This window comes from Molothrus ater, chromosome 7 (assembly GCF_012460135.2).
Source record: "Molothrus ater isolate BHLD 08-10-18 breed brown headed cowbird chromosome 7, BPBGC_Mater_1.1, whole genome shotgun sequence".
Taxonomy (NCBI): domain Eukaryota; kingdom Metazoa; phylum Chordata; class Aves; order Passeriformes; family Icteridae; genus Molothrus; species Molothrus ater.
This window is the reverse complement of record NC_050484.2, coordinates 28,715,617-28,940,040: the sequence shown is the minus strand read 5'-3', so window position 1 is coordinate 28,940,040 and position 224,424 is coordinate 28,715,617. Positions and strand designations below refer to the sequence as shown.

General features: G+C 43.9%; 4 protein-coding genes across 9 annotated transcripts; all 4 read left to right on the top strand.

The window, feature by feature from the left end:
• Positions 1–7,856: 7,856 nt before the first annotated feature.
• On the top strand, positions 7,857–40,608 carry SNX4 (sorting nexin 4). The gene is made up of 14 exons (XM_036386967.2): positions 7,857–8,063; positions 9,034–9,149; positions 17,543–17,681; positions 17,759–17,908; positions 18,954–19,001; positions 23,037–23,092; positions 27,595–27,667; positions 29,177–29,238; positions 30,705–30,770; positions 34,632–34,721; positions 35,928–36,027; positions 36,778–36,923; positions 38,251–38,365; positions 38,711–40,608. The coding sequence occupies exons 1-14, from the start codon at positions 7,872–7,874 to the stop codon at positions 38,756–38,758; spliced, it is 1,401 nt and encodes a 466-aa protein (XP_036242860.1). The 5' UTR covers positions 7,857–7,871; the 3' UTR covers positions 38,759–40,608.
• A 23,407-nt stretch (positions 40,609–64,015) lies between these two features.
• On the top strand, positions 64,016–106,111 carry ZNF148 (zinc finger protein 148). 4 transcript variants are annotated; one of them, XM_036386596.2, is made up of 7 exons: positions 64,016–64,219; positions 84,793–85,138; positions 86,340–86,465; positions 89,512–89,635; positions 90,300–90,383; positions 96,284–96,402; positions 96,846–106,111. In XM_036386596.2, exons 2-7 carry the CDS (start codon positions 84,809–84,811, stop codon positions 98,433–98,435), a joined length of 2,373 nt encoding a protein of 790 aa, XP_036242489.1. In that variant the 5' UTR covers positions 64,016–64,219; positions 84,793–84,808; the 3' UTR covers positions 98,436–106,111. The 4 variants fall into 4 exon arrangements, with proteins under 4 accessions (XP_036242489.1, XP_036242488.1, XP_036242491.1 ...); XM_036386595.1 differs by lacking the exon at positions 64,016–64,219 and adding an exon at positions 64,704–64,911; XM_036386598.1 differs by lacking the exons at positions 64,016–64,219; positions 86,340–86,465 and adding an exon at positions 64,704–64,911.
• A 9,488-nt stretch (positions 106,112–115,599) lies between these two features.
• On the top strand, positions 115,600–161,872 carry SLC12A8 (solute carrier family 12 member 8). Its single transcript, XM_036386854.2, has 13 exons — positions 115,600–115,679; positions 116,428–116,574; positions 119,416–119,607; positions 121,913–122,144; positions 137,886–137,999; positions 144,820–144,907; positions 145,868–145,955; positions 149,059–149,205; positions 152,314–152,986; positions 153,837–153,934; positions 155,466–155,583; positions 157,767–157,827; positions 160,783–161,872. The coding sequence occupies exons 1-13, from the start codon at positions 115,611–115,613 to the stop codon at positions 160,946–160,948; spliced, it is 2,193 nt and encodes a 730-aa protein (XP_036242747.1). The 5' UTR covers positions 115,600–115,610; the 3' UTR covers positions 160,949–161,872.
• Positions 161,873–169,903: 8,031 nt separating this feature from the next.
• Positions 169,904–221,804, top strand: HEG1 (heart development protein with EGF like domains 1). 3 transcript variants are annotated; one of them, XM_036386993.2, is made up of 21 exons: positions 169,904–170,264; positions 188,095–188,361; positions 189,368–189,586; positions 189,963–190,217; positions 191,372–191,680; positions 192,081–192,398; positions 192,951–193,268; positions 194,161–194,472; positions 195,156–195,707; positions 196,034–196,375; positions 197,337–198,695; positions 200,945–201,064; positions 202,732–202,826; positions 203,611–203,669; positions 204,095–204,255; positions 205,957–206,091; positions 210,737–210,779; positions 210,882–210,919; positions 211,415–211,502; positions 212,934–213,108; positions 214,703–221,804. In XM_036386993.2, exons 1-21 carry the CDS (start codon positions 170,093–170,095, stop codon positions 214,850–214,852), a joined length of 5,487 nt encoding a protein of 1,828 aa, XP_036242886.1. In that variant the 5' UTR covers positions 169,904–170,092; the 3' UTR covers positions 214,853–221,804. The 3 variants fall into 3 exon arrangements, with proteins under 3 accessions (XP_036242886.1, XP_036242885.1, XP_036242887.1); XM_036386992.2 differs by having other exon boundaries at positions 195,153–195,707; XM_036386994.2 differs by lacking the exon at positions 212,934–213,108 and having other exon boundaries at positions 195,153–195,707; positions 214,703–214,793.
• Positions 221,805–224,424: the final 2,620 nt, after the last annotated feature.

The following is a 224,424-nucleotide window of genomic DNA, read 5'->3' as shown; positions in this document are numbered from 1 at the left end:
GAAATATTATCCCACTTACAAAAGGGAAACTGTGAAATGTAGCAGAATTTTGACTTGCCTTAGTTGTTAACACAATCGATCAGTGGCAAAAGGAGGAGTAAAATCCTCAAACTCTTGCCCTGTGATCTACCCCAATCCCTCAGATCAATGTATTTGAGTGGATGCTGTTATTAAGGCTTTTTGCAGCCAAAAAAAAAATATAGTTACTGAAAATACGTTTACTAATTTTAATGCATACACTGTACTCTAATTCAGTGAATCTCCATCTTTTTATTTATCCATTTTACAATTAATTTTTTGATTCATTAATCAGTTTGAGGTGCATATGTGGTGTACCTATTGTGTGTGTATTCATTATGGTGAATATCTTCCTCCCTTGGACTTGAAGGCCCTTTCTTTGTATCCATCTTGCTGATAATTTGCACCCACTTGTTTTGTAAACTATTTATTTAAATGATTCTGTTAGGGTGTTAAATAATGGTGTCTCTTTTCCCATCTTCTGGGTTTAAAAAGGAAGAGAGGAGATGTTAGATGTGGTTCAGGCACAGCTGATAAACATAACGTGTGTCTCCTGTGCCATGGTGACACACACATGCCTCTGCAGAGGGTTGCTTGGTCTGCTCTGACTTGCTCCAGGGTGCCCAGATGCAAGTCAGCTCAGCCTGACCATGGGGAAATTCCTGCATGTCCCTGGTGCAAGCTACCACAGATCAAATACAGCCTCTGAGGACTAAGAATGAGCAAACATTCAGCAAACTTTCAGCAAGATGTTATTTTCCAACAAACATAGTGGAACTGCTCGTACTGGAACTGCTTTGTGCACGGTGGTCTCTTAGGGTGACCTGCCAAGTCTCCTCTCTCAGATTCAGAACATTTCAAAATGCCCATGGATTTCTCAGCCAGTTGGATTTTCAGAGGTGAACTCTTGTGTGTGTTACAGGACAACTGGGTAAGGCTTGTGTTAGCAACATCACAGGTTATTCATGATCCATGGGAGCCCCCTTTAAAACCAGGAAGAAACCCCTGCTGCCTATGAAACTTGGAGAGAAATAATGTCCCCAGCAGGAGTCCAGAGGGCTTTAAACAATGGTGGACATTGACAAAACATGCTGTAGCATTTGGAAGTGCAGGAGAAGCATGGGGTATTATTTTTTCTAGCAGCAGAACCTGGGAAGGCAGCAGGATGCCTGCACAATATCACTGCAGCCAGAGACCCTGAGCTGCAGGATCTGCATTTTCCAAAATTCCAGGCAATCCCAAACAACTTCTGAGCCAAACTGAACCCTATAAATTGTTTTGTCCTGTCTGCAGAATAATCTTAGGGAGAGACTTGGGGCCAGATCTCACTTAAATGAGAGCAAAGGCAGTAGCTGTCCTATGCAATGGCATCTTTACAAGGCAGTTGGATATCTACAGGAAGCTCTGCAAGAGAAATTTTTGGGGAGCAATGCATGTCCTGCTCTTCCTAAACAGTTATACATATTTTTAGATGGTGTTAGACCTTCTGCTTGGCAAAACAAGCTGCCATGATGACATGGGCAGAGGTTTGCTTTCCTAAACTGGCCACTGGGCACTGCCAGCTGCTTTCTGTGCAGGGGAAACCTGCCTGTCTGTTCAGCCCTTGTGTGAGATTGCAGGGAGCTGGGTGTACCCTCCTGCAACCTGCACTTTTAGTCCACTGAGCTGAGGCTACTGCAGGCAAACCTTGTCTGAAGAAGAGGAGGGAAGAGAGGCTGGCACTATGCCATGAGTCATCCCAGAGGAACAGGGGAGCCCCTCAGCATGTGCTCCACTGGCCTGACTACCTGCTCTGTTCTGGAGAACCTGGTTATTTCTTAGACCTTATCCAAGAAAAAAAAAAACAAAACCTAAAAATCCACCAAAGTTACTTGGGGAAAAGTGAGTACTCTGGGGTTTAGCCTAAAGTGCCTAAATTCACGTTATAGAGCTTTGCTTCCATGAAAGAACACAGTGACCTTTTGAGTAAGACACTGGGGAGGAAGAAGAGATAAATGGTTATTTTTATTGTTGGCTTGTTTATTCCTTTTGGTGTAAATTCCCCTGCTCCTCTATTAGTGGTCTGGACAGCCTCATAACTCAAGACACACTGAAGGCTGGATTTAAGCTGAGCAACGTAAGGTCTCTGCAGGGTGATTTTTAAGTTGCATTGTGGGAGCAGATTTCCCAAAGTTCTCATTTAGGAGCTGGAAGATATTTACTAGAGAAGTAAAATAAAACTTTGGACACCTGAAACAATATAGCATATGTTTAAAGGAGGGTTTCAAACAGCCTGGGCTTCCACTGTGGGAGGCAAGGCTCAGCAATCAAGCAATAGATTTGAAGCTGCCAACATGGGCACTAAATACCCCTGCACAGGGTAACCTCATGATGGACACGTGCCAGGCCCAGGGACTCAAAGCTGTTATTATTCCCAGGGGTGAAAATCACCTTCTTGTGACAGAGAATGTGAAGGGAGAGAGAGAAGGGAATCATGTAACCATGCCCCAGACAGTGCTAATGTAAGGGCCAATGCCTCTGAGCTTCCCTGGACCTCCTCCATGCTTTCCAGGCCCCAGAGATGCTAGCAGGGTGCTGGGTTTAAAATGACTGACTACAACAAAAGGTGTTAGGTTTACTTGTGCAATCAGGATATATCCTTCTGGCCCTCTGGATTGCCTGCACATTACACTACTGGGCTGATATCTGTTACATCTGCATTGCTCTTTTTTAATCTGTTTATATCAACAGTGATGTTGGGCTTCAGATGAGGTCCGTGAGTGTCTTTGTTGTTAGGAGAATTTACTTTGAAGTATTAAAAGACAGGTCTAAAGAAAACACCTAGCTAATAGGATCAGGACTTAGCTTCTACTAATGAGCACAAATCCACAGTATGGTTTTATTTTTATGTGCTCATATTGTACTACCCCCAACTTGTCCTGGCAGTTAATTTAACCCCAGAAATGTCATAACTTCTGCATCTTATAAGCATGACCTTGGTTTCACTGCGCCATCAGCAGCAGCTGCCTGAGAAAGATGTGCACCTTGCAGTATGGATCCAATCCAGCCTCTGTCTCCACCCTGCATTCACAAGGACACTGGCCCCAGTCCTGGGAGTGTTGACTAAATTCAAACGTCATTGCCTGGTGGTACTGAGGGTGCCCATCAGTCCCTGGGAAAAGTTCTCATTACCTTGCACTGTCTCAGTTTCACAGGGTTTTGATGTTTGAGATCTTGGATATGGTGCTATGGCTTGTGGTCCCTTGCTAACACCTAAGGAAAACTATCATGATGGCCTTTGACATTTTCCATTCCCTTGCTACAGCTTGTGCTAGCAGTGGTGTGGTAACCTTTGATGATCTGATGGCACGAGGAATCAATCAAAGCCATCCTGAGGGACACAGCCATTCCTCCTTTGGGCACAGGTGGCCTTGTCTGCTGTGCCACAACCCCTTCTCCTGTGCCCTGACAACTTCCCTGCGCTCCAGCCGCTCAGCTAATGCTTGTTTCAGTAGCCACACAGGATAATTGCTTTTTCTTAGTGATGTCTGACTTTCATTGGAGTCTTTGCATAGTGCAGATGCATTGGCCTAAGTTCTAACTTCTCACAGACTGTGTGTAACTGCTTCCTTCACCAAAGCTGCATCAATATTAAGTGGAGGTCTATCAGTCTCTACCATTTACAATGTTATTGAGTCATCTTGTTGTTTTTTTTTTCCCCTTCAATTCTGTCACACATCATCTGGCTTTCTTCCTTTGAAGTTTTCTCATGTCTTACTTTGAGCTGCTTTTGAAGCCACTTTGAATACATTCATACTGTTGATGTGTTTGTACATATTCTTTCAAAAATGTGGATTAGTTTTGGTTTTCTTGTTTTTATTTGTGGACTGAGATATGCTGTTGCTGAAAGGGATGGAAACCACTGCTACCAATTTCAGACTGAGTGAAATTGAATGATTTTCCCCACCCCAAGAGTCACTCATATCTCTTTTCCACTCTTTCTCTGGAAAATTAACAAAATGCTGATTTTCCTACACCTTAGTACTCATTTCACTCAGATATTTAGATGATAGAAATATGTCTATGAGGAGCCTGAACTCACCTACTTTTCTGCCTGCACTCTGCCATGCTGAAGCAGCTACTTGTGCATTTTACTGACAGTTCCTTGACATTAATTCCTCTTCTGTATTTTCTTAGGGATCCTAAGCAATCAGTGTTTTCTGCTGCACCCATCACACACCAAGGACATCACACACCGACAGATGCCAGGCTCTTCAGTGGGGATCAGCCTTTGAAGACCAACAGCACAGCCTGGCATCACTTCGGCTGCCAGATGCCTCTGGAGAGCAAAACCTTCAGTTCTGGAGGAATTAGTCTGTAGAGGGAAATAGGAGCAGTTTGACAGCCTGACTCATGATCTTTGTATTATTATTACTGGTAGTGAAACTATGATAGGATCCAGAAGCCTGAACCATGGATCAGGAATGTGCTTTTGAAGAGAAACTCCTGGCCTTCCTGCTTTGGCTTGTGTTACAAGGCAGTCTTAAGGCAGGCACACATGGGGTTTTTTTTAAATAGCAGCTAAGTGGGAAGTTGTGAAGGGTGTCCCTGGGAGTGGGCTAGAGGCACCCTAAAAGTTATCAGCTAAAATATGTGTGGTGTGGATGGTGGGTTCTCAGCTCCAGGATGTTGCTCCATGAATCCGTTCTGTCCTGAACCTCCCTGCTCTGAAGCATCAGCACAGCCAGATCCTGCAGAGGGTATGCAGGCAGCAGGAATATTGGCTGGTTTACTCTCTTTTCCTGAGGTTTCTGAAAGGCTGAGGGTGTTGCAGGATAGATGCAAAGCAGAGCCACTGCTTTAGGTGTTTTCGTTCTGGTTCTCAGGAGCATGATGGTTGCTGTTAGTAGTTTTATTATCTTTTAAATCTAATTACTTCTAAGAAGTTGAAAGACGAGGAACTCAAAATGAAGATACTGATAAATAATGCTGTGACAAAGGGGAAAATATCTTAAATATTTCTCATCAATATGGCTCTTTTTTTGAGGTGTTTTATTTGCTAGAGCAACACAGGCTGTTGAAAAATCCTGTAACACAAAAAAGAAAAACACCAGGAAACCAGGTTATAAGGTAATATAGCTTTCTTCCATCAAAAAGCAGCTTATCCAGTATAACAGTAGGATTGAAACAAATAGATTTACAGAATAGAAAAGATGCAGTTCCCTGTTTTCCAAAGACTGTAATGGGAGTCAGGGCAACTTCAGAGACTGAAGGGACTTGTAGGTAGGAAGTTGAGTAGAGCTTGCCTTCTTTTAGCTGAAGAACAAGGGACCTGCTGCCTAGGGAAGATGCTGAAGAGCAGGAGAGTGTCCTGGTTAGATTGACCTGCAGGAGATTGGACTCACATCTTGACAAGAGGGGATGCAGGGAGACCCTGGGTGCTTGAGTGCTTGTGCCCAGTTAGGGGGGAAGAACTACAGCTTATTTTGGCCAAAGTAGCCCAAGTCCTGGAAGTTCTCCTGAGAGCAGCACTGTGCTGTGAGAAAATACTGTTATCCCGCTTTGCAGGCTGAGGTAGGGAAATGTGGTTCAGGAAGAGGACTTTGATGTTTCTGGAAGATCTCTCCATTGCACATGTTTTTTTCAAGACATCTCACTCTCCTCTGAACTCTCCAGGCTGTAATGTATGTGAGGGCTAGCCAGGCTCCCAGCCATCTTGATTTAAGCACTTCTACCACTACCCTCATCCTATATATGTAATGTTTTAACTCTTCTCCACATCTTTTAGTGTATGAAGAAAATTCAAAGGTGAAAATAGTTTTTGAAATCATAGAATGCAAGACCTACAATATATTACTGTACTTTATTGATGATGTTTTTTTCCATAATAAAAATATTTAGTACAAAGTATGATATCCTGCATGAGTTTCATATAAATATTTCCATTATATAACTGATAGGGATCAGAAAAATTTCAGCATGCACATGCTGCAAATGCAAGTGTAATTGATACAAGGTATGTATCTTGATGTACATCTTGAGTAAACATAAGAAAACCATAGCTTAATGAAAAACAGACTGTGTCTTACAACATGCAATCATGCTTTTACATCTGAACTGGACCTTGGGTTTAGAAAACAAATCTTAAATCAGTCCTATTCAGAGGACAAATCACAGTTCACATACTTGTAAAAGACTTTTGTTTTAGGAAAGACTTTTGTGGAAAAGCTTGGGAAACTCCATAGAGCTACAGTGGTGGAGGGGTGGGAAAGGATAGATTGAGGTATCAGTTCAAACAATCTGAGGAAAAAGTTGCATAAACATTGAAGACAACAGAATAGAAACCAGACGCCAAATATTAATTCATGGGGTCTTCAAAGGGGATTTTGAGATTTATTTTAATTGTTGTTGAAAGAAAAAGATTAATTTTTGGATGAAAAATGTATGCAAATTCATCTCTGGTCAACACTAGAAAAACCCCATTTCCTACACAAAGCAGAAAAAAGCAAAGCAAAGAAACCCATAATATCAACTCTAATCCCCCAAAGTGGCCTTTAACCTGGGTTTGAAAAGAGTAGGAAAAGAAAAAAAAAACTACATAAGAATAATATAGAATGTAGTGCCTGAATCAAAGGACATGAATCTGGTGCAAGAATGGGAAATCTCAAGTTGATGTGATATGTAAACCAGGGAACAATGACAGTGTTACTGACTGTCCAAAATGGTATTTGGAGAACAAGGAATAAATAGGATCAACTCCCTCATCCAGTTTGCCAGTCCCACAGGGACTGTGCAGGCACCATGGGATCATGAGGGAATAGTGAAAATGTTTATATGTATAAATCCATGGTGTGTGATGTTCTGTAGGGGCTGAAGGGTGGACTTCCTGAATGCCTCATCAAAAAGACAGAGAGGGAATGTCAGAAATGCGCAGGGACTTTTTTCCTGCTCAATGAGAAGAGATGGGACGGCTGGGGCTTTCATTAAATAACATCAGAAGCTTCCCCAGAGCTGAACTTGGCAGATTTTACCTACTCCAATCCCTCCTGAGGAAATGTGGCAGATGGGACATCCATGGGTGTTGCTCAGCAGAGATGGTGGGCAGGAGAACGCACCTCTGCATGTCCAGCACTGTTGGGAGGGAGCTGATGGAAAAGGCTGGCAGCCAGGAGCGTGAGGCAAAAGGAACACGGCCGAGTCCTGCACTCCTACCAAAGGGGTGACTGGGGAAATAACAGGCTGGTGGGCTTTAAAAAAACATCCCGAGCTGCCTAATGCTAACAAACATTCTGTGGGAAAGTTAATGGCTGCTGAAAGAGACTCAGCAAAGGAAAGTGACAAATCTTGCTATAGATGAAAGATGAGAAAGTATCTGGAATATTTCCCATTAGTATGGGATTTAATTTTTGTTTAAGGTGTGTTGTTTGCTGTAACAACACAGGGTGTCAAAAAACCCAACCAACCAACCAACCAACCAAAAAACAAGCAAGAAAGGTGTGCAAAGCATGGCACGAGAAACTCTTCTGTGACCTGAGAACTAAGAGGGGAACAACAGCACAAACAAATTTTAGAAATAAACATTTACAGCTGAAAGAGTGCGGGTGAGGGGCCGGGGGAAGCTTTGTCCCGGGCAGGAGGCTCAAGGCTGCCTGTGGGCCAGCAGAGCACGGTCACAGCGAGGGGTGGCCGTGCACAGGGGCACGAACGAGCCCCCTCTGGGCACCAGGGTGGGCAGGACGCCCTCAGCACCCCCGGATCGAGCCTGCCCACGGGCACGGGCGGCGGCGAGGGCGGTGAGGGCCGTGCCGGCCGGGCTCGCCCCCGCCCGCAGCCCCGCGGACACACCCCGGCCCGGCCCGGCTCCGGGAGCGGCCATGGCTCGGCCGGAGCCCGGCTCAGCGCCTGCGCGGAGCGCCGCGGCCGAGCCCCCGAGCCCCATGGAGAGCACCGAGCCCGAGCCGAGCGGCAGCCGCCCGGAGGAGGAGGAAGAGGAGGAGGAAGAGGAGGAAGAAGAAGAGGAAGAAGACGAGGGCGCCCTGCCGCCCCCGGAGCAGCCCTTGGCCGCGGTGAGGGTGCGGAGGGCGGTGGCGGAGGGGCAGCGTCCCCCTCCCCTCTCTCGGCCTGCTCCGCCGGGCGAGCCCCGGGCTTTCCTGAGCGCGCTGCCCGGGCCGGGCGGGGAGGGTGACGGGGCTTGGGGGCCGGGCGCTCGCTCAGCGCTGCCCGCGGGAAGGGGCTACAGGTGGGTCCGGCCCTTCCTTCGCTGCCTGGGGCCGAGCCCTGCTCGGTGGAGCGCGGGGCAGAGCTGTGCAGCATGACCCTCTGAGCTGCGGGATTCTCTTTGCAGCCCCGTCCTGGCTGCTGTGAGAGAGCTTTGTGCACCCTCTGCCCTCGTCCCTAATGTCAGATTATTGTTTATTATTATCAGTTATGTTTTTGTCTCCCCCTCCCCCCTTAATTTCACAAGTGACTCCCCCTCCCTGCTCAGTGCAGCTCTGCCTTTCCATGGTGGGCGTGTGGTCCTTACTGATTTCTGGCGGCCAGTGTGTAAAAGATAACGATCCTCCTCTGAGAGATTAAAAGATAAACATCTTGGTCCGGATATATTCTGTTTCCTGTGAAAGGGGAGAGGTGGCTACATGTGTCCCGGGTGTCCTGAAGAGGAATTCACTGGTAGCTGGGAAGTGTTTGGATAGAAAATACTGGGGTTAGCGTGTTTGTTTTTTAAAAAAAGGTTACTTTGTTACCTGTAAAGAAAAATATTTCTCGTTTCTGTATCCTTCTGGCTCGGGTGTTTTTTGGTACCTGAACTTGTCAGTTTGTTGACTTTTCTGTTTTCTCCCTAAAGGAGGTTTCCAGTTTTCACTTGCAAATGTGATACAGAACATAGGTATAAAGCAAAGCCCTGTCAAAGCCTTTATTCCACAGAGACTTGTCTTATTTGAACAAATGTGGTGTAGGAGAAGGGGAGGCAAGGTTAGTAGCCTTTGCCTTGTGTGGTTAATGTTACATGAATCTTTATTTTCCTCTTCTCAAAAGATGGAAGACTGTTTGGCAAAGAAAATGGAAATCACGGTTTCAGAAGCTGAAAAACGGACTGGGAGGAATGCCATGAACATACAAGAAACATACACTGCTTACCTCATTGAGACTAGGTGAGTGATGAGAGCTCAGTCTCAAGTGTACATGGATGTGCCATTCTAAACAGATTTTCCCTCCTTCCACCCCTAAAAATAATCAGGTACAGTTGATGAGAGGATTTAGCTGTTTTGTGCTTTGTTACGTGGTTATCAACCCACTCTGGAGGATCTTTTCCTGTGAAAATTTGGCAGCTGATCTCCAGTTCAGTACTGATGCTGGTTTTGTGTGGCTGTGTACTGTTATTCTTCATTTGGAGCTAGGTGGAAAAATGTGTGTTTGAGAGTTGTTGCATTAAAATGGTGCCAACAACTGCTTGGTTATTTTGTGGACGTGAGTTGGACACATTTATACATGTATTTGTGAAATTGTATGTGAGAGAAGTCTAAAGTAACTTAGGCTTGCTTGAGATGACAAGAAAGAGAGAAGTCTCATGACTTACGTCATGTGGTCAAAATTTATTGCTCAGCTTATATTTGAAGTGTTTTTGCTTGATCTGATTACCACATACTCCTTGTAGATGGTTTAAGGGTTAGAGTTAGCTAACAGTTTCCTTTCTTCATACTAGCTTGAACTTTCACTGGGGAACTTACTGCTCTTAATCTTCTTGTGTTAACAAGATGAATACTACTGGAGTGATAAACATTCTCAGTACCACAAGCACAAAATTTCAAGTATTGACTAGTAGCAAAACTTTAAAATCTTTTCTAACTTATCCTTACTTCCCAAACAGTACCAGATGACTCCTTTTAAGTGGGATCATGTTACTCAGCTGAAGCAAGAATTTCAAAATTAGACTTTGTTACGAGTTTTGATTAGCTCTTCTTTATATTACTAGTTTTAACCTTTGGGCCTTGCCTTTGGAATCATCTGCTGTACGAAGAAAACCTTCTGAAACAAAGCAGTTGCATTTTGCAAAGGCTCTGAAAAGTTCAAATTGTAAAAATGACAAATAAGCCTTCTATCTGCTAGCTAAAAGGCTTCTTAGCTTGTTTAGCTGATGGACACAACAGTCACACTGATTGCAGGCCTGTGGGGATAGTTTGCTATATTTTTGCTAAACTTGAAGAACAAAGTCCAAAAGAGACATACATTTTTCAAATATTATAGCTCTTTGACAGTTGCTCAGATGCTTAAAAATACCTTTACAGTGTATTGATATTAAAGATCACACCTTCTCATGTAAGTAGTGTTGTTTTTATTGTAATGATATTTCTGAAGGAAAAGAGAAGAAAATTGGAATCATTGGGGCCTGACTGTGATATGAAGTGTACTCTCGGGGCAGATTTATACAGCCCCAGAACATGCTGACTGCATCTCCTTTTCCAGTCATCCTTGCATTGCTTTAGAGTTGCTCCCACTTGTCTTTCCCAGTTGGTCTTTCATAGTGGCAAAGCTGTACTTTGCTGGCCAGATTGTGTTCTTTCATTAGGATTTATTTTACTCTGTGGTCAGCAAATACCGAGACCAATTACATGTTTGTCACAGAGCGATTGAAAATGTGTGTTTGTCACATCTCTAATAAAATAGGTTCTCTATTCCTTTTGCTGAGAAGGCAGAACTTCTTGCATAAATATAATTGGTGGCTATTAAATGTGCTTCCTGCTGAGCCTGTAGCTGTAGGTGGGCTTCACAGTAATTTGTCTGGGTAATAAGATATTTTGTAGCTGAAGAATAAAACTGTTTATAGTAATATAAAGGGAAGACCACTTAATAATAGTTGCATTATGTTTATGTGAACTGGGGTTCCACCATTACTGCTATCTAGGATTTAATTTCAGTTTGAATTGAGGAATTCTATCTGGGTGAATTAGAGACACAAGATGGATAGAATTACGACAATTTGTTATAGAGCAGGAGCTGAGTGTTTAAACCTTTAACACATAAATTTCGCTGGTGCTGGTGAAAATGTTTTCAAAATGCAAGTTATGGTGTTACTTAGTTTTTCTTTTTAAATGAAATTTCTAATTACTATGCTCACATTTTATGTGACTTTTGTTGATTTTTTTAATGTGCTATTATACTTTGATGTAGATATACTTCTTTGAGACAAAACAAACTCCATTGCTGTAGACTGCAGAACGTCAACAAATTCCAAGGGTTGTGTTTCCTGAAAACATCTTCTTGCTTTAGACCTTTCTGCATTACCTAATTCGATTTTTTTATTATGAGCTATTTCCATTCAATTAGTCATAATGTCAGTTTGTTTCACAGCTTCTGTTAAACTATACAGTTATTTAAAAATAAATCAATTTTTATATTCTCCCTGTGAGAACAGAGGTCACTTCTACCTATTTGTGGGAAATGGCATTAAGGCAAGTACATATTCTTAAGATGTGTAGCTAAATATTCCTTCTTGAGATGTGCTCAGCATATCACTAGCTTTCTGTAAGGGAAGTAGCAAATATCCAGGATCTTACTTAAATCCAGACTTGCTTGTTAGAATTTTAGGCAGCTGTGTCTTACATCAGAGTCTGCATGAAACTACAAGAACTCAGGTAGAATAAACCCTTAAGTCTGACTCCTGTCTTTGTACCTGTTATTTCCATGACAGAGGTGAAAGTTAATCAGAATGCAGAGCACCTCTAAAGTGCTCTGTGGTATTGCACTTGTAATTATACATACAGGGAATGCCCCTTTTTCCTGGTCTCCTTTAAAGTAAACTATTTCTTCTGTAGTACTAGGACACTTTCATTTAGTTCACTTTCCTTTCATCCCTGCTGACTAAAAGATTTCTACCCTGACCTTCCCAATCAAACAATATGATGACTAGCATGTATTTTTTTTGTTCTGTTTTAAATGTGGCTTTAGGAAAAGTAGCACAAGTTTGTGCAGCCTGCTCTCCAACCACTTAATAGCAGATTCCCTGGTTTCAGTCCTACTAGTCTTCACTTTCTCTTGCAGTAATTTGACAAGGGGGCTCATTTTATTTCCTTTTTACTCCCACAGTATGGCTGGGAAGTTACTATCCTTATTTCTGGTTACAGTCTTTGGAAAGTTTTCCACTAGTTAAATAGTGATATGAGTGTTACCTGCTTCTCTGTTAAGAGCTTGGATTGCCCATCCAAAGTGTGAGAACTTCCAAAGAAAGTTTCTGTGAGAGAAATGGACTTGTGAATAAGTACCTGGTGAGGCCACAGTTCATTGATAGCAGTGCTGCATTGCAGCATTTCAGGAGTTTTTCCTTTGTTATATTTTGTTTAGTACCCTTATCAAAGTTTCCTTTTTCACACTGGGCTAGGTGAAAAGTCCAGGCATGGGTTTCCTGAGAAGAAGATGAATGCCCACAAAGGGCAAATGTTGTCTTCTGATAGAACAGTAAAGGGCAGATTTTGGCCAATGGGAGTCAGGAAGACTTGTCCAATGTACTCCAAAGGAGGTGTGGGGGAGAAAGTCGAAATTCAGCATGAGCTTTAAACAGGGGAGAGTTGGGAGCTGAAAGAAGACAAAGGATTTGAGAACTTAGTTTTTTGATGATTTTTACTTGGTAGAACAATGAATCATTCATCTTCCTAACAAATGTATGTTTCAGTTAAATACAGTAAACTGGGTGACAGTATAAAAAAACCAAAGAATCACCTGGCTTTGGAAAACCTTCTGGCAAGAGAAATGCTTCCTTGTCATACAGCTTGCCAGGTAGAAGAGCAATTATTAAACATCAGCTGTCTGAGAGGCCTAAATACAGAGACTATTTCTAAATAGCTGTTGGAAAAAGTTGCCCATCCCTCTAAAATGGTGTTCCTCTGCACAGGGAGTGAACCTTGCCCACTACAGGGAGTGGAAGTGTCACTTCTCTTACACTGGAAGGTCAAAGGTTGAAAGCAGAGTTACTGCTTTTGCCATTGAAGAGATGATTGCTTTTACAAGGAAATAAACCTGTGTATTTCCTTCTTGTCTGATTTAATACTTCACAGCCATTCGTCTTTATTGCATTCAGAATTATTTAGTGGCTCATTTAAGATAATTAGTTTTAAATGGGAAGTGAGAAGAGGTTAATTAGATGGACTAAAGTTTTCACATTGACACTTTGAATTAAGGCAAATAAATGAGACATGGAGTAATGTAATCTTTGAATTGGTTATGATAACATCAGTTATAAATGTAAAAGATGAAGGTTTCAATTTTGTCTTTTTAATTTTTTGGGCAGATTGGTTCGTTCAGTGAATAACTTGCATTGTTAAAAGTGTCCTTAAAAGAAAAACATATGGTTTTCCTGCCTGAAGACTGTACAAGTATTATATTGTGTTTTTAGAACCAAAACAAATTGAGAAGTTTGATTGAGCATCAACAAGTGATTATAGTCTTAATTGAAACTGGTCTGCAATACTTGCATTTAATGGGGAAGTTCATAACATGGTCTAAAAAATTAGATGGTAGTGAAGGTACTAAGTCTAATGAGTACCTTTGTGGATTTCTACTTCCTTTCTGAAATGGTGTTCCTGGGGAGGAAATGCTCTTGTAATTGGTGATATTTTATGACCTCATATGTTACCCGGCAGAGACATTTTTGGTGGGATTAAAAAAAAAAAAATTCTCTCATCTTGGTTGCCTGTCCTAAATCCATCCATGCAGTTTCAAGCTCTTATTGCCTCTTTTAAAAGGCCATGGTGCTGACACAGGCTCCTAACTGAGGGCTGTGCAGTGCCTGCCTACCCCAGCTTTGCAAAGAACTTTGCTGCTCCCCTCCTTTACTGAGCTCTGCAGCATTGTGTGCTCTAGAGAGCACAGCCTGGGGGATTACTCTAAGCTGGGTGTAAACCTGGGGGGTGCAACTGATCAAAATGTCTTAAATGTATTCAAATCAATTAATTAAAGAAGCATGGCTTCTTTGTTAGGTGCTATATAGGTGCTCTCCTGATGGAGATAAAAGCAGCTGTAAAAGGCAGTGTTTGCACTCCTGAGATGTTGAGAATAAATGCATGTTAGAATAAAAGAAACAAGTATGATCTGAGATGAGAATAAAGTCAGGCTGCTAAACACACACTACAGTGAGGTGCTTGTATCAGCTGCTATCTAGTTAAGAAAGAATTAACTACACAGGCAGGTTTGACCTTCAAGATTCTCTGGTAGTAATTTAATCTTTTTCTTCAGGGTATAGTGTGAGATTTTTGTGTCCCTCACAAGGGTTGTAAAGGTTGATTAACTGAGACTAGGGGAAGCCTAACTGTTGTCCACAGATCTGCTTTGTCAGAATAAATTGACAGTAGGCTTTAGATGTAGTAAACTTCCTTAGTGTCTTCAGTGTGGGCAGGGTAGGTGCAGTGAGTGGTATGAACTGGTCTGGCAATCTACTTCCTTCCTCCTGGAGTTCTTGAGGCCCTGTGTGGGCATAAAACTTCAAGTAACAAGGTAGTTGTTTGTGCTGATGTAGGACTAGGCTTCTCTGTAAAGCTGTGGTCCTTTCCTGCTGAAGTGTTATGCTCCCAAATGACCTTTGAAAATTTTTGATTAATATTTAGTTTTCTATTTAATGTGTGTGGACTGAGATGTTCCTACTATGTTTTTTTCAAATAACTGATGGGTTCTTATTAATTGTAGCAAATACAAAGTTGATAAGCAAGCATGTTCAGAAAGGGTTGTTCTTTTTTTTTTTCTCGCAGTTAAGGCTCAGCCTGGCCTTTGCTGCTCCTGCTAATTAACTCTGCACAACAATTACAGAGCATTATAAGCATGATTTAGATGCTTACAGAGATGGACCATTCTCCTCTCAGAAGGCTGGCACAGCAGCATCTGTATCTGCAGCACAATTGTGTCCTCCTGGCATGTGCCTGGGTTCTCAGGGCAATCCTGACCTGTGTTTTTCTTGTCGCCCTGTTTATGCTTGCTTGTGCAGTCTGTTCTCAGGCAGGATCCCCATAATACTATCATGTATTGATGGTAGCAGTCTTTCTTAAGGCCTGACAATAACCCATGTGGAAGTCTTGAATCCCATGGTGTAAGTCAGTGCAGCTGGTTGGTAGGTTACTGAAGCTGAAGATAAAAAGGATCTGTAATTCTGAAATACTTTTATGTGAGTGTCTTGAATAGCCAGATTGTTTACCAAACCCTGCTGGGAGTTCTTCCTCCAGGAATGCAATGTTTGTGCCTTCAGCTTTTGACTAAACAATTAATCTTTTGAGGCACGGTAGCTTAATTCCTTGTCTATTCCAATTTACCTCTTACTCATCAATAGTTCAATCACTAGATTCCTGCTTTGCGCTGAAGTGTTCTTGCAATATTTGAATGGTGCAGCAGTTAGTGTGGGGAAGAATGCTGCACAGCCTGTCAGTCCAGGCTGGGCTGAGCTTTCCCTCTTCAGAACTCAGTATTTGCAGGTGCAGCTTCATTGAATTTAAATACTCTAATGGGGAAGAATTCTGTGCGATGCTGGCAGTGTGAATAGTGGCTGTCAGTAGTGTACTCACCTTTTCCTTTTGAGTCACTCTCAAATAGTTTTGATCTGGAGCAGTTTATTTTGAATGCTATGAATTTATCCTTTTTTCTTCTTACTTGTGAAGTTTTTTCCCCCCTACAAATTCAGTTACCTGAATGAATGTCCTTTCCCCAAGGCATGGGTAGATACATAAAAATTGTTCCACCTTACTAAGTTAAAAAAGTATCTTTTGTGTTCTTCTATATGACATTATTCTATCTGAAAATGTAACTAAACCAAAGTTTATAGCAAGACTGTTCCTCTTTAATGAAGGCTCACAAATAGAGGCACCTTGTATTTTGTTTAAATGTATCAAATAATTGGGGCAGCTTTGGAATGGGATTGTTTGTTTTTCAGTAAGATCCTTAGAAATCTGACCTCATAGGTTAAAAATTATCAATAATTTGTGTGCTTCTAGATGTTTTAAAACTTCACAAAGTTCTTAGGAATTCAAGAACTGTAAAGTGACTTTTGCTGGAAAAAATAATGTAGCATTCTCTTCTACTAAATGCTATATGAGTAACTACTTGAAGTTGATAATTTATTGTTCCCAGTTCTGAGTTCTCCAGCACCAGAAGGATGTGGACTTACTGAAGCAAGTCCAGTGAAGGCTGTGAGAATGATTATGGGCTTGGATTGTCTGACCTGCAGGGAGAGGCTAAAAGAGATGGAATTGTTCAGCCTATGCAAGAGACAGCTGATTTTAGCAGTTGTGGATCAGTACCTGGTGGGGAGGTAAAGAAGATGGAGTCAGACTCCTTCTGTGATGCCAAGAGAGGGCAAAAGGCAGTGCCCACAAATTCAAACATGGGAAATTCCAGGTAAAAATAAGAAAACCTCTTTATTGTGAGGTTTGTCAAACATGGGAGTGGGTTGCTCAATGTGGTGGTAGAGTCTTGGTCCTTGGAGATACTCAAAACCCAAGTGAATGTGGCTCAGAACATTCTGCTTTGAGCAAGGAGCTGGATCACAGACATGCAGAGGTCCCTTCCAAACTCAGCAGTCAATACTGTTCCTTGTAGGTTTATGCCAGTGCTTTGTGTGCTAGTTGATCACTTCAATGAAGAATAAAGTAGATGTAGACATCACCACTGCTTTGTTTTAAGTGCCTTGTGTGAATTCTCTCTCTGTGTTTTTTCTGGCACATGCTAACTGCTGGAAGTGTTGCTACCCAATGCTTATTTTATGATATTGCAAAGTATTTCTATTGCTTTGAATGTCTTGTATGAAAAATTATTCTTCTCATCAAGTATTTGTATTACTTTCCAATCCTATATTCAATGATTTCTCCTTTTATAGTAACATAAAACCCTTTATTACCTTGCTAGGCCATGTTTGTTTTAAGTCTTCAACAAATTTTTCAGACACATAAATTTTGTACCTGCTCTCTCTAGGTAGTTTGTTATGTTTTTAGTCCATAAATATAAAAACATGTCACTTTGAACAAAAAAAGAAAATTGGAAGTACTTTGAAATTTGCTCTTTTTCTAAAAATATCCTTTAAAATATCTTATATTTTAAAGTTGTATTGGTAACCATGTCAACTGTTGTATGCATGACCATTTTTGTCCTCTGAAGTGAAAGCTTTCCCACTGAATAGTAAATTTCTTCTTACAATATTCTGTATCCTTCAGGTACTCAGGAAATTTTACTAACTTTGAACCTAACACTGTTCCAAGAGAAATAGGGCTATTTCTGTAAAGGTGTGGACTAAGCCACATGTGTCTCTACTTGATTGTGACCTACCTGTTTGTTTTTGATGTGTAAGTGCATTGAGTTTTTCTGTGTTCCTAGCAAATTCAAGTGCTATCAGGCAGAAATTACAAATATTTTTAAATTAAGTATGTAGACATGAAATTAATTAAGGTTGCTTTAGGTTATGGGCAAGTCATGCAGTAATCACTACTATACTTGGGGCCTTTGGTCTAATTGCACTGATGGTTTTTGAGGGAGTAGGTGATGGCTCACTAATGTTCAAATTTGCTGCTTTATCTTTCAGAGCTGTTGAGTCCCAGAGTGAGGGACAATGTGCCCCAGTGGAGTCCCTGTGGCGACGTTACAGTGAATTTGAGTTGTTGAGGAATTATTTGTCAGTCACCTACCCACACATTGTTGTTCCTCCTTTGCCAGAAAAAAGGGTAAGGAAACCGAAACTGTGGCTTGCTTTGTTTTGTTTGTTTTTTAATTTACTGTTGACACTCTTCTGTTTAACTAGGCTGACTTTGTTTGGCATAAGCTATCAGCAGATAATATGGATCCGGATTTTGTGGAAAGAAGAAGAATTGGTCTGGAAAACTTCTTGTTACGTGTGGCTTCACATCCTGTTCTTTGCCAAGACAAAATCTTTTATGCATTTTTAATGCAGGTATAGTAAAGTTATTTCTAAATACGTTATTTAGTGATTATTTAATTAAGATAATGTCCTTTTGATCTTTTCTATTGACCCATAACTTGGTCTGTATCAGGAGGAAATGTGAATAAACTTGAGGTGGAAAAGGCTTGTCCAGCTAAAAGCTGCTTGAGAGCAGCCTGCAGTTGTACAGTTGCCCTTCTAATCTATCTTATGACTTTTTTCTAGTCAAGTTGTAAGGCTCCTAACATAGAAACACCTCTTTGGAACAGCCAATTGGGAACTTAATGCATGTTGTTTGGGAGCTCTTCCAGAGGACTAAAGCTGAACTAGTTACCATGCTCTACTGCTGACTGCAGGGGCAGCACTGGCTTCCAGCTCACCCTTTGGATATCCATGGTTTCTTTAGCCTTGTGGTTTGGGTCATCCATTCCTGTGTTGTGGTCCAAAACTGCTACAATACATTGTCACAGAAGTTCTGGTCTGATTGTCGGCTTAGACATTGCATTCTGCAGCTTTCAACTTTAGGAGATGCTGAATAGTTCTTTTTTCTGTGCTTTGATGAGAGATTCCCAGATACTGGACTGAATGGCTATGTTTGCCACGGTACAGTGTGTGGGTGGACCGATGTATAGAAGCTGAAAACAGTGGAAAATCAGCAGTACACATGAGCCAGGTGATGGCATGTGGACTGCAAACTGTTGTCACCTGTGTGCTCTCTGCTCTCTGCCTTGAGATGGAAAGACCCTTGGAGATGCTGGTAATCTCAGAGGCAAAATATGTTAGCTACTCTTCTTTAGACAAAGCAGTGTGGCTCCTGCTTCCAGCTGATAGATTGAGGTAGTTGAGAAGAGGGTTTTTGGGGGGAGGTTAGTATTTAAGCACAATGTAATGATTGGTTATTCTTAACCCAGATTCTTGAAAAGATGTGGGGAGGATAGCTGAGGCAGAAGCCAGGCACACTGCAGAAGCTCCTTTGATATGGGCTCTCACAGGGACTTGCAAAAGCTGCAGCATTCTTAAATCACTCTAACTGAACATTCTTCTCCTGTATATTTAGGAAGGTGGATGGAAAGAAATGGTGAATGAGACTGGATTTCAGCTGAAGGTAATTACTATAATTGTTTGTCTTGTGATTGCTGCGATATGACACAGACATATTCCAACAAACATTTTTAGGCTATTTACGAAAGGATGTTTGCTCTAAGAATGAGTTAAAGGCATTGCTTCATGAATACTTGTTATTACAAAAAACAGTGATGTTCTTGACATGTGATAGGTAGGACTGCAGTTAAGTTCTCTAGCAGGCTTGTTACGTGCCTGTGTAATTCTGCTGGTAACATAGAATCCTTATAAGCTTTAAAAGTAATGAACTTGAGGCCACAGCAATGAGGTTTTGTGTTTTCTGTTTAGTTTAGCATTTTTAAAGGTGGGTGTCAAATTTAGTCTGGTAAGAGGTGCAAGATGTCAAGAAAAGGTAAGCAAAGAGGTCTGAATTATAGGACTTCTTTGCAAGAGCAGTTGGTGAAAGGGACTAAGACAGACAGATTTGGTGCCCCTTAACTGTTTAACAGAATGTGTCTTGAAGTAATACTATCCTCATTGACATCAGCGAGTTCATGGCTGGGTAAACTGGTGGAAGACTTGCAGGAATAAATGGTCTGAGGTCGTGTGTCTGTACAGGTCAAGAATCTGAGAAGCTGATAGATTGCTGAGCTGTGTCTGGAAGAATTACTGTATAGGGACAAATACTGAGCTTTTTGTTTCATTGTAATGTGATCTGCTCTCATGAAATCACAACTGAAAACTGGATGGATTATGAAGAATTATTCTAAATAGTGAGAGCTAAAGAAACTCCCTGGTGCTCTTATCCTCAGTGTCCAAGGGGCTTTGATACTGACACTTACTGTTGATAACTTAAGTTTACAATAATTCTCTTCCATTACAGTTGGGTTGCATATTACTGGTGTTCATAACACAAACAATGTAAAGCTCTGGAGCTGCATACACTCATAGGAGTTCAGAAAGTTTGTACTGGCAGGGTGTGTTCAGGAGAACACACAGTGGTGTGTTTATGGAAGAAAACTCATAGCAGAATGCTGAGAATATTTGCCTCCCTGAAACCGCATTGTAGATTAAATGAGAGACTAGCAAGTCTTGTTTTCCCTCTAGATTTGATTGTGTATGTTTTCCCTTTCATGGTTCCAGTTTCCTTAGGAAAGAAAAAGAACTTTTTCAGAAGCCTGGTAAAAAGAATCTTCCCTTTATTCTACATCTAAAGTATGAACTCTCAATATTTAGCACTACAGTGCAAGGAAAGCCTCTATTCAGTGCATGTTTTAGACTCAAATTAGGCCATTTGTTTATGTTTCTGCTGCCTCTGCTGCATTTAAGCAGGATGTGTTTTTTGTCTGAGAGGGTTTGAACTCTAACTAAATCTTAAATTAGGTATTAATACAGTATAGCATGCTATAGCTGAATGTTGATGTTGGAGACTTTGTTTATTCTGCCAGCTGTATCATTAAAACATGCCTTTCCTCCCTCCCAACCCTAGCACTTAATTTTTAAGGGATTTTTAATTTAAGGGATTTGTCACTTGGGATTTTAACCCTTCCTGTAGAAAGAAAAAATTCCCATCTCTCTTTAGTTTACATAAATGACTATGGGATCATAGTAGGCGTTAACTCTCTGAAAACTCCTCAGCTGTACCTCATTTGATGGATGGTTCATCTCTAAAATGCTTGTGCATGTCACTCTTAAATCAATTTTAAGACTGGGCAGATGTTTCTCTAGAAGCCTAACTGGTGTAAATGCTCAAAGGTGGTGTGTGAGAGTTACTGTGCTGCAAATGGCAAAAAGGAAATAGCCCTACTGAGATGGTTGAGCACTGGCAGGATTGTGCTTCCTGCCTGACAGTGCTTGTATGGACCTACTGAACTCTTCCTTCAGAGCACTACGTGTGCATGTGACAAAAGACAAAAACTTGCCCTGGAACTGTAGGGTAGGAAGTTGTTCTTTCTAAGTGTAAAGCTGCTCTATGTGCCTGCTGCCCCAACAGACTCAAATGGTTTTGCTGCCTGCTGTTTCAACATAAATACAGGGTACTGGGAAGTAGCTGCTCAGAGGGAAGGACTCTGATAATATCAGTGTATTTATGTGATGTTTTTACTGTGTGAGAGAGTGTGAGGAGTACCTGCAGGTGTGTGTGAACAGCCCAAAACATAACTGGCTTGTATGTTGATTTGTTGGGGTATGGCATTTGAGATCCAAGACTATACAAGCCTCAGAAGTGCTCTGAATAAGCATAAAGGCTGGGACTTGGAGCTCCTGCAGTGTTTTGTGTTCTTTGTGCTATCTGGGACATGCTTCCCTATGCTGCCTTGTCTTCCCTTTGCAAGATATTCTTAGAGAAGTGTCACACACAGTTGTGACAATGAACCTGCTTTCTCCCTGTGTGAGTCAGTCTTAGTCTGGAGGGTTTTGTTCCCTTACCTTTCAGCTTGTGGGTTATGCTTTGTTTTGGTGCTTTGGTCATTGGAAGAACAGCTACAGTTAACCTGACTCTGCCACCAGTCCAGCACTAAACCATGTCCCTGAGTGCCACATCAGCATATCTTTCAAAGACATCAAGGGATGGTGACTCCATCACTTCTGTGGGCAACCTGATCCCATGTCTGGCAATCCTTTTGGTAAAGAAATGTTTCCTAGCATCCAATCTGAACTTCCCCTGAAGCAACTTGAGGCAGGTTCCTCTTGTCCTACTGCTTGTTATGTGGGAGAAGAGACCAACCTCCACCTCACTACACCCTCCTTCCAGGAAATTGTGGAGAGCAGTAAGGTTCCCCTGAGCCTCCTTTTCTCCAGGCTATGTATGGGTATCTTCTGCTCACCCCAAATGTAGTGGGAGGTGAAACAGTCTCAGACTGTGCCTGTCTTATCTGTAGATGCTATTGCAAGGCCCCTAAAGGATGGGCTCTGTTCTTGTTTTGGGAAGACACTGTGTTCCCTTCACTGACAAATTCAAAATAGCTCTTCAGGCTCTGAGTTTTCTATAACAGGGCACAACATATTCTTTTGTCACATACCAGCACTAAGAAGTACTACTGAAGCAACTTACTGCTTGCAGCTGTGGCACAGCCTGTTAGCTAAAGAAGTACACTATAGGAAATCTATACACCTTGCAAGGTGTGCTGATTTATTTTCCTTTTACTGAAGAGAAGGGTATTTTGATCAAAAGTAAACTCCAGCATTTGCCCTCAATTGGCATTTTTCTTTGGTATAGATGAGCCCTGACTGACCTGTGTGTACAATGCATTTTAGGAATGAAGAGTTGTAGTGATGTGGACCTCAAGGATGAGGCTGGGATCTCTTATCTGTGTTGGTGTCTTATTAGGAGTAAATATTGATTGCACAGTTTAATATTCAATTAATTGGAAAAAAAAAACCCCTCCATCTCCTTAGAAATATTCAATACTACTGTTGCAGAAATTGGTAAACCAACATCTCAAAAACAGTCGAAGCAGTCAATTACCTTTTTAATTAGGTATTGAGTTTTGTTCTGTAGAGATTTATATATGCTCTACTATAGAGAAGAACATTGCATTAAAAAGGGCTCTTTCTGATATACAAATTACATATTTTCTGTAAAGCAAGTCATAAAAAGTAAGAGAACAACATATATAAGATTTTGATTTCACTGGGGAACTGTTCCTGGTAATAAAGAGCGTATAGAGGTCACTCTACCACTGGTTTTATTTGGTTTGAGAAATATAAAATAACTTGTCCATATGGTCTTAAGTTACCTAATTGCTTCATCTAAAAAGAATGTGGTGTTGTGTATCTTAAATCCATGATTTGTGCAGCATTTTAAGAAGGGACTATTTCTGTGGGACTTGGGTTATACCAGCTTTATTTTAGTGGTTACTGTTTACATCATATTCACAAAAATAGTGTAGGTTTTTGACTTTTTAATAAAAATATCTGACATTCAGGGCAGCTGGTGTCAACTTGTTCAATGTTTGATGACTTAAATATGCCATGAAGGCAGGACGTTTTTCTAATGGTGCTGCCAGAAGGCTGAGATTTTTTTGTCACTGAAATTTAATTGCATTAAATTAACAAAGCTTTTTTTCCCCTTTTTCAGGCAGATTCCAGATTAAAAGCTCTTAATGCAACATTCAGAGTGAAAAACCCAGACAAGTAAGATTCCACATCCTTCTTCCCTCCTTTTCCCTTTTTCAGTTACAACTATAACTTCAGGTGACAGAATATTCTATCTTTTTAGTATAAATTCAGAAAATAAAAATTATCTTTCTGCACTTCAAATCTTAACAGGAGCCCAGTAAAGAGGTAGTGTGAAAATATTTGATAAATCCTGCCTCCAGAAGCAGGAAGCATTCAGAAAAATTCCATCACTTCATGTAAAACGAGTATTTCATTTTAGCTAGACTAAAACGAAGGGACAAAAAAAATCCCCAAAACCAGACTCTGAAAAAGAACCTCTTAATATTTGTTTTCAAGAAATCTTTCCAAGCATGAACAGAATACAGATTGATAGTAGGTCTTTCCAAAAGTCTGCTGGTGTACAGCTCTGGATGCACACACCCTGGAGTTGCAGTTCACAGTTCTTTCCAAGCTGCCAATTTTCACAGATGCTTTTGGAAGTCCAGAGGTCAGTTCAGCTCTGTTGCAGTTTACAGAGCTCTGGGACAGGCACTAGAGCAATCTGCTGGATGGAAGAACTGCTCAGAATTGTCAGTGTTTATAGGGGGAGGTTCATCACACCCTTGGTGATGTGGGAAGGGCAAATCGGAGTTTCTACTTCTGCAGTGGTTTAGAAGCATCAGTGTGCAGTGATGGGGCCAAGAGATGTTGCTGTTTGCCATCCACAGCTGTGCAAAGTGCCCTTCTGGGTGCCCTTGCTGTCCAGCAGTGGCACCAGGAGATGCTCTTTGGGGAGAGAGCCCCTGTGCCTGACTGCTGTCTGTGCCATAGAATCTGTGGATACTGTGTTAAGGATGTTAGAGGGTACATACCTTTCTGAACCTCTTCATAGACTTAGCCTGTGAATTGGTCCAGTCCCTCCTTTTTTACTGTGCTTGTTTTTAGGGCCTTCTGTGGCAGCCAGGAAGCTTTTAGCCAGGGTTTAACATAAATGATGACATTAATGAATGAGATTGGAAGACAGCAATTCTCTGTGTCTGCAGGTGAAAATGGTCCCTTGTTTGAATGCTTCACCCTCAGTCATCTTCCTCTGTGGCCAGTAGGAGTTATCTTTTCCTGCTCTCACGGCAGGGTAAACTGCCAGAAGTCTGACTGTAGGCACAGGTGGGCAAAACTTTAAGGAGCATCCTTGGTAGCTTGTAACAATGTTTCAGAAAGCAAAGTTGTTATGAGGAGTAGCTTGTTAAAAGATAGAAAAGGATTAATACAAGGAAAACATGAGGAAAGGGCTTGTAACAAAAACAGTCCTGGAGCGTGTGTGCCTTGGTAGAGCTTTCAAAGCACTTGAGAAATGGGACATGTTTTCTCTTGTATTCTGCCAGCAACCTAAGTTCCAAATTGCACTTGAGAATACAAACTGTTTAATAAATAACTCATGAGCAGAAGTTGTTTGTTTGCCTTTTGCTGTAGCATGTGTGGCTCTAACAGGAGGCACAGTGCCTTGCTCTGCCCAGCACACTGGTGCTCGAGCTGCCTGGAATGTGATGCCTGGCCCCTCTGCTTTACCTTTGGTGCTTTTGTGTGGCTGGCTGGTGAAGTGGCTCAGCAAGCTCACCTTGCTGAAACAAAAGGTGTGACTTGAGTGCTGTGTGGAGTGTAGGCTTTCAGGCTCCTGGGCCAGGAGACGGTTCAGGTGAGGAGCAGCTGCAGCTCCCAGCTGGGATTGCCATGGAGCTGCAGCCGTCAGCTTGGCAACATGAGGAGCTCCATGCAGCTGAAACCAGGCTGCTCTTCGAGGTCAAGTGTGGACTAGAAACTAAACCTTCTCCTGTGGGAAGCAATTTGTAGTTTCAATGGTGGAATTAAATGGTGATAAAAATATGGTATTCTGGTACTCAGAGGTAAATTCGTATCTACTGCAGACCTCTCTGATTTGGCCTCATGGCACTCATAGTTTCTTTATCTTTCTGGACTCTAATGAAAACCATAGCTTTTGGGTTTTGGTGGAAGATTTCTTTAGAAAATACTAAAGCTTTTCCTAAGGCAGGCTTTTAAATTTTTTTTTTTTAAGTAGCTCTCTGGGTTTTTTTGTCTGGTTATTCAGATAAGTGGCTTGTTTTTTAGTGAACAGTTCTGTTCTTGTAGTATCTCTCTTCACAAAACAGGACAATGGCACTGCCTGCCCTGATGCAAGGAGAATTACTGCTGAGTAAAATGCACTAAGTAAATAACTTACACTGAAATGCTGTCTACTCTAAAGGAATTTTTTTCTTTGCCAGTATCATAAAAGATATTTTTGAAAGACTTGCTGGTGTTCCTATACCAACGTGACCCAATCACTTCTTCATTTGTGTCTCAAGTTCTGTTTAAAGCTCAGTTAAGTATCTAGACTGTTGCTAATGTTGCAGAACCAGTAAAACCCAGGGAAAAGTGCTAGTTTAAAAAGCCTCAGTTGCTGAGTGCCAAAACTATCTCTTGTTTTACACTTCTACTGTTAGGTTACACTGGAAAGTAAACATCCCTTTGTGTGCCTCACTGAGCCCTGTTTGGAAATTACTTCATAATTATGTAACTTTTTTTTTACATGAGCAATGAGTAGGACTTAAACTTATAGTTGAGAAATAAACTTTTGATCTGCAACACTACCAGTCTCTTAAACCAGTTTTTCCTGAAAATTATATTTGTAAAATTTTCAGCCTTCACAGAAGATCGGGAAAAAAATAGCAGCACTTTGGTTTATGCTTTTATGAGATAAAATAGAAGACAGCTTGATTCTGAAGTAGCATTTTTTTTAATTTTTTTTTTTTTTAATTGAGGAAGAATTGGTCTGAGAGAAGATGTATTGCTGCTGAAGGCCAGGATACAGAAAGTCCTCCTAGGTTCCTGACTCTGGCCTTCAGGGAGTACAGCATTCCTAAAAGATTTCTTGTGGCAAAACAGGATAAATAAAACTTTACGTTATAAATTTCTGTAGTGGAAAGGGAAGTCTTCCTGAGCTGCAGGCATGCTTTCTAATCTTTTGTTTTTAGTTCAATTATTTCAAATATCTTCACTGTACGTGTCTGCAGCTGTCTGACGTGCAGCCCTGGTGCATATTTTATAAAGTGTAAACTGAAAAGATTGCTCTCTAAATCCCACTGTGCAGATCAGTGACTACATTTCTTTTTCCCCATACAGCTTCTCTGCTAACTTTTAAATCTTTTTATGTGCTTTAACCCTGTGTGTGTCATAATGCTATATAAAATGCTTCTTGGAAATCAAAAGTATTGGAAGTCATAATAAAGCTTTTACTTCCTGAATGTAAGGATGGGAATATTTTAGGGGAAGATTTCCTGGCAGGGGAGGAAGAGGTGTTAAATGAAAAACCCTGGAATTTCATACTTGGTCACCCAAAACAAGTGACCCAACTCATTTTAGTAAGACCTCTTGGGTACAAGCTATTCTGAAATACAAAGCCTGACTGTGTGTCTGTGGTGGGAGGAGGGATGAAGTTTTTTTTTAGTTCTTGAACATCAACCTGGAACACTAATCTTAGTTTCCTATTCCTTAATTTTAGTTGTATTCTTCTGTGTGTATATTTAGATCATTGTTTAGTTATTTAGGTAAAGCTGTTTCTGACTTCCCATCTGGATGAAATAAACACATTCTTGTGTACCAAAGTAGGTCATGAGCTAGACTTGTGTGTACTAGGGAGGGTTTATGTGTACACAAGAGGCTGTAGCTGTGGTTTAATTGGTTACCTGTCACTGGCAAGGCTGTGGCAAACAATTCACCTTTGTTATTAGCAAGAGCTAAAGGTATCAGCTTAAATTGCCTCTGAAGCCTAACTGGGCTGGCTGATAAAATGCCTCTTCTCCAGAAGTGACAAGCCAGCAGTGTACACAAGTCACTTGCAATGGCTTGCCTGTCTGGCACCCTGTTGAGATGTAGTGATTTGATGGCCTTCAGCCTACGTGGCTCCTGTGCAGGTACGAGTCTCGGCAGGATTTCGTATGTCACAGTTACTGTACAGATTAGCCTTAGGGGAAATGTAATTGTGAATGGTTCCTTGAGCCCCTGAAAAACTGTGCCCAAAACTGGATAGAGGCAGCTTGAAAGTAAAGTATCTTTGTTAGGTCAGAAACGTAAACATGCTTTTATTGAGAAATACGCTTCAGCAGATTTTGGCTTTCTATTTGTTTGAAGCTTTCCTATTCACAAACCCTTGCTTTTATAAATCCCATTAAAAAACCTTAACACAAAAACAATGATGTAATAACTTCAGCTAACTACTCTTATTTCATAAAATTTTATCTCTTAATTCAATCTGAGCCTTCAAGATTTGCATTTAAAAAACCAGCAATCATGCAAGTGTTGGGATGTTGTTCACTTGAGGGAAATGAAACTCAGCAGTCACTTCTTTAGGAGTCTTCAGCTAATGCCAGTCCACCACAATCCAGGCTCTGCTTGCTGGCTGCAGGGTTGTGGCTCTATTGTGCATGCTGTGAAAGCTTGCTTTCATGATGGCTAATGATGTACTATCTGTTTCCTGCTCCCAGGAGATTTACTGAGCTAAAACACTACAGCGATGAACTGCAGTCTGTCATATCACACCTTCTGCGAGTCAGAGCTGTAAGTATTTCCCATGTGTGTCGTGACAAATAGTATGATTTATTTATAAGGCAGTATTTCTTGTTTAGTCAAGAGAAGTGGTATATGTGTTCTAGAATAAGGGCAGTTTAGCCTGAGGGAGTCTGTCTCCAGAGTGTGGAGCAGGAGACAGCAAGAGGTGAGGGCACTGACTCTGTGCAGATTTGGGAGGCGGAAGAGTTCCAGATCTGATGGTTGGGTTTGACAGTGCTAATCTGCCCTGTCCTGTGATAGTCACGTATTGCAGGGAGGTGCTCTAAACAGAGTTGAGGTGTATGCTTCTCTCTGCTCAGCAGACAAGTTACTTTTGCTGGATGTTTGGTTTGGGAAGGGCCTCAAAACAGTTTTCTGGTCAGACATATAGTGAGCTTGTAGTATGAATCCTTTATGCTTCCCTTTATGTATTTTCTTTTTTTGGCTCATTCATTGATCTGCAATGAATAATAGCCTTTCTAATGATGACAACAATTATGTAATGCATTAAGATACTCTATGGGTTGAGAGTGGAAGGTTGTTTTTTTTTAAAGACACAAAAAGGAAATAAGAAATTACAATTCCAATAATAAGAGCATGATACTTCTTTTTAGTATGTTCAACAGGGATTTCATTTTCAATGGACCTGTGTGGCAGAGAGGACAGTAATGGATTGTTCTGCTAAACTCAGGGTCTTGAGAGAATTAATCACTCTCAAGAGTAGTGTTCTACAGACAGTCCTGTTTTCTCAGGGTTGTGTGTGTGAGATCTGTTGGGCAATTTGTTAATGTTTCCTTTTTACTACTGCTGTGACAAACATCATAATAACAATGGTAGCTCTTGCAGAACTTTAATCTCATTCATTGGTACATCGCAATTCCAAGGGCATTATCTGGATTACAACTCACACTTCAGAGTGTACACGTGTCTTTTCTTCTGAGGTTTTGCCAGCATTGTAGTGCTGGCTGCAGCAGGTACTGGCACTCCAAACAGCTGAAATGACCCTCCAGCTCAAGCAATGAGTTCTGCAATGGATAGTTCATTTAGTTCATTTCCTTTCCCTCAGTTCACTCAGCTGGGTGGAAAAATCAAGTCCCTTGTTAGAATTTTACTGAAGGTTTCCCTACAGTATCAATATCGAGGTGGACTTCTAACTTGCCATCTATAAATTAAATAAATGAGTGTGTGCATAATATTATTCAGATAAAGAATGTTTTATATTTGGTTATCAAAAACTGAAGAGAGCTCGATTATGGTCTCCACAGACACATCCTATCAATGAGCACTCCCAAGGATAGATTTGTTCAACATAGCCTTGATTGTGACTTCAGTCTTCCAGGACTTAAAAAATAAAAATCAACAGCATTTTTTCTTTCAGTAGTGGCTTATGTTAGATTTAGGCCTAATCTTGTTTACCTGTAAGAACATTAAGGCTTTAGCTTGGAGTATGTATGTGGGTTTTCACAAAGCAATTGCACTTAATGTTGATGACCAAAACCTGTCTCTAAAATGTTTTAGAGGGTAGCAGACCGGCTTTATGGTGTCTATAAAGTCCATGGCAACTATGGAAGAGTATTCAGGTAAGAGTTCATCCATGTTTAAATACATACATAGTTATGGGGAGAGAGAAGGGAATTTCTTGGTTGTGTTATGCTTTTGAAAGGTATATTTGAAACCTTTCATTGCCTATCTTGAAAAACTCTGTATTGCAGTGCTCATGAGATTTCTGTGCTGCATGCAGAGATTGCCTGATCTGCTGAGCTTAGTCTCTAGTGCAAGACTACAGCTTTTTGCTTTGTGTACCAGATCTTTGGGCCTCCTTCTGCTGCGTTGGCATTTTGTTTCTTCAGAAAGTAACTCACTAGTCTTCATGCAATTGTCTCTGAAAAAGCTTCTAGGTCCTTTTAATGGATAAAAATCAAGAATTATATCTATCCAATTTTAGTGGCTTTAAGAAGTGAATTTGCCAATTGTTTTTTTGATTTATATGAGGGAATTGCATGCTCAAGTTTTCCATCTCACTGGAGAATTCAAGAATCTAAACTTCTGGTTAAGGGAAACCTCCTGCTTATACACACTGTTCAAGTGCTAAATTTAATTCTCTGGGTTAATGGATTGCAGATGTCTTTCTCATTGGGGGTTTTAAAATGAAATTAGGTGTAGTTCTGTAATAACACAAAGACAAATATCAACATCAGCGGAGTGGAATGTTTATGAAAAAGTGAAGGACAGAATAGATGCATTACACATAAATTATGCGAAATATAAGGAGAACCTCTTTTATCCTTGTAAAAAGCATTGTGGGATGTAATTCTTGTAACTAAGAACTCTCATAAGGTTTCTCAAAGCTGAGAACACAATTAAAATGGCAGAGTACATACCAGGATGTCCAGAGCAAGTAGCTTGCTATCTTTTTTTGTAGCTGTTTCTTTCTTTAGCTAAATAATATCTCTGATGTAAATAGGTAGTTGAGACAATTGCAAGTTGGATTTTTTTATTAATAGAACTAAACAAGAGTCTGCTATGAAAATATAAAGCTACATACATCAAATAGTTTCAGGAGAAGTAAAATGCTTACAAAAGTCAAATTCACCCTTTGGTTGTTGGAATGAGAGGCTTCTGTCTTCTATCCTGTAAGTCTGGAAAGCTTAGTATATTCTTGGTGAGCCCAAAATGTATTTCAGAAAGTTCAGCATTGTCATTGCCCCTTGTCCCATTTACATTAAGTGCTCGGTGGTTTGGTTTTGTTTGATTTTGTTTCGAATTGAGTTTCAGCTATTTAAACAAGATTATGCTCAAAACCCATCCCAAACTAACTATATTTATGACTATGAGTTTAGGGACAGTTGTTTTACAGAGTGCCATAAATGGCCTTGTCACATTGTCAGTGGTGTTCCTTAAAGAAAAAAAAACGGTTTGACCAAGTCTAATTTTGAGGCAATTTCCATTCAGGTGTCACCTGGAAAGAAACTATATACAGGATGCAGCTTATTAACTTCCCTTACCCTTCATGTGTGATGTTGTTTCTCGTTTGTTTTTCCTACAGTGAGTGGAGTGCAATAGAGAAGGAGATGGGGGATGGGTTGCAGAGTGCTGGCCACCACATGGATGTGTAAGTACTGACTGAATATCTGATAGTTTGATGTAAGCCAGATGTGGAACTCTCCCTCTTTCCTCTCTTTTCCCTCAACCCCAAAGTATATATGAGTACCAGGAAAGTTGGGGGTGCATTGTTTTTAGGTATACAGTGTTTCTGTGCCTTGGATGCAGGCACAGTTTTAGCATCCATATACTGTATTAAGTAGCTCAAAAAAGCCTCAGGAGAACCAGAGGGGTTTCTTTTTTATTATTATTTTGAAATCGTAGAAGTGTTTGGAATCCTTCCAGTTTTTCTTTTAAGCTACTATGCCAGAAACTGTAATACAACTTTAATGTACTACAGACCTGATGAGATCCATTTGGTTTTGATAGCAGCATTTTGTACCATGCAGTAGATGGTACACAGATTTGGACTTAATTACAGGGAGTTAAGAAATTTAATTAATCAGCACCAAAACTCCAGTGGATTCTTGAAACAAACACTGACTGGATATATTAAAGTAAAGAATCCTCTCTCTTTGCATCTTTAGAGTCATTTGGCAGAGTATGTGAAGCACAGCCTTCAAAATAAGAGTCTGGCACTTGGGAGTGCTCACAGAAAGGGTATTCTAAGCTCATGGCTTCTGCTTTTCAGGTAGTCACATATAGAAAGTGAAACAGCATTTCTTACCACTCTGATGCCTCTTCTGTAATCCCACACAACAGATAAATAACAACTCCAGCAAGAGATGGAAGCTGTTTGGCATTTCATGCAATATTTTTACCAATAAATTATTTTACAAATAAATAATTCCTGTGGAAATAAATTCTCAGGTTTAGTTTATAGGGCAGATTTACATACTACTGCCCGATTATTATTGGTGATGTCAAGTTAACAGGTTAATTGTTACTGGCCTTGCCAAGGTTTCAAGAGCCATGCCCTCAGCTTTTTTAGAGTAATTCTGCTTTTGGCAAATCTTTAAGAATTGGACCACTTCTGAATAATTTATTCACAGTTCTGTGTTTTGTTTAATGGGGTGGTTTCTATACAAGAAAAGCTGTAATATTTTCATGGCAGAGGGCTCTGGTGAGAACAAAGAATGGAGCATGCATTCTGCTTTCAGAAGAAAAGTAATTGAAGTAGGGGTGGAATATAATGGTAAGCACCTACTGTGGTAGGCAGAAGTTGAAGGGATTGTGAAAACATGGTATGATGTAGTGGAGTTAAGGAGTCACACAAAGGTTTTCAGTGGTTCAGATATACCACACTGAAATGTCAAACACCTGGAAATGCATAACCAATTAAAAGAAGTTTGTCTCACTTCTCAGTCAGGAGGCTGAGCCCTCTCACACATCCATAACATTTAATATTTCTGTCTGTAACACAGGGCTAAAGATCCAGAGCAATGGCAGTGGGTAACTGCTATTGTGGGTAATTTTACTCGCTGCATGAAGTCTGAGGTAGCTTTCATTGTCTGTCATCTCCTGTGCTCTGGCACTCTTGTACAGCAGTAATCCCTTAGTGATGACAATCAAGCAAGAAGCAGCAATTCTGAGGTTCAGGAACTCATTCAGTGGCCCATGTGGTCTCCTAGCACTAAGGTTCATATCTATGATCTCTTTAAAGTATAACTCACCAGTTCAGTTACCATTCCCATAACATCAGGTGGGATTTTATTGCAACAAAAAGCTACTTCTAGAAGGTTGCCTAATATAGATGTTAAAGTTCAAAACTAATTTAATTATTCTCTATCTACCCCATATGCTGTAGTCTTAACTAGATGTTTATTTAAGCTTTTGAGTTGTTATTGGTTAGTATGATCTATAACTGCTAAAAGTTTGGAGAAGACACCCCAAAGCTTCTTTTGGGTGTGTGCTTTATTACAAGATGAGGCTTGCTAAAGTGACAGAGAATGCTGAGAAAGTTGGAGTGAGTGACTGTAGCTAGCATTTAAAAGATGAAAGAAAGAAGTGCCAGACCTTTGATTTCTGTCCTTTATTCCATTAATGAGTGACACTTTATCTCTGTATCAACTTGACTGTCATTATATATTGAACCAGTCTAAACTAAAACAAGGGTTTAGTTGACAGCTTACACAAAGAGTGAGACCATATCAGATACCTTTAGAACTTACTGCAATGTTTCTCCTTAACACTTTCTCTAGTTTGCCTAAGTTTAGGCAGTCAGAAATGTAGCTTTTCTTATTACATTTTTTTCCTCCCAAATCAAACTCAGTATAAAAACCTGCCTAGGTAAGGTAGGATTTTGTTTGGTGAGATTTTTTCATTGTTTGTTTTTGAAGTTCTTTTCTGAGAGTTGATCTGCCACAGATGAGCTCTTGCACTGCTCTAAACTTAGATCTTACTTGAAAATGAAATGTGGTCCATCTGCTGCCCTGAGAAATCTAACCACTATACTAAAATTATTGCACTGCAGAACTTAAAATAGGGTAAGCCATTTATGACCTTTGTGGCTGCAGGATTTTTTCAGAACAATTGCATTTTTCAACAGTTTTGACTTATTCCTTACATTAATTCATAATGTGAATTCTTGCTCTCCCTGTTCTTTAATCCCTTCTACTTTAACTGGTCTGCTGTTGCTGACCACTTCAAATGTTGTATTCATTCATCACCAAGAGCCTTGGTAGGGCTTTTCCTGGGTGTGCCATGTCTTTGATTTCACAGAGCATCAAAACAACTCATCATACTTGCAAACTTCCCAAATTCATGTTACCGGCTCCCTTTCAGCTTGAGACTCTGCCACTTCTTCCACAGAGCCAATTACTGGAGAGGCATAGGGAGAAAAGGGAAAACAGAAAGATTCTGCAAAAACTTGAAAGCCAAGAGGTGCTATAATTAGCATTTGGGTCACATTGTGCTGGTTGCTAGAGAAGAATGGACATATGCTCACTTCAGAGAGCCTGCAGGTGTGTGAGATTGCCACATAGCTGAGAATTCAGCCTGAGTTAGCAGAATAGATGAAGGTATTTGTGTGGGATCTCATTCATCTTGGTTATCCCCAGTGGCACATGCCCTGAGTGCCAGGCTACAGAGGAATCTGATTTCTGTGGCTGTGCCAAATGGGATGTGCAGATAGCTCTAGGCCTGTCCCTGCAAATCTGTCCAAGACAGTCACCTTGATTAGCAAGAACACACTAAATACTGTCAAATAAGCAGTATCAACTAGAAAAATAAAGTGCTTTTTGCCACTTCTAGCCTACACAACAAAACTCTTACTGAATGCAAGAGCTGCAGATTTGGTCCAAGCCCTTGTACTTCAGATTTCTCCCTAAAAGGAGGGTTAAATGTGTTGCTGTGAATTAATATGCCTGACTTAACAGCAGATAAAACTATAGACTTTGAAGGAGCTGAAGGGACTGTAATGTTGTGGTGTTCAGGGCATTCCTGTGAGTTATCTTGTACTCACACTGAATAACAAGCCATGAAAGCAGCCTCTGCTTTTCAGAAGGTGTGATGTTCACATTCCTGGCCCTTAATGCTTTAAGCCTTGAAGGATTTCTTTTGCATCCTGTCTATTTTTTTTTTTTTGTCTTGGTGCTGCCTATTGACAGTCCTCGGAAGAAAAGGAATAAATTGGGGTTTTTTCCTGTAAGAAAAGCTGTCTCATCTTCAGCAGGAGAGTTATGATAGGTTTTGTACTTGTCAAAAGATTCATTGTACAATGAATCAATGTAATAACCAAAGAAGCGGGCCCACAGGAGCATTAGCTGATTCAGAGTTTAATTAAAAACAAAAAAAAAACCCTTTTGGAAGTGCTTTTTGCTGGTTGTCATGGGTGTTTCTGTCAAACAGGTGTTCTCTCTTGTTACTGCATGTGTATCCTTAAAGGTTAAATTAATCAGCTTGACTTTTAACTGTGGCTGTTTTTCACTAGATATGCAGCTTCTATTGATGACATACTGGAAGAAGAGGAGCACTATGCCGATCAGCTGAAGGAGTATCTCTTCTATGCTGAAGCACTGCGGTATGTACAGAAGTCTAGAGCTCAAAAGGAAGCTGTAGTCCTTTTCTCTCATGTGGTGTTGATGTTTAACTTAGTCTGGTATCCTCTTGTGTTCTCTGAGAAGAAATTCTAGTGCTTTGGAGTCTCTGTGTTCTTGTTTCTTATTCTGCTTGTACTCGATTGCCTTGTGAGTGGCAAATAAATTAGAACTGATCTGATCAGTAGTGAAAAGGCAGAAATGTTAGAATCTGTATACTATAGGAGAAAATGCTGTTTATTCCTCTGGTTCCACTGTTACCTTGGCTTTTGGTGTAATAGTGCCCCAATGTGTTGAAAGCTCCAGCTTTCAAATGAGATAGGCCAAACAGAGCTGTTACAGCCATTACAAATTCCAGGAACTTTCAACATGCCCAGCATAACGTTCATCTGCTGCACAGTCTTGTGCACTTAAATACCAACTTTTTGTTCTGTTTTATGTTGGTCTTTGTCAGTCATCCCTAACAAGCATAGACAAAAAAGCAGATTGCTTTATGCTGCAAGGCTGTGCCTAAAGCTATTGTGCTTTACAAGGGCTGGCTCTGAACCTCCTGGAGAGGTCCAATATGAATGGGGTTGGTGAGTGCAGGGGCTGCTGTGTGGGAGCCTCTCCTGGGAGACCCATGTGCATCCGGCTGTGCAGGATGGATGTAGCATCATCAGCCCACACAGGACTGGGAGTTACTGCAGGTGGTCAGAGGAAACTCCTCTTTTCCAGATGAAAGGCACTGTATGAGTCTAGAAGCAGTTTCTTGTTTCAGAAAGAAAATGTGATGAATTTTATGATGGATTGATAGATGGCTGCTATGACAGGCACCATCTCCAGGTATCTTTTGTCAAAGCTGTGATATTTCTGTAGTGTGTTTTGAATTAAACTGTTTTACAGTGGTGTCCTTAAGGAGGTGGTAGGGCTTGTATTGCTGAGTGTATCTTGGAATGAGTCTATAAAGAGAAGCAGAATGCAGTTGTACTAAGAACTTTATTTATGCTTTGATGCAAGCTTGCTTAACTACAGCATTTGCAGAGTTATGCAGTCTGTGATAGGGCTGTTGAATTTGGGCTAGATGAATAATTAGAGGTGCTTCCTGTCAAAAAGCAAACAAAACATGATGCTATTTGTAAAGTGTAAATGGAGGGAAATGTAGCAAAACAAAGTATTTAATGACAGATCTTTCATTACTTACTTTTCAGGGCAGTTTGCAGGAAGCATGAACTGATGCAATATGATTTGGAAATGGCTGCACAGGACTTAACATCTAAGAAACAGCAGTGTGAGGAGCTGGCAACAGGAGTGAGTATTTTTCCACTTTCTTCTCCAAGATACCTCTTTCTGAATTTATTTTTTACTTGAGCCAAGTTACTTAGAATGATATTTAAATGGCACCAGCATGCTGGCTGCTGCTTTTGAGAAGTGGTATCATATGAGCTGGAGGCATGTGAGGTTTAAAGTAACTTGGTTCTTGGAGACTTAAACTGTTTGTGCCAAATGTCTTTGATTGAATACTGAGCAAGTAGAAGATTGCAGTAAATATGACTGGAGCAGAATAACACTCTATCTATAGATAACTCTATCCTAAAGATGAAAATGTTGGGATTTCTGAAAGACTTCCTTTGCCTTTTGAACAGTGGGTGTTATTGATATGTTGTGTTTGTCCATTTTATATAGGAGATAACATTACCTAAAATATTATCTGAAAATGGTAACTGACAGTTTTAGAATTTTTAATGTTGCTCTTGGATCTATCGTTCTCTGTGGAATGCCTTTATGGCTTTTCTTTCTCTTAGTTTCTTTCTTACTTCACTAGGAAGGCTGCTCTGAAAATTCACCCTTGTCAGCCTTTAAAGTGTTTGAACATCAAATTATCTCCTCCCCACTTCTCTTAGTCTAACCTGAGTCACCAGAGCTACTTATCAAATAATGACGTGGAAATTAAAGCAAAAAAATCAGCCAAATAGTAAGCACAAATGCCAATAAAGTCACCTGATGTCCCATGGCTGTGCTCAGGACATGCCAAACCTAGAGTATCCTTGTTTTTTGTAGACTGTGAGAACCTTCTCCCTGAAGGGTATGACCAGCAAGCTCTTTGGGCAAGAAACCCCTGAGCAGAGGGAAGCCAAGATAAAGGTTCTAGAGGAGCAGATACAGGAAGGAGAAGAACAACTGAAGTCTAAAAATCTGGAGGGCAGGTAAATGGACTTGGCTGTTTCAAAGAAAACACAGGGCTTGTCTTAGCAAAAATCCTTGACTGGATGCTCTTGAAGGTGTTTGCATTTTATAAGTGTTTTTAATATATTCTTGGTGTTTATGAGCTGTCTATAAAAGCTCCTGTCAGCTGCAAGTTGTGAAATAAAGTGCAGTACATGCAGTTAGCTTCTGGTCTGAGTGTATGGCTTATGTAAAACCTGATGACTTTCCCAGTGACTGAGCCCACTCTAATGGCTGGCTTGCATGCTTTTATGTTCACTAGTAATATATTTAGCAGGTGGGCTTGGAGGTCTGCAGCTGAATAGGCTGAGACTCAAAGGCTGATTTGCTTCAAATACAGTATTTAGTTTGGTTTGTGTGTAAGGGTGCTGAGCCCATATTCTGCAACTTCTCCTATGGGGGACACCTTAGTCCTGTTTGAAAGAGATTAGAAGGTCTGGGGAGTTGTTTGGGTAACTGCTTCTTGGTGCTCTAATGAAAATTTCTTCAGGTATGCAAAAATTTAAAATAGGAACTAGCATTCTTAAAGCAATGGGATTTTGTCAAAGCATGTCTGTCATATAACATAAGGGGTAAACTTGGTATCCCCTGGTATGTTGGCATTAGAGCTGGAAAGGTAAGACTAGTTCATTAACAGTTCAAAGCAACAAGACACTCAGTAAATGCAATATCTTAATAATTTTGGCAGATGTATTTGAGATGTGCTTTTGTAGCTCTGGAAGCAATTTTCGAGTGAATGCTAGTCCAGCACAAATGAAAGTAGGAATTACAGATCTATGCCTCCATTTTAGCTAAGGAGACCTGACTACACATCACCAAACCAACAAAATTAATTTCTAAAGTGAATTATCTGAGTTAAATTTGCATTGTAAATGTTTATTGTACTTTACTGTCTCACATCCTGACAAACAAGTGAGTTTTCATGCTGAAGAGATGAAGATTCTGACTTGACAATTGAAAAAGAAACATGCAGTGTTGTGTGCTGAATGTTGGCATAAAGATAATTAATTACCCCAACACAATCTGAAGGAAAAAAAGTATATTCTGACTTATTCTGGTTCTATGGCAGTGATACTTCCTGGGGAAAAAACACCAAGCCAAACAAACAGGTTAAAAACCTTAAAAAGAAGGTTGGAGAATTAGATAGTGGTGCCAGTTGTAAAATGAGGGGACTGAGGGATGCATAATATTTGCAGGACTTGATTTACTGACTGAAAGATGGAGCACTGTCATACACAGCTTCTCTGCTGAGTGTCCAGAGCTAAGGGTAAAACACTTTCTAACAGAAATCATTGCTTTAAATTTCAGAGACTTTGTGAAAAGTGCCTGGGCTGACATTGAACGGTTTAAAGAGCAGAAGAATCATGATTTGAAGGAGGCACTTATAAGCTATGCTGTTATGCAGATTAGCATGTGCAAAAAGGTACGTGTGGCTTGGGAAGGGCTGGCCCCGTGTGTTTGTCCTGTCAGCAGGGGGGCAGATGCACACTGTCAGTAACTGGGAACAGGGCAGTCACAGAAGATTGGAAATCACCACCATAAAGCCTCCCACAGAGTCTGTCCTCTTGAACTCAGTGACATGTTAATGTTGAGATAGATATAAAATACAGATATAAAACAGTGTGGTCCAATTTCAATGTGGTCTCTGCCTTCTTCTGTGAAGTTCTGTGGGACTTCTTTGTAGAGTCTTCTGTTGAGGAAAGCTGTGGATGAGGTTTGCAAATAGAGTATATTCCCACCTATTGATTTTTAACTGTTCTTTTAAAAGGGAATTCAGGTTTGGACCAATGCAAAGGAATGCTTCAGCAAGATGTGACTATCTGGAAATGAATTCCTCCTCCAAGTGCCAGAGAATGGAAGCACAGTGTATAACACCAATGTTATATTGCTACATGACTTACATACAAATCATGAAATAAATGTAATTGTTAATAAAGGATGAAAAGGACATGTTGTTAAATGTTTAGGCCTGACTGCCACTTCTGTGGCACGTTTTATATGTGGTAGCAAAGAATGCAAGGGTAAAAGAGTTACTGAAAACTACAGCTCTGTATTGGGACAAAGGTATTGGGAAAGTTATCCCAGAAAGTATGAACTAAACTGTTCAGAGACTTGTGAAACACCATGCTCTGTAATGTGTAGATCACTTCCAGATGCCCTTCTTTCCAACCCTTGCTGTTTAGAATTTTTAATGCTCAAGGGTGCTTTGGTTTTATAATGGGGCACACAGTTGTGTTCTCAAGGTCTATGCCATAAGAGGACAAAAATGAAATATTGTAATGCCTAGAGTTCATATTTAAATGCCTTTGCATGTCCATAGAGAAATATGTTTTTCCAGAGTTCAGGTTAAGCAGTCTCAAGCTCCTGAGATGTTTGAAACTCTCTACAGTAGAGGTGTTGTACAGTGGTTTGATAACAATATTCTGCATTTACTGGTTCCCACTTCAGTTTTGATATGGGCATTGATTTCTTACTAAACTTCTTCCTGCAAGTAAAGGTGACTGGTGATCCAGCTGAGCAGAAAAACCAAAGTCAAAGCTGGTAAGAAGCAGATGCAACTTCTCTTTGGTTGTTTGGAACCTGTTTACACTTGGTGTGAATCTGGCCTGTGGCACCTGTAACTGAAGAGGTTTGGTTCTTAAGCAAATAGTTCTTAATGAAGGTGCTGAAATAATAAACCTGGTGCAGCTTCTGTCATACTTCAGAGCAGTGATGTGCAGAGCCCACAATGAACCAAGGTGTCTGTTTGGCCTTTGTAATGATGTTTCAGTGTGTGTGAGTGTGTGTGAGTGTGTGTATTATGCACACCTGTACTTGTATAACATGATTTGCAGTTATGGGGTTTGCATTAAATGTTTCCAATTATGAAAATCTCTTACCACTGTCTAATACTGGGCTTTTTCTACATCCTTACTGAAAGTTCCTGAAGTCTTGTGGAATTTGTCAGACTCGATTGGTAGTCCTGAAGGAAACTTTGTAATAATCTGTTGAAAAGTGTATTTAATTATTTTGAATTATAACACTATTCAGATTTTTTTTTTGTAAGAGATACTTCCAAAAGTCCTTAAATGTTCTTTTGATAAAACTATCTAAATGTATTTACTGGTATGTCCCATGTTACTTTTGTCTCTTCAACCTTTCTTTTCTATAAAACCATTGTAAAGAATGCATAGGTCTGGTGCACACTACACCTTAAAACTCTGAAGTAAAGTGCTGGTACTCTGAAAACCTGTGTTGGCTTTTCCAAAGCATGTGACAGTGACATGCCTGGCTGAGGGGTGATGTTGGGCACAAAGAGGTCTCTTCCTTTAAACATTGGAGAAACATTGTTCCATTCAGAGGTTGCAGTGTCCAGTTCTGATGCAGGCTGAAGGACTCTCACATTCCAAACCAAGAAGTTGCACACTTGATGTATTCAGTAAACCTTCTAAAGGAGTGGTGCCTTAATACAATACCATGAGGCGCTCAGAGTAGGTATTTTTCATGCACTTTGATTTTTGGTAGATCTTTCTGGTGCCTCCTTCCACATGTCACTTGCTGTACAGCTCATTAAATGTATTAGTATGCCTTTTTTTTCCTTGCTAGTTGTACTAAAATTTAAGAAGGGAACAAAACAGTTCTTGTAAGTTTTGTGCCAAATAAGATAAATAAAATTGCTCTTTGATATTTTTGTTATGTTGGTTTTTTTTGTAAAAACCTCTGTCTTTCCTATTCTGAAAACCGCTGTTTGATTTCTTGAAAGTGGTTCTTGTCCATCTTAGCTCTCAAGTGGTCTCCAAATTTGGGTTTAAAATTTGGTGAATTGTGCACAGCTTTCCCTTTAGGTAGGAACATAGTGCTAAGGCCAAAATTAGATGCTTGCTACAAGTCAGCTGTCTGAATTTCATACATGTCTCCATCTAGTTAAGAGAAGATGCTTTTGAAGACATTTTGCATTATTTGTGAAATAATGTGACAGGCAAATTAAGTGTAATTTGCAATAACTTTTTTTCTTTTACTTCTGTCTTTCCAGGAAAGCATTGCATGTGGTCTGTGTAGTTGGGGATCATAGCAAACTGTTTCTCCTCCTCTTTTAGCTTTTCAACTTTTTAAGGTAAAACCAGCCAGTTAATTGCTGTTTCCATGTGGGTAACAGAGTCCACATGACAGATGTACACTTGCAAAGTGTGCATTTTTCCAGTTACAGTATGGATTTCACTCCTGTAACTCGTTCCACTTTGCCAGTTATCCAGTAAACATCAAAAACTGGTGCTTTGAGAATGTTGTAGGAAGAGCATTTTAACTTAATCTTGACAAAATGCTTGTATGTGAAAGTGTTTACCTGCCTGGATCATCTATCTGCTGATCCTGGTGTTTCTGTCCCAGGAAGCTTTGCTGGGTGGATTATCACTGCTCATGCTATCTCCAACCTTCCCCATTAATAGCAGTGTCTTGTCAGTGCATTATAGTTGCTACTGTTGTCTGTTCCTGAAATGTAGCAGGGATGACAGAGCCAACTGCAATGGAAAGATAGAGTTTTATGAACTCTTTTTAATGTATTATTTCAGTATCTGGCACATCAGCCCCAGCAGTGTTAACCTGGCAGCTGTGTGCAGGGACTGCCTTGGCAGGCACAGAGCAAATCTTGGAGCTGGAGGCACGCTGAGGAGCTTGCCTTGTGCAGGTGAGCCAGAGGAAAGTCTTGGCTGTGGCCAAACACAGCAAAGCCAGCAGAGCAAGGCTGCAGTCCCAGAGCACTGCAGCTCACGATATCTTCCTGTATCACTCTCCCTACCACTGAAATTCTTTTGTTCATCTTGGTTCAAGAGCCGAGAAACACTTTCTAATGTTGTCTAAAGATGACACAGAAGGAAATTGTCTGAATTCTCTGTGCTTGTTCCACAATGACAGGGCAGGGTTCTAATCCTTGTGCCTCCTGTTTTGCCCATCCCTGGTGCCTCTCACTTGTGCTTGCCTGCAGAGCTCTGTGGGGAGGCACAACGTGCAATGAAAATCCCCATACAGGGCTGCTCCAGAAATAATGCAGAGAGGAAGCAGATGGAATGGGAGCTGGGAAACTTGGAGCACAGGCCGTGGTGTGAAATCCAAGTACAGCACACCTGGATGTCACCAGTAAAAGCAGTTGCCTTTGTAAGCAGTTGCTTTGCTGCTGCCCTGAGTCCACGTTTGCTCCTGCCTGGCAGGCTCCCACCTGCTTTCCCAGCAGAGCTGTGTTTCCTAGGACATGGGTGTGTCCCTAAGGATGTCACTCAGTCTGTCCCCTGAGAACCCCTTGGCAGCGCAGGACAGAAAGTGCTGTGAGCTGCTTTGTTCTGTGGGCAGCCCCTGGGGCAGGCAGGGTGCTCACTGCAGCTGTGATGGAGATGGAGACACACATGCAAGGAGCCTCTTGAGGGACAGAGACTTGGCTGTCCCCCCAGCTGAAACAGAGGGGTCACCTGTGTCCCCTCCACAATAGCACTGCCATGGGTATGTACCATGGTAAGCCTGGAGAGCCTCAAGTTCCTGCTTAAGCAAAGGCTTGTGACTCTCTTGTTGCTGTGTTCTGGTGCTTCCTGGTGATACAGTGTTATCAAAAGGATTTTGTGATTCTGACTTTCTGAAGGGTCAAATGAGGAGAAACTTGCTTGTTTGTTTGTTTGCTTTTTGTTGTCATTGTTTGGGGCTTTTTTTGTCTGGTTGGTTTTTTTGCTGGCTGCCTTTTGGTTGCTTTTGAGCAACTTACCTAGAATGGCCTTCCTAATGCTGTGTTTTCTTCAGCAAGAATCTTTTGCTCTGACTGGTTGTAGAACAAATCTAAAACGTGAAACAAAGACAAATTGGGAAGGAATTTGGGTTGTTTTGGAGGAAAACAGCTTCAGACAGTGGAAGTACAGAGTATTTGGAGGTAAGGAGAGATGGTGCCATGCCTGGACAGGTAAGGACAGGGTGAAGCTGCACATGAGGGCAGACAGGTTTTGAGAAGAGATACACCAGAAGGGTGAGGAGGTAAGGACATGAGGCAGAAGAAGGACAGCAGAGATGAGTTGGGTGGTGGAACTGAAGAGGAGAACAGATGGAAAGCTTCTGTTCCTCCAGGCTCGGCTCTGCAGGAAAAGGAAAAAGCAGCTCTGTGTAGTCCTTGTTTTGGAGAAGACAAGAAAGTGAGGAAGATGAAAGCAGGAGGTAAGGAGGTTTTAAAAGCTGTCAAAGACAGCTATATAATACAATCATGATAATCTCTGACTGAAACTTGTGATGACTGTGGTCTTGGAGCTGACTTCAACACTGATAATGGTGTGTCATAGCTCAGGAGAGATTTAATTTTGTCTAACATTTTGTATCTATATTTAATATGGTAGTTTTCACCTTCCTGAATAAATAAAACAGGAGAAGAAGCCTCAGTCTTCAAAAACCCAGCATAAACTTTGTGGGCACCCCAATCCTATAAACACCAGCATAATCAAACATGGGATCTGGGGGCCTGCTGTCTGATGCAGCTCCAAAAGAGGCTGCCCCAACAAGACAGAGACTACAATTAATAAATACATTCTTCATCTGTAGCAAACATGTTCTGTTATCTGTAGGTATCTGTGGCATGTGATAACACCAATTATGTTCTCTTCAGAATGCAGCTGTAAGTGGCCGCAGAAGATAAAAAGTGCTGAGGCTCCCCGGGACGCAGAGGTGGAAAATGAAGCAGTTGGAAGGAAAAGGCAACCCCGACCGCCCTCTGGTGGGTCTCCAGCAGGAGCTCGCAGGGCCCGGGATGCAGGATCCACCCCTCCTGCCACCTCCTCCCCTCCTGCCCTGCAGAGGTACGAGAGCAATGCAACAGCCCTGGTGTAGCTGAAGCCTAAATACAGAGGGATGGGTAATCTGGAGCAGTTTTCCATGCATGATTTAGTGCTGGGTTTGTGTCCTGCTGTAGGTTGCTGTTAATAATACAGTGTATTACACTGTGATTTGCAGCTTGGGTGCCCTTTGGCACAAACACTGCTGTGAGTTGGACTCGGAGGTTTCTGAGCTCGCAGTATTTTTTACTTATTTGTTTACTTTTAATAACCTCTTGGATGTGGTGCCAGCTGCATGGTCAGTAGGAAGGATCTGTGGCCACTTGTGCAAGCTGCAGTCCTGTGTAAGAGATGGCAAAGTCACCCTGCCCCAGAGCTGCTTGTAATCAGGTTTTTCTGAAGTGTGTGCTCTCTGGTGTCAGAGGGGCCAAGTCTCACGATGGCTGTTCCTGGGGCCAAAAGGATAGACTTTGTTTCCAGTCTCCTTTGTTTTGATCAAATTCCAAGCACAGGGCTGGTGGCTTCTGCCTGCTCACCTCTGATGGCCCCGTGGATACTGGATGCTCAGAGGGCAGCAGGGAAGATCTGTGAGCTCCTTGTGCTGCAGCAAGATCCCTCCTAGGCCACATGACAGAGCTGTGCATCCCATCTGCCATTTGCCAACCTGAAGTGGGTGTTGCAACAGCCACAGCAGCATTCCCACTCCTGTGTGACATTCCCTGTACTCTGCCATGGATTGTGTTTGCCACCGAGGTCATCCTGCTCACTCCAAGCTACCCCTGGTGCTCCTGCTGATGTTCAGAGTGGCTCTTCCCCCAGCCTGACCACACTGGGACTGCCTGGAGCCGTGCAGGGCTTGCCACTGACCTGCTCCTTGCTTCCTTCAGGTGATTCATCACTGCTTCCCAGCAGCACAGCCTCCTCTTCTTCCAGTGGCTCCCTAATCCTTTCCACCTCCATCTCAGCCGTGGTCTCAGTAATGCTCTTACTGTACTCAGTAAGGACTGACCAGCACTGAGCCAATGGGAGAGCACAGCAGGACCCTGCTTCCCTAGAGAGTTCCCATTTCCAGTTGCATGCTGAAGGCTCTGACCAGATTTGAGTTTCTTTTAAGGAATGCTGATTCAGAGCAGGGCTTGCCCAGCCGGAGGGAGGAGAGCTGCGGTGAGGTGGATTGCTGCATTAATGCTATTGCTCCATCAAGGAAGCTGTAATCTCTTAAAATGAGAATTAATTTGACAAGATTTGTTTTTCATGAACGTGCTGATTGGCATTAATTTCTTTTAGCTCTGTATCAACTATTCTTTTCTCAGGGATTAGCTTCAGAGTGACAGGCCTGTAGTAATTCAGTCTCTGTAGTTATATACTTTTATAAACAGACAAAATATCAGCCTTCTTTTAGACTTGTGGAATTTCTCCTGAAACCCAAGAACTGTTGAAAATCAACACCCATGGTTCAGAGACCTCCTATGTTGAGACTTCTATGACCTTGAGAAAAAGCTACAAGGATCTGGAGATACAGGCATTAATTTAAGCAGCTAATGTCTAGTGCTGCACCCTGGGTGTGTCTCAGGAGAAAATATCCCCTTGTGATGGAGCTAAGGCACAGCTATGGTTGATGAAGAGCATGCACAGACTATTATTTGGTTTTAGCATCCTCCTAAATGAAGTGAAAAGCATATTCTTGTCTAGTTTAACACATTATTACACTATAGCTCTATGCTGTTGCTGAAGTTTGGCTCTCTGACATCTCAGAATGAAAGTGAGGAATTAACCTTTGAACCACATAAAGTGTCAGGAATATTCACAGATGGAATGGACTCATTTGTGAACTAGGAGTAGCCAAACTATTAGAGGAGATCAGGAATCCTCCTTTCAAAATTTGAAATCATTCTCAGTGTTAAATCTTCTCAAATAATATCTTGCCTCCTTATAGCTAATTGATCTTTCCTAATCTCTAAGTTATCTTTATGGTTGGTTTTAGCATTCCTTCCCTCTACCTACTATTTTACCTGGTTATATTTGTCCTGTAAGCCTGGACAGGGATTTGAACATATGCTGCCTTTTTCAATTTCAGGGCACTTACTTAAAATATCCAGAAATAATTGCTGGTGATCATTCACTTTCTGTTCAAACTCCTTCTCCCTGCTGATGTAGTTACTACTATTTTTAGCTTTAAAATGCTAAATACATAGTGCTTAGCTGGGCTTTTTCTCTTTCCTACCAACAAATATAATGAATTTGATTACAAGGTAATTTAGTGTTTGCTGGGTTTCAGGTTATTTTTCAATTTGAAAACATTTCCTTTTTCTTTCTCATGTTGGCATCCACTGTGGAACTTCCTGGGCTGGAGTTAAATGAAGGTGATGATGATAAATAAAATAAAGTGATGTTTGCCAGCACATATGTGAGTGGCAGGACAGATGCCTCCATGCTGCTCCTTGGCAGATGGTCCTGGGGAATTACTGACTCGATCCAGGTAATGTTTCTCTTTTCCCCTGTGTCTAGTTACTGGAGCAGGATCGCTGTGGCACTGCAGTGCTGGAGATTCCAGCAAACACACAGGGATCAGGGAGCTGGGTCTGATGGAGATGCTCCTGAGGGTCACAGGGCAACAGGTTCCTGCTTTGGGGGTGCTGACAGGATTTGTCTGGTTTCAGGGGAGCAGAGGGTAATGGGCAGCTGTAGGACCCCACCTTTGGGAGCTAATAACCTCAGTGTTGCAACATCCCTCTTTGAGCAGGCAGATCAGAATGTAGAGGGGAAATTAGCTGTTAATAGGAGCAGAGCTGGAGATAAGCAGGGGCAAGAAACCAGAGCTCTGCAAGCTCAGGTTTGGGTAAGGTTGCATTTGGCAAACACACTCTCAGCTGGTGGAAGGGTTTATAAATTTGGGCTCCAGGACTGACTTTCACATGAATCTGACATGGTCAGCAGCTGAGTTGGGATTACTTTTTCCATCTTTAGAACAACATGTGGGATATAAGAGCTCTGGTCTTGAGCAACAGAGCTGAGAGTTGGTGCCTCAGGTTAGAGTGGCCCTGTGTGGGGTGAGGTGGCAGTTTTTGGTGTCCTGGGCAGTCTGAGCTGCCTGAGCAGGTAGACAGGGCTCAAAAGTGGTCCCTGACAACTTTGCCAGAGGATGAACCTTTCCTCTCTTGTCACCTACCTTTCCATTGGGGTTGATGCTTTGGCATGTGAATCTTTTCACTGGGTGTTGGTAACACCCTTGCACTAAAATGTGTCACAACTGTTGGTTTTATGTGTTACCCACTTTGTGGCATGGTGCAGGCAGCTGGTCCATTTCTTCATTGCTTTTGCTCTGAACACTCCAGCTCCACAACTGTTCCCCTCCAGCCTCTTTTCATGCTGGTTCAATCCCTTCAAACTTGTTTAGTCTGCCTGAGCCTGATGCTCAGAAAATTGAGTGGCTCCTACTGTGGCCATCCACAGCACACAGCCTTCCCACTGGAAGAAGGTGCCACAAACCCTTCATCTCTCACTTAAAATGCAATTGCACCCATGATTTCTTTCTGTTCTTCCTATCCCTTGGTTAAGCATGGAAAGGGTCTCAGTAAATGTTGCTGAGATATATGCTTCTTTGTGTTGTGCAGAGTCCTCACCAACCCTCCCAGCATGCTGGGATGTGTGTTGGCAGGGATGGCACTGCTTCTTTACAGGTGGCTCCATAATTAGCTGTCCCTGGAAATGCAAGCTTAATTACATTTTATATATTGGCTCTAGAGAGGCAGGAACCGTGTCCCTTGAAGGACATTCTTCTGTTATCCAGAGATTTGTGGTTTTTGCAGTGGCTGAAGAGCTCTCAGGCAGCCTGGATTGCCTTTCAGATTGGGTTGAGCACCCACCGTCAGTGATGTTTCTCGTTCCACCATTTGTGTTCCTGCCCTTTCCTCTTTCTGTCTCCAGCCAACAGTGCTTTGTCCTTTTGTCTCTAAAAACTGCAGAGACTCTTGCTTAGCTTTGATATGAACCATGTCCCCACCAGTTACTTTTCCTTTTTTCCCCATCTTCCTTCCCCCACTGGAATATCCTTTTCATGTCTCACAGCTGTCCCTGAGCAGGGACATTTCTGGATCCAATGAATGGAAAAGCAAATTGTTGCATGGCTGTATGGGAACTCTAAATCCAGTTATTAGATTGCCATCATCTGTGGAAAGAAGGGAAAATAAAGCACAAACTGTGAAATAGCCTCCTCTTGCAGACTGATTGTGCCATTGTTGTAGTCCCTTGGGTCAAACACACACCCAAGGTGTTCCTTCACCTCCAGGTGCTTGAAAAGGCTAATATTTGGAAGGACAGGTTCTGCTGAGTGTAAGAGTTCAGTCTGACTTGCATGTCCCAGAAGACAGTAATTCTGGAGTAATTTCAGTGTAGCATCCCTGGGTGCTGGGTGTGGGACAGAGTCGGTCACATCCCCAGGCAGGTGTTGCAGGCAGGTTAAAAGAATTGCTCCTTGGAGATCCCTCTCTGTCTGCCTTGACTGCACAGGGAGTTGCAGAGAGATAATTAGATTTCAGATGTAGTCTACCCTAAATAAGGAATAGAAGCAGCAGTGGGTTTCTGTGGGTTTCCTTTTCGCTTTAGCCTCTTTTTATTGGTAAAAATTAGAAAGTGGGAATTTTACAGAGCCTTCTTGGATTTGGTCCAGAAACACTAGATTTGCTGTTCTCTAGGAAAAGGAACCCCTGTCTTATAGGTGTTGTTTTTTTCTCTCTGCTTGGGAAAAGAAAAAAAAAAAAAAGTTTGCGGGTCAGTGTCCCTGCAGCACCTGGGTTTATCTTCTTGGACCGCAGGACATTAATCCCAGAGGAACCAGGTGCTGGCTGGAGAGCTGGGTGTTGTTTGCTTCTGCGGGTGGCTGTGGGCTGCCAGAGACGAGTCAGCCGGTGGCATCTTGGCTCCCTGTGCGCAGAGCCGCCGCTAATCTGCAGACGAATGTGTTTCAACAGGAAAAATGAATCCTGTCCGTACCTGCGCTGGCTTGCTGCTGCGGAGCCCGATCGCGGCACTCCCCGGGGCCGGCTCGCAGCTCTTGTGCAAGCCCCGCGCCCCGGGGGCTCCGTGCGGGGCTCGGGGCGGCAGCGCCGCTTTTGCAGCGCCCTCGGTCTCGGCTCCCGGCCCCGCGCCCGCCCCGCTGTTCGCTTGTTCGTTCGGTGCTCGTTCGTCTCTGCCAAAACTCGGCAGAGTTTCGGCCCAAACGCTGGCTGACGTCACGGCCACAGGCGGGGAGCCCGCACAGGTTTGGGGACCGCGTGTGGCAGCGGGAGGGAGGGCACAAGGCAAACCCACGCTGTGTGCCCCGCGCTGCCGAGGGACTCCCGAGCCTCTGGGTTCGGCAGAGAACTCCAAATGTAGGCTAAAAAAGCGCCAGAAAAAGAGACACAGATTTAAAGCATGCTTTTCACAAGCTGACCGATTGATTTTGTGTTTCTGCTTCTTTGGCTTTTGTTTGCAAATCAGGCCCCTTGTCAGGAATTTTGGGAATGGAAAGAAACGTGGAAGCCCCAGGCCGCGGAGTGGCAGTCGCTGTTACGGGCTAAGCGTTCGCAAATGACAGCTGGTACGCTGCGCTCAGCGTGGTGGGGGGCGCTGGGGAGGAGAAGCCACTTCTGCTATTTGCCAGCACTCTCAGGGAAGAAATGCTTGCTAGACAGACTGGTTTGTGACATAAATGTAAAACAACAGCAGAAAAGAAACCCAAAAGAGCCAGCTAAAACCTAAGAAAAGCCACTTGCTGTTGGTCTTTTCTTGCAAGTTGATATATTGTCTTTGCTCTAATGATGAAAACAAAATCCTTCAGCTCAGGTTTTTCCTACTGGGCAGGGTTTGTGAGAGAAATTATTTCAATTTCTGGACCTGGAAAGTTAAAATCTGCTTACCTGTCAGAGAAGAGGGAGATCTTGGCCATCCTGCTTCCACCCCATCCAGACCTCCTCAGTGTTTGGAGCAGACTGATCTGAGATTTTTTTATCGTACATGGCTCCACTTACAAAGCTTTGCTCTAGCTCCTCCAAGACTCTTTTTGGATCTCCCATTTGGCTGGGCACCATCTCTGACAAGATCTTCAGGAGCAGAGCCTGGACTTGTACCTCCTGTTTAGAAAATAACCAAACAAAACTCTCCAGGGCAGAGACTGCAGTCAAGGTGCTCTGCTGTCCTGCAGCCTCTTCTGTGCTGACTTGCTCCAGCTGAGTGGGAGATGCTTCTCCCCTTCCTCTTCATGTGTAGCCTCACCTACTGTCCAGCCCTCATTTTCTTTGGTTTGGGGTTGTTTGGTTTTTCCCTCCTTATTTGATAATTTGTCCTTTTTCCTTGTGACATGGTCTTTTGCCCATCCTTAACATTTCTGTCTTTTCTCAGAGCAGCTGAAGGAGTCAAACTGTGGGTGAGTCTGTGCCATCCTGGCCATGGCACCAGTGCTTTGGATGCAGCCATAAATCCTGAGACTTGGAAGGAGCTCATCTACTGACAGCAAGGCACCTGTGGGTCTGCTTGATGCAAATAATTTGTGATGTATCACTGGGCTGGGCTGCCAAGATGTAGTTTAGGGGCAGATGAACTGGAAATCACTGCTGAAAGATGAGGACAGGGTAGTTAGCCACCTCCATCCTCTGCTTTCAGTGTCCATGGCACAAAGCAGGAAGAGAAGAGAGATGGATTCAGCTGCCAGCAATTCCCACAATGAAGGGCTGGTGAGGCTGTGGCAAAGGCTGTCCCAGGTTGTTGGGGGCCTCTGTGCTCAGGCAGATGGGCACAAGTGGTGCCAGTGGTGGCTGTGCTGCCCCTGGAGCTGCACATTCCCAGGGCTGTGTCCCCTCTGTTCATCCCCTGGACAGGACACTGGCAGTCTCTGCCCTCTTTCAGTCACACCTGAGTAATTTATGGCCTCAAGTTGGTGCCAATATGAGATTCACTGGCACTTGCTGGCATCCTTAAACACTGTTTTAAGAGGGGCTCAGACTTGTGCTCCTCTGCACTGCAAATAAAATCAGCTTTTGCTAAGTTTCCAGGAAGGGCCCTTTTCCACAGGGGCTGCTGCTCCTTGGGTACCTTTCCATGGGGAATGCACTGGAGCATTCCTCAGGGCTGGGGAGATGCAGACCTCCCTGTTCTTGCAGAAGTTAAGGGAGGGGGAAGGGGAAACAGAGAGACAAAGCACCTGGTGCTGTGGCCACCGTGGCCTGCCTGCTTTAGGAAATAAACTGAAGGCAAGTTCCTTCTGTGTACCATGGTCCACTAAACTTGCATCTCATACCAGTTTACTGCCTGGTGCCTGCTGATGTCAATTTGGAGGGAAAAACCTGTTGTGGGATGCTACTTCAGGTCATGCAATGAAGCATGTGACTAGCTAACAATTAATGAAATGGCAGAGAAGGGTTTTTTTGGCTGAGATCACCCATATTCTGTTCTGTGTGTGATCACTCTGCTCTGTGACTGCCCTGCTGCAGATAGCAGCTACTCAGAACCTCTTCCTCCCAGGGGTCTCCAGTAGCAGATATGGTAATTCCCAAGGGTAGGTGTGTGGCTGATTGGAAAACACACCAGCTGCCACGGGAGCCTCCTTTCCTGTGTGTGTGGTCAAATGCAACCCACGGCCCTGGAGGCTTCTCACAGGAGTTCAGAAAGTTTGCACTGGCAGGGTGTGTTCAGGAGAGTGGTGTATTTATGGAAGAAAACACACAGCAGAAATGAACTCCAGTGCAGCTCCTTGATGGAGCTGGACATCTCCAAAGAGGCACTTGCTAGCTGGTCATCATTGTGTTTTCCCTTGGTTCCTCTGCTTTTCTTACTGCCTTGTTCCTTGCAAAATTCCATGTGCTGTGCTCCTCCAGGTAGCAGCTCTAGGCTGCCTCATGCTCACTGTCAGCAATCCTGTATTTCACACCACAAAGCAGGGGCTGCAGGTGTGGCCCCATGTCTCTGGTGCCTTCTTTGCTGTATCCTTGTTATTTGTATTCTTTGGTAATTGCAAAACCAGGGAATCTTGGAAAGGGTCTAGAATAAATCCCAGTGACAGGTTAGTGTGCTTAGCAGTGTGACAGCAGGCAGTATCTTGTCCCACCTTTTCCAGCTTGGAAAAGGTTCTAAGGGAAGAAATCTGGGTTGCTGGTAGCTTTTGGTGGGCTATGATGTGGTTCGAAATGTCTCTGTGGGAGGAAGGAGTTTAAAGAGTGATTTAAGGGCTTTAAGGTGCTGTGAGGGAGGCTGGGGACAGGCAGGACCATCTGCACCAGGGAGTTCCCACCTGCATGGAGGCTGCAGGGAGGGGATGCATTGCAGGGCAGCACTTCCCATCTGGTGGGAAAGGGGCTGAGCTGGGTGCGGGATGCCATGGCAGGGGAGGGATGCAGGACCTGGGCACATCCAGCAGTGCACGGGGGGTGACAGCTGCTGGGCTGTTTAGAAGCCAGCTCCGGGGTACTGCTCCTCAAACAGGGCTTGTGAGCACATTCCAAGGCTTGGCTGCTGTGCCAGCTCCTTGGTTAAATGGGTCATCTTGTGTAGTTCAAGTATTTTGTGAACAGTTAAACTGCAATTTGTGTCAGTGTGACTGCTCTTACAATGTGCTGGCAATTACAGGAAGTGCAGTGTTTGATAACCACTATCTCATTTTCTAGAGGGTGATTGAGATTTCTTTTTCACACTCTGATGCAAATTTCTTTAAATTTAAGGTCTACTGAGGGGAGAAGAGAACAATTTATCTTAGATGAATTGTAAAAACTTGATAAATCCTTTAGGTGCAGTGGTCTGTGTTTGATGGTGGTTTGCTGCTACAGACTTTAGGTCTGAAAAAGCTTCCACCATGCAAAGAAGTTTTTTTCCTTTTTGGACACTGAATCCATGACCCTCACTAGAAACTATGCAAACACACAGGGACAGCCTGACTGTGCAAGGTGGTGCTTTTACCAGCAGCTGCTGCTCGGGGTCAGGCAGATCACAGGGAAGGATCACAGCAGCTCCCTGTGCTCCCTCTCTCCTCCCCACATTCCCGAGCTGCGGTGATTTAAAGTTAACATTCCTCCATTTGTTTGCAGCTATAAAAAATAGACATCTTGCAGGGAATGGTGAGATGATGTGCAAATTCAGCAAGGAGAGAGAGAGGATGTTATATTCCCGTTGGTGGTTGTGTCTTCACATTTTTTAACAGACTTGAGGATGGACAGACTTCTTGTTCTTTTGATGGCTGTGTCCAGCACAAGTAGGTCTTCAGCTCCAGCAGGACCTCTTGGGTAGTACCCCAATAGCAATTAGCCAGGAATGATTTGAAGTATTAAAAAATTTCACAGGTTCAGAGTGTTAACTATTAACAATTTCCAACAGTAACCATCATCTGTGGTTTTTTGCCCTGTGCTTCAGAGGGCTGTACACCCTGAGCTGCTACCTTGTAGGAATTTTGATCTGATTTAACTGTGAGCAGCTGGTCTTTGCCATTGGCTTCAGGATACTGCTCGTGCAAGGGCAACTGAAATTTTTCTACCTTTGCCTTTTTCTATTTTAGCTTCAAAGGACATGTCCCTATATTATTATGAAAAATCATCTTTCACTAGACTAAACTTTGAAGCTGCAATATAAACCATTTTATATGCCTATGATCAGTGTTTCTGTGGTAAAGACACAGCAACATCCTCTTTCTGTTCTAACCCAGCCTGTTTGCTATTTTTGCATGTGATATTTTGATGCTGCCTCACCTTATGCTAAACCCCAGTCTTCTACTAATTTTCTTTATTTGTGATTCAGTTAGCTTTTGTATTGCCAACATAACTTACTTCAATAACACATCCTTTGGTATTTTGAACTTGAGTTGTGGGTTTTTTTTTACTCTCTCTAACAAATTATTTTATTTGTCTACTTTGGCACTAAATAAGGCCTGGTTTTCTTTCTTTTTAAGGACACTGACTTACTGATTTCTGCATGAAAATTTCACCAGCATTAAGAGTACTTGTTAGTATGCACAGCTACAGCAGAGGATGTTTTATTTTTTGACAGCTCCAGCTTCGCTAACGTCTCTGTAAACTGTGGAAAGAAAGCTGCCATTTTAGTACATAAGTGGGCTGTACTACAAACAGACACATTTCCGAAGCAGGAACCAATCCACAAAATATTGCAAATTTGCATGCAATTAGAAACGAGATTGACTATCATATCTTTAATTAAATATGCTAAGTGAGTTGATCAAAAAAATGGCCAAGCTGATGAAATGAAAGTATCCTTGATCTACATCTAAATATACATTTTTCAAAGGAAGTCATAGCCTTTTATCATGCCTTCATATTCCAATAGCTGGCATCGATTTCAGCCTGTCAGCTTGAATCTACTGGAGTTGATAAGGAGTCTTTGATAATATGATGATTTTTTTTAAAATAAAGCTATTTTTTCCCCCAGAGGTATATGGATTTGGGGTCACCTTGTTGGGTTTGTCCTTTTGTATTCAATGAGTTACCCAAAATCTCCTGCTCCTGCTTATTTATTTAGTTTTGTGATTTTGTCAAGGTTATCAGCTAGATATTTTATCTATATTCTCTGTGCCTCTAGCTTCTGAAAATTGAGATTTAACTTTGTCTGGCAGTTAGGACCTCCTGCACAACCACTGCCAGCTCTGCAGACCTTGTCAGCTCACCAGAGAGGCTGTGTGGAAGGGAAGCTGCCTCTTTCTTGAGACAACGCTTTGACCCAGAAGAATGTCCTGTGTATTACCTTGCAATCCACTGTCACCCTTTGTCCTCTCCAGTTATGTGCTTTCATCCACCATCAGCTCCTTGTCCAGCTGCCCTGTGAAGCACTGATGGGACATTTTCTTCCCCCTTTTCTTGCACCTCCTCTCAGACTGGCCAAGGTTCTCTCCTTAAACCCAGGTACCAGTTTTTCTTCATCTGCTTGTCTGGCTTGGTGTGCATACATGCACCCAGCAAACAAGGGCAGTTTACTTCACAAAGAAATATGGTTTTACTTACTACAAGCCATTTTAAACCATTTATTTGACTTTTAAATTATCCTCAGCATTGAACTCTCATCTGCCTTGCAGATGGAAAGCAGCTCTTACCAAACAGGCTTTGTTGTCTGGGATATCCCCAGCCCACACTCAAACCATTCTGACGTTCTTCTGACCACTTTCATTTTGTGTTGTCCCCAAGGCTTAGCCAAGCTCCCTGGATTTCCCAAGCAGGTGGTAATTGCAGTTCTGGAGCTTTCTGAGCTGGCATTACATGGACCAACCTCCTGACCAACCTCAGGCTCTCTGAATCTGCCTGGGCACGAAGTGTGGCAGCGTGCTCCCCTTCTGCAGGGACGGTCAATCCTCACCAAAACCTTCCAAAGGGTTATGCCAGGGTGAAAGGGGCTTCACAGCTGCCAGACCAGGTGTGATGTTCTAGGAGACCAGCAGAGATGGTGCTTTTCCATCAAGCTTGTGGGAAGCCATGTACAATTTGAAAACTGCATCAGTGCTGTTAGCTGAAAATAGGCTGGTGTTGCTCCATCACTGGCTATAATATTAAAAAACAACTGCTGCCACTCCTGAAGTGATCAGTGGAGAGGCCATATCATGTGCAGCATCCCTTCCTTATCAAAGTGGACCCACAGAGAGAAGCTGAGGAGGGACCTGTGTCCAGGTGTAAAACAGTGTGATATAGTAGCATTACAAAGGTCACATTTTTCTTAATGCTTACACACAGCACCACATTCCTTCAAAGAAATTGATCTCTTAAAGTTTGCTTTGTGTTTTAAACAAATTTCTGGCAAAATTTCTGGTATATCTTGGAGATTTCTGGTGTCTCTATGTGTCCTTAAATGGATCCCCTCCTATTTTAGTTCTTCATAGGCACCAGCTGATATGTATAGATAATTGCAAATTTCATGGTTGGAGTTATTCAGTAATAACCAGGTTTGTTAAGTTAACTTTGAGTAAGACTTAGCACTGAAGACCTTTGCCCTTCTGTTTTTAGGTAGTCAATGCTGTCATGGGGATTGGAGATCCTTTGTCACTGTTTGCTCGTTATTGGATAAACCAGACAGAGGCACCTCCTTCACACACACTGAGTTCTCTTAAGACGACAAAGAGGCCATGACTTTACAAAGTCTGTTCAAGTTACTGCTTTGGGGCTAAGCAGTGTTTTCAGCTCAGGACATGTGATAAATTTAACACAGAGAGTGCTTGGAACAGACTTTTCCTCTGTTCTTTCACTGATGAGCAGGCATGGCCAGCCAGCCCCAGCCTACCAGGACAAACAGCATCCTCTTGGAAACAAACAGTCCTTTTTTTTTGCCCCCTTTGCTGTTTTTAAAAAGAGCAATATCTGAAACTTCAGGTTTTTGTCTGCTTTTGCCCATTTCATGCCCATTCTGTGACAGAGCGTGGTACAACCACAGGGTATGGTGCTGATGTCAAGCAAGAGGAATCAGATTACTTTATAGCCTTGCAGGTGCCTCAGGTACCCATGTTGGCAAGACATTTTCCTTCAGAATCCTTTTGAGTTTGGCACGAATGCTTCAAATGTGCCATAGCAGAGAAGTTCCTCATTTCAATCTCTTGTATTCTTTCTTTGTTGATTTTTTTTTCTACACCAGACATTACTTCATGTACTTTTATTCTGTCTCACTTGCTTTTCTCTGAAGATAATAATCCAAATCATTTCAACCATTTGGGAATTGCCATACCCTTGATCCTACTTGTTGCTCTTTGAATCCTCTGAAGTTCCCCAGTCTCGGAGATGGCTAGAGATGGCTGGACCACAGCTGTCTGCTTGAAGTTGTACCACAGATCCATGTCAAGATACTGTATCTTTTTACTGTTCTTCAGCCTATTTTATCTGTTTGCTTACTTTATCTGCACACAAAAACCAAAGCTGGGTGGCACCTGGTGCCAAAGGCTGTGATCTAGGTTACCTCTTCAAGCATTCATGGTTAATTTGTGCAAACTACTAAAGATCTCTATTGACTCCACAACCCCATAAGCCATTCCAGTGGTTTGTGACCTTTGCTATTAGAAAAACAGAAAAATATCTAACCTAAAGGTAAAAATTCATGTCTTACATACCTCCCAAGGGCAGGGAAACCAGCCTTCTCCACTTGTCTGTGTGGTGTCTTTTTACCTGTCTGAAGACCCTCATCATGTTTCCCCTTTAGCATTCTCCTTGGGAACATGTGCCTTTTGGGTCAGTTTTTAGACCTCTTGGCATTTCTACTGACCTTTCCAACTGGGCCATATCTTTCCTGCCCAGTTGAACTCTCAGCTGTCCTTGCAGACTGAATGGAAGTGATTCTCTTGTGTTCTTCAAGGTTTAAGCCAGGTCACACTAACAGCATGATGTGCACATCACCTGATGTCCAGCTTGTGAACCGCTGCACTGCCCTACTAAACTACCTTCTGCAATATTGCTGTCCTTTCGCCCAGCCATAGATTCAGGTCTTTTCTCCATCCTTACTGAGCTGAACTCCATCGTCTTCTTCTCCATCCTCATCCTGAGGAGGCTGGACCTGGACCTGGACCTCCTTGGTGCAATTTGAAAATTTACCTGTCCTCAGCCTCCTGTTGAATAATCTGGTACAAGTCCTAAGCAACTCCATTCAATGCATCCTTGTGTTTTGAAAGAAAAATCAGTCATCACTACATTCAAGTAGCATTTAATTTGCTTGCTTTGGCCTTATGACAGGTTTCATCCAGTTCACTTCTCATTTTATGAGAAAGACACATCAGAAAATAACTTATTAACAACTTTACCTTCTTGCCTTTCCCTGCCAAGCCCCCCTTCTTTAGCTGTACTGTGGCCATTTGTCATTTGTAATGGATCTTAGCAGTTTGTCTTTTCTTCTAAATTCAGAACTTCATGCAAATACAATGAGCTTTGTTGGCCATTGTGTTATCCATTCATCTGGCATTTTTGGAGGCCTCTGAGGTTTTGCTTAGTCCCCGCTGGGGTCTGATTAACTTAATAAATTTATGGCAGCCCAGTCAGTTCAGCTCCTGACAGTCACGAATAGGCTCTGTGTAATTTGGAGAATGGTTAATAGCCTGTCTTGTTCCAATATTTCCTTATTTTGACACAGTTTTTGAGTGTAGTACCAGAGGAAACCAGTAATGGGAGGGCAACATTATGTTTTTTATTATGTTTATACATAAAACCCAAAACCCTTCCTTTTTTTTTTTGCTGTGTTGAGCAATAAGCTTACAGAGTTCCAACTCCAGCCTTTTAGAATCTCTCCCTGGTCTTCAAGGTCCATTTGTGCTCTTCTCATTCCCTCTCCTTCACTGCCAACTAAATTAGAGATTTGACTGGCTTTCACAGATTCAGCTTTCTATACTCTGTTTGCATTTCCATATATTGTTTGTTGGCTCAAATAATGTATGGAAACATCCCATTTGGCATAATGGCTTGATCTTTGTAACTCTGGGAATGTACAACCTCTTGAGCTTAAATATACAGAATCATCTGTAAATATACAGATTCTGGATACAGAATCCCAGTGGTTTGGGTAGGAGGGGACCTTAAATGTCATCTAGTTCCAAGACCCCTGCCTATACATACATACACATTAAATATAAATACTATAAATACTATAAATATAAACATAAATAGAAACGTAAGCTTAAAGATGTTTTTGTGTTTGAACTTTTGTTTGGTAAGTATCAATCTCCCATCCTTGCCACTGCATCAGAGCCTGGTGTCCTACCTGCTCTGCACATCTTTTGTCTTGCTTTTAATCAGGTCAGTGTTAGACTTGTAAAGAGGTGTGAATCTGAATTTAAAATGCTGTGCTTGGCTTGCACAAACTCTCAGCACATGCAAAGTGGTGTGATGCAGCCTACAACAGGATAAAGTAAACCAAGAGCAGTGACACAAAGTAGGTAGGAAGTAGCTCGTTACTCATCCCTGAGTAACCTCTCCACCCCAACAAGCCTTTAGCTAATGGTTCAGCTAATGCTGTCTTTCAAATTAGATCCACTATAATATTTCAAATTAAAGAACTCAGCTGCAGTGGGACAGACACATGGGAAAGATTAAGATTCAGATAAGGTGTGACATTAAATTGCAACAGTTAAAGCCCACCAAATCCCTGTGTGGATGTTCTCTCTTTTACAGATAAAATATCCTTCACTCCTTTACATTTATTTCTGAAAAGCTTAATCCTAAAGTGTTCACACTGGGGTTTAAGGCCCTCTTGCTTTCCTATCTGCAGCTAATTCAACTTAAATGTCTTAGGGAGGCTGCCAATCTAAGTTAAGAGTAGATGGTTTTCTGCTCTACTCACATCTTGTGTTTTAAGGCAGAGAAATGGGTTCTTTAAGTTCTGTCTTGTGTCATCTGTTAGGCAAGTGCTGCATTATCATCATTTTTGTTGCTTTTTCTGTCTATTAGACATCACAGCATGGGACATTAAACATCCTCTCTTCTTTTAGTCTAGAGATTTATAATGCTAATTTACAGGAATGCCAGGTGGGACCAAGCCAGACGTATTACAGATATCTGAATGTCTCGTGTCTACACAATCCCTCTCTGACTGATGCTGCCTTGCTATCTTTCTTTTTTCAGACAGGTATGTCTCTCATCAAACTTCTCTTTTTTTTTTTTTTTTTCCCCTGAGATTTTTGTGCTGTCTTGACCTCAAGATTTAGAGCACTTCAGGCTGCTGTATTATCACAAAATAAATGACTGAGTCAGGCCAGGCATGTTTGTGACATTAGAAACTAATCTGATATGAACTCTTCATGGCTCAGGTAGAAGAGGAACAGTCCTCTCCTGCAAACAGTTTTGGGAACAGTAAAGGTTCTGGGAATAAGGAAAAGATATTGGTGACTTGAATGCACCCTCTAACCAATACTGACTGTAAATAATTATTTTTGTGTGCAAACATCAGATGCCCAGGTGTTTTGAGCCATTGCATGCCACCACATTTCCATCCATTTCCACCACATCAGTAACGTCAGGATGAGCACACTGTGCCCCTCTGTGGCATTGTCATTGATTCCTGATCTGCCAGCAATATAGGGCAAGGCAGGCTATTGAGTCAGGCTTACGTGGGATCATGAATTGAAAGCTTGCTATAAAAAACATTAAATAATTAAAACACAAATTCCACCAGGGATGCTGAAATGAAGAGAAGCAATTTACAGTCAATGTGAGTGGATGCTCAGACAATGGACTCATTACATTTCTGCATTGAATATGTGTGCTGGTTAAAGCCCTGGTGAAATATTCCAATTGAAAAAATGGATGGAAAGTGATTTTCTAGCTTTCAGTAGCAACTGTCCCCAAACTGAATCCACTGCAGAAATGTCAGGCATTCACCAAGGCATTTCTAAAGCACCATGCATTCTATCACTGACACATACTGGCTACCAACCAGTGACCTTTGTGGACAAGGAAGGAGGGCAAGAGAGAAAGTGAAGAAGAATAATGGGAGTGGAGTGCAGAGAACACACCTGTAATCTCTGAAAGTCAAGTTACCCTCATCTCCCACCGAAGTTGTGAACTTCAACTGTTTGATGATTCCACAAGTACAAAAAAGGTGGGTTTAGCATTGTTTGGGAAGATGAATTGTGTCTGTCCATACCCTAACACCTCATGATTTTCTCTTGGATTTACCTTGGATTAGAACTTTCTGTTTGCAAATACCTTCTTTTGAGAACATAAAACGTTTTTCAAGCAGCGCTCTCTGTATGTAAACTACTGACATGAACCCTTCACTGATCATCTTCAGTCTGTTTTTTCAAGACTTAGCATCATTATAAACTACTCAGTAAAAACACTGATTGCTGAAGTGCAGATTGTTTTTCACATTTCCTTTGGCCTGATCCTGTAACCACAAACAGACATAAATAGTCCAACAGATCTTTATTTTTTTGCTCGAGAGAAGCCAACCGTATGTGTTGGAAGGAATGAGACTGTTAACGGTGAGCTGTGACATCTGCAGGGGGAAGGGGAGAAGATGGACAAGCTGTATCCTTGTTTTACACGGCAAAGGACAGAGAAGCAGCAGGGAACCTCAGCCTGGACAGAGTCAGTAGGACAGGCCACATCACTGGACTCTGTGCTCCAAAAGCACAGAAAAAAGGTGGTGTGGGTGGGTGAAAAGCTGTTCTTGATGTTTGTTGTTTTACCTGTCTGTGGTCTAAATGATTAAGCTGTAGGCCCACCCTAACAGTATTTTCAAACAAACAAAAATAAATTTTTGAAAAACTGGAAGGGGAATTATAAAGAGTTGCAAGGATAAAGCAAGACCTGGAGAATAGAGTTAAAAATCTTGATACACAGTCCTTAAACCTGATAGCTAAAATGAGTAATTAGAAGCTCAGGCTTGATGAATGCAAATACAAAGGCATAAATTTGAAAGCTAGGCTATGAGGCCATCCTAAAAGCCTACATAACTGGTGGACTTCTCTCTCAAATTCCCAGACTGGATCTCTCCAGGTCAACAGATACTTCAGTAGAAGTTACTGGTTTGATGCATACATTTCTGAATTAAATCCTTTAGTTTTTCATGCAGTTCAAATATGTTGGTTCTGCTTGATGTGTGCAGTTACTTCTGAAGTTACTTCCTGCTTAAGACCTTTTAAAACACATGTATTGCCTAGTGATTCCCCAAAGCCACTTTTTAATACATAAAATACTTGTGCTTCCTAATTTTTTGTTTCTAGATTTATACAGAAAAGAGAAGAAAAAAAAATAAAAGGAAGGAGGGTGAGATGCTTTCTACTTTCCAGTATTTAGCCCTCTTAAAACTGAAAGGTACTGTGCTCCATGCTGCATACACATTGCCTTTTAGAGGGTTTCTAATGGGTGGGCAACTTTTGGAATTCAGAAGGGAGAGGAAAGACTATATTAAAGACTATTAATTATTTTACCTAGGGAAAAGCAGAGTTTTTCTGCTATTTACAGAGCAGTGTAAGGAAAAAAAAATATAGGTCAACATGCAAATGCTCCTTTAAGCTTCTCAAGCTACTGAGTTTATATATTTATTTTCTATTTTGCTATGTCAAAATACTAATAGTAATAAACAGCAGAGTATTAAATATGTGTCCAAACACCAAGATGAACATCAGTACCACAGCTGGGTGACTTGGTGAGGAACTGCCATCATTTGAAAATATGTGAGGGAGTGGTCCACGGGCTGATGTGTCCCTTCACCACCTCTGCCCTGGTGTGGGGGACTCCCAGGTGAACAAAGCACTGCAAGATTCTAACTGAACTTGACAATTTATAGGTGCTTAATTCCTCTTAAAACAACACAAAAACCTGCACCCTAACCCAAACTGTCATTTGAAAATTGGAACATGTCTTGATTAAGGTCATAGAAGAATGATAAGAGTGTAATGAAGAGTAATGAACAGCACTCAAATATGCTGAGTCTTAGTATTTTGCATTAAATACAAGGCAGTCTTTCTTCTTCGTATTACACTGTTAATTGCCAAACAGATATTTTGAAAAGCAGGTTCCAATTGATGTGTCCTTGGAGAAAGACTTGTGCTCACCCTGCAGAAAGCTTTAATTCCTCAGTGTGTTTTAAAATACGGTTTTAGTGCTGAGCTTTCCGACTTAGACTTAATGCAATTCAAAAGATATTTTTTTGACAGGGAAAATGAGTAAAGTCACCAAGTTAACTGTCTTTGAAGGGAAAAAAAAAATCAAAGCTGAATAAATGTACGTCTTCCTTCAGCTTCTAAAACTCTGGTTTTGGAAATGAAAAAGTTTCCCATTTTATTCAATAAGCAGGTTAATGACACTTCTTGTATTTGTGTAAAATTGTAGAGGACTGCATGGAATGTAGCTACATTTTATTAACCCCTTCCTCTGTTCATAGAGATTGAGTACTTGACACCATCATTTTGAAATGTACATATTGCACAAAGTCAGGGCAGACCTTCTTCAGGGTCCTGGTGTCATTAATACTCTCTTCTTAATGAAATTTCTTGCACTGTAACTTGATGGCACAACCTCTGACCTGCGTGAGGGTGCAGAACCTTATTAATGCACCTTGCTGAAGGAACTCGAAACCCTGTGTGCAGCTGACTCACCAGGCAGATGCTTCTCACTTCTAACAGGACCTGAGAGAAGGGCATAAGCCCCATCACGGAGACAGGGTGATCCTGTAGGACAGCCTGGGAATAACTAAGCTTGTAGCAAAAAGCTTTGGGCTTCTGCTGATTGAATGAGTCACAGAGCTAAGCCCAGCGAAGCTGGTAAATTTTACCCAACAGAGCTTATGCAGATCTTGGCTTCAATCCAGCAGAGCACTTAAGCACATGCTTAATTATACGCAAATGACATAGAGCAATCGAGGTACGCACGTGTTTATGCGCGTTGCTGGGTGAAAGACTTCATTTAGAGAAACGTGGAAAAGTTGGTAACCCCTGAAAGAGGTGAAGCTGACAGGTGCAAGTGACACCGTGCCACAGCCCAGGCTGCAGAGGTGCAGCCAGTTTGGGTGGAGAGCTAGTCCAGGGAAGGCGTTGGGTTTTAAGGTTGGGCCTCTAGCAATTCTCCAAATGGTTTATTGTGCTGGATCATGGTGAACATTATGATAATGGAGATTACAGTGCAGAAAACTCATGTTGGGACTTTCAAATGGATTTGGAGGCCCTGAGAGTCCGAGACACACCACCTGTGTAATGGCACTGGCAGCCTGCAGTGGGGCCTGAGCCCAGAGATGCATCACGAGTGGGGAACCAGATCAGGCTTTACTCTTTACATTGAGGCTGGCAGAGCCCTGAACAGGGAGGTCGTGGAATCTCCCTCTCTGGAGACATCCCAAACCCACCTGGACGCGTTCCTGTGCCACCTGCTCCAGCCGACCCTGCCCAGCCGGGGGGTTGGTCGGGATGATCTCCAGAGGTCCCTTCCCACCACAACAATTCTGCGATAGTTGAGCCTTCTCCCTGGCACCGACCGCGGCCGCTCCGGCCTTCTCTGCTCCGGGCGGCCCTGCTGCGCATGAAGCCGCCGGCCCGGCACCGAGGGGCCCGGGGCCGCCCCCCGCCGGGGCCGATGCCCGGAGGGTCTCTCCCGCCCCGCCTCCGCTCGGGGGCCGGCGCGGGCAGCGCTCCCACGGCCGCGGCGGCCTCCTGACCCGCGCGTAACCCGGCACCGCCCGCCCCGGCAGCAGCCGCAGCCCCGGCGCGGCTCCCGGCTCCCGTCTCCCGGCTCGCTTCCCCATCGCCGTCATCGCCATCCTCCTCCTCCTCCTCCCGTCCCGCCGGTCCTCCGGGCGCGTTTCCCGTGGTGCAGCGCGCGCGCGGCGCTCTGGCCGGGTGTCGCTGTCACCGCCCGCGGACGCTCGGCGGAGCAGCAGGAAGGAGCCGCCGCCGCCGCCGCCGCCGCTCCCCCCGGGCTCCCCCCGCCGCCGCCGCCGCCCCGCCGGCCCCCCCTGCCTGCTCCCAGCCGCCCCCGCCATGCCCGGGGCCGCGGCACGGCCGCTCTGAGCCGCCGCCGCCGCCGCCGCGCCCCGGCCCGGCCCGGCCCGGCCGCCTTCTCCTCGCAGCTCTGCGGCCGGTAAGTGCCGGCGGGAGCGAGCCGGGGCCGGTAGGGGCCGTTCGGTGCGCGGAGGGAGGGCGGGAGGAGGAGGAGGACAGGGAGGGGAAGGAGGGAAGGAAGGGAAGGGGGGGCCGCGGCGCGGTGCGTCCCGCATGGGCCGCGCTTGGCCCCGGCGCGGAGAGGCCGGCGGGGAGCGGGGGATGAAGAGGCGGCGGGCGCCCTCCGCCCGCTGCTCCCGCTGCTCCCGCTCCGTCCGCTCCCCCGGCCGGGAGCCGCGGGGCCGCGCAGGCCGCGCCGGGGCGGCGGGGATGGGGCCGGCGGGGCTGCCTGACAGACGGACAAAGAGCTGACGGACGGACGGACGGACAGCGCGTCCCGCCGGCCCCGTCCTCCCGGGCCGTATCCTCTCGCTGCCCGCCTCTCCATTGTTCCCGGTGTAAGATAGGTGAAGCGTGCCGACCTGCGAACAGTCATTTCGTTTGGTTTTATTTCTGCATAACCTTCTCAGAGTCTCCTCTCAGCTGCTCGGAGGAAGCTTTTGCACGGCACCTCTTTTCCCCAGCGTCGGGAGCTGCTAACAAGTGCCAGGCTGGAAGTGGCTTGGGAGAGCAGGGGGGACCAGTAGGAGTTGAAGAGAAATTAGTTGGGCTTCAAACACTTTCACTCATCAACATCATTCCTCCCCCGATTCCTGCCAAACCTCAGCTGGGGTGAGTGCAGCAGCGTCTGCATTAAGCTGGCTCATGGAAAGGGAAGACATTTATGTTGCATACATAAGTCATCTCTCTGATCACTTTGTTTTTGTAAACTGTTTAGGGCAGCTGTGAGAGATTTTGCAGAATGATTTAAAAAAAAGTGGATGTGTGGAATCCAGTGATCACAACTTTAGTCTTGCTTTGAAAGTCTGCTTGGAGCATGACCTATCTCTGTCTGCATACACGTGACATTCTGGTCCAAGAAGTTGTAGATGGGAGAGATGTCTTAGTCCTGGTGAGCAGCATCTTTGCCACTGGACAGGACAAATGACAGAGGACTGTGTTTTTTCTTTTGAATAGGATCTCAGTTGCTTTGTTTATTTCTGTACTTATTTGCAAATGTCAGTAGTACTTTACATGCTTGCTAGGAATATATACATGGGCCCACCTGTCATGCTTCAACATTTTGGAGTGCCCATATGCAATTTTGTTATTGTAAGTGGTATAAATTTTGTAGCCATTCTCCATGAGTTTGGTCAATATGCCTTGTGAATGGAAGAAGTAGAAAAACAGTACTACCCTGCATCAATTTTTGCAGCTGTTCTTATCCTGTTCTTGAAATCAGTTCAGATAAACCAGTGGTTTGATTGAGACTTAACATCTATCCTGCTGTGTGAGAAGTTTGCATACCTTGAGGCCATGTTAGTTTTCCAGTGTTCACTTGCAGTGTTTGGGTTTGTGCATTGTCCAGTGACAGCTGTCATCTGCAGGAGTTTGGCTGCACCGGAAGCTCTGGAGCATATGAGGCCTGCTTTCCTGTGCATCTCGTGGGATCTGCAGGCTCTTGGTACTGACACATTCATAGGGACAGACCAGCAAAGCCTGCTCTTGTCGCAGTAATTTAGGAAAACAAAATTCAGTTTCAGTTGCAGTTTCCTGAAAACTGTTGTCATGGCCTTTCCTCATGAATAGGCAACTGAATGTGTGTGTGTGTGTTCAGTTTCCAAAAGTGTTTTCTTTGTATTTTTTTCTGGATGTCTGCATGCCCCTCTTCCTCAAGTATACCTGTACTTCAGTCAGTGAGCTGATATAAATGAAGAAAGCTGAAAAAGATGAGGATGATCTCTTGCATTTAGACTGCTGTGTGCATGTGTCCTTCTGTCTGTGCTCCTCGGGCTCAGACCTGAGAGAACAGATGTGTATGTAATCTATGCTTCTGTTACTCTGTCTTGTCTATGTGTGCTTCATGCCTACTGTATTGCAAACATATTCTGTTTATGGAGAAATCCCTAATATAATGCATCATGAAATCAAGCTATTAAGTGGGTAAGTAGCTACTTGAACAACCACAGTCATTTAAAAAAAAGGGAGAAGAATTATTCAGAATGTGAAAAGTTATGTTGCAGGCTGAATTGTTCACCTGAAGGAATATATACTTTGGGAATATTGTTATGTAATTTTTCAAAAGGTGGTTTTCCCTCTGAGTTCAGTGTGTACAAGTTTATTTGTATGAGGATTTAAAGCACTGTGGAGCGTGGGGATGTTCTAAAGACAGTTGGTGTAAAACCATTGAGGCTGGAAGTTTGTACTTCCCTCTGAGAATTTCTGTGTACCAGTAATGATAGAGTTGAACTATCAGAGTGCTAGTAATATATTACTCTAGTGAAATATGGTGATGGTTCATCTTAAAGAGTTTATCTCACTTCTAGATATGTTCTCTGCACCACAGATTCGGTAAAATAGATTTGCAAATAGTGGAGCTCAGGGTATCAGTTGTTAGTAGATGGATTTAGGTTAAACATTTAAACATGTACTAATGGGAAGGAAGTGTTTGTATTCTAATTGGGGAGAAACATGGTGGGTTTGTTTTTTGTGTCTGCTGCAAGACATTTGTGATTTTTTTGTGACTGGAATCTCTGTAGTGTCTTCCTCCAGCAAGGATTGCTGTGTGGGCTCTTACAAATGGAGACCTGTCTGTAGGGAGCAGCTTGATGGAGTGGGCCTTAATCTATCAAAACCCCTTTAAGTGTTTAGCATAATTTGGGATTAAGTTTGATTTAATTTTGGCTCTAATAGAAAATACATTTTTCTCTGTGAAATAGTGGAAGTTAAATAAGAAACAGTAACACTGGGGTAATGTCTTTTGTAAATGAGGATACTGCTGTTGCCCTAAATATGGAATGAAGCATCCAGCTTTCTTGTCCAAACTTAACATGTCTTATATGTTAAATGAATGGCACAAGCAGTGAAAAGTAAGCACCGGTGGAAATATTTTTTATTTTGCAGGCTCTTAAATGGATCTAACAGAGAAATAGACAGGTTTTATTTAAAATAAGTACTTCCTCTGCCTTTGCCTGGCAGTTTAATGATAGCTGCCTTTCAAACCAGCATCATTTTTGATGAAATAGATTCAGGCCTTCAGCTTGCAGTCTGATCTGCATAACTGAGTGTTTAAAGACAAAAGTGGTCCCACAAAGGCTCCATGGATGTAACCAGACATGGGTGTCTGCTTCTATACGGTTGCAGGGCTTATGTAAAAGATCAGTACTGTGATGAAGTTCCACTTTAATTTGTTTAGGTTTTTTTGAAAGAAATACTTTTGGGAAAATTATATTTCTTGAAGTACTGAGATTCATGATTTTTTTTCTTTTTTCAGTTCTGTTAATTGGTATCTGTGCAGAAACCCTTGTACTAGTATTGAGTTAAATGTACAAAGTTATTGTTTTTTAACAGCTGAGACCTAGCTATTGACAAGATGTGTCAGCAAACCACAGCCATTGGCTATAATATGTAGTTATATGCCAAGCAGAAATTTCTGTCTAACAAAGGAAAATCCATTCAGATTTTCATGAGATTTATTTTCATTTACACAAGTGCTGTTAGTTACTTTATTTCAGTACTTTCCAGTGAAGTTAAATACACAACCCCATCTGTTTAGCTCATTAGCTGGTTCTCTATATACATTTTAAATATACATTTTTTAATCTACATAGAACAGAATGTTTTATACATCAGCAGTAATTCCATAAACCACACAAGTGATAAAATTTTAAACTATTTAACTTACAATTTATTGTACGAATTAAAATACAATAACATATGTGAATATTCAAATATTATATGTGATTAAATTATCTTTCCCTGACTCCATGTAGAGATATTTTTTGTATATCATTCATCATGTTGGATAAAATACTTGGAAAAAACCTATAATATGTTCTCACAAAACTTGATTCTAAGTGTGTCCCAAGGGGAAATTCGCTGTCTTTTAGAAAGACTGTGCAATCCACAACATGCAGAAGGGTTAGGATCTCCTGATAACTTCTTTCACACTCTCAGAATATTATTTTGGGAGATAGTATAGAAGCTGGTACTGCTTTTGCTCCAAAATAATTTTTAATGTACTCTTAGCATATTATCAGTGTGTTAGTGTATTCCAGGCTATGATATAAAGGGATAGCACTGTGAATACTGTAATGTAGTTAATGTATTACTAGGTTATATTATTTTATTATTTCATTGCACTTTTGAAAGCAGCAACCATAGCTCAATAACAGCATGTGTATTGGCCTGATCCTGGAACTGATACACTCTACTGGCATATTAGTATCACAGTATCTGCATCTTGTCACGGTATGTGCAGAAAATCTTAAGACAGTGCTGTCTAATTCTTCCCTTATGACTAGGATGACATTTTTATAAGCGCAGAATTAAACAGTCTGATGATAAAATGAAATCTGTGTGGGAAGAAGTTCCAACCTGCAAACAGCAGTAGACTATAATTTATGAACAGCCTATCAAATATAAACTGTCTACATCTCTTGCACTGGAAAAAACCCAAAAAATCCAACATAAAAACCAAAACTCAAGGTGTTTCTCAAATGTCCATAAACCAATTTCTTGATATAACATGTGATATTACTCATGTGTAGGGCTGTTGTGATATCTGTGTGAGCTCGGCTATGTGACTGATAGAGCCTTCTGCTCTAAAATAGTTTCAAATGGCAGCTGCATCTGCAAGGGTAAAAGATGCCCATTCATAAAAACTTGTACAACTGTCTTAAATGTTTTTGTAATAATTTCCCATAAAGTCTCTATTAACTTTTGTTACTTATGCACCCCACCATGGATATAAAAGACTTCATTAGAGAGGTTTACAATGCCAGTAACATCATGACTAGGTCAGGTTACCTCAGTGCAAGAGGTGAAGTGAGAAATACTGATGCTGTGCGGATGTGTCATAGTTACATGATCACTAGCATTATTTAAGAAAAGGGAAAACCCAACTTTGTTCATTCTCTGAATATTACCTGCTATGTGATTGCCCTGACAATTTGTCAGATTTTTCTTTTTCTGTTGTTAGGATTGTATTTGAATCAAGGAAATGGTGATAATGCTCCTAAAAATGTGTGTGCATGCAGATATGCAAGACTCTAGTAGCATGTATTTATGATGCTGTCTGGCCTAAAGCTCTAGTCCTGGAGAATGAGAAATGTTCATCACAAAGTGAAGTTTATTTTGCCAAAAAATAAGCAGTGTGTTTTATTGCCTGGGATGTCACTGGGAAGGGGCAAAGCAAGGAAGCAGTTTCTAAATACACTAGGTTTCTGCAGGTTTCCGTGGGTACTGAAAACTCTCCAGGCTTGCTTTCAACAAGTGATCTTTAGAATTACACTGCAGACATTCTTCAGTTTTGTAAAAGCAGGGAAGAGAGAGCAAAGTGAGAATGTAAGCCAAGAAATAAATACATTTCACAGGATCCATGGATGATTTTTTTAGTCTATAGGCATTATAACAGTCAGATTTTCCAGATTCAGTGGATGATTTCAGAGTGTCTTAAGTAGGAGCACTCTGAAGGGAATTATCATCTCCTGAGGCATGATTCTCCTCTGGTTTTGACCACATACACACAGTGGTTTCTAACACAGGTCTCTGTTACATGTCAGTCTCTATCAAACAAAATACATGTGAGATGGATGACAATGGCCAGGCTTTAAGTTGGGTCATTTATAGCACTGAGCAGTTCTTGATGCAAAAGTAACTATATACATAAATTTAAGACATGTTCTCTTTTGTGTCTGTAAAGTTTCTTTTAACAAAGAAGTTTTTCACAATAGATTGGTAAACTCAACCAACTCCTTTTTGCTAGAGTAATCTTGCATTGCTGACTTTGAAGAAAATTTCTGTATTGACCACTGTAGATCAACTGCAGAAGGAGGTAGTTAATCCTCAGGACACCAACGTATGATACAATTATTTTACCAAAATCACTTGCAGATTTTCCAGACATGCCCATGAAATATTGGTTTTCAACTTCTGTTTTGACCTTATAACTGGTTTTCTTGAAAATAAAGTCTAGTGTGAAGGTGCCCTGAGTGAATATTGCTTTAACAATATCAAATAAAAATGAATCTTTCATATGGGAAAGACTGCTGTCATCCTTCAAGGAGGAAAGCTTTATTAGGCTGTGGTTCTCAGGAGCTTCCTCTGTCACTGGTGAATCTGACAGTTATATTTTGTGATGAATTTTTGTCTGAGTCAGCAAAAAGATCTCAAAGTTATGTGATTGTGTTCTGAGGAGCAGGAAAGCTTGTATTGTTATGGGGTATAATGAAGTAAGGAAAAGCTACTTGACTTTTGTGTTGTTTTTTTCCTGGTAGAGATGATGAAGTTGTCTTTTTAAATGACTCGTAGAAAAGAATTTTATGTATTTGAAATGTGGTTTTTTATGATCACCAATGATGAAATTAAGTTACTGAGAGGGGAATTAAAATAGAGTTTATAGAAGAGGAGCACACAGAGGATGATCATCCAGTTGTCACAGTATTTTGCTGGAAGATGTGAAGTAGGTGGCAATTTGTAGACAAAACCAGTGGGCTTGTTGTCTGAATCTGACAGTTAAAAGTAGATCATGCAAACCAGGCATGTTCAGCTGGTGCCTGTTAGGAATCAGTGTTACATACACTACATTGCATCAAATGTAGTGCAGCTTTAAGTGTGAGTTTACTGTCACTTTCCAAGGAACAGCAATGTAAAAGGACAAACTGACAGAAAATTTAATCTGTCAATTCTTTGCGTGATCTCACATTTTACTGTCTAGTGTTCCTTTTTGTCACCCCTGGATTACATTCCTTATAGGTCACAGGACAGGCAGGGGGCTTTCTGCAGTTGTGCAGGTGATGATAGTGTGGCTGCACATGCAGAAAAAATGGAATCTGTTGTAGTTACATCTGATGTGCCTAAAATTTGCTGTACCGTTGGGCAACTCTTAATTTCCCACATCTGGTTGGACACAAGTTCAGCAGAGAAGTCTTGGCTCTGGTGCTTCTATCTTGGGTACTTGGACAGGTAGTGTTAGGACAAGGGGTAATGAACTGAAACAGGGTAGATTTAGAGTAGCTGTTAGGAAGAACTTTTGACTGTCAGAGTGGTGAGACACTGGAAGAGGTTGCCCAGAGAAGCTGTGGATGCCCCAGCCCTGTCAGTATTCAAGGCCAGGCTGGATGGGGCCCTCAGTGGAAGGTGTCCCTGCCCTGGCAGGGGGTTTGGATCTAGGGGATCTTTAAGGTCCCCACCGAGCCAAACCGTTCAAGGATTCTGTTACACATTGTTGCCCTGTTACCTGTGGAACACATCCTTGCATTGAGGGAACTTGGGTGAGTGCAGCTGCATCAATGTGAGACTCCCAGCTTGGTTGGATGAGGAACCAGGATCTGGAAAGCAGTCCATAAAGGCAGAATATGCTGAATTTTTCTTTCATCTGAATCCTGTCAGAATATTTTCTAGCTTTACAGATTGATTTCCTGCTTGCTTAATAATATGGATTATATGGAATGTGTTTTACTATAACTTGGCTTCATCATGAAGTTATTTGACTATGAGTTCTCAAAAATTTCAGACCTGTTTGGAATGGTAGCCCTTAATTATTGGTCTGTGAGTTAATGGCATCAAGAACCTTCAAGATTTTTATTCATAGTAATTACAGGAGTTGTTATAAACATATATCATATCTTTTAATCATTCTGAATTTCTGTTTTAGTGTATTCTAGGACTTTAATTAGTGAGAATTAGCTGCAGGGCGCCAAAGTCATTGAGGTAGAATCCAATTTCCACAACCTTTTTATTTAAGAGAGGACAATCCTGAGAAGTCTGTGTTTTATTTTTTGGATTATTTTCAGTGTTAGCTAATGGGCCAGGATATCTGTGTTATTATTGCTCTTATAAAATTGTTTCTAGACATCTCATGTTTTGGCTTGCCTCAATCTGAAAATGGGCTTAAGTGCCTGAAAATTGTTTGAGAAATTTAAAACTGTAATGAGGAAAAATCACCTTGGGGTATGTGGTAGAAGTCAGTGGGATTCCTTGTTCATACTATTTTTGAAGTGTCAAGGGAAAGAGTTACCTGGAAGTTCTTGCAGAAGTTGGGGATAGTCTTTTGAAGAGGATACACTGCAGAAGCACACTGGATTTAATACTTGATTTGCCATTTGCCTTTTTTTTTTCTTTTGAAGTGAGGGTCATTGAGATTAAAAATGAATTAAAAAAGGCTGATTTACAATTCTGGAATTTTATGTAAGTGGGATAGGAATAGTTCTTAGTTGATTTAATCTGACCACAAGTGTTGGTTAGCAGAAGGGACGTGGTGGATTTGTTGCAACAGTGTGGAAAAAAAAAATCCTAACTGGAGACAAGTATACTCTTAAAAAAACCTTCTTTGTTGTCTTGGCAAATGTACATGGGCTGTAACATGCTTGTGTTCCAAGAGGGGTTTTGAGAAAGTGACCTGATTGCTCATTTCCATGATTTTAGAGTTTGTTTCTACTCCTTCCTCCTCTGGCTGATTTCATACTATCTTTAAATACTAACACATGTCAGTTTATGTGCTGAATCTTCTGTTTATTCCTGATGAAGGTGCTTGATACTGTTCTGATGCTATAACAGAGTAGTGCTGTTTAGGCCACAGCAATCCCTGATTCCGCTGATGAAAATTGCTCCTTGATGCCCAGTTTGTAACTGCTTGAATATTTGAAGAGCAGTGATAGATTTTCTTTTTCTGGCTCAGTGTTGGTCAGTGCTCTCCCTAATGTAGCATCACAACATCTTCTGCTCCTTGATTTTTATCCTGCTTTAAAGGAAAGAAAGGCTACCACCAGGGTATACAGGTTGAGATCCTGCTTCTGGTGATACCCAAATCATTGTCACTGCACTGGTTTTATATTCCAGAGCTGCCATCTCTGAAGGGTCCAAATGCTTTATGGAAATGTCATGAGCATTCTATGATTCTTTTTCTTACTTGATGAGATTCTTATATAGGCATTTTTTTTTCCCATCGACTATATTACATGTGTGTTACCTTGTGTTTATGTTAGCAAATGTGAAGTAGATATTTAATTTTGAGTTGCCAGGTGGATTAGCCTTATGGAATAGATAGGTTGCTAAAAGGCCCTTTTTTATATATAGGTAGGATAAACCTATAGGGTTTGAAGAGTGGAGCAGTGAGTAGAGATCTATGTCTTTGAACTTTAGGCTCTTTCAGGTCTCCTGGCCCACATTTTTGGCCCCCGAAGGTAACACTGTGGTATTTGAAAAGCAGTCCAGAAAGCATAGGATTTGCTTGGTCTGTCTGGTGTGAATCTTTTGCTAGAGGTATTCATTCTGTCATGTTTTGGATTAACTGGATTGTTTGAGTTTCTGTTCCATGAGTAGATAGACGAAGGGTGTGTTTAAAACACAGCTGAAATGAAGTAAATATCCATTAAAAATGAAGTTACACTGAGGTATGACAATGCTTCCTCTGCAGAAGAATGAGATGAGAAAATGTTCCTTGTTTGGTGGAAAGTTGATGCCGAGAGAGCCAAGCACATTTTGTAGAATTTGTTTTGAGATGTTACACAGAATGTAATCTTACTCTGAATAGGTTTGCTGAAATGAAGTTAGGGAAAAAATGCCTGCTCTGTGCATGGTGATGTGCTAAAGTTGAAATTGGAACTTAGGAGAATGGTTCCTGTATTCTAAAATACTTGCATTGATTTCACAACCTGAGAGCCCATGTTGAAATAACGTCAAATGCTGAAGTAAGATTTAGAAATATCACCTGGGCTCTGTAAGATCTGTATTGTTGTTATTCATAGCCTTCTCACCTATGGTTTAAAATGGTGGTTTTTTTCCTGTAAGTTTTCCTTGTGCTGTCATGTATGTAAATGAGGAATGTCTTCCAGAATCTCTAAGATGGCTTTTGCAGCTAACTTCCAGGTTTTTTGAGCAAAACCTTCTTGGTTATACTTCTGTTAGCTTATTGTCCAGTGTTATTTAATCTATGTGGATGTATTAAGTAATTGTCTTGAATTTTTCTGTAATTACTATTTTTGTTTAGTACATGTATATGGCCTTTTAGAAAATATTGAAGCTGAAGTAAAGATATTACAAGAAAAGCACGGTTTTAAAAGAGCAATTTTAGGTGTAAGTCAAGTATGCAAGCCTTAAAATTGCAGCATTGATCTTTACTTGTGCCACTTAATTTTACCATCCTCTTTATATTATTAATATATTGCATCTTAATATTATGCCATATTATTTCATGACACATGAACTCCAAAGCCCCTACCTTTTTAAATGTCCATGAACTGGATAAGCAGCTGCTCTGTACTTCGCTTTCTTCTTTTTGCATAACATGTGTTCTCTTACTGTGCTCTGCTTAATCCTGCTCTGAAGGCAGAATGGATATATTTCTTTGTGAAATTACTGTAATAGTTATCAGTAGGCTTGTGAGACCCTCAGAGATAATGTCTGCTGCTCACTCCACACCTAAATCGTAGGTGGATCATTGCACTTGATTTAGAGACAGGAAGTGGAAAGATGGGAGGGCGAATGATTTGCCAAAATAACAGATTTGCCCCAAAAGCAGTGGCAGAGCTGCAAAAAGAAGCCAAATCTCTAGTAGTTCTGTTACATCATGGTGGTAAACAATGTTTCTCTTTTCAAAGTCTTACTGTCATGCTTACCTTTTCTTGATGGCAGTCCCACATTGGTGTGCCCCATCCTGTAATGATTCTGCACCGAAGTGGCTGCTCCATGTTAGTTGGAAACCTTCCGCTGGTTGGGCTTTCTGGTCAGTGGTTAGGTCATGGGGAGGCCAGGCCCCTCTTACCCACCTTCTCACAGCAGTTTTCTCAGTCATTGGTGCAGGTTTACCTTTCCATCTGAGGTGTGCTGCCTTCTCCCCTCAGGCTGCAGGAACAAGAGCACCACAAACTGATTAGTTCACCCTTGTGACCTATATTGAATATTGCTTGTTGTTACAAGTATTTTACTATGCCTCAGGGAGAGGAAATGGATATTTCTTATTTTATGGCTGGAGAATTGGTGCCTATGAGCAAGATGAAAATTTGTGTTTGGTGTGGATGTCCATTGAGCTCTTTAAGAGCTTTTTTAAAAATTAAAATAGCAGCACTGCATTCATCTTTGTATTTTTAAAGTAGTGCTGTAAGTGACGTAATTGCAGCCCTGAGTACTCAGCATTTTGGGTACATCTGACCCAAATGTGTCAGAATAGGCAGCCAGAAAATGTGCCAAATATAATTATTGATCACCTATTTTAAAAAAACTTTTGTAGAAAGGGCTTGATCCTATTTTGCAAGGTAGGGTTCAACTGCCTAAATGGTCACGGCTTTCTTTTCATGCACTCTGCGACTCACGCATGTTTTGGCACTTGTAACAAACAGAGCAAGGATCTTATAATCTGTCTGACTAGTTTCACATATTTTTGTGGAGCATTCCATCCAGTGTGCTGTAGAAAACCACATATGTATGTGTGTATATATATATATATACACACACACACACACATATATTTATGATATTTGCATTTTAAAAATGTACAGTACCAGTATTTATGCTTGGGATTGCCCTGTCTCACTTGCAGCCTTGTTGAACTTCGTGAAATTCCCACAGGCCCATCTCTCCAGCCTGTCAGGTCCCTCTGGATGGCATCCCTTCCCTCCAGGGCATCCTCCACTTGGTGTCTTTGGGAACTTGCTGAGGGTGCCCTCAATCCCACTGTCCATTTTCCTGACACAGGTGTTAAACAGCACCAGTCCCAGTACTAAGGCCTGAGGAATCCCACTTGTCACTGGTCTCCACTTGGACATTGAGCCATTGACCACAACTCTCTGAGTGCAACCATCCAGCCAATTCTTTATCCACCAAGAAGAAGGAACAAATACACACACATATACAGGCCTTTGGTGTTTGGGCCAATTTGAGAGCAACAGCAGGTTGTCATCTTCTGTAAAGCAGCACTAGCATAGCACTTGTGATGAGTAGAGATGCTTCAGGGATACTTGCAGATGGTAAAGAAGTTGTGAGGCCCAAGGAGTTTAAGGACTTGTAAAAAAAAAATCACATTTTAAAAAATCTGAGCATTAGAGTAGGCACCAATGATAGGGTGAACTCTCAGAGTTAGGAGGAGGAATTAATTGCCCCTTTCAATGACCTTAGCTGTTAGATTGGCTCAGCTTTGTGATAGAACTGCACTGTTGTCAAAATCAAATGAAAAACCATTTGACACACTATCTGAAATATTTTTATAAAGTTTCAGCTTGGGGCATGCATGAGATAGATGAAATTTCACAACATTTTCACCAGTTGAACTGAAGGTGTAAAATGCAACTTAGAAGATGCTAGGTAGCCTTAGTTATGTGTAGTGTTTGTTTTCCTCAGTATAAATGTCACCAGAAGTCCCCAGAGGGAGCACTTTTGAGTATCCAAGTTTCATGGTGCAAAGACAGAAATCCTGCAGTGTTCTTCTGAGGTTAACTATCCAGTGGGAAAAATTCCCAGATAAATTCTGAAAATTAACTATTTTCTAGTAGTTTATGATTTAATGCTACAAAACCAGTGGCTTTTTTTTTTCCCCCAGATAAAAACTAGCATTGCCTGTGATTTTTGGACTATTTAAAGTATGTTTGTGATACTGGTAACACCCCTGTGGATTTTGACATGGAACTGTGGCTTTTTAAATACAGCATCACAAGCTTTTCCATATGCACATTTGATATTGAATTATGGTTATGCTGGTGATGATGGAATACAGATTTCAGGATAAGAAAGGTGACAAAGATTTTCACACATGGATAATTTTATGCACGATAAGGAGATTTTCTGTGAGTAATCCTGTTGATTGTAATAGGACTATTCACAGCTCAGTATGAGTGTAAATCTTGGTGGAGTCAGGCCCTGCACTGGCATGTGTTCAGCAACATGGAGCACTCAGAAATAACTGTGCAACAAGTCATAAGAGTGTATCATATGTTACCTTTTAGAATGTGTTGATTTTATGATCTGTTAACCTTTTCATGATGATTTATGTTTGATTGCTTTCTTTTTGCAAGTCAACACATTCTAAATGATTCTTAAAAATACTTGTGTGTTAATTTAAAAATCGTTCTTTTAGCTGAGTGTTATTTTTCTGAGTAGGGATAAGAGAGAATTTTATTTAATGTTCTTTATTTAGAACCATTAAGTAGGGTATTATTCTTTACTCTCTAGGCTTCTGTGGTATGCTAAAAATTGAACCTTTGATACTGTGAAAGCTAGCTGTGTTTCCTTTTGTATTGGACTGTATCCATATTTTAATAGTGCAACTAAATATATTTTCTGATATGATGAGAATAGTCAGCATTTTTCATGGTTTGATAGGGGTTTAAAGTGGATGTTAGGAACCTGTTCAGTTCTAATTTTTCTCTTCCTTTTGGAGGGGCTTGCATTGGTGGTGGTTTCATTCATGGAAACGCTTAAACATTAGTAGTTTTAAATATGCTATTAGGCCCTGTTGCTATCTCTTTCTTCATTAGCATCAGGAATTGTAGAATTATTAGTGATTTTACACTTCATTTTAGGAGGAAGGCATTTGAGAATGTAGATAGCCATTTTTCCCATGGTCTGAATTTGGCATAGCCTTTGGGTACGTGTGGGTGGCAGCTCTGAGTTGTTCCTCTGTGTGTGCACATGGCCTTTGTGGGGCAGTTTCACAATGCACTTTGATCTGATCCAGCCACTGACCACTCCTGGAGAAACTGTCCTGTTCCCTGCTCCTGCTTCCTCACTGCCCATCTCCGTATCCTCCACCTGCTCTGTCCCACTGACCCGAATGAAACCTCCTGGCTTTTCTGTGGGAGTGTTTCTGTCCAGCTCCCTTCTCAGCTGCAGAATTCTGTGCTCAACCCAGAGCAGGACACAAGGTCTGAGGGGGGAGAGGTGCAGACCACTTCCCTTTGGGCAGGTACCGCCTCTATTGGATTGTTTCTCGCAGTATCATTGGGAATTGGGTAATTTAACAAAACACACCAAATGTCCCACTGGAATGGCCTATCAGTTGTAGTTGATTTTTTAGAAGTTTGGCTATTTAAAAAGGTTTTGCTTATCATGCCAGTAAACTGCTCTGATTATAAAGGGGTTGACTTTTTAATTCAGAATAACCTTTCCAAGGTGAATTACACTATTCTACTAAACAGGGAAGGAAAAAAATTCTGTACTAGAATGAGAATGCTTATTTAGGGAGTTTTATAGATTTATGTACACTATATTAATTTAAGCTTACAGTTTAGCACAAATAATTATAGCATGACCAAAGAGATGAGCCCTAAGAAGCTGAAGTGTTTCCCCAGATTGCCTTTTGAAAAGTTTATTCTGTGTGCATTTTGCACAAGTAACCTTTGTATGTTCTGTAGTTTGAGCTCTGCATGTACTCCTTCTTCCAAAAGCTCTTGAAGCGAGGATGTGGGAGGAATGCTCAGGTACATGTTCTGTAGCTTCAGATATTTGCTCATCAGGGATTTTGTCTTGTCTTTAATGAAAACACACTTCCCAAAATGTGGAGCTAAAATACGTCATCAGGCTACTCCCAGTGTAAGGTTACCTTGAAACCATTTAATACCTTGGGCTGAACACAGTGTCAGCTTTTGTGAGGGGAATCTTGGAGGTAGTTTTCAGCAGAACAGTATCAGATTGCTAAGGGCAAATTAGAATTGCTGTTGTGCATCCTGGCTCTTGTGTTTGGGTTGTTATATCTTAGAAAACATGGTCAAAGAGAGCTTATTGCTAGAGGGAAAGTCATATTTCTGTCTCAAGTCTTTGCTACAGTCCTTCAGAAGGTGCTCAGGTTTAAGCCAGAAGAATAGTTTAACAACTTTAACAATAGAAGAATATTTTAACAACTTTCCTTTCATGTTTCCCTTAGCCTTCTTTCCTTCCTTTTTGCCTTGCAAAAGTAGGGAGAAGATAGTATAGGAGACAGGGTGGAGTGGGTTATGGATATAGAAAGCAGCTAATCCTGCTTTTTAACACTTAAAAGGAGTGGTAGAAGTTCTGGAACAACAAAGACTTTTCGCAGGACAATGTTTACAAATACTAAAAGTCCATCTTACTTTAGAAGAAAAAGCAAAAACATTAATTCTGTTCTACAAATAGATACTAAACCGCAGATGATTTTCATTTTTTTGTCTCTGCTGTTAATCCTTAAACGTGTTTTCTTTTCTCCTCTGTCATAAGTAGTCTTTTAAATCCTACAGAATTCATTTTTCTGCACATATGGATTTTATTTTTAAAGTGAACCCAATTAGTATCTCTACGTACTTGCTTATTAAATTAAATAATGCCTTACTTCATGCTTAAGAAAAGAAGGGAGAGATAGAATAACTGTTACCTTTAATCAAAGTGGAGAGCAAGAGCTGCACCAGGTGTTAAAACTCTGATGGCTTACAAATTTTGTTGCTTTCCTTTAGGGTCTCTGTTCACATCTACCTCGTAGCAGCCACCATCCCAGCAGACTTTTTGAATCAATGACTGTTTTTTCTTGATGGTATTTTTATTTTTGATTCTGAATTGAAATGTTGTCATGCTTTTCATGCAGCACGTTTTCATTGAAGTGGTTGTTTCTTTAATTAGGAATATTGCCTTTACTGCTCAGCTCTCCAGGTCAGTGCAGAAGTCTTTGGAAAAGCTGATGTCAGGGCTGCTGAAATGAATGGTTGTGAAGTGCAGCCGGAGGCTCTGGCGGAGCAGCGGTTTCTGAGTGAAGCGATGTGCTTCGCTGGCTGGGGATGTGCTGCAGGCAGCTGGGGAGCGCCCTGGGAAAAGAGGAGGTGCTGGCAGGCTCCTGTGAGACCTCTTCTGGGCAGTCTTTCCCCTTCCTCTCTCTCCTCCCCAGGGAGCTCTGCCTGTAGATGTCTCTTGTGAGATGCTTTGCCTACAGTAAATGCATGGAGTACCTCTATCAAGCAAAACGTATTCTTGAAAGGTTTTGTTGACAGCTCTTTTTCTGTCAGTTTATAGTTTTCTGTCAGTTTATATACTATATACTCTAAGAAAAATCAAGATATTACTTGGTGAAGCTTAATAGAACTTCTGAAATTCCATGAAAAACATCAATAGTGATAACAATGTCTTATGCCAAGAAATTTGCTTGTGTGTGTGTATGTGGTTTGCATTTTTGTAGCTTCTCTAGAGATAATCTCTAAGTAAGTTGATCTTTATTTCACAAATGCATCTTGCACTTAAAAATATATTTAATCTTTGCAGGTTGGTAAAGTGTTCTTGTTTGAATGCTTTTGACTAACATTTCTTTATCACACTGTCATTCTTCCAAGAACACTTCTCATCTTCAATTTAAATGATAGGATTCCTTTTATGTGAGTCGAAAGGTGTCACTTGACAAATTACAAGTGTTTTACTGAATTAATTGCATTTGGGATGCTTCTTGCTTGGATTAATAGCCTGTTTTTGTTTGTGGTTCTTTGTTTTAAAACATTACCTCTTTGTTTTAAAACATCACCTGGAAGTCATGTAACTTATATTGTTTTTCATCACTTCTCATATGCAGCCTAACACTATAAGTTCTCACTATTTTTCTTTGAAAAGCCAGTTGTTTGAAAGCCTGATTAATAAGCAGTGCACTTACTGCAGCACTTCTGATATGACTCAAGATCATGGCTGGAAGACAACTTGAGGGCTCTCAGTTGCATGACCCTGCTAAACCTGCTAGTCAGGGTGAGAAAGAAACTTTCCATATCCGTTGCAGCTGTGGGAGCCAACCAGACCCGTGAATACCAGCCCACAGCTGGCCTGTCCTCTGGGAAGCTGCTGTATCTCGCCAGCCTGTCCCAAGGTTTGGCATGTCAGGAGTCTTCCTGCCTCTGCTGGTGAGAGCAGCAGGCTCTTCTGTGTGGTTAACTCAGCTTCTTAGCCTGCCTAAGTTCCTGCCAGGAAGTAGCTTTAAATCCAGGATTTCCGCAATTCCTACCTAATTTCAGAGTGATGTGGCAGTATCGTCCTCCATGTGATACAACCTTCTGTGCTGTTCTTGCCAGTGGCATGAGCAGACAGATTAGGGCCACCATGTTCTCACACTTGATGCTGTTTGTTCTCCCTTGAATGTGTTTCAGCATCTTGAGTTCTTGTATTCTCATACCTGTCCACGTCATTCCTTTGGAGAATCTGCAGTGACCTGATGCTGTCATATTTCTGTAGTGTGGAACAAAAGCATAGTGAATGACAGTCTGTGTGAGATGTACCCTGAGCTCAGATAAAGGCTGAAATGAGTAGATACATTTGTTTTATTTTCCTTGAAGTCTGTCTTTCAAGCTGGATATTTAGAATGCTCTACCAAAATAACCAGTTTCAGCTTTAGGACTTTTGCACCCTCTTTTACCAAATCTTAAGAATTTCACTTCTATCTCACCTTTCTCCCTTGGCACAGGATATTCTAAACCAAAAAGATGATAAATTAATCCTCACTTTCTTCTTTTATGATGTTGTTGCAAGATGTCTGGGAGATCTGCATTGGTGGGAAGAATACAGCCTTAGTGCTGTGCCAGGTTTTGTTTGTTTGTTTGTGTTATTGCTGAGAAACTATCAGTTTGGTTTCCCAGTTACCTATGAAAAATACTTCATGGATTATATAATGTCTGCAAGTGGCTGTATGGCATATCAGACCTACATTTTCCCTTGAAGACATCTCATTCTCTTACTCTAAATGGATTAATTTGAGAGGCAGTTTGTCACATAGCACTACCTGAGCTCACTCAAGGCATTAAGAAATTGTTGTCTGTATTTGAAGACAGATACTGAGAAAATCAAAAGCATTATTTCAAACTTGTGTTAGAATTGCAGGAGAACAAAAAAGGACAAATCACAAACATAAATGTGCTGAACAGAATTTTTCCATGTTCTTCTCCTGTCATGAGTGGTTTTAGTCCCTAAAATGGTCTTGTTATGTAGGAAGGAAGAATGCTAAAAAGATTGATGACACTGTCATATATAAAGACATGTAGCTTGGTGACTCTGTCCTCCTGATTTCCAGCAGAGCAAGGCTTACTAAAAATAATAAAAAAAGTATTTGCCTGAAAAGCCTCTTCCTTTGGTGTGCTTCTTAAGTATTTGAAACTGAGAGAGGTCAGACCATCCTGGCTGTCAGCCTTTCTATGATGTATTCGGAAGTTTAGATTAGAACCTCTTACGGTACAGAGTAGGGACTAATGTTCTTTCACTTTTGAGTTATAAGACATGACTTGCCATCAGGATGTGTGAATTGGCTTTTTTACTTTATTTGTTGTGGTGTGTGGTGAGGTTGTTTTTTTTTTTTTAAAGAAGTTGAGTTAATTTTACTTTCAGTATCTTAAGAACCAATAGTAATATTTGAAACAAAGGACAATGTAGGAGAAACTCATGAGAGTTTTCAGCTGGTGGTTCCAATTCTACAAAGTAATCTAGGATCTCACCCAAAAAGAAACCACTGTTTATTTTGTAAACTCGATGTAGTTTGATATAAAGAAAACTTCACAAATGTTTAGATACACTGAGAGTTTTTGAAATATATTCCTGGAGAAGAAAATTATTTAGAAAGTGATCAAATGGATGAAACTGAAAATGGAAATTTACACACTTGATGTACATTTGTTTGATGGAGTGTTTTTGCATGTTGGCAGCCTGTTAGACTGGCAGGGGGCTGTTGTGGTGCAATTCTGCTGTGATGGCCCTGCTGGTTTTAGGCAGAGACCCGATTTCTGTGGACATAACCTGCAGAGAGACCTGATTTCTTTGGTTATGAATAGTCATTGTGAGCTGCAGGGAAGGCAGCGTAGCCTCTGACTTGAGACTTGAATGGAGCTGGGTCCTTTCTCCATGCTGCACTGTCAGGGGGATGGAATTTGAAGCTGCTGTGTAGCAATGTACCCACATCACACCTGTATCCTAACTCTGAGTGCATCAAAACCAAAGGTGCTGCTGCTGCTGTTGTGATGCTGCCCAAGGTCCCACGTGGTGCTCTGGCTGGGCCTGCTGTGTGCTGTCCAACTGCCCTGTGCCTCTGCTCCCACCCTGTGTCTGCTGTGGCCTGTGTGTGTATTGCCTCTGCTCTCTGGCTGTGGGAACATAGAGGGATGGAGGAAGGATGTCTGTCTGTCTGTCTCTCTGTCTGTTGGTATGTCTGTCTCAAGGAGCACTGAGGAGTGGGTAGTAGGGATTATGGGCCTGGGGAATAGGGTGAAGGAGACTGACTGCTCTGATTGGACATCCAGTGTGCCAAGGAGGAGTCCTAGAACTATCTTGCATATATATTGATTAGTAGAATGAGAAGATGCTGCCACTTCCAGCTTCACAAAAGCCTCCTGCTCTGTGCTAAAAACTAATTAATAATGTCATATACTTGTTGGAATATTGTGAACTGTATTGCTTTTCATGTTTGGAATTTATATTTCTTCACTAATGCTCCTGCTCCTGTTTTATGAACAGCTTCAACCTCTATAGTTTTTATTTGATGTATAGCTTTAGCTACAAAGTTGCATTTTCATAGAATCACAGAATAGTTTGGGTTGGAAGAGACTTTAAAGGCCATCCAGTCCAACCCCCAGCAATGAGCAGGGACATCTTCACTTAAATTGGTTTGCTCAGTCCCATCCAACCTGGCCTTGAATGTTTTCCTGGAGGGGGTGTACACCACCTCTCTGGGCACCTTGTGCCAGTGTTTCAGCACCCTCACTGTAGCAATATTCTTCCTTGTATATAGTCTAAATTGACCATCTCTGGGTTCAAAACCATTACCTGTTGTCCTGTTTCAACAGGCTCTGCTAAAAAGTTCTTTCTCCACCTTAAAAGCTCCCTTTTAAGTAGTGAAAGGCTGCAATCAGGTTTCCCCAGAGCCTTCTTTTTCTCTCATCCTGTTGGCATAGCAGAGATGTTCTTAGCCCTTTGATAATTTTCCTTTTCTCCCCTGGACTTGCTCGAGCATATCCATGTCCTTTTTATGTTGTGGCCCCAGAGCTGGATCTAACACTGCAGGTGGGGTCGCAGGAGAGTGGAGTGGAGGGGCACAATCACCTCCCCCAACTGCTGCTTTGGATGCAGCCCAGGTTTCTCTCACTTGTGGATATTAAGGTGTTCCAGGAGCGACAGTGCCCTGGGGTAACAGCGGTGGAAGGGCACTGGAAGGACAAGGAAGTAGGGAGAACAGGACCAGTATGAAAGAGGTGTCTGTAAAAGACAGTCAAAATGGAAAAAGAGAACAGAGCAAAGAGGGCATACAGAAAAAAAATAAAAGTTTTCTAAGGAATGAGAAGGAAGAATTAGCCCTCATTTAATTACCATACTTTTGCCAGAAGTCAGGAGCATGATTTGAAACCTTTTATTGGAAAGTGTTCAGTTGTGTGCACACAGATGTGCAAAAGGAGAGTCTTTTGACATTCCTTGAAGATACCCAACTCTTGGTTCTTGCTCAGTATCAATTTTAGGACTGCATGTGTGTTTGTTGAGTACTGACTTGAGTTCGTATAAAATGTATTTAAGTAAAAAATTTTAAGCAAGCGCACCAATTGTAGATGTTTACTATTAAAACTTTCTTTGTAGGTAATTGCACTTAAGAATGAACATTGAAGACAAGCTGGGAGGATTATTTCTTAAATGTGGTGGCATAGACCAGATGCAGTCATCCAGGGCTATGGTAGGGATGGGTGCAGTATCTGACCAGTCTGGAGTATCGAGAGAACGGCAAGAGGCAGTGCTTCAAGATCGGACTATGCCGCACCAAGAAATTCTTGCAACAGATGAAGTGTTACAGGAAAGTGAACTTCGACAGCAAGAGATGATTTCACATGATGAACTCATGGTCCATGAGGAGACGGTAAAAAATGATGATGAAATGGATGCACAAGATAGACTTCCTCAAGGGCTGCAGTATGCTGTTAATGTCCCTGTAAGCAATTTCTTTGTGAAATATTGGAGAGATTACTAGGAAGCTTGATCTGGTAGTCTAATCCTACTCTGGCAAGAATCTATTAATTGCTTGTTTGGATTTTGATTATCAAAATATTTATGTCATTTGCCTCTGGCTGTGGATAAATTTTGCCAATTAAGTATAATCTTTAAGTATCTGTTTTATAAATATTTTATAAGCAGGCTGTTACCATAGAACTAAAGTGTTAAAATGTGCTCCTTTAAGGATATTTAATGTTCAGGGGTAACTGCAAAGCGGAATAAATAGCGTTATTAGAAGGTGCATAGTGTTTATGCTGTTCATAGTACTGTTTAGTTGCTTTTGCTATAGGAAGCATCTTGTATGTTTTTAAGGTATGTGGACGCTTAGCAATTGCATTCACACTGCAGGTTGGACTGTGACACTTCATACATGACCATAAATATGCCCCTCCACGGAATCTCATAGAAGGCATACCTTGGCTTTCCCAGAGAGCATAGAGATGACTTCCTTTGGAAAACAGAGCATCTGTCTGTAATGCAGCACACCATCACTGTTACCCTTCAAACATAAAGGACAGTCACCAGGACTATAAAAGTAGAGAGCCTTACACATGAAGAATAATCTTCAGAAACACAGCACTGTTAAAACACTACTCTGTTAGCTGTAGATCAGGTGGCTCAGGTGTTAGAAAAATGTGAGAGTATCATGGTCTTCATTAAAGTTCACATTAGATTGAGATTTTTTTTAATTTTTTTTTTTTCAAAAACTTCATTGGAACTGGTCTTTTTTTTTTCTCTTAAAAATACTTCTGTATTAAATATATAATAAACTATTCCGTTAAATCTTATATTGACAACAGCACGGACTAAAGTAAAATAGGTATGAAAAACTGAATGGTTTTACAGATGGAAGTGATTTTAATATATGAACTGATCTCAAAATCACCACAGGTCAGGAAAAAAGACCTTGGGAGATGAATGAAAGGATACATCAAAATGTTACTGAGGAAATTAACTGTGCCCTTTTTATTTAAGATACATATTAATTCTTTCACTTAAATTTCTGAAAGATTGAAGCCAGAAGATAATTCCCTTAGGAAAAGGTTTTCTGTTTCAGCAGTTTGTCATCTTCTAAAATTGAAAAATTGCTTTTCTGTAGTGAGAACCTTACCTGAAACTGGCACTTGGTATCTTAACAGATCAGTGTAAAGCAAGAAATTACCTTTACTGATGCATCTGAACAACAGAAACGAGACAAAAAACAAATACGAGAGCCAGTAGATTTGCAGAAAAAGAAGAAAAGAAAACAGCGTTCACCAGCAAAAGTAAGACATTGATTTGGCAAAACCAAGATTAAAAGGACCTGAAGATTTGGTTGACTATGACTAATTTCATTAGCATTTGAACTAGTTAGGCTGGAAATTGTTTGTTTGCTCAGTAAAGATGCAGTTCTGAAGTTCACCAGAGACCCAAAACAAAACTGATATAACAGTGTTTTTCTTTGAACTCCTTTTAGCAACATGAACTCTTGACATATTTTAACATCTGTCTCTCCAGGCAGTTCTCTCTCCAAATATTTTTTTTAAATTATGAGTCAGTAGCTTTGTAGACCATTTATAAATCATTACTCTGTATCTATCTAATAATAGTTGTGCTTTTCTGTGAGCCTGATAATTTTACATGCTTCACGCATAGTAGTGAAAAGTTTTTAAAAAGAAAACTAAAATGGTAGTTTTGAAAATTCTAAAAAGCTTACTAATATATATAAAATAATTTACTGGTAGGGAAAATTCCTGTGGTCATAATCATCTTCATATATGTATTTATTTATATCAAAAGGTTCTTACCCTAGCTGCTGGTTTGTTACTTAAAAATTTGTTTTGTAGATCCATTCATGAGGACTATGTATCCCTGTATGTCTGAAAACAATTTTCTTCTGTTGAGAAGCACTTCAGATAAAAGCAGAATCATTTCACCTCATGAGGTAGCAGTGTTACATCTTCTAGTAATTCCCCAAATCAGTATTAATCTTCAGACTTAAAATAGAACATGTGCAGGCTGCTCTGATAGAAGTAAATCAGTCATATGTTATCACACAGCAGCATTAAAATAAGCCTACTCAGAAATCAACCCAGACTGTTTGTACATTAAAGGAAAACTCACCGTAATACAAAGAAAATCTCCCAAACCTCGTTTTTGTTGCCCTGGGAGCAGGACCTTCCAGTCCTCCTCAAAGCAATGTCAAATAAGGTTGCACCTGTAGTATTCTTGGAAAGCTGAGAAATTGCTTCAGATTGGGTGTGGAAGCAAGTTCCAAATGCTGTACATTTTTTTGTCACTTCTCCCTGTGAGAGAAAAAGGAGATCTAGGTTGAGTACATCCAGAGATCACTTCCATGGAAACATGGCAAGGTAGAAGAGGTGTGTGCTCCTCTTTCTACAGACGTGTACTTGCATGCTTCCTTTTTATCTCCCAGTCTGCCAGGATTAGTCTTTTGAGATGACAAAAGATTGAAAAATGATCAGGAGAATTGTTAAATAGGTTCTTTTTCAGTCTCTCTTCCCCTTTTTCAGACCTGTCAGAGTAGAAAGGCAGAGTAGAAAAAAGCCTAAGGACTGACCTAGGTGAGAACCTACTGCAGTTTCAGTATTTCCAGAGTAGTGGGGTTGATTTTCCATCCAAACAAGCAGCTGGAACTCTGACAAATGGAAGTCAGTTAACATTCTGAAACGTTCTAAATTCTGTTTTCTATCAGTGCAGTAGTCAGGTAAGGAAGAAGTCATCAGGTGTCATGACTCCTGTCTCCTGTTCCCTCTCCCACGCAGACACACACACGTGCACACACGGACACACACGCACGCGCACACACTCACACGCACAAGCTTTTTTGTTGCTTTGGTTAGGGAAGCTGCTCTGACAAAGCTAACTCTCATCATTTAAGAGGGTGGTAGATTAAGTAGAAGAGCCCAGGTTTAGAATAACCATGAAATTAAGTGTATTTTCTGCACAATTATTTTAAAATTTCAATATAATATCTGAAAAGCATTTCATAACATGTATTTAAATTTGTTTTAAAGACGCAGTCGGCTTCATCAGCTGGGTAATGTTACAGAACAGAGTCTTTACAATTGTCTCTCTCTGTGACTGGAGCTGTAACACACCAATCTTACAAACGTATGAATGTGCTTGTCCTTCAGAGTGAATGCACAAGAATTTGTTAGTCTGAGACTTTCACCCTTGTTTTGACGCAGGAGAATTAAAAATTAAGTAGATCCTACAGTATTTGCTGCTATTTCAGAGATACTGCTTCAGTTATTGACTCTCTCTTTCTCATCACTGTCATTATCATAAAACCTAAAACGCTGTAGCTAATCAAACTGCAGATGTGTTTTCCCAGCATACTTTTATTTTTTTTTAATAAGAAGGGACTAAACTGTATTATTTAAGATTCCTTAAGCTCTTCTTTATAGTTGTGTTTGCAGTTAAGCAAGATTTTATAAATGTAATTTGTTTACTGATTTGCTTATTCTCTTGCCAGAGATAGTAGAGATTTTGGGTTTTGGTTTAGTTTTCTATTTTTATTCTTTTTGACAAATTAGAGAAAACCTGTGATTAGCTTTATTGAATAAAGTAGATGTGGTGCATTTTTAAAATTTAAGTTTTTTAAATTTTATATGAAAATAGCGGCTTTGTTTGACAGCAAAGCAATTGAGTATGGCAAGTTGAAGTCATCAAGGAGATGCTTTAATATGTATATTAAGTGAGCAATACTTTATTGAGTGAAAAACCTGAAAGGGGAGAAGAATAATACTGTTCTCTTGGTTGTTTGGCTTTGGGATTTTGGTTTTTTAAATACAATTTTACCTTTGAGACTACTGGTTTTATATAGATGTAGATAATATATATGACTATTCTGGCTAAGCTTTAATGACTTTTAGCAAACATTTAGAGTTGTGATTTGATATAAAGAATTTAACCATTCGCTTTTTCTTTAAAATACGATTGTCCATGGTTTAGTGCCCAGGAGTCGTTTGATTACTTTGCATCCTTTCCAACAGACGGACAAAATAAACAGTAGTGTATAAAGTGACTCAGCTGTGCCTAGGGAAGCTCTAAGCTGATTTTCCATGAGCTGCCTTTGTCTCCGTCCTGTTGAAATATTTCTTAATGCACAACGAGACACAAGTTGGATTGGACTGCAATTGGAAATGTGTTTTAGAAGCTTAACGCATAGTTTTGTAGAAATCAGCATTGTTTTACCTGAAATATTTACATTTTCTGCATCGAAAAAATTAATGTTTTTTTTTTTTGTAGTTAATAAGACATCTTTAGAGGGTAGTGTGAGAACAAATTTTACTCTTTTTAAAATAGATCCTTACAATAAATGAGGATGGATCACTTGGTCTGAAAACCCACAAATCTCATGTTTGTGAGCATTGCAATGCTGCCTTTAGAACCAACTACCATTTACAGAGACATGTCTTCATTCATACAGGTACTGCTTGACTTCAAATTTGTCTTTTCTACTATATAAAGAGTTGTTTACTTATGTTAAAAATGTTTTCAGCTCTATGCGAATTTCAGTTTTAAGAGTGTAGCTAACTTGGCATCTAAGCTTAGAGATTCCATGCACCAAAGTGTCAAAAGAATATCAGAAAAAAAAATATCAACATATATTTAATAAACTGAAGAGCTAACTGTTTACAAGGTTTCTTTTCTTTCTTTATCAGAAAGTAATGGGTTGACTTGTAGCCTAAGTGCCAAAAATTGACCCCTTTGTAAAATGTGCTGCGGCTGCTTATTTGCCTGATGAGGTATCTCTGTGTTTGGAGAAGTGAAAAAGGTACTTACTGTTATAATAGCTTGCCAGTATCCTGAATGCAGTCTATGCCAGCATCCTGATTGATCTTGCACTTGAGGAAATTACAGCCATTCCAGATCACTCTTCTGTGCTAGTCTTAATGTGACTCTTAGGATCATGGAGAGAGCTCTGCAGTTCATGTACCTAGTAAGGCAAATGTTTTTTGGTATCAGGGTATTTTTGGAATTCGCTCAGATGCTGGTGTTTTTAATAGACATTTTAATATTCCTCGAAAATAGTTATCAGAAACAACAGTGTGTAGTTATTAACTTATGGATGTGGAATTATATTGTTCAAGGTGAAAAACCATTTCAGTGCAGTCAGTGCGACATGCGTTTCATACAGAAGTACCTGCTACAGAGGCATGAGAAGATTCATACTGGTGAGTATAGTGCCTTGAGTATCTTTACTGGCGTGCTTAAAAACTGTTTCCCCACTCAGGCAAGGTTTCTGGTAATAAATATGCAGCCAAAAACCCTGTCGTAGTTTGTTTTAATTTAAAACATGTTACAAAGTTATAAAGCTTTTTAAAAGAAATTAGTTTTGTGCTTTCAACTTGTTCCACTTTCCTTTGGCTGTAAAATGAGTGTGAAGTCCAGTAAGCGGATCTGAAAGTAGTTTTCTATAAATAACCCCAGAGCAGCAAATCCTGAAGTTTGTACATTCATAAAAGTCAAAGTTCGTTAAGCAGTTTTGTCTTTTGTTGTATCAAGTTAATTCAGACAAGGGGGACTTCCAAATTACATTTCCATAGATTTATTTGTTTGTTTGTCTGTTTGTTTGTATTTGAATTTGATGGAAAAGTGCCAGGACTAAAATGGCCAAAATGCCTAACCCCAAAGGTATTAGTATCAGCTTTTCTTTCCACTTTTTTTCTTCTTTTAGGTTTAATTCAGAACTGTTCTAAAAAGAAGAGTCTTAGTTTAAAAATATGCAGTGTAGGTCAAATAAGGCCCGAAGCTTTAAACCAAAGCAAGTTAAAGTTTAGATATGTTTATTTTTTTTTTACCTTGTTGCACCACACAGAACCACATTCTTTAACAGGTTTGGTTTCATTGGGTTTTTGGCATTTTGGTGCATGGCCTTTCAATCCCTCTTTAAATATTTTGCAATATGGTCCCTTTTGGACTAGATGCCAATTTCTCAGCCTCTTTTTCAGAAAAGCAGAGCTGGTGAATGTGCACAGTGTTTCTTGGCTGTAGCATTTAAATGGATATGAAAGCTACTAACACGCAGTGCAGTGTGTGCATGTGTAAGGGTTGAGAGGGAGAAAAAACTCTGCAAAATGAATTTTCAGAGCAGTGTACAGGGAGTTACATGCACAAATGCCCTGTTGTTTATGGGATTTTTGTATCCTAGGTTGCCATGAGTCCAGACTAAGTAGGTTTCCTTCAGCCAGTCAGCCACAGAAGAGTCTTCCATTCTTCTGTCCAGTGTCTTTGTTCTGCTCCTAGTCTTTCCTCTGGCTCTGAATTGGTGAACCATGCTGCCTCCACTTTGTGTAGATACTTATTCTGAAAAGAATGCTCATTCAGTCTCTTCCATCTATCTGCCCTCCAGCCCCCCCCCAAAAAGGCAAAAATTTGAGTGCAGTCTTCACATTTTTTAGAAGATTTTTCTTTTTTTTTTTTCAAATGAGGATTATTCCCTGTACGTGGCTTTGAAAATGAGAGTCTGGGCAATATAGTTAATTAACACTTGACTGCAAATATTTTATAAATTGATTTAATTATCTTTTAAAATTTAGCTTCTAGCCCTAATGAGAAATCTGTGTTGATTCTAAGCTTTGGAGGGAGGGGGGTGGATGTGGTGGGATTGTAGGTTTTTATGCCAGCTCTTTCATATGCTAGTCTTTGTTTAGCAGAGAAAAAGGTACCATTTAACTAATTAACCATATCTGACTTTTTTTAGATAACTGTGTTTCCTCCTTTCCTCAGCATCCTGAGCTATAGTTTGGTTGTTTCTCAGAAAATAGAAGACAGTTTAAATTGTGTTTAAATTGTTGAATCATGGTTGTTTTCCTAGGTGATAGTAATGATTAGGAGAAAACATTTAAAACCCAGCTTCCAGGAGTGGCAGATTTTTTTTCTGAAGGCTGTTTAGTCAACAAGAATTTAGCTAGAGTTTAATTTTTGGCTTCACCCAGTTATAGTATAGCTAATTGGCACTCTGTGCTTTCACCTCTATATGACAGTGCTCACTACTGGCCCTTAGCTGTTTGTGCAGTTGCTCTGTCGTTCAGGGCTGCATAACTAAACCCATCCAGAAAACTTGAATTTTCAACTTGATTCTCTAATGAGAAGGTGAGCAGTGGGTCTGTCTTTACTTTGATGAAAGTAAAGATCTGTTTGTATTATTCATACCCTTTAAAAAAAAAGTTTCTTAACTTTATTCAATACTTTTTTATTTTCCATTTTCATCTCCGTGAATGACCACATTTAGCACCAGCTTTTGGACAGTGTTCAAAATGCTGATGTGGAACAGGAAAGCTCTTACTCTTTTAAAGATTTTTGTCAAATTTTCTAGTTTATTTTAGACCAACCAATGAGAGTAGTAACAGGTAGAAGCCCCATTTTGTGCCTCTTACAAGCCCCCAATTTACAGGTGCCTCAGCTATTTCCAGTCTGATTTGACTTAGTTCTCTGAACCACTCCTTCAAAGGAAGTGTTGTGAGGGAGTTAGGAAGCAATCAATGAACAGCCTTAGTCTGTGTAAATAATTAAACAGTTGCATCTAAAAGCAGACATTGCATTAGTACAAAATTTGCTTATAATTGTGTGTAGAGGAGGGCAGCAGTGTTGGAACCCTGCTGCTAAACTTGTCCCTAATGATACAGAAAATTGCTATTTTAGTTGTAAGAGAGGGAAGAGTCACTGGTATGCAAATATTTTCAGTTTACGAGGTTAGAGAAGATGCTGAATGTTCTTTTTTTTTTTTTTCTTTCAAATATGTCTGCTTACTTTTTGCTTAGAGATGTTTCTATATACCTTACCCACTCATATGTTTATGTGTCCTAATTGTGTAAGCCACCCTACTTTCCATTTTAAACACAAAAACTAAGATTACATTAAAAAGAATAAAGCACCATTGGGGCTAACAATTTAAGTGCCTTATTCAGTCATGCTGCTTTTTTATAGCCTTCTTTAGTATTTTATAATTTGGTTTTTTTTCTGTTTAGACTTTAAAATGCCTGGCTTTATAATTGTCACAGCCTTCATAGACATAATATTTGTACTATACTGGATGAGTAGTTCTATGGCTTGGTTTTAATAGATTGCAAACACAGACACAACGCATGAGCTGTTTTCGTAAATAATGCATTAATTGTTGTATTGTATTTTTAAATTTTGAGGTTTTTTATACATCTGATTGTTTCCCAATGACCAAGATATTTCAAAAAAATGTGTCCTGGATTCTCCCTGCATTATCAAAAGGCTGTTATTAATGGTCTCCTCCATTTGCAATAGATCCTGTCTGAAAAGTACAACAAAATTGTGGAAGGCATCTGAAGTTTTAGGCTTCTGCTAGGATGAAATTATTATTGGAAGCCTATCTTCATATTAATTTTTAATCTTTTCCTAAAATTATCTTCCATATGAAGATTAAAGCCAAAATTAAATATGGTGTCAGTTTCACAAAGGTTTTCTTAATCTTACTTTCAGAGTGTTCTGGAATTCTACTGAAAAATATGATTTTCTGTACTGTGCTGAGTTAACTCCAGGGCAGTGTCCCAAATTCTTCTCCCTGTTAAGGCATGGCCAGCAGTGCATTTGTTTGTGCCCTGAAAGTCTCCAAAATAGCTGGTGACTGTAATCCACCTAAAATCCACAGGCCTCTGTTTGACCCTGTTTAAGCCTTGAAATGGGGATAGGTAGCTGCAGAATCTTCTGCTAACAAATAGTCAGCTTGAGTAAGAAAATGTTAAGGAACTTGGTGTGCATTCATTTACAGAAATGAGTGCATGGCTGCAGGTAAGTGTGTTAATGAAGAGTTCTGCATTTCCTGGGATTGCAGGATGGCTCCTTAGAGGGCTGTTCAAGGCCAGAACAGGACTCAGCTCTCTTGCTTTAAGGCTCAGGATAGTTTTCAACCTAAACAGCCACTCCATTCTCTAAAATAAATCTAAGGTAGTATGAAAGCAAGCTTTGAAACAATGTAAGGAGAGCTGTTTGAAGGTGCAATTAAAAAAAAAACAAACCACAAAGTAGAATAGTGGAGCAAAGGGAAAGAAAACGGTAAATAGAAAGGACTAAGTAGTAGTCTTCAGGAATGGAAGAGTTCCCATGTATGAAACAAGAGCAATGAGCTCTAAATGTCCTCCCTCCTCATCCTGAAAATGGAAGGCAGGGATTGGAATTTGATTCAGAAAGTCTGAACAGGCTTGTTGGGAGTAAGGCATTGTAGTTTTGAGGGTGCCTCACAAATAAAGAGAACATGAAGAATGAATCTGGAGTTTGAAAGTGAAGAAATAGGCCAGAAGGGAGGATTTGCTTATAGGCAGGATGAGAGGGAATGATATGATAGGTGTTTATAACTTACAAGGGATGTTGAAAAAAGTGCAAAATTTTATGGTGCTTATATTAATAAGCAAGAAATGGTAAAGTTCTTTAAGTCAAGTGAAAGAAGAGAATGCTGGGGTTGTGAGCCTGTAGAAGAAGAACTGATGGAACCTGAGAGATCTGAGGAGAGGAGATAATTTGATTTAGGAGAGAATAAATTGGAATAATTTCATCCGAGAAAGGGATTGGCTGAGAAGCCACATGGAGAGGTAAGAATTAATAATTTGAAATAGGATATAGGCTTACAAAGAGAGAGATTTAGAAATTGCATGGAATTAAGGAAGTTGAAACTCTGGGCATTAGTGATCTGACTAGGAGCACATGTGTGGGTGATCCAGATATTTTCCATTCTATTCTCTATAAGTACTGGAACCTTATTTTCAGGTACTGTATTCCCATATGAAGAAGGATGTGGATAAATTTCTCTATTGGAAATGGAAAATACGAACATTTCTCTAAATGGAAAATACAAACTCTATCAACATTTTAAATAATAAAATCTATTAATTTAAAGTTTTAAACTCTAACAATTAATCGTTGGTAATTCAACAGTTCGTAATATAATTAGTAAGAATAAAACTACTTCAGAAAATAGCAATAGTCTGCATATTTCTGGAAACAAGACATAAATGGTTCATATCCCAAAAATCAGTGCAGTGCAGTACCCAGAACAAAGAGGGTCTTGACAGATGCTGCCAAGACAATCCCTGACCTCTATGTCAGTCCAAAAGATTTCATAGTAAATACTAAGAGGAGAGATCACTGTTGTTCAGGCTGAGTTCTAGTAAATAATAGCGAACTTCTGTAAAAGCAGAACTAACTTTTCAATGCATTTGAAATTTTTAGGTTTTGTCAGAGAAACCTAGGAAAAAATATGAGAGGGAAGATGTAAGGCAAAAGTTAAAAGAAATAAAAATAGTTACTCCCTGCTCAGAAAGTATTGTTGCAGAGTTTCTTTGTGAGGAAAAATAAGGGGAACTGAAGATGAATTCAGGGCAGTGCATATTGTCTCAATGACTATTTCCTGAAAGTAAAGAAAAAAACCCAGAAACCAAAACTAGCTAACACAACAATCAAAATGAGAAACCTGTAAGTTTGCAAATGCTGGTTCTGTTACAGAGGTTTCTTGGGTTTTCACTTAATTAAAACATTTTTTAAAATTAGTTCTTAGAAAAAAAAATGGGTTTCAGCCAAAATAGTAGGACTTTTTCAAAGCAGTTCTCTCAATTCTACATGCAAATAAGGGGAAAAAATGGAAAAATAGAGAGCACCCTCCAAAATGATACCTTTGAAGTTCGGAAATGCATTAATTCTCTCCTAGTAAGGATGGGTTTGAGGTAATGACTTGGTGAGAGGCTTGAGGTATTTTTATACAGTTGTCTGCTCTAAAAAATGCATACTGTAGCAACAATTCTGGAAGACCATCTTTGCAGTTCTTAATTTGTTAGGTGTAAGACATACCTGCACCTGCATTAGAAAGAGGAGTAAGGACTTAGTGTTAAAATTAGGGTTTTTTTTTTAGCATAAAAGCTTAAAGTAATTTGAGGCATCAGCAACTGCATATTGAAAAAATAGTGTAAGCAAGCCCTGTGTTGTTTTTAAATAGCAATAGACTAAATCCTCTTACTGTTTCTAGTAGAGAATGTAGTATTTGACCTGGTAATTTTATGGAAAAATGTTGATTTGTTCTTTTAGATTAAGATTGCTATGTGTTTTTTATCAGGTGAAAAGCCATTTCGTTGTGATGAATGTGGTATGAGGTTTATTCAGAAGTATCACATGGAAAGGCACAAAAGAACTCACAGTGGAGAGAAGCCTTACCAGTGTGAATATTGTTTGCAGGTAAGATGAATTGGTGAAATCTTCTGTGCTTTAAAGCCAAAACACTGGTCAATTCCCCAGTATTGCAGATGGGCTTTCTCCTTTTTATTGAAATAAATATATAATGAATGTTTTTTCAGTCAAGATGGGCTATCTTGGTGGTGCAGAGTCACAGCTGGCTGTGGTTGATTTTATTGACTGTATGCTCTTGTTTGACACTTCATTAGAAATTGGTCAAGTGGGTGAATCATCAAGTAAATTCGTTGGAATGAAAGGCTTCTTTTCTTTCTGCTAACATATTTCTTTTTGCAAAATAATATAATAATAACAACAACAACAACAACAACAACAACAACAACAACAACAATAATAATAATAATAATAATAATAATAATAATAATAATAATAATAATAATAATAATAATAATAATAATAATAATAATAATCGCCATAATATTTTCCAGTATTTCTCCAGGACTGATCGTGTGCTGAAACACAAACGTATGTGCCATGAGAACCGCGAGAAGAAACCCAACAGAAGTGCCACCAAAGTTGGCTTTTTGCCATCGGAGGAAGATTCCGGTTTCTCTACGCCTCTGAAAGACAGCTCCTTGCCAAAGAAGAAAAGGCAGAAAACAGAGAAAACAAAATCTGGGGATAAGGAAAGTTCAGATAAATCAGAACACAAGAAGGACAAAAATGACTATTTGCCTTTGTACTCTTCTAGTACTAAAGTAAAAGATGAATATATGGTAGCGGAATATGCTGTTGAGATGCCACATTCTTCAGTCGGTGGATCGCACTTAGAGGAAGCCAATTCTGGAGAAATACACCCACCGAAGCTGGTTCTCAAAAAGGTCAACAAGAGGAGTCTAAAGCAGCCACTTGAGCAAAGTCAAACCATTTCACCTTTATCTACATATGAAGACAGCAAGGTTTCGAAGTACACCTTCGATCTTGTGGATAAGCAAAGTTTACTGGACTCTGAAGGTAATGCTGACATTGATCAAGTCGACACATTACAGGAAGGGCCCAGTAAACCTGTACACAGCAGCACTAATTATGATGATGCAATGCAATTTTTGAAGAAAAAGAGGTATCTACAAGCAGCTAGTAACAACAGTCGAGAATATGCCTTGAATGTAAGTACCATAGCATCTCAACCTTCAGTAACGCAGGCAGCTGTGGCCAGTGTCATTGATGAAACTGCTACAGCCTCAATACTGGACACACAGGCACTGAATGTTGAAATTAAAGGTAACCATGACAAAAATGTCATTCCAGATGAGGTACTGCAAACTCTGTTAGATCATTATTCACACAAGGCTAATGGACAGCATGAGATCTCTTTCAGCGTGGCTGACACAGAAGTGACCTCTAGTATATCCATCAATTCCGCTGAAGTATCTGAGGTGACCCCATCTGAGACGGTTGGAACAAGCTCTCAAGCTTCCTCATCAGATAAAGCTAGTATGTTACAAGAATATTCAAAGTTTTTACAGCAAGCTTTGGACAGAACTAGCCAAAATGATGCCTATTTGAACAACCCGAGCCTTAATTTTGTGACTGATAACCAGACACTTACAACCCAGCCAGCATTTCCTTCCATGGAGAAGGTCTACACATCTATACCTGTCAATAGCTTTCGGTCGGGGATGAACTCTCCATTAAGAACAACTCCAGACAAGTCTCACTTTGGACTAATGGTTGGTGATTCTCAGCACCCTTTTCCCTTTTCAGGTGATGAGGCAAATCATTCTTCTTCCTCCTCTACACAGGACTTCTTGGATCAAGTAACTTCTCAGAAGAAAGCAGAGGCACAGTCTGTTCATCAAGCATATCAAATTAGCTCCTTTGAGCAGCCCTTTAGAGCTCAGTACCATGGGGCAAGAGCTGGAATATCCTCTCAGTTTAGCACTGCCAATGGACAGGTGAACCTTCGGGGACCAGGGACAAGTGCTGATTTCCCAGAATTTCCCTTGGTGAATGTAAATGATAGCAGAGCTGGGATGACTTCTTCACCTGATGCCACAACGGGCCAGACTTTTGGCTAAGAAATCTTTGTAAATAATACTGGCACTTTAGAACACATTTGTCAAAAGGGGGTTGCTCTGTATAAGATGGAGTTCTGTACAGCTTTTAAGAGCGCTATGTTAAAACAGAAGTAAGCTGATATTAGCAAGACCAATAACTGCTTCTTTTTTCTGTTTTTCTTTTTTAAAAAAAATTTGTTTGTTAGCCATCAGTCATTGAACTGCCTGATGTTGGTGCCCCTATCAAAGGCAGTTTATTATTCACTTGTTTGAATCCAGAAAATATTTTACCTTCTATGAAATTTTAAAATAAACAAAATCCCCAGGTAAGACTTTCCCCCATGATTGTTTCCTTGCTGGTTTCCTTGTATGCTTTGGGAGGACAGTTTTTTGTCTGATGCTATTCACAATGTCATTTCTAAGCTTGTCAGCATAGTTGTTGCTCTTCAGCAGGGAATCAACGTGTACTAAACACACAGAATAAACAAGTAAGTTTTGGAAGTCAAACAAATATGCTTTAAAAGAAAGCATTTTCTAGAAAAATCTTCAGTTTCTCTCAAAAATAATTTTAGACCATGTGCCCTTTATTTCTGCTTTACATTACCTTGAGTTGTGTTTGGAGGGAAAGAAAGTGAATTCTGATAGACTAACTCTACTATTTAAAAGTCTAATTAATTTAAAATACTTTAAACACTTTTTTAAGCAAAATGCCTAACTGCTAAAGCCTTTACTTCATTCCAGAAGTAATGTGTATTTCTTTGTACAGCTGAATCTAGATGTAACTTTTTAATGACTTTTTCATATGCAGAAACCAAGATTTTGAAGTTTTAGTTAAAATACTCTGTAGATGACATTCCCAATTGCAAAATGCTTACACAAACAGTGTATTCCAAGATTTAAAAGCTTAATTGTACCTTACCCTACATACTCATAACGATTAACATAGAGCACTTAGCCAACTTTATAGTTTTTGATTTCTCAAAAAATAAAACCATTTTTAGATGTTTAGGTTTGATACGGTTGCATCATTTTCATCTCATACAGCAGCTCCAGTAATTCTTTTCCATATACTTGAGATTGGGTATTTTTAGCTTCTGTAAAAACTGTTTTAATTCTCTGTCTAGAATTTTGACAATTCTAATTATTAATTTTATTGAAGTATCCCTGAAAGCTGAAGAAGTGGGCATTCAAATTCCCTATTTTTTAGTGTTTGCTTAGTAAAAGTCACTACAATTTTACCAACTCAAACTGGTGAATGATGCTAGTGAGCGGCATTTCTTTTTCCAGCCTAGGAGAGTGATCAGAAGTTTTCATTGCATTTCACAGTATAAATAAACTACAAAGTTTATCCCTGTACCATGAATATGTTTTTTTGAATAGTACTTTGTCTTGAAGTATACAGTATGGTACGATAAGTAGTTCTGTGTGCATTTTTAAGGTGGTAAGATTTTGAGTAGCCTAACTATTGTGTAGTTTAAGTTAACAAGTTTCAGATTTTTGAACTGTATGTTCATTCTATTTGCACCTTCCCTAAAGGGACACTGTCTGGTAGTTCAAGGCAGTTTAAGCCTCATGTAGGCTGATTAACCAGGGAAAAACACACACACACACACACACACACACACACACATACACACACATACACATATAGGTAGGTGTGTGTGTATGGTGGTTTTTAAAATAGGATTTCATCCAGGTTTTTACAGCACTGTTGCTAGCTAGTGTCTCTCAGATAAAGCCATCAGGTAGGAGAAAAGGCTGCATCTCAAGGGGCTAAAATATATCCTGTCTTTTAAGAAAGGACTTTAACAGGACCCAGAACATTTCCCACCTCTTACCAAAGCAGTAGCAATATTTTTCTGAATTTTCGTTACCAGGAAACAGATCCCAGTTTGTCGTTTCCCTTATGGGAGCACTACTACAGCACTAACTTCACTTGGTACACTTGAGGGAGAAAGGGTATTTATTATCCATAGCCTGCTTCTTCTATTGGCAAGAATACAGTTTATATAAACTAATTTCTTAATACTTTTGTATAAGAAAGCAGGCTCTTTTGATTTGTTGACCCTGTGTGTAATACAGTAAGGCATTTCAGCATGCTATGACCTACCAGTAATTTTGTCTGAATATTTGGCCACAACTTGAAAAGAGTGGTCATCAAGGGAGAAGAGTAAATTCCTTATGGATTATTAATGATACATGTAAAGAAATTTCTTTGAAAGAATATTTTTAAACTGATTCGTGGTCTCTCTGGTTTTTTTTTCCTTTATGGTCAGTTTGGTTTTTTGACTTTCCATTGTGTGTTGCACAGAAATAACATAAAGGGTCCCTATATCCCAGGAAACCACCTCTTGTAAGGCATACTTTGTTTTCAGTGTCCATTTCCATGACATCCTAGCTTGTGGTGCCTGAATAATACAGTGTTGGCACTTTTGTTCCTATGCCCTGAAATGTTGCAAGGAGATGGCAATTGTACTATTTGTTAAATATAGCAAGGAACAAAAGAGAAAAAAAAAAGGCTGGGTTATTACTGTGTAACTGCACTGCTGTGGGCCCATAGGGAGGTAAGAGGAATGAAGCCTCCTTTTCCCTAAGGGGACTGACTCAGCTTTATTTAAAAAAAGTTGCTGCATTGACACTGTGGTGTGAGAATGTGATTGAGGACTCGGAGGGAGTGGCTGTGCCATGCCACTGTCACACTCAGGAATCTCTCCGAGGGTGTGTGAGGGAGCAGGCTGTGCGCAGACTGAAGGAACCTGCTCTTCCCTGCAGCCAAACAGGGATCCCCAGAGGAACTGCTGTTCCTTCCATCCCAGCTCATTCCCTAGCCTGCTGCTGAGCCATTCCAGCTGCACTCTGTGCCTTAGGACAGGCTGGCAAGTCCCCTAAGCCACAGGGACTGTCTTGTAGGGTTCTTCCATGTGTACAATTGATGCAGTGGTGTGAGTAGTTGATCTGCTGATGCTTGAAGCTTTCTGCACTGGAGGAGTTAGCCAAATGTACTGCTGTGATTTCCTGAGTACATCCCCTTCTATCCTGGAACAAGTGTTTATGTAGTTCTGGGAGGTTTAGCTCTGTAAAAGGCTCATGCTTTTTTAATAATGGCATTATTTAAAAGCGTTTTTCACTGCTCACGTTTTGCTGCTTTTAATCTGCTGCAGATGCACACTCTTCATATTGATCTGGTCATTTTTGTTAGTTTTCTGTGTATGTGTGGAAAAAAGCAGCTTTGGTTGTCTGTTCTGTTCTTATGCTGTCAGTATAAGGCTGGGGTGAGCGTGGAGATTCCCCTGAGCTAACAGCAGCCATTCCTACCCGAACTTATGTGAGCACCAGATATGTGTGTGTGTGTAAGGTGGAATTTTTGGGGATATCTACTAGTGATAGCGCAATGATAATTTTGAAAAAGAAGAAATTGATGACATTTATTACCAAGCTCTCTCTCTCTCTCTACATATATATATATATATATACAAAATACATATATATATATACACACATGCACTTATTAATAGGCCATATTTTGGTCCTAAATTACTTGACAGTGTCCCTTTTAGCATGAATCTTTTGATATGTTTTGCCATTAATATAACAGACAATGAAGGAATCAGCTTGTAATGGTATACTAATAGGCATTTGCATTTTCTTCATTTGATTTGAGAATGAATTAATCATAAATGACAAGTTTTGGGGAGAAGGATTAACCATGTGTATTACTGTATGTTGGTTTACAAATAACAGCATAAACAATTTAAATTGGATGATAAAAGAACCATGTTTATGATCTTGTGTCTCCTAGTGTTGTCTTTAGGAAAGTTGTGTTTCAAGAAAAAAATAGGACAAGAAAGTATTCATGTGGAATAACACTTGTATTATTTTTATATTGTACTTGTTGGTTTTTTTGGATGATGGGAGCTTTTCATTGTTAATTGAGAAGTACAGTAAAATCTTGCTAATTCGCTGACCTCTAAACAGAGCATCTGACAGGTTTCTCCATCCCTCATGGTCCTTTCCCACCTCTCTGCAATGGTCTAAAAAGTACTGTAGCAAGGTCTCACACAATAATACTGTACTACTTCACCCAAGTATACTACAGCATCTCTATTAGTATACTAGGAGGTAGAAGGAGTATTGAAAACTAAATTGCAGTTGTCAAAATAAATTAACAAAGTACTTTTTGTGATGTGACATCCTTGCTTTTGTTGCCTGCTTCTTCACCGTTTTCAAAATTGTAATTTGTAAAGGGTTTCTAAGGCATTGCTGCAAATTATTGGGGTTCTACTGTAACTTTTGGAGTTTATTCCAAAGTATTCGTGTTCTCCTATGAAAACTTTCCACCTGAACAGATATGTTGTATTCCATGCTTGATCAGGATATTTTTATAGAATTTGTATCATGTCTAGTAACTATTTGAAATGAACCAGAATATTTGGATGAATGAACTCTGAATTTTGCAGCATTGGATTACATTATGTATGTATATTTGCTAACTAAATTTTCTTGGCTTTGAGAGCTTTGATTTTTATTCTTTGTTTGCTTGTTTTAATACCATTACAAATCACAGGGAAAATCCTGATGCTCCTGGGAATCCGTTTGGAAATGTTAACAGGCAGAAATATGTTTATGCAGTCGGTACCAGTACACATGTGAACTTTCAAATTACATGGTTGGTACTGAAGCAAATGAATAATTTTACAGTTTCCTAGAGTTAAATGTCTTATTAAAATGAAACCTTGTAACTTTGAAAGTTCATTGGACTTAGGGTAATGCATGTTTATGTTAGGCATGTAATGCATTTAGCTGAAACTCACTTTGCAAAGGACAAGCACTAAGAAAGTATTACTGCTAATGAAAAGACATGTCTTTAATTTGAAATTTTACCTTCTGTTCAAGTTCAAATTGCTTTGTGTCAGGGAAATAAATTTATAGTCGCTTTTGCTCTACTCAAATACAAAACCTTCTGTTTCCTTTTTAAAATTACATCTTTTGGTAGGAAACACAAACTGAGGCAAGCAAACATTTCTAAGAGTTGTTTCTTGCTTTCCTTAATCCAATGGATGGAAAGGTAATATTGTGTAAACAACATTATTTTATTTTTTTATGCAATATCATGCTGTAAATATGATTTATCAAATAAGGATGTACCTATGATTGAATCTTTGATTCTGCACAGCTAGAGTTTATATATAAATATAAATGTGTCTTGACAATCAAGGACTTATGTCAGTCTTCCTTTATGACATTTCTTATTGTTATGCATTCCATTTGTTTGACTTGAGTATTTGTATTGTCTGTAAAGTATGTAATGTTTTTATAGCTTGTTTAAAAACAAACAGAAAAGCCTGTAAATATGAACTGATCACAGTACTGCTCTGTTAGAAGGCATATGATGATGTACTGTTTGTAAGCAATAATACATGACAGTGCTAACTTGACAAGTAGCATAAGGATAAGTTCCAAAAATACCTTTGGGAGTCAGTAGCCTTGTTTGAGTTAATGAATATTCTTAATCATTTTTTTATAAATAAATTCAGATGTCCTCCTGCTGGAATACAAACCATTGTTTACAGAGCACAATTTCAGTCACAGAGAGGACAGTGTTTAGATCTATGGCTTCGTCCCCTTTGAGTGAGAAATGAATGGCTTGGCTGCACTTCTGCGAGACGAGGAAGACTGCTGAGGTTGAGTAGCGGTGTCTCTAAAGGATCAGAGATACTATTCTGCTTCTGTGCTGATTCCTGCCACTTCCTCTACATTAATTTGGAGTCTTTAAGACCTGATATTGAACTGATGAGGCTTGGGCCACCCATAGAAAGGAATAGTTCTCTTCTTATTTCATATGCAGATAAACAGTGAACTTTTGAGTCACCTCTTCCTTTGAGTTGCATATTTTTCAAATTATGAGCTATGAGATGATGAGATGGGTTTATTCTGATAAACTAGATGTCAAACTTATAGTTTGAATTGAATAGGTATTAGACTGTACAGAGCAGCATATCAATTTGAACAGTCATCACTGCTTTAGAACCTCCCTCCCCAATTTATAAATGTATATGACCTACATTTTATAGAAAAAGAAATGTTTTTAAATGCTAGTCATTTATATAATATGTGCTTTGAAGGATTTGCTAGTCCACTTCTGTCACTTTTAGTACACTGGTATCTTTTATATGTAATGTATGCTTTTTATTATTATAATTATTATTATAATTATTATTATTGTAGACATTTCAGTAGGAGGAATTTTGCAACAGTATGAGGGGTTGAAATTTTCATGTCAGAAATGAATTATACTGGACTTTGTCTGTGTAGTCTTGTCTTTCTTTAAATACTGTCTGGAAGGGAACTTGGTATTCAATAAAGCAAGTGACTTCCTTTTATTTTGAAGGCATACTATATAGTGCTGAATTGGATCTGAAAATATAATGGATTTGAAGATAGAGAAATTAGTAAAAAATCTAGTGTACAGAAGAAATTGTCTAATGAAAAACCTGATGATATATATAGTGAAACACTGTTACAGTGAATTTCTGATATAGTGCTATTTTCCTGGAGTCCATATGCCTTCTTTGTATTTCAGTTAATAAAAAATGATAATTTGTATAGATAAATTTAGGATAATAGGTTTATTTCAGTCATTATACAGTATTTCTTTATCCTACAACATCTATTCCGTCCCTTTATTATCAGACAAAAGACCATAGTCTGAATTCCATCGGTTGGAGTATGTATATATAGGTGAGAGATGGTTTTATAGGAACCTGAAAGTATGAATTTACATATTCCTTATGTTTCTGACAGAAATCAGTACGAGTCTTTCATTATTCCTGTGAAATGAGGAATTTCCTGATACCAAGAAGGAGAGTGAGAGTGTGTGTGTGTGTGTGGGGGTCCATGGAAGATGTTTGGGTCTTAAGGCCAAAATGATAAAAGTATAAAAGGACTTAATGTAGCTCAACACATGACTTACATTTAATATGTAAAAGAAACATTTAAATTTCATAACTCACAAAAAGACAAAAATAATTTTGCAGGGAACAAAACTATTTGGATAGCAGGCTTGACCAAATGAATTTTTTTTGGTTAAACTTGATATATTTTAAATGATTCTATTTCTGCCTTTATTTCTGCCCTAAAAGCAACTTAAAATATTTTGGGAGTTACTCTTCCTGTTCATTTGACTGTGAGTGTAATTTATATCATGGTTTACAAAATGTGGCATGAAGGATTGGATTGTTTTATCTGTATAATACAATGAAAGTTTGCTTTTTTTTTTACATAATCATGGTGAATGGTATTGTATTCTTAGACTGATTTATTCATTAAGTGACTTAATGAGTTTCATCACTTTTGACGTTATTGTTTTCTTATGGTTAACTTAGTCTTTTTGGGTTTATAATACCCTTCTATGTATTGTGATACTAAGGGAAGTTATGTTTTTGCTTTATTTTTAATTAAACTAATAGTTTGATAATTTATATTTGCAAATGATGCATTTTAAATGTGGTCACTTGCTGTTTGAAAAATAAAAATATAGAATACTGTTTTATGAATAGACTTAGCAGTATTTTTCATGTTAGATAATTTCAAACAAAATCTGCTTTCTTAATGAGACAGATGAAGGCATGTAAAGATACATATTGTTGTGCAAGAACTGAAGTGGATACTTTTCAACAATTAAATGAAATATTTAAGTATCTTATTTGAAACACACAGAACTTATTTGGGTTTTCTTCTCCTTTGGATATCATTGCCTCCTTTGATTATAGAAAACAGAATATCTGACCTTAACTCCAATCCTAGTTGTCTGAGAATCCACTGAAACCACTTTAATAGAAACACCTAGTGTTAGACCAGCTTTCCTTTTGTGATTTTTGTTTGCACTGGAGTGAGTTTGTACAGTGCCAGCAGCTCCTCATGTACATGAGAATCAGGACTTTGTTTTAATCTCTGTTGTAAGAAGGGTGAACTCAATTACTCAAGATTTCAAGTCTGTTGGATAAAAGTATGCCATGTGTGCACTACAGCATTTTGTAGCACGTGTAGTATATGGAGTATTTGTTACATAGATTTTTCCATTGTTAAAGCACATATTTAAAAAAAAATATTGAGGATAACAGCATTTATGCACCTACAAAACCATAGTATTAATTACTGGTAATTCTGTTTTCTCCTCTTTATTTGTTTGTGTGTATCAGGCATGATGTTTCCCTGAATCTTTTGGTAGGGTCCTTTTTGGTAGATACTTGATTTTTGTGGAATGCTTGGCTGTGTTGATTTTACTTGATGTAAAAAAGCAAGTTTTATGTAAGAAGGTGTTAAGAGTGGCACGATACCTTTTAAAGAGAAAAGAGCTGTAGTGAAGCAGTGTGTGAAGACTGGAGCTGTGATCAGATGAGCGTGGCAGGAAGAGCTGGTGGCTCTGGGATGTCACCAGCCCCTCACCCGGTGGGTGCCGCTACCTGGGCATCCACTGGGCACCTCAGGAGCCTCCTGTGGCAGCAGTGGCTGTGAGAGAGGAGCTTCTCATCCAGCCTCAGCTGCCCCCTGCTGAGGAGCTTGGCTCAGCAGGATTTGGCCACGGCAGAGAAGGGCCCTCAGGTTTGCTCTCGTGGCTTACCCAGGGCCAGCACCCTGGCAGCACAGCCCAGGGTGTCACTGGCTGCAGCAGCAGAGACTGAAGTGGCCGTAGGAAATGCCCCTGCTCAGTCCCTCTGAGCCGTGGGAGGCACTGCTTGTGTACGCCTGGAGCAGGGTGTGAGCACAGCTCCAGCACTGGACAGGGCTTGCTTTCATTCTCACTCCAGTCTGCAAATTACAGTATTGCCTTTTAAAATACCTTATAAACATCATGTGATATGTTAGCATCCAGCTAGCATAATAACTGCTTTTAATGGTTTCATGTTTGATAGTTTTAAGTTGTGGATGCACTCTGACTCTGCAACGTTCCTGATGACATAGTGTCTGTGTACTCAGCCACCCTGCTTGTCTTTATTTTCACTTATATTGGTTATACTGATTTTCATTTGTTTTAATTATATGGTGGAAATAAGAAATCAAAACTGATCACATCTGCCTATTGACTTTTATGATTAATACTGTCAAAGAGTAAAGTGATACTGAAAAGATACTTTTCAACATTTTGATATTGAAAAGAATTATCAGAACCTATATTTTGTGTTGAGTGAGAAAAATACTCCATTTAAATTAGATTGCTTTTAGTTTTTGCTTGGAGAAGTAAGCATTTTTCTCTAAAAATAATTGGTTATTTGTTTATTTAGAGGCATTAAAAATATCTCTTTGCTATTAATATCTTTCTTGCAGTGTGCAGGCTAAACTGTTTTGTGGCTTCAGGATAGACAGCGGTTTATAAAAGTTCAGAGATTTGGAGGTGTGTTGTCTTAGGGAGGTCATCTCAGAAAGTACCCTGTTTGTTGATTATCTTCTGCATTGCACTTGCCAAATCAACAGAAGATAGTCTTCCATAGAATATTGTTTGCTTTTTTGTCTGCTTTAGTTGTCAAGATGTCAAGTTTAATGAAGAGAGCTGTTCACTGGAACAGGGGTTTAGAAAGGAGCCCATTTGTGCTGCGCTTTCGAAGCGAACAGCCCTGCCCTGGTTGCTCAGGTAAGTTGCCTCCTCTGCAGCGCTCTTGCCTTTCACACCAGGGCTGGTCTTCAGGTTCCTGACATCCCTGCTGCGCCATCTGCTTCGAATGCATACATGTACAAGCCACTGGCAGAGATTGAATAGGATGATTTGGTGAGGTTCCATTTTAAAATGTGTGTGCAAGTCTGTTACAGTCCAGCCAGTCTGCATCACTTACTGTGTCAGCAGCCGTGCACGTCATGCAGAAATCACGGAATCCAGTTCCTACCTCTTATTTAAACTCACTTCTGGGTGTTTGCTGGGTGTACAAGTCACTGTTGTTTTTTGCATTTGGAGTCCATCTCCCTGGGCAGCTCTGCCTGTCTCCCACAGGACAGCCAAGATGTGTTGCTGTGTGATTGCTGTTGGTGTGATTTCATTGGGCCCGTGGCTGTGTCTTCCAGGCCTCTTGGCTAGAAATGTGGTGCCTAGTCCAGACCAGGCTTTGTGCTGATATCTCTTTAGATAGATCAGTGCCTTGGCATTAGCTTGTATGTAGCTGCCTTCATTTAGAGGAGGTGATACCTTCTCAGCAGCTATGGAAAGACAAGTAGTGCCACTGAACATGTTAATTTTCACTTTTATTCACATAAAATCTTTGTTTTCATTGTCAGATGTGATCATTAGTGCCATTTCACAAAGCAGAAGTAACAGCTTTTTTTTGGATCAAAAGCACTAGCCTGGCTCAAATGAAACCAAAGTGATCCATTACTTCAGGTGTGTAAATTACAAAAAAATACTTTTCTGTTGTATAATGAATAATGACTGTTCAAAATGTGTAAGTATTGTACTCTGAAAGCTCTTCATGAGCAGCACATCCTTAATCAGTCTTGTCACAGGATAAACTGAGCCATGAGAGAGGATAAAGCAACGCTGTGAGTGCTGGGAATGTTCAGGGTAATTGCAAGGTGATCTCAACCATGCAGTGACGTGCAACAGCAAACAGAGGATGACATCAGAAGCTGAAAGGATGACTTGTTTGTCTTTTCTCAAGTCCTGTGTTTTCTTCCATTTCTCTTTGCCAGTTCCTGAAATCATCTTTGTTAAAAAGCTAGTGTAGACAGAACAGCCTAAGAAAGATACAGCTCAGAAAGACATAAGCTAGTGCAAGGGTACCAATGGGACAAAATGATCTTTTCCTGCAAACCAGGACTCTGAAAGGGGGATTTTCTTTAGGACTCCCTCTGTTCCCTTAGAGGAAGAGAACGGGATGATTCATAAAACTTCTAGTCAAGCACGTAGCTAGATGGATGTTGCAGCTACTTGAAAATGAGCCATAAGGACGCTGTGAGTCCCCACAGCAGGTGTGGAAATGTACTTTGGCAGTATTGGCTCTCACAGAGTTGTTGCCTGAAAATCCATTTTAAGGAACTGAATCAAGAGTAGTTGTTTGTAGTGATGCTCAGGTATTATGTTGATAACTGCTATTACATACACTGAATATCACCAGGTAAAAATCTGTTTTAAAGGCAAAGTATTTTGTAGTTTGCAGCTGTGAGTGAACTTGAAGAAGATTGTCTCTTAATTTGGACTGAGAACATTCTCTATGTGTCACAGCCCGTTTTATGGTCAGCCTAGGGTTTGTAGGCCATTAAGTGATGTGATTAGCTAAACTGGGTAGTTTATTCACAGTTTGTGTTGTGTGTGTACATGGGAATTGCACATTGTGTTATAAGATGTGTATGTCTGGCAGCTGAAGATGATGATGAAGGTAGGTGACAATATTCATCCTATTAAGAATCAATCCTTTCCACATTTCACAGGATTGCTCAAAATTGCGGATTTTTCAAATTCTCATATTCTCTTGCTGGCTGAGCTCTGCACTGCTGTTTCCTTTCCCTCTTTCTATTTGTATCTTTGACACCTCTATTGTTCCCATACCTATTCTGTCCCAACCTTTTGTCACCCTCTTCACTCTCTTAAATCCATTTCCAGACTCCATTTCCTGGAGCAATTTCCAGTCAGTGACACCACGTGGACCATCAAAAGTCTTCTCAAATCATGGTTCAGATGTCCATTGTGTGGGACTGCCAGGCTCTGGATGGCCCCATCTGCCCCAGGGCCTTTGTAACTTGAGGGAGAGGATTGCAGCAGGTCTGTGGAATTCACGGTGTGCTTTGCTAGCCCTGAAAGCACTTGAGATTTGGACTTTGAGAAAACAATTTTAACTCTTCATTTCAGTTTTCTCCCCATTTATTCCCTGTAGAGCTAAGATACTCAGCATAATGAGAGAGAATTTTAATTAGGGCTTTTGGAAAACTTTCTCAGTTTGTGATAGTTTTCTTGGAAGGCCTAAAGTGGTGTGGAGTAAGACTTAGATGAAGACACTGGTTCTGAAATGCACACAGCCCTGCTGGAGGAGGCCTCCTGCTCTTGGAAGGATTCTCTTGACAAGCAGAATGTTGAAAATTGCCATGACTAAAACAGGAACAGACAGAGATTAACACTGAACATTCCTGAAAGTGCTTCTTAGCAGTGCTTGGTGATTTTAATGTGTCAGTCCTTAAAGAAAACACCTTTTACTGGTTTTCTCCTGTGGTTCTTCCCAGTGCAGAGGCAGGATTTCCCAAAGGAGTGTTCAGCAGTGGCAAGTGCCAGTAGCAGCTGGATCAAGAAACGTCTTCAGCACTTGCCAGGTGTGCACATGTGTGTGGAAGAGCACAGAAGTGTCTGTGGGCAGGCTACAGGGCTTGGTCCTCAGGGAATTAGTGACTCTTCTCAAGTACTGCAACAAATTCAAGGTACTTATTTCAGATTTTTCCCTGGCCCACATGATGGGAGAATCTGGCTGAACCTGTTCCCTGGTAGTTGTAGAATATAAAAAGAAGGGAGTGGAGAAGAGCTTCCAAATATTCCAGGAATGGGATATCCAGGGAGCTATTGATAGAATTGGGATCGTTGAGCTTGGAAAAGACACTTAGGGGTGACCTAATTGCAGCCTTCCAGCACCTGAAGGGAGCTTAAAGGGAGCACTACAAGAGCATGTAGTGACAGGGCAAAGTGGAATGGCTTCAAATGGAAAGAGAACAGGTTTAGATTTGATATTGGGAAGAAATTCTTTACTGTGAGGGTGGTGAGGCACTGGGACAGGTTGGCCAGTGAAGCTGCGTGGATGCCCCATCCCTGGAAGTGTTCAAGGTCAGGTTGGACAGAGCTTTGAGCAACCTGGTGAAAAGTGTCTGCCCAAAGCAGGGCAGCTGGAATCAGGTGATCTTTAAGGTCTCTTTGAACCCCAGACATTTTGTGGTTTCCTCAGGCTTCATCCTCCTTTGAGAAGTCATCTGTCTTCTCTGAACTCTTGCTTTCCTTTTCTGCCACTCACAGAAATTTGTGGTTTTATTCAAGAGTAGAAGCTTGTTATCACTTTGGCTCTGCAAGAAAATCAAAACAGATTCACTGGATTACATTAATGTCTTGTATGGATCCTTTTTGAAAATTAAAATGGCTCTAACCCATTTTGGAAGTAAATTAAAGTGTGCTACACGAGCTCTAAGGAAGCGTGGCTTGCTCTAGATACGATCCTCTTTATATTGAGACTGTCCAAAATTCCTGCCTTTAATTCAAGTGGAGCTTTGCCCGTGCAGGGTCACAGAATTTCTTGGCAGTCTAGGACTGGGAAGTTCGACTGGATCAAGCTCCTATTGAAACATCGCTGCAGCCTCTCCTGTGTGGAATCAGACCCCCCTTTCCCCGTGGCCATCATTTCCTCAAGCAGTGAATTTGCTTATTTATTCACTTATTTTGTCAGACTCCAGAAGACTGCAGCTTGAGTGGCAATCAGCTCCTGACCCCTGCTGATTTCTGTTCCCCACGCTCGGAGCCGGCGTGTCCCGGGCACGGCTGGGTCCGGCCCGGTCCGGGCAGGTGCCGGTGCCGGTGCGGGCGGGCGCGGTGCCCGGGCAGACGTGGCAGCGCCCGGGGCCGCCCCGGCGGGAGGCGGCGCCGGGGGAGCCGGCGGGAAGGAGGGAGAGAGGGAAGGAGGGAGGGTCCGGGAGCCGCCAGGTGAGTGGGGTCGGCACCGCGGGGACACCCCCGAGCCGGGACGGGGGCCCGGGCTGAGCCCCGCGGGTGGCGCCGGGCTCGGCTCGGCTTTGCCCGCTGCTCCCCCCGGTGCTGCGCGGCTCGCTCGGGGCGGAGGGAGGGAGGAAAGCTTAAAAATTAAAACCGTGGTGGGGGCGGAAAAAATGGTGGAAAAGAGCTCCCCCCCAAAAAGGTAAAAGAAAAAAGGCTAATAAGGGCGTGGGGAGGGAGTTAAAAAACGAAAGGTGAAAGAAAACCAGAAAAAAGGAAATAGAAGAGGAAAAAAAAAAAAGCAAAAACAGGGAAACAAAAAGGAAGGGAAAAAAAAAAAGAGGGGGAAAACGGAAAACTTGAAAAAAAAAAAAGAATTTTAAAAAGGAGGAAACAAACAGAGGGAACGGGAAGGTCGGAGCGGTGCCCGGGCGGGGTGGGCAGCCCGGTGTGGCCGCGGCCGCAGCCCCCAGGTGTGGGCAGTGCCGTGGCCTCTGCCAGACCGAAGCTCTCCGGAACACTGAAGTTGCTGGAGAGAGTCCGGGCTCGTTTCCCACGTCTGGTGTTCCGCAGCGCTCGTTGCTCTACGGAGATATGTGAAAACAAAACGAGCTCGGTAATTGTCCCGGCCGGTGCAGTAAATGAGTAACTGGGAATAGCCAAGCGCCGCTCTGCGTGGCGTTACCTTTGCTGCGCTCATGGCTGCTTCGTTTCCCTTTAACTCCGCTTTCCTAAAAGACTCCTAAATTAGGTGTTTTTAAGAACTTGACCCGGAGAGGAGTTGAAGGGGCTGATTAAAAGTAAAATGCTGTTGGCTGCTGTGTCCCTTGGGAGGAGAGGCTTTAGGAGCACCTCCTCTGGCTTCGGAGGTCGTGGGACCACACGCAGTTGTGCTTGGGAAGGCGTTAACCTTTCCTCTTCAAAACCAGCCAGCTGCTGAGTAGCTCAGAGCAGCGACGCTTAGCTCAGAAGCAGCTTTAATGCGATGATTAATAAAATAGTGCTTTGAAAGGATATGGAGGGCACAGAAATTTAATCTATAGCAATCTGGTTTTGCAATTAAATATAGAAGTGTTGCAGGAAAAGGAGATGAGCCTTTGTAATGTTCCTGCAAGGTTTGCTAATGCTCTTCTGCTCTCTTGAGTGCTAAATGGTATGGAAAGATTAAAACAGACCTTTGTGTTTAATTTATAGACTGGCTAGTGCATTTGGCAGAAACTTTAGGAAAAATAACAGCAATTTACTTTCAAGTTAGAGGCTCACTTATATTAGAGGAAAATTGAGTCTGTTTAGTTTATTTGTCCTGCTGGTGTGTAGAGCAGAAAAAGCTCCCTCAGGGTTGGTGACCAAGATACAAAATAGCACCCAAAAATATCCCTGTGCTGATAGAGTGCTGCAAGAGGAGGGCACCTGCCCCAAGGACTTTCCACTCACAGACCCTGAATTGCAGAAACACTTGCATGTCCATGGATTGGGATGTGACTGAGTGCTTTTGTTCAGCTCCCACTCCTGTGCTTTACACCCCCTCCCGTGTTTGCCTTGGCTACCTCGCAGGGACCAATGGATCCAGGAGTTGTGGTGGGATGTAAATAATTACAGAATTGGGTAACAAGATTTTTAGGCAGTTGGAAATGCCACAGAGAGCAGTAGTGCAGAGGCAATTTCCTGGGATTGTGGAGGAGGAAGATCTTATAGCAAGGTGTGCAGTAGCTGAAGCAGAAAGGGCCTCTAGAGCGCAGGGCAGGAGAAGGGTTTTAAAGCAGAGAAAAAGGAAGGAAATGGTGAGATAAGGGGATTTAAATGTCCAGGCAGGCAACATTTCTTGCTAGGTGTGCTTCAGGTCTAAAATCCATGTGTGCAGCCCTTCTTTAGCGTTTTGCAAGTTTCAGGTGGGTAATAGGGGTGCATCACACCTATCCATGTAATGTCACACACCAGACACATCAGCCCTGAGGTACTGTAAGGGGTTGGAGCCATCTCCTTCTGGCTCCCTTGGTGGAGTGGTTTAGGAGAGCAGGGGGCTGCAGAGGTGCAGCCTCTTTTCTCCTCATCTGGTTGGGACTGCTGTGGCACACTGGGTTGTGTGACCCCAGTGAATCCTTTACTGAGTGAGAGTAAAGGAAGGATTCCACTGGGGATTCTTAGGAGAATGTGGCTATTGTAATCTTGTTTCATGTTGTGTATTTTCTGCCATTTTTTATTACTGTGGCTATTTGAAAAAAAAACAAACCATGAGCTTTGTTTCCTTAGAGTTCATCTGCTCCTGCTGCTTTTGCCCTGCTTGAAGCCCCAGTCTCCCTGTAACAGCAACCATTAGTGATATTGTAAAGGGTTATTTGCTTCAAGAAATGTGGGGGCAGCAGCAGGGCATCCATGAACTCTCACGACTTTGGTGCTGCTTAACTGCCCATGTGGGCAGGGCAGGAGAAAAACCTCCTGTGCTGGCCATTGTAGCCCAGCTGCAGGAGACCTTCTGCAACTGAAACACTGTGGTGCAGCAGCATCTGCTTTGGTTATTTAATACTGGGCATTTCAAAGCAGAGTAATAAGGGCAGGATGGTGAAAGGCATTCAGACCCTGGTGCAGAAATCCTGAGTGACACAAAGCAGTTTCTGTAGGTCTCTGTGCAATAGGCAGGGCACATTTCTGTTGGGTTCCTGCTCTGTGATTAATTTGGTCTCTGGTCTCAGGTAAGGTGTCCAGCCCTTGGTATAAGCCTTGTGTGATCATGGTTGGTTCTTGTAAGCATGAGGGCTGAGCTGGCCAGCAAATTACCTGCCCCAGGAGAGCCAGTGATCCAGACAAGCTGCCCTCTCCACATCTGAGGAACAAGTCTTGCTCCTCTCTGGCTGCAGCCCTCTTTGTCTTTCCTAGGCATGGTGTACTGCACTGAGGAATAGCCAAAAAGTCTCTCTTGACACCTGGTGTGGGAGACTGTGGGTAGCTGCATACACTGAATACAAGGCAGGACCTTGGTGTGCAAAAGGCACAGCTGAGGCAGACGTGGTCAAGGCAGTGAAGTGATGAGTGGTGCTGGGAAGTGAATAATCCATGTGTCCTATGTGACTGGAGCACAGGAGCATGCAATGACATTACCAGGCACCAGATTTAAAACCAAGGAGAGGAAATGCATTTTGCAGACAACACTATGGATCTGTGGAGCCAGTGCTACAGGATGCTGGGGTTAGGTTTGGAAAGGGGTACCAAGGGCTGTTAAATGTGTGGCTGATGGTGGAGCCCGTGCTGGGGGAGCCTTGCTCTTTGCTGTTTGTGGTGTCCCTCTGGTTCAGCATCTGCTACCAGCTGCTGTTTGTTGACTGTGTGGACAATGGCCTTGTGCTTTGGCAGACTAAGAAAGCAGCAGTTGTGTCTTTCATCTTTCCTGCTTTCACAGTGAGGCTGGGATAAAACCATGAATCTTCTACAACAGAGGAGCCAGCCCTGCAGGAATTGGACTGAGCTGAGCTCCCTGCTCAGAGCAGCTTGGCCTGTGGCTGTGTTAGAGCTGAGCTTTGGGCAGCAGAGCCCAGGAGAAGATGTTCAGCTGCAGTGGTGCCCGCAGTGAGGGATACGTCCAGGAGCTCTTCCATGAGGAAGCACAGCAGGTATGTCACAGAGCCATCTCCTTTCCCAAATTTCCATCTCCATGGCCTCTCCACTCCTGGTCACCTCTGTGGCAAGGGAACAGGAGTGAAGTAACAAAACTGCCCTTTGTTTTGCTGTGTATGTCTGAGGTGTATGACTCAGAAAGGGAAAGAAGAGACTCGATTTCCAGAGGGCAAGAGGAAGCAGTTCCATAGGAAAACTACAGTTTCCCTGGAGCTTCAGATCTTGGTTCCAGCGGCTCTGGAAAATCACTGTGCCCCAAGATCCAGAGCCCCATGTCTCCTTGAGAAGCAAAGGGTCCTGATCAGATATGGCTGTGATGGGGAAACCATCTTAACCTACTCTGTTGCTCCCAGCTGATTTGTCATGTCCTCTAAGGGAGTTCTCCCATGCACTGAGAGCCCTGCTTGCCTTGGTGGAGTGTTTGGAAGGGTCGGGAGAAGCACAGTGTGTAGCTGCAGGCTCTGGGAAGGACCCTTGAATGGTGTTTTTGGTTGATGCATTGGGGTTAATTCACTGAGGCTCAGCAGGGCTCTGTTGCTGATTATCCTACAAGAATATGAACAGGGTGTTGTAGGAGCCATCTCTTTCAGGGCCCAGGCACCCCAACAGCCTGACAGCCCTTCATCTTAGGGACAGCTTGCAGCAAAGGAGTGTCTCAGCAGCTGTTGGTGGCCATCCCCCTGTTGGTGGCTGGCTGTGGCCCATAAAACATGAGAGGTAAACGCAGGCTTTGCTTTTCTCTAGGTATCTCAAACACAGACCAAGCCCTGGTGGAAGATCCAGCTGTTTGTATGGGAGCCAGTGCTTTTTGGAACGTGGGACGGGGTCTTCACCTCCTGCATGATCAACATTTTTGGAGTGGTTCTTTTCCTGAGGACAGGATGGCTTGTGGTGAGCAAGTGCTGTCTTGGTTGAATGTTTGAAAAGATATTTCCCTCTGCCCTCCCTTACCTTGTATCTCCATCATCACCCAAGTGTTTTGGATTCCATGCTCTTTGTTATAGATGTTGCTTATGCCCTCTGGTATTTTATAGCTTTTCAAAAAGTTCCACTAAAATGTGCAGCTGAAGTGATCTTTGTAAGTGGTTTCCTACCTTAGCTTTCAGAAAGAGAAAGGAAAACACAGCAGCCAACCTTGACAATGAACAGGGACACCCCTGTGTCGTATTGTTGAGGAAAAATTAACACTTTTCCAGGTAAAGTAGTTACAGCCACTCACCCATCCTCCCAACACCACTGAAGGAGGTCTCTTCCAAACATGCCAGTGTTGGAGTTCCTGATTTTTTGAATGGGGAGTCCTCAGTCAGGTGAAATTGCCATTGCTATCAAAGGATCTTCCACTGCTGGGTCCTAATAGTATCTCTGAGGGTCAGAGCCTGGAATACTGTCCCCTCCTGATGCAAAATACTGTATTATGCCTCAAAATTTCCCCTTAGAAAAAGAAAAGTTTCCCCAGAGATGGATGGGATTTGAGCTTCAGGCAGAGTTTTTGTCACAGGCATGGTGGACACCTTCCAAAAGGAGCAGGAAGACACTTGCACTCTGCACTGAAAATTGCTTTGCTGGAGGTGTTGAGGGGAGCTGCAGTTGCTGTGGTGGAGAAGTTGGTATGATTTTTTAGCTTCCTTTTCCTTATGATTTTATTTCCTCCACATCTCCTTTGAAAGCAAGTTACTTCTGGAGCAAACACAAATATAAACAAAGCCAGTAAATGAAAGAAAAACAGAACCAGCTGGAAGCTAGCATGAAAGGGAAGGGAGGAGAAGTCAGGGTTGGCAGAGAGCTCCCCTGGCAGAGGACAGTCATATGTCAAGCTATTCCCAGAGTCAGGCTTTTGCTATAAATTTCCAGAGCTGGATCTGGGGCTGGTGAAGCTTTGCAGTTCCAGGGGACCTAATCTTGCTGAAATGTTCAACAGGGATTGCTGCTGCACTAACCCCTCCAGCATGCATGCATAAATAAGCATCAGTGCTTAATGGGGGCTTTTTCTTCCCACTTTCTCTGCTTGCTATTGTTGCTGTGAGCCCAGCATTCCCCCTCAGTCTTAGTGTTAACCCTTTATTCTGTAGGAACCATTGAATTGCCCATTAACAGCTGCCATAGCCTGGTACCACCTTTCTGGAAAAGCTCAAGGCTAAATGAATGTTTGCATATGTTTGCTTTTTTTTTTTTATTATTTATGTTTTTAACTGAAGCATATAATGTTTATTAACCATTTAACCTGGGGTAAGCAGCTGAAGAAAAAGAACAATTGTCCTTTTAAAAAGAAGTATGGGGTTTGGGTGGGTTGTGGTGCTGACCCAACCACAGCTGTGTTTATAGCAGTCCTTGGCTCTGTTCCCCACTGACCAGATAACAGCCCTGTCAAAGGCAGCAGGATGCTGAACCAAAATAGGATTTTATGATGATACCAACATCCTGGATATGTTTCTGGTTTTTTTCACAAAAAAAAAAAAAAAGAGAAAAGGAAAAAAAAGAATCTGGGATTTCAACCAACCCCAGAGCAGGGAAGCAATGGTGATAAAAACTCCATCATGGCTAGTGTGACCTCAGAGATGAGCATTGCTGGAGCAAGGTTGGAAAGGGGGGATATGGACATGGCCTGGAAGAGGAGTAAAAGGAAGGGAAGCCAGATGTTAACAAAGCACTGGGCACTGGAGGAGCCTTCTGGTTGCTGTGCATTGGCCTGAGCGATTTGTCAGCAGGGGAAGGTGGGCTGGAGCACAGGGGAGAACTCCTGACCCTGGAAAATAAATTACAGCCACGTGCAAGTGAGTGGGAAGGCCCTGAGCTCAGAAGAGTTCTTAAATTCTTTTGGAGGTACCAAGCACCTTTTCTTTCTGAAAATCTGACCCTAAATGGCAAACTGAACCCCTCCAAAGAAAGGGGTTGTGCTGGTGTTTAAATTTCCCAACGGGGACCTGCAGCTGTGTTTGTTCAGAGACTTCTCTTTGCCACACAGTGGCAGGCACAGCAGCTCCTCCTGGAGCCCTCCCTCTGCCCCAAGCAGGAAGGGTTGGTTTTTTATCATGGGGCTGAATCCTGTGCAGAAAAGTCTCCAGAGCCCAGGCAGGGCGAGAGCCACCTGCCCTCTGAGCACACCCTGCAGATAAGGGCTGGTGCACGCTGCTTTGTGAGAGCATTATTTATCTTCCACGCTGCCTTGCCTTTGGGGTTTGTTCTTTGGCATCTCATTGTTTGCAGGGATCAGAGCTTTCAAAGGTAAATGTTCTGAAAAATTAAAATGCAAGCTTGATGCTGTTAATAAATCAGTTGCTGCAAATCCCAGGGGTTCAATTTTGGAACTGCTTTTTGTTATGAAAGTGTTTTGGGTTTTTTTTTAAGCATGTCATTCTAAACCATGCAGACAGGCAGTGATCCCCTGACTATGGTGGTTGAATCACTGTTTGACCTCATTCCTTTTAAACCAGTGGACAAAACCAGTGATTCATGGAGGAGCCCATTGACAGGGCAGAACCTGCTCATGCAAAGGTCTGCCCAGCCCCAGGCTCCAGGACAAGACAGGTTCTCATCAAAGGGGTGCTAATAAAGGCTCTAAATTTGGCAATCAATTACGTTAATTAGACAAGTAGGGGTGTCTGTGTGTGTTTTTTTAATCTGTAATGAATCCAGATCCATAGATCACTAGTGACTAGAAGTGGGTAGGTTCTTATTCTGTTGCAGCAGATTGGTGTGAATTAATCTTTATTTTATAATTTTTTTTCATTCCAGGGAAACACTGGCATTGTAATGGGCATGTTTCTGGTGTCCTTTGTCATTCTGGTTGCCCTGGTGACAGTCTTGTCTGGAATTGGGGTGTGTGAGAAGTGCAGCATTGGAAGTGGAGGAGTCTACTCCATGATCTCTACTGTCCTTGGAGGTCAAGTAGGGGGCACCATTGGCCTCCTTTACATTTTTGGCCAGGTAATTTTAAAAAGCTGCTCAAAGAAAATTTGGAAACTTTGCAATGCAGGCATTAGTCTTGTGCTGTCCTGCTGCAGAAAGTAATGTTTCAAGTAAAATCTGGGTAATGCAACATGGGAGAGCACCACAGGGAGCACTGAGCCCACACTGCGCCCCAGGAGCAAGCCTGAGCATGGCAATGTTCTGCCTGGCACTGGGCACCCTGGGGGAGGAGCTGAGTGTCTGGACAAGCCCTGCAGGACATGTCCTCCCATCCCAAATTACCCCATTGCCAGGACATGCCCTTGCTGGCGGGAGACAAATCAAACGCAGCAGGAGAGGTCAGGGTGGCCAAGCAGAGCTCAGTGAGAGGCTGTGGACGGGCAGGTTGGCCTTGGCATGCTCCATGTACCCTCAGGGATCAGGCAAGCCTTGGCTGCTTCTCTGCGGGAGCCAGCAGAAGTGGAGCTGGTGTGGGATGAGAGCTGGGCAGGGGTAAGGGCCACAGCTAATTGACTTCTTGTGAGCCAAGAGTCACAGTTCTGGATTTTCTGAATGATCCCAAGGAGCTGGTAGGGTGGTGAGGCACAAAAATACACAAGTAGTCTACAAAAAGAATGGAAAATAATCACTTAAACCTGCAGTAACTTAACCCTCTCCCCCCATAAAGATGTTATGAACAGTATAAAATGTGGTGAGCAGAGAAGCATTTTTATGGAGGTTTGTTTTTAACTGACTGGCTTACAGCAATCTCCAAAACCCCTGAACAGCCCCCAAACCAAAAATAATCCCCTCTTCTCCTTTCACTCCAGATTAAAAGCAAGTGTCCATAAAACACGAACTGAACCCAGTTACAAGCCAAGATATGGAAATGGGCCACACATGAGAATCCTTCCTGTCAGATTTTCCACTCTTGCTCTCTGAGAGGACCCCATCTGGGAAAGCAATCAGGTTGCAGCCTGTCCTGAGGGTTGTAAAAGCTGGGCTGCAGCAGCCCTGGCCCCTGCCTTGGCATCCTGTGTGCACAGGGGCTGCACAGGGGCTGGGAGCTGGCAGCTCACTTAAAATCACTTTGCCTGCTCCCAAAAGCTGCTGATGCCTTTCCTCTCTCAGCTGTGCTTTCTGCCCAACGTGCCCTGCACCAGCTGCAGGCTGATCCTCTGCTCAGGATGCTCAGGGAGTGCTGTAACCTCTGCCATAGGGCAGCTGCTGCCAGAAATGGGGCAGTCCCTGTTCCCTGCTCTCACTGGGGTGAGTGGGGAATGCCTGGCCATGTGCTGCAGAGGAGGACTCTCAGGGTGCAGCTCCCCTGATCTGTCTGCCTGTGATGGAAGGGAATCCCCCAGGATCTCCAAGTTGTTGGTGCCCAACTCTCAACATCTGCATGCCATCAGCCTTGCTGAAAACCTCACCAACCCTGCAGCTCCTGGGCATGGGCCAGGCTGTCCTGCTCCCCCTCAGTGGGCAGTGCTGGGTCTGTCCCAGGTGGGGGATCTGCAGTGAATGGGGGCTCTGCTCTTGCTGTCCTTTGTCCCTTCCACATCCCTCAGCTGTGCACAGGGGTGGTGGGGTGCAGGAGCCAAGGTCACAGCAGCCATACCAAATGCAGCTGTCTGCCCTGACCTGGTTTTCCAGGGATGCCATGCACTGGAAGGGCTGTTGCTGGAATGTCAGCTGGCAGGAATTTCTGGAGTGAAACCTCCTGGTGTTTTGTGTTGTTGTGCTGCAGTGGTGTTTGAGCCTGTGCTGCAGATGTCCTGTCCTGCAGGCTCTCAGCCACCCAGGGCAGAGTGTGTGTCCTGTCCTGCTGCAAGGCAAACAGGCAGCTTTCCTGGGACATGGCTCACACAATGTGCTCTCCTCCAAAGGGCAGGCTCCATTCCAGCAGCGAGATGGGGAGCTGGTGAAACATCAGAGTTTGCATCCAAATTAAACACTGAGTTAAAAATAACCCCCAGGAGGCAGTAAAGGGGAGACAAACAGCTGCTCTTCAGGCAGGTGTTCAACTGGGACCCTTTCCTCCAGAGAAGCAGAAGAGGGGAAGAAACAGAAGCTGGCTCATCCTTTTCTCTCTCAGAGAAGCCAGTGTAGTTTCTCCTGGAGTGTTGATAGAGGGTAGAGGTGACAGTGGAACATCTGGGCTGCTGGTCCTAGCACCCAGCCTTCCCTGTCTGCCCAGCTCTGCTGCTGTGGCAGTAACATCCAAGGTTGTACTGTGACAGCCAGTGTCGTTCTGTCTGTCTGAACAGAGGCCCCCAGCCCGGCATGGGGCTGTGGATGGGGTCCCTTTTCTCCCGTGGGGCACTGACAGAGCTGTGTCCCTCAGTGTGTTGCAGGTGCCATGTACATCACTGGCTTTGCAGAGTCCATTGCAGGTGTCCTGAGCCTCAGCAACATCTGGGCAGTGCGTGGCATCTCCCTGGCTGTCCTGCTCGGCCTGCTGGGCATCAATTTGGCTGGGGTGAAGTGGATCATCAGGCTCCAGCTCCTGCTGCTCTTCCTGCTGGCTGTCTCAACACTGGACTTTGTCATTGGGTCCTTTACACATCTTGATCCAGGTAAAACTGGGGGTTCATTGCATTGGGGTCAGCAGGCATTAGTCCCTGGGGTTTTCTCCTTAGCTGTGTTTTTGCAGTGGCACTTGGACAGTGGTAGAGTTCAGAGCTTCCAGATGTGTCTTCTGTCCTTTGGTACTGATCTATTAGAGACAACCCATTATTTTGCAAGGAGTGTTTGCAGAGCATGACTGAAGATGCCTTAATAATTTAGGTGTTTAACCCCGGGGACTAAACTCTCAATTTGTGCTCCTGTTATGTTTCATTTGGAGGTTTTCTAACAACAGAGAGCATCTGTGTCTGCAGTGTTCTTCATAGCCTTCTGCTGCCTGACTCAGCATTGTGCCTGTGAAAATGAGGATTGTGAATTTGAGCTATGGGGATCTTGTGTGGACACCTCTGAGGTCCCTCAGACGTGTTTGTGCTGTGCTGTGCACTCTGCTGGGTGTGCTGGCCAGGGCTGTGCTGGGGGTCTGAGCAGGGAGCTGGGTGAGGGCAGGTGGCTGCTGGGGTTTCCAGGACCCATGAGTGGGAATTTCCCCGTAACTTTTGCCAGACTGAGTTCAGCCTGCAGTGACAGCTCCAGTTCAGGCAAGGGGGAGGTTCAGGGCTCCCATCTGCAGCCCTGCTCACACCAAGTCCTGTTCCCTTTCTTCCGTCTGCTTGCTAACACATTTCAGAGCGATAGTGAAGTGCAATTAGCTGAGTAAACAGAAGGTGTCACCTTTTTCTTGGCTTCCTCTGCGTCCAGCAGCGCCTTGGAGAGTGACAAGTGACCTACTAAAGTGAGTTTAAGGAAAGATCTTCAGTTTTCATTGACAGCTGTGATTCAGCAGCTGGGCTGGGTGGCAGATTGTGTCATGTGGGCACTCGCAGCACCGATGGCACAAGTGTCATTCATGCTGCTGTTTTATTTTGTGCTGCTGCTGCTCTGGTGGGCAGGGACAGAAACAGCTGCTCCCCTGCCAGACAGAGCCTCATGGAAAGGCATTTACACTTTATATTTAGCACGTGGGAAATGCCCCAAATGAGACCCCGTGAAAGTTTCAGCAATACTTGTAAATGAGAATGAAGCAGGGGCAGTTGTGTTGCTGTTTTGCAGGGAAAACAAGTGACCTGCTCCAAACAGCTGTGCTCCATAGGAAGTTGTTTTCTAGAGGAAACGGGGCTGGGGGGCGTGTGTTGGATTTTTGTTGTGCTCCTCGTAGACTTTTCTAATAGTAGAGAAAAATGAATACTGGAGGTGAGACCAGATAGCAGGAAAGTGAACACAGGACCAGGAGGCAGGAATTAAAGGAACACAAACGTCAGCAGCAAACATGCCCAAGTGGAGGCCACCACAGTTGTCTTTGATTTCCTCCACTGCCGAGCACTGTCATTTTCTTCTGACAGAAAATAGCGACAGGAAGGGAGATGAGGCAGCTGAGCATCGCAGATGCTGCAGTTCAGCCAAGGCTGACTAAAGACAGGAGGGCTCCCAGTGCCTGGAGGGAATTGGGCTGATGGTGCCGGACCCAAGCCCTGGCAGCCCCCGGAGCAGCTGCCCTGGGGTGGGACAGCGGCACAGCCGGCAGGGACAGCTGCGGGTGGCGGTGCCTCCGCACACCCTGTGGCAGTGCTGCTCCCTCCAGCCTGGCAGGGGGATCCTCCCAAGCGCTGCATTTCCCCAGAAAGCCTCTGAGTGGTGTGTCAGCACCGAGGGTGAGCGCTGGGCTCCCAGGAGCCTCCTCACGCTGTGCTGTCTGCTTTCTGTGCAGGATGGATGGATGGATGGATGGATGGATGGATGGATGGATGGATGGATGGATGCCTGTCTCTTGGGATCGCACCCACCAGCAAAGCATCCCTCCTGCGAGGAGCCTGCAGGTGGGACACGCAGGTGGTGCTGCAGCTCCAGCCTCCAGAGCCAGCTGATGACAATGGCAGGGGGCACTGCACCAAAGCCCAGCACCAGGGGAAGCATTTGAGACCCCTTTGGGGTGGGCTCTCCACTGATCAGCCCTCAGGAGCGTGCTGCTGCTTTCAGTTTGGTTCTGTGGCTGCAGCAGGAGCTGAGATGCAAAGGCAGCATGCAGGGAGAGGTGGTTTTTGAGGCTGGAGCTGTAAGCTGCATTGTAGCTGACAGCTTGTCTGGGTCATGTCCTTGTTTTATGGCAGGTTTATGGGGCTTCAGTTCACAGCCTTGGGTCTCAGTGTCTGACCCTGTAAAATGGGCCTTGTGCAGCCATCCTGCCTTTTCTGCCATGGCAGCCTTTTCCCGCACTTAACATCTCCAAGTGCTGCGCACACAGGAAGGGACTGCACATCTGCCAAGCAGCACTTGCTTGAATTTAAATAATCTCCAGGAATGCCTGTCCATCTTGAAGGTCTTAACTGGCTGCCTTTGTGTGGCTGGGCTGGGTGGAGTCCCCTGCTCTTCTCCCCATTCCCGCAGCTCACACCCAGGCACACACCAAATCGGATATTGTCCAAGCACTCACTCCCTTCCTGTGGTTTGCCTTTATTTTTAGTCTGAGGACGGAGCATGTTTACACAAAAGGGGGCTTCTCAGCACGGCTTCCTGCTGCTCTTTCTCTTTTTTTTTTCCTCTCTCTTGCTGTGGCTTGCTCCTGCTCCAAGAGCCAGCTGGGCTCCTGCAGCCAGGAGCTGGGGCTGGAGGAGCTGAGTGCAGGCAGGGAGTGCTCTGGGTCACTTGTCCAGACTCTGCTGACCCCTCTGGGCCTGCCAGCTTGCTTGCTGCTAGCCTGCCCTGTCCCTCTGCCTGGCCCCCAGGGCTTTTGCTCCTTTCCACAGGCTGCCTGCAGGGTGGAGTGGGACTGGCTGATTTTTTGGAGCTAATCCTAAATCCTCCCTTGGCTTCAGCTGGCACTTCCCCTGGGGCTTGGTCACAGTCCCAGGCTGGGATCTCCGCCAAGGGTGGGTAGCGAGGAGAGGGGCTCCCTGTTCTGTGTGAGAACCAGCCTCCCTGAGCTGCCTCTGGCCACCCAGCTTCCAGCTCAGTCCCTCCTCCAGGAACAGAGACCCCTGTGCTCCTTCCTCCAGAAGGGAGACATCCCTATTCCCTTTCTCCCTAGCACAGGTGAGTGTTTTTAGTAAACCTAACACAGGTCAATTGAAATCAGCCATTGCTCGACTTCTCAGCCCATCACCAAGACCCAGCACGAGCTGCAAATTTTCATAGCAGCAATGCAGGGTTGTTTTGGCTTGTGTATGTCTGTATTTTAATGATGGAGGTCCATTCCTCAACATCAACCTGAGTAATTTTGGGAGGAGCAGTGAAAGTAGAGGAGAGGATGCTCCTCTCCCTGACCAGTTTCTCAGAACAGTATGTGAAACTTTTTTGGCCTTTTCACATCCTGAACATTAGAGTCACGGAAAAAAAGAAGATAAGCCGTCTGTTAATGCCCACTATTTTATTTTCCTAGCATATCTCTGCTAATTTTTGTGTAGGGTGACTCCCAAATACTCCCTTTCAATTAGGCGCCTGCTTTCCTGTTTTGGCAGTGGCTCCCAGGTGCCCTGTGAAAGCAGAGCAGCTCTGGGAGCTCGGGGGGGCCACCACTGGGAGGAGGGCTGGTGTTAATTTGGTTGTGCTTTGATGGGGAGATGAAAGGAATCACAAGAGGCCCAACAACAGCCTCTTAAATGCCTGGTGGGGGTGAGAAATAAATTATCTTGTTAGTAATTCTGTAATTGTGTCCCCTTGGGCTGGGATTCCCCGGTCCTGCAGTAGATGGTACCACGTGGCTGGGGTGTGTGGGGCTAAACCCCTCTCCTCAGGCTGGGAAATCTGGGTACTTCCTTTCTCAGGGATGGAGGGAGGTTTGAAAGGCATATTGCTGTCAGGGTGCTTCTGCTTGGGATTATTTTCCATGCAGACCACATCCTTCATGTCACCCGCTTGGGTTTCAGCTTCCCTAAGCTGCTCACTCAGAGCCCAGAAAACTCATTTATCATCTTCATGTATTCCTCTGAGGACAAGTGCTTTGGAGGATTCATCTCCCTCCAATGTTCTATGGCCAAGCTGGGGAGCTGATGCTGTCCTGTGGGTACCACTGGTGAGGATTTGTGGGAGATGAGTTTTGCCTGGAGCTGCTCCAGCAGACAGGGAACCTGCAATTGTTGAAGTGATTTATGTATATAGACACTCTGGTGTTGTAAAGATGCCTCAAAAGCTGCCTCTGGGGCTTCGATGGGCTGAATTAATTAAAAATATTCCCAGAGATTGAATATGAAAGTGATCAAAGCATCCTAATCAGGGGCTTCTGCTTGGCTCTGGGTTTTTTTATTTTATTTTTGGGCACAAGGGGTGTGCCCCAATATCATAAGAGAGGGTGCAGGAAGGATGTGTGTGTCAAAAGATGATCTGCAGCAAATCCCAGAGGCTTTATCCAGGCTGATTGCTGACTTCCTGGCCTGAGACACATCTGGAAACTGGCACCAAATCCCAAGTAGAAATCACCTGTGCGAGCAGCAGCAGAAAAAAAATTATAAAATCCCACTTTGCTACTGAACAAGGTACACACCATGGTGAATAAAGGCAGGAGGCTGCTAATACACTCCTTATTTATTAAAAAACATGGGTTTGCTTTTCCCAGCTTTTTCCAATTATAGTGCATTGAATGGCCCTGACATCACTCTTGAGTCGGGGCCAGCCTATTCAACAGTCTGGCGAAGACATTTATTAACTGGTTACCTGCCAATTGTCTGGGCTAGGAGCTGCGGGACAGATGTGTTTTGGAAAGTGATAACATTGTTAGAGGCCTTATTTAGATAGTGAGAGGAAAGCTACACCACTCTGTCCAGGTTCTCTGAAGTAGGTATTTAAAGCAGTTTATTTAGAAGGAAAAAACCGAAGCAGCTAGCCTTGAGATGCAGCCCTGTTTGTGGGTAGGTTTTCACGGTGTTTCCCTGCTGGAGGACATCCAGCAGTGGGACTGCGTTGGGGAGCAGCACTCTGGGTTGCTGCAGATGCTCAGGTGTCAGCACAGCTGCTGCACCCCGGGGCTGGGGCTGGCAGCGCTGTGTCCCTGCTCTGCCCAGCCCAGGCAGGATTCCCGAGCCACCGCCCCAGGCATCTCCCAGGAGGTGGGGAAAGAGGGGAGGAGGGCTCGGGGTCTGCGGGTCCCGCCCTCCTGCACCTACTGGGCTGCACTGGGGATGGATGCCACGTGCATCCAATCTGCTCCTAAAAATTTCCACAGGTGGATCCTTTCCTGCATCCTTGGGGACCCTGCTCTTGTCACTTGCCAGGCTTATCCCCTCTTCCTGCAGCCTAAACCCACTGCTTTGGGTCTCTTGAGGACTTGGCACAATCTGGTGTCCTTCCTTTTTGCATTAAACCTCCTTGCCTGGCAGGCCTCTGGTGCTCTTCAGTCCTCCCTGGGCAGCTCCATCTGAGCAGCCATGGGAGTGAGCAGCCCTGTGTGCCATGAGCTGCTGAGGATGAGCAGAGCCCTGGCCTCCCCTAAATGAGACCCTAAAATGTGCCACTGAATGGTGCTGTCCTGTACTGGCTGGCCAGGTCCATGCCTGGAGCCAGGAGAGGGCTTGCTGAGGCTGTTACAGGTTTAAGCTTGCTCAGTAGAGTTCCTGATGTGCACAGGAGGTTTTGTACACATTGATTTCACCTTTAATTGCTTTGCTGTTTCCCTGTGAAGCAATGCTAAGCTCATCTTCCTAGAACTTGTAAATAAATCCTGAAATACCTTGGCTGGCTTTGTTAGACTCTGCCTTCATGTGGGCTTTCCCCATCCATCCCTCCCATAAAACCTCCTGTGCAGGCTCTCCTTCAGCAGCAACTTGTTTAATGCTACAGAACTGATAAAACTGACTGGTTTAAGGAAGATCTATATCATCCCACATCTTCTCCCTCTCTCCTCATTGCTGTGTTTGGATGGGACAGCTTTATTTAATTGCATTGATTTTTTTTCCTCTTTTTTCTGGTGCCGCCATATAATAGTTTTCAAATGATGGAGATATTTTGCCTCTTCTTTTTTTCATTCCCCCAGTGTTTAATTCCAGTCACAGTTCAGCTGTGCCCTGAATCAGCTTTCCTTATTTGGAAATTTAATTTATTAAGATAACTTCTAGTTATTAGATTCTTCCTCCAGCCACTTCACTTCTAGTTTGCATTCCTCTCCTAGGCTAAAGAGAAAATTTGTGTGGGAAATAGGTCCTTATCTGCTGTTCATCCTCTCTCCTGGCTTGTGTTAACAATTTTTGACCTTTTTTGTCTGTAAGTAAGGGATTTTATCCTGGTTGTACCTTCACTAACTGGGATGGTGGCTCAGTGGTTCTTTCTGGTTTTCTTTTTCACTTGAAGGGGGAAATGCATCCATTGAAAAATTGATTTTTGTAGGGAAAATCCATTCTATGACTTACACAGAATTAAATTAATAGTTTCAAACAAGCAAACAAAAAATCCTTTTAGGTGACAACATCTTGCTCAACCTTTCCAAAATCAAATGCTGTTTGGTTTGATTGCATTCTGAAGCCAGACTTAAGGCTGTAGCTGTGTGTGTGTTGCATATAGAGGATAATGAAAACCTTCCAAAAATGAAAACAAGCTATCATTTTAGATACAAAATTAAAAAGTCAACAAAAGGAATAGTTTTCTTTTGAAGTACCACTGTCATGTGGATAATATATCCATAATTTATTATGGGAAGCTGGGAGCATGGGATGCTGTAGTCATGAGGATGGCAGAAGGCTCATGGCAGGATCTGGTGGATTAAGTTGTATCATTTTTCCTTTGAAAGATGGGGATTTGATCAGCATGGATTGGGCTTTGTCCCAAACAATACACGGAGCAGCTCTGAGATGGAGGGGAGGCCACTCCAAAGTCCAAAGGATGTGTGTCATCACCACTGCACTGCCACTCATTTTCCTCCAATTGTTGTGCCTTGACTCAGCCTAAATTCTGATCTCTCGAGCCTAGGGCTTTTCACTGGAGAAGCTCTCCAGAGCCTCCCACAGCTGGGCTCTCTGGGCATGACTTCCAAGAAATACCATTCTGTAATTGATAATGATACCCCATTGATGGAAACTGTTTTCCTGGAAGAAGGATGGAGCAAGGGACACTGTAGTTCTTGTCCTCTTTGCAATGAATAAAATAATTTTTACCAGCTGGTTTGAATACCATTGAACAAGCCAGGCTGAAAATACCACATCAAAGAAATCAAATAGTAATGGAAGGATTTATATATTACAGCAAGTCTAGTGCTTAGCATTAAATAATGCAAAACATAAGAAGAATTTAAAAAGTTGAAACACCTGTGTTAAACTCCCTTACTTTTTTTTTTCCTGACCAGAATTTCAGAGTGTCTAATTGCAGAAAATGTTCATTTTTTGTTTTTTTTTTTTTTTGAAAAAATTATTAAACCCCACCAACCTAGTAAACCCCACTTACCAGAATAAGTGCCAAAGAGCTCTGCTAGCTACTTCCACGGGCACATTCCTAAGTTTTCCTTTATTTAAGCAGTGCCTTTGTGATGAGGAGCTGTCTGTGCAGGCTCTGAGTGTGCTCTTGTGTACATTAGTGGTTTTCCACTTTCCCCAGAGGCTGAGGCAGAGATAAAGCAGGCACAGGGGTGTTGGGCAGAAATTAGCATTTCCTCCCACCCTGTCCCGTCCTGCAGGAGATGTGGTGTGGCTGGGGGGAGCATAGAGTGCCTCCTGATCTGAGAGAGGTGACAGCGTCCTGCACATGAAAATTGCTCCATTAGCTAAAGACAAACATCGGAGACAGATTTAAGCAGCTCCCTTTGTTTATTCTGCCTTTTATGCTATTTTTAGCTGCTGGCTAGCACCCAGTGCTGCAGGTCCATTGCCTTCAGGGAGAGGAGGTGCTCGTCATCTGATGGCTCCCATGGCCGGGATGCTCCACGAGGAGACGGGGGTGCAGTTACCAAAAAGGATAAATACGCAAAGGGATGATGACGCTTTTTTCTCCGGGTTTCCCCAAACAGATCGGCCCTGGCGCTTCTGCTGCAGCTTTTCTTGCTCGCCTGAGGGTATTCAGAGCAGAGATCCCATGTCTCCCCGAGCCTCCTCTGACACAGCAGAGCATCGCACTGGCTGATGCTCAGCCTCTTTCCAAGAGGCATCCTGCCGCAGGCTGTCCTGCAGGACAGCTGCCGAGCCCCGGAGCAATTTGAGAAGAGGTGGCCCAGAGTGCTGTCCCCCGACAGCGCCCTCAGCATCCCCGCCTGCCCATTTGTCTGCTCGGCTGAGCCGTGTTTATGCCCGGGGTGATCCGTCCGGTGCTGCTCCTGCCCTAAATGCCATTTAAATAGCCCGGGTTTGTCTCTGCCGCTGTTGGTGGGGATGCGCAGGTGAGGTGGAAGGTGGTTTTTGGGACAGGGTTAATGGTGGGATCCCCCGGAGCCCCCAGCAGCAGGAAGCCGCATTGTGTGTTGACTTTAAACAGGAGGTTTGGGAGATCAGCTCCGGAGCAGAAAACAGGGACTGGGGAGGAACAAACACTCGCTGCTTCAGAAGGGCGGCGATTTCCTTTCGGGTAAACACGTCATTAATCTCAGGGAGCACATTCTTTTCCATCAAAAGATAAGGGATTCCAGTTGCTTTTCTCAGGGCTTGGCCTTTTTAGATTGTTTTAACTGTGGCTTTCGCTCCTTCAATTACAGACTGTGCATACTCTCTCTTTTTAGGTTTGATGGCTTTATTGTGGGTGCAGAGAAAGTATTGGGCAAGGGAACTCCTTCCCTGCTTTCTTGAAATTTGCTCTTATCCTTCCTCCCCACCACCCTCTTGCCAAACTTTTTCCCACTAAAACCTGTCTATTTTTTGCTACTTGCTGCTCTGATGAATTTGAAACGTAAGTGTGGTGTTTGTCCTGATTCATGAAACAATCTCCCCAGTGCTGATGATAACATAGGAGCTTATTTGTTCACAAGTGGAAAAATAGCAATGAGCTCCTCTCCCCACCCTGGACTGCCTCTTGCTGCTCAGCTTTGGTTTGGCCCTTTTGCTGTGAGGAGCGGGCGATGCTGGCTGTGGCAATTTTCAGCTGGCATCGTTCTGACACATTCTGGGGTCACAGCAGTGGCAGAGGTGCTGCTTTTGCTTCTGCTCCCTGGGGCTTGGGGTCTGTGGTCACTCTGAGCCCTTTTGATCATTAATGTGTTTAGCTGGCATTTAGGGATGAAATTACAGAGGGAATTGAGTTCCTTTGCATTCTTACCTTCTCTCCCAGTACTTTCTGCTAAGGGTTGCCAACAGCAACATGGGTTGGGGTGGGGTAGAGCAGGAGCTGAGGAGCTCCCACATCCTGCATCTCTCAGTGCCCTGGCAGCTCAGGCAGATGCTCTGCAGCCTTTCTGCACTGTCAGTGTGGCCACATGCTGATGTGTTAATTTTGTAATTCTTTTCTCTGCACAATCATTGACCGGCATGTGTTCAATAGAAAAATTCCTCTCTATTTTTTTCCCTTGCCCAGTTTGAGATTCTTAAAGTATAAATAAAGTAGAAATTCTTAAAGTAGACTGTGGGAGCTGCCTGCAGGCAGGATGCGGTCCTGAGGACTGAGATGAAGCAAAGTCATGACATCATTTGTGACATATGGAGAGGGAATGATCTTGTGTTTGCTGTTCTCTGTCTGGGCTGGGCTGCACACACCCCATCTCCAGCTATGGAGCTGTGCTGCTGTCCACAAGTCCAACGTGGAGCTGATGTGCTCCTGGCTTGCAGGACATGTGCAGTGCTGCATGCTGACTCACGTGGCACAGGTGTTGCACTGGAGCTGCAGAAAAGGGCAGCCTGGGTTTGGTGCATGTGGTCCCCTGGGTGGGTGAGTCCAGCAGTAGGAGACAGGGCCATCAACCTCATCAGTTTGCCCCATCTCCTCATGCTCTGCTCCCTGCAGCTCTTCAGCTTCCTTCTGCTTCTTCCCAGTCTTCCAGCCAAAACCTGTCTATCCAAAGGTGAAGCAGGAGATGTCCTGGAACGTGTTAAAACATTTTTGTATTCCTGTACAAGTTCAGCAAAGGTCATGTTTATTCTCTGCTCTTGTCAGCGTGGCTCTGCTGCCCAGCGCCCTCTGCTTCCATGACTCATCAGTTCCCTCATCATTCCCTTGGAGAACTGGGACTTTCTGGTGAAAATCTGTTAATGCATCCTGCAGGTTGAGTGCCAGCCCACAGCAAGTGGACTGAGCAGTGGACTGGCAGCATGAGAAACCCACCACACTGTCCTCTCTCCCCCTCCAGCATTACCGCCCTCTGCCTGTTTTCCTTCCCAAACTTTCCACATTTTTCTCATACATTTCTGCCTGCACCTGACCTGTTCCAGGCTGGCAGCTGTAGGGCAGTGCCTGGGATCAGCAGTGGTAGTGTTGGACTTGCCTGGGAAAAAATATTGTGAGGATGTTGGGAGCTGGAGCTGGGTAGTTGTGAAGGCATGGCTACAGGAACAGGCCAGCCTTGGAAGAGCTTGGGAATGTGATTGTTAATGCTGCTGTTAAATGAGCCCAAACACAGGAAGCCAGGTGTGTGCATGGAGGGATGTGGAGGCTTGTGACTGCACTGCTTTGATTGATTTTTCATTCTGTTGGGAAAGGTGATTCAAGTGTTATTTGTGACCATGGTGCCCTCTTCATGCCTCTTTGATTATGCCAATCCACTGGAGAGGTGCACCATTTTCAGTGCCCATTGCCCCGTGTGTCACTGCAGGGCTGTGGCTGTGGTCAGCTGGACCCATGTCATTTTCTGGCACATCCAGCACTTCACTGAGGAAATCCAGAGCCACCCAGAACATGGCTGTGCTGGTGCACAGCATCTTTCAGAGCTGTTACATCACATGATCCTGTGCTGTTTGCCGCCTGAAGTTAAATTTCAGTGTTTGCATGAGGGCTTGGGGAACAGAAAGATAAAGTCTTTGGGGTTTGGGCACCATTCATGGCTTTGCACCCATCTATGCACATCCACAGTTCCTGTGTGGATGGTGAACCCTGTGCATATGCAGTTGCTCACTGAGATGCTGAAAAACCTACTGCTAGTGGTGCTTTGGCATCCACATGTCACTTCATTTAAGCCAGACATGCCTAACTTTCCTTTGACAAGTGAATATGCTGCTCTCATGTGATAAGCTGTGGGTTGTATGTGTGTTTGGGAGAGTTTGGTCACCACCAGACTATGATTGAGCTTATTCTGCAGGCAGGAGAAGAATTTGTATTTCAGGGGTTTTTGGGGGGAGAATTTCACTCCTTCCCTGCTCCAGAGCATTCCAGCCTATGTAGGAATCAATTTGGTTTAGGACACCCAACAGTCACCTGATAGACCACAGCCTCTGAGAGTTACCAGCCTGACAGGGCTTGACTTGCCCAAGGGGGAGTCAACAGCTCCGAAGTTCTGGACTTGCACCTTGCCCTTGGCTAAGAGTTTGGAGAGGGAAAATGTAACCATGTGGTTGGTGAGGAGTGGAACTTTATGTTACTGTGTGTTCAGATGAGGATGGCTGTGAGCACCATTCCCGGTTTCTCCACAGTGGTGTGCTCAGATATCTGCAGCACCCACACCAGGACCTCGTTCTGGGTGTGTGCTTGGACTGGCATCCAAGGCAAACAGCTGGAATTCAGAACTTATGCCAGAAGGGTTTAGTGGTGGAAGAAGAAATGGGAAAAAGATAGAGAGCAGAGATAATTATGCCAAGGATATATAATTATTCTTTGGCACTCCACGTCTTACACATCACACAGGATCCTGAAAATGCTGAGGTCAGACCTGGGAAATGTGCTGCAAGACAAACACTTCCAGCTGTTCCCCTGAAAGCAAATCTCAGCAAGTACCTTCCAGGAGGGAATGTGTGGGCTCACTTATTTTGGAAAAGAAAAAAAATCTCACCATTTCAAGCCTTCACCGTTCACCTTTGTAATTAAAATCTCTAATCACAAGCAGAGTGCAATATGGGACTGTCTTCAGGGAGCTTTTTCTTAAGGTGGTTTTCCATTTTTGCACTATTTAGCCCCTGCCTCGGTGCCAGGCTTTACTTAACCTTAAGCTTGTGAACAGGCTTATTGAATTTGGCCAAGACTTAACTAATCTGTAATGAGCTCCAGGTTGCCTGGAACTTGGCAGTGCTGCCGTGCTCTGTGCTGTTGCATAATGGCCTGACCCTGTGTAACCACAGCTTCTCCTTGAGCCCCTGCTCCAACCTCTTTGAGTTCCCATTCTGGAACCCTGGGCTTCATGGAGGGGCTGCCCTCATAAGGGGAGTCCTGAGTGCCAAAAACCTCATGGTTTCATGCTCTTCTACAGGGTGAGAGGCAGGAGAAAGTACAAGAAAAGCCCAAACCCACCGGGGAAGAGAGGGGATGCAGCAGTGGCCACCAGAGGAAATCTGGTGCCTCCTCCCAGGCATCTGTGACGGATAGAAAGACATCAGAGTTGTGACCATCTTCCTCCTCCTCCTCTGGCTACATTAGGCTGGTGTACAGGCTCCTGTGATCCCCCTGTGCAGGTGAATGGAGGATGCTTGTCCTGAAAGCTCTTCCATTTCAAACTTGTTCGGTGGTTTTTACTGTTTATCATTTTAGTAAGAGCAACTGGAAGGACTTGATTTGTGAAGAATCACAGGAATAGTTCAGATGTTGCTCTGAGTAATTTTTTCCCTATTGCTTATTTAGATCAGCTCAACCATTTGAGAAATGCATTATTTGCTTTCTACTTATTGAGTATCTAATGATGAAAATAAATTGTTACTGCTCTTTATTGTGCATTTCCCATAAGGCTGACATGGCACAGAGAAGGAACCGGATTCTTTTCTTCTAGGATGACACAGGGAAGATTGTTTATAGCACTTCAGCTCCAGCCCTCTGCAAGCCAGCTGAGAGCAGGATCATTAAAGGCAGGATTTAGAGGCTGTGGGTTTGCATAAATTGATTGAGAGCAAAATTTTTCAGACAAACATTTTGTAATGAACAAGGAGGGAGCAATCTGGTTTGAAAAAGAGAAAGGAGAAAAAGATCTCCTTACAGAAAAATGTATAAAATGATCTTGCCTTGTTTGAAGATCAGAGTGCCAAATATAGACCCTATCACATTTCCTTCCCTCCTCCTTCCGAAGCTTTTCCTTTTGAAGTGCACTTTCCATGGGATGTGGATAATTGACTCTGCAAACAACTGACCGAGGCCTCTGCTGGTTTCACCGATCCGTCTCCGTTGCTGGTTCCTGTTTTGTTTTGGATGATTTTTAGCCCAATTGCCCTGTCAGCTACAATTAGTGGCATTAATATTAATAAGCTGAAAGGTCACAGATGTCTTGCACTGGTCACAGGCACGTGGGCAGGCAGGAGATGCTCCCAGCATGTTGTCCTCAGCCCCATGCTCATGTGCCCCTAAATTGGTGGTGACTGCAGATCCTAGTCTGATCAAAAGGGATGGGAGGTTTGCTTCACAGGAGGGTGATTGAGTGAGAAATGAGGGTGCAATAACAACTAACATTTGGATGAACTTCTCTTTAATTAGTCAATAAGGTTCCTGGTTTCTTTATACAAGGGAAATGTGGAATGGCCTCTCACCTGCCAGAGCTGTGGGGAGAGGAAGCAGAAGTGGGAGAGCGTTGTAGGCACATCCTGTGGCTCTTTCAACAAACCCATGACTGTTGTTTTCTGTGGTGCCAGTGACATCTGCCATGGCTTTGGGCTTTTGTCTCTTCCACTGAGGACTTCCACCTAGGGAAATAAAGTAGGAAAGGGAACAACATGCAAATGAATGGAGCACTAGGGGATCATTTAATTTCTCAAGGTTGATAGGGCTCAGAGGCACACAGGTGCAGGTCAGACATTGGACTCAGGGTCTCATGGTCGGTGTGTGGCCATAATATGGCCAAAATGGTACCACAGAAAATGTAGCCTCGTTGTTAACTGGTCTGCACACTTGGCCTTTTGTATGAGGAAGGAAACAGAAGGCACCCAAAGTGCCTCATTTGAATTATATAGCCCCAAAACACCATTGGAAGACCCCAGTTGGAGATGGTTTGCTTACAAAGCAGGATGCTGTGCCTGGTGAGGTTCTGCAACAGTCTGGTTTTGGTTTGATGTTATTTGGCATTTTTCTTAACTTCCTGGAGGATGGAAAAGGGAAAGTGCAGATTCACTCTGAAGATGAACCCCAGCTGGGAAGAACTCACAGCAGCCTGGCAGAGAGGGTCAGGATTTCAGATGGCCTCCACAAACTGGGCAAGTGGTATGAAAAGGAAAATTTGTGATTAGGGAAAACCTGAATGATAGGAATATGTGAGAGTAAGCCATCAAGAGAGGCTACAGTTCCCTCCACTGGAGATTTTTATGAATCAGTGGGAAAACTTTTATCAAGTGGCATGGATGTATTTGATGCTGCTTCTTCAAAGCTCTGGTTGGAGAAGGTCTGCAGATCTTTGTGGGGTGAGATGGGTATTTTGTTCAGTTTTAAAATGAAAAATTAACATTTCTCTGAGGAGCACATACTTGGTGAAAAATCCTTGGCCAAGGACCAACATTTCCCTCAAGCAGTTTGGTGGGAGCTCTGCAGACTGGCCATGGGCTGTGCTGTCATGAGCATCAATTCTGGTTGAAGCCACACGGGTCTGGACTTATAGGAACATACAGCCTACACAAATTCCCCCTCTATTTCTCCAGAAACTGCACTTTCTGCAGACATCTGTGAGGTCCAGAGGTCAGTGTGTTGCACTGAGCTTGTTCCCTGTAAATCTCATCTGGGACTTGTTCCTAGCAAAGAGAGCCAGTGCTTTTACAAAGCCTAGCAGCAGGACACTTCTTCTGTCAGTGTGTTTCCATCCATGTTTGGGCAACACAATGAATGCAGATGTAGTAGGAAACTTTTGATTATCTGTAGGGTTTTCTGTGAAAACTTCAAAGCTCTGTGGTTAGTTATATTCTGAGACTTTAAATGGATATGTCTTGTGCTCAGAGGTCTGATTTAATGTTCTGTTTTAATCTATTGTCCAAACATCATTAATGTTGTCTTTGAGGCATGGGACAGCTTTGATGGAGTCTCTTTTTAATTTCTGGCCATCACCCTGTGCGGCCATAAACAACATCCTGCCTGCTAATGAGAAAATTCAAGTTATTGGAGTCACATGTCTTGTGGAAATAGATTGTAGTGGCAGAAGAAAAAAAGGAACCGACTTTGCTCACCTTCCACCCCCAGCTGGCATAAGCATTTGGATTACTGACAGGGAGGAGAAGTTTCCACAGATCAAGATATTCTAACAAAAGGCAATGTTGCCTGTTAAAAATGAAATTATTATAGTCACACGCATTAATTCCTTAACCTGCTTTTGTGAGTTATCTTTTCTGTCTATAGGCACCTGAAAACTTTCCTAATTAATGCTTTGCATGCCAGCTGTCAGGCTTAACCCTTCCTAACAAATTGAGGTCTGTGAAAGGATTTGAGCCATCCTTCAAGTGTGCAGTGAGGGAGCAGGATCCTCCATTACACACCCAGCAAATCAGGTGCATGACATTGGTACCCCACCCATCGCTTTCCCCCTCCCTTGTCTTCTGTGAACTTGTTTGCAAAGCAAAACTTGTGTGTGTGACCTTAGAAAGATGGGGCAGGAGTGGCAGCCCTGGTTTCTACCTTCTCCCCACCATATAAGTTGATGTTAGTCCTTTCAGGTGGTGCTTGCAGGCAGCCCCTGCAGGTGCATGTGTTTAGAGGGGGGTGGTGCTGAGAGCATCTGGGGGGCTCCTGGGGCTCTCCTCTCGCCCTCCATGTCTCCACAGAGCGCGGCTTCGTTGGCTACTCCCAAGAGCTGATGTTCAACAACACCCTGCCAGACTACAGCCAGGGGGAGTCCTTCTTCACTGTTTTTGGAGTGTTTTTCCCAGCTGCCACAGGTACAGTTCGGTTTTGTCCTCAGCCTTTTTTCCTCCACAGGAACATCTCGGAGATGAGCAGAAGCCAGGGGAGCTCCTCGGCTATGAGCAGGACTGCACTTGGCTGTAGCAGACCCAAGTGGTCAATTCAAATGTTCAGGCTTCCCTCCAGCATCTCAAATTTTTTGCACTCCTGTCTTGTTCACTTGCTCTTCTGTCTCTGTGGTTAGACACTGCTGGTGAGCTCTGTGGGTTGATGTGGTTCTGTAAATCCTCCCCTGCCAAAGACAAGGCTCAGGCACTGATCTTGGCCAATGCTGTCAGGACAGAAGGTATCAAGCCTGTCTAAAAGAACTGATCATGATGTATCAAATCAGATGAGCCTTATGACTTTATTGCACTGGGAGAGTGGGAAGAGCACAGGAGGACTTTCTCTCCATCCTTACCTTAGCAGGTGGCTGAGCTGGGCTGATGCCATTGCCCATGATGGACCCACCACTCATTGTGTGGTGTCACAGGTTCATCCTTGTCCGTCAGCAGAGCTCATCTCATATTTAGGAGCTTAATTAGATACCTTCATATCATCCATTCCCTTAAATACCAGGGAGATGCATGTCCCCTTTCCAGAGCTGACAATCTCCAGTGGGAATGCAGTAGCTATCAGCTGAAGTTACAATACCTTTTGTTGATGCTGGGTGTTTTAAACTATAAAAAGTACTGATTATAAGCAGTTTCCATAGTGATGAATCCTTGGATTACAGAATGAATTTTCAGAGGATCAGCTCTAAGTAACTCACTGGAAGTTGCAGAATTGCTGTGGTACAAGGAGACAAATTAAAGTGTTTTGTGAAACAGATGGGACTGGAGGAATGGTTGGGTTGCAGAAGTCACTTTGTCAGGTGCACCTAGTGCAGGACTTCAAATTTTTCTTTGAGATCCTCTCTCCCACATTATCAGTCTGGCTATTACCCCTCTAGATTTCCTCCTGGAAAACTCACCTTCCTGAACTATTGGCACCACAGAGATGTCTTCTGCCCTCTTTTTTGTTGTCATTTTTGATTGGCCTAAGTGAGTACCCAATAGAAAAAAAACTTTCTCATGAGCTCTGTCTGGTGCAGGAAAGCAGGTTGTTTTCTGGTTCCTTGGTTATAGAAGAAGGACCAGAAAACAAAACTGTGCAGAAAATTGCCATGATTAGCCATATTAAATGATTTTTTGTCACTGCTAATGCCTGGCTGCTAGGAAGAATGCCAAAACTAATAGATACAATTTGCTTAAAGCCCTGGCAGCCTGTTGCTCTGTTTAGTTAGCAGTAGTAACGCCAGTAGTAATGTCAAACATTCTCTGAAAATACAGTTTGGGATAATGTATAATTACTTTGGTTGTTAGCACAGCTTTTTCATGTGTTCTTTTTAATTGCTTGGTTATTTACAGGATTTAAATTATTCCTTCAGAGTAGCAGTGCCAGTGGTACCATATAACATCACTATCACTCCTGTCACTGCTGTTTGGAGCACTGTGGAGCTCAGGAGCCTCAAAAAATGCAGGTCTGTGTTTGGTACTCTGCATGGAAGAGGTTATGGTCTGATTAAGAAATTTCTAGGATTTCAGGGAGTCAAGACTTCTCTGCTGCCAGTGCTGCTGCTTCAGGGCAGGCAGCGTGATGCAGAGGGTGAGCAAAAGTGGCACAGAGGAATGACATGGACAGGCTAGCACTGCTCCCAGGCTGTCCCCTCCAGCCTGTGGCCCTCCCCACCACCCACCTCAGTGGCACCCACCTCTGCTGGAACCCCCACAGTGACCACTGGAAGCAAAATCCTTTGCCTTAAGATACAACAGAAATTTGGGGAGAGTTTCAGCAAAACAATATGCTGTTTAGTTTTGAGGGGTTACATTGAGCCAGTTTGAAACAGTTCTTTGATCCACAGCAATGTTCTGTTTATCTTTAATTAGAAAATGTTGTGTTTACTATTTTTAATTTGTAGCATATGCTAGCTTACAATTTAAGATGCTATTTTGATAACAAAGTTTTAAAAAAAGAATATTTCGGAAATTGTGAAACAATTGTTTGGGCCTTTTGAGATGAAATGTTCCTCTTTGAAGTGAAACTATTTTGATCTCTTCAGGATAGGCTTCTTCCTCTGTCTCTGAGATGGCTATCTAAATTCAACCAGTTTGAGTTTGGTCTCTGGGATACATTGAGAAGGGGCTGTAAGTTGCCCATTTCCACCAGACACAGCAGTGAAAGAGAAATGTGAAATGCAGGCTGGTAGCTGTAATAGCAAAGAGGGGCAGCCACTTCAGGAAGGGGGAGCAGGACCTGTGGGGAGACCCTTGCCAGACCAAACAGGCAGGAGGAGCAGCTGGGGATATGCTTCAACTGATGGGCCAAGGATGGTCATCCCAGCCTTTTGCAGACCAGTAGCATCATGCTGCCTCCTAGGAGCATCCTCCTTGGGATGCTCCAGGTCAGGTTGTTTTCTCTGTTCCTCTGTGTTTTACTGGTATGACTCCAGCAGTGAGAGTGAAGTTACCCCAGTGTTAGGGTTGAGCACTGGTAAGCAGAGGCTGGTCTGTTTGCTACCTGTGCAATAGCTGTTTAAACCATTTCAGCTGGATGTTCAGTGCAGCTGGCCGAATTCCCCAAAGTTTGTAATTTAATCATAGGGAAGTAGCCAAGGGATCCGAAACAGACATCTAGAGCTGGCCTAAATGGGAGAGCATGGGCACAGAAGACTGGGATTTGCTGGCTTCAGTCAAAAGACTGAAATATAGCTGTGGAAGATGTGAACATGCCCCTGTAGAGGTGCTGTGCATTGACCAGATGTTCTTCTGCATGTATGTAAATACCTTCTCAGTGCACACATTTTGCTGCTGTGCTGTGATAGGTGAACACTTGGACTCCCACCCAGCCAGGGATTTTCAACAGGGAGGGAGTCTCAGGGGCAGCCTGCCCACAGCCAGCTCCCAGCAGCAGCCATGAAGCCATCAGTGCATTTTAGAATTAAGATAAATGCTGTTTCTGTTGTGCAAAAAATGTTTTTCTACTAAATCCCCAAGGTTTTCTGTCTAATGAAAGAAGTGTGTTGTCTTGTGATAGAAGAAAGTAAGATGTCATTTGAAGCAGTGTTAGTGGAAAATATCACTGCACAGAAACCAGTTCTGAAATAAACCATATCTGGCACTTGCAAAATGACAGCAAATAGATTTAGACGTTTTGGGCTAAGTTATCAGATGATGTAAACTGGCACAACTCCATTGAAGTCTATGGCAAGGTGCCAGCTTACATCAGTGGAGAAGTTGGCCCTTTAAAAAAATTAGCTACAAGCCTTATCTAAGATTTTCCATTCTTCACCTCCTGGGTGAAGGAAAAAAATCACCTTTTATATTTTATAGTATGTTCACTGAGAAGCGCACTGAGCGTTTGCAGAGTGATCATATCTGCAGCTATAAACCATGGCTGGTGGGGCTGGTGGCTGTGCCTGACACACAGTGTAGGTGGTCCCCTCATGCACACATCCACCCCCTGGATGATGCCCAGGACCAGATTACACTGGGAATAGCAGCAACGTACAGACTGTCTCAGCCATAATTTCCTGGCTGGGTTGACTGTGTTTTCATGCTTCTTTGTCCAGAAGCTTTGTCACTATCTGCTGCTCTCTAAGATAATAGCCAGTGTGGAAAATCCAGCCTGCTATCTCATTGAAACAGAGAGGTGGATCATTTTCTCCATGGAGAATCGGCAGATATGATTGCTTGAGTTCAGAAGGGATTGGCCATTTCCCTAGGGATAGACCTGTGTCTGAAGGAAGGTACATCCCAATTTCTTCCTACCTTGACTGCTAGGAAGGACACGCAGAAGGAATCTGCAATGAGTGTTGCGATAGTTCAGTGTCTGCACTGCCTGCCATACGTGTTCTTAACTTGAAAGAAAAAAGAGCATTTTCAGAGGAAAAACTGATTTGTTCAGGAAAACCTGTTAACTCAAAGGGTTTAAAAGGCTGCTGGTAGTGGAGAGGTGGCTCTGATATTGTCCATACATCTGTACTACCAGACTGTCCACACCTTTGCACTGGTCATGTCAGAGTCATAAGTGCAGCACAGAGGAGATGGATTTGGCCTGAGTAGCTGAGAATATCTGAGTTTCTTCCCTCTTTGGTGGCCTTGACCTTTGGTTGTGGAACCCATGAAACTCTGGTGACCTCCTGGGAGCCCTGACAGAAGCCAGTGGTGTGCAGTGGCCTGGGTGTGACCCCTGGTCACTGCTGGGCAGGAGGTCAATCACCAGCCTCAAAATCCTCTTTATGTGGGCCCTGGGAAGTCATCTCCTGGCTGCTCCCAAGCGTGTGTGGGTCTGTGGGAGGGACGCAGGGAGGCAGCCCAGGCTGTGCAGTCATCGCTGTGCCGATGACTCACGTCTTCAGCTTTTTTATGTTCAGTCCAGAAAATGCCATTTTGGTGTTTCCCCAGTGCTTTGCTGAGGCAGGAGTTTGGATGAGGAAGAGGTGACTCAAGCTGGAAGATTTAAAGGTGGTGCCAGATGTTTGAGAAACTTGGCCAAGAAGCACATGAGATTAACAGCTGTCCTTCTGACAATAGTTTACTCCCTTTGGAATAAAAAATTCAGAGAATTCTGTTTTCTGCTTTGTCTCTGAATTGCAAAGTAGCATGTCATCAAAGAGTGCTTCACAGAGAATTTATTTAGGATATTTGTGACCGTTTCCATTGACTTTTGCCTTCCTAACTTTTCTTACCTCTAGCTAAGCCTGTTGTGTAACTGTTTGAAAGGAGCAGGGCTTGAATATTGCACAGAATCTTTATCTAGAGAAAACCAGAGCAGCTGACAGGCTTTTAGCTGTGCTGTTCAGAAGCATATCCACAAAATAGTCTTCCAGGAGAAAATTAAGAACTTGATTTGTAATGCTTTCAGTATGGTGTCAAGGATTCAAATCTGGTCTGAATTTGGAGGAAAAGCTCTTCCAGGAGCTGAGGAATGCCAGGATTCTGTGGGGACCAGGGAACAGTTGTCAGGGCTCTGGCTCCGTGGTGAGATGACAGGAAAAGATGGCTGGTCAGTGGACTGATCAGGGGGAAAAAAAAGAGATGATCAAGGAAAAAGCATTAATAATAAATAAATAATAAGCCCTGGGTGTGTTTGGCAGCAGGAGAGTGCCTTGTGCTCATTTGTATGCTGTCCTCACGGCACAGCAGTGAGGAGGGGAGGTGTTACAATTCCCTTTGGGCAGATGTGGAGATGGGGCTATGAAGATGCACAGGAGTGCCTGGGACAGAGCAGAGCAGAGTTTGTGTTCCATGATTAGCAACCCAGCCATTGCTGACAGCCCATCAAAGGCCAGGGTCTGTAGGGAATGGGGAGGCCATCCATTGGCTGATTTGGATTTGTCCCCTTTACCCTGAGATTGGTCCCACAGCTCTTGTCTATCCTTCATCTTGGGGAAAAACCCCTCCAAGCAGCAATCAGTGTTTGAGTTTAAAATGCAATGGGCTGTTGCTGATTTGGAGCTGTAGTCACTCAGATTTGCAGCTGCAGAGACTGACTTTGTCATTCTTATGCCCTCTGAACATGAGGAATGGCTGCTGGCCTTGGCAGCCACGGTGGACTGGCGTGTGGTCAGTCCCTGCTGCAGGGGCTGCCAGATGCTGTGAGTGCCATGGTGCTGGCATCCTCCTTGCCATTGTTCTGGGGTGATCTCACCCTGGCCCCAGGGACCATGCCATCAGCACTGCTGGCTGGCTCCTGGCCCACGTGTCCTTATGGAGACATTGGTCTGACATCCCAGGGGGGAACAGTGATGGGCACAAGTTAGCATCCTAAAGTATTTGGTCCTGCCTTCGAATTGTCCAAATTTTCATCAGGATTCTAAATCATAGATTTTTATTTATTTATTTTTATTTATAGCACATACCCGAAGTCTTCTAAGAAAACTTTTGGGATAATGTGACAAGGGAATCTCTGTTTTCTTGACAAGTCTGGTATGACTCCTCCTTCAGCTATGGACAAAGCCCCTTAACCAATCTACCTTGGCTTTCTGATCTTAATGTAGAGACTCTAATCCTCTGATTCATCTTGTTTCCCTCTCTTGCTCTTTAGATGGTAATTTTTTAGGCTAAGGACTGTCCCTGATTGTATAATACCCTGTACTCTGGCCTAAAATAACAGTTCAGTATTTTATTCTTAGTCCTAGCATGTGTTTTCTACGTGACACTGGGACAATCACTTGCCCTCTCAGTGTTTCTGTTTTCCTATCTGCAAGGCAGAGATAATGCCTACTTCCAAAGCAGATCCCTTGGCTGGAAGGTGCCACCTACGTGCCGAGAGCCCTGTCATTCCCTCTGCTAATGTGATCATCATTTAATGGGGACAGGACATTCTGTTTTGTAGCAGTGGCTGTCCCCTGTGAATGCAGGGACCTGTAATGGATCTGGACTGGGGGTTGTACCACTGCTGCATGTGCTGCCCTGATGAACAGTGGCATTTCTCTTTTCAACAGCTGGGCAGCATTGTCTCCTGTTAGGTTTGTATGAAGATAAGATGGGTTTTGTTCACATACTGCTTCCCCCTCAGCACTGTTCAAACCAGACAGAGGCTTCTTTGACATGTTAGTGGTGACTTGCTTCTGCTAAAGTCATGAACATTTTTTTACCAAGCAACTGATGGGAGCCAATATTTGTCTGTGTGGCAGTGCAATGAAGTGATATAGCTACTGTTGTGAAACAATCAATGAACTGATTGATTAAATTATATTACATATTGCAATGTGTATTATATATACTATAACTTAGATTGACTCTAAATTGCACTTGTGTCTGCAAAATACAGGTGTGATGGCTGGGTTCAATATGAGTGGAGATCTCCAGAAGCCTTCTTCCAACATCCCTCTGGGGTCTCTGGCTGCTATCGGCACCTCGTAAGTCATTGATTGGGGAATATTTGCTCTGGAGACTGCCCTGAGTGTGACCAATCCATTTCATATTCCCATCAGCCTTTTATTACTCAGCCATCTGGAAAATTAAAGTGTGGCTCTCATTCAAATTGTCATCCATTACCACCACATACTCTGGGTGGGCTGGAGATGTTTGTTAGTGAGCATGTACTCGGTCCTTCCCCTGCAGGGTGGGATCTGTGCTGTGCTGGGTGCTTGTGCTGCTGCAGCCTGGCTGCCCTCGAGTGAATGCAGAATTCTCCAAGGGTTGGTGGGGCATGATTTTGTCATTCACTGCTGTAGATTTCAAGGGGGGGGGGGGGAGGAGGTTTATTGCTCCCCCTCTTGTGTTCTTTTTCTATATAAATAGAAAAGAAGTATCAAAATTTTGTATTTTTTATTACTGGGCAAATGAGGGCAAGAGAGGTGAGATGACCTACCCACCTGCAAGACAGGGGAAGCAGAGGCCCTGCATCACCAAGGCATGCTCTTCCCAAGGAAATACTGCTTTCCATGAGAACTTTTCACTGCTGTTTATTAAAAAAAAAGCCCCGTAGGTTTTCCTGCCTGCTTTTATTGCCATCTAAATTGACTTTGAAATTATTTCTTTTAATTGTGTACCAATGTTCAGTCAGGAAGGAAGATTCTTCACAATCTGGAGGCATTCCTGCTGGAATTGGTGCTTGTTTTAAGAGGGGGGATTCCACAGGACACAGTAGTATCACATGAGTCCATCTATCCAAGGCTGTGGTCATTCCCTTCTCTGCTGTCTGGGCTTTACAGACAAAATTATCCCCCAGCCTGAGTATGGAGAGGCCAGAACCATGCAGAGTGACTGAAGACCCAACTTGTGGGCATTTGACCGTCTCCTGGCTCTCCTAGGGGCAGAATTCTCTATGTTCTTGTCTTGCTGTGAAGAAATTGGTTTATTTTTGTTGTTTGCAGGTGGTTTCTGTACATGGTCTTCGTTTTCTTGCTGGGAGCCATTTGTACCCGGCAGTCTCTCCGCTATGACTTCATGATAGCAGAGAAGGTAACTTGAGGTTTTTATAATGGTGCTTTCAGGTTGCCATCTGCCTTACTGAATGCCTGAGCTTTTCAAAAGCCTAAGGAATGTGGCTACACATCCCTCATTAAAATTTCCCTGTTGCAAATCCCAGTGTACAATTGGTTTGAATAGCCTTGCATTCACCAGCATATCCCGTAATGCCAAACCTTGGCATTGTCACCCAGCAATAGCTTTAAGAGCTAAGGTATGGTAATGTGGTCTAATGATAAATGCTGTATTTTATTCCATGTATCCTTTCTCGTTGGTGAAAGCTTAGACCAAATTGAAATCTCTGAAGAACCCCCCTGCTTATCTTGACTAAGCCAAGCGAAGCTCACATTTCCATATCTAGCGGGCTGTAATTGCAGGGTGAGCAATTGGATTATTAAGCTCAAGATATTCCACACAGAGTATTTACATGAGGGGGGTGTGCAGTGTAACACACAATGAGCCTTACCACTGCAGGCCTCTAAGAAGAGAGCAAGAGATTTTGGTGTGTGCCATTGTCTTTCTTTGGATGGGATGTAGAAAGGCTAATTTTCTGTTATTGGGTATTGTCCAAAATCACGGGTTCACTGTATTTGACACTTTTTTTGTGATTCATTTGAAGTTGAGAATTTTACATTGTTTGATCTGTAACATGGTTTTAGTCTAAAATATCAGTTTGAAACTCTGGTTTTGTTTCTTAGCTCTAAACTTCTTCCAGCTCTAAACTTCTTCCAACCCCCAGATAAACGCCCAATTATTGGTAGGGCTCTGCCACTACCTGCTGAGGTAAAAAAATCCACCTCTGTTTCAGGGAAAAAAAGAATGAACTTGCCTTCTCTAAGGCAACCTCTTTATATGTCAATGACTTAATGGGCAAAAAGTGCAGTATCCAAAAGAATCAGCTTTAAATGAATCTGCTGAAGAGAAAGAGATTGTTAAAGCTGTGCTTTAACTTCAGAACCCTCAGTGGGAAAATGAAAAATCTCCTAGTAATGATTGAGAAGATATTTAATACTGTCAAATACAAAAAATAAACAAGCAAACACCCCCCTCCAAAAAAGTAAATTCAATTTTCTTTCCCCTAATACAGAACAAACAAATGGTGCAATATTCATGTTTTTTGAGTTATTACAAGATGCTTTAGATTTTAATGACTTTGGAGAGAGGAAGGGGGGAGAGATCATTACTTCTCCAAACTCTCCCTTTCTATCACAGGTGAACGAATGCTTGGCTGCTTTTCTCTGTTGCAATATTTGTTTGGCTTTTTAAACACAAAAATGAGATTCAGTAATTTCACTTCTAATGAGCTCCAACTGCCAATTCCTTGCAACGTATTCACACTCTCTATGTTCAAAACTCTTAGCAAAACCTTTCATCAGCCTCAGTGAAAGGGACTCTTCCCCTCTAACCCTGATTTGAATGTCAAGTAGCACATTTAAATGCAAGCATTTTTGGCAGCTAAAATAATATATGATGTCTGGCACAAGTGTTTGTTTCTTCCGAGTATTTCTCGGAGCAGGGTAGGATTAGAGGAGAGGGAAGGGAGGATTCCCCACTGAGTGTCTGTCTGCTGGGCTAATGAGAGCTGCTATCTGCTCATCTTTGCCTCAGGTTCCTTCTGTCCCACAAGATACAATTCACAAGGCCAAGTGGATTTTCATGGGGAAATGTTGTGGTAGGAAGTTTGAACAGTTCTGGATCATGATGTTCATTTCACTTGCCTTCCCCAAGAGAAAGGTTTTTATGGCTTTTTACCCAATCTCCTTTTTGCTGCCTGCAGATTTCGTAGACAAAAAACCAAAGTCAGATGTAGCTTGAATCATCTTTAGCCATGTAAATTTTTGTAATTCCTCCTAAAAAAGCATGTGCCACCTGACTTCAATGGGGGCAGAAGCTGGGAGGACTTGTGTTCATTTAGACCCTCTTTTCCATGGAAGGAGGGGTGGGAGCAAATGTGGGATGCAGGGGACCTGCATTTGGAGACATCCTCTGTCACAGATATTTGTCTGCACCTCCAGCATTCAGAGGAGTATGGGCATGTTGGATTTGGACCAAAATGTGAGGTTTTTCTCTCTGCCTGGCATTAGTGCTGGAGTTACTCCCATGCCATTCTCCTTGCCTGGCTGCTGGCTGTCAGACCTCTGTGGTCTCGCAGGACTTGGGGGTGTTTCAGGTGACCCTGGACTTTGTTCTCCTTATTTTTTCTGTCCAGGTCCTGCAGTGCCAGGAACACTCCCATTTCAAAGCTTTCTTGCACAATGTTTATATTGTGGGGTTTTGTGTATTTGGGTGGGGTTTTTTAGATACACTCTCTGTGCTTGCAGCTCTCGACAGTGGGGACCTGCTTAGGGGGACCCCAGTCCTCACTTCTGTGTGACAGACCAGGAGCTGTCCTTCCTTTCCCTCCACACCTGCAGGAGATGCTCCCAGCTTGAAAGGGTGCTTCAAAAAACAGTTCTAAACCCAGTCATGTTGGCAGTATGACTTTAAATTTTTTCTTTTTAGTGTTTCATGCTGGCCAAAGGAAATTCTTTTCTCATTGAAGACAGGAAAATAAGGTCATTGTATTACATCCTTTGGAGCGTGTTTTTTGAGATGCCATTTACTTAAGTGGCAATTTTGATTTGGTTGTACTGTGGGTTTTCCTTCAGGATTGGTTTTCCCCTCTGAGACACAGGGGTTTGTCTTCCTGTTTTGGATGGTGGGAAGCCTGGGCAGCTTTTCCTGTATGATGTGCTCTGTATATAAGTGATCTTGCCTGAAATAAACTCACTTCCAGTTACTTAAGGGGAATCTAATAGCTGCTGCTTTGCTGCAGTTGCTCCAAGTGACAAAGAATTCCTTGGATATGAGCTTGTAAAATGGTTCTGTCGGTACAGGATGTTCAGTATTAAATTACTTTTATGGGATAATTTTCCTGTATTAATTGCTTGTACTTTATACCACAGACCAATTAAATTGCTGCTCTCCCAGGGCTTGCTCTGTTCATTTAACAACGTTCGAAAATATATGTGATCTGTTAAAATACGTGTATTTAAGATTGCTTAGGTGTCTTTAAGGCATAACATAATGAACTTTGCATTCTCTCTGTTTCCTCCAGGTATCCTTGGTGGGGTTTTTGTTTTTGCTAGGGCTGTACATCTCATCCCTGGCCTCCTGCATGGGAGGGCTGTATGGAGCACCCCGGATCCTGCAGTGCATTGCCCAGGAGAATGTGATCCCCATGCTTGCTTTCCTTGGACGTGGGGTTAGTCATCCTTTCTGCAGGATTGCTGTCAAACCTTCACCTGAGCTTAAGAAGCCAAGATTTCTATGTGTCTGTGGAGTGAGATGGGGGGGATGCATGAAATGCGAGGAGGGGAAAGCTCAGGATCTGGTATCCCATGCATAGGCAGAAAAGCCAGGAAATGGGTGGTTTTATGAAAAAAAACCAAGCATCCAACTGTCTGTGGTCCTTTCCCTGCCTGTCCCTGTGTGCACTGCCTCTGCTCTGAGCCCTCCCACAGGGTTTGGCATTGTGCAGTGCTGACACTTCACTCCCACCCGTGTGCTCTGCCCTGGGGCTCTGTGTCCTGCCCTCATGCACACACAGCCCCTCCTGGGCTGCCATCAGTCCCCCCCCGATCCACTTGCTCAAGATGTGCCCAGCAGGACAGGCACTTATGATATAACTTTGCCTGTGGGGTATTTGCAAACACCTTCTCCAAGCTGGTGCTGATCCCAGCCATGACCGAAGAAGCACCTCCCTCTCCTCTGCCCTCCTGCCCAGGGCAGAAGCCTGAAGCTTTTGTCCCAGCACATGGTGAAATAGATGGTAACTGTCTCCTTACCTTTTATCTGTTTTCTTTCTTGTTCTTCTTTCCTGTACATTTTCTTTGGTCTGTTCCTGTCCTCTGTGGTAAGTTCAGAGCTGAGTGCTTGGCCAGCTGTGATGCTCTGGATTCAGTCTGTGTGCAGTGGAGAAGAGGACACTTCTTTGGAAGACAAGGTGCCTTTGGGACACTATTAAATAAAAACAATGAATAGATTTAAAAGGTTAAGTGAGGGGTCTTCTAAGCTTTAGATATGCATTGAAACAAAGTCTTGCTTGGAATATGACAAGAAGCTTTTTCCTTACTTCGTGAATAGTCTTTATGCACAGCTCATTCTACTGATACCAGTCACCAAGGACTCTGTAGTCTTGGGCTATACATCCATACAGGATTTTCCCTTTTTTTGAATAGGGAGAAAATAATTCCATCACTCTCAATAATCTGGAGTACCTAAGTGTCTGCACAGAGTGTCTGGAAAAGCCTTATCATGCTTTGCTCCTTCAGAGTGGCTTAAAAATACAGAAAAATATTTTTCAGTATTGATATTTATGAGTGTTCAAAATATTTAAATATTTTATAAATATCATAATTTTCTCTCTGTTGTTTTATGTTTCTTGAAGCAGTTTTCTAAACTAAAGGTTATAATAATAGCAAAAATAATAGTAATAATTGTAGAGAAATCAGGAACAGTAATGATTGCAAAAACTTCCAGCTCCTGAAGGCAGTTTTCAGGTGATCTCAGAATGAGCTGTTCTCTACTTGGCAACCCTTATGAAGTTCTCAGTGGTTTAGCAAAGTTGATTCCTTCTCCTCTCCTCTCCTCTCCTCTCCTCTCCTCTCCTCTCCTCTCCTCTCCTCTCCTCTCCTCTCCTCTCCTCTCCTCTCCTCTCCTCTCCTCTCCTCTCCTCTCCTCTCCTCTCCTCTCCTCTCCTCTCCTCTCCTCTCCTCTCCTCTCCTCTCCTCTCCTCTCCTCTCCTCTCCTCTCCTCTCCTCTCCTCTCCTCTCCTCTCCTCTCCTCTCCTCTCCTCTCCTCTCCTCTCCTCTCCTCTCCTCTCCTCTCCTCTCCTCTCTTCTCCTCTCCTCTCCTCTCCTCTCCTCTCCTCTCCTCTCCTCTCCTCTCCTCTCCTCTCCGTCAAATTTTCTGCTCTGAACTCCAAGTAGAGTGCCATGATGGGAAGGGCTCAAAAAGAGGTGAGAGAACAAAGGCAGACCACTTCTCCCCCTTCCATCTTTCCACACCTTGGGAATTGTTTAGATTTGGTTTATGGAGAGTAAATACATTTAATTTGTCCTTACCAATCTACTCCACATCAATTCTTTTTCATGGTTGAAGAATGTGGTGTGGTCACCATAACCCCAGCTGATGGGGAGGACACAAATATTTTCTGTGGAGTTAAATCCAAGCCAGATGCATCCTGAGGTCCTCCCATCTGTTCCCCATCTCAGTACATCTTTCTGATACTGAAGATGCTTTCTGAGATCTGTCTTCCTTTGGCCCTAAGATGTATTTTGTTCATTCTGAAAAGATGCAATTGTCCAGAACTTGTCCCCTTTTCTATTAATAAATAAGAGCAGAGGAAACAGAAAGAGTTTCCATTTGAGCAGTGTGTTTATTAAAGAAGTAAATGCAGTTAAGTGAAAACTTAAGATGCTTTGTAAGATATCTTGTAATATATTTTTAAGCAAAGTCTTTACACAGCTTGCACAGGCTTGTCAGGTGGCAAAATGGCAAGATGGTGCCTGGTCCAAGGAAGGGTGTGTTAGACCTGGGATTAAAGCTCATGAGCCAAAGGCTCAGGTATTCCCACTCCCAATGCTCTTTGTTTTGTGCCTCTTTCCCTTCCCCTTTCCCTGCCTTCAGCCAGTCCCAAAGGACAGGAGCAGGCAATGTTTCTCCTGCCCTCCTGACACATGCCTGGGGCTCACTGCCACCCCATGTCCCCCGCTGCCCAGCCTCAGAGCTGCTTTCCAGCTGCTGCTGGGGTGGGTGGAAGGAGGGGAGCCCCACCTGCACAGGCTCAGCTCACCATGGGCTCAGCTTGGCTGCCTGGCAGGGCCAGGAGCTGCTGATGTGCAGGTGGCACTGCCTCATGCAGAGCTTTTCCAAGGGCAGCATCAGGGAGCCATTTGGGTAGGCAGTGATGCAGAGTCCTGTGGAATAATTAGAGATGAACAGTTAACTCTAATTAACACGTTTTATTGCCAGACTTCCCATAAGCCCCACAAATCTCTCTGAAGGTTTATTGCTGCTTTAATGACATTGTTTTACCATGGAGAGATGAATGAGAGTGGATGAATTTACCAAAGACAAAGACTGAATAAGGCTTAGAAATGAAGTGGGAGCTCCACAGCTTTTGGCTTCCACTCAGTTCTTTCATTTATTAGGCCTGTGAGCCTCTGTTTGCACATGCATGTATTCATGATTAGGGGGGTACTGCAGACAGCCCAGGTAACCACAAACAGCAGCTGAGCAAGTGGGGAATCCTCATGGCAAGGTTCATGGTTATTAATTTAAATGTATTTTTGTTTTATTTATGAACTAGAAAGGCCCCAACAAGACTCCAGTGGCTGCGATTTGCTTAACAAGTCTCATCACCATGGCTTTTGTCTTCATTGGGCAAGTGAATGTTCTTGCTCCCATAGTCACCATCAACTTCATGCTGACATATATTGCTGTGGACTATTCCTATTTCTCACTATCCCTGAGCTACAACATTCAGCAGAAACCTGAGGAGACCCAGATGGGAGCTGCTAGACCTGCTCACCCATCCCAGCCTTTAATTTTCAACAAGCCCCCCAGCCATGCAGCAGATGGGGTAATTCAAAGCAGATCAAATGGCACCTTGCTGGAATTCAAAAAAGACATGGACCAGCTTTTTAAACCATTTTTTAGTGAGCCAAGTACTTGCAAAAGAGAAGGAGCTGAGAATTTAACCCAAAAGGGCAAACAAAAGAAGGCAAAGAAGCCAGCCAAGCAGACATTACAAGACAGCTTTCTCCTGGATCTCCATCAGGATGCTCCCCTGGCTCAGAACAGCTGGGATGAGACCACAGAGCCCCATGGGAGGCAGCAGGATGTGGATGAGCAGGGCAGTCAGTGGGATGCAGGTCTGGGCTCATCACCCCCTGTGGATGCCCAGCACATACCCAGGAGGATGGAGCAGAGGGAAGAGCCCTGCAGTGAAGTGATGATGCTCCCTGGCCCAGGGGGAGAAGGTAAGGGCTGTAGGAGATGGACATCTCCCTGTTCAGAGGAAATTGTTTATAACCTTGGTCCTCCCAGTGCTTTCCTGAAGGCAGGCATGAAACAAGCTTTATATGGGGCTGTCATTCAGTGATTCATGGCAATAATATCATTTATTCCAGGTGAGGGTAGAGTTCATTGCAATGCATCACAGGAGAAGTTCCAATGCAATTTCCTACAGAAGATTAATCACAGGAAAGCAGGCAGGACTAAATTTACTGCTGGGTTGTTTACGATATACTCATAATTCTTCACAGGCCTGCTGAATGCTGTACATTAAAAAGGGTTTAGGTGTATCTTGGGATTTACCTCATCCTGGTGTGGGGTAGGATGGTTGGAGCCCTGTGACTCTAAAACTCAGGCTACCTTAGTGCAGTGGTCCCCACAACACAGGTGGAGTCTGCAACTCAGCCTCCATAGGTGAAGATCTGAATTTGGTGGTGATGTGGGTATTTGATACAGCACATGTGTGTGGAGTTTGTCATTCCCAGTGCTGTAGTGTTTCATCAGCATTAGTCAGTTAAGCTTCCTAAACCCCTCTGAGGGAGGAAAGTATTATTTTTCTTATTTCACAAATTGTGAAGCTAAGGCAGAGATAGATGCAGCCTTCAAATGGACTTAGTAGCAGAGCTGGCAACTTTTTGGTTTTTCCCTTGTGCTTCTTTTCAGTTTTCATTTTGGAGGTTTTGGTTTAACTCTGTCATACCCAGCTGTCAGCTAGAATTTTTGCTTTGGTTCCTGGAATCTGGTAATGTAAAGAAGAGAAAAAAAACCCCAAATTATAGCACCTTTCTAATTTATTTTTCTTTTCATTTTCTTTAGAATCATCTATAAAGCAACAAAATCCAGAACTGGGAATTCAGCAAATACCAGAAACCTTCTACTCCAGATTTTTCAGTCACTGGATTTCCTTTGCTGGTGTAAGTAATTTTCTTTTATTTTGAGCAGTGTTTTGTGATAGTAGAAAACAGAAGAACATTCATTCCATACTGCAGTGTAAGTACTCCAGTACCTTAAATAATGGCTTTTGATTCTCGTATTCCAGGTCACCTGAGCTAAATTCTCCAGGTACCATGCCTTGCAGTTCAAATTCAGGGAAAGCCAATGACATATTAAATTAAATAACAACAGGAAAAAAGCCAAATAAACAAGGTCCAACCCAACTCAAAAGTACAAATTCAAAGTCTGGAGTCTTAGGACTTTAAAGATGCATGGGGAAAAAAATAATCAGTGTTTCTCTTTTCCCTGTGTGCCAGTCTGCTTTTTCTTGCTGTGTAATGGACTGGGACACCATCTTCAAAGCTGTGTTGCTTTTATTAATGGGTCAGTTTCTGCAATCTTGGGGTGGGGTTTCATTAGAGCTGACTTCCTGATACCAGCAGCCCAGCTATGAAATTCCATCTTTTGAGGGAGGAAAGGAGAGCATTCCTACAACATGTTACTTTAAATAACTTTTAAATAGCTTCTGCCTCAAGTTGCTGAGAAGTTTAAGACACTTAAATTTATCTTGGGAAGATGGATTATTGGGCAGATGACAAGGAAAGGGTCAGATATGCATAATGAATGAGCCATATGGCGTTGCTGCATGGATGAGGATTTCATAGCTGTGCATAAAATGTAACAAACCCACTCAAACAACAAACCCCGTTAGTTTAGTTAACTCCTCAGATGGAGTAGGACACCTGCTTTTCAAATTCACCACTGCTGCTGCCAGCAGCCAGCTCCTGGTGAGGGATTCCACTGGGCACCGGGGGTGGGCAGGGAGTGGTGGCCCCTCTTTGGGATGGCATCTTTAGGAGGTTGTGTGCTGATGCCATCTCTGGGCTCGTCTCTATTGTGGCTCCCAAGTGCATGTTAGGGCAGAGCCATCAGCTCTGCCTTTGCAGGGGAATTTGCTTATGGAGATGATGGATGTGCTCATTAAAGCAAACTTGGTTTCCTGTCAGTGATCAGGCTTGGGAGGAGGGTGCAACAGAGCTGAGATGGGATTGATAATGCAAAATAAAATCACAAGAGCAAAAATTGGATGTGTTTACTCATCCTGACTCCTCTCCCCTCTGCCCTCTCTCTTTGAGCTTCACTTGTGTCAGTTGGGACCGTTTTAGCCCTTTCTTTGTGTGCTGCTATTGCTGTTCCAAACATCTCCCATGGAGATGCTACCTCTGCCCCTGGTTTGTATGCAGCTTGAGCCAAACCTCCTCCTGAACTGGTGAGCTTCTGGATACTTCTCTTGGAGAAGCCCTGGCAGAGACCCACAGTGCCCCTGGGAGTCAGGGTAGCTCACTGGAGCTACCTCCATGCTGCTCAAGGTGACACTGTAAACCTGTGCTTTCCCTCCTTTTAAGGGTGAGACCAAACAAGGCTCCCTGTAACATGGAAACCTGAGCTTTGCCTCTCCATGGTATTACCTCCCAGACTCTGGGGTAACCCCAAGCTGTGTCCTTCCAACAGGCAATTGTGTCCCTCATCATAATGTTTGTCATTCAGTGGATCTACACCCTGGTCAGCCTGGGAGCAGGGGTTATTCTGTATTTCTACATCGGCCAAGTCAGCCCAGGACTCCCTCTTGGTGAGTTTTTTTCTCTGTACTATTAAACCTTCTTAAAAATCCATTAAACTTTAATTTAACTCAATTAGGAATTGAGATTCTTGTGTTTAATATGTGGGTGACACAGTGAACGATGACAATTTATTTCATTGTTATTTTAATACATTTTCTCTCTGAGTCTTTAATTTTCTGTTAGATTCTAACTATAACTAGCATTGGTGTGATAGTTTGAACATGGTGCTTGTTGCTTTATTATATTGTGCTTCAAATGGGAAAAACAGATACTAAGATTTGATAGGGGTGGCATTTTGTAAATGTATCCCAGCAATGAGAAAAATCTGCCATAAATAAGGTTTATTAAACCTAATCAATCTAAAGCCACCTGAGAGAAGTTTATGGAAAATGGGAATTAAGATGCGTGTCTCATCAAATCTCGGCATTCATAACTGTGGAACAAGAGAGCCTTTTGATTCCAGAGCTAAACACGTTGAATATGTTGGGAACATAATCTGGGAAAACACTTTAAGGCAGAGAGCATTAGAGAGATCCTGCACATGATCGGCTTAAACAAATTCAAGATTAAACAGTGAAGCACATTCAGCAAGCAGCTCATGAGAGCCACAGCTCCTTGGCAAGGCCAGTGAGGGGGTTTGCCCAGGATTGAGTGTGTGTATCCATCCATCCATCCATCCATCCATCCATCCATCCATCCATCCATCCATCCATCCATCCATCCATCCATCCATCGGCAGGTGTGTGAGGTACATAGCTGAGTGCATGCCTGGATGTGCAGTTTTTTGTCCAGGATGAGAAAAATCAAGTATGAAATATGAGTTCATATGCAATATGTGCAGAAATAGCTACCTGGGTTTATTTAGGTGAAAGATTATTAGACAGTAGGTAAGTAGGTACTAGATTTCAGAAATGCACATGATGAGAAACCAAAAACTAATCACCACCTTCCAAACATTGCTAAATTGTTCTTTTTCTACTCTTGAGTGACTTCCTTTCTATGTATCTGTAGGGGATAGTAGAAAAGAGCTGAGATTGTGGTTAGTAGCTGCTAATTTGTATCTTTTGAAATATATATATGTTTTAATCAAGTTCTTTATGGCCCCCATATATCAAACAAAACAGAAATAATGTTTTCAGGTGTTGGAGTCTTTTTTGCCTTTGTATACTCACTGTATTTATATCTCGGTAATCTGCTTTTGAAATATTTATCAAAAATTACTTTAATAAGAATTTCTCTTCCAGTGTGTAGAGGGCTTTGGAAGCTGATCTGAGAAACAGCAGCAAGATTAGACATTTTTTTCTTGGTTTCTTTTTCTCATGCATACAATGAGACAATGCATGACATTGAAAATGTTAGCAGTGGATGCTCAAAATTCAGCCTGATTTTTACTTGGCTGCGAGGGAATGTTATTTTGTGGTCACAAGTCTCTGATGATCTGTGAGTTTGTTCTTCAAAGGATCAAACAGCCCTTCTGTCTGGAAAAGCTGGGAGACACTAGCCTGAGAGAAGCTCTGCATTAGGGGCTAGATGAAGACCTTGGGAGGAGAAATTCCCTGTGGTTGACACATCCCTTCTCTCTCTTCCTCCCCAGCAGCCTAAGCCAAATCCAGCAGGCACTGACAGGGCTTGGTTATCCCTGTCCCTCACCGAAAACTTCTCCTGCTGCATTTGCTTCCAGCTCTGGCACTTCCCTACCCCTGCAGGAAACTAACTCTACAGAGAAATCAGAAAAGAAATCAGTGCTGGTGTAATAAAGCTAAGCCAGCTCTCTGTGGGGTCAGACAAGAGGAAATCATTGGTGAGACCACAGCCACCCTGGCTGAGGTTGGCTGAATGGCTCCTCCTGTCTCCCTATCCCTGCAGTGGGAAAGGTTTTTGCAGTCCAGGGAGTGAAAGGCATTGTGGTGGGTGTCTGTGCTTTGCTCAAGCTTTACTGGGGTTTAACAAACTGTCAGGCTGGGAATGCATAGTTGTTCTCCATAGGAAATTTGGGTTCATACCTGGACAGTTGTTTAAAAGCCACAGCATGTAGGAAGACTGCAGGAATGTTCTCACTATCACAAAATCTTTGGGTACTGCAGGCTAATAACAAGAGTGCTGGTTTGAGATTTTATGCAAAAATTCAGTGGTGTAATGCTATTATGAGAGAATTAGCAGCATACTGACTTCTTGTGCCTTTTCTCCATAGGAGCAGCAGCAAATTTCAGTTTCTTTGGCTGGATTAAGTCGGTTTTGATCTCTTCATGCAGGTTGGTACCAGTCACTTGGCAGTGACCAACCCACTGCTCATTGTTCCCATGACCCACTAATGAGCACAGAGAGGGCTGGAAGAATTGACTTGCTTATTACCTTAAGCAGTCTTTCTGCCCCTTCTTGCATACTCAGAGTTATTCTTGCTTAATTGTAAAAAGGCTGTTTGCTTCCCATTAGCCTGGCATATGGTTGGCTGTGTATGTGGGGAAGCAGGAGTTTCCTCTGCTTTGTGTGTGGGAATGTCAGCTGATAACTGTATCATGGGGCCTGAAGCTTTATCTTAGCCCAAAGGTCTGTGCTCAAAATCTATGGCACAGGTTGAACTGGGAAATCTGCAAGGAAATGAGAAATTGGGGACTCCTTCTCTTCCATCCATCATTCACCGAAGCAAATTCCTCTGGTAGTGTTGGAACAGGCACACATGGCAGCTGTGTTCAATTTTCAGAGAGGAAATCTAGGGTGGGGGAGCTGCAATAACTTTGGGGCAAATATGATAAACAGGGTCTTTGGTGAAGGAACCATTCAGTATTGAGTTTACATGGGACTGGAGTAGCATTGTCTTGAGGTTTTGATTACCAGAAGACCTTGAGGGGTTTTTTTTTTGGGTGGTTATTAACTAGTTTTGTTAAACTTATTTGATGCTATTAATTATTAATTCCATCTAATTGGGTTTCCTGTAGCAGCTTATGAGCACCTTTGCCTCTGAGCAGTGGGCTTTGAGTTTCTCAGTCTGTTGGGTTTCTTTTTTGCTGGGGTGAGTGAACACCGTAGGGAGGACTGTGCAACATGAGCTGCCACACATTATATGTGCCAATTTGCTGCCTCCTTCAAAATAAATCAAAGTCCAGCCAATTAAACACATTGGTCTGTCTTGCCAGGTCCTGTCTCTGCCCACAGTTCCTATAACATGACCACAAGCTTTTGGTGAGCAGGGGTGGTTGGGGAGAGAAGCCAGGGGTGAGGGATCTCTCTGAGGTTCCTTGGTAGGCCTTAGACATAACAGCACTTAATTTATGCCTTAATTTAAACCACTTAACAAGAGATTCTTATGGAATTATGATGCCTTTGCATCTTCTCAACAGGTAGAGGGTTGAAATTTGAAGAGTGGGGGAATCAGCCCAGGCTCTGTAATCAGCATTTGGTGATGGTCCTCCAAGTATAGCAAACTTGAGAGTTCACTGCTCTGAGAGGCCCCACTGAGGGAGATGCTGGTCTCAGCCCACTGTGGGTCAGGAGAGCTCAAAGGGCCTCACTCTGGACTGCTGCTTACAGTGTAGCAAGAGAGTTGGCTTTGGTCATAGTAATTTTCCATCCTGGCCACAGTTTTTGTCAGTAACTTTCTTTGAATGCTCTATTACAAAAAGGTTGTTCCACTTGGGTTGTTACTCATGCAAGAAAAATAAGTTTCCAAGGATATTCATTAAAAACCAGGAGCTGTCAGCATTAGTTCCCTGGAGCAGACAGTGTCTCTGATAAGCTCAGGAGGAGCTGAGCCCAGGTGCTGTTTGTCAAGGCTGAGCCTAACAAGCATTTCTCAGATCACAGTGCAGCCCAAGGGGCAGGGGGAGTGGGATGCACCACCACATATGTTTTCTGCATAAGGGATTGTCCCCTATCCCCTTGCACAACATCTGCTGGACTGGTGACACAAGCCCAAGCCAAGGGTGAGGAGTGAAGGCTGGGTGAACAGGGTGAGTGGGGCCATGCTGAAATGCTGCCAGAATTACTCATGGCACAGTGAGCCAGACCCTGCTGCTTCATACCCCGGGCAGTTCTGTCTGCTGCCACCCCAGGCAGATTTGTGGCTGGTTATTTTAGCTCGGTGCCTCTGTGATGACAGAACAGCATTTTCCTCCCAGTTGTCCTTTGGTGCATCTCAGTTGTGTCTCCTGCCCTGCTGTCAGAAATCCCTGTGCGAGTCTGGTTGAGGTGTGAGGCTTCATGGAGAATGACCACGTGGAAAGGAGAAACTATCCCTGCCTCTCGTGTGGAGAGGTGCTGTTGTCACAGGGGGATTTTATCTTTGGGTTACCAGACCAACAAAGTCCTTGGTTCTTTGGTCAGTGCAATCAATGAGCAAAGACCCTGCCAAGAAAGGCTGAGGGGAGATCTGGTGATTGCCCAAGGCAGAAACTGATCCTGGTTTTCTCCTCTCAAAAAGTGCAATCTCTGGGTCAGCCAGCCAGCTTGGTCACCTTATCCTAGTGCCAGGGCTCCTGCTCTTACTGGCACAAAGAACACCTTGGGCTCTGCTTGGGAGTCGGGTCATTTTGAAGCCCATCTATGTTGTGCTGCAAAAAATTGCATTGAAATAATTTAGAGCTTTTTTCTGAGTCCTGTTTTCCTGAAATCAAGTCAAGATATTTTAATGAATTGGAGAAAAATAATAAGTCCCATTAAGCTGCAAAGGAGTTGGAGGCAGCCAAGGGTTCTTGACACCTCTAAGGCTCTTAGGTGCTTGATGAGGTCTTAGTCAGTACTGTATTTGTCTTACAGTTTTGATTTAAAAATGCCAATAAGGTTTTCTTAAAATCAGCTTCTGGGATGAAGAGATTGTAGGGAAATCTCCTGTTTTATTTAAAAATTACAAAAAGTATTACAATTTTTTTATTGCTTAGGGGACCATAAAAAGGATATTTTTCATTAGAAATGGTTTGTGCTCCTTCTTTTCTTGCTTGGTGTGGAAGGTGTTGACACAGTCAATATCCAAAGAGGAAGCCCATTTGTTATGAAAACATTTATTTTGCATTGTATATCTGGGGAAAGGGAGAACATTTCTTTTGTGCCTTCTAAGAAAAATGCTCTCAGGTTAACTCTGTGCCTCCAAGAGGCACTGAGAAGGATTCAGCCTCTTCTGGAATCACCCTGCCTTGCTGGCACAGCCAAGAGCACGGCTGCTAATGGATTACCAACAAGGGGTGATGCAGGCACCTCTGCTTCTCTGCTTGCAGGAGAAGGCCAGCTCCCAAGGAGCAGATCGTGGTGACACCATCCTTTGCAACAGTTGGCATGGAGACCAGGCAGCTCACCGAGGAGAACGCAGACTTCGCCTCACGGGACCGCTACCACCAGTCCTCACTCATCAGCAGAGAGGAATTTGGGAGCCAGTTCCAGTGAAGGACACACACACACAAACAAAATCAATCCATTACTTCAAAAAGCATTTAGAAGGGCTAATGGCTGCCACAGGTGCCTTTTGAAGTACTTGAATGTACGCACAAAGGATGTGAATTGCTATTTATGTATTTGAGGCTTGTTTGTTTATGCAAGCTACAGCATTGCTGGGCTTCAAACCTTACCCAAACTGAGGGGAGAAAATGGAAATGAAAGGGCCAGTCTGGGAAGTGATGAGTTACTGAAGACAGTACAACCCTTTTAAGGAATTCAATTATAAGCCCTACTGAGTTCTAAAAAAGGTTGCTGCTCTAAAAGCTTACAACATCCCATTTCAGATGTCCTCTGGGTGACTGGGGACACTCTGCCTGGGAGCAGTGATGCTGGCAGCAGGAGCCGGTGCCCCACTCCCAGCTGTGCCACGGATGGATGCGACCTTCCAGGTCAATTCACTTCTCCTCTAGGCATGAATTTCCCTGCTTGTAATACAGTAATTTTCTACCTCAGCATTTCAATTACCAAGGTCTTAGAAAGTATTTTAAGACATTAGACAATAGGCCAGAATCAGTGGCAAGTATGAGAAGATTATGAAGTATATTCACAACTGAAATCGCACATTTAAGTGCAGGATAATGACCTCTTCTGTAAAACTGTGAAATTATGTCTTAGAAGCTGTTCATAGTTATTTCCCACATCCTTTCTGATGTGAGAGCTGAGACCTGATGAAATACCTGGGCCCACTTAAACCATCTCCTGGCTGAAGGGACAGATGGTTGAGAATTGCTTTAGCAAAATAAGTTTACCCTCAGCACCACACATCAGTTCTGACATTCAGGAAGGGGAAATCACTGCCTTTCACTTTGTTTCATCTCTGATAATTTCAGCGTTTAGATTATTTATTTCTTCTTCTGTGCAATAAAAGCCTGAGACACCAGGAACTCCTCTCCATCCTTTCTGTGGGCACTCTCAGTGCCTTTGAGCGCCATTCCACCATTCCAGTGCTAAGTGCCCTGGTGTTGCTGGGTGAGGGGAGTCCCATCCCATGGCCTGGCCAGCTGCAGTTTTGGCTCTTTCCATTTTCTTACAGAGGGAGGCACAGGAGGCTTTCTGCTGACATGGAGAAAAGAGCCGCCTTGGCGCACTGCAGAAAGTGTATTCATTTCTCAAGGTTGCAGGTCTCGGACTAAGTGCTTTTAACTTTAATTATCTCAACAGAGGCAAGAGGAAAGTTGTGTTTGCGTGACCTGCTCTGACCCACCTCAAATCAGTCACTCAGTGTTGGAAACACCTTTCCAGGATTCCTTCCTGCCTGCCTCTTGCTGTTGGTTTCCAAAGAATCCGAATCTGCTCTGTGGATTTTGGGCCCATGTTGAAGCTTCTCCTGGGGCCAGTGGCTCCAGAGAGCACTCCCTGTTCTTGTAGCATCCTTAACCTTGGCAGATACCCCTGTTGTGCAAACTTCAAACACTTCATGGTGCTCCCCACTGTAGGCAAGCTGTTTGGTGCTGTGTTACAGTTTCATTCCTGACCACAATGCCATTACTATAAAATCTTGTATTTCACAAAGTCTGGTCACGTGCGTGGTCCCTTTCCTCCTGAGTCAAGGATTGCTCAGCCCCGCATTTCTCTGTAGCTTGAACAAAAGAAAACCCCAGAGCATGGCATGAAGAGATTAGTAGGCAGAAATTCCTTGGTACCTTCTTTGTTGGCTACTAAATAATGTAATTCCCTTCTAAAATAAGACATGAGTTAGGAGGTCCAGAGAGGGAGGGTGGGGAAGGTCCTTGGCTGTGTATCTCGCTTGCTGAGGAGTTGCACTGGTTGAAACCAGATGATTTGGTAGAAAATGTTTGCCTCTTCAACACTGTGGCCCCTGCTTGTCCCCGAAACTGGGATGTGATGGGCCCTTGGTCTAGCAGTGGTGGGAGGAGGTCCCCCAGCTTTGCTTTCAGCTAGTGTGCAGCAGCTGTCCCCTTCTCCTGCCACCACTTTCCAGCAGCCCTTTGCACCTGAGCATCCTCTGGGAACATTCTAGTTGTGTTTGTGTGCTGGCCACGCCTCTGCTGGCTGCCAGGGAGAGGCACTGTGCTGTGCCATGCAGGGGCCTGGGGAGTGGACACCTAGAGGGCTCTGGGTGCAGGGATGGGGAGTGCCTCGGTGTGTCTGGGTAAAGGCAGCTGTGGCCCTGGCATCAGCACTGGGTGGTTATTGCTGCTCTTGAGACCTGGCAGTGGAGGGAATGCCCTGCAGAGCACACTGTTCCAGGCGTTTCTGGGGGCTCCATGTGCTGCTGCTGGAGAATCTCTACCACCTCCTTCACTGGCACCTCCACCACCACAGCAGGAAGCAGCTCCTTCCATCACCTGGTAAGCACAGGCACCTGCTCCTTCCCTTGTAGCTGCAGGGAGAAATGCATCACACAATCCTTGCTGCATTACAGGTGAAGAGTACAACAGCCTTCTTGGGTAATGCTTGGAAAGGGACATGCTGATCTTCCCTGGAGCATTACCTCAGGTGTAGCTAATGGAGAGAGTGGCAGGAGGCCTTGTTTTAGCACCAGTACTTCTGCAGTCTGGGTAGCATTGGAGACTCCATGAGACACTACAGGAATGCAGGGCTTTGCACCAAGGAAACTTTTCCAGCAGGAAAGAAAGCAAGGAAGCAGTTGTACAGCTAAAGATCATGGTGTCACTTCAAAAATGGTTGTAGCTTTGGTAGAACTCTAAAAAAATGGGTGAAATTAGGTGGGCAGGAATTTATCATCACATTTAATGGCTGAAGGGAAGAAATGGGAGTGGGGATTGCTCCTGTGAGTGGAAATGTGCTGCTTTCATCCTCGGAGAGCCCATGTGAGCCTCCACATGCTGGGGGTTTCATAAGCTTCAGGTTCCCTGAAGGTGAGTTTGGGGCCCAGCTCTGAGCATCAGATGCCTTGTTGTATATCAAGGTTGCAGCTTGGCTACTGTAGTTATGGAAAGGCCTTACTGTTTTTTAAGCCATGTGAGCTTTTTTATCATCTATAATTATTTTTGTTTTGGTTTGGAATTCGATATAATATAATAATAATAGTTATAATAATTATTATTATTATCATTATTTTACAAGAAATTAAAATGTTCTGCAATGGGTCAAGGTGTGAAAATATTTGTTTTTGAGAGAGATGTGGATATGGCACACACTTTGGTTCCTTTTGAAGGCTCCAGCTGTAAATTGGTGGCTCCACTTTTGACAGTTTCCTTTGCAGAGCATACAAGCACAGAAGGCGGGTGGGGATAAATATTTTATTACTTGCTTTGCAGTGCTGCCTGGAAGCTCATGCTGCATTTATGATCCCTTAGCACTAAGAGGGTCCAGAAATTGGAATTTTATGCCTCAAAAAACTTCCAGCACAAATAGTCAGGACTAAGAATGGGCAGAAAAATTGTTGTGATATTGGCATTAAGAGACAGCTTCTCAGTTGGTATAAATTGCCATCCACATGGATCTGTGTCCCATTAGGAGTCTGCACAAGGAGAATCAAGTTCATTAAATCCATATCTTAGCTCAAACTTGTCTTTTTTTTTTTTTCCACTCTCCTCATGTTTTCTCTTGATCAGCCTTGAGTTTCCTTCAATGGTTATTGCTGTGTATGGTGGCCAAAATATCACACACCTGCCATGGCCATTTCTTCCCAGCAGATAGGTGTGACCACAGCGTTGAAGCAGCAAAGAAGGGTGACAATGTGAAATGATGCTTGTGTGCATGGCTGAATTAAGGCACAGGGGGCTTTCTGTGCCTTGTGAGGTGGTTTGTTCTCACCCATGTGGCTCTGATTTAGATTCAGACGGGCAAAGTTTCTTAAACAGCATCATACTTACACCTGCAAGGTCAGAAGAGATTTGCTGAAGCACAAGAGCCAGCCTAGGATTAACATTTAGGTTAGTGGGAAATTGAAGTTATTTGAATTATTGCCCTTGCCTGGTGAATTTTAGAGAGGGTAATTACAGGGATAAAAGAGAGGAGATTTTGTAGACAACCTATAAATTTGTTAGCTCTGTATGAAAGTGGAATATAATGCTCTTGTTACGTTCTGCAGTGGTGTCTTGCTGCAACCCAGATTTGGCACAGCATCCCTTAAACCTGAGACAAGGTGAGACCTCAGCGGCAGCAGCCTTAAAAGCTACAGATGAGAGGCTCTAGCAGCAAACTGCAGGCTAAAAATAAATCACTTTAAAGCCCATACGGCACAGGAAAGGCTCCTTTCCTCTCTGCCTTCTGCTCCTTGTGGCTTTTTTCACAGGATTTTTATGCTCATATCCCCCAATACCTGGGATTTGCCCTCCTTACGCAAGAGCAAACAGAACCACGGGTGCTCCCAGAAACTTGGTGATAGAGGAGCACACCTGTAACTTTATTGGATCCAAGTGTCCCTTCTAAATTTCACTGGGGGCCTCTTTCCAGATTTAAGGGCACTGCTCTGAAGTGTTTAGCTCAGCTGCAGAATATCTGGGTGTGCTCCAAACCAGAGCTGGCGGAAAAAGGTCCTGAAAGAAATAAGTAAGAAATTTAGAATTGCTTCTTCAAGATAGATTTGGATGGCTGGTTTATTTTTTTCCCCCAGAAAATAAGGGATTTTTTTTTCCAGTGACAGGATTCAAAATGCAACATCATTTCAAGTTGTGCATTTTTCTGTGAGGGATGAAGAGGGATCACAAGACCCATATCCATCCTGACCTCCAAATGTCAAATACCTGGAACAAGCTGCTTCCAATGGAGGTACAAGGCAAGCAATTTTTGTTAAAATAAATCAATAAAATACCACCACCCCCAAAATTTCAGGAATAATGGTCACGTATTAAGTGCCTTCTGGATGATTGGTATCTGTTAATGGATGGCTTGCGGCATCAAGAGGAGATGCAAAGGTAATTAATTACTCAGTTAGGAACTATTTGTCCACTTTGGAAACTCAGGGCTTTTAATAACAAATTCCAGGAGGAGAAAATATTCACTTTGTACCTTAATTCATCATCAGCTTAAAACTTGTCTGAGGTTTATGAGCCTGATCCAAGTTTTGGACAGATCTGGGATGAGTTTCAAGGGAGCTGCAGGAGTTTCATGACATTGACTGTGCCACGAAAGGCTTCTATGGAACCAGAGGGAAGGGACTGGTCACTGTAATCCTCCCAAAGTGCTACACAGATGCCTCTTCTGCAGAGACTCTCGTGGTTTTTTGGGATTTCAGACCTAAGCAATGTAGAGACCAGCAAATTTTGTCACATTTCTCTAGCCCTTCAACCTGGAAAATGGAAATCAAGGTGAAATAAAAACACACTCTGTTTTTCCCTCCCCCAAAACAAGGTGATGGGCAGGTTTCAATTAATCAGTATCAATCATGTTTTATATATAGCTTTGTTAGAGGCTTCCTATGTTGATGAGGTTGTTTGTCTGTTTGTTTTTAACTCCTTTGCTGTGTGTGGAAGGTGCCACTTGCTTTCAGATGGAAGTGCTAAATGTGTTCTGTACATGATTTGGGGAGGCGTTTGAGGTCACAGCCTCTTTCAGGAGGATGCTGTGGCATTACTCGACATCAGGCTTTGCCTGGCCCATCTGGCTCCTCAGACATGATTTCATGCATTTAAATCTCCTATTACAAGGAGGGTGGGGAGCAGCCCTCAGCCTGGAGCTGCCCTGGAAGCAGCATCAGCAGGATGCTGCAGCAGAGTGTGTGGTTGTGCCATGGGGATAAACAACTCCAGCACCACATGGGGAAAAGCCCAGTGCTGGTGGCCTTCACTGAGTGCTTGTGCTCCACACAGCCACCTTCATCCTGCTGCAGTTCTTCCTTCTCCCACCACTGAAGCTTCTTTCCCAGCCTCCAAGGGGGGTGTCAAACTCATCACATGGGTGGCAGGGTTGATATCTCCTCCACACTGCCCTCTGCAGCTCCAATGGGTAAAAGAGTATTTTTTGAATAAAAACCAACAAAGTGAGGTTTTTTCTCTGTTGTTTTCACGTGGCTGTTGAAACTGAAGCTTAAAAATATCAGTGATAAATTGACTTCTTATATTCCTTACGAAACCCTGAAGATAGGAATAAAAAATAAGATGGCAGGAAAACACAGTAGCTTTAAATTTACAGGCACTAAACCTTGACAAATCAGATACCTGTGGGGGAAGGGACTGCATTTAGGAAGTCTGAAACTGCCTGAATGTCAGTGTTTCCTTGCCAGGTGCTTGTAAATAATATGCTGCTCATGGAACCATGATGGAGAGAGCAGGGAGATTATTTTCTGATGGTGAGTACTGGTTTGGGCCCACGGGTTCACATCTGTGGGGCATTGGCTGGGGCTGGTGAAGGCAGCTCACCACTGCCATGGGCTTCAGAGGCTGCAATGGCATTCCTGTCCCAGCTGTGCTAAGCCCTGCCAGGATGTGGCTCATCCAAGGGCACATGGGGCCCTCTGGCCAGCGTTTCCTGCTGCTGGCCCTGCCCTCGGGCACACGCTCCTCATGGTCACTCCGTCGTGGTCACAAGTGCCCTGTCTGCTTCAGAAATGCAGCAGGTCAGGCAGGTTTAATGGCAGATTTTGGGACAACATCAGCTGCCCCCTTCCCCCACGCTCAGAGGGGGTTAATTCAGCCTTCCCTGCTTTCCTAGCTGGTGGCACAGCAGGGTGGGCCGTGCTGTGGGGGCACCATGGGGAAGGGTGAGACGGAGCCATTCGATACCATTCCACATGGGCTGCTCCTGCAGAAATGTTTGGTTTGCATTTGCCTGTGTCTGCTATGGCTCTCCATGGGCCTGTTGAATGAAACAGTAGGAAGAATTTATTGAGACCCTTTTGGAAAAGTATTTGATACTGTGCTTCCTGCTTGTTGGATTTACAGCTTGGAAGGATGCAGTAAGAGTGGGGAGCTGCTGTGTGGCTTAGATGTTAGGGAAGTCTCTTGGAAAAGGCAGGGGAAAGGGGGTGAGATCTAGACTCGGTATTAGGGCCCTCAGGCATGAGAGTGAGTGGACAGGAGAGCATCCATTTCATGTCAGGGCAAAGTTTGATTTTCATTTGCCCCCTGCAGTCCTGAGGATGCATCCTTGGCCTCAGAGAGGTTTCTAGTGGCCCTGCTGTCTTATGTGTATTGCACAGTTAAAAGTGTCAGATTTGCTGGTTGGAAGGTGTTTCTTTCTAGGGACTAACAAAACTTTCTAAAGAATCATATTTATTACTCACTATCTTAGGAATTGGTAGCATGGAGTCCTGTATTTTATGTATAACGATATCCCCAAGTGTTTGTCCCCCACTGCTGCATTGCACGACCTGTGCCATCTCCCACAGTATCGAAATACTTCACAGCTCTTCCCCTGAGCTTTAGCTGTGTATTGGTCTCAAGACAGAAGCTTTGTTTTGCACATCTATTCCATACAGAATGTGTAAATACCTGGAAACAGAATGAAGATGCCTAAAAATGTCCTCTCTAGATGAGGCACCGTGGTGTTGCCTGTGGCTTCTGGGTCACTCCATTTGCCAGGATTGGGGTGCTTACCTGCATGACTAAAGCATAATCATGATTGGTTTGTGCTTCATGTCCAAAACTGAGCAGCTTGACTTGTTCCTTGGGTTTAGGCAAATTTGAAGCAAGAAGATGGCAAAAGCTGTAGGGAGTAGACTAGAGCATGGATTGATAGAGAGATGCCTCAGAGGTGGCCTTTCCAAGGCTTTCATCCATGATTATTCAAGTACCAGAATGAGGATTTCTGAGTGTGCTTCATGGTGAAGTGGTGTGGGAAGGTGTGGGAAAAAGCATTTGCACATGGAGAGAAAAGCCTAAGGGCAGAGGAAGCGAGTCCTGTGGGGTAAAGCCAAGGCCTTAGAGTGCTGGTGTGGGCTCATCAGTGCCACCTCTTGGGTGGAAAGAGGCTTCCAGGAGAGTTTGTGTGCGTCAGCCACCGACTTCTGCTTTTGGTGCAGAGCAAAGCAGGCAGCGGGGGGCTGGGGACCGGACCCCGGGTTCGCTCGGTGCTGCAGCCGTCCGGACGCGGTGAGTTGTCACCAGCCACCCTCCCCTTCAGAAGGTCGGGTTCTGCTTGCCTTGAGGAAATCAGGTCTGGTTCTGAAGCAGCTCGAGGGAAAAGTGCAGGGCTCAGGAGCGACTCGAGGGGAGAGGTGGGCCAGGACGGGTTTGAGCTCAGGGGGACCCTAAACCCGGCACATCGGGATGCCGGCAGCCCCGGCAAAGCCCAGCCCACTGCTCTGCGGCCTGCTCCCTCCCAGAGCTAGGAGCATGAAATTATGAAGGGGAATTTCAGAACAATGAAGGGAAATCCTTTGCCTCCCCGTACAGCCCGGCCTGGGAAATTCACCACTGCCAGAAACTGCACCCTCAAACGCTGCTGCTGGCTTTCAGAAGAGAGTCAGCCTTATAACCAAGAAAAAAGCTGAGGTTATTTGTCAAGGACTCGATTTCGATGGGATTTAAGTTCGGGGCAGTGCAGGAGGGGGGTAACCCTGCCGTAGTCGGGGCGGCCGTGCCCGCCGGGTGCGGGCCCTGCGCGCTGCCCGCGTTTACCCGCGGAACCGAACCGGGGCATTTACCCGCGGAACCGAACCGGGGCAGCTCCGCGACGGCCGCGGCGGCGGGCAGGGGGTCACGCTCGCCCGGCGCGGCTGGGAGATGCAGCAGGAAAAATAAACTAGAAGTAAAAAGGAGCGTTATTATTATTATTACTATTGCTAATAGTCCCGGTGCTGCCGCAGCCAGCCGGGTGAGGGAGCGGGCGGCCCGACGGCTGCGCGGGGCGGGAGGGGGCGGCCGCTGGGGGCCGGGCCGGGCCGGGGTGGGGGGGGCCGTGGGGAGTCGGGCCATGCCGAGCCGAGCCGAGCCGCGGCTGGGTGATGTCAGGCTCGAGGAGGAGCCTCCGCCGCCTGCCCTTTTACTTTCGGGCGCCGGCACTTGGCCGCAGGCTGCTGCCGCTGCTGGCCGGGCCCCCCCCTCACCCCCTCCGCTATGGGCACCCCGCACTTTTAAGGCGCCGCCCCGAGGGGGGGGCACGGGGAATTCATTAAAAATCGCTATTTGGGTGGTTATTTATTGCCCCGCTCCGGGTATGTGAACAACCACCCCCCTGCCCCCCCCCCCTCCCCCGGCTCCCCTTCCATCCACCCCCAGCGCCATGCCGGCAGCCTGCACCCTGCTGCTGCTGCTGGGCTTGGGGCTGGTCCCGGTCCCGCCGGCCGGCTCGCTGCCCCTCGCTTCCCCACGGCGTCTTCCTCCACCTCCCCCTCCTCCTCCTCCGTCCCGAAACCGTCTCGGCCGCCCTTCCTCGCTTCCCGCCGGCAGCCCGGGTGAGTGCCCCGCGATGGGGATGGGGATAGGGATGGGGAGAAGGGGAGGGACGGGATTTCGTCCCGGCAGCGGCCGGAGAGTGCGGGGGTCCGCATGGTGCGGGTCTCTCGTGGCACCGCGGCTGCGGGCTGCTGAGCATCCCGACATCACCCAGAGCTGGCTCAGCTGGGAAGTGGAACACTCCCCCCACCCCAGTTCCTTTTCCTTTTTAACCTTGCCCAGCTCATCGTGCTACAGCTGCTTCAGAGGGTGAAGGTTTGGGATGGGAAAGTGTAAACACGTTGTGGCTGTGTGGACTGAGTGGAAGGCGAGCGGTGGAAACTTCACCGAGGAACTTGAGAAAGGTTTTGGGGGGCACCAGGAGTACTGTCCACATGTGTATACCCATCCAGGTGGGAAACGGGGGGCTCCTGTAGGTGTTCTGCAGGGTCTGGGTTGCCTCCTGCTTGTCTCCAGCAATGCTCTCATCTCACCAAAGGTGAGACCCCTATCAGGTGTGGGGACAGATGCTGTCAGCTCTCTGTGAATACCCTCTGTTTCTAGTCGCTTACAGACTGTCAGATTAGTCATGTATAGAGTCAAATCTTTCCTTGCATGCCACCTCTACAGTGCTATTATCACAAGCAATGCCTGGTTTTGTGCTTTACAGATTGTGCTGAATTTGGTTTCAGCACAGGATAAATCCTATTTTTCCCAGAACAAGCAGGGATGTTTCAAGTGTCGTTCAGTAAACTGGCTCACTTACTCACCAAAGAAGGCACATAGCTCTAAGGATGACTAATTCTCAATGAGTTTGGAAAGCACTGAGTGTCTGCAGGTGGTATAAGGAATCCAATATGTCAAATTAATCCTGCGTAGGTTTTAAGTGGGTTTTAGGATTCATTGCCTGCCTGAGCTGGACTGTCAAATTTCATATTTTAATTTCTGATGAGGAGAGAATATTATGCTTTGGAACTTGGGGTTAAGTTTAGTTGTATGGAGCTGTAAAATTTCAGGAAATGTGAGAAAGTACCTTTATAACCTTTTCATTTTCTTCACAAACCCAAGGCATGCCTTTGTAGGATGTATCCAGACTAGACCAATGTATAGCTAGGGGTATCAGCTGGAATGTAGCCTGCAGTGGATTAGAAAGCTCCTAACCAGCAGTGCTTGTGAGAGCAGCTTTGTGACTAGGATACTGCATGGAAATGAAGGAGATTTGGGTCTGTTCCCAGCTCAGCTACTTCTTTGTGCTACTCCAAGTATTGGTTTGCCCTCCAAACTGGGAGAATAATGCTATCTTACCTGCTACCAACCTTGTGAAGATAAAATCTGCAACTTGCCAGCAAACTGCTCACCTATTATTTGTTGAAAGCTGTGCAGATTCCTCAGTGGACAGAAAAAAAATATTTAATTTCATCTCAGCTTTCAGTCTGGCATCTTTTCCTGTGACCTTGATGACTCCTGAGAGTCAGTAGAGGAATGCATTTCCTTTGTTAAGAGTCTGAAAAGCTCGGACTATCTGTCCACATGCTGGAGAAGCCATTTGTCAGCCTGGCTGGCCGGCTCGGGGGTGCAGGCTTTGCTCCGTGCAGCCAGGGCTCAGCAGCTACAGGTGCTTGTGAATTATGTCAGCCACAGCCAGAAGGAGCAGGGCATGCAGTGAAGGAGTGATAAATAGCCCAGCAGTAGCTCGCTCCCCAGCAAACGGCATCGTGGATTACCCTGGCTCCTGACAGCTGCGATTCACTCGCTGTTAGCACCAGCTCCGTGCCTGTCAGTCAAGGGAATTGTCTGGTGCTACAGGAGAGGCTGGGGATCTCCGGAATCACCCTCAGGTCGGGCTGCAGACTCCTGAGCAATCCCTGCTTGTGTCACCACCGCTCCTGCCCCTCGAGGCATGTCCCACCTTTAAAAACACTTGCTTGAAGCCAGGGTACCATTTCTTGTGAACCCATCACCCTGGCACTACCAGGAAATGAAGATTACATCTCCCTTTGCAACAGTCTGAGGCAGGATGGCAAAAGCCCTTTCTCAGGCAGGGCTTAGTGAGCAGATGGTGAGGCAGTGGGTGTAGAAATGGGGCTTTTGAGTCGCTCACAAAGCGTGGGGCAAGGGAGCAGGGCTGCCCTCGCAGCCTCACTGCCCTCCTGGCTGGCTTGCGCCTCAGCCTGCATCTGCCACCCTCCCTGCCAGACCCTCTGTGGGCTTGTCTGCTGAGAGATGAGGACAGATGGCTTTAGCCTGTGTTTATAATACAGTCTGAACCCAAGGAGAGTAACACAAGAAAAAAAAAATAGGTGAAGTAGGAAGCAAGAAAGCTGGTGACAGTAAAGTTAAAGCATTATCAAATCTCTCCATGAAATCTCTTCTGGCACTACCTCACATGGGTACTGAGTGAGCTGAAGGGCTCTGTCTGCCACCAGCCTGGGTCAGGTCAGGGTTTGGTTACAAGCCCTGTCCTCCTGCAGGTCTCAGAATTTCAGGTTTCCCATCTGTGAAATGGGAATAATTCCAGTGACACCACAGGACACCAGAGGTAACACTGTGCCCCTGACAAAGTCACTGTGGCTGGGATCTCCCTGTTCCTGCCATGTCCCTTTTCCTGCTACTTCTGCCCACGCAGGTGCCCTGCCACGGTGCCCAGCACAGCACGGAGCCGCTGGCAATGGGCTTTCCCTGAGAAGCTGATCTGCTTTGCTGCCATCTGTGTCTGTCCTTCTGTCCCCGCTCCCTCTCTCCCATGGCAGGTGCCACCTTTCTATGTGGCTTCCCTGGTGGGAGCCCTGGCAATGAGGTGTGAAATTGCCTGAGAAAGAACCAGCTTTAGTTGCAGCAGAGGTTTAGGCTGGCTGCTGGGAGAAACTTTCCAAAACTCTTAGAAAGGATAAACAGTCTGTATTTATTTATGTATATTTTTAACTTTCTGTCCAAAACTTTCTGTGTGAGGAAGAAGTAAAGTTAGGAGCGAGGGAAGAAAATGCTGAGGATGTTTGTTTGCACAAAGACACGGTGTAGCTTCCAAATCTGCCTCACATTTTGCAGTATGTATTTTGTGGCTCCTGGGGGCAGAGCCCAGCTCTCCGTGCAGCCACACTGATGCAGAGAGGTGTAAGATGCTGCTCTCTAGCTTTGATGCAGCTTCAGGTGACTGTGGGTGGTGCAGGAAGGATGCTCCCTCCCCCTGTGGTGCAGGGACAAGGAAGAATTGCCTCCTGTGCCTCAGCACTGCTATCAAAAGGCTGCAGGGTTTTCCTGTCTCGGGCATCTTTGCTGCTCCTCTGTGAGCTCTGAGTGGATTTGGTTGGTGGGCTGTGAACATGAACTCCCAGGGGTTGCGTGGATTTAGCTCTGCTCCTTTGGGGTACATAATTTAAAGCAAAAAAGAAAAGAGAAGGAAGAAAATGCATTTCAGAAACAGAGGAAGATTGAAGATCAGCTTTCCTGACTGTTCCCCATCTCAAGCCCTGGAAGGTAGCAGGGCTTGTCCACTGAGCAGCTGGGTTTGCATCAATTTGTGGAAGCACTTGATGTGATGTTAAAGTGCTAAATGAGTAGTGTGAGGGATAGCTGTGTGACCTGGCTGGCAGGGAGCACACAGTGATGAGTATTGATGGACACTGCCATGTGACAGTGTGTGTGGAGACGTCAGCAGGCAGGGGGTGAGGGGAGAGCTGCCCTTTGCTGGGCTCCCCCAAAGTCTCATTTCTCAGTCCCAAACCACCTGTGCCAGCCTGTGCCCATTCAGCAGGTGTTGGCAGCATGTTCTGCTCCAGCAGCCACCACCATTTTGGTCATGGTGGCTGCTGGAGCAGAATTTAAAGAATTTAAAGTAATTTAAAGAAATTTAAAGAATTTAACTTCCTTCATGTTTTTTCTCATGTCTGGGGGGATGAGATGGGCTGTTGCTGCCACATTTGCAGGGGCTGGTGCCAGCCTTGCTGGTGTCATGGGTGCATTCCTTAGCAAATATTCTTTTCAGTATCAGAAGTTGCAGATACTGATCTGTTTAGGGGAGTGTGGTGTTTCTGGGACAACTTTTTTTCCTTCACCTGCTCTTACAGATAGCAATTTTTGGGCTGCCAGTCAGAAACTCTCCATCACTGAACCCTCAAGCTCCATGTGCTCCATCCTCCCTCCATTCTCCCCATCCTGCTCATCTGTAGGGAGCATGTCAGAGCTGCTGAAACTGACTCCATCACCATCACATCTCTCAGAGGTGGCCGAGGATTTTGCTCATTTAACAGAGGGGTTATGATGCCAGGTTAGAAAGGCTGTTAGTTTTGGTGCTCATAGTGAAAATGAATGGATGCTGCTGACCGTAGCTGTTCACCCAAAATGTAAGACATGAAACTTTGTAGCATCAGTCTGGTTGTGTTGGTTTGAATGAAGCATTCATCCATGCTAACAAAATAACCCCAACAGAATACAGAACTATTTCAAATAACAAGCTAATCAAGCCAATAAAACCTGTCAGTACAGCGATAGGGTTTCAGTGCTGTGATGTAGAGATTAAGGCGCCACCAACGTCCACAGCACTTCTGGAGCTGCTGCCAGAGGAACCTCCTGGCTGGCACTGTGGGCTCCCCATCCATGGGAGCTGTGTGCCATTTCCAAAATAAGGATAGCTACAGAGTGGCAAGGTTCAGCTATGGCTGAGCCTGCTGACTTTTTGCAGCACAGAAATACTGTCTTTCTGCCTCTCTCTCTGCCATTCCAGCCAGCTGGGGTGCTCCAGGCAGGGCTGCAACCTCTGAAATACCCCCAGAGAAATAGTCTGGAGCTGGATAGATTGTAGATAGTCAGTGTAAACCCTCTGGATTCTGGCTTTTCTTCCTCACACAGTGTCAAAAGGGTTTCTCTGCTGTGGAGGGGTGAGGAGTCTGAGGGTGTCAGGATATTTCTAGGCAGACAAACAGCACTGCTGAAGCCTGGGCTGATCCTCTCAGATGTGCACAGAGCTCCTCTGGAAAGAGGCAGGGCCAGATCCTGGCACCTGCTCTGGTATCTTTCTGCTGTTGAAATGGTGCAAAGCAGCACTGGGGCAGTTTGACCGACTGGAGTGTCAGAAGGTGCTCTGAGTGAATCAAAGGTTGGTGGTTCAGAATATTCCCTTGAAAATGCTCAATGCAAAATCCATAGTCAGTAGCTTGTCATGAGGCCTGAATACCCCGACCACAGCCCCTGTTATTTACATTCAATTAAAGATGTAGGTCATACAATAGGCTTTTTCTCTTTCCTGAATGGCTGAACACAGAAGGCAGAATCCAATTTTCAGTGGCAGCAGACCTGATTGCAAATTCAAATTTTTACTTCTTTGAGCAGTTTTTGCAACATTTGCATTGTAATTTGCTGTTTCTGTAAATATGAGAGGTTCATTTGCTGGGATATTCATCCAGAGGAGATGCAAGAGGGCTACAAGCACAGGCATGGTGAAAGAATGAAGTCTGTGGGTGCCTCTCAGGAGGAAATGGTTTTGTCACATTTGGCACCTCTTCTTTCTCACCATTTTCTGCATACATACAGCTGATGTGTGTGCACCCATCACCATATATTTTTAATGCCCAGCTGTTATATATATAACATCCTGCTGCTTCAGCAAGGGGCACAGTTCATGCAGAGTCTGCGTTCATCCTTTCAGGCTGAAATCATTCACATCTGAGGACAAGGAGAGAATTTTCCCACCCAAAAGGGAAATGATGTTGCATTACTGAGCAACCAGCCCAAGTAATAATATAATCTTAGAAAAATGCAGTTCCCTTGAGTAAAGGAAGCTCTGTAAACTTCAGCTCCTCCAAGCTGTTAGTGTAGCTGTTGCCTGTCCTGTAGAAATGCTGCTGTCAGACTGGTTTACTGAAGTGCTCTGGAGAGAAAAGGGGAAAAAGGGGATAGGAACCAGCTCCTATATAAAATGAGAACCTCTTGTAGGATCTGAGTACTGTGAGGTACATAATACAGATTTTAGGACCTTGGTTATATCCCTTATTTGCTGTTAATTTGTTTTTTGTCTCATCTGGGTGCTGGAGAGGGTGATGGCCACTCATGGTCATGAAGACTTGGAGAAGGGACAGGCAGAGCCAGGCTGAGCACAGGGATCAGCTGGAGGAAGGTAAAATAATGCAAGGTTTCCACTCATTAGGCTCAAAAACCTGTGGTTTGTTCTCTTCTGCTTGCCACAGGATGTGTGGCATTGGTGTGTGCTGTGGCTTATCTTGGGTTCTGTGGGTGCTGAGTGTGTGCAGGTTCCAGGGCCAGGGCATGGACTGAGTCATGGGGAGCCCCCTTGGTCTGTGCAGCAGCTCCCCAAGCTGGGCACTCACTGGAGCCTGCTCTGCTAAAGTGCTGGTCTTCACAAAACCTGTAGGAACCTGCTGTCTTGGAGGTCTCTGCCTTCCAGGCTAGTTTATTTTAATATATGAGAACAAACAAAACTGTCTCAGGAGCTTCATCCTTTCAGAAACCATTATGAAATGCACGAGATATAAAAAAATATTTAAAAAGTGCCCAAAATGCATAAACAGGGTGTAATAACCTACAAACTGTTGCTGCTCCTGTGCTGCTTCCCCCATCCCTCTATGGCTTTGGATGGAGCTATTTCCAGTTGCCTGTCCTCTGTGCAGGCAGGGCTGTTGAGGAGGGTCATATCTGCTTTTGCATCTGCTGTGCCCTTGACTTGGAGTCATTTGATAAATAGGTTTGCAGTTGGTTACTTCAGCATCTCCCAAGCTGCAGTCAGCATCTCAGCTGTGGGCGAGGGAGCACTGCTGCCAAAAGTCAGGATCTGTGTCAAGAGCCTCCTAAGATTTGGCTGTCTTTCCCTAAAACCCCAACTCCTGGAGTTGTCATTACAGGAGAATCACTTAGAGGGGTAGAAAAAGAGCGTCTGGCTGTTGAGGTGGTAGATAAAAAAGCCTGGAAACTATTAGCTGCAAAGCTAGAAGTCACAAAGGAAGCCCAGGTTGGGTTTATTTAAAAATACCACTAGCTCAAAGCTGGTCTCCAGAAGCTTTTGTGTCCAGACAGAAGGGTTGTTTCAGACACCACTGCATCTGCAGGAGAAGTGCAGCCCTCTGCACTGTCCTGCTCTGCTAGGGAAAGAGAGGGAGCACAGCAGGAATGCCAAGAGCAAACCCAGTTGTTCTCTGTCCAGCTGTTTGAATACCTTGTGCAAGCACCTTGACCTTGGTGGATTGCCTCTCCACTGGGAAAAACAAGCTCCATGTGCCTTGTCACTCTTTGCACGGCCATGGAGCTGTGCAGCATTCTGACTGTGCTCTGGCTGCAGGTCCTTCCCTTTGCCTTGCATTGTGGACACCCCATCTTGGGCTTCCAATCTGGTGCTTGGAAAAAGTCCTCTGGAAGTGCCATGACCTTTGCAGTTCTTTTGCCAAGGCAAACATGGAGATGTTTGAGGGACCTTTTACACAGCGATTTGATGGCAACAAGGCTCTTGCCACTGAAGTTTGGGACAAAATAACATTTTCTTTTTAACTCTGAGATAAAGTCAGTGGGAAAGGAGTGAGGAGGAATTTTAAGTGGTTGATAGCAAGGCACGCAGACTATGCACAAAGGGTTAAGTCAGCAGGGTTAGCTGTTGTCCCAGGGGTACAGCCCAGGCTGCATTTCCCAGAAGACATCGAGTTGCACACACACATTTGGGGCATTTTTCTCAGCATTTTTCAGCAGGCTGTGATGGCAGAGGTTTTGAAGGCTGTTACAGGATCAGTCTGACCTCTCGCCTCTATAACCAGGCAGACACTGTGGTAATTTCTGCTACCAGAACCACCCTTAGATTCCTGTGAAATCTCCAGAGCATAGAAGAAACCCTGTGCAGGCATTTTGGACTGATGGCCAGGCTGTGTTGGTTACTGGTAGCAAAGGTGGGCTCTCTTTTTCCTTGAAGAGCATGCTAAAAGGCACTTCTGCATCTGGAGTGACAAGAGGAATTTAGATCTATGGAGCACAATTATTCACGTCACTGCTTGTTAGGATGCTGGTGTTAACACCCTTCCTCTTGTGGAAAATCTCTTAAGCCCTGAGGACTGATGTGAAACGTCACGCTCTGGTGAACTTTGCTGAAGCAGGGATGAATCACACTAAGTTTGGCTTCAATATATTGTCCAAAAGATGCCTTCTCAGATAGCCTAGGAGGAGGGTACTGCTGCCCACCCACCCAGGGTGTCAGGATCTGTTTTGGAGGGAGGACAGCACTTTCTGGAGTATGCATAAATTGGGGATTGATGTGGGAGTTTGGATATTTGAGGGGTTTTTCATTTGGCTTTGGTTTTGAGTGCTCTATAAAAGCAAAAGGCAGGTCTGTAAGAGATCTCAAGACATTTCCCAAGGGATCTTGATATATCTCCTCCCTATCTTCTGGGATCACCCAGAATGGTAGAAAAAGACCACTTTTTTTCTTTTTTTAATGAGAAGGGTTTCACTGCATCTCTGAATAAATGTCCTGCTACATCCATGCCACTATAGGTAAGAAAACACTTTCTTATCAGGGAAACTGAAGCAGCTGGTAGTTAAACCTTCTGCAAAGAAATATCCCAGACAAGTGTTGGCCAGGTTTGACCCTGCATTGCTTGTAAGATCTCCCAAACTGACAAGGTAATTTAGCAATTTGGGGAGGAAATGCAGAAGGTACCCCTGTCTATTGAACTCCTTTCTGTCCAGTGATGGGAATGATTTCCAGGAGTGGAAGCATCCACAGACCAACTGCGCATGATTTGAGCTCCTTGTCAATTGGAATCAAGGACCCTGATTGTGGAGCATAATGCTGCTCTTGTAATTCAGCCTTTATCTTTGTGCTGGAGCTGGGTATAATTGTATCTGTGTCTAGAGGGACAAGGAGGAGGGTTTCAGTGGCTGGTACTCACAAAGGCATCTTTAGAAACCTCCTCATCCCTGGTACAAGCTTGGTAGGGCTTAAATGAAAATACCCCTGAGTAGCTTTAGACATTTGAACAGTCATCATTGTTTGATTCAGATTTGGTTACAGGACTAACATCTAAATGTTAATTCTTTTTAGGACATTATCAGCTCTTTCAGCAAATGCAGAATGGGGATGCAGTATTAGACTGTCAGCCAACCCTGCAGATAAAGGCCCTTTGAAAGGATGTTTCTTAGGAGGGAAATATAATCAGAGAATGCAGAAAATCATGAAGATGGTCTCTTCTTAGAAACTTGTAGCAAATGTGATGCATGAAGAAAGCTAAATGAACCAGGAGGCTTTTAAATTGGGGAATGGGAATAACAGCAATTTTGTGGCCTCTGAGGACAGTCCCCAGCATGCAGTCAGAGATCCTCATCATCCTGTCCTGCAAAGTGCTGGTACACCTGGAGATTGGAGGGTGTTGGATAAGCTGTGTCACACGCTGGGTTAAGACTGAAGTTGGTGGTCACATGGATGTGCCAGGGCAGTTGATGTGTGGTGGCTCTGTGCTGGGTAATCTGTGTCTTTGTGTGGGCAGGTTTGGGGCACAGATTTCTGTCCTCTCAGTCTTCTGCGCTGCCTTGCTCACCACCCCATGCCCATATGCATCGAGGTAGGATGTGACCTGACCACGACTCCCTCTGAGCCCTCAGTGACAGCTCAGAGGGTGACAGCCCAGCCCTGCCCTTCTCCAGCACCCATTCCCACTGCTGCCCACATCTGAAAGAAGGTATTTATTTTTCAATCTCCCTGAAACATGTGCAGAGAGGCACTGGAAGTGGTAAATCCCTTCCCCCATTCTCGGAAAGGAAACATGTGGCTGCAGAGGCACAGTGGTGGCTGATGGGCAGGACCTCTGTTCCAGCTGCCCCTGGGCAGTGCCGTCCTCTCCTTGTCAGTGGTGACTGCTCTGCCAGTGCCAGGGGGAAGACCTGGCTCATCCCCTGGAAGAAGCAGGGCCGGCGCCATCCTGAGCTGCCACCGCTGCTTCCGGGGCAGATCGGCGCGGTGTCATCTAGGAAATGTGATTTAGATCATCATCCTTTGGCAGCAGATGGGGGAAGGGAGGTGGGGGCCCTTGTCTCTTCTGGGGATTCATTTCTCTTTAAGCTGCTGTATTTATTTTTTTGCCTGTTTGCCTTTTTCTCCATCCCTTCACAAGTCTCAGTGCCCCTTGTTGAAGGGTAGGAGCGACGAGAGCATACATGGTTCCTGCTGCCATGACATCATGCCCTGCATCCAGCCTTCAGCTGGGTGTCAGGCTTGGGCTACCTTCAGTTTTCCCTTGGGATGGGGTTGCATTTGGAGGACGGAGGGAAGAATCCACTGAGCCTTGTGTCTGCATGTCACCAAATGGCACCTACCACTTGGCAGTCTGATGATTTTCCTGCATCCAAGAGGGCTCCTTATGCTTCTCACAATGCCCTTGAGAAGTTGCTCAATTCCCAGGCTGGTCATCCCTGGAGTGACTGCCAGCCAGCAAAGCTCTTTGGCATGTGCCTAATGTTAAGCACAGGGAATAGTTCCCTGGGGAGCCCTTAAGTACATTGCTGGAGTGAGGCTCTGGTCAAGACACCTGGACCAAAGCCCACCTGCGCCACTGAGCAGCATGGCTTGGGTCTCCAGGGACTCATGGCAGCCCCTGGCTGCTCCCAGCCTCACCTCTCAGCATTGCAGCAGCCTTTCCCTGCTCTTTCCTCCATCTTCCCAGTATTTATTGTCCCTTCCTGTGTGTGGGAAGCAGGTCCTGGACTCAGACCACTTTGGAGCAGGGACTTACGGTTTTGTTTCCAGAGTGGGATGTGAAAATGCAATCTTGTTTTCACCTGGGTCTGCAAAAGGCTGAGTCCTCAGCCCCTGGGGTAGATGTCTTTTGCCACACATCTGCTTCATACTGTCTGGCATAATTTTTTGATAGGCATTGAGGTTTTGTGCAGAAAAATCTGTGCTTCAGCCCATAGTCCTTGTGGTTTTGAGTAAAACCCCAGGTAATTACAAATACCAGTAGTCTGGGTGTTTCTTTCCCCTGCAAGATCTCTTTAAGTCAAACACAAGTCACTGAACTTGTATTGGGAGTAAATAAGCTTCATGGAATGGCTTTGGTTATCATGAGGTCACACAGAATGAGCTAATGCTCCCTTCTGGCCTGGAAATTAGACTTTCCAGACAGCAAAATTTCATCCTGCAGGTTCTAAGCCTCTAGCACCTTTCCTTACAGGGGAGCCCAAGCCCCAGGCCTGTGCAGTGCCCAGCCCCTTGTAGAGATGCTCGGCCCTTCTCACCAAAGGCCAGCCCTGCCTGGGGGCAGGTTTCCTGGATTGCCAGTTTCAGTGAGCCTGGGCAGCTGCTGGGGGTGAAAGCCATCCCGTGGGTTGTGGGGCCCAGCTGACAGGCAAAATGCAGTGAATCTCTCCACAGCACAGTGAACTTGCTGCCCTGCCCTGGAAATATTGACCCCTGTGAGATTTTCCCAAGCTGCAAACCTTGCAGACAAATTCCAGGTTTCTGGAAGTATTTGTGTGAGAGGTCTGGAGAAAGAGCCACATTAGAAATGAACCTGTGTGCTTGCAGAAGCTGACAGCAGCCTGGTCCTGCTCCCTTCAGCCTCACCAGCCTGTTTCTTACCACTTCACCAGAACTGTGCACACCACCATGGATTTTTCTCTCCCCCCCCCCCGCCCCATCTTTTTCACAGCCAGGATGTTTTTTCTTGCCTTTTTATTGTTCCAGTGACCTAGCAACTCCACTTTGGTGGAGTCCTGCCAGGAGACTTCCTCCACAAGCCGTCTGATAGTCTCCAGCAGCACTGCCCTCAGATGGGAGCAGAAGTTAAAATGACACCAGGCTGGGTCCCTGTGTGGCTTTTGCTCTGGCCTCATGAGTGCTGGTGAGGGCAGCGTTGCCTTCCCAACTAGAAAAGCTTCCAGAGAGCTTTAAAAACCTCAGAAAAAGGAAGGAGAAGCAATGCATGAGTGATACTTTCTGTAATATTTCTGCAGGACATTATAGAAAAGCCTGGGAGATTTTAGAAGTGAATTTACTGATGCTGGGATTTAGCATTTGGGATCTATGGTGCAGGCAGGCTAGCTGGGGACATTTCAGCATTGCAGGGTTGCAGGAAAGGGGATGGAGAGGAGGTGTGAGTGCTCAGAGAGCTGTGCACTTAGGGAGCTTTATTTTGGCTTGGTTTTACTGATGTTTACTAAAAACAGTAGAAAATGAATCCCTTTGGTAAGTGCTTCTGGGGCTGCCTTCACTCTGCCCTGGGCCTGCGGGGGATTTTCCCACATTAACGCTGGAAGGATGCTTCCAGAAACGAGCTGTCAAGCCAGAAAATATGGCTGGGTTTGGCTTGCTGCTCAAGAAAGGCCATCAGGACACAGGGCCTGGGACACTGGAGGTTCAATCTCCACTGGATGGATGGATTGAGATTTTACTGTAGCCTCAGCATGGTTATGGTTTTTTTAGCAGTATAGTAATTCATGGCTTATCCTTGTTGGAAGTGGAATTTATATAAATGTATTTTTCAAAGACTTGATGATAAACCAGGACTTTTTTTTTTTTTTTTTAATTCAGTTGCTAAAAGCTGTTAAAAAACCAAAATGTATGAAAATAGGTTTGAGGAGCTGCCCTGAACCACGGGCTGGTGGTTTTCAGGCAGCACAGGTGGTCCCATGGATCCATGTGGTCTCAGGGATCTGTGGATTGAACCAAACTGCCCGAGAAAGATAAGTAAGAAGCTTAGGATTTCATGGGCTTGTGCAGGTGATCTGGGAGCCTGCACCTCCCCAGGGCAATGTTTAGGACACCAAAACTAAGAGGCTGGAAACCTCTTGATAAGCAAAACAATATCCTGTCCCTGCACTGTGCAGGTTTTATCCTAGTTGTGGGCACTCCATATGCATATATCCTGTGCTTTTGGAAAGGATCACAGATTTCTGTGTTAGGACAACCTGTTTCCTTGCTTTAGGGTACTGCTTTTAAGAGCAATAATTGGATCCTTTTTTTTTTCCTAATGGCATCTCTGAGCATCAGGCTCTGGGATGGTGAAAAAAGGTGTGGGAAGCAAAAATGGCCTTTAGCATCCTCTGAGGTTTTGCAGGTCCCGGAGGGGAGGTGATGTGGAAGTGCAGAATGGTTTTGTGTCACAAAGCAGAAGTGCAAGCAAGGTGCTGTGGTGCGGCACTGGAGTGTCTGAGGATGATGCTGATGTCCCCAGCCCTGCGGGCAGCCATGGCTGGAAGTGGCCAGGTGGGCATTAACCATGTGGACCTTGGCATTCAGAGCTTGCAGGGGCTGCTGCTGCCATCAAACCCCCATCACTTTTCTTGAGCCGACATATTAAAGCTCTAGGCACCTCTGGTGCCTGCATAAATCCTTCCTATTATGGTTGAAATGGCTGAAGGTCCTGTGAATTGCTGTCCTGCTCTGCCTGGGGGCCAGTGGGGAGAGGATGAGGAGCAGAAGCACCAGAGCAGGGCACTGCCAGGGAGTGTGTCTATAGGGTACTGCATCCAAACCAACTCCCACAAAAGGGTGAGAGGCTCTGGCAAGCTTCTGTGCCTCTTCTTCTCTTCCCCATACACCCTCTCTTCCCACCTTTCTTAATCCAGACAGAATAAATCCTTGTATAGATAGAAAAAAATTAGCAGAACAGGGTTGACTGCATGTGGTTAAAAACCTCTTGCATTTTTCCCGCACTTAGCACACACGAGGGACCTTCCCCAAGCAGTATTATCAGCGTGTTTACTCTCAATTGACCCATCTCAAGTATGAATTTTTTTTTAACCTCCATTTCACCCCCCCCGCTCACCCCCCCGCCCTGAACTTCTTCTTTCAGAGCAAGAACAAGGAAGGAAATTGAAAATCCCAGAGAGCCCTGGACGGTCCAGATTTAGGGCTTTAGCTTTTGTTCGCACAAACTCGCTTGGCTCCTAACCGGCCTCCACCCATGATCCCGACATCCGCAGCAGCAGCCGCTCGTTCAAAACAGAGCCCCGAGCCTGGAGCCTGGAGCCCGGCAGGGCCCGGAGCCCCGAGCCTGGAGCCCGGAGCGCGGCAGGGCCCGGAGCCCCGAGCCTGGAGCCCGGAGCGCGGCAGGGCCCGGAGCCCCGAGCCTGGAGCCCGGAGCCCGGCAGGGACCGGAGCCCCGAGCGTGGAGCCCGGAGCCCGGCAGGGCCCGGAGCCTGGAGCCCGGAGCGCGGCAGGGCCCGGAGCCCCGAGCCTGGAGCCTGGAGCGCAGCAGGGACCGGAGCCTGGAGCCTGGAGCCCGGAGCCCGGCAGGGACCGGAGCCTGGAGCCTGGAGCCCGGCCCCGGCAGGGACCGGAGCCGCCCCCGGCCCCGCTCTGCTCCCGCTTCTTCTCCCGAGCTGCCCGCCTTTCTTCCCAACCTCTTCCCACAGCCAGCCAGGAGTTTTCGAAGTCGGGATGAGTTTTTTCTCCCCTCCGCCAGCCTCGGATGATGTTGAGATTATGCAACGTTAACAGCTGTGGGGTTTATAATTAGAGCTGCCTGTCCTCGGGAGGAGCCTCCGCGCACGGGATGCTCCCGCAGCCCTGGCAGGACAGCGGCTCCATGGGCGGCTCCATCCCCATCCCAGCGGGAATGCTCCCCAGGGAATGCCCACCCTCCCCACGAGGGATGCTCCGGGTGAAGGGCTGCTCTCGACAGCCAGTCAGCTGCTCTTGGCTTTCCTTCTGTGCAAACTCAGATCAAATTTGTGTTCCCCTGTCAAGAAAGTATTTTTCTTGCCCTTGAGGGGAAAAAAACCCCATCTTCAGGGGAGCAGTGGGGCTGGGATAGCTCGTGGCTTGCCTTGGCTGGCTGCAATCTCCTGACAAACGCTGCCTGTGGGGATGCTGCTCTCCTGGCATCAGCAGGATACATCCCACCTCCCTCCCCGCCCTGTGTGTGATCACAATCACTGCAGAAAACTTGCATTACTGTGCTTTTTGTGGTGTTGTGCTGACCCATGGTTGAGTTGTGAGCATCACCTAAGCCCTGCCTTGGTAGCAGCCACCTGTGAAACAGGGCAATGCCTGTGCTGTGTCACAGATGGAGACAGAAAATTGTTGGCCCAAAAGGGATTTTTCCAGGAGTCTTACAAGGTAGATCTCCAACTGGGCTGCCAGGGGCAAGCCCAAAGCCTTGAGAAATCAGCTGGAACTTGATCTGTTTGTCCTGGCTGAGCTGTGTAACTCGGCTCACAGCAAGCCTCGGGCTTGTTATGCTTGCAAAGAAAAAGTAACTCCGAGCCTCGACCTGTCTGGTGAGCATCACTGCTAGTTTTCACTGGGAAGGAAAACACCAGTCCAGTGGGTGGCAGAGTTTTGTGCTGGAAGTCAAATATTTCTCAGTGGCTGTGGTTATGTGGAGTTAAACCGTGCAAAGCTGTTGGCAGCTTAGGATGTGATGAAATTGTTAGTGACAGATCTGTACCTCAGCTAAAGGGCCACTCTGCTTTAAGCCTTTAATGCATCAGGGGAGGCCAGATGGTCTTGTAGGGAATTTTTGGGAAGAAGTTTGATCTGGTCTGTCTGCTGCAGAGGAGGGTCGTCTTTGAAGTCTTAATTTCTGCAGGCAAATCAAAGAGGATATTGTGGTTTTATCTTGCACTTCTGGTAGGCTTGATGGATGTGAGATTTCATGTCTATTTTGTTGAACAACACAGTTTTTTTGGGGTTTCCTTACTACATGCTGTGGGTTGAATTTTCCAGCGTAGCTTATGCTCTGCACCAATTTGGGGAGCTGAGTCTGTGCTAGCATGAGGTTTTCCTCCCTGCAGCAGGACCTGGTATACCTTGCAGGGCAGGGTTAAAGATGCCAGATGACTCTAAAAAGCCTGTGTAAATAATACCTTCTTATTCAGCCCCTCCACTGCCTGGCTGCACTCAAATTGCTGGAACCCACAATAAGGGGAAGGGTTTTGCTTCAGTTTATTCCCAGCATCTCTGCAGAGCCAAAAGAAGATAGAGAACACTCTGAGGTGGATTTGCAGGGCAAACTACCACCAGATAAGCAAACAGCAGTGTTTTACTTTTGAACTGGTCTCATTCAATCAAGGAACATAGCTGAAGGCACTGCTTGCTGGCATTTCCAGGGTTACTTTTTAAGAAGTGGCAATGAAATGCCTGCTGAAGTGTGCTGCTGTATATTTTAGCCTACTTGCCCAGAGCCCTTGTTGACAAATGAGTTGGCAACCTGGGAAAGCAGATTTCCCTCTTCTATCCTCATACCCTAAGGGTTTCTTTAAGCATCTGCTGCTTTGCCTCCTCTCTGTGCAGCAGAGCTGGCCACAGGCTTTCTGGTCAGCATGGGCTGCACAGCTGAAAGCTTTTAGTGAGAGGGGGATGGAGAGAAATTCAGTGCACTGCCCTCCAGCACAGCCACGTTTTTTGGGGTTGCTATAAATGGACTTGTGGGCTACAATTACAGGCTGGGTATTGGCTTGGAAATGAACACAGCAAGCATCCCCTGCCACTTCCCATCCCCTTGTCCAGCTGGTGAGGACCAGGAGCTTGTCCCTTGGGACAGGAGGTGGCTCACAGTGGGCTCTGGGTGGCAGTGGCTGCTTGGCATTGTAGCCACTGTGAGGCTGCCAGTGATGGTACCCTGGGGGCTCTGCTCCACCACAGCTCCTGTCTCCTTGGCCCACCATGGGCTTAGACTCCCAGGATGAGATACAGACTGTCCTACGTACCCCTCTGTTTCTTGGTGAGTTCCCACTGAAGGTATTGCAGGGGACACTTCTGAAATTTCACCTCTGTTGTGGCACAGCAACTCCAAGGAAGACATACAAGACAGGTAGGAGGTGTCCCATAGGTCTTTGTTTTGGACACACAATTTTCTTACAGAAAGTGTTTGGAGGTCTAGAACAGGTTTAACCTTCAAAATCAGAGCTTTGGGGCAGAGACTGACTGCCTTTATCTGCTGCCTGTGGATGTCATGCACATGACAGAGACCGCATTTTGTTGTAAGGAAGATGGACAAAATGGAGACCTTGCATGTTCAGATTTGGACTTGCTTTTGACTTCAAAGATTGTTGTGGGCTTTGAGGGTCATCTGAGGCTGCAGTGCCAGCCAAGCCTTGGGACTGTAACATAGATGGTGGCTGCTGATTTTTGTGTGAACTGATATGCAGTGAAATCCTCACTAGGTGGTATCATAAGCTGAAAACCCTGATTCCCCGGACCACCACTCATGCACAATCTTCTTCTTGTTTCTCATATTCTGGTAGACATTAACGTTAGAAGTGCTAAAATATCTCATTACCTTGGGGTGCTTTGGCACCTGGGTGGGCCATGTAATCCACGCCATGCACTGATCTCCTCTGTCCCCAGTGCTGCATGGTGGCTGGGTGGGTTATACTGACCATCCTGGATGCCCTGCAGTTCTCAGCCGGCTCCCTGCCAGCTCTCTGCAGGTGATGGGGTTTGAGATCGGGTGTCCAGCAAGCACTGGCCAAGTGGAGAGAGGGGAAGAGCTGTGGGGCCCTCTCCCTTCCCATCTTACATTCAGAATGGGGCACATGGGCTGTGCTGGGCTGTGAGCTCTGGAGACCTTCACACTCCTGCCATGGACCCTACACTGCAAGTATTTCCAGTTATTTGTTTAAGACTTTCTTTTTGCTCCATTCAAAATTTATTTCTCCTAACACAAAAAAAAATCCTGAGGGTGCTGAATTGAATTAGTCTTTTGCACAGAGGTGGATTTTGGTATTTGGTCCCTCAGACCAATCTAGTTTCCACTGGCACAAATCCAAAAATAAATTTCATGTCTGTGTTTTGATTATGCAAAATTTTTCTCTAGTGTAAGTAAATGAGCTCAGAGCCTGGCCTTGGTGTTACTGCAGTGAGCTGAGCCTGCACATCAGTGCTGATGGGATCTAAGTGTTTTTTCTTGTCTTTCCTTTTAGTCATTGAAAGCAGCCATCAGGAGAGAAGTTCAAGCACAGAGATAAGGACTGCTGGTGCTCCTGTGGAGTTGGTGACGATGCTGGCTGGGAGCAGGGAGTGGGCATCACTGCCTGCCAGGCATGGGGCAGTGCCAGCAGCAAGCAGGGTCCCAGGGCACACTGTGCCCCCTGCCAGTGACGGGGATGTGCCCCCTCCAGGAGCAGGATCCCCAGAGAACCCATCTGCTGGGACAGTGAGCCACCTGCTCACCCACAGCCATCCTCCCGGTGAGTTTTATGGATGTGGGAGTTCCTGTTAGCCATTCCCAGCCCATGGACTGAGCATAGGCAGTGGGTTAGGGAGTATTGCTGCCCCACAGCTAGAAATGCAGATTTTTGAGAGAAATTTAATCTCAGGATTGGAGAAATCCATTCTCAGGAAAGCTGGGCTTTGTTTTTTAACGTTACAACACAGATGATTCTCAGGAGCTGACGCTGTTTTTCACCACTCAGCAGTACCCAGGGAGTCCTGCCCATCCACTGAGCTCAGGGGCTGTGCAAAGAGCTGAGACCCCTGGGTGTCCCCACAACTTCTCCCATCAGGAACTGAACCCCACTGCAAGCCCAGCCTAGGTTGTAAGAGCTCAGCTTAAGGATACCTGACCAGCTGGGATGATGATTTGTGGCTGCGGTCCTTACATGGAAATCCTGCAAGTGAGCACTTACTTTTGGGCTTGTTCATAATCTTCAGACATAAGTAAACCAATGTACTCTTTTAAATATGAACTTAAATCAAGGCCTGTTTCTCAGAGCAGCAAGACAAAGCTGTGATGATTGCCCTGTCCCTGCTTCAGGTTTTTTTCTTAATATCCCCAGCTGAAATAAGATATAAGCATAGAGGTTTTCTTTAATTTTTTTTATTCCTTGTTTTTTTCTGCTTAGGGACTAGAACGTGGAGCTGGCATGCCCAGGCTGCCAGCTGTGGACTGTTCTGGCACCAGCTCCGTACTTCCTTCTGCATTTTTAATATCTCTAAAAAAAATCTGTTTCTTTTGCCATGCTCAAATGAGGACAATATTTAATTATTTTTTGGCGACAGAAACCCTCTGTTCCCATCAATCCCTCCTGCAGTTAAACTGTGCTCTGTTAAACAGGAAACATGAGGGATGCAGCTGTGACTCTTCCTGTTGCATGTGGTAGGGCTGGGTACCGCTGCAGGTGATGCTCCTGCCACCCAGCTGCGACAGGAGAACTTTTCCAGGTGAACATGACCCCTCTCCCTGTTCCTTTCCAGGCCCTGGAAGCCATCACCATGCTGCAGGCAGGCCAGGGAGAGGCAAGAGGGCTCCCAGCACCCCTGCAGCTGCTGAGGGGACACCACCAGGCTCAGAAGCTGTCAGCACTGATTTGGCTGAGGGGACACAGGGAGGGCACCATGGGATCTGGAACGTGTCAGGGTTTAACACCATGAGGACAGCGCTGCTGCCTTCATCTTCAGAAGCTCATCACCCAGGTGAGCCATCCCAGTTCGGCCTAGGAACACTGGGAAAGTGTTCAGGGATCTGGGAACAAGGTGAATGCTGTTCCCCAGAGCAGCCAGCATTGGTTAGGCCTGGTTCTCCTGTATTGTACAGCTTTGTGGATCTAGCTCTCCATCCTCACTGTGCACTCAGGGCGGTTTACTGGCTTGCTTTATGCACAAGGATGGAGAGAAGAATCCTAGTATTCAAAATTATGAACTACTTGGTGCAGCTTCCAGACACAAAGATCCTGTAGGCACAGTGCAGACAGGGGGCTGAGGGGCAGGGGAAGGGGGGCAGTGTGGAATGGTATGTGGACAGCTGAGCCCATCTCTGGGTTCTCATCTGCTTTCCCCTGTTGCCTTGCAGGCACTGACAGCCCCTCTCAACCCGTGAGCAGCTGGGTGGGCACAGAGCTGGGCACTGCAGCTGTTTCACCCAGCCCCTTGGGGAGCAGCCCCAGCTCTGCTTTCCCTGGCTCCCTGGCACAGCCCCAGGCCTCCTCCCAAGCTTCAAGTACCCAGACTGGTGCAGAGCACACCATGCTGCACCCCAGGGGTGTCACAGGGAACTTGACCAGCCCTTTGCTGACAGCATCACCTCCCATGGACAATGCCCTCAGAGGTGAGCTTTGCTGGCCTTTGTTTCATAGTTTTGAAAAGCCACTTTATAGTATTTGCTTTCTTGAGCCAGAGGAGATGCTCCGTTTTGCATGCACTCTGTTTTTTATTATTTGGATGGTTAGCTGAAATTCCCTGCTGAAAGCAGGAAAAAGCAATGGAAAAAAATAATTTGATCCAACCCCCCCCCCCTGGCATTTTCCACTTGAAAAAAAGTGAAGTTCTTTGGATGTTATCACAGTGTTTTCTGCAGGGTGGATGTCTGCAGCTGTGAAATATCTTCACTGGGCCAGTGCCAGCTGCAGAGCAAGGGCAGCTCTGAGCCCTGTCTGACCTGTGCCCAAGTGGTGACGGGGTGGGGTGGGAGGTTGGGAACCCACGCTTGTGGCCACACGGGGTGGGTTTGCCCTCAGCTAGGCAGGGTGAGGTGCCTGTGCTGAACAACTTGCTCAGGGCAGCAAACCTGAGATCCCTGGGCTCCATGGCTTCCCCTTGCTTGCTCTGCAGCAGCCAGTTTCTGGAGCTCCCAAAACCAGAGACTTTGCCCAGCTCCACATGAACACTGAAAACCTCAGTGTTGTTAAATCCTTTTCCTGTGCCCAGGAGCAAACACATCTCCCAGGTTCTCACGCTGACACAGCTGTTGAGAGCACCCCTGGGCTGCAGGAAACCTGAGATCCAGTGTCTGAAGGATAGTGCCTTGCTGAGCCCTGGGATGTGTAGTTAGCTGCAGGCTCATGTGGGAATGTGGCTGTGCTTAGGTTTCCTCCCTTTGCTGCTTGATGCTCTGCTCAAGCCACAAAAAAAAAAAAAAAAAAAAAAAAAAGAAGAAGAAGAAAAAAACTGAGCCTATTTCCAGCAATATTAGAGCAAAGGTGGGATTTAAAGGCAAACCCCCACAGTCCTTGTCCTGTGGGGTTTCCTGCTGTCTGGGCCATGCCAGTCTCACAAAGCCTGGCTGCAAGCCCTGGGCTCCTGGGTTTCGTGTGAGGTCTTCCAGAGGTGAGGGGGGTCCTGCCTGTCCAAAGGAGCACTTTGTCCAGATTGAACACTTCCTATGCTTAGTATCTGTATGTGCACTGTAAGCATCTGGGAAGAAAATGGATCCATCTGCTTATAATTTCATGTGTATAAACCCATTTTTGTATTGTACTGTAGGCGTTGGAAGCAGCCACCAGCCATCCAACAGCTCAGCCACGGAGAGGTTCGGTTCGGATTCCCCCACCACCAGCACCTCCATTTCCACAACAGCTGCCAAGGCTGGAGGGAGGACATTGAGGTCTCTGCCAGCCAGCACCAGGCTGGTCACCATGGCAGAGATTTCCACCTCTGGGACTGAAATCACCAGCTCTTCAGCCCAGAGCCAGACCCCTGGGGTGTCTGTGAGTGCCCAGGGTGATGGAGGCAGAGGTGTCACAGACCCATTGCTCTCAGGCTTGCCCTCCATTTCAGGAAGTGCTTCCACAAGTGAGTTTTGATAGATAGCTCAAAACTCTTATTTAAAGACTCTTTATTAACAAAATATATCCTTTTTATTTTAAAGAAAGGAGGAATAATATTGTATTTGGCACATTCTGTACATTTAAAAACATTTCACAGAAATGAAAGTATGGATAAATATTATTCTTGTTGGAAGGGGAGGATAGATTTTCCTTGAAAACTTCCAGTAGAATTTTGCAAGCAATAACTTCAGCAGTTCCTATTTAGAGACCACTTTTCCCCTGTCTTAATGATTTCCCAGTATTAAACATTTCCGTATTGAATATTCACACATACATTGTCTACATCTACTGACAGTGGGATGAAACCTACCCAGCAGTTTTTATTTATGTTTATGCAGTTTTGCCTTTCTCTTCTCCTTTTTCAGCTTCTAGCAGCAATTTTGAACCCCCCAGGAGCATCCCAGGTGCAGAAGAGGCGACAGAGAGCTTGGACATCCAGGCTGCTGACGTGTCCAGCACGGCAGTGGGGACACTGATGTCCCCAGAAAATGGCGACACAGCTGGGGTGACAAGGGACTCTGCCACCAGCACCAACCCCACAAGCTCTTTGGGTGGGACCTCCTCTTCCTTGAGGACTGGGACACATCATCCCAACAGCTCACAGGAAGCCACCGATCTCCCAGGCCCTCCTGGGGGTCCTTTGCTCACAAACTCCCTCTCTGCCTCTGAAGGTCCTTTCCCAGGTAAATTTGTTAGTCTGAAAGCTTGTCTGCCTTGGGATGGATGAGTTTTCACATCCCTGCACTGTTTTTCCTCAGATATGGTCATCAGTCATTATTGGACACGTGGATGTTTTTGTTACTGGCTGCACTGAGCTGGCAGTGAGGTGGGTGGGAAGGGGGAGAGTGGAGCTCAGCTTTTGGGTGAAAAAAAAGAAAAAAAGAAAAAGAAAACATTGAAAAAGAAAACATTGATGGCCTTGTTACTAATGAAACTCCTGTCCTGGGAAGAGCATTGCTAAGAAATACATGCACACACTTTCCCTGCCAGAGACACTTGCTGGGGTTTTGCAGCTGTCACCTGGTGCTGTATCTGCCATGCATGCTGGTCTGTAGAATGTGGGTTTGAGATTTTTCATGGGTTTCTGTAAGGCACATGCCTGTACTGAAGAGATGAATCTCTTCCCACAGAAACCCCTTCAGTTTCTCAAAGGGCAGTGTCGAAATGGGTGCTGAGCATACAGTTGTGTGTATAGCTCTGTATGCACAAATCAAACCTGGTTTATTGTACCCTAGGTGTCAGAAGCAGCCACCAACCAGTGGCAGAGAAAACCTCCCTCACTTCCTCTGCCACCAGCACTCCCGTTCCAGCCATATCCAGCAGTGAGGGGAGGCCACCCAGGTCTGCCTCGGGCAGCAGCCCCTGGGCAGCAGCCAAGGGCTCCACGTCCAGCAGTGCCATGTACAGGACCTTGGGAACAACTCAATCCTTGTCCACATCTGCTGGGAGAGAGGCCTCCAGAGCTCAGGGGTCCACAGGAATGACAGATTTCACTGAGGTGGCAGACTCTCCCCTAACACGCTCTGGCTCTCCTTTGGAAGGTCCTTCCCCAGGTGAGCTCACGTTAGAATTGAAATTTCATTTTTCTTCCAAGCCAAAGGAGGACTTCCTGCAGCTTGCACTTGCCTGACTCTTTCCTGCTATGTAGAATATACTGTTTGGAAGGACGCAGTGTGACTTTGTGTCTGAAATTATTCAGCTCTTTCTTGACCAAAAAATGTGCTTTAGATTTTTTACAGAAAGGGCACATGTGTGGAAAGTTTCATTATGCCAAGAAAAATAATTAACTTTCAAATCACAGTCCTTTTTTTACTGTCTCCAGTTGCTATCTCTATGTTACAGACAAGAGAACTAAGCAAGTGAGGATTAGATCATGTCCCTGTGGTCCCAGGGATCAGACTTCAATTCCTACCTTCTGTCCTACTACTTGGATCGTGCTGCTTCCCAGAATTTGAACCAGCTCAACAAATTTAAGGCAACTTTGAATGTGGTCCCTGAGGTCCTTCATGCTGCTGTTTGGTCATACCCCCCACTGTGGTTCTGAAGGGGTCTGATCCCCCTGATCCTGCTTCTTCAGGCTTCTCTAAGACCTTCACACTGCTCAGGGTAGTGCCTTGTCTGAACTGATTTCCAGGCTTTTCTGGGTCATCACGATATTTGTTTTAGCAGCATGGAGTGCACTCAGGCACATAATGGTGAAATCAAGTGCACAGCATTAGTATTTCAACAGTTTTTATATAATAGCACTTTTGTCAGCATCACACTGTTTTTTAGAAGACAAATTTTTGTAGGGAGGATTTACATCTTTGGAAATTGACATCTCATATTTTCTACTTGTGTTTGTGTACTGTACTTGCTGCCTCTGGGTGCTATTGGAAGAAGGCTCATTTTTATTTATAGTTCCATACGTGTAAAAATGTAAATTGTTTCTTTATCACATTTTAGCTACTGGAAGCAGCCATGTGTCATTCAGCATCCTGTCAACAGAGAGAAGAACCAATTTTCCCACCACCATCACCTCTGTTTACACAACAGGCACCAAGGGAGGAGGGAGGACGTTAAGGTCTCTGCCAGCCAGCACCACCCTGGCCCAAACAACAGAGGTTTCCACCACTGGTACTGAAAACATCAGCTCTCCAGGCCATCCCCAGTCTTCTTTGGGAACCCAGGGTGGTGGTGGCAGCAGAGGTACCACTGTGTCATCTGTGAACCTATTGCTCACAGGCTCACCATCTGCTTCAGAAAGCACTTCCCCAGGTGAGCTCTGACCACACATCAAACACCCACCTGCATGGAGAGGGAGGGCATGCTAGATTGTGCTGGATGATGGCATTGGATTTATGGATGAAAATTTCAACTTCCAGAGAAAAATGCATTATCTGTTTCTTACATTTAGGCACCAGGAAAAGCCAGCCTTACTACCAGAGCAGTCTCAAGGTTTGCTGTGTTTTCAGGGACAGCACAATTTCAAGACTGCCCCACTGTCTGTGTTTGTACCAGCAGAAGCAGCAGCAGTCATTCCTGACTCCACCCTGGGGTGCAAAGGCAGTATTTACTAATCCCATACAAACCTGCCATGCTTTCCTTCAAGTACCAGGGCTTTGGGTGCTGTGTGACCTCCCCCTCACTCACTGTGGGTGCAGAGGTGACAGTGTGGGTGTCTGGTACCCAGGTCAGGCCTGTGGCACCAGGAGCAGCACTGGAGGGAAGCAAACCCAAAAGTGCTGCCATAACTTGTTCCTAGTGCCCTAGGTCCTGCTGTCAGCAGCACCTCCTAGCACAGGAGAGAGCTGTGCCTTCACAGTTAGCATTTTCTGCAGGCTTGGATTTTCTGCCACGTTCTCTGTGCCCTCAGCCTGAGGCTGGTGATGGAAGAGAGAACACCTGCTTATTTATAGTTTAGGGTGCATAAATCATTTTGCTTTGCTCTCTTTCAGCAGACAAGACCCCAGCAACGGGAGGACACCTGCCTCTCACCAGCACACCCAGTGTGGTGGGAACTGCCACCAGGGAGGAGAGCAGCACAGTGCCTGTGTTGGACACCCATGGAGCTTCCAGTGCCACAGGGAGCTCTGCTCCCTCTCCCCCCAACACCAGCACCCTGGACACAGTCCTGCTGTCCTCACCTGCAGCACAGCCTGGGAAGCAGAGTCATGTTTCACAGAGCGGGGCAGGACTCAGTGAGCTCCCAACAAAGCTGCTGCCTGCGTTTTCTCCCAGCGTTTCAGTGCCTTCACCTTCAGCCACACTCTTCATCCACAAGGAAGGGACACCTCAAGCCCCAGGTAGCCGCAGCACGTTGAGCACAAAAGCAGAAAGCCTCACATCTCAGCTGGACACAGCTGGGGACACCCACACCGGCCCTGTCCCGTCCTCCACGGCATGGCCTCCAGTGAGACATGTGTCATCTGGGCAAGCAGGGTCCCCAGAGCCCAAGGTCACCATCTCATCCAAGGCCTTCACCTACTTCTCAGCTGCTGCTGAACCTTCCAGTGAGTTTTTCGGAACTCTGGGGTAGTGTTTGACTGCCTCTCCCTTCCTTTCTCTTCTCTGTGGGATTGGTATGACACAGCTGTTGCAGGTGTCATGGGCAGCATTTATAAGTGGTCATGGTGCTGCCCTGTGGTGTTGTATATCTCTTGAGACATGTAGCTTTTTTCTGTAGGACACATCGACTGCCTGTCTGGGTTGGGGTGATAATTACAAATAACATAAACATACCATTATGACTCTAATTATACTGATCCCTCAGTATTTGGACATTCCTGTCTGCTCTGAGATGCTAAAATCAGACTCCTGCTGTTCAATCCTTTTCCAGCTATTGGCAGCAGCCATCACTCCCTAAGCAGCTCAGGTGCTGAGGAGAAGCTGTCCAGCCCCATCACCGATCCTGTGTACAGTTCATCCACGTCTGCGGGTGCTGAGGAGAGGATGCTGCTCTCAGTGACACGTGGCACTCTGGCCAGTGGCACGGAGAGCTCTTCTTTCCATGCTGGAGTTTCCATCTCTCCAGGGCCATCTGAGCCAGCATTGGTGGAGCAGGGCAGGACAGCCAATGCCTCCACCAGCAGCGGGAGTTTCACGGGCTTTGCGACGGAGACGGTGTTTGTACATTCTGCCAAGATACCCACTTACTCTTCTTTCCAGAATGATCTCACAAGTAAGTTGATGTTTTTTGGTGTACATTTGGGGGGAATTCACATTGTCTGGTGTTTAGTATGTAGTACATAAGGTTTTTGTTCATTACTACGTTCAATACCACCTGTGGGTTCACTCATGGGGATGTTTCCATCAAAGGACTCAAAACCAGGCCCCACACAGATGGGAAACTATTCCAGAAGTGGAGCCATAAACCCTCCTGTTTTGATGGCTGTCTTTTTCTTTTGCACCGTAACTGGTTTCTTTTGGATGATGCTTTCAGAACTGTTTCACAATGACCTAACTAATTTGTAGAATTAAAACAAATTTTCAATACAATTTTTTTTTAAGTTGGCTGAACTTAGCTGAACATCCTGAAATTGGTGCTATAAGATTGGTTGCACCTTTTGTGCTAAATAATCTGAACTTTTTGCATGCTGATGTGCATTTAGGTTTTCCTGGCTGCAAAGTTTTGAATCACTGGGTTCATGATAAGCTGCAAATTAACATAATGTAATAATTTCATCCTGCAGAGGCATTGAAGTTCACAGTGTCTAAAAACAAATTGACTAAACAAGATGGATATTTTATAGATGGGAATGGAGGATAAGAGGGAGAGGATATGAGTTTTGTAAATTATGAGTGATAAAGAGAATAGTTGGGTTTTCCTGCTTAGCTTGCCACAAATACCATGGAATGTTAAGATCTGGATCACTTTAGGAAAGCAATACATGAAGAACAGTGATTTGGAAACCTACATTCATGGGAGTCCTGTGTCTGTCAGGGTTCATCATTTTACAATCAATTAAGGAGTGCATAAGGCTCCCAATTGTATAACCATGCTTGAATGGTGCTTGAAATTCTTAGAAAATCATGGACAGGTTCACAGACAAGAAAATCTTATTTAGCAAGCAGCTTTAATGTGACATCAAAATGCTTTCATATTACCCTGTCTTTCTAATATTTTTGTCCTTTTACTCCAGACTTTTCAGGTAGCCATCAGCCAGTCAGTGGCAGTGATGCTGAGAAAAGGACCTCGGTTTCTCACACAGATGGCACATACATTTCAACCACATACACCAGAGGAGGAGAAAGGACCCTCCTGTCTATCTCCAACAGCAGCACCTCTGCTGACTCCTCAGAGAGTTCCACCTTTTTTTCTGAAATTTCCAGCCCTTTTGACACCTCACAATCATCTGTGGCTCATGACAGGCAGACCAATGCATCAAACAGTAGCAGTTTTGTTGAACCATCTACGGAGCCGTTGCTGGTGCACCCTTCCAAACCATCGACATCTGCTTCTACAGGCAGCATAGAAAATACAACTCTATTCAACACTGCCTCTGAGCTGTTGACCACTGACAGATCCTCTCTGTCTTCATCAGCATTTCCAGCCTCTTCCTCACTGTCATCACTGCAGCACTTGCTGTCATCAACACCACCACCAACTCATCTGTTTACACTGTCAGAATCACCTGAGCCACGCTTGCCCTCTGTGATGGCATCTTCACCCCCTCTGCAGGCTTTGCCATCCTCCTTGCCCACTTCCTCCTTGTCCTCCCCATCTTACTCATTAGCATCTTTACTGTCTGTATTTTCATCCCCCTCATCCATCTCGCAGTCCAGTGAGAGTGATCAAGCAAGCACCACTGTGGCTATGGTCAGGCAGGTGCCCTCCACAGCTGCCACAGCCAGGAGCTCACCCAGAGAGACCAACAAGCCCAGTGTCACACACCAGCCCCAAAAGAGCACCACCTTCACTCCCACCAGGTCACCTCTCCCTACAGAACCCATGGAGCTGCTTGGTGGACGTGTCGTGTCCGTGTCCGCTCCCGTGACAGTAACAGAGACTGCCTTGCCTAGAGATGCCACCACCCAAGGGGACAGCTTTGGGAAGGCAACACCCCTGCTCACCACAGCCAGTGTTGCTCCACAGGCTGGTCCCACAGATGCACCACTTAGTCCCTCAGCAAGTGTAACAAATCAGGGCAGCATTGTCCCCACAGAGGCAGTGACCACGGTGAAACCTCCTGTGCTGACAACGCCGTCCGGTCGCCGGCCCAGCCCAGGTGAGGCCAGCACCATGCAGGACCACAGAGCCCAGACACCCACTGCCACTAAGCACAGTTATACCACTGGTAAAAGCACAGAAGCCATGGGACCCACCACTGCAAAGCCTGGTAAAGCCACTGAGGAAAACATCCCTGTTACAAGTCCTTCTGCAGCACCTCCAACCATCAAGACCACTGGGAGCATTGCAACGACTTTGGCTGCTACCAAACCAACCACTGCTCCTCTGCCAAGCAGCACGGTCAGGCTGAGGACATCACCTCCAGCTACAGGTAATGTGTGCAATGGCTCTCACCAGTGGTGGGGCCAGGAACAAGCAGGCAGGAATGCTGGGGTCCCACTTCAGGGATTTTCAAAGAGTTGTGTGTGCATGCATGTATGACAAGTCTGTTGTCAGCAGGGTTTGAGGGCAATAACTCATCTCTGTGTTGTTTTTTTTTAAGCTAAGTGTTTAGCAATCAAGTTGAATGGGTGAAATAAGGGGGAACACTTTGGTGAACATTTCTGATGGAAAGATTAAGCTGAGATTTGATAAAGATAAAGCTGAGTTTTGATAAAATAAAGCTGATTGGCCTTACAGGTAAGCTCAGGATGCGCTATATTTCTTGATGGTTAACAATAACAATAGATAATGATTGATATCTGTCTTATTATTGAGAAAGGACAGTTGGCCAGCACTTGGTATTTTTGTTGAAACTGCTTCTCATATTACAACCTATGGTTGTTTTCTCCCCACCTCACTAAATATTAATCTTCTTAGGGGCCTGATGCTTCTCCTGCTAGTCTTGCTGAGAATGTTGTTATAGAAATTTATTACCACTGCCAGTCTCCTTATCTTCTCAAGTAAATATATTTGCTGAAGTCTTATATAAAAGGAAATTGACTTTGTGTTTGAAGTTCACAGCCCAGCCATCATGCCACTGTAGGATATTGTGTGTGCTAAAGGCATTAATCTCAGTGAAATACTGGCAATAAAATATATTCCATCCAATAATTAAGTATTTAAAGGTTACTTCTCAGGCTGATTGGTTTTAATTATAGCTATAGCTTCATGCAAAAAAAAATACTTTACTGGAATGATTTTTTAATTGAAAAATTAAGATAATGCATCCTTTTTAGAAACCGATTCACGCTTTTGCCAAATTATTCTCTCATTTGAAAACCAAGATTTGCCATTCACCAGAATGCAAAAGATCCTTCTCCTGTCTTGGGCATGGTGCCTTGTACATGGTCACTCACTGCCCTGAGAGTGGCTGCCCTGGTCTCTGCTGTACAAGCACAGACTGAAGGATGGCAAAGTGAAAGCCATGGTTTTAAATCACACCCACTCATTTCTGCCTGCTTAGATTAGAGTCACCAAATGTGCTTCTCACTGATGCTGAGGTAGCTGTGCCAGGCTGGTCAGGCATGAGATTGCATTGAATGGTGTGTCCCAGGGCAGAGTTTGGCTGGGAGCTGTCAGGTCTGTGTGGTGCTGTGGGTTACTGCAGTGCCACCAGAAATACACACATGGGTTTAGGTTCACGTGCTTCATGCTTTAAACCACAGAGCCTGTGCTTCCTGCCTCTGCTGCAGCACTCAGCAGCAGCCACAAGATAGGTATGAGTGGGGTGTAAGATGTCTTGCTGGTCTTGTAGAGCCTTGTCACTGACAAGTCCCCAGCCCTGCCTATGGCCTGCCCTTGTGAGTGTGTGTGATGTGTGTTTGTGCTCATCTGAGTCATAGATGCAGCAAGAGGAGCTTTTATGACCAGGACATATTTTTTCCTTTTATTTTTCCAAGAGGAAATACTGGATATATTCTTCAGAATTTGCAGTTTGAGTTGTGTAATCTATGAAGCATCTGAGATTACAGTCTTTAATCCCCTAAGACACTGTTTTATCACAGTGGTTTCTGCTCCCCAAGCTCTTGCCCACGCAGCAGCAAGGGCACTGGGAGTGGTGGCACAGGCAGGAATCACTGCTGTGACCATCCCCAGGCTGGCATGGAGGAGCTCTGGAGAAGGAGGTGATTGCAGCCAGGGCTGCCTCCACCATTACTGGGTAACCTACAGACTGGATCAGTGCTCAAGCACTGCCCTTGGAGCAGAGAAACAGGGCTTGGATGAAAAGGGCAGGACTTTGGTGAAGCAGCCCATGCCCATGTGTCTAACTTGGGCTGTTGAGGTTTCTTCTTTGGTCTTCTCATGCATAAACTGTTGGGTTGTTTGTCTTTGGAAAGAACCTTGAGACCTTCTGATGAGCGGTGCTACAGATCAGTTGGATGTTCATATTAACATGGATCCGTGCTAGACCTCAAGGGCTTTTGAATGAATATTCAAGTGGTTTATATTTATTCTTTCAGCTCCAACAGAATAATTAGGAACAGCATAAATAGTAAGTGCAAATGATGCAAAGAGGCATCTGATAATGCTCAAGGAGTCACAGATGGGGAGTTCATCTCTTTTGTAACAGTTGATGATTTTTATGATTCTGTAAGTATAATCTGTTTTGTTGTTTTGTTGGGTTTTTTACTTTTATAGAGGTGGATAAATGTCTTTCCAACCCTTGTCCTGCACTGGCCACCTGCAACAACACCCATGGCTCCTATATCTGTCAGTGTCCTCTTGGATATGAGCTGGAAAAAGGAAAGTGCAATTTAGGTAAGAAAATAAAAGTGAAAAACCAGGGATGGAAATAATTATCTTTAATCTTCTAAAATAAATTGACTTAGGCTCAAACTAGTTCAGGAGCTTAATGTTCCTCCCAACCACCTCTTTTATCAGAGCCTTTTAGTGTTTATACAAGTGTGGTGTCTCATGCCTGTTGTGTTGGGCTGCCTGGGGAGCAGGCAGAGATATCTGAGTTCTTAAAAACTCAGCAATGGAGCAGTGGGCTCAGGCTCGTTAGTAAGGACAGATGTGCCCCTTCTGTTCCTGATGTGTTTTAAAACTCCCAAAAAGCATTCAGCAGCTTATCAGCCCTGAGAACTCTGGTGAAGGCACTTGGCTTGGGAGAGGTGAGTGGGGCTGTTGTGTAACCTGGCTTCAGTGGGATCAGCCATGTGTGGAAAGTTAAGCAGCTGTGGTGAAAGTCTTTGTAGGATCAAGGTCTAGTTTCATACCTTTAGCATTTTTTGAGCAGCACAGTTATCAGCTAGAACTCAGGTTCTGACCTCTTCCTTTCTATTAGAGGACTCTCAGTCTCAAGGATTTGAGACAATCAATCTATTAGAGGACTCTCAGTCTCAAGGATTTGAGACATTTTACAATATTCCATTGTAAAGGGGAAATTGCTTTCATAGATTTTCTTTTGACCCTTAATCAACGAGGATTAGAAGCATGGAAATTTTGCTAAGGAAGCATGGGTGAGGTGTCCCTGAAGAGTGTTTTGGAACATTTCTTCAAGCTGGAATATGTCAGCTTCTAATTTAGAGACTTGTTTTGATTATGCCTTGAACTGGAGTATGGACAGATTATATAAACACTGTGAAGGTGATTCTCATCATAATTTTTGTCTGGAGTTGTTACATTAGAAATGTCTGATATACATTTTGGTGAAGATAGGTTCAGTGGATGGGAAAAAAATGGGAAAGAATTGAGGGCTTTATAATGTTATCTTCAACTGTATTTGTTTTTCTGGTGGAACATAAAGCTGGAATTCTGAGTTCTCAGTTCCACTGAGTATCTCATGACACTTAATACAAGATTTAGGGGTATTATCTCTGCAAGTCTGGGCAACTCAGATTATTGCATTCTGCTGCTGTGAATCAAATATGAATCTAAGCACAGAAAAATGCATTTTTTGGACTTCTTTTCAAATGTCATTGCTCATTTTCTCCAGCAGTTTGAAAAATGAAAATATCCTTTCTACAGTGCTTTATTTTGACTTGCTGATTTGATTTCCTTCCATTGCAGGGAAAAGTATGAGATTTGACATAATTTGACCCCCAACTATCATAAATAGTTTTGGTACCTGACATTATCTTCCTACTCAATTTACCCATCTCTCTCTGTGTTCAGGGATCTATTTAAGTTAGTCTGTGCTTCTGCATGAAATGTATGAACACTGAAGTGAAATGTTGTCTGTTCAGCAGCACTGAGCTCTGGAATTTGACTGGGACTGTGGGAACATTGCAGCAACTCTTGGGAAAAAAAACCCAAGGCTGTGACTTTGCTTTATTGGGGCAGTGACTCTCGGATCTGAGTTTTCTGTATGCCTTGTAAAGGGATTTTCCATGCAAACAGCCTCTCATGTAAGGCAGATGAAACCACATCTACCCATGGCACAGAGATGTGTTCCAACTAACTTGTCTTATTTTACTTTTTAGTGAGAATATTTATTGGCCAGGTTCCCCTGAAACTTAATATCACCCACGGGAAGTACACAGAGCTCTTCCACGTTGAGAGGGAGATCCTGGAGGTGGTGAGTGTTGGGCTGGGACTTTGGCAATGCTGGTGGCACAAGTCCCCTTCACTCCTCTTATGATTGTCACATTTCCCAGCCATTCAGTTTTAGCCATGTGGCTCTTGGTCAGTTGAGAGCCAGTGCTGGTCAGGCTCTTGACTTCCCCAAAGGCTGTGCCATCAATAGCTCCAAAAGAACCCATGGGCTGGGATGATCTGCACATCCCTGTGCAGTTCTTATCCAGATCACTGCATGCACAAGTTCATCCTGTTAGTGGTTGTTGGGATGGATGCACTTCATTCCAGCTCTTTGGAGATGGATTTGGAGATGCTGCCAAAGGAAGGAGGTGCTGGGTGGAGTCACTGTGATGCTACCTGCACAGCTTGTGCTGGGGAGTAAATAAAAACCACTGCACAGATCCAGGGTCAGGGAAGATCTGCAGGCTCCAAGGGTGCTGCTTTGAGGTTGGCCTTGCAGGGTGGTCTCTCCCTGCTGACATCTGGCTCAACTCTGACCTTTGGGGTCATTACAGCAGGGCCACAGGCAGATGCTCATGTCAAAATCCCTGGGGCTTTGTTCTTGTCCAAGGCTGTGCAATGGTGACTTTGTCCACCCCTTACTGACAACAGGGCAGTGCATCTCTCTTATAGAGCATATGAACCTCTGGGATGCTCAGAGCCCCCTTGGTCTCAGCAGGCGTCTCTGGGAGACACAGGGCATGGTGTCAGTGACCCAGGAGGACTGTCCACGGGGCTGCCTCCTTCCATCAGGGCACTAACAGCTGCTCTCTCCCTCCTTGCAGCTCAATGCATCGCTGTCAGGCTTGCCAGGATACCACCACTCCACAGTTAAGGCAAGCAGGTAAGGCTAAGGCTGCCAGGGGAAGAATGAGAAACTTGAGCATTTGGGATCTTCAGCTTGAGAGCCACACTCTCCATTTTGAGTCAGTGCTTGATGCAATCCAGTGGTACAGGGCATGAGGAATGCCTGACCAGCCTGCCAGGCTCACCTGGTACTCTCCTCTTGTCCTGAGCAGCTTGGGGATGGCCTGCCCAGGAGGGACTTATGACTGGTTCCAAAGTGAGCTACCAGCATCCCTTCCAGCTCCATATTCTCCTCTCTGGGTATTGGTTAGTCCTGTTTTTAAGGTCTGTCACGTGCATGTAGTGCTGTGTCTGTGGTAAGCATCTCCTGTATTAACAGCAGTCCTATGTATGAGGTGCTAATGATGATATCAAACTGACCTGTGATACTCAGGGCTGTTTTGTTTTGTTTTTTTTTGTTAGGGAGGCAAATTTTGTGCACGTTTCAGTGCAATCCACGTTCTCTTTAGCATCCAACGTGACTTTCTTCGATGTTATCAGCAGTGTGAAAAGCTACATTCGAGCTTGCAAATCCCCCACTGAAGCCTGCCAGTTCATATCAAGCCTGAAATCACTCCACAGAGGTAAATAGCATCTGGAAGGACTGTGGCAGGAGGGAAAGGGATGTTTTATTTGGCTCCTTTCATTAAAGGGGGACAACATTTTGTCATTTGGAAAAATCCCTCTGTATCTTTTTATCTTGCTTAAATGGGAGTCATCTTAAGAAGCTCCCAGTACAAAAGGGATGCAGATACCAAGCCTTATCTTTGCCACATGTGTGAGAAATCTGCCTCTCTGTGAAAATATTGTGCAGCACAGGATTAGAGACATTGTAGGGTAGCCTTTCATCTCTGGATGTGACACTGGGCCCAGCCGGATCAAAAACTGTAACTCTTAATTTCACACGTGCGGCTGGGAGCCAGGGAAATGGTGTGAAAGCCAAGAGACAAAACCCCACTGGTGAGCTCAATTAGAGCTGCTGGAGGCTGCACAGCGAGCTCTCCTCTCCTGCCTGCCCAGTTTCAGTGCTGCAGGTTGTAAAATGGTTCACAGTCAATGAGAATTGTGATTTCTGTACTGGATCCTCTGTCTGCCCAAGGGCAGTGTGGATACAGCACAGAAAGATGTGGGGAAGGACACCAGTGACCTTCTCCAGGTGGACCCCAGTGCTGTGCCCTGGCATCTCCCAGCTCTCACCTCCTGAGGGAGTGATGGAGGAGATTTATCTGTGAGAGATTCCTGCAAGGAAACGGCTGCACATGCTGTTTTGTGACTTTTGGGTTCAAAGCTTTAAGGTTTGGCCTTGAGGAGGATGAAGGGTGGCAACACTTAGCCTGGCTTTAGTGGGAAACCCCCAGTATCATTTTGGCAAAGTAAACATGCAGATGAGAAGTTCAGTGTGTGCTTTTATTGCAATGGGCTGTATTTTAAAGCCATTCTCTGCCCATGATTTGCTTTAAATTATTTGGGTAAACCTGCTTGGATTATACCTACCCATCACCTCTGATACCTTCTCTAAAGTCAACTTCTAACTTGAAATAAGCAGAGTAAGAAACAAATTATATTCTTGTGTAAGTACCTAAAAGAAAACATGTCAGATAAAAAAAAATGATCTAGCAAGGAAAGGTTTATAAAAGGAGAGTGCCAAATGAGTGACATATTTTCCATAAAATCCTATTTCTCACAAATATTTATTAATTCCATTTAGTCTGACCTCCCAGTAAAAATGTAAATTTGATGTCACAATTTCCATCATTTATCCACAGTTTTGCTGAATGCTCATTGTAACAAGTCTAACTTTCTAAATTAAAACACTACTTCCAAGTAATGTAAATGAAAGTACAAATTTTTTGTTTGAAAAATGGAAAAAGCCAGTGCTTAATACTGAAATGGAAAAGAATTGGTTTGGTGTAATGTTTTGCTTGATATAAACTTAAAAATTGATTTGTTGAACTGTGTCAGGGGATGAATGTGTTTGAGCTTGAGCCAAACCAGATTTCTCTTTTTCATTTCCCCTTCTGCTTCCGAACTGAAACATTTATTATTCACCCCCTCTATTTGCCTGTACAAATGATGGTAGATACACAAGAAATGGTGACATGGGGTAATGTTGACTCCCTCCTAATGGAATAAATATTACTAAAAAAAAAAAAAAAAAAAAAAAAAGAGATTAAAGCAGCACATCACATCAGCTGAATGGCTGAATGGGATGCCTAGGAAAAACAAATGTGCATAATGGTGGGTTCAGAGAGAACCATGCTGATGTTGGCCACCTCTTCCAACAGCTGGCAGCTTGTGCAGACAGAAGGACCCTGAATGTGACAACGAAACTTCAGAATGCACCGACTTTGATGGGGTCGCTCTCTGCCAGTGCAAAAGTGGGTACTTCAAATACAACAAGATGGACCACTCCTGCAGAGGTATTGCTCTTTATGTGGTGTACTTTGCCTGAATTTTCCTCCAAGTTTTTGTTCCAGTGGAAATGAGTGTGTGCTCATAGTGCTGTGCATGCAAAACCCTCAATATTATTAATAAATATTAGCAGCTCAAGTTTCTTTTATTTAGTTAGGGGGTTTTTCAGCAGACATTGAAGACACAGTGTCTCTCTAGGAATAATATTATCTCTTTCTGGAGCATGCTGTGTGTCTCAGTGATTGAGGAGAGGGAGAGAGGGGCCTGGCTGCTTTGGGCTCCAGTTCAGTGGCACAGAGCAGAGATGACGTGTGTCTCTGCCTGTTTTGATTTTGTCTGAACTCTCGGTGAACTTAGGGGAAGTGCTTTAAACTCAAAAGCTTATATTAATATATCATCAGTATTTTAAAAATTTGTATCTGAAAATTATTATGAATTTATTTTTCAGGTGAGTTCCAAATTGAAATTTTAAGCTTAAATATTGTGTTATTTTTTAGCTACTCCTCAGATCAACAAATCTGGTTTTGCTGCATTTTTAACAAAGTCTTTACATGCCAGTGTTCAAAATGACTTCTGGAGGGTTGGGGTGTCCATTCCCTAGTTTGTGGTTGCTGTAAGGCTTTCCTGATGACATATCAATAACAACTGCAGTAGTGGTAATATATTGCTTCTGGCACTGCCTGCTGGGTTGCTCTTGAAATAGGCGGAGATGTTTTGTCGGTTCCAAATCTGAGAGTGAGAAAAATGTGCCTGGAAATAACTCATGTGCTACAGACTCTGGGAGGGACAGCTCAGAGATGGGTATCTCTGCTTGCCAGGTTGTGGCCCTGCCTCTCCTGCACTCTGTGGCTCCTTTGTGACAAAACCTTTCCCTTTGTGTTTTCCTTCATTCCCCTAATTTTGTATGTTGAGGAAGGATTTCTTTTGGGAAATACTAAGCATCTCCACCAACCCTAGAGAGTCAGAGAGGGGCTTATGTAGTGAGTGAGGAGCTGAGCTGAAACTTGAGAGGTTTTTACCCAATTCTTGTTCCATCATGGACAGTGGGGACCCAGGGAAAGTTACTCTACTTGTCTTGTTCGTGTCTCTTGCCAAGCAGTGAAGATAAATACCTGAAAGGCTGTGAGGCACTTGGTGTGATGGTTGCAGAGGGCTAAGAGATCTAAGACCTTGTATGTGTGATTACTCCATACTTATGAAACTTGTTTGCTGTGGAAAATATGAAAACCTTATCTGTACACAGTGAGGCCTAAATGCCACCTTCATCTCACTGCTGTCAGTAGGAAACATCTTATTGATCAGCTTGACAGTGTCTGAGGGACAGGGCTGATGCTGGATTTAGGCTGCAGTGCAGAGGCATGAGGGCAGCACTGACTGCATGGTGCCACTCTCTGACAAGATGCCAGATTTTCATTATCACTTGGGCCCATCTGGGCAAGCCAGGTAGTTGGGGTTTTTAAAGGCTTTTCCAAAAGCCAAGCTATGGGCCCCATTTTGATATTTAGGGCTATTTTGCTGATAAATATAGCATACATTATACCAGCCTCTTTGAAAACCTCTGCCCTTTTAGTGCCTAAACAGGAACCAAGGTCTCGTGAGCATCTGACCCTCATTGTGGGCTGTGAAAATGTGGTCTAGTAGCTCCAATTATAGGATTTGCAAAGGGGGAAATGGCTATTGTGCTGCCCTGTCCGGTCTCCCCCGTGGGAAGGCTGGGAGAATTGGCTGCCCTGATCCACAGGATTTGTTCTGTCCTCCTTGTAGCATCTGTCCCCAGGGACACGCTTGGGAAAGCATGCCATGGGCCAGGGAAGGGTTGGGTCTCTGAGACACAGGAGGTCCAACATGTTGGCCAGGGACCTCTTGCTGTGTTGTTCAGTGTCTCTGGGTTGCTGCTGATTTTCAGCCTTCTCAGTATCTTCAGGGCTATTTCAGTATCCGAGCAGCAAACCCAATGTGCCAGCCTTTCAAGGGCATGCTATTTTTACCAGTACAGAGTGTTTCTGGAGTGAAGCAAGGAGCAGCAAAGCAGGTTTCCAAAGAGATCCCTGAGTGTCTTTTGGGAAGGCAGAGGAATCCTAGGTTGAAGAGCTCAACTCAACAGCTTTGCTTGGCCTCTGACACCTAGGCCTTTTCCCTGTTCCCCGCTTGTGTTTGGAGTCTTGCCAAGTGAGTGTGACAGTGAGAGCTCTCCTGGGAACGTGTTCAAAGGAGCAGCAAAGATGCCAAAGGAGAAAGCAAAGTGGCAGGAAAAGGCACAGGGAGGAGAGGAAAATACATAAGCACTGAGTTTTTAAGTAAGACAGAGAAATGCATATTCAGGATCTTGCTTTTCCTCTTTTCTGCTCCTATATCCCCCTGACCTGAGAGCTGTGTGCCAGCGAGGTGCCACGGCTGCTCCTGCCCATGGCACTGCTCCAGGTGGATGTGCCTCACACACATTGCTGAGCTTAGGGTGGGCTCCAGCACCTGTCTGCCTGCTCCTGCAGCCTTCCCAACATGCAGGGGGTGGGCTGGAGCTGGGAAACACTGGGCTGCTCATTAGAGAAGGAAACTCCAGTGAGCTGTGAGGTGATGCTTCCCTCCCTCCCTTCCACTGCACATTTTGTTACTGCCCAATCCAGTGGTGGAGCATTCACTCCATGATGTTTTCAGCCTGCTTTTGTTAGCAAGTGGAAGGAGCAACCCATCCAGTCTCCTTTAGCTAAGGCCCCAGTGAGATGAATGAGCCAGGCAAGGATTCTTTGGGATTTACTATCCTTGCCCTGGCTGTTTGCTGACTGGGGCTCTTAACTCTTTCACAGTTACCTCTGCTCTCTTCCTTTACTTCAAAGAAATCATCTTAGAGGGAGAAAAATATATCTAGTACAAAAAGCATCACAGTGTGATGCAGCAGGAGGGCTGTGTAATGAGTTTCACCTTCCCCATCCCCAGCTCTGGAAAAATAAATGGAATGAGGGAGGTGGTGCAGGAGCAGTGGGGGCCATATAGATCAAAGAAAGGTGTGCAAGACCAGGCATTGTGGGCATCAGCCCCCCACCATCACTGGTGCCACTTGCTACAGCAAGTCTGTGTCTATAGCCACAGAAGTGATGTGAGTGCAGCAGTGGTCCGTATCCACACATCCTGAGGATTTAGGGAAATTTTGTTATCCCTGGGCTTGCAACATCTATTTCTGGGAATTAGAAATCAAAAGGGTCAAAGAGAACCCGTGAGTGTTCAGAGAAAAGCTGCAATAATTAGGGAGACTCAAAGATCTCAATGGCCTTGGCTTTATTAAAGATAAAGGAGTGATTTGGTGGTGAGGAGGAGAAATCTGATCATATAACCTTTTCCAATCTAATAAGTAAACATCCAAAGTCTGGAATTTGACACTGGGGTAATTCAGACCAGAAAGAAGGTGAATGTTTTTAATGGCTGAAGAAAATTAACTTTGTGAGCTTCCGACCCAGTGCTGTGGTTGATTGTCTGTCATTGAAAATATTAAAATCAGTCTTGGATGTTTCTTTAAAATGTAGCTCTAGTCCAACTATTTGATTTGAAACTGAAATTAAATTTAGGGAAATTCTGTGACAGTTTTAGGCAAAAGTGTTTGATGGAGGAGAAATCCATGAACATTTTTGTTTTTATTGAACAGTTCCCTGTGGAATGTGCTACAGGGGGTTTCCAGACCCTTGGGTGATGTCTTGCACACCCCTGAGGGCTGCTGCCTGTGCTAGCTCTGGCTTGCCTCTCTGCCCAAAGTGACTCTATCTGTATCACTCCTGCCCAGGCCTTTGAGTGACCACCTTCACTGCCTCTGCCAGAGCTCTGGTGGGACTATTGCTGAGAAAAGCAGTGATCTTATCAGTAGTTTCAACCTTATAGTTGTGTGTCCAGTGTATCATCCCCTTTGCTGTTCATCAGAAGGGTAGTGTAATTTCCTCAGATAATGTCCTCAGGATAGCTGTCCATAAGCATGGAAATTATTTTATTTTGAAGTGATGGTTCCAGTTTTTCACCAACATTTTGCACATAGCAGTTTTCTAGATTATCTAGAATTAATAAATTCAATTTCTATTGAAAAAAATTATATTCATATAGTAAAATATGATATCTCAAAGTTTGACTTAGCTGCAAATTTGAAAAATCTGAAAAAAAGGTGACATGAGAAAAAACATTAGCATCCCACTTCTGGTTACACTGACTGTGTTTGCATAACGTCTTGTTGCAGTACTAACACTTAAAATTAATTAATAACACATGCCAATGCTAAAGTAGCATAGTTTAAGTGGGCTTTCAAAATGAAAACTGGAGGCACTTGCACATTTTTTACATTGCTATTTTGTGTGAAGCAGTACCAGTGTGCAGTGAGTTTTCATTTGGGCAAGAAGCTCTGCTGGGAATGCCAGCAGCCCTCCCTGTGCCAGGCTCCAAACTGGCTCTGCTTGGAAGCCCTGAAATGGTTCCATTAAAGTCAGCAGGAGGTATTATTCAGCCTATTCACCTCAAGTGCCCGATGTTTTCCCCAAGCCAGAGGACATCCAGCCACCCACCCGAGCGCACGGCGCTCCGGCAGCGCGGTCGGGCCGGGGGCGGTGCGGGTGAGGCTGCGCTGGGCAATCCCTGCCGGCTCCACTGCGCGGTGCTCACGGCCCTTCTCTCTGCTTTCAGCCTGTGAAGATGGATATAAGCTGGAGAACGAGACGTGTGTGAGGTATGGTGACTGTTCTGCCCTCCTCCCACCCCACCATCCTTGCTCTGGTGACCTGTTGGCACAACTGAGCTGCTGAAACTCCCTGTTGTTCTCTGTTCCCAGCTGCCCCTTTGGCTTGGGTGGATTCAACTGTGGAAACCGTGAGTACCAAATTTCATTCCTTTCATTTCCTACTGTGTCAGAAATAGGAGATTTGAAACAAATAATTGCAAGTGACTGTGTCTAAAGTGCAGTAGGTACACGCTACTTTTTTCAATGCTTTTTGTTCCTTCATTTTCTCTTAAAAGTCATTTTGTGGACCTTCTTTTACAATGCTGACTTAATGTCATCTAAGGAAAGGAGATCTCCTTTCCCTGTATAGTCTGTCAGGGTAGCACATATAGTGGGTACTCTTGAAGCAAGGTATTTGAAGGTGAATCCATTTGAGTTACTCTGATATATTGGTGAAGTTAATCTATTCCTTAGGGAAACAAGAACTTGTTTCTATTTCACTTGAAAACTTAAGGCTATATTGCTTATGGGGAGGGGGGAAGGTGGGAAATAAGCCGCTAATCCCTTTGCATGGGAGCTGTGGATATAAACTGGGGTTTAAAACCACACTGCTGTTTCTCAGCCTCTGTCTCTCCTGTCTGCAGCCTATCAGCTCATCACGGTGGTGATTGCAGCGGCAGGAGGGGGACTGCTGCTGATCATGGGCATAGCACTGATTGTCACTTGCTGCCGGTAGGTACCGCTGCCAGCCCGCCTCAATCCCCCCCGTGGATTGCACCATACCCAGAGCTCCCTGTGTGAGCTCTTAAGGACTAAAACATAGCATAGCTAAGGACCAAAACATAGGTGAAAACATAGGCTAAGCAAGTGGGGTAATCTGAGATACTGAAGTATCACACTGTGCTTTCATTTGGAGAATTTTGAATTTTTTTTTCCCCAGCAGCCAGGCTAAACGATGGACTGGGTGTCTCTTAAAGGTACACCTGGAAATCATGTCCTCTAAGGATGGAGAGCAGGAGAGTCCTTCCCATGCAGAGCTGTGAGGCTCTGAAGCCAGGAAGCAGACTCCAAAAGTGCAAGCTAAGTAGAAAGGAGCAGTTTAGGCAACAGGAGAGGTTACTTGCTGTCGCTCAGGTGGTGTTTGAGTGTATTTAAGGCTATTTTCATTCACCTTTATGGATAAGTCTGCATGTACTCTCACTCTGTGTGTCTCTCCCTCTCACACACACACTCACACACATACACACCTCATTCCCATGCCCGCAGGTGGCTTTTGACAAGATATGTTTTCCTAGGAAGCTCTATTTCCTGATATGTGTAATCTGAAAAGGGATGCCTTGCAGTAACACCCTCTCCTCGCTATTCCAGTCCCCAAATCTAGGATTTCAAAGCTCTCTGATAAAGATGGCAACTGGATTTGTCAGTTATATAGATGTGGCAGTGGTTTGGTTGTGCCCCTGTTACCCCATATCTTCAGCCAGGGGGATGCCAGCAGGAGATGAGGTGGCCCAGAGTGCAGATCTCCACAGGGGTGGACTGATCTTCACTTGAGCCCTGGTCTTGGGCAGCTTATGTGACTTCCTGGAGGATACTCTGCTTTGAATTGGAAGTGTCACCAAAGTCCACACATCAACCATTATAGTCCTGGAGGGACATTTGGTGTCACTCAGGCCAGCTCCTTGCAGGTCTTCCTTCTTAGGAATCAACATAGTGCCTACAAGTGCTATAGTTAATAGCATGGGGACTTCCATATGTTTTTATTCATCAATTTCCATGATTTTTTCATTGACTTAGATGAACACACATGTTTTTAAGAGACAAGGGGCATAGCTGGAACAGGAGGGGATCAAACTGAATGTAGGGAAATATTCTTTCACCAAGGGAGCTGTAAGGCAGTGGAACAGGTTGCTCAGGGAGTTTGCCATGTAAATTTGGAGATTTCAAAGCCCACCAGATAATGCCATCTGAGTTGCGTGACCTGATTTCATATCTGACTTGGCTTCAGAGCAGATGGCTGGACTATAGTCCTTCTGAGGTGATCTTTGTTCCCAGTCAAGATTTGTAACATCAAGTAATGATCTCTCCTGAGATCATGCCAGAAGTGTATACAAGACAGCAGGATAAGTTGTAAGTTTTCACTTTCCCTCATTCTTTTATAAACAGGAAGAATAAAAATGACATAAGTAAACTGATTTTCAAGAGTGGGGATTTCCAGATGTCACCTTATGCTGAATATCCGAAGAATCCCCGGGCACAGGAGTGGGGCAGAGAGACCATCGAGATGCAGGAGAATGGAAGCACCAAGAACCTGTTGCAGATGACAGATGTGTATTATTCGGTATCTATCCATAGATTAACTTTTAATCCCTTGTGCCTCGTACAGGAAAGAGATATTCCTTTATTTTTGGAAGTGCAGATCCCTTTCCTGCAAGATGAAAGGGCAAAGCAAATGTCTTCCATAGCAAGGCATTTTAGGAGTCCTATGGGCTCTAGCTATTACCTGTGGTGAATATCACAAAGAGATGTCATTTGGAAGAATGATGAGGAACTGTCTAGGAATAGTTTGGTAAAAATGCTCAAAAATCCCAACCCTAGAATAGGGAAGGACAGTTAAAGGTTTTGGATAAACTGCTAGGGTTCCCTGTTAGTAGTTTTCTCCTGTCCACCCTCACTGATTAAGGGGAAGGTTGAAACCTCTGTCTGGGGAACTTTGCCCCAGAATAGGAAGATGCTGGTCACTGAGGACCCCTCTTTTCCTCCATTCCTTCCCTCTCCAGGGTACATAAGGAGCATCCCTTCAGCTCTGATGAATTAAGGAGTAATAGGCTGTGTAGGGCACAGAAAGACACAAGCTCAAGTTGTTATGGCATGGTTGGTACCATCTGCTAATGGCTGTATCCAGAGCTGTGGTGCTGCTGTATCATCTGTCACTCATTTTCAGCAACATGTCCTTAAGGTGTGTGTGGGTTACTCATGAGAGTGAAGTCATTGGATTTCACCCAAATCACACATTCTGGTCTCCTTGCTTTCCAGAGCAGAGAGCTTTACTATTTTCCTGGCTTATATTTTAGGCTTTTCAGTGAGCAAATTTATTGGGTTGCACGGCATGGAGTCGAACAATTCTCCTTCATGCTTCCACTAAGAATGAGATATTTGAAATGAAGATGCGTTTCCTAATTTTTTAGACTAAATAAAGACTCTCATTATGCTGGTAATGAGAAATGGAAACTTTTTAGCAAGCAGTAGGTGATGAGGGTTTTGCATGGATCTGCTCTAGAACAGATTAAACCCAGAGGCTTCATGTTATTCACTGGGTGAAAGGATTGTACAGACTTGATCTTAGGCATCAGTGTTCCTCCACCAAGTGTCCCCAGAAATCTTACTTAGTTACAAGAAGGGGAGAGAAAGGAAGATCAGATAGTTTTGTATTTGACATATAATTCAAGGGACTGTGTTGGGAGAGGAAGTACCTATGGTAAATGGGGAGAGAAGTGCCCAGGTAATACTCAGAGCAGGAGACTACCTTTGATTTTCTGTAATTGTCTCCTTTAAGGATGGCTCTAGGATGATATCCTTTTAATGAGAGTTGAGCTCAATACCTGAGCTCAGCAGTTGAGCTCAATACCTGAGCTCAGCAGTAGATTTTTTTTTTAATTAAAAATTAACTGTGTACTTGGACCGCATTTGGCAGAGTCAGGTAAGTTTCAAATCTGTTCATTGGCCAGATGTTGAAATTAGATTTCACAATAATAATCCCTTCAGGCAATGCAGCAAAAATCATTCTAGATTATAGAGATCATTAGAGATCCCATTGTTCCCTCTAGCTACTGATCCAACAGCAAAGAAATGTGGTAATGCTGTGCCTGAAGAAGGATTTGAGTGTGAGAATGAGACCCTTTTTATTTAATTTTTTTTTTTTTTTGCTAATACAGCCAACTGGACTGAGAAATCCTGAACTGGAAAGAAATGGACTTTTTCCTCCCTACACTGGTTTGCCTGGATCTCGACATTCGTGCATCTACCCTGGACAATACAATCCGTCCTTCATTAGTGATGAAACCAGAAGAAGAGACTATTTTTAGCAAAGAGTGGAGAGGGAGTGGAAGATTGACACAGTTGTGTGGCCGTTAATTCCCAGGTACAGTCTGTCTCCTGGGTAGTTGAGGCCACATCAATCTTACTCTTCCCATTTAATAGGAAGGACTTTGAACTTCATGCTGAGCATTGCTGCCCTGAGGGACGGTCACAGTTGCTGAGCATCAGAGAGGAGGAGGAAGAGGAGGGAATGGCTCAAGAAGCACATCACTAAAAGACTCAATGGGAAGCTAACACGTGTACTCCTTATTCATTCTTCACTCTTCGCGCTACACGGGCAAGCATGGATCAGTACAGGCAGATGAACTGTGCCCAGCACTCTGCATTGAATACCACTAGGGAGTGTCTTGTTTACAGATCTCGTTCGCTGTTGACTGTGCTTGTCTTCCTAGCCAGCCTTCATGCAAAGATTCACTGTGCAATTGCTTTTGGTCAGGCAAGTTTGGCCACTCCCTTTTAGATCACTGCCTCGCTGTTGGTTTCGTGCATGACAGGGAAGCTGACTTGTGTTCACCTTCATACTGGTAAAAGTTCTCCACATTTCTGTGTCCTTGCCAAAGCCAGGTGTCTGGCAATATTGGCTGAATTTGTGGGTTGATTGTCTCCTAGGAGTGCAGGAAGGTTAGTCACACCACTGCAATTTTAACAGAAAAAAGGCACAGTTGTTCCTCTGTGCTGCTTTGAAAACCTTCTGTATATAGGGAATGTTGTTGTTTTGTCAACCAATATTGTTCAGAAGTGATGCCACTACATGCCATCGTGGTGCTTCCATGTGGGATCCTTTGGGGCTCTGTTTCCCTGCAAGGAATTAAATGCCTCTAGACACAGCAATACAATATTAAATAATTACTCACAGGGAAGAAGAAGATGAGCTGTGAATTCAGAATGCTTTTTATGAGGAATCTGTGAAGGAGTAATAATGCTGTAGCCTTGGCTGGGTAGAGGAACCTGAATTCTGGGCGCTGAAGGTCGAATATATTTTCAAACCTCCAGAGTCCACCTTGAATTTGTAGGTGCTGTGGAGACTTTCAGTACATTGGAAAAGAGAGGGCTTACTGCAGTCAGTTGCATTTAAGGAAGAGAAAAACACGATGCTTGCAATCCTAGCATAGCAAAGATCACTTATGTTGAAGTGTTTTTCTTTCTTTCATCCTAGTTTTGAGTGATTCAGACCAGGCAAGTTTCCTCACCCAGGTGTGTTCGTTTATATTAGCAGAAGCTGAAGAATTTAAGTTATTGCATTTCTCACCAAAGATCAGGTTGAAACTCATGGACTGTATTCTGACCTAGAGTGAGTGTGGAAAGAGATCTTACTAATCACAGAATCCTGGAATGGGTTGGCTTGGAAGGGATCTTACAGATCATTTTTTTCCAACTCCTCTGCCATAAGCAGGGACACCTTCCACTAGACCAGGTTTCTCAAAGCCCCATCCAACCTGGCTTTGAACACTTGCAGGGATTGGGTAACTTCTCTGGGCAACCTGTTTCAGTGCCTCACCATTCTCATAGTGAAGAATTTCTTTCTTGTAACTAATCTAAATCTACCTTCTTTGCTTTAAAATAATTTCCCTTGTCCTTTCCCTACATGCCCTTGTGAAAAGTCCCTCTCCAGCTTTTTTGTAGACCTCCTTTAGTTACTGGAAGGTGCTCTAAGGTCTCCCTGGAGCCTACTCTTCTCCAGGCTGAACAGATCAACTTTCTCAGACTGTCTTCATAGGAGAGGTGCTCCAGCCTCTGACCACCTTTGTGGCCTCCTCTGGCCTCATTTCTTCAGATAGGAGCACAGCACTGCAGATGGGGTCTCAGGAGAGCAGAGCAGAGGGAGAGGATCCCCTGCCCACCCTGGCTCTGGTGCTGCCCAGGACACAATTGGCTTTCTGGGCTGTGAGAGCACATTGCTGGGTCATGTTGAACTTCTCACCAACCAACACCCCAAGTCCTCAGGGTTAGTTTCTATTCTCCAAGAGCCTGCATTTGTGCTGAGGATTGCCCCGGCTCACATGTGGGAAATATAATTAAATATCATGAAGTATATTTACCACTTATCTTTACTGCACTGTTAATCTGAGTCATCCAAAGCCTGTTTAGATACAAGGTCCAGATGCAGTTTCTCCTCTTGAATGTGAATGTGCTTTTAATTCAAGGTGGCTGCTTGTATAAGGATAACAAATAGCACAGTTCCATTGTCGCTAACTCACCATATCTGTGGTGTGCACAGAATGTGACATTCCCTTCTCCCCTACCATGCTTTAAAAGACACAGTCCCTACAGCTAAGTTCATTAGGTAGCTCAGCTGACTGAAGCACTGAGGATAATGGGGTGCATCCCCCAAAGTGCCTAACCCCAGTTCAGATGCTCATGTGTTGTGTGGCTGCTCACTGGAGGCAAACCTGGGGTGATGAGGAGCTCTCCATCAGGAAGGAGGTACTTGCATCCTACAGGTGGTGTGAGTTCCCAGATCCTTTCCCAGCACTTCAAAGGCTGTTGTGTTCCCTACCAAAGGTCAGTAACTGGTATCCAGAGGGAAGTGAGACAGAAACAGGCAATTATAAGCTGTGTTGGCTTAGAGGTTTCTGGTCCCTGCTCACAGTTGCTTCTGTTTTCTCAAAACTTCAAGACAGGAAAGGTGCCACAGATGTGCCTGAGAAGGCACAGTTCAGTGCACCAGCCACAGCACACAAACACAGTGTCTTTTTTATGCCTCAGCTCTTGTCTTCTATGTAGAAGCAGCAGTGTGAGCTTGCAGAGAAACAGAGCTTTATGGACACCTAGGGCAGTACCCTTTGCACTTACATGAACTTTTGGTGACAATGCATGCAACTTCACACCTATCTGATCCATAATCAGCCCTGCAGCTGATTAGGATCTCAGGTGTAGGGGGAAAGGAATGGATGCTCATGGGAAGTACAGCAGCCTAAGGAGCTGTATTTAGGGAAAGCTTTACTTACAGTGTCCAAAATATTACAACAGGTAAAGCACAAGAATTAGGCGTTCTCTCCCACTCTGATTAGAGTTTTCATCCAGGACAGAAAGGACTGCCTTTCCCCTGGTATGGAGCAGAGCTATGTTTTTGTTACAAAAGAAAAGAAGAAGATGCAAAATCTAAATCTAGATCTTCTAGATCATCAAAATCTTCATGCTAAATCTAAATCCAAAGTCTATAGACAAGCACTGGACTTTGTCCCTTTTCAGTAAAGTAGCTTGTGATAAGGAGATGTCCCAGCAATGATGAGAACCCCATGATTTGCCCATGTGCCAGCATTTCCTCAGATGGGGAAGCATTTAGGCCTATGCTTATAGGCAAAGATGTTTAACTGCTTGGTTAGTTCAAAGACTAGGAGATGAACTTCTACGTGTCAGGTACAAAGGGCAAAGTGTGGCACCAACTCACAACTGCAGATCAGTCCTTCTGCAGTAAGAGTCTATGAACAAAACTTCTGGTCTGTATCTGCCAGCACATTGCAAATTGCAAGGGATTTGAATGGAATTGAGATAGGACTATTTCTAAAGAGAGCACACAAAAGTTTGCAAGTAATAATTTTAATACCTTAATGGTCTTCAAATTCTTCTTGAATTGTATCTGGAGAGAAAGAGTCTTAGTAAATCCAGCAGGATTTTCTGAGTGAGGACTGCAAAACTTGGAATTTTCTGAAAGAGTGTTATTGCACTGAAATTTTCTCTCTGCCAATGGAGGTAAACGTTGGGGCATTTCTTATGAGGGTTTATCCATTGCAGCCTCACCTTCTGTGTAGCTTGGATAAGGAAGGAGTCTCAGAGCCAATGCATAGTCCACAGAAGGAGGGGAAAAAGGGTCTCTCCTGGCTTGCCACACCTTCTCTGGGTGTCTTAGGAGGCCCTGCCCAGCAGGCAAGAGAGGGGTTCAGGCACGAGGAGTCAGCACCCAGATGAGTGCAGGTGCTTTCCCCGAGTGTTCCAGGAAGCTTTTGGGAAGGTGACAGAAGCAGCCTGGGGTGATTCAGCCCCTGGGTTTCCACCAGCCCAGCTGCAACCTGTTCTGCAGTGCTCCTGTCTCTGGTGCAGAGCATGTGTTGTGTCACAGTTTATGGTGCTTGTTTTAGTGCAGTGTTCACTGCCTCACCCAGCAGTACAGACTCGCCCAGCCACAGCAGGGATGGGGGCAGTGTTTCAGTGCAGGTTGTCTCTCTGTAAAGCTGCCACCAGGATCCTCTCTGTCTCTGCCATGAACACAGCTCCCTTTGGCAGTGGAGTGGGGCTCGTCACTCCTCTTGCGTCTAAGAAGGGTCTCTATGTGCCCTCAAGCCCACTTCCAAAATCAGATTCTTCTCTGTTCACAACCTAACTCCCTGTAGGATGTCTAAATACATGCAGCTTATTTCTCATCTTTCTTTTACATTACTTCTAGCTACCCCAAATTGAAAATTTTGAGCACACTGGATGTTTTTGCCAAGGGGAATCACTCTCCACTATGCGAGAGGATAGAAGGGAAGTGGCATGTTTTTGGTATGGAGAATGCAAGTGGTTCAGCCAGATGTGGAGAAAGGAAGAAAAACTATACCAACACTGCTCATAAATCTGCTGTTGCTCCTGGCTGCTGTGGAAAGTGCGGGGAGCAGTCAGCAATGACCCATGGGCAGTTGTGTGGGTGTGTTTTTAATTAAATTTAGAAAAAAAAAATGCTAATTCTGTTGCTTGACAGGAAAAACTGTGAGAGGCATGTGTTTGCTGCTATGGTGCTCTGCCAGTTATACTGATAAAATTCCTTACCCACAAAAATACCCCTGACAGTCAGCATAGGAGAGGCAATCCCTGAACTGATCAGCAAAACACAGATTTGAGGAATCTTTCAGAAGGCATCTTGCACATACAGTCTTCCTGTGTCCTGCTGCTTGCCCTGGCCAGTCCTTCCAGCTGTACTGGGAAAATCAGGCTTGTTTTTTCACACTGTTGAAACCTCACAGCACTGAATTGGGCTATAAGTGGAAAAAGTGGGCCCAGGTTTTCCTCCACACTGGAAGTGTTAGGTTTTATAGCAGCAATGAATCTCATTGCTCTTGTGGCATTTCCCATAAGACCCACTGGCACAGTCATGTACTGAGTTACTGCTCATGAACTGCTTTATGAAAGTTACCTGCCTCCACGCTGCAGGGTAGCAAAAGGCTTTAAAAACAGCAATAAATTGCAGTGAGAGAGAGGTATTTATCATTGTGAGATTGTTTGTGCCAGTGCTTGTACAGGTTGTTTGCTGGGACCTGAGTGAGCACAGAGTGGGTTTGGACACTGCTGCAGATATGCTGAGTTGCTTTCTCAGGACTTGTCTCTGATGCTGGTCAATGGCCATATCCATTCCAAATCCAGCTGGAATTTTCATTCCCTAATAGTAATCTTTAGCTTTCTTCCTTAAATTAACAAGAACGGATGCATATTAGTTAAATGCTCTTCCTATGCTGACTAATGTTTTTTCCTCTTTACACACAAAGGATGTAATCCAGCATCCCTACAGTGACTGGGGTAACTCTCCCATGGACTGTAAAGAAGTTTTTTTTAGGACTGAATTACTCCACCACTAGGGTCACCTGCATGTAGTACATGCTTTCCCATGGCTCTGTCTGCCTATTTCTGTGATACTGTTCCTGCCTTTCCATGTTGTATCTTTTTTTCCTAAAGCATACTTATTACTGTAGCAGGACCTGTGTTATGTGAGAATGAACAAAACAGCTTCAAGATTGGAAACAGTTTCCTGGGAAGAGAGTGAATGTGAATTTTGTGTAGTTGTTTTACTGGTCAGCCACCCTCTTTCCTATCTGTAATATTTAGGGATGTAGAGATGCTTCCTGTTGTCACACATATCAACTGCTCTGCAGATTACTCTTGCCTGTCCCTTTAGAAATTAAGCAAGATCTCCTAGTTTCAGAAGGGGTATGTCCTGTGCTTGTAAGAGTTTGGGACCTTTTCAATGTACATTTAATTCTTCATTCCCTTGAGCTGCTGAAATTGAAAAGCAGGAGAGAAATTCACGAAGGAGTAAGAAGTACCAAAATTAAAAAAAAAAGAATATGCTTAATTATTTTGCAGAAGTGTGACTTCAGCACTGTGAGATCAAGTGTGGGATGACACCTTTTATGTGTCTAGTCTATGTTGCATAATATCCTTGGTGAGGGAGCACCTAGCAAGGGTACCTGATGTTCCTCCAAAGTGGTATTGAAATGCTAAATTGCTCAGTCTCTATTTCAATGAAGTGCTAGAAGAGATGGGAGTCCTACTTGGGTTAATGACTGCAGCAGACAGCCCCCAGTTCAGCAAAATCCTGTATGGAAAAGTCCCGTGGAATACAGTAAATACTGATTACTTCCCTTGAATACGGCTGTAGAATTTGCTGGACATAAAAAGTCTTCAATAAAATCTGCTAGGATGGGTTTAATTTAAAGAAAAAAAAAAAAAAAGAAACTCAACAGGATAAATATTTACTGCCTTCATTTTTTAAAGGAAATCCTGTTCAACTCAGTCATTTGCTTTAAACCCATTAAATTCTACAGGACTTTCTCCTAGTCAAAGGTGAATCTTGGTGTGTAAAATCATAATGATTTATTTAAGCAGCTTTTAGAATTGCAGTAGTAAAGCTCACCTTTTGTGAACTCTCTTCCAAAAGATAAATTTTCAGCATTTGTTTTTGCTTCTTTACAACCTGAATGTAAACCTGCTTTATGTTCTTGACATTGCTCCACTCCCTTCCCTCTATCTCTGAATGTTTGCTTCCAAGTCTCTGGAGTTCTGAGGATGTTTTCCAAACCAGTATTATTTAAAGTTGTATCATATTTTCAGCCTCCACTAATTATACAGTACTGTAGTAGCAAAATATAATTTTTAAGGATTGGATTATTTTTATATCTGCATCCAATATTATTAAATCTGGCGTTCTAGTCAGTATCATAAAAGGATACAATAAAACAATGAATATTACTGTGTCCCTGCTTTTTTATTGTATTTAGATTTTCCTGTAAAGGGAAACAAAAGCAATTTTTAGGTGGTCTTTATTATTATTATGCATCTAATCCAGAAAATAAGAAATTGCATAGAAAAGATTGAATAACTAAATTGAAAAGCAAAGAGGAAATGAGTATGTTCTGTTAGTTGTGCCAAACAAAATTCTGCTCAGCTGAAGTACAAGTTGTGTTCTGATACATTTATCTTGGTGGCACCAAGCAACTCAGTCTAATTTTAATTTTTCCTCAGTTTAATTTTTGCTGAAACTGGTAAAGTTGTGTGTTTACATGTGTGAGTGCATGTTGGAGGGGAGGAAAACCTCAGGAGAGGGTGCAGCAGGGCTGTTTGCAAGGGCAAAGAACTGGACCTGACCACCATGAGATCAGTCCAGTCCCAGTAAAAACCACCAGGGACAGTGAAGAATGCCCAGCTGAGTGTCGCTCAAAGGAAGAAGGAGGGCGCCTTGAATCCAGAGGAACACCAAGTCCAAGTCAGGCTGCTGAGAAGAGGCATGATTTGGAAGAGCATCTGGAGCAATGGCAGGTAGGTTCATCTGGGGCAATTTTTTTGGTGTTGCTCCAGAGCAGTACAGCTGTGACAGAAATCAGATGGGACTAAGGTGGGATTCATCTGTTCTATGAAAAGTTAGGTGGCCACTTTGAACACATGATCTGGCTCTCCCAGTAGCCATGAAAAGGGACACACACCCACAGAGAGCACCTCACCCCATGGTAAGAGACCACTTACCATGACTGTCTCATGTTACTCTACTTTCTGTGTGAGGTTGGTATCTTTTAGGAAATTGGCAGTGTAAAACCACAGGTCACAACATTTCCATGAGACTAAGTAAAAGGTCTTTGGGGTTGTGGAGAAGCACATGATTTAACAGCCCTGCCCACTTCAGATTTGCACGTTGGGGCCTCTGAGACCACTGAATGCATCCCTAATGTGTGCCCTCAAACTCTTGGGAACCACCTGAAAAGAAGTTAAAGAGCATCTGCTTCCCCTGATCATATGTGAATCTGGATCCATAGCTAAATCTTTGATTTAGACTTCTGAAGCTTTTTTTTAAACTTTTAGCTAATTAAAACATATATTTCTACTTATATATGTCATATATAGTGGAGGAAGCAAATTTACATGAAATAACAAAATGTGGAGGAATCTATTAAGAAAAAGGATTGAAAAATGTGCAGGAAAAAAGTATTGAGCTGGTGCACATAAAAAGCTGTGAAAGACAATTTTTTCTACATTCTCTTCTGACAGCATGATTGCCTCTTGATTTCATGCACTTTCTAATAGATAGATAAGGTCCTTTACTTTTGGTATTTCTTTTTCCTGCCATAAAAAAATATTGACAATAGAGCAGCTACTGTTACTAAACATAGCATATTTTTTATTCCATAATAATTGTTCCGTGTTCTTGATTGTCATATCTGAGTTTTGACACACAACAGTTTGATTTTATAGCCTCTGGAAAGTTATTGACTTACTTCTGCAAAGGAAGTTTTCTCTGTAGTTCCTTGCAGGACATCACAATTCCTGTGGCTATGTGAGTCTGTCTGGACTAACAGTCAGCTTTTTATTGTGCTTAATGTGTGCTTAATTATTAAGTGCAGTTTCACTGGTATCAGTTCTCCTCTTTGGTTAATTCTCTGTGTCTGTTCTCCTAAACCACCGTATCTCTGGTTTATAATATATAATTAATTACCCCACAAATCACCAAGCAACAGGGCACATAGAGCCTGTCACCCTCCTTCCTATTGTGACCACTGGTGTGTCACAAATGGGCAAGGAAGGGCGAGCAGATATGAAAACTGCTAGTCTGTGAAGATGTGTGTCTTTCAGGGCATTACTTCCTAGAGGAGCTGGGGCCTTTTGCATTGCAAATGACTCACACTGCCAAAACTGTGATCATAATAAACGTAAACAACCAGGCAGGAATGGAAGTAAAGTTTAAAAATATAGGTAACACACCAGTTCCTGATGTGCCTTCACTGTAGAGAACAGTTCTAATGTGCAGGAATGCACACTCAACCACTAGTCTCTAGTGTAGGCAGAAAAGCTGCACCATCTACACCTGCTGAAGACCTGGCCCTCATTTTCCATAGTGCCCTGAGAAGTTATTTTGGTCCCATGCACTTGCTTCACAGCCAACAGGGAGATTTTTGAGATCTGGATTGATCTAGCTGCACCTTGAGGCAGCATTGAAAAATCAGAGTGTAAGTCTGGGAGATGGCCATTGCCAGAGGATGGGTGACATAAAGCTGGGCCACTCTCCAACAGCCAAGTTCGTCCTCCTCTGCACACCCACCCCCACCTGAAGCACCTGCTGGGGTCTGGGGCTCACAGCACTGAAATTTGTTATTCTGACAAGATTTTGGGATTAGTTTTTGGATGTCCCCTGAGGCTGGGAGCATGGTGGTGACCTGAGGTGGAGGCTGGACACTGGCCAAGCAGGTAGGCACAGGGCACTGGGGCCAAACATTTCCCAGGCATTTCCTTCTCTTATTCTGCCAGCTTCCTGGCAAAGCACTTTTAGTGAGGGGCCTGGAGGAATTGAGTGATTTGACGGGCAATAGGCACAGGAGGGAGC

Bases quoted from the DNA above. Each gene is read 5' to 3' on its own strand.
- SNX4 (XM_036386967.2), top strand. From the start codon at position 7,872: ATGGCTCGGCCGGAGCCCGGCTCAGCGCCTGCGCGGAGCGCCGCGGCC. The intron at 36,028-36,777 runs GTGAGTATTTTT...TGTTTTTTGTAG, and splicing joins GTGAGGAGCTGGCAACAGGA to ACTGTGAGAACCTTCTCCCT. The intron at 36,924-38,250 runs GTAAATGGACTT...TTTAAATTTCAG, and splicing joins TCTAAAAATCTGGAGGGCAG to AGACTTTGTGAAAAGTGCCT.
- ZNF148 (XM_036386596.2), top strand. From the start codon at position 84,809: ATGAACATTGAAGACAAGCTGGGAGGATTATTTCTTAAATGTGGTGGC. The intron at 86,466-89,511 runs GTAAGACATTGA...TTTTTAAAATAG, and splicing joins AACAGCGTTCACCAGCAAAA to ATCCTTACAATAAATGAGGA. The intron at 89,636-90,299 runs GTACTGCTTGAC...ATATTGTTCAAG, and splicing joins ACATGTCTTCATTCATACAG to GTGAAAAACCATTTCAGTGC.
- SLC12A8 (XM_036386854.2), top strand. From the start codon at position 115,611: ATGTTCAGCTGCAGTGGTGCCCGCAGTGAGGGATACGTCCAGGAGCTC. The intron at 138,000-144,819 runs GTACAGTTCGGT...TGCAAAATACAG, and splicing joins GTTTTTCCCAGCTGCCACAG to GTGTGATGGCTGGGTTCAAT. The intron at 144,908-145,867 runs GTAAGTCATTGA...TGTTGTTTGCAG, and splicing joins CTGGCTGCTATCGGCACCTC to GTGGTTTCTGTACATGGTCT.
- HEG1 (XM_036386992.2), top strand. From the start codon at position 170,093: ATGCCGGCAGCCTGCACCCTGCTGCTGCTGCTGGGCTTGGGGCTGGTC. The intron at 189,587-189,962 runs GTGAGCCATCCC...GTTGCCTTGCAG, and splicing joins TTCAGAAGCTCATCACCCAG to GCACTGACAGCCCCTCTCAA. The intron at 190,218-191,371 runs GTGAGCTTTGCT...ATTGTACTGTAG, and splicing joins CATGGACAATGCCCTCAGAG to GCGTTGGAAGCAGCCACCAG.